Source organism: Staurois parvus, unplaced genomic scaffold (genome assembly GCF_062004578.1).
Source record: "Staurois parvus isolate SC_StPar_1 unplaced genomic scaffold, SC_StPar_1.0 ptg000149l, whole genome shotgun sequence".
In the NCBI taxonomy this organism is placed as follows: Eukaryota; Metazoa; Chordata; class Amphibia; order Anura; family Ranidae; genus Staurois; species Staurois parvus.
The window spans coordinates 2629869-2915818 of NW_028317945.1; the positions used below are offsets into that span (position 1 = coordinate 2629869).

The 285950-nt window shown below is 42.7% G+C and overlaps 1 protein-coding gene across 1 annotated transcript; it reads right to left on the reverse strand.

Moving 5' to 3' along the window:
- Positions 1-7012: 7012 nt before the first annotated feature.
- On the reverse strand, positions 7013-234646 carry TOM1 (target of myb1 membrane trafficking protein). The gene is made up of 15 exons (XM_089674236.1): positions 234509-234646; positions 174689-174773; positions 174516-174594; positions 171187-171336; positions 133869-134003; positions 131902-132054; positions 123130-123246; positions 99866-99999; positions 98275-98323; positions 80264-80369; positions 50878-50998; positions 27360-27435; positions 17918-17977; positions 16089-16128; positions 7013-8290 (listed from the first exon to the last, which is right to left on the reverse strand). The coding sequence occupies exons 1-15, from the start codon at positions 234558-234560 to the stop codon at positions 8145-8147; spliced, it is 1503 nt and encodes a 500-aa protein (XP_089530362.1). The 5' UTR covers positions 234561-234646; the 3' UTR covers positions 7013-8144.
- Between the last annotated feature and the right edge of the window lie 51304 nt (positions 234647-285950).

The window sequence follows — 285950 nt, forward strand, 5'->3', positions numbered from 1 at the left end:
CGAGGGTGAACATTTCAGCAAGACAATGATCCCAAACACAAAGCCAAAGAAACTCTCAACTGGTTTCAAAGAAAAAAAATTGAAAGACCCAGCAAACACCTGACTTGAATCCAATAGAAAAATCTAATGAAAACTAAAGATCAGAGTTCACAGAAGAGGCCAACAGGGCATTCAAGATTTGAAGACTTTTTGTGTGGAAGAATGGGCCAAAATCACACCTGAGCAAATGCATGCAACTAGTTTATCCATACAGGAGGCGTCCTGAAGCCGTCATTAAAACAAATAATTTTGTACAAACTATTAAATACATTTAAGTTAGCGTGTTCAATACTTTTTCCCTGTGTCATTCCATTTGATTACACAACTTAATTTGTTTTGGTTCCTTTGTACGTATGGATTGCATGAGTTGTTACCTGCATGTGGTGAAAAGTTCAGGTCAATAGCACCTTCATAAATATGTTTGCCTGGTGATGTGTTCAATACTTATTTTACCCGCTGTATATGTGTGTGGTTAGCATTTTATTCAATAATGCAATAAATGTACAATAAATATAGCCATTCACTTCAAATAACCAACCAAGATCAGTGTGTTCAGATGCTTTCTATTAAAAATGGAGCTGTTTATAGCCGGCAAAACCAAAGTGATGAAATGCTCATAGCTTCCAGTTTCTTAGACTATTGAGGTGATTGGCGCCATTTTGGTTAGGAGGGGACATCTCCTCCCATTGCTTGTAAAAGCAATCCTGCAGCCAATTAGCCACTAGGATTGACTTTACATGAAAGCCGATCACTGGCTGAAAAAAACAATACCAGCTGTAGGCATCACGCTGGTATAACCACTCAAAGTCCACTGATGTGCCAGTACGTCACTGGTCCTTGTTGGGTATGTTATTTTCTTTTCTTTTTTTTATGCAGCTGAATGGAAAAAAAAAAAAAAGAAGAAGAAATCTCTGCTAGAAAAAGTGTGTGGTATGCCCACCATCAGAATATACCACCTTGCATCCACCCACTACTGATGTTGGGAATACATCAAGAGAACCTAAAGGATTACTATAGCCACATTGATCGATGTGGTTCAAAAAATGTCTGCCAAACTGTTTTTTAAAAATTGCCGAAGCAGAGGAGTGATCCACCCACTGACACCCCCCCCCCCCCCCCCAGGCCCGGGCATACATGTTCTTTGTTTTACTACAGCTGAAAAATCTCATCCAACAGCGCTGCAGCTGAATGGCATTCCTGCAAAGAAATCATCAATGGGTAACAATAAAACAGTAACTCAATAAAACAACGTGTTTTTTTTTACGTTTTTTTTTAAATTGTAACCTCCAGTTGTTAGGGTCTCTCAAAATGCGATAGCCAGTTTCCTGAATACCCAACATCTTATGAGACCCTGTGTATATATGCCCTATACTGTGCCGTACCCTATACTAATACTGCACTAGTGTGTGGCAACAATGGAAGCAGTCCTTGAGGCAGAAATCAGGTTTGCAAGGACAGGCGGGACAAAAAAAAAAGCATGTGTCTCACTTAATTCCATGTCTGCTACAGACACATCTTTTTCGAGGTGACTTTTGGATTGGTGTACCAGGAATGGTATCAGGAAAATCCCTCTCATGCAGCCAGCATCTGGGTTGGGCCACAGCACCTTCTGGATACAAAAGGGACATGATAATCTCTTCCTGGAAATTTGGGAAGGATCCACTTTGTCCCGTTGCTTGTAAAGCACATTTTTTATACCAACGCCTGGCTTTATGGGAAAATAGGTACAGTTTCATCATCTGGTCATTGAACTCCAACACCAGGTGCTGTGAAAATTTGGATGGTCATGTCTGCGTGAATCAGAAACAAGACAAAAACATTCGGTTTGTCCTTCCACTTCACTGTGAACAATTCATCATTTTTCAAGCAGGCTTTATCCCCCTAAGATGGGTATTTACAAGCCGTTGGGGGAAGCCCCGGCGATTAGGTCACACGGTGCCACTTACGCCAATTCCAATATTGTACAATTGTCTACATAGTGGCACGTTTGTATAAGAATGATCCATGTAAAGGTGGTACCCCATATGGAAAAAGGGCGACACCAAGTCCCAAACTATCTGGCCACTGCTCCCCATTTATTCTTGGCATCCAAGGTGTTTTACATGACTATTTTTTTTCCTCGCAAATCCAAAAATTACATGTATAGCCTGTTGCCCTCTCACAGGTCTTATACATTTTGATCCCATATCTGGCAGGCTTGCTGGGAAGAAATTGTTTGAATGAGTAACTCATCAACGCAAATGTTTTGCTGGGGAGTATACACATCTGCAAATTTCTGGTTAAGGTGATTTACGAGTGGCCAAATTTTGTAGATTTTCATATTCAGGGTCACCCCAAGGACAACAGTGTGTGTCATCAGTGAAATGCATAAATCACATATTCTCATAACTATGCCTGGGCATGGTAGCCGAGAACACCGGCATATGATGAATCAGGTCTGTGGACCAGGACAACCGCAATTCATTTTTTTTTTTTTAGTAAATGTCCATGTTGAGGGTTAGGCCCAAAAAAACCTTTCAATTCGGAAACAGTAATAGGTTTCCATACAAATGATCTGGCAAGGTTTGAATTTGGGTTGGCAGCGATAAACTGTTTTGCATATAAATTGCTTTGATTCACAACCAATACATACAGATCTTCTGTGAAAAACCGCTCCAAATAAAATCAAGGGCAGTAGTTACATTTGCTGTTTTCACCTGAATTCTGGGTTGGGCAGTGAATGGGGGAAGTACGGGTGCTGCAGAATTTGTGGGCTGTCAATCAGGATTTGCAAGCACATCCAGAAGAACACTATGGGCTCTATGGCCCCGTGTTCTAATTCTTGGTGGCTGCGGGACACTACCTGTGCTAGCCACTGCACCAGCTTGTACTGTACTTATGGGACTCGCCACATCACCAAGTGATACTGAACTGCTGGTATGTAAAGACCAGGATGTACTAGGGCGCTGGTGCTCGCCAGTTCACCAAAAGGTAGAGCGGCACTAGTACTGGTACTCTGATGCATATGAGGATCATCATGCAATTGCAACACCCCAGCAACCTGGGAACATGGTCGGGTACACCCGACCTTATCAGGGACTTCTACTCTATCATCTGAGCTGTCGGGGTGCCGCATCTCTCTCTTCTGAGCCCGATTCAGTCAGTGAGGCTTCACCTTTGCTCTCATCTGACATACTCAGAATCCTGTAGGCCTCTTCACTAGTGTACCTTTTGTTGGACATTTTGGCCACTAAATTTATAGCTACCTAGTGCGACTCATGGGAAAAACAGCACTGCAATGGACTGCTTTAACCGCTACAATAAAATTTACCTGCTAGTGCTAACAGAGATCAAGCCTGATCTTGCTAACCCTGCAGTTTTGTGTGCAATGTATCAAATGACAGTGATCTACTGACACTGCACTTGCTGGGGGAGAAGGGGCAGGTGGCAGGTGCCGGGACTGATCTTCCTAATGCTGAGTTTTTGGGGACACTATACTTTTGTGAATGCTGGTATAGTTCTGATCTGATCAAAGATATTGATCTGTTCAGACACTATACAAGCAATGGAGGTTAAATGTGTACAGCATGTAAGTATGTTCCTGGCAATCAAAGGGTTAAATGTGATGACTGATGTAGTGTGGGCAATGTGACGCTATCTGGGAGGGACGCTAATGCTATCTGAAGTCCCCTGTGACACGGATACAGTGATCAGTAAAAAAAAAATAAAAATCTGTACACTGTACTAATGACACTGGTGACAGGGCAGTGAAGGGGTTAACTGGGGGGATCAAGGGGTTAAATATGACCTAGCTGTGCTTTTACTGTAAAAGTGTAGTGCTTTGACTGACATGGATCTGCTTTCTTCTCTCTCTGGAATGGAATGTGCTCCAGGGAGAGAATATTGCATCATTTCCTGTGCTTGGGTAATGTAAACACAGACACAGGCTGAGTTCTGATAGGGTACAGCCGATCAGAAGGTTCAGGCCTGGTACCGAATCACAGCACTGCCAGTCGTGCGCACCCCCTGCCCGTAAACACGCCGTGAGAGCGGATCGCATATATATAGGACTGTATATGTTAAGAACAAGTAACTACCTCCCTTTCCCTTATAATTTATTAGCTTACTACCAATATGCATTTTCAGTTGACAATGCTGATCCAGAAGCCTATATTGCTCTTGCAAGAGCTTAATCAATGTTCTGATTTTCAGGTTTCAATTAATCTATAAATTGTGTATTTTTGGGAGGCTGTGGTTTGCAACACTTTCTTACTTGAAGATGCTGGTGAAGTAACACTTTAATGATGCAGAAGCAGCAGAGTGTTTCTGGAAAGAGAACTCTGTAAGGAAAAGCTACTTGCACTTTCATTCTGGTCCTCATCATTTCATTCCTGAAAGCATTTTAATGTCTTTAGGGCACCTTTGACATGTCAGGATGTGTTTTGTCATCCTTATAGCATTTGGAAAATAATTTTTCTTCTTACAATATTTGCAAATTGCAACTTTGCTCTCAGCAGAAATTGCACCGTGGAAAGGTTTCCAAACTCTAGATGTTGGTCTCACCATTTTACTGAGAGGAGGAAAAGAAAAAACAATTCACTGACAGACTATAGTGAAACATTATGCTGTGGTGGTGAAGAATATTAACAGGAATCATTTAAAGGTTATAAACATAAACTCATTTGTCAGACAAATTTACCCTCTTACCTGTCAATTAAGGCTTGATAGGACAGAAACTATCATTTACTGTATCCCAACAATCACCCAACTGTAGGGGTACAATATGGAGCCCACAAGTAAACTAACCTAGAGCCTATCCCACGCAGTGCTCCTTAGTGGAAGAAATGCATATGTCTCTTGCTTGAGAACTGCAGTGAGAAGTACAGTGTTACTTGGATTGTATTCCAGGATTGTCTTCAGCTGAGAGAACTTGCAATAATTTAAGATTTTACATAAAGTCTCAGAAAGCTTTCATTGAGGTCTTAATATTATATAGTTTAAAAACCATGACATAGAAATATTACTTATTGTAAAAACATATTGCACACTAAAAAACAGCTTTGAAAACAAAAAACGGTAAAAACACAAAAAAAACAAAAACCAGTTTTTTTCTCAATTTCCCCTTTTCCAGGCCTTCCCATTCTCTACCCAAAAGACAGAAATGCTAGAAATTAGATGAATAGAAACAATGGAAACAAAATAGGAAAGGAATAAGCTAAAAATTAATACGCAAATATATTGCAAATGAGGATGCCTCATTTAGGTTACTATATGCCACAGTTGTTTTTTTTGTCTTTGCAACCCATACATATACAGTCCTAGAGTTTTGCAGTAGTCTGCAAAAGATTTAACACTGTAGCCGATACAAATTTTCTTTCAAAACATACTCTCAGGTATATGGTGATTGGGAGCAGGATTTATATTGTTACAGGGCTAGTTTAGGAAGGAATATACTGTATATGAACAAGCTGCAGCATTATAGCAAATATGACTCCTATCTTCCTCACAATCTGTGTCACGGCTCCTGTTTAGCATAAGGTCCACATGCATCATTCAAGAAAAATTCCATACATTGCTAACAACCAAGTAGGATGATTGCAACATACATACATTGACAAAGAGAAAAATCCCCTGCGCTTGAATGGAAAATCCCTACCCCTAAGCTGCTAACACCTCCCTTCAACCATAAAGTATAAATAATCGATATATAATGGTGTAGCGCTAAATAAATACTAACATAAGTGACCAAAATCAGACTCAAATATAATGAATAGATAATCAAATAAAAAATTGTACCAATAATAAATTAGTGCACACAATCAATATAAAAGGATAACCCCAACTACGGGGACCAAACTAAGTGAATGACATAATTAGTGCATGTGTACACAAAAACACTCTGTGAAAATAATATATATATATATCCACTAATAGAAAGTCCACACACTGCCCCAATAATGTTGATTAGTGCTCCACAGCAATGACTCACGTGTAAATAAACGTGAATCCAGTGCCAACAACTCGTGAATCCAAAAACATCCAAAGTGCCCCCTCACCTCCTTGCAGTGACCACAAGGGCCAGCTCGCTTTAGGGTAAGACACGCTTTCCCAGGAATAGCCTCGTCACCATCAGATGGACCCTCCTGGATATCCCACAGGCTTTTATCCTCCCGAGTACTCCAATCCCCTGGTACTTGTAATAGTAGTTCACCCAGCGTACGCGGTGACAGGACTTCCGGTGCGCGGTGACGTCAGTTCCGGTGTGGGGGCCATCTTGGAACACCCGGAACCATGCATATGCACCCATAATATGGGGAAATGCTTGATTATGCTGTGTGACATGTGAGTCGGAATTTTTTTTGGTTCATTGGTGCAATAAATACGGATTTACACTATGGAGGCTCTCTATCTGTTTCTGTCATGATCCTGTGTGGGTGAACTACTATTACAAGTACCAGGGGATTGGAGTACTCAGGAGGATAAAAGCCTGTGGGATATCCAGGAGGGGTCCATCTGATGGTGACGAGGCTATTCCTGGGAAAGCATGTCTTACCCTAAAGCGAGCTGGCCCTTGTGGTCCCTGCAAGGAGGTGAGGGGGCACTTTGGATGTTTTTGGATTCACGAGTTGTTGGCACTGGATTCACGTTTATTTACACGTGAGTCGTTGCTGTGGAGCACTAATCAACATTATTGGGGCAGTGTGTGGACTTTTTATTAGTGGATATATATATATTATTTTCACAGAGTGTTTTTGTGTACACATGCACTAATTATGTCATTCACTTAGTTTGGTCCTCGTAGTTGGGGTTATCCTTTTATATTGATTGTGTGTGCACTAATTTATTATTGGTACAATTTTTTATTTATGATTATCTATTCATTATATTTGAGTCTGATTTTGGTCACTTATGTTAGTATTTTAGCGCTGCACCATTATATATCGAACATACATACATTATAGATCAACATAAAAAAAATACAATAGAATAAGGCTTTTGATTAATATTTTTATTACTAAGAAAGTCTCCCATGAAATTTAGGTGACAGATACTGACAAATATGACTTGAGAACAACCTGAAATCAGCTGTAACAAACTTGACTTCATTTATAGAATGAATATTGATGCAACTGCACAATGGTATTGACAACAGCTAATCATTTTGAAAAGTAACAAAAAGCAAATAAAGTAGCAAAGATAAAACCTAAGATGAAGGTTGTCTAATGTATATAGAAAGCCAATCTTGCTTGCTTTGAAATTCTCTTTTTAGCATATAAATTGTCCATTGAAAGAAAGTTGGGCTAAGACCGAAGCCACCATGTTATTCATTAGCCTTTTCTGTGGCAACACAGTAAATAGCTGAATAACATGTACAACTGAGCCAAAAAATTATGTTCAAGTATATAGAAGGGGGCTAACATTAAATGTGTTTATTCCAGCACTAAGCCAACATACAAAAGATATGATTAAAAAAGCAGCAACATTCTTGTACCTAAAATATAGTGTTGGAAGAAACCTTGCTTTGCTTTACCACCTAGAAAACAAAACACACCTCACTGCCTAGAAATAAAAATTGAAGACGACCATCAAGGCACTTTAGGTTGTAAAAAAGATGTACGCTATAACATGGCAATTCTCTTAAGAAATCCACTGCTATGTTAAGTTGAGGTTGAACATCCAGAAAGTCCCTTTCAGCTAGTGCAATCTTAAACCTTGGAAATTAATTGGATTTACTGATCACAAAAGTGCACAACGGTTTCAGGTGGCACACATAGATAGCATTCAGTTTGTAGTGTCAAGTACTCTCTCGATTTCATGTTACCAATTCAAGCATTGTGTGCAGGATGAAACACATATGGTGAGTGAAGGGGTATCCTGACAGAGGACTGGCAGGGTGAGAAATACCAGGAAATTCAGTTGCATAACACCACAAAGATTTCAATTAGAAGAAAGACAAATTCCACAGTTGTAAGGCATGATGTTACTAGCGGCATCCAAGGTTCGAAGGATTATCGTACCACAGGAAAAGCTCGTCCCTTTAGAAGAGGAACCTGGCAAATTCCGTTCTGCTTCAGATACTGAATTTGTCAAACTTTCACATGGTTTGTTGCTCAGTTTATGAGGACTCACAACCCAAAAAGGGCTTCTTCATCTTTTTCTTTCCTGCTCTGTCCTGTGCTTGTTGCTGCCCGGGGAGCATCCGATGTGGGAGAAGTCAAGGATGGTAGTCGATCTGCAGCCTTTGCCCGCTCCTCTAGGAATTTATCAAATTCTGTAGTAAAAATAAAAACTTTGATCTGAGACAACTTAATACTGAAATATATCCAAAAGAACCAAGGGTTAATTCACAAAACACATTTCTTTGCCATAATCATGAACAGCAAATAACAGTAAAAAAAAACAAAAAAAAAAAAAAAAAAAAAAAACTGGATTTTTGACTGTGAACTCCATTCTTTGGATTACATTAAAGGAAACTGGATTAAGTTGAACTGAAGGAAATCCCTGGTTGCTCTCAAAATTAGTTTCCTCATTGGAAGATTTCAATGCTATTCCTTTTCTGTCTGTTCTGATTTGGGATTTTCTTTCACTCTCAGTGATAATGGTAAAAAAAAAAAAAAAAAGACAAATAGAGAAGCTGAACCTCCTTAACAGGGCACAAACAACAATAAAATCCGGGCAGGTGTTCTCAACTCTATCCAACAGTTCTTTCTTTAGTTATACTTTAAAGCTGATCTCCAAGCACAAAATTTTTCCATTTAAATATTTTCCTCAGTAGCCACAAATTATATAAATCAACTTTGTGTTAAGCAAAAATCTCAAAATACTTTACTGTGTATATTTATATATTTATAATATTTTACTTTTATTGTGGTAGTGCGGAAGATTTCAGTATTATCATCTTTGTGTTCACCCTTTGTAAAACCAAAAAATTTTAGTAAAAGTAGCAGTGATGTTATCACTGAGCTGTACATAGCCTGTAGAAAAATCAGAGCTGTGGGAGAGGCCAAACAAGCTCCACCCACTACACACTGCCTGCAGAAAACTACAGGACAGCATACAGACAAGACCAGTCAACCTGCACAATAGATTGGATAGATTGGCATACAAAAGCTGTAAGGACAGACTAGACAAAGCCCTCCTATCCCCAGCATGCCTCAGTTTTGTAACAAACAACAGCAGAAGTGGAGCATAAGAACAGAGAGAAGGTTTGTGTGTCCCTTAATATATACTCCAAGAAAAGGGCTTTTGCAGTAGGTCAAAATCCTATTTTCTTTATTGTACATTAAGACACCCAGGATAGAGTATTCAGGTACACCGGAACTTCAAAAAGCAGTCCGACTGAGAGGTGGGTAACAAAGCAAATAAAAAGCGAACAGCCCCAAGGATCCAACAGTTTAACAGAGAGGGCTCAACAGAGCCAGCTGAAGAACCTTATGACCCAAGTCTGCATCAGCAAAGGCCTGAACATCCACCTGGTAAAACCACAAACCAATGAACAGAAGACAAGATGGCAGCCTTGAAAATCTAAGACTGAGATGCCTGATGCTAAAAAGCACTAATTGCTTGGATGGAAAAAGGCGGAACATTGTCTTTGAAATCATAGGCTTGAATGAGTTACTGAATCCACCTTGCGATTATGAACATGAATCAAGCTGCCCCCATCATCCTGAAAAAGCAAGTGAGGAAGGAGTTTCAGAGGAGGAAAGGCATAGATCAGGTTGAACATACTGGAATCATTTGAGCATCCGTTGCAAAGGGTTAAAGGATCCCCAAAACTGTAGACAGATCTACTCAGTTTGTGGTTGAACTGGGATATCAGGAGGTACATGTTTGGCATCCTTCACCCTCTTCAAACACTTCGGGTAAAAAGACTATTCTCTAGAGCACAGACATTGATGATGAGGAAGCCCCCTTGCCAAATGTCCATGCTTGGAATGTGTATGATGGAAAGGGCTGGAACATGAATTTCTGTCTACATCAAAATTAGATCCAGTGCTCTTTGACCTGTGAGATTTTTGCTTCCTACTTCATGGTTGAGGTAACTAAGTTTCTTGTACCAAAAAGTAGTGTTGCACCAAAATGAAAATTCTGGTGCCGAAACCGAAAATTCAAAATGCACTTGGCCAAAAACCGAAACAGGCAGTTTTTAAAAATGAATATTTTTTTTGGAACAAAATACACTTTGATTAAACAAAAAAATATATATACCCCAATTGTTTTGTACAATATGAAAGAGGATGTTACAGCAGAGTAAATACAGTTAAGGAAATAAGTATTTGATCCCCTGCTGATTTTGAATGTTTGCCCACTCAAAAAGTAATGATCAGTCTAAAAATCAAATGGTAGATGTATTGTAACACAGAGACAGAATAGCAACAAAAAATTCAAAAGAAATGCATGTCTAACAAATTATGCACTGATTTGCATGTTGAGGCAAATAAGTATTTGATCCCCTATCATTCAGCAGGATTTCTGGCTATCAGGTGTCTTTCATACAGGTAACAACCAGAGATTAGAATCAGTCTCTTAAAGGGAGTGCTCCTAATCCCATTTTGTTACCTGTATAAAAAAACACCTGTCCGCAGGAGCAATCAATCAGATTCCAAACTCTCCACCATGGCAAAGACCAAAGAGCTGTCCGAGGATGTCAGGGACAAGATTGTAGACCTACACAAGGCTGGACTGGGCTACCAAACTATCGCCAAGCAGCTTGGTGAGAAGGTGACAACAGTTGATGCAAGATCTCACCTCGTGGAGTGTCAATGATCATGAGAACAGCAAGGAATCTTCCCAGAACTACACATGAGGATCTTGTCAATGATCTCCAGGCAGCTGGGACCACAGCCACCAAGAAAACAATTGGTAACACACAATGCCAACAAGGATTGAAATCCTGCAGTGCCCGCAAGGTCCCTCTGCTCAAGAAAGTACATGTCCAGGCCCATCTGAAGTTTGCCACTGAACATCTGAATGATGCAGAGGACTGGTTGAAAGTGTTGTGGTCAGACGAGACCAAAATCAAGCTATTTGGCATCAACTCAACTCGCTGTGTTTGCATGCTGCCTATGACCCCAAGAACACCATCCCAACTCTCAAACATGGTGGTGGAAACATTCTGCTTTGGGGGTGTTTTTCTGCTAAGGGGACAGGACAACTGCACTATATCAAAGGGACAATGGACGGGGCAATGTACTATCAAATCTTGGGTGAGAACCTTCTTCCCTCAGCCAGAGCATTGAAAATGGGTTGTGGATGGGTGTTCCAGCATGACAATGACCCAAAACACATGGCCAAGGCAACAAAGGAGTGGCTCAAGAAGAAGCACACTAAGGTCCTGGAGTGTCCTAGCCAGTCTCCAGACCTTAATTCGATTGAAAAATCTGTGGAGGGAGCTGAAGGTTCGAGTTGCCAAACGTCAGCCACCAAACCTTAATGACTTGGAGAGGATCTGCCAAGAGGAGTGGGCCAAAATCCCTCCTGAGATGTGTGCAAACCTAGTGGCCAACTACAGGAAACGTCTGACCTCTGATTGCCAACAAGGGATTTGCCACCAAGTACTAAGTCATGTTTTGTGAAGGGGATCAAATACTTATTTCCCTCATGAACATGCAAATCAGTGCATCATTTATTAGACATGCATTTCTTTTTAATTTTTTTGTTGCTATTCTGTCTCTCAGTCTTACAATACACCTACCATTTGATTTTTAGACTGATCATTTCTTTGTGAGTGGGCAAACATTCAAAATCAGCAGGGGATCAAATACTTAAAATTTCCTTCACTGTAGATACCCAACATATCACGCTTTAAAATTGCGCATGCTCGTGGAATGGCGTGAAACTGCAGTACCTAAAAATCTCCACGGGGGCACTTTTAACTTTTTTTTTTTTAATTTATTAAATTTGTCTTTTGCACTGTCCCTTTAAAAAAAATTTGAATCACTTTTATTCTTATCACAAGAAATGCATGCATCCCTTGTGATAGAAATTAGTGACAGGTCCTCTTTATGGAGATATATGGGGTCAATAAGACCCCTCATCTCTCCTCTGCAATGTAAAGCATTGGATAAAAAAAAAACATTGATCTAGTGCTTTAAAAAAAAAAAAAAAAAAATGTCCGTAACCGGAAGTGACATCGCTCCTGTCCTCCAAGGGCATAGAGAGGAGTGGTGGCCATCTTCCCTTCACTCATCTCTATGCCCAGTGCTGGGATAGTTCGATGGTTTCTCAGGTAAGGCTGAGAACTACCGAGCGGCAGCCAGTGGCGCTAGTGGCGGGGTTTTTTTGGCAGCTCTATCGGTGCTTTTTTTCATATCGGCCGAAATGGGTGTTTTTGAAATTTCGGTGCATCCCAAAAAAAAAAGGTATCTAGAACTCCTCCCCATCCTGAAAGGCTATGTCTAGCATGAAACATGTTAGAGTAGAACCTATTCCTGCTGGCCATTTTAATAAAGAAAGAATATTATTTTATAGCTCAGTGTGCGGCATTTGTGTTGCTGATACAAATGACTGCTTTAGTGGAGATGAGTCGAGCCAGCACCAGGGATGTGATTGTGGTGTGGAATCTACAGCTGAATTTTTTACATAGGTTAGCATTTGTAAGGAGATCCTTCCAGACCAATGGGAGGAAGGATTTTCAGAACTCCATTGTTGAACTTGTGAAACATCATGCAAAAACCAGCCTGACTTTGTGGGTCAAGTGTATGTGATGGTCCAGAGACCGAACCCTCCTTTCCCTTGCAGTGAAAATGTTAAACAGCAACAATCTACATTGAAATTATGCATATGAAACTGACCTCAAAAAAGCCACCATTAAGCCCAAAACCCTCATGCAAAGTGGAGATGGGTTGGCTTCTGAACTGTAGAGTCCAAATGTGGAGGAGTCTGGTGTTTTTAGACGGGAAGCTAAATCCTGGACAGGGCTGTACCCAGGTTTAGGTCAAGATAAGCCAAGCAATGAGATGGTTCCAGAGCTCATTTCTTAAGATTTAGGATCCACCTGGACCCTTTTAGGGTCTGGAAAGTCTGTTAGACATTGGCTGATTAGACCCTGTGTCGACTGTTCTTTCAGAAGAAGGTAATCCAGATATTCCACTATAGGGATGGCATGAGAGCAAAGAAGAGCAAGAACAGAGTCCATCACCTTGGAAAGGAAGGGCAACAAACTGATAATGTAGCATGCTCAGAGGAAAATTTAGGTATCACTGATCTGCCAGGAAGATGGGCGGATGCAAGTAGGCATTCCTGAGGTCCACAGAGGCCAAAAGGTCCCCTGAATAGAGCAATGACTGACCTGGCAAATTCAAAACAAATGTTTTGTACACAGAGGAAGGTGTTGAAAAACTTTAGATACTTTTGGCCTTTAGGACAGGTGGTGAATAGAAACCCTGGAACCTCTTTCCGGGGCATTAACTATGACTGCTAGTGAGGAGCTGTATAAGAGCAGCCTGGATGTATGCAAATCTTTTCAAAGATGCTGGCAGGTTTGGAAACATGATGCGAGTAGAGGCAGAGACTGAAATTCCAGCCTGTAGCTTCTAGATACCATGTTCTGTAACTAAACATTTGAAATGTCCTGGGACCCGGCCAACAGATGCCCACCCCACTCTGAAAAGTGGGGGCACAACCCCTCGTTGTGAGGATTTGCTCATGGATTTTGAAATGTTAGGGATCCGAGACTTACAGAACAAGCTTTAGGCCTTGCCTTGGAGACCTGAGAGAAACAAAAAGAAGTCTTCTTAGTTTCAGGAGTTTAGGGCTTCCCAAATTAAGATTTTGCCTTCTTTTTCTGTAGTCGGTCAACACAGAGTAGGGTCACAGGTATAAATTGGAGGGCAAAAAGATCCATTAGGGTAAATCCAGGACTGCAAGACAAAACCTTAGACCAGATTGCTCAGGTCTGGCAAATGGATATTGCCACAATGGCAGGTTGCACAGCAGAGCCTGCAAGGGAGAATAATGCCTTAGAAAGGGCACCTAGCCTTATATTCATAGCGTCTTTAAACAGAAGGATGTACTCTACAGGCATAGTGGGGGGCCTTGTGAAGACAGGAAATGGGAAAAATTTGGAGTGGAGAAATGACTTTATCTGGGTTAGGTCAATTGCTATTACATGACCAAATGCAACAAGGAATGTACTGGAAAAGTCCTAACAGGCTAAAGTACTTTATTTGTTGAAATAAAGTAACTTTATGATGGTCAAATATGAGTACGCCAGTCCATCTCTAAAGACACCACAATCCTAAAACACATGCTAACAAGTGCCTCTACCTTTTGAATCACCAACAGGCTTTTCCACTTCCTATAAAACAAGAATATCAACCCCCTGATGGCCCCCTTTGGGAATCTAGAACTGGGACCACAAGGCATCAAGAGTGACCAACTTTATCCTGTGTGGAGACAGGGCTAGGCTACCCTCCCCTTGTGCACTCAGGAAGGTTGCATTTCTTACCCAGCAGGGTTACAGCAACTTCATTGAAAGTTAATATGTGCATTATTTCTACCTAAACCATTACTTTTTGGAGTTAATAATATACAGTATATACACACACACACTACACTATAACGGCTCTCCCACCTTTCCTCCTATTTTTCTGGTGGACACCCCAGGTCATCCTTTGGGTTCCTACCCTGCTCTTTCTTGTTTACCCTGCTGACCTCCGAGGACAACCAAAAAGTAAGAAAAGGTTTTAAATTCTTTCAGAAGAGAGAATACGTCCATTCACATAGGCACTAGCAAAGAACTGAGGCATGCTGGGCTGGTTGCTGTGCTTATTGCCTTTGGTTAGACCTACGAATCTACAAAATAGAAAAGGAAACATTTTTTTTTTATAAAGAAAGAGGGTTATAACCCTTTTCAGAATTGTTTTGCCATCTCTGTCCTATTGGAAAGATTTCCCTTCAAAATTATTTTGCCCAATGGAAAATTCTTCCTCTATTACTGTTCTGGGGACAAACAAAATAATTTTTTTTTAATGCATGCTTTTAAAAGCAGCAGGGGGGTTGAAGAAAACAATTGCATTGTAGATTTAGGCACATTTTAGGATGCCAATGGCCATCTGAACCTGCCCGCATTCACATCTAATATACACCTGCAAACAGGATGTGACAGCCTCTGCTAACACCATTAATTCTAATCTTAAAAAGTAGTTCTTTTCAGATCTTGTGGAAGCTACAAATGTTGCTAACACCTACTTAAGTTCACCCAAGAGTGATATTGAAAATTGAGAGGACATATACAAATACATTCTGAATTAATTTAGCATATACACGATTCTAAAAACACCATATCTATTTAAACAAAACCACCCAGATATTACTATTTAATATAATTAAAGTATGAGAGCCTCTAACATATATCCTGTTTCAAAATTGTTGCTTTTAGTTTAAATGCATTTAAATGCACAACATTTGTGCATTATTTTGTTTTCCTCAAATGACAGCCCCAAGCCTTACCCAATAAAAGTGAATCAACAAGCAGCTCACATATTTCTAAAATAGCAAGTGCATTACAAATAGGACATACAAATCCACCTTTAGGTATCTTCAAGTGCTTGCTGTAATGCAACCAGTGTAAGCAGGGAAGATGAGGCAGAGTCCCTTAAAATAAACCAGTGTTTTTCCTATTCAGGGCAAAACAGGTTCACTTGACTGCCTGCCCTCCTCAGTTGCACATATTCCCCTTCTTTTTACTTCCCCTTCTACTCCTTTTTGCACATCAGAAACATGGGGAAGCACCTGGCATTGGGAAAGCATGTGACACAAAAGATGATAGCCACACACCTAAATTCAGCTGGTCCCTGGTGAACTGTTTCTATCCACATGCACCCCTTACCAGCATAGACAGTTTTAGAGTAAAGGTAAACTAACCCATTCATCAATGCCATCTACAAATCTGCTCACGCTGCATAGCCTTTCCATTTTTGTCACATTAGCACTTATGCGGTAGAGATCTGTAGCTATACCGTATTAGCTCAAAAAACAACTCTCTTTCTTGACCAACGACAGTGTAAATACTGTTGGAAAACATAAGTTGTGCCATTGTATTACTAGATAAATTGAAGGGTACTTGCCTTCACTAGTGACTCCATCCTCCCCCTCGATCTCTTCCTCCTGTTTGTGGGAATAAAATGCACTACTTATAGATTTACTGCATATGAAGGTAAATCACATTTAAAGAGATCCAAGAAACAATCCTACTAGCCATGCTTCAGCTGTTAGAATGAATGCAGTACAGGGGTTCTCTATACTGTACTGTGCTTTTTTTCCTGCAGTTTTTGCTGTTCAGATACAAATTAATTAAAGCTTGTCATGTGTGAAAATGTAGGTCACATCGTGGTTATGTTTGGTGATGTTTTGTTATTTTGTTTTTTTTCCCCTCTATACACATTTTTTAATAAAGACCTCACTCGTTTCAATATAAAGCTTCACAGCTCCAATTACTTCCACACTTACATTAATTTAAATGGCTGTTCTACAAACCTATAAGAGGCTAACCATGTTTAGTGCTTCTAAACACACATCAACCTGCTAATATATGCTGTGATTTTCTCACATAAATGGCATAGAGTGCTATACTGGAAATACGTAAAGCGTTTCTAAAGGCATTTTTTTAAAAATTAAAATAATACACATCCTATACTTACCGGACCTGTGCAACTGTATTGCACAGAGTGGCCTGAAACCTCTTCTATCGCGCTGGCACCTCTTCTCCGTCTGCCCCAACAGCAAATCACTTGATATGGGGGCAGATGTATGGGCTTGATCCCAAGACGGCTGTGTGTGTCCATAGACACAAACAGCATGGCTTGACGCAGCTCCTCCTTAGAGCCAATGGCTCCTGCTGCTGCCTCAGTCCCCATGAGCAGTGAGAAAGAGGAGAAAAGATGTACCTGTGCACAGTGTTGGGTCAATTGAGGGAGGTGGGGAGGCACAGAAAATTGTAAAATATGTTTTACCTTAATGCAGGGAATGCTTGTTTGGGGGAGAAGATCCCCCTGCTGACTGTCAAAGCAGGGTCTGATCTTAACATGTTGCACCCTGAATATGGGTGTAACATGTTAAGAAAGGTGACAGTTTTTAGTATTATCACTGATCACTGTATTAGTGTCACTGGTGATGTCAGTGTCAGTTGGAGTCAGATTGCCTGCCACACAGTCCCACTATAAGTCACTGATCACTGCCATTAGTAGTATATTAAAAAAAAAAAAAAAAAAACTCCAGTATATATACCACGTTACCAAACCAATCAATATACACCTTTTGGGATTTTTTTTCCCTACCAAAGACATGTAGCAGAATACATTTGGGAATAAATGTTATGAAGAAATTTGATTTGTTTAAAAATATATATACTAGAGCAGAAAGTTAATAAAATTCTTCAAAATGTTCAGCCTTTCGTTTACATAATAAAAAACCCAGTGCTGATCAAATACGACCAAAAGAAAGCTCTATTTGTGTGAAACAATTATTAAATAGTAAAAAAGTGGCCTGGTCATGAAGGGGATGAAACCTCCCGAGAAGCAGATTAGCTACTTTGCACAGCTGCACCAGGATTTTGCATACGCCAGTTTTAGTAAATCAACTCCATAGTATAAAGTTTGCACTACAAAAACACTTAGACAAAAAGGCATACGTTCATGCAATACAGTCCTGACATGCACTGCTTTTGCACAAGTCATGCAGATGATCAGCAGTCCTGCTAGGGAACAGTGCAACAAAGTGCATGGCACTAGGTGAAAAGTTCAGCACATGTCTAGGCTGATGTAACCTCATCTACATATGGTAGAGATATACAACAAAATCAACACATAGGAATAGAGCAGCATAGTTATCTAAGAAATGATTTAGTGAAGGCCTAGTTTCTGAAGATAGTATTAATGTTTTAAAATAAATTACTTACAACATCTGCGGAAAGCCATTGCTCAATATCTTCCATAAAGTTGTTTTGTGGTACTTGAATCTGGTAGGACAAAAGAGCCTTTATTTCAGTATTTGTATTACAGATCGGGGTGATTAGGCATACTAACTTACAAAAGTAAAAGTCAGTCTGACACCACTAAAATTGCTAATGATAATTAGTATTGCCATGTTTCTGACTATAGCCAGAATGATATGCATACAAAGAGAAATTACTGAAGATAAACAACTCGGAATAGCTTTAAAGAATGTAATGTGCACTTGATGTACATTTAAATCTGAACTCCATGTTTTAGTGCAGTTTAAGGACCTGTTCTCACCTGAATGCAATGGAAAACGCAATGGAAAAAATAAATCCATCGTGTTTAAATGCGTTTTGCAATACCTCAACTTTTTTGCATTTAGATGCTTTTCTTAGTATTTTTCTTTTGACATTGTATTTATAACCATTTGTTTTTTCAAAGACCTGTGTTCACATGCATTAATGTGCTCTGCTAAAACATGCAGCCTGCTCTACTTCTTTCAAACGCATGTAACCACTACACCCATTGAGAAACATTAATTCATTATTATTGTCATTGTATTTGGAAAGTGTTTCGGAATGCATCCAAACTCATCTGGTGTGAACAGGTCCTAATAGTTTAGTTTGAACCAAGCTGGTCCTAAAGCACTATTTACTTGACTAAAATGCAGCAACTGTGGGCAACGTATGAGCTGTACATAGCTACAGTATACAGCACTGTGTTCAGGCAGCAGGAATCTAGTGCAGAACTGAGTTGGGCTGAGTGCTCCCCAGCAATTCACAGGAAGCTTTGTATTCTATGAATGAATAAAAAGCTTTATCTGACTGGCTGAGGTGAAGATTGTTACATCATCTGCTCACCTCTCTGCATCAGCCAATCAGAGAAAGCTTTGTATTCATTCCTAGAATTACCATTTTCAGGCGCAGCTTTTCAGATTGGTGAACCTCTGCCCATCTTTATCTTTGAGACACTGACTCTCCAAGATGCTCTTTTTATACCCAATCATGTTACTGACCTGCTGCCAGTTGACCTACTCAGTTGCAAAATGTTCTTCCAGCTCTTCCTTGTTAGTACCAGTTACTTTACCAGCTTTGTTGCCCCGCCCTAACTTTAAGATGTGTTGCTGCCATCAATTTCAAAATTACCTTTTTTTTCTTAAAATGGTAAATTTTCTCAGTTTAAACATTTGATATGCTTTCTATTTTCTTTGGTGACTAAAATATGGGTTTAAGAAATTTTAAAATCATTGCATTCTGGTTTTATGTAGATTTTACACAGCTTTTTTAGAATTGAGGTTGTGTAAAAGCAAGTTTTTTTTTTTTAATTACAAATATGGATTATCAGTATATATACCTATTGGAACATTAATATTGGACAACGAGCTCCCAAATAATTTAACCTGTATGTGATCATAAGGTTATGGTCGATCAGTATATACTCTATTATTTAAAAAGAATGTTTCCTGCCTCCTATGACCTTTTGGTGATTCACAAATCATAACAGTATGCTTTCTGTACTGTATATCCCTGAAAAAATCTGCAACCTTCCAAGAACTTCAATTAAACAGAACTACAGCATGGTAACTGTGTGGTTGGAAAATGTTTGACTTCTTCTTACTGATGATATTTGAACAGATTAGTTCTATGTAATATTACCTGCTCTGTAAAGGCATTTGTAACAACATTAAAAGTGATGTGTGTCATAACCTATTTATCATTCCTTGTATTACAGAACACTGCAATACTGTATTAAAATTCCAGTTTACTTATTGCTGATATCCCATATCTCCAAAATCTCCATATGTAGCCATGTATAAATTGCAGATTGTTAAACATGTGTTTGTAATGTGAAAGCTTTGCTTTGAAACTGCAAATATGCCATTAAATCCAGTTAAACTGACTGGCGGATTTTTTATCAATTGGGCCACACCTATATCTAGACAGCTGGTGCACTAAACTTCCAAATCACAGACACTTTGTAGAAGGTAAGAAATCCTCCGCTTTCAAATTAAAATCTTGTAGAGTGAGACAATGGACTCTTCTGAAAGATTTGCTTACTACTCAAGTAAATAAAATCAGAAACCTAGAAACAATATTGCATACCATAGAGAGAAATACAAATACAGTCATAGTAGGACCACATACTCTTTGGCGAGGTTTATCTTAATGCGTAACAGATGAATTGGCCAGAAGATCCATCTCTACTACCTTGAATAACTAAGAAAAGTACTTAATTCAAAGAGCAGTTATCAGAGCAATTTTTTTTATTTTTCACATGTTACAATCTGCAGTTTTTGCTAGAAATTACATTAAGAAAAACTTTCACTGCCAGAGCCAATTTTGCAAACACTTAAAAAAAAAATAATAATTTTGGCCATGATAAATTACTCAAAACCCCCCAAACTATGTGTACTATTGTGCTGAACTCTGTGACTGGTCACAGTGATTACATGGTACAGGCTGGGCCAATCACAGTGTATCTGTACCATACAATAGCTTTGGCCAATCAAAGCTTCACAATAGTACACACTGAATAAATGGATTTCATTCATTAAAAAAATGGTTGCTAATAACAGTGATTGTCACTGTTATAAGCAATCAGTGTGTAAAAAAAAATCCTGATCACCTCCCCAGAGTAGCAGTGTCACTATGGTAACAGTACAAGGGTGAAAGGGATATTAAAATGGTTAAAAGCAGAGACCCTGGTGAATAAAATAGAGGTACTTGCACTTTATGTCACATAATTTTAGCACAACAGTTTATCAAGTGCAAAACTCCAAAATTGTCATGGCACGCAATCGCAATATATTACACAAATTGTGGGGAAAAATATGAAAGAGGAGGTTGCACTGCAGTAAATAGATAACCAACATGGTGCTTTAAGGATAAAGTGCAGCGCTATTCATTACATACCAAATAAATAACAAATAAGAAAGTTCTCCAAAGCAGTACTTAGAAAGTCAGTTAAAGTGTTGCTAAACCCACAACAGTAAAATCAGTCTGTATATGCAGTAAAAGCATGTTTGTTATACTCACTGTGAAATTTAAGGGGTTAATTCTCTGCATTGTGTGAAAAGGTGGTTTGATCCTGACTTCACTGATCTTCCCCTTCTTTTGCTGTCCTCAATCATCATGTGATCAGCACAGGGTCAATCAGTACTGTCCAGACAGAGGGTCAGGGGTTATGAAGCCTCATAGGACAGTCAGAGGAGAATGAAAACACCTCCTACAATTATAGTAGTCACAAGACTGCTATATACTGCTGATGAGAAAGTATTTAGCAGTTTATATTTACTAAAATAATTGCATTTCCATGTTCTATGTACTGTGGTAGACCAGATATAGTGAATGCAGGGCCCCGGGTTTAGTAACACTTTAAAACCACCTTGAGTGTGCTGCACCATACTGATCAATCATTGGCTGTGAAGTAACACTGGGGAGTGTGGGTATGCATAGGTCCATCTGTGCTGTCAGACAGGGCCAAAATGTTATCACATATATACTTTGCATAAGAAGAAACTTGCAACTTTAGAATTTCTAAAAACGCAAAAGTGGCTGCTCGGCCCTAAAACCAATATCAGAGTGGTGGGAAGGTATCATTAAAATAAAGGACCGAGTTGGTTTCCCAGCAGATGTCCCTCCTTTTTCTTCTGTCCCCAGGGACAAAGGCAACTCATTCTCAGAAGGAAGAGCCACCACCCCGATGAACAGTGTCACTGGGACAGAAAACTGTCAATCAAAAATTTTCAGATGACATTGGAATAAAGAAGGCGACTCTTTGTTTAGGTGGAGCGATCTATCACCCTGGGAATGTGCCTGCAACATACAAGTGTCAGAGGATTGGGATCCTGGAAGTTATGCCATTATGATACTTTTGAGTGCTTTTGGACCGCTTTACTTTGGAACTCAACATTATGCAGTAAGAGGCTGTATATGCTCATTGGGGCTGGAGGATTATTTTTTATTTATTTTTGACACCACTGCATGGTTTTTGAGAAAGGTGGTTTTAACTGACTAAGGGCTGTTTTGGAGAACTTTCTTGTTATCTGTTGATACATTTATCTTTATTTTATTTTGTTTGTAAAGCATAGTGTTGCACAGGGGCGGACTGGCAACTCATGGGGCCCCCGGACAATAGGGGATCATGGGGCCCCTGTGTCCTTGCCCAAACTCAAAAAAGCTTATGAAAAAGGTACCAGGGGCATCTCATGGGGCCCCCTACTGACCCCGGGCCCTCGGGCAGTGGCCGAGTTTCCAAATGGTCAGTCCGCCCCTGGTGTTGCACTTTATCTTTTAATATCTTAATATTTCTTGCCTGCAAATTGTGTCAGCTGCTTTTGTAATCTTTATGCCCAAGTGCAGATGGATACATCAACAATTGATGCTTGAAATATCCCTGCAGAGCCTTAGCTTAAATAGGAGCTCCACCCAAAATGGGAAGTTCCACTTTAAGCCTGATTGGCGCCTTTGGGGAGTGGGGGGGTAGGGGGTACCCGAATATGGACCCTAGGCGATCAGAAGCAAAAGTTGTCCTCCGCCCCCACCCGTAGTCTTCTGGGACATGCGACAGGTCCCAGAAGACTACAGGGCCATTAAAGCGCAGCGCTTCTCGCAGCCGCCAAGCTGTCACAGACGGGTGCCCACATTGAGGATGCCGGCGCCAGGGAGAGAAGACGGCCGATGAAACCAGCGATGGTCATGCCACCACTTGACCATCTGGTAACTGCCTGTATTTTAAGAGTCAGCAGCTACATTTTTTGTAGCTGCTGACTTTTGTTGTTTTTTTGAACTATGAAAATGGGTCTAGCGTTATTGCTCTCATTCTGACATGCATGGCCATATGTATTGTGTAGTGCAATTTGTGTCTGTGTGTAGGTGCCCCCCCAACGTGCGTGTTTATGTTTATAGGCGTGTTTTGGTGGGGGGAGATCTGAAGGATTACATTTTCTAGAGCAGGGGGTCTCCAAACTTTTCAAAGGGCCAGTTTACTGTACTGCAGACTTTAGGGGTCATTGGGAGTAGAAAATGTCTTGGGCCCAGCATCAGCAAGAATAAACATCAGGGTTGGTGGTCAGTAAGAGGATGAATAGTGCCCCACCATTGGTACCAGTGAAAAGAATTGTGCCCCATCATTGGTGTCAGTGGGAGGAATAGTGCCCCATCATTGTTGTCAGTGGAGGAATAGTGCCCCATCATTGGTATCAGTGGGAGGAATAGTGCCCCATCATTGGTATCAGTGGGAGGAATAGTGCCCCATCATTGGTATCAGTGGGAGGAATAGTGCCCCATCATTGATATCAGTTGGAGGAATAGTGCCCAATCATTGGTAACAGTGGGAGGAACAGTGCCCCATCATTGGTATCAGTGGGAGGAATAGTGCCCCATTGTTGGTGTCAGTGGGAGGAATAGTGCCCCATTGTTGGTGTCAGTGGGAGGAATAGTGCCCCATTGTTGGTGTCAGTGGGAGGAATAGTGCCCTATCATTGGTATCAGTGGGAGGAATAGTGCCCCATCATTGGTATCAGTGAGAGGAATAGTGCCCCATCATTGGTATCAGTGGGAGGAATAGTGCCCCATCATTGGTATCAGTGGGAGGAATAGTGCCCCATTATTAGTATCAGTGAAAGAAATAGTGCCCCATTGTTGGTGTCAGTGGGAGGAATAGTACCTTGTATCATAGGCCACAAGGGCTGGAAAAAGGCTAGCAAAGGGTTGCATCCAGCCCTCTGGCCACAGTTTGGAGACCTCTGCTCTAGATTGTCAACATAAAACAACAGTGCTGATATAATTAGCTGTAATTGTCCTAAGAAAGTAAAATCCTCGAAGGCAGGTAAATGTTTTCTAGTCCCATTAGCAATAGTTGCTGTTGGTTATGCATATTTTATGTATAAGTATATACATACGCTTTACTGTGCCAATTACATTTAAAATGTAAAAGTCTTGTTTTGTAATTGCAGGCCAGCTTGTTTACGCATATGTAAGGGTTATACTGTATATACAGGTTAAATAAAATGGTAAATATACATGAGGGGTCCTAAATATTCATAGGTTACTTGTTTGTGTTATGCGATTTGTGATAAATATTATTTTAAAATGGTAACTTGATTACCTGGTAACACTATAGTTACCTTAATTGGATTTTTTTTAGTACATACAGGGTCTTTTCATCTTGAAGTTAACCACAAGATAAAAAGTGTTTGGTCAGCCAATCACAAACTCCTCAAGCTTTAGTTATTGTATACAGAGGAAAGTTTATAACTGCAAGACAGTATTATGGAAGGAATGATCTAAGAACTACTATATAACAATATCATGCATGGAAGCCACCTAGGTGCATAATATAGATCAGACATATATGCTGGATGTTGGAATGTCTATATGCTTGCCAAGATATGACAGGACAGGAGAACTGGGGACGCTGGAGGCTTCTAATCATTGTATTATTTGCAAGTACTCCGTTGGACTTTATTATCTGTTCTGGGATCCAATAAATGTAACTCTCTGGAAAGAATCAAAGTTGCTACATGGAAATTGGTTAGGATATGGAGTTTGAGTTCTAGAACTGTCTACACACTCCTGATTCGATAGGACTAATATTTATATTAAATTATATTAGTCATCCTCATATTTACATTTACAATAGTTGGCGCAGGGCAGAACCTCTGCAAGGGCATAGAAGACCTGTAAGATGTCTTAGAGACACCCATCACCTGAATTCTTAAATAGGAAACTTCTAAAAATCACGTTGTGGGAACAAGCATTCCTGCTTATAATTCTGAAAGCACAATTTACGCCTGGTTCCGCGTGCCATGCATAGGGCAGCCTATTACCTTCAATGGGCTGTCCTATGCGCATTTGTCACCCTAAAATAGCTCCTGTGCCTTTTTGAGCAGCAAGCCTAGCGCAATTTTTAAACACGTTTTGCTGCACGATTTTGCCAAGTGACAATCACAGCAGACTTGGACAGCGTTTTGAGTACCATTAAGAATAACAGCACTCAAATGTGCAAGAAGGACAAACCCAGAGAAATTCTTCAAATATATCAATAGTAAAAAGGTCCGGTCTGAGCATGTGGGCCCTACAAACTAACCTAGAATGGGTGACTGGGAACAGAGAGGAGGCAAATGTATTATATACCTTTTTCAACTCTGTGTATACAAAGGAGCATGTGGAGCTCATGTCCATAATGAGGATAATATTGACAAAGCCCGAAGGAACCACTGTGGCTTAAATTGATATATTCCAGAAATACTTAGACAGGATAAAGGTGAATAAAGCACCTAAGCCAGATGGCATACAGTCACCCATGTGTCCTAAAAGAATTGAGCTCTGTCATTTCAAAGCCACTGTTTAAAATTTTTTTAGGGACTCTTACAAGAGAGTTTAATTAAAAAAAACAAAACAAAAAAGACACACAGATGAGTTTATGCTAGAAATAAGAAAATAGCAACAGACAGCATAGATTCATGAAAGACAGCAGTTGTCAAACAAAGCTGATTTCTTTTTATGAGGGGATAAGCAAAAATTTAGACAAAGGGGTAGCTGAGGACGTAGTATACTTGGATTTTGAAAATGCATTTGACACAGTTCCCCACACGGCTAATGTGTAAGGTAATGTCTACGGGCTTGGAAAAATCAGTATGTAAATGGATAGAAAACTGGCTAAAAGATTGTATTCAGAGAGTAGTGGTTAATGATTCATATTCTGAATGGTCTAGGGATGTTAGTGGTGTACCCCAACGTTCAGTGTTGGGACCCTTACTTTTTTTTAATATATTTATAAATGATATGATATAGGGTCTGGGATTAAAGTAGCATTTGAGTCTTTGCAGATGATACCAAGCTATACAGTGGAAAAACATCATTACATGATGTCTTCAACTTACAAGCCAACCTCAATGCACTGTTTAATTGGGCAACTATATAGCAAATGAGGTTTAATGTTAATAAATGTAACGTTATGCATTTGGGGGCTAAACAAAAAAAAAGCATACATCAAACATACTGCGATTCCAAAGCAAGCAAAATCCTTTCTTGTATTAAAACAGGCATGGACTGGGGAGGGGGAGGGGGAGAGAGAGAGAGAGACAGACATGACATTTTACCCCTGTACAAATCATTAGTAAGACCTTTGCTTTGGAAGAATAAATCACCTCTAATGTTGGGTGTCCTACATGTGTGGATGTTGCTGCATTATAAAAAAAACTATTAGAATAGTTTTTCACATTTTAGAATGAGGTGCCTCAAGACTGTCCATAATTTTAAAGGGTACCTTGACTGGAAAAAGGTTGAGAAACACTGATCTACAATATGTAGTTCAGTTTTGGGCACCAATGCACAAAAAGGATATAGAAACAAAACTGGAAATAGTGCAGAGAAGGGCAACCAAACTGATAAGAGACATGGAGGAGCTCAGCTATGAGGAAACAGAGTAACGGAATGTATTTTCTCTTGAGAAAAGGAGATTAAGGGGGGATATGATCAACATGTATAAAATACATCCGTGGTTCATATAGTGAACTCGGTGTAGTTGTTCACTTTAAAGTCATCACAAAAGGACAGCTGGAGGAAAAGAGATTTAATCTCCAAATACATAAAGGCTTCTTTAGAGTAAGAGCTGTGAAAATGTGGAACAGACTTCCTCAAGAGCTGGTTCTGGCCAGCTCAGTGGATTGTTTTAAAAAAAGGCCTGTATTATTTCCTAAATGCACATAATATATCTGGATACTAACATTTATACGGAAGGTTGATTCAGGGAAAATCTGCAAATTGCATCATGCTTTAATGGGGTTTTTTTTTTTGCTTTCCTCTGGATCAACTATGGATATAGGATTGGGTATTCGGAGGGATTCTATTTATGTTTTCCTTTCCTCTATGGGTTGAACTAGATGGCAATATATAAAAATAGTCAATTAAAATATTAAATAACAAAATCCAGTCAGTCATCGAGCAAAAAACAGCTTCAAGCCACATATTACTACCACAGTACTTTGTTTCGGCTGCTATATGTCATCAGTCTGATGTTCAGCGTCCTTCAACCCATTTTCTCAGAGTGCAGGTCATCCTGGGCCTGCTCTAGCTTGTTACTGGCCAGAAGGAGAAGCAGCACAATGATGAGCTCATTTTTCTGTTGCTCTGCTTACTCTTAGCACACTTCTTGTCCATACATCATTCCTCTCAAACTCCAGCCCTGTAGTACAGGGACTGCAAGAAGCTGTTACCGGGTCAAATCCAGGTACTTACACTGCTTGCATTTAAAAAGTACATTTAATTATGTAACTAACTTTAATAAACTGGCAACCACACCAGACAGGAATATCAGATAGATTTAGCCTAAATGACATGAGAAGACCAGCCTGCTGGGTTATGTGGTTTTACAGAGATGTATAGAATTATTACATACCGCTCCGGTATTTTGCTGTCGAGTATCCAGGGCTCCTGCAAGACCATCTGCAGCCTGTGGATCCTCATACTTCACACTGATTGAGACAAATGTGTCAAGAGATATACAGTTACAAGGAAGCAAAAATAAAAGAATGGGAAAATTATATAAAAATATGTGATATAAAAAAAAATAGAGATAGAGATGTAAGCATAATAACTATAAACTTAGCAAATAAGGACAAAAGGAACAACAGACGTGGGAGAAGGCCACAAGTTTCTGATATATGGATGTGCAATAAACGGTTACAGCATATTACAGCAAAACGTAACCTTGGATTTGAATGAAGATGATCATACTAAACAGCACTTATTTTCTGTCAGACAAGCTATCAAGGTTCTTTGACAGAATGGATTAAATCAAGCAATGGTCTACAGGATTTAAAGAGGAAAGCTTGACCACAAACCGCAAAATAAAACTTTCCTGAAAGTACAACACCACAAGAGCTAATGTCCAAGAAAGAGAAAAACCCAATCCAAAGCCAAATGTAAATTGCTGTGTAGGATTAATGTCAGTAGGCAACCTGAGGCTGCTGTATATAGTTGGATTCAGTCCACGGTATGAAGGGATTATTTTAGGTTGCTGAAGGTCAATCCGATCATAGAAATGTTCGTCAGAGAGAGGTCCGCTGTTCACGATGGCCTCCAGGATAAAGTAGATCCCCACCACCATGCCACTAATCAGGAAGAATGGTACAAAAGCTCTTAAGTGCTTGCACCAGCCACACAGCTCAGAAAGGTGCATGGTTAACAAAAGGCAGATACAAGTCCAAGTAAAGAACCAGAGGCAAAACAATGTTAAGAAAGAGCAAACGGTTGGATGAAAATAAAAAGGTGCATGCGCGTGACATGAAAAAAAAAAAAGAGGCAGAAATAAAAATGTAAGTTCAAACGAAAGTTGTAATCCTTGAAGCTAGAGACGATCAATACAGACAGAAAAGCAGCAGGAGACCTGTGGAAGATATGTGTGCGCCAGAGAGGAGTCAGAAATAGAATATAGACCAAGACGAGAGTAATTTGATGTCACCATCAACATCCAAGTGCCCAAAAGCAGCTTTCACTCCCCTTCAATGAGTAATGTTCATAAGGGGTCAACTTTCACCTTCAGTTACCTCACATGACTGGCCTAGGGTTTCTCAGTACATAGAACTTTGATTTACAACACCAAGCACTATTCATTCTCCTACACACAGCTGCAGACCTCTGCGTGTCATGAACCTTGAAATCACTATAGATTTTAAAACATCTTAAAATTATATATAACGCTTAAAATAATTATACACACATACATACACCACACAAAATAAATATTACATACACACCCACACTGCAAACACAATATCTACTTATCTTAAACTAAATTGTAAACCCCAGTAAATATGGCCCTGTCTCAAATTTTTTGAGATGTGTTGCTGCCATGAATTTCAAAATTACGTTTCTTTTTCTTAAAATGGTAGTTTCTTGGTTTATTTTTCAGCAAATGATTGCATTCTGTTTTTATGTAGATTTTACACAATGTCCCAACTATTTTGGAATTAGGGTTGTACAGTGCAGACCTACTACAAAAATGCCAGCTACCATCTTGTATTAATGTGATTACTAAAATGTTAATCTGATCTTTTATTACTGAAAGGGATTAAGGGGCTTGATATCTCTCATTTTACTGGACATTCTATGTATCCTGTTAGTTTTCAATACAGAGAACAGAGCTGAAAACTGAGCAATTAGGCCTGACCTGCTTCTGACAGCACATGATGCTGCTCTGTTCTGATCAGCTGTTAACAGCACAATAGTCTCAACTACATACATACTAAACATACTGCAAATAGCACATCAGTTTTACATTAGAATTCAATTCAGTTTACATCTGTTTTTACATCCTCCCACCAGTGTCCTTAGCAATCATGACTCATCCCTGGCATCAGCAAAATGTAAAAACAGCTGGCATTAAAATACATTTAACCACAAGCCTACAGTGCACTTATACCCCCTTCCTGCCCAGGCCAATTTCCAGCTTTCAGCGCTGTCGCACTTTGAGTGACAATTGCGCGGTCATGCAACACTGTACCCATATGAACTTTTCATCATTTTTTTGTGACAGATAGAGCTTTATTTTGGTGGTATTTAATCACCTCTGGGTTTATTTTTTCTTAAACCAAAAACCACTGAAAATTTTGAAAAAAAATGTTTTAGTTTTTGTTATAAAATTTTGTAAATAAGTGATTTTTCTCCTTCACTGATGTGCGCTAATGAGGCTGCAGTGATGGGCACTGATGAGGAGGCACTGATGAGGAGGCACTGATGGGCATTGACAGGCATCACTGATGGGCACTGAAAGGCAGCACTGATACATGGCACTGATAGACGGCACTGACTGGCACTGTTAAGCGACACTGATAGGCGGCACTGACTGGCAGCACTGATAGGTGACACTAACTGACACTGATGGGTGGCACTGTCTGGCACTGATGGGTGACACTGAAAGGCAGCTCAGATGGGCACTGATATGTGGCATTGATGTGCACTGGTAGGCACTGATATGTGGCAATGATGTGGCACTGATGGACACTGAGGTGGCACTGCTGTGGCTACACTGATCATCAGGGCACAGTGATCATCAGTGCCCTGATCATCAGTGTACATGTCCCTTCCACGGAAAGCCGATTACCGGCTCTCCTCTCCTCACGAGCTGTCAGCGTGACAGCTTGAGAGGAGAGAAATGCCGATAACCGGATTTCCCTGTTTACATGTGATCAGTGATTGGACACAGCTGATTACATGACTGAGCCGACATCGTCGGCTCTTTCTGTGATCGGTGATCCGCTGTGTCCGAGGGACACAGCGCACCGCCGATCGCCACGCACTCCCTGAGCTGTGCATGCGCGGTGAGATTCAGAGGACGTCATATGACATCCTCCCAGAACGAGAGAACCACCTTGCGTCTGTCATATTACTATATGGCGGGTGGGAGGTGGTTAAAAAAAAAAACAACAACAACAACAAGCAGGTCGTGAGGTGTCCCCCCCTTCCCCCCACCTTCAATCTGTACCAAACTTTTTTTTTTACTTCAGCAAGAGGGGGAAGCAGAGCTGTTATTCGGAGTTAGGAAGTGGTCAGCGTCTGTCATTAATTGTGACTGACATAGACTTACATTGCTGAATGACGTGGTTGAAGGATGGGGACTTTCTCTTTTAAATAAAGGACTTGCCAAAAGCTGAGCTGTATGCTGGCTTTAAACAACCAATTAAAAAAACAGTCTGTTGTCTATTTACATCCATTCTGGACCTCGATGGAGCCTTCCATTTAAAAAACAAAACAAAAACGAACCTGAACGAATATGGATGCAAATGGATGATCATCTGTTTGTGCATAGGAATGGATTGCTGTTTGTTTTTCAACCAATCCATCAACGAATGGATGAAAAATGGACAGAAAAAAAATGGACAGTTGGAAAGGGGCCCTAAAGAAAAACTACCACAAGGAGTCCCTGTGCATATAGTATTCGCCCCAATAAAATCTGTACAGTGGATGTTGAATAAAAGAAATACTGTATCTGTCAATGCTAGCTGTAGCTCAACTCCTCGAGAAGACTAAAAATATAGGTGCGTCCATGAGAGGTTTACAGCCAGTGCTGAGCGCTGCCCCCTCTCCATTCTGCAGCGCTGTCTACCGATCTCACCTGATTAGTGCATACAGAGTCTGTACCTTCAGCGTGCTGTTTACATGAATGGAAAGAGTTGTCAGCTTGAGTGGTATATCACTGCAGCTGCTGAAAAAGACTTTCATTCACAAAGAAACAAGCTGACAATAGTACCAGCTATTACATATTTCTGAGACAGATTAGTCTAGTACTTCGATTGTGCTGTTGTCGGCTTATGTTTTTATGAATGAAAGCCCATTTCTCCTGCTGCAATCATTGACCACACAAACTGATGGTTTACAGTCATTCTGTGCTCTGAATAGCAGGCGGCAGGTCTGAAACCTGCATGCACTAAACAGAAGAGATGAGCAGAACAAAGTTCTGTCTGGCAGCGTGGGAGGGGGGGGGGAGGATTGGGGAGGTATGTGCAGGCTTAGTGCAAGGGCATACTCTACAGGAACCATCCAATCTTGCAGGAAGCTCTTCTCCATACGATATTGCTGAGCAAAACATTCTGGGTGAGGCCAGACACCATACAGGATGAACACTATGAGCTAGTGGACTGGAAAGAAATTAGCAGGCTTACACAATCCAAGGGACCCCATGCAAGTGAACTTGGGGTCAGCAGATTCAGGCTACCATAATGCTAAAATCTGGAGTTAAGACTTACCAGCAGCTCTATTTCTAGGAGTCTGTCCTGGAACCTCCTCAGACAGGAACAGGAAACACATCACTAAAAACATTTTAAAAGGACGTTCTTCTGCCAAATTGGTCAGTTTTAAACAAGTGCCGAAAGAGAAAACCTGAACAGAACAGAAAGCGCATAACACAAGGACGGGAATCCTGTTGTCCTGGAAGACTCGTAGAAATAGAGTTACCTGCAAGTCTAACTCCGGATTTCCCAAATCACCTGCCAGGACAGCATATGAGATGATTAGTGAGAACTTACCAAACTAGGGAGGGGCAATTAAAGAAAAAAAATCTGACATGTCTCCTACCACAGGGCTGATAAATATCAAAGACATGGTGGACCATGTTTTATTAAATTCTCAACAGAAAGAAAAGCAAGGCAGGAGACCAAACTGCAGGAAAAAGTCTAAGCCACATAAGAAAATAGGAGCTCAAAGCACACAGGACTGATTCCAAAAAATCATACTCAGATATAAAAGAACTAAACCCTATTGAGGCTCTGGTCAACTAGGGATATAGGAATACACCTAAAGCCTGTGTGGTCAATGTAATAAGGTTAAATGGAGAGTTTTAATGAGCGGTCTATTTAGTTCAGATACTTGTGCTCATTGCTGTATGTAGAATACAAAAAAGCATATAGATGAATCAGAGTGACTTGCGAGCTACAGGTGTGATAATTACTAGAGGATCGCAAACATGAAACACATAACTACAACTGTGTTGGAAATATCAACAAATTTATGTTGCGCTCCTAAATACTTCTCAATAAATAATAATTAAATTATTACCATTAAATTAATTCAAATTATGATACAAATAACTAATAAAAGTGTATAAATACCAAAAAATATTTAAATAGATAATTTCAACTAATCAATCTCCTCCAAATAAATATCAAAATAATTCCACATGAAATACTCCTCTAAAAAAATATTTTACCAAGTGCTCATAAATCATCTATTAGTGACATGATGTACTTACTAATACCCTCAATTTCATTTATATTCATAATACCCTCATTTAATATAATAAAAATAATAAACCAACTAATAACCCTCAACTAAAACGCATTTAAATGATCCCCCATAAATAAAAATAACCAAATGCTCATAAATAATTAGTAGTGATTAGTATGAATCCAAATATCATCAAAATAATAGTCCCATTGAATAAATTTAGTTGAGGGTTATTAGTTGGTTTATTATGTTTTTATTATATTAAATTAGGGTATTATGAATATAAATGAAATTGAGGGTATTAGTAAGTACATCATGTCACTAATAGATGATTTATGAGCACTTGGTAAAATATTTTTTTAGAGGAGTATTTCATGTGGAATTATTTTGATATTTATTTGGAGGAGATTGATTAGTTGAAATTATCTATTTAAATATTTTTTGGTATTTATACACTTTTATTAGTTATTTGTATCATAATTTGAGTTAATTTAATGGTAATAATTTAATTATTATTTATTTAGAAATATTTAGGAGCGCAACATATATTTGTAGACAAAAAAGCATATAAATGAAGAAAATGGAATATAACTATTTGCATGCAAGCTGAAACAGACTAGCCACAACACATCATACATGGATTGACAAGGTCAGAGTGATGGAGGAGACAAACACCCTATACAAAAATATAAGCACATAAAGGTCTGCTGCAAAAGCATACATCCAGCTACTTTCCACCACCTACATCATTGTAAATGAATGGACCCATGCCCCCACCCCCATTGTGCACGAATAACAAACACATGCCCAATAAATCTCTGTCATGGTGGCATTGCTGATACCCTAAAGCTACTGTACACCTACTGTCACCAAAAACAGCAGTAGAGTGCTGGCCTAAATGTAAATGTAACTTCAGTACTTCAGAAAATGTTAGGGGATACCAAGATTCCTCTGCAATAAGTCTCCAAATGCACACTTATTTGTGGGGGGAGTATAATGGTAGCAATGTACATAACACTATCAAGGTTACTGACAACCATTAACAAATAGTATAAGTATAATCAACTAGCAGTTAGACAAAAAGACTGGTATGAAGCCTGCATTGACTTAAAATACAGAATGGCAACATATCAAAGGCATTCATAAGGATTACCACAAAAGCAGACAATCCGCACAATGCAAAAAGTATGGCTATACGCTTGTAAAAAACATAAGTTGTAGTTAAGGATGAGCACTACATAAATGCAGCAATATAAACTATCACAGCATCTACACATGAAGTCATGGAAGAGGTATACCATTGGGGTACAGGACAGACACCACTCAACATGCATCAATAAATGAGTGGATCAAACCTCAATACAAAAAATGTGCACTGAACCATGTAAATGATTAAAAATAACAATCAATCCATGTGTCACTGTGATATTATATATATATTCATTCCAAAGTCAATATAAAGTGCAACAGTGGTAGAGAAAAAAATTCCATTAAAAAAATCCGTAAATAAAGTCCCATAAACAATTCAATTTCCTACTGCAATTAAGTTGATCTTCGGAAAGTGCAAGGAAGATCCAGTTTCCACATCATGTACAACAGAGTGCCCTTCACCCCACCTTATGGGTATCAGCTCACCTTAATTGTTGGACCCCCACTAATAAAAAGAGGCCAACTGTGCTTTATTTACGTGTACAAATGGGAAGCAAAAAGACACTGATAGTGCAGATCATTCTCGTGATTTTTATTGAAAATGATTAAAAAAAAAAGAAAAAGAAAACCTCACATTTCAGCAGATAAAACCAGGCTTGTCACATCCATATTCCAATATATGACATCCAGACTCATCACCGTGATGACCTTACCACTAGTCTCGTGCATTCAAGGCTTCCTCAAAGGCTAATGAATGTGACCAGCATCACACTATATATAGTGGGGAAAAGAATTATTTGATCCCCTGCAGATTTTGTAAGTTTGTCCACTTACAAAGAAATGCAGGGTCTATAATTTTTTTATCATAGGTGTATTTTAAATGATAGAAACAGAATATGAACCAGAAATCCAGAAAAAAAACACATGATACAAAATGTTATAAATTGAGTTGCAGTTCAGTGAGTAAAATAAGTATTTGATCCACAAGCAAAACAAGACTTAGTACTTGGTGGAGAAACCCTTGTTGGCAAGCACAGAGGTAAGATGTTTCTTTCAGTTGGTTACCAGGTTTGCACACACCTCTGGAGGTCCACTCTTCTCTAAATCCTAAAGGATAAGTTCACCTGTTAGACAAAAATAATACATTTATTATTTTTATCTACACGAGCCTGGAAAGCATTGCACCAGCAATCAGTAGTTCACTGAAGCCATGCAGGCCTCCTGCAGAACTGTCAGAATATCTGTTTGCCATATGGGATGTACAATCGGATATTCTCTAGATCAACTTTACCTATAAATGTTAGTATCCAGTTATATTCTGTGTATCTAAGAACAAATCCAGGTCTTTTTTAAAGCAATCCACTGATCTGGCCAGAACCAACTCTTGAGGGAGTCTATTCCATATTTTCACAGCTCTCACTGTGAAGAAACCTTTCCGTGTTGGGAGATTAACTTTCTTTTCCTCCAGACGTAAAGAGTGCCCACTTACATCTGTGATGACTTCAAGGTGAATAGCTCTACACCGAGTTCACTATATGAACCACTGATGTATTTATACATGTTGATCATATCCCCCCTTAATCTCCTTCTCAAATGAGAATACATTCAGTTTCTCTAATCTTTCCTCATAGCTGATCTCCTCCATGCCTCTTATCAGTTTGGTTGCCCTTCTCTATACTTTCTCCAGTTCCCCAATGTTCTTTTTGTGAATTGCTGCCCAAAACTGAACTGCATATTCCAGATGAGGTCTTATTAATGATTTGTACAGGAGTAAAATTATCTCTCTCTCCGGAGTCTATGCCTCTTAATAGAAGAGCGGATTTTGCTCACTTTAGAAACCGCAGCTTGGCACTGAATGCCATTATTAAGCTTGTGATCTACCAGAGCTCCCAGATCCTTCTCCACCATTGATTCCCCCAGTTGTACTCCCACTAGTATGCATGATGCATGCATATTCTTATCCCCCAAATGCATAACCTTACATTTATCAACATTAAACCTCATTTGCCACAGTTGCCCAACAGTGCATTGAGGTCAGCTTGTAAGTTGAAGACATCCTGTAAGCACGTTATTCCACTGCACAGCTTGGTGTCATCTGCAAAGACTGAAATGGTATTTTTAATCCCAGACCCTATATTGTTTATAAATATATAAAAAAAAATAAGGGTCCCAACACTGAACCTTGGGGTACACCACTGAAAACCCTAGGCCAGAGTATGAATCATTAACCACTACTCTGAATATGATCTTTTAGCCAGTCTTCTATCCATTTACGTATAGATTTTTCCAGCCCCATAGGCTTTGCCTTACACATTAGCCGTGTGTGGGGAACTGTGTCAAACGCTTTTGCAAAATCCAAGTATACCACGTCCACCAACACCCCTCTGTCCAAGGTTTTGCTCACCTCCTCATAAAAATAAATCAGATTTGTTTGACAACTTTTTTCTTTCATGAATCCATGCTGTCTGTTGCTTAAAATATTATTTTCCAGCAAGAACTCATCTATGTGGTCTTTTATTAAACTCTCCAGTATCCTCCCAACTATAGAAGCTAAACTAACAGGTCTATAATTACTTGGTAAAGAGTTTGACCCATTTTTAAATATTGACAGCACATTGGACTTATGCCAATCCAGTGCACTATGCCAGTCATTAAAGAGTCCCTAAAAATGAAAAACCATGGCTTTGAAATTACAGAGCTCAATTCTTTAAGGACCCATGGGTGTATGCCATCCAGGTGCTTTTTTCACCTTTATTCTGGATCATATCAGCTGTGAGCCAATGTGGATCAACTGGAGCTGTGTCAATACCATGCCCATTATGGACAAGAGCTCCCTCATGCTCCTTTGTACACACAAAGCTGAAGAAGGCATTTAATAAATTTGCCTTCTCTTTGTCCCCAGTCACCCACTCTAGATTATTTTGCAAAGGGCCTACATGCTCGGACCGGACCTTTTACTATTAATATATTTGAAGAATTGTTTTGGGTTGGTCCTGTTATCTTTTGCAATCTGTCGTTCGTTTTCAATTTTTGCAGCCTTTAATTCCTTTTTGCATATTCTGTTATATTCTTTGTAATGTTTAAACTATGATCGCATTCCTTCATTTTTATATTTAATAAAAGCTCTTTTCTTATTATCTAGTGATTTTTTTTAACTTTAGCCGTAAGCCACATAGGTTTGATGTTTTGCCTTTTAAACTTGTTGCCCATAGCACCGTGGTAGTTCACTGAAGTTTATTCAAGCGTGGTACCGTGATAAGTTGCCACCTGTGCAATAAGTCCATCCATGAAATTTCCTTGCTACTAAATATTCCACGGTCAACTGTTGGTGGTATTATAACAAAGTGGAAGCAACTGGGAGCAACAACTCACCAACGAAATGGTAGGCCACATAAAAGGACAGAGCGGGGTCAGCGCATGATGAAGGGCATAGTGCGCAGAAGTCACCATCTGTCCGCAGAGTCAATAGTTAAAGACCTCCAAACATTGTGTGGGCTTCAGATTAGTACAGCAATAGTGCGTACAGAGCTTCATGGAATAGGTTGCATCCAAGCCTTACATCATCAAGTGAAATGCAAAGCTTCGGATGCAGTGGTGTAAAGCACTCTCCCACTGGACTCTACAGCAGTGGAAATGTGTTCTCTGGAGTGATGAATCACACTTCTCTGTCTGGAAAACCAATGGACATGTCTGGGTTTGGCAGTTGCCAGGAGAACGGTACTTGCATGATTGCATTTTGCCAAGTGTAAAGTTTGGTGGAGGGGGGATTATGATGTGGGGTTGTTTTTCAGGGGTTGGGCTTGGCCCCTTAGTTCCAGTGAAGGGAACTCTTAAGGCATCAGCATACCAAGACATTTTGGACAATTTCATGCTCCCAACTTTGTGGAAATAGTTTGGGGATGGCCCCTTCCTGTTCCAACATGACTGCGCACCAGGGCACAAAGCAAGGTCCATAAAGACATGGATGAGCAAATTCTTGGTGGAGGAACTTAACTGGCCTGCACAACCCAATAGAACACCTTATGGTGTAATTACAGTGGAGATTGCAAGCCTGGCCTTCTCGTCCGACATCAGTGCCTGACTTCACAAATGCACTTCTGGAAGAATGGTCAAAAACATTCCCAAAGACACACGCCTAAACTGTGTGGACAGCCTTCCCAGAAGAGTTGAAGATGTTATACCTGCAAAGGAGTGGCCAAATCAATATTGAATCCTATGGCCTAAAACTGGGATGCCATTAAAGTTCATGTGCGTGTAAGGGTAGGTGTCCCAATACTTTTGGCAATAGTGCGTGTGTGTGTGTAATCACCATGGCAGCCAATTCACTGACAAGCCACCATGTTGTCAAAGACAGACTATAGAGCACCAAGTCATAAACAGCAAGAATATCGTGTGTCGGGTCTAATCAATACCCGACCTCGATACTGACAAACGGCACTCTCAAGCAATTTACACTCTAAATACAACAGAACATAATTAAATCCGGATGTCCGAATAATAACACAATCAAAATCAAGCATAAGTGGTTAAGCAGAGTATGTTCAGAGCTGGTCCATTAGACCAGCCCTCCCCACATAAGCAATGTTTAATTCATATGTATACCACTCATTTCACAACCCAGGGCAAAATAAACATGCATACATATATCCCCAGTACCCACCTTAAAAAAAAAAAAAATACCTCAAAAAATCCAAATAAAATCAACAGATATAGAATTAAAAAATTAAAAAAAAAAAACAAAAAACTTATAGGAAAACAAAATTGTATATATATATATAATCTATATCTATCTCTATATATATATATCTATCTCTATATATATATATCTCTATATATATATATATATATATATATATATATATATATATATATGTAATATTTAACATTTAACAAGCACCCATTATAGATAAAAACACCTACTAAAAATATACTGAGAGAGAATAAATATCAGACATTGCTGATAGAGCAGTTCAAATCAAACTCAATATTCAGCCATTCCTATCATATGCTATGAAGAAAGTTCTCGTGCTAACCCTAACATTTATCAATTAGTAGGTCTAAAAATTCAATCTCCTGATCCTTAACCTTCCAATCCAGTATGAAATTATTGTTATTCCTGTTCAGGTGTGACTTAAAATCCTCCAGACTTAACAAATCACCTTCCCAAACAAACATATCATCTATGAAGCGCCTATAAAATTTCAATTCCTGAGTTGATTAAAAATGACCTCATATTCCCATTTGGAAATAAAAATGTTGGCTACACTGGGGGCAAATGTTGCCCCCTTTGCAATGCCTATCATTTGCTGGTATTTTGATCCATACCAAAAACAGTTGTGAGTTAGGCCAAATTTAAGGCATTCCAAGATAAATTTCTTGTGATTCCTCTTAAGATCTGAAAGACTATCTAGAGCCCATTTTACAGCCTCCACTGCTTGTTCATGGCTAATGATGGTATATAATGAATGAACATCAGCTGTCTCCAATGTGCAGGTACTACCAGTCTTGAGATCCTCTAAGATTTGTATCATGTGCTTAGAGTCCTTTATGAAAGCTCTTGTTTTTTTTCAACCAAAGGTTGGATGTGACCGTCTATATAGTCTCCAAGCAGTGCACATAAGCCATCAATTCCATTCACTATGGACCCACAGGGAGGGTTATCTTTGTTCTTATGCATCTTCGGAAGACAGTAGATGACTGGTGTCTGACAGGCGAATGGTATTAAATAATCTACTTCCTTCTTGTTTAAGACATTCCATTTCTTCCCCTTCACTAGTTCCTTCAGATCCTTCTTGTATTCATTCACTGGGTTCTTTTTCAAAATCTTATAAAGTTCCATCTTCACAAAGAATCCTGCCCATTTATTTCTCATAATCTTCCTCCTTTAAAATCATAGTATACACTAGGTCTCCGCACTTCAGCCAAGGGAGGATCAACAATTATCCCATATCAAATGGCAAACATCCTCTGAAGACAGGTGATCCCACATGGACAGTCCAACACTCCAAGTGCAAATATCCCCAGAGCACTCCTTCCAGGTCAGGGCAAAACCAGACCTCCATGCATACAGACTGACCAAATCCCATAGAGGGTTGGCAGGCTATACTGGTGTAATTGGACATCAATAGAGGGCATCCTAGGAAGGAGCTACTGTCGACGCATTTCGCCCATTCAACTTGTACACAGGCTTTGTCAAGGCGTTGGCTGAAGTGTGGAGACCTAGTGCATACTATGCCAGGATCGCGGTGGCAGCAGCAATGTAAGTGGGCTTTATTTTTAACTATACCTAACTGATCCCTCTAATGGTCCCCGCTGGATGAGCCAATGAGAGTGGATTGCTCTCCCACCATACAGCCTAACTATCCACTGATGCGGTGGACTGATGCTTTCAATTGGAGACAATTTGTTTAATCACAACCTGAATGAACATCCATGCTGATCTGTTCAACTTTACAATCCATGTCCCTCACACATACCTCCTTCCATATAATAATTCATGAATGACTAAAGTTACCCGCCAGAGGGTATTTTTCCCATTGACTGGGTTGTCTGGAACATTTATCAGTCTATTGATTCTAAGTCAGGACTTTGTCTGAAATTACTTACAGCATTGTCTTTATGAGGGTGACAGCCCTCTGATGGTCTTTGCTGGATGAGCCACTGAGAGTGGATTGCTTTCCCACGATACAAACTAACTATCCGCTGATGCGGTGGACTGATGGTTTCACTTGGAGACAAGTTAATTAAATTACAATCAGAGTGAACATCCATGCTGAGTCTGTTCAACTTTATAATGTCTTTCACACAGACCTCCTCCTGCAAATTAATTTTATGACTGACTACATCGATCAGCCGGAGGGCGTTTTCCTTACTGATTGGTTTGCCTGGAACATCTATTAGTCTATTGATTCCAAGTTAGGATCTTGTCCCTCTGAAATTACTCATAGCACAACCTTTATGAGGGTGGTAGGACTTTTAGGTTTTTGAGTTCCTAATTTAAGTGGTGAATTTCTGTAATTATATAATCTCGATTGATACAAACATTGATTTCTATGCATGACTTCATCTCTTTAGGATTAGTTATTCCCTATTGGCTATGTCTGTGCTCGGCCTCCACACATCTTCTTTACTTGGTCATATGGGATGACTTTGTGGTGGTGAATGCAAGCCTTGTGATATACCATTTTGGGGACTGACATCTTACAATTTTACATCCCTCCCGGGCTTTCCTAGTTAAGTGACAAAGATGTCATTTTAATGGTGATGGGTGGAGACTATTTTCAATTTTTGTACATGCTTGTGCATACAGTGAGGAACAGATTTTGCAAGTTCTCCCATTTAAAAATCATGGAGGGGTCTGAAATTCATATTGTAGGTGCATTCCCACTCAGAGACAGAATTAAAAAAAAAATTCAGGAAATCACATTGTATGATTTTTAAAGAATTTATTTGTCTTGCACTGCTGAACATAAGTATTTGAACACCTAAGAAACAGCAAAAATTCTGGCTCTCAAAGACCTGTTACTGTACCTTTAAAAAGGCCACCTCTACTCCACTCAATCTAACTTAGTAGCACCTGTGTGAGCTCTTTAAAGACACGTGTCCACCCCACAGTCACTCAGACACCAACTACTGCCATGGGCAAGACCAAAGAGCTGTCAAAAGACACCAGAGACAAAATTGTGGACTTCCACAAGGCTGGAAAGGGCTACGGGGCAATTGCCAAGCAGCTTGGTGAAAATAGATCAACTGTTGGAGCAATTGTTATAAAATGGAAGAGGCTAAAGACGACTGTCAGTCTCACTCGGACTGGGGCTCCATACAAGATCTCACCTTGTGGGGTATCACGGATAAGAAAGGTGAGGAATCAGCCCAGAACTACAAGGGAGGAGCTGGTCAATGACATGAAGAGAGCTGGGACCACAGTTTCAAAGGTCACTGTCGGTAGAACATTACGCCATCATAGTTTCAAATCATGTATTGCACGGAAGGTTCCCCTGCTCAAGTCATCACATGTCCAGGCCGTCTGAAGTTTGTCAATGACCATCTGGATGATCCAGAGGAGGCATGGAGGAAAGTCATGTGTTCAGATGAGACCAAAGTAGAACTTTTTGGGTCTAAACTTCACTCGTCGTGTTTGGAGGAAAAAGGATGAGTTGCATCCCAAGAACACCATCCCTACTGTGAAGCATGGGTGTGGTAAAAATGCTTTGGGGGTGCTTTTCTGCGAAGGAAGGGGACAGGACGACTGCACTGTATTAAGGAGAGGATGAATGGGGCCATTTATTGTGAGATTTTGAGCAACAACCTCCTTCCCTCAATCAGAGCATTGAACATGGGTTGTGGCTGGGTCTTCCAACATGACAACGACCCGAAGCACACAGCCAGGATAACCAAGGAGTGGCTCCGTAAGAAGCATATCAAGGTTCTGGAGCGGCCTAGCCAGTCTCCAGACCTAAATCCAATAGAACATCTTAGGAGGGAGCTGAAACTCCGTGTTGCTCAGCGACAGCCCCGAAACTTGACAGATCTAGAGGAGATCTGTGTGGAAGAGTGGGCCAAAATCCCTGTTGTAGTGTGTGAAAACCTGGTCAAGAACTACAGGAAACGTTTGACCTCTAATTGCAAACAAAGGCTTCTGTACCAAATATTAACACTGATTTTCTCAGGTGTTCAAATTCTTATGTTCAGCAGTGCAAGACAAATAAATTCTTTAAAAATCATACAATGTGATTTCCTGAATTTTTTTTTTTAATTCTGTCTCTGAGTGGGAATGCACCTACAATGTGAATTTCAGACCCCTCCATGATTTCTAAGTGGGAGAACTTGCAGGGTGTTCAAATACTTCTGTTCCTTATTGTATGTGTAATATGTGAATCAATAAAGGTTTTTTTGTATCGTTAAAACCACCTGGGTCACATAAGAGTACATTCTTTTCTATGGGGGCTCTCCTCCATATATCTTATCTTGTGCTAATGCAGTAACCCTACCACAGTAGACAGATCTCGATCTCAAAGAACATGTATGGCAAGGATCTGTGAATGTCACCCCACATAACCAAATAGATGAGGTCTATACAGTCCAAACCCCAAGTGAGTGAACGCCATATTATACCAGCTAACAAGGCACTCCTTTACAGCTGAGAAGTTTTAAAATTCAGCCTCTCCAGCTCTGCTTTAGTGATAATAGAATGCTCTGACAGGTGGAGGTGAAAATTCTGCCAGCTCTGGGTTGTGTTAACAGTCTGCAGACTGTACCATGTGTAGGAAGGCAAGTCAAACACCCATGAATTCCTCTTTCACTGTGGAGGAAGTTGCTATAAGCACTGATTCTTGTTCCTCTCTCAGGAGCTATTATATAAACCAGTCACAAAAGGAAATCAGTCAGAACCACCAAATTTCCTCTAAGACACATTAAACCCGACACCAAGGGGCCCCAGGTGAAAGAATAGAGGCTAGGTACAAACACAAGTAGGTAAAGCAACCTCTAACTTACCTGTGTCCTGCTGATGCCAAGGGAGTCTGTATCTGCCTGAGCTGCAGTTTGCATTGAAAAATCCAAAATGCAGTACTAACTTCTCCAGTGGTAGCATCCTGACAGCCATTGCTGAAAGGATCCACCATTAAGACACCAGCCAGCCCTTCCCCTGGGCTGAAAACGAAGCTTGGAACTAGAGCCTCTGCCACCTGGAAATGACTTCACCCCATACGGGAATAATGCCCGCCATCATCCGGTCAAACAGGAACATGGTCAGGCCACAAAGCCAGTTCAGCTACTGCGTAAGCCCATGCCAAAAAGTGCCCTACAGTGCAGACAATGCACGTACCTACACTAGGAACCCACACTGCCTGTGCTTGTCCCTGTCAATGGGGTGTGCTGCTTGAAGACATGGCCTTTACCAGCCACAGAAGGAGAAAGGCAACCAAGGTCACCTTCTTCCCATACTGAGGAGGGGGTTTCTCAAGGGGAATCTAAAAGAGAACCCTACCAGCTGCTCCCAGGGGAACAATGCAGATAAATGTATGGATGCAAGAAAAGGGTAGCTAGAGAAAGACCTCCCTCACCCAGGTTCTAGGCAACACATCTCCACTGGCCAAAGGGAAAACCAAACTGACCAGTTCAGCAGAAGGACTTCCTTTTAAAGTCTATTTGGTGATAGCGTTTCTTTTCCTGTTGGAGGAGGTGCCTATATCTCCTATGCTGTCCTGGAAGACAATTTGAGAAAAAAATGTCAATAAGAGTAGCAACGGTATCCTTAAGAGCCTTAGGCTCAGATGAAATTTCAACTCAGGGCACTTCCTGATCCCATTCCTTAGGAGTGGGGGGGATTTTTCTCAGCGTCCTCCTCAGGGAGTAGGTCTGCCTCAAAGTCCAGTTCCAAATAAAGAGATGAGACTGAAGGGGCTTGCTTGGAACTCCTGTGATCAATGGCCACTATAAGGCCAAAAATTCTGCCCATGAAATCAGACTCTGTGATAGAACGTTCCCTCTAAATAAATAGGAAGAGAAGGAGGGCTCAGGGGACTTGTAGAAATAGACTACCACCCATAGGACAATGTGCAGAGTCTGAGCTAGCAAGGCCATCTGAACCCTTCTCCTTGTACTAGTGATCTAGTATGTGCAACGCAAAAGGTGTCCCCAGAGGGTTGCTCACAACCTTTGCTGCTGTGGCAAGTGGTACCTGTGCCAGGCACTGTAGGCTGCTCATGAACCCTCCTCCTCACAAAACTACACTCTCTTGGCCTCAGAGACTCCGCTCTCTCCTGGTTCTCCTCCTATCTATCGCAGCACTCCTTCAGTGTTACCTATAACGCTGCCACCTCCTCTTCACTCCCTCTCTCTGTAGGGGTCCCTCAAGGTTCTGTACTTGGACCCCTTCTCTTCTCCATCTACACCTCCTCCCTTGGTCAACTGATAAACTCCCACGGCTTCAATTACCATCTCTATGCTGATGACATGCAAATCTGTCTACCCCTCACCTCACCCCTTCAGTCTCCACTCGCATCACTAGCCTACTAAGTGACATATCGGCTTGGATGTCATTCCACTTCCTCAAACTCCCCCCAGCCCATGCCACCTCCACTGACTTCACCATCAAGATCGATAACACAATCATCAGTCCCTCCCCTCATGCCAGGGTACTAGGTGTAATCCTAGACTCCCATCTGTCCTTCCAGCCCCAATCGCTGACAAAATCATGTAGATTTCACCTCCGCAACATCTCCAAGATACGACCATTCCTAACACCGGAAACCACTAAGCAACTTATTCACTCCCTTGTCATATCACGCCTCGACTATTGTAACTCCCTCCTCATTGGCCTACCTCATCGCAGGCTATCCCCACTTCAGTCTATCATGAATGCTGCTGCCAGACTCATCCACCTTACCAACCGCTCTGTATCTGCCACCCCTCTCTGCCAATCCCTCCACTGGCTCTCAGTTGCCCAACGGATAAAATTCAAAACACTAACTTTGACATATAAAGCTGTTCATAACACTGCCCCAAATTACATAACGGATCTTGTCTCTAAATATCACCCAAACCGTACTCTCCGCTCCTCGCAAGACCTCCTACTCTCTAGCTCCCTTGTCTCCTCCTCCCATGCTCGTCTCCAGGACTTCTCCAGGGTTTCCCCATCCTCTGGAACTCCCTACCCCAATCTATCAGGCTATCGCCTACTCTACTGACTTTTAGGCGATCACTGAAAACCTCTCTTCAGAGAAGCCTATCCCGCCCTCTGCTAATACTGGAATCCTCTACTCTTCCAACCACTCCATCCCACACAGATATTACCTATTGTACCATTTACCCCTCCCACCTAGATTGTAAGCTCCAAGGAGCAGGGCCCTCAAATCCCTCTTGTATTGAACTGTATTGTTACTGTATTGTCTCCCACTATAATGTAAAGAGCTGAGCAAACTGTTGGCGCTATATAAATCCTGTATAATAATAATCCTGTATAATAACCAAGGTAAGGCACAGGGATTGCTGTGCCATGCAGCTGGAGCCACTATTGGCTTTTGAGAGGTGAGCCGAAAAGAAAGATAAGTGGCACATGCAAGCCCAGTAAGCTGACCGGAAGCAAAACTGTGCTTTGTGACAATCAAAAGACAATGTGCCCTAACAAAAATGGTGCTAATTTTTACTGGGGCTCCCTGTCCAAGGCAGCGACTACTGGATAGAGTGTTAGCACAGCACCGCACAGCAGAAGTCAATCTTACTGGGCAGGAATAAGAGCATCAGACTCAATCCTGGCTTCCTTCCATACTGGGCATACCCCCAGTGCCTGGACCTGTACAGCACTTTGCACCCTACCTCAACACAATGCACCACATGCCAAGATGAGTATCCACGTAGGATCCAGTAGTTGAAGCACCATTACATGCCAGCCTTGCTTCTGCAGCCGGGGCAGGGTCTGAATGCGGTCTCCCAAGGCTTAACAGAGAAGTCAACCAGTCTGGAAGCTGTAGAAGGAATTATAGTGGCTACAGAGCAGTCAGAAATCTTGACGGAAGGATCACCTTAGACAGAAAACCTTTATCAGAAAGATGTAAGTGTCTCTCACTAGAAGGAAGAGGTCCATCAACTAAGGGCACTAGAAAAAAAAACGGAGGATAGCTGATAAGGTTACATAGGGAAATGTCCCTGCTGCATTCTCTCAACTGAAGGTAGCTGCATGTAACCAATCGTTTAAGAGTAATGATCCTGTACTGTACAACTAAGACAATAATATGCCATACTACTTCTTTACAACTACTATAGGACAAATACTGACATATGTACCAAGAATAATGCTGGACCTTGTAGTTCTACTTTTGAAAAATTGGCTACATCCACTTCGGGGAGAAATATGTTAAATATATCCAAAACCACTAAAATATTTGGTAAATAAACTTTTTATCCCAAGAACTGTACAAAAAGGACCTCAATTGCACATGATAGAAAGAATACTTTTCTATCAAGTTAAGTCAAGTTTCTAAATGGTTAGAGTGGTTAACCTGCGGAATGCTTTACTGCATGAGGCAACAAGGGCAAAAACAAAATTGGATTACAAACGAGGACTGGATGAGCTTCCAATAAGAACCATCAAAACTATAATTATTAAAGCCTAACAGGAAATTTTATTCCTGGGAATTAATTTTTTCCCTTCTGTGTGGCAAAATCACCTAGAGTTCACCAGAGGGTTTATTTTGCCTTTGAACCAAAACTTTGGTAGTTGTGAGAGACTGAATTATATTAAATTATTTATAGACATCAGGATATTTAAGAAAAATGAAAAGAATTTTGTGTGCATGTGTCCAAAATATTAGTGATTTGTGGTGTTTCACAATGTGTGGAATATCATCCAACTCAGATCATCGATGATTCTGTGACAAGTCAGGACTGCCAGAAAAGAAGTGCTATTACTCTCTGCACGCAACAACACTTCTTCTCTAGTTGTACCAGATCACACTTTAGTATCTGACAGCAGGTATAAAAGCTTTTTTTCCTTAAATAATAAAGGTTATGCCTACCATTCCATTGCTCAAAGTGGCCCTGAACCTCCTCTTCTGGGGTCCCCTGCTTGAGTTCTCAGTGCCTCCTCTTCAGTGTCTGCCACCATAGCAAGAAGCTTGCTATAGGGGCAGATGTGCTGGCTCACTCCGGAGCTGAGCTGTATGAGTCCACAGAGAGACAAAGAGCAGATCAGCTCTGCCCCCTGCTCTCCTCTTACAGGACTTTATTGACAGCTGCAGGAGCCAATGGCTCCCATTACGGTCTCTCTGTCCGGTGAATGCTGGGAGAGAGGAGAGAACCGCTACAGATGGACACAGCACTGGATTGAGCAGGGACTCCGGTGCATATTTAGGGGGGTGAGGGGGCAATACTGCTATTAGGAAGAGGTTTACCATAATGTAGAGAATGCATTAAGGTAAAAAGCCATGTCTTTGGAAATGGCTTTAGAACCATTTGAAGTCTTTCCCATTATCAGAGCAGCAAGTTCCCAGAATGGGCTACTAAATTTTGGTAAGGAAAAATAAAATGAACAGAACCCTGTAGACCAAACATGGTGCTTAGCTATATGTACAGAAGTACTAATGTTGAATAATATGGCATTAGTGGCACTGCTTACGCACTAAGCTATAAATACTACTAGTGACAGAAGCCATGGTAACTAGCACTGCTCAGAAGTGAATTTGTATATCTAATCAAGCAGAAGATGACCTACTAAATTTTGAATTCAATGAGAGAGCCACACAAAACAGTTTAATTCAGCTCAAAATAAAAATGTTTAAATTTTGTGAAAGTTTGGGGATGCAGTGCTTAAAGCATATTAACTTTCACAATTAACCTCGCTTATTTGGCCCCTTTTATTCTGATAAATATACCACTGAAAGTGTTTTGGTAAATCTGTTTCAGAAGTATAAAAAAACACCTGTTGATCTAGTCAGAAACCTACTGAGCTGATAATTTCCTCTGTTCTCTGCAAGTGCTGGCTATTATCAGTCACATTGTCCTTCGATAGCTCTGAGGACTACAGAAACACATCCCTCTATATAAGGACTGTGACAGACCTAACTGGGACAGGGGCTTCTGAAGGCGACTACGGGCTAGCCTTCTTCCCACTGATTATGGCCCACAGAGGAGACCAGGGATTTTGTCTGCTTCTTCCGGTCAGAGCATGGATGAGAGCCAGGTCCCGAAACCCTTTGACTGACCAGGAGTATCTACTGCTATTATGCAGCCAGGAAGTCCCCAGAACAGTGGTGCATCTGTGGGAACATTGCGTTGAACAAATCATGCAGACACCTTCACCAGCAAAAGGATATGGAACTTTTTGAGCATATTTCTCATCTTGATTTGGCTGGTCCTCAAGAGCTGAAACATGCAGCATTTGTCCATTTTGCCCTGGCTACTACCAACTGTATAAACTTTTTATAGTTTTCTGCTGAAGATGTGCTATTTGGTAACCTAGATCCCAGAAGATCTGGGGTGGGACATTTAGAAAACAGTATGGTAATGTATTTTATGTATCTGGGGCTGTGTAATGGTTTCTGGGCATCCTGGTGGGCACGCCCTGGCTAATCAAGACTTATTGTGGATGTTTAACAGCACAAAGACAAGGAAGGCAGGGTGGGGAATTCCTGTGACTACTAGCCATACTGATAAGACTTGTTTAGGTGCTTAGCTGTTAATTAGATTCACCTTTAAAAGTTGCATTGTCATGTTTTTACAGATTGTATCTTATCTATGCTAAAATCTGCAAGAGGGGAATGTCCTCCCTGGGGGTATAAAGTGTGTGTCAGTGTCTGAGGCTTGGGGTAAAGAGCTGGTATTAACTATCCATCTTCTGGAAGGGTTTGGAAGTCAGGAGGTACTGGTCGGAAGAGCTACCCAGTTGGGGTGCCAGGTGGACCGTCACAAGGACAATAGGAGAAAGCCAGGGTTATGTGATGCTATCTTGTTTCTATCTTCCTGAAACACGCGAGTGGGCATTGTTATCTTAGGACTGTAACCCCCTGTCACATCAAAGCCTATTTTGAAATCGTACGACTTACAGTGAAGTCGTACAATTTTAAAATCAGGTGACCTGCCGATTTCAGTATGATTTGCAAGACATCTGACACAGATGTCTATGCAAATTGCAAAAGTAGTGCATGCACGACTTCAGAAATTGGTGCCGCTCCGACTAAGTCGCAACCACACCGGTATGACCGCTTTAATAGTGGACAATAGGGTGCGACTTGGCATATGATTTGCAAATCACATGCCAAATCGCATCTGATGTGACCAGGGTGTAAATGTGTTACTGGTAGAATCATCAGGTGTAAATGGAAAAACAAATCTAATACAGGCGCTACATCTAAGGACCACTGTACTGCAGTATGGTAGACAATTGTTTTTTGGTTTATATATGCTGTAAATATTTCCACAGCAGTAGTATTAGCAAAGGTAGTGTTTTTAATTAATGGTGCCATGAGCCTTACTTTACCTGCCACACTTGGAGAAAAAAAGCATTAAAGATATAGATTTTTATATAACGTATTTGCCGGCGTATAAGACGACTTTTAAACCCATAAAAATCTTCTGAAAAGTCGGGGGTCGTCTTATACACCGGTATATTCCCCCCACTAACACCAATGATGGGGCGCTATTCCTCCCACTGACACCAATGATGGGGTGCAATTCCTGCCACTGATACCAATGATGGGGCGCTATTCCTCCCACTGATACCAATGATGGGGCGCTATTCCTCCCACTGACACCAATGATGGGGCACTATTCCTCCCCCTGACATTAATGATGGGACACTATTCCTCCCACTGACACTAATGATGGGACACTATTCCTCCCACTGACACCAATGATGGGGCAAGATTCCTCCCACTGACACTAATGATGGGACACTATTTCTCACACACTGACACTAATGATGGGGCACCATCATTGGTGTCAGTGGGAGGAATAGTGTCCCATCATTGGTATCAGTGGGAGGAATAGTGCCCCATCATTGGTGTCAGTGGATGAAATAGTGCCCCATCATTGGTGTCAGTGGGAGGAGTAGTGCCCATCATTGGTGTCAGTGGGAGGAGTAGTGCCTCATCATTGGTATCAGTGGGAGGAATCATGCCTCATCATTGGTATCAGTGGGAGGAATCGTGCCCCATCATTGGTGTCAGTGGGAGGAATAGCACCCCATCATTGGAATACCATACTGAAATAGCATACAATATTGAAATCAAATCTGATGTTTTTTCATTTTTATTTGGTGCGTGTTGGAAGAGGGGTAGTCTTATACAGCGAGTATAGCTCAAACCCTATATTTTAACAGAAAAAGTAGGGGGTCGTCTTATACGCCCAGTCATCTTATGCGCCGCAAAATACGGTATCTATTAAAAAAAAAAAAAAAAATTCCATCTTCTTTCTTTTAACCGGAATGGTTCTCTTAAACAATCCGCTGTATTTGCGCAAGATCTGATCAGACATAGTAAGATAGAGGAATAATGCTGCAAAATGATATTGTTACTAGTTGTGAGTTTCAGCAAATCCCTCACACTCACCTCCTGCGTTGATCAGCCATATTGCTCCCTCGGGTAAGTGCAAACATGTCAAAGTCATCCCCAGGTTTTTTTGTATGTTCAAGAGACTGAAGAGTTACGCTCACAGACCCAGAGCTAACATCTGAAAAAAAAAAACAAAAAAACAAAACAGTCATCTTACATTGCCATCGAGGGGAAAATATCCATCATGTTATACTAGTGCTTAACTCTTAAAAGATATTTATCATAATTTAATAAAACATTTTGGCTGTAAGCAAGAAAGTGAATTTACAGATATAGTAAAGCTGAACACCAGGCATACAAAAACACCATTTAATACAGTTAGAATTAAAGGGTTACTAAACCCACAACAGTAAAATCAGTTTGTATATGCAGTAAAGCATGCTTATTATACTCACTGTGGAACCTAAGGGGTTAATCTTCTGCATTGTGTAAAAGGGCTGTTTGAGCCTTACTTCTCTGCCCCTCCTCTTGTTGAAATGACCATCTGATACAGACTGAACCGTGGTCACATGCACATGCTCAGTTTGGGGTGTATTGCTAGAGTTTTGTTTTTTTTCTTGGGGGTGCATGTGATCAGCACAGGACCAATCAGCACTGTCCAGACAGAGGGTAAGAGGTTTCACATCCTCCTAGAGCAGAAAGAAAATTCCTCCTACCAGCTTTAACCAGTGCTCTGCTGAAGTCACAAGACTGCTCTAACTTCTGAGGTATTTAGCAGTTTATATTTACTAAAATAATTGCATTTCCATGTTCTGTGTACTGTGGGAAATCAGATATAGTGAATGCAGGGTCCTGAGTTTAGTAACACTAAGAAACAACTGCATGTATTTTTCCAGAAAGTACTTAAGGTACTTACATTGTCTTACTGTGTGTCTAGAAGACAATTATAGTGCCTTTATAAGAGTGTGCAAGAGTGTGCAGAGCACAATGACCTCATAAGTGTGCTCCTCCTCCTCTGCTCAATCAGGAAACTGGAGGCATCTCTGGGTCCTCCTGTAGTGCTGTAAGCAGCCTTGCAAGGGTGTTTGAAAGAGAAGACTGTCTACAAGTACTGTAATTACAATTACTCTTTACTGTTAGAGCGATAGGAATATGGAAGAAATTAATCTTGCTTTTTGGATACTAAAATTAGTCTGTCTTAACTTTGTACTATTATTCACAACAAAAAAGCCAAATTATAAACACGTTTTTACTTCTAAGCTAGGGAAGCTAAAAAAAGTCTACATATCTATCGATCTATATACACACACTACATTGCCAAAATTGGGACACTCCCCTGAATCATTGGATTCAGGTGTACCAATCGCCTCCATGGCCACAGAAGCAACTGGGAACAGCAGCAGCTCAGCCATGAAGTGGTAGGCCATGTAAAATTACAGAGTAGGGTCAGCGCATGCTGAAGAGCATAGTGAGCAGAAGTCACTGTTTGCAGAGTCAGTTAAAGACATCCAAGGTTCCTGTGGCCTTCAGATTAGCACAAGAGCTTCATGGAATGGGTTTCCATGGCCAAGCAGCTGCATCCAAGCCTTACATCACCAAGTGCAAATGCAAAGCGTCGGATGCAGTGGTGTAAAGCACACCGCCTCTGGACTCTAGAGCAGTGGATACATGTTCTCTGGAGTGAGGAATCACGCCTCTGTCCGGCCATCCGGTAGATGTGTCTGGGTATGGCGGTTGTCAGGAGAACAGCACTTACCTGACTGCATTGTACCAAGTGCAAAGTTTGGTGGAGGGGGAATTATGATGTGGGGTTTCTCTCAGGGGTTGGGCTTGGCCCCTTAGTTCTAGTGAAGGGAACTCTTAAGGCATCAGCATACCAAGACATTTTGGACAATTTCATGCTCCCAACTTTGTGGGAACATTCCCAGAGACACACTCCTAAACCTTTTAGATAGCCTTCCCAGAAGAGTTGAAGCGGTTATAGCTGCAAAGGGTGGGCCCATTCAATATTGAACCCTACAGACCAAGACTGGATGCCATTCGAGTTCATGTGCGTGTAAAGGCAGACGCCCCAATACTTTTGGCAATATAGTTGCAAATACATTTGGCAAAATACACTTGACTCCCATTAAGTACCATCTCTTGTGCTGATTTTTTTAAAGCTTTGAATAAACTTAAGAAGCGTTCCAGGCTCCCCCCAAAAATCAAAAGTTAGAAGCTACAAATACTGTAGCTGCTGACTTTTAATACAAGGACACTTGCCTGTCCAGGGTTCCACTGCCATCATCACTCAGGCTAGTGAGTGCAAGTAAGGGAAAGGGTTCACAACGGGTTTCCTACTGCACGAGTCACACTGCGCCTCATGATTGGTCCCGTAGTCTTCTCGGACCTATGAAGTGTCCCAGAAGACTGGGGGGAGGGCAAACTTCTGGATCCATTTGCTGCGGCGAATAGAGCTGAAAGTGGGAGCAGGTACCTGTCAAAACTAGGTACCCGCTGCCCCTCCCCACCAAAAAGTGCCAAATGTGGCAGTGGAAGGAAGTAGGGTGCAAATAAGTGGAGCTTCCCCTTTTGGGTAGAACTCAGCTTTAGGCTTTAGAAAAATATAAGTGTTTATGGCAACTAAACAGCTTCTCCGTAAACAAACACTAATTGAACTTCATAATTCAAGGGGTCATCATTAGCACTATATCCTTAAAATTAAACATTAATTAAGGTGCCAAACATACATTACATTATCTAATAAAACAATACAACTGTTCTTTATTGCAGCTTTATAGCATATGGTACCCCAACATTTCATAGTTCTGATATGTGCCTTTGTTAAATATGTTCTTTTATGAAAAAGTATCCTGTGTTCTTTATATTGCTTCCTTTGTGAGAAACACCTGGTGATCCTGCAAGTCCCCCTGCTTTCCTGTTTCAAATTTTCAAATTGTCCACACTAGGCATAAAAGCACATCCATCTCAGTGTGGTCAGTTTTCTTCTTTGCATTCCAATCCAGTGGTCAGACTTGTGCTGACACATCCCCCTCCCCAGCTAATCACTGGAAAAGATCAGTGTTCTGTTGTTTCTCCACGTCCTGCAGACATGCCTCCCCCCCATCCAGTCTTCAGCCCCCAGGTCTATTCTGCTGTAATAATTGTAAGTACTGTCCTTGGATATTGGAAAGGTATAACTTAATTCTAGCTAATGGAAAATATTGGGACGGGAAGCACAAGGGCAGAAGCAGGGCCAGAGGCAGTCGGTACAAGGTAGGGTAGGGCGAACCAGGGTTAAGGTCAGGCAGTACAGAGGCAGGGCTGTGCTGCTTGCATGGACACCAACAACAGTACCAGGAAGTGCCTGTGAGCAGCCACATTCACAGGCAAACCGTTGTTGAATGTCTCGATTAGAACGTTGCTTCTAATCAGACATAATTCCAATAATGCATCAGATAGAATTTTTTTTTTTTAATTATTTATAGAAATAAAGTGTATATATTTTTTTAATTTTTACCTATGACACCCCCAGGTCTCGATGAAAATTTGAATCTATATCAGGAAATGCTCCTGCTGTGCTATTTTGTTCTCACGGCACAGAGACTTCCCTGCAGTCAGAACACAATGATCAATTGCCGGCTATAACAGGGCACTGATGATTGGGGGGGGGGGGGGGGAAAGAGAGGGTGGTTGTACAGAATTCAGTAGATCGACTTCTGCACAACCGCATATTTGGATTGGTTTCCTCCTTTACATTAGGAAGGTAAAAGGCATATGGACTGAGTGGCTGCTTCATTGTCCTGCCTTCTTCCCCAGGCCTTCCCCCAGTTATCTGCAGGGGTTTATCTAAGATATGGATGGAGAATCCTCCCCTAAACACCTACCACAGCATTGCTGTCTCCATGGGGCTCCATCAAAATTACAGCAACCTGCACACTTGTGCGAAGGCCAATGCCAGTTATGTCGATGTGCAAGCCGCTCAGCAGCAGTGATGTCATTAAGCCACAATGATGGCAGGTGTGACCGGTGGATGGGGAGAAGGATGTTGATGCATATATGCATTATGGGTGCCAACATCATACCTGGGTAACAATCAGCCTCACCAAAACTGTAAATTTAAAAATGTAAAATTGTAAAAAGTGTTTAGTGCAAAGATTACGTTTAGGTGCATTCCACAATTAATATTTTCACAGTTTGCTGCATCCGAAAAGACTATGTACTTGATGAATAAACCCTATATGTATTTAGAGATACTTTGAGAATTTGGAGGTCATTGTTTTTTGTGCTCACTCCTACCTCCCTGTGCCGCATTGCCTCCCCCCCCACCTAGGAGGGTATCTCCACTAAGCTGTGGGTGCAAGGTTTGATCCCATCGGACTACTATAGCTGGTTATTTGTATTTCATTTCCTGTATAAATTTCACAAAATAATTATGATACTTGTGTATATGTTGTCTATGAATGAAGCTTGGACTTATGCACGTTTCATGTTACAATTTAGATTGCCTCTTCTCTCCAGGGGAAGCAGACAGCAAAACACATTGAGAACACCGCCTTTACATGTTACACATATGAAGTGGACTTCTAGAATAAGTAAAATTGTCACACTGTACACCATATGGGTGGATTTTGAAGGTATCCCCTGGCATATTAATGGGTGGCTTGGGGGAAAAAACAAATTGTCAAACCTGCATTTTTAGAATGTAAGTACAATACAAATTGTGATATGACAATTACACAGAAAATTGTCTTCTATTAATGGTTGTTTGTGAAACAATTATTTAAAGCAGTAATAAGATTAACTATTTTATTTGACGGTCTGTAATTTATGTTTGGCACCCTAAATGTACCACTCTTATTTAAAAGGTATCTAGTAAAGTATAAAACAATCATACAGCAGTACAACCAATGCGTTTATAAACATGTATCAATCACCAGCTTAATCACACTATACAGTACAATGAAAATACAGCTGTGGAAATATGGAATAGTCTCCTTCAAGAACTAGCCATGGCCAGCTCAGTAGATTGTTTCAAATAAGAGATGGATGCACGCCTAAATGCAGAAAATAGAACTAGATATTAACATTCAGGCCTGGTTCACACTAGTGTGATTTCAGATGTGACTTGAGTCACACAGAAACGCATGACAAGGGAAATCACAACGCCCCACAGAGTATTCAAACATTATCAAAGTTGGATCCAAGTAGCACTACATAATCAACCTGAAAGTCAAAGTCGCATCGTAGTAGTGTGAACCAAGCCTTATAGGTAATAACACCAGAGATATTTGATCCAGAGAACATCCGATAGCCTCCTGGGGGAAAAGGAAGGAATTTTTTCCCCCACTGGAGCAAAGTGCGCCATGCTTCGCAGTGGTCTTTTTGCTGTTGAACTAGATGGACTTTTTTCAACCTATGTAACTATATGACAGCGGAAAACACTGAAACCCATAATCATTTTCCCACCAAAGCTCGCATAACCCCAATTTATACAAGCAAACAATCAGTTAATTATGAAATACTGCATTGCATTAATGTATTATTAGCACTTTCAGCATGCATTTGGCGAGTGTCAACCAAAACCATCAGCTCTTTACAGGCTTGTAAACCTGACGCTGTTTTGAAATAAACCTGAAGAGTTGGGAGATCAAAAACACACCACAGATGGCTCACCAGTCACCATAATAAAAAGAATTTGATAGACACGAAGACCTGCATAAACACGGATTCTAGGGACACTACAGAGAAAAACACAAGTGCATCGTTAATATGAACCTTGGAAACCCAAGGAGTGTTTCTTCATATATTGCCTGCACAACCTCTTTATGAAGAGTATTGAACAAACAAATTCACTCATTAATTTATTACAGGGTGATTGATGCAATAAGATCTAAGTCATCATCTATATGCATGGTGATGCAGAGAAATGTGTTCACACTGGAATAGTGTGGGATTCTCTGAAAACAATCTGCCACTAAACTGGAGAAAAAACATGTTAGACGACAGATGACTGATGAGGATAAATGATATTCTATGTCACAATTTCCGCCAGCGCAAGAAAACATTATCATATAAAGTAAAGAGTAGGAGGAAGATGGATTCATATACAAACTAAGAACACATTGATGTTAAAGTGTCAAACACTGCACTAGATAGCCAAGTTTCTCTATTGTTGCTTGCAAAAATAATAATGTAAAGCATGTAAAAAGCAAGAAAGTTCTAAGACAATCACATACATTCCCCATAAGGTATACAATGCCTATTGCTGCTTACTATCAACATTTCTACCAAATACTACAAACCTAAAAGCAAAAGCCTCTAGCATAAATAAATGCAATACTCTTTCTTAACCTCATAACCTGATTGACATTCTTCATACATCTATAATTCTTTACAAACTGGGGAACATACCAAAACTAACCAGTCAAGTTTCATCTGATATCCTCTGGGATAAGAAAATAAGAAACCCAACTATAACCAAACTCTGCATTTTGAGGCAATTCTTTTTATTTTTTATGAAGAGGCCCTTTATATAAGCAAGTTTCATTGCACCTTATGCCAATATCTTATATGGATTTTTTGAAGTGGGAACTCCCCTTTGCTCCTCATAATAGCTACAATGAATGTCTGGTACTGAAATTCAAGTCAGATTTTTGGAGAGCTTATGACAGGACATGAAAAGCTAGTGAGTGATACAACAAACCATCTGCAAAAAGCTAAATACCAATTACTGTACATGTGTACTTTTCCTTTAAGGCTCAGTTCACACTACTGCAATGCAACTTTTATGAGATTTAAAGTGCGATTATGTGGTGCGACATTGCATATTCTATGGGGCCAGATTGCACTTTAAATGGCACCAAAATTAGTGCAGGGACCTTTTCCAAAATCACACCCTTCTGAGGCGCATTGATTAGAAAGGGCACTATTGAGACAATGAGATTTCCCTTGTCACGCAATTCTGTACGACTCAAGTCACATCAGTAGTCGCACTAGTGTAAACCAGACCTACAGGAAAATAAACATTCATTGTGTAGCCGTTTTGTGTTTTAGGCCCCTTTCACATAGGGCAGATTCCATTTTGATCAGAAGGGATCTTCTCACAGATCCCATGCTCATCAGAGCAGAAACTGAGTGAACATGGACAAAGCTCGCTTTACTCTATGGGTGGATACCCTTTCTTTTTTTTTTTTTCCTTCTTCTTCAGACTCGGAAGTAGTTGGGTGTAAACAGACACAAGACAGCTCAGTTTACACCCACCTGTCCATTGAAAAGTATAGAAAACTTGACAGGCAGACCTGATCGGATCACCAGAACACCCACGTGAAAGTGGCCTTTGTATACTGAAAAGAAAAAAAAATTAACAAAAGGATCTACGCTATTTTCCAGTTAAAAGGTTAGGACACTTGAAATGTGATATTTTAGTTATAAGTGAAGCCTGGTGGGTCGAGTCAAGCCCCATTTTTTCCACACGTCATGAAAAGTTCCAACAGTGAGATCTTCCAGCTATAATTCTCGACTCTGTTCCTGTTCACCTTGGAGTGTTTCATTGTATATGGTTGTATTTTCCATAATATCAGATAAGCTGAGATAAAATGGGGAGAGTGGAATACTTCTATATTGGTCACAATGGATATGCAGAGTTGGGAACTCAAGAGTCGTACAAATTCCCAACAAATGCCAGAAACCTAATACCAAACATGGGGAAGAGTTAACATTGTCAGGTTGTGGTTTCTGTAAGACCCCAATTGGAAAATGTCCCCTTATCCAAGATAGAAGCAAAAATAATTTCAGAATTTCTAACCCATTCTTAGAAAAATGTTTTTGTCTGTGAGAGATTTCTCATTAATTCCTGTCCTGACAGAAAGGAAAAATCTTCTCAGTAATGACACAGATGGCAATAACAACCTGACAGAGGCTTTAGATTTCAATCTGTTTATTAATTTTTTCCAAGAGGTAGGCCACTTGGCACTCAAATATCAGTAAGGTTGCCATATGAGAACAGTTTAGAAACATTACAATCAAGATCAGTTATGTCCAGATACGCATTCTAACAGAGGCTTTAACAGTTTGGCTAGAGTTGGTCTTTAACTTTCCAGCATCCAACTAAGGTTTGGATGGGCTGAACTTTTTTGGTTTCAAAGCATTTTAGAAAGAGGATTCCAATCCCAGCCCATGGTTCATAAAATCATGTTGCAGCGGCAGTTTTAGGAGGTTTGTTTGTGAAAGAATTATATATAATTTGCAACAATGTCATGAGATGCCCAAGGTAAGGAAAATAAAAAGAAAGAAAGAAAACAAAGCACAATATACCTTTGTGTAAAAATGCCCAAGCAGAAGTCAGAAGCAAGCAGTTTAAATTTACTTTCCACAACCCAGCCTTCCATTTTGGCAGGCATTTTTTTTTTTTACAACCGCTTTAAATGATATATTTGAATTGCTTTGTTCCACCATTTACTCCTTAATACGCCATTTCTCAAACAACCTAGTTGCTAGATATCGTCAAAATAGAAATAAGTTCAAAAACTGGTGGTCAGGGAACTGAGCTATTGAAAATCAGACGTGCTTACTTTCTCGTTCAATCCACCAACTAATATAATTCAATTTAGCGTTAGAAAATTACATGCACTGGTTTTAATCAAGTACAATTATAGAGCTTCTTCCTTTACAAGCTGTAAACCATTTCAATTTACAGATAATCACACCTTTTACCTTCGAGGAAATAAGGACAGAAAGGATATTTCTTTGCTATAAAAAACTTGACAACTCCCTCTTTTGCAATACGTAAACTGATTGGAAGTGATGCTGTTTAGCAATAGGTGATTTTTTTGGGAAACCATTTGAATTCCTTTGATTCTCACTCTTAAGGTTCTTCATTTCTGTAATGTTTGGGAGCATTTCTGTAATAAATATTACTTAAAGCTTAATAAAATATCTAATTGGTTAGCGCTAATAAGGGTACATATCATATGCATAGATATTAACCAATTCACACATGACACACAAACCAAGTGAATATTGTCACAGAGCTATAAAGTGGAGAAACATACAAAAACTCCCCCCTTATTATCCCCAACTGGGGGAAATATGAATAAAGGAGAATCCAGTGATTCCCTAATGGGAACACAATACACAAAAAACGGTGCTAGGGTAACCCCACTCAATTTCAACAAACCCGACAATAAGTGGTAAATGAATGTAGTACAATCCATAAAAAAAATAAAAATAAAATAATGTCCACTTCAAGCACACTTGTGTGAATAAATCAGCAAACGTGAAAGTGCCACTGGTGCCAGTATTCGTGATGATAATCCTTAAATGGTCTGAGTGCCCCCTCACCTCCTTACAGCGACCACAAGGGCCAGCTCACTTAATGGATCAATCACGTTCCGCACAGGGACAACCCCGTCCTAGAAAGAGCGCACTGGATACCACAGCAGAGCCAATATTCCTCCTGAACTCCTCCAACCACTGGGTACTCTTGTGGTGCCGCTCACATCAAAAGGATCATATCAGAGACAAAAGAGATCCTCCATAGTGTAATCTGTATTTATTTCTATAAAAAATGCCATAGAATGCCCAATTAAGTTATTGCAGATCATAACAAGCCTTTTCCCTCATATTATGGGTGTACTGCATGGTGTTCCAATATGGTGCAACGAGTTGGTACACCGTGACAGGACTTCCGGTGCGCAGTGACGTCACTTTCAGCGCGGGCGCCATATTGGAACACCATGCAGTCTCTGATATGTCTCTTGTCTCTGTTATGATCCTTTGGATGTGAGCGGCACCACAAGAGTACCCAGTGGTTGGAGGAGTTCAGGAGGAATATTGGCTCTGCTGTGGTATCCAGTGCGCTCTTTCTAGGACGGGTTGTCCCTGTGCGGAATGTGATTGATCCATTAAGTGAGCTGGCCCTTGTGGTCGCTGTAAGGAGGTGAGGGGGCACTCAGACCATTTAAGGATTATCATCACGAATACTGGCACCAGTGGCACTTTCACGTTTGCTGATTTATTCACACAAGTGTGCTTGAAGTGGACATTATTTTATTTTTTATTTTTTTTATGGACTGTACTACATTCATTTACCACTTATTGTCTGGTTTGTTGATATTGAGTGGGGTTACCCTAGCACCGTTTGTTGTGTATTGTGTTCCCATTAGGGAATCACTGGATTCTCTTTTATTCATATTTCCCCCAGTTGGGGATAATATGGGGGGAGTTTTTGTATGTTTCTCCACTTTATAGCTCTATGAGAATATTCACTTGGTTTGTGTGTCATGTGTGAATTGGTTAATATCTATGCATATGATATGTACCCTTATTAGCGCTACACCAATTAGATATTTTATTGTGCTTACTTTTTGGTATAAAAAGGTGGGTGTGAGCAGTTTTAGGTAGGATTACCCATTGAAGTGCAGGAGGACTTTTTCTTTATTACTTAAAGCTTGGGAACATAGGACAGCCATGAACAGGTATCTTGAGACCAGAGACACTCTTGAATTTGTCAGTTTCTTAGTGAGCGCAGTTTCCCAAGACCAGAGTGTTTGGTGGCACGGTCAATAGAAGAGATTTGCACTGTTTGGGAAAGGGGGGCACAGTCTAGGATTCAACTTAAAGTGGTTTTGAACACTAAAGGTTTTTTTTTTTTTTTTACCTTAAAGCATTCTCTGCAAAAAAAAAAACAAAAAACTTGCAATGCATTTCCCCTTCCCTAATACTTACCTGACTCCTCTATTGGATCTGGCACTGTGCCTGGCTACAGGTCTTCTCTCTATTTCTGTTCTCAAAAGACTTTGATGATAGAAGCAGGAGTCTTTGGCTCCTGATGCTGTCAATCAGACGTAGTGAGGCGGAAGCAGAGGCTGGGTCTATAGACACACACAGCCCGGCTTGGGAGAAACTGTTTTATCGCTTTAATTGTTCAGTAAGAGAAACCAGAGGTTTTTTTTGTTTATTTTTTTGGGCCTTGATGATAGATTATCATCCAGCCCAGTCAAGAGAAATGACCCAACCACTGTGGATTGTGCATAGACACCTGCACTGCCTGTTGCAGTAGTAGGTGGAACGCTTTATCATTCTTCTTGCTGGATGGACAATAAATATACTTCACTTCAGTTGCTCTAACCTATGGGTCCTCTGGTCCATTTTTACCTGTGGATTTTGTGGTTTCTTTTTTATTATTACACCCCATACAGGATGGTTTGTATTGTACCATTTTTGTTCCCTGGATTTTAACCCTTGCTGGCTGTCAAAACGTTAAAAATATTTTGTAACTAAAGAATGGAAAAAAAAACAAAAAAAAAAAAAAACACAGGGTCATAAGAAGCCCAAGATGCACGGGACATCCAAAAACAATCCAACTGAGGGGTGAGCAACACAACGAAAAATATGTCAACATGCCTACCAAAACAGTAAAACTAGGCTATCCACAGCAAAAAGTGCTGCCTGAAGCTTGCATGAGCTGAGGCTTTAACATACATCTGATAGAGAACATGTGAACTTACAGTGGTTCTAAAGGCTTAAGGTAAGTAGGACATTTTTTATTTATTTTTTTTTAAATAAAGGATTTTAGCATCAGATGAACACCAGGGGGGGACCTAGCAATCTGGGCTGATGTTGAAAAGCCCAAAAGATACAAATGGATCTAGTAGAATGTGCCTTCACAGGAATAGGTGGAAAACATTTCAAAAGCCTATAGGCTAGATAGAGTTGCCAAAGCCATCCATATACGGTGGTACAAAAGGCAGCCAATCTCCTACAGGGACCCTCAGGAATGGCAAATAATGAAGAACGTCGTGTCTGAAAGAAACGGTGCGCACCACATCGAAACCTTCTTGGGATGTACTGGGGCAAGACAGAGATGGGAGAAGAATGTCCTATATAAGATGAAAAGAACAGATTTCTTAAGGAGAAAGATCCTAGGCCTCAAAACAACCCAGTTCATCTTACAACTATTTCTTCAGAAAAGGATGAGAACAAAGGAAGTCCGGTTGCTGTACTCCAAACAATCCACTTTATTGAACCAAGATAAAACCAATACAGACAGTGGAAATAGAGTGGGGGACTGGCAGGTAAACGAGTTTCACGCTAAAGACAGCGCTTACTCATTATCCAGTGGTAATGAATAAGCACGGTCTTTAGCGTGAAACGCGTTTACCTGCCAGTCCCCCACTCTATTTCCACTGTCTGTATTGGTTTTATCTTGGTTCAATAAAGTGGATTGTTTGGAGTGCAGCCGACCGGACGTCCTTTGTTCTCATCTATGCAGCACACGAGATGGGCTAGCACCTACAGGAGGAGTTGTGCTTGGATATTGGGAGTCTCTCTACCTTGAGCAGCCGTAATACATATATTATTTCATTAACTCGCCTTACTGAGGTGATGGCAACAAGAACAACAAACAGTCTCATGTGCCAGATTTGTGGTAGGTTCAAGGAAAAATTTTTTTAAGAGCCTGTACAAAGGAATGACTAAATTGGATAGTCCTATATCCCTTAGGACCTGGGCTTCAACAGCTAAGTACTATTATCTGAATGCCTTTAATCTCAATTATGTGGAACAGAAGAGGTAGGACCCTTGGCAGAGGAAAATTAAAGCTCAAGTTGAACTGATACCACAGAATCACCGGCCCATCCAATGATATTGCCAGAGGATCCCTGGACCTGGAGACAATCCAATGATTGCAACCCGCAACAGAGGTTTTTAAATACCTCCAGGTGAAAAAATAATTTTCCTGAATCTAAATGTTGACGGAGAAAATCCACATGCCAAATTATATACCTGGTATATGTAGAGCAGATAGGGCTGGGATATGAAGCTCTCATGGCGACAATGCTTCTGGCTCCCCACTGATGAATGGCATACGCCACTGCCATGGAATCGTCTGACTAAATCCCGCAATCAGATGACCATGAAATGGGGAGGTCCATCGAGGAAAAAACAACCATATTGCTTGAGACCCAGAAAGTTCAGGAGATTAGTTTCCTCAAGCAACCAGGTCCCCTGTACCAATAAAGTGTTCAGGACGCCACCCCAACCTGACCGGATGGCATCCACTAAGAATCTTCAAGACCAGATGTAGGAAAGACTTCCCCAACTCCAGAGCTGAATTTGTGAGCCACCAGGCTGGAGACATCCTGCAGCATACAGTCCAAGGTCTGTGAATGCTAGTCCTGTACTGTACAATTAAGGTAAGCCCTGTGCTGGCACCACTAGGAGAGTCCATCTCCTGCTTTCATTCAGAAGCAGCAGACCGGCTTTCGGACTCACCCCCCCCCCCCCAAACTCTCGTCTAATGAACAGTTCTCCGATTACTGTATCTGAATCCTGGCCACATTACAGTAATAAATTAAAGATCTATGGTCACAGCGCACACTTATTTTAGAACATCAGCATAGTAATAGCAATCCATTACATGTTTACTTGAAAAATCTCCTTTCATGTTATGATTACTGCCTGTCTGTTGGTCATCTCTTTCCACAACTTCCTAGATTTCCTGCATGCTTTGCAGCTTTTCCTCAGCTCATTCCTTTGGCTTACTTTTAATTTCTAAAGACTACATACCTCATGGTACCTGGCTGTCTTCAAGCAGGGATTCCTTTATTCCTTACTCCTGAAATGCCCCCTCTCAGCAACTCTGTAGTTCAGAAAACAGGCTCTGTGAAATGTGTGGGAGTCTTTAACCAATTCAAGTCTGGACACTTTTACCCCCTTCCTGTCCAGGCCAATTTTCAGTTTTCAGTGCTATCACACTTTGAATGACAATTGCGTGGTCATGCAACACTGTACACCCATATGAATTTTTTACCATTTCTTTGGAGACAGATAAAGCTTTATTTTGGTGGTATTTATTCACCACTGGGATTTTTATTTTTTTTTGCTATGTAAATGAAAAAGTCCCAAAATTTTGGGAAAAAAAAGTGTTTTTCTTATAAAATTTTGCAAATAAATATTTCATCATAAATCTTGGCCAAAATTTATTCCATTATCTTTTTAGTAAAAAAAAAAAAAAAAAGCCCAAATTAGTTTATAACCAAAAATTATAATTTTAAAACTTTTTTTTTACATTTTCATTTTTTTTTATATTATTTTTTTTATATATACTGTCACAGTAGTACAGTGTCACCATGGTGACACTATTACTTGTGGGGGGTGATGAAGATTTTTTTTTTTTTTTACACTGATTGCCATACACCCATAAAGGCTGTAAAAGCAATAATTTCTCCCTCTCTCTGCATTCTTGCAGCCATTGAGAACTACTCTGTGAGCTGTGATTGCTCACAGCTTGTCACATGGTACAAGGCTGTTGTGAATAGCCTTGTAACATGTGACCTCTGTGATCATTCACAGATTTCACACGTGGTAAGCAATGATGTCACAAGTGACATCTTGCTTACTACTCTGCATGTGATCACTGATTGGCCAATCAGTGATCACATGATTGGGACCTCGCACAGAGGTCCCGTACGCCGATCGGTTTTGTGTGGGTTCTGTGTGTTCCCAGGGAGCGCGCACAAGCAGGGGGCGGGGAGGCCACCCGACCCTGCACTGCCACGGTCCAGCCGTTTACATACAACGGCCGGACGGGAGGTGGTTAAAATGTAAGTCTTCATACGTAAAGATTGTTCAGACTCCACAATGTGGAAATGAATATGAGTACTAAACTTTACCACAGATACACTGAGAGGGTTCAATTAGACCTTATGATCAAAACACTAAGCCTGAAAATCCCAACATTTAAACTAGTTACACATGCATAATAATAATATATGCATCCTGTAGCTCACCCTGGCAAGTTTTAATATGTTCCACGGCAACTCTGGCAAAAAAAAAAAATCTACTCAAGAATGTATTCTTAACTCAAAAAAGTGCCTTCTATTGCTCTCAACCTTGTCTATGTCTCCAAAATTCCTTTTTTCCTGGCTGTGATCCAATTTTCTGTTAGAGGGAGTTAATTTTCCATGGTCCCATTGTATGTAGGAACATAGCCACCCTCTCTTGCTCGCGCTTGAAATGGACTAGACTCTATGGGATGTGTAGCGTACATAGAGCAGTGCACATCACTGATATCACATCAACTCATGTGCACTGCTCACTCCATAAAAAAACGGAAGTGAGGGGAGAAAGGAAAAGTCGGGGAGCTTGTAGCGGATTTTACAAGGAGTCAGAAAAACACATTAATTAGTGGATATGTATGAATTATTTCAGAGAATAAGGATATTGTTTAAGATAGATTCAGATACACGCGGTGCGATTTTCCTGCCAGTTTTAGTGCGATTTCAAGGGGTAGCTGTTCAGCTATTTAGGTGAAATTTGACAGCCTTCTCAATCAGTCTCTCTCTTTCTCCCCCATGGACCAGGGATGGGAGATGAGGAACAAAGCAAAGAGCTGCAGAAAATGTACTGGAATCGTGTTATCATAAGACAGATAAGCGATTTCAATCCGAGTTTATATAGCTACAACTCACTCTGCATTAAACTCGTACAGGACCCTTTTTAAAATTGCATCAGAACTGCATTGCATATATGTGAACAGCCTCCATAGAAACTCAAGTTGTTTCCCTTGTCATACAATTTAATGTGTTCTGCATCGCATCAGAAATCACATCAGTGTGAACCAGTGTGTCACATTAAGATAAAAGGCCAAATCCAACAAATATTTTTTTTTAACTGCAAGATCTTATATTTCTATTTCAATAATGTTTATTTGGTTTTGAGAAGTAATAAACAGGCAATTGTCCAGCCCACACAGGGGCAAGCAATGACAATCATAACCGGAATAGGCATACATAAAAAGGCAAAAGGTGGCAATACAGAGGTACTATAAAGTAGTCAGAAACCAACATAGCAGCAGCAATACAACACACCGCATAGGGTTCTGGGGGAAGAGGTTAAGGAAAAACCACTCCACGCAGGCAGGGGGCTCCTGAGGGCCGCCAAACTCATGCAGAGCCACTGTCCACAGCTCATGTAGATACAGGAGGATAAGGGCGAGGAGCCCAAGTGTGGAAGAGGCAAGACTAGAGGAAAGGGTAGCAGGTAAGAAGGAGCGCATACCTAAGATGAGGCAGAAAGGACAGAAAAAGGAAAAATATAGACCTGAGAGCCAGAAGGCAGGAGAAGGGAGGAAGACTAGGTCTCGGAAAAACGGGGCTGCCTGCCAAAGCAGGCCCAAAACTGGCTCGGGGAAGGCATACATCAACCACGGTTGGAAGGTAGGAGGCAAGCCTCCACTGATGAGCATACAAACCTGGTCTGGGGCAATGAGTAGAGCAAACTTGTGTGCATGGGTAAGTGGAATAAAGTAAAGAGGAGGCCAAATACACGGGACCAGAACCCGACTAGTTTAGGGCATGTCCACCAAAACATCCCCTCACTGGCCACATCCCTGGAAGCAGCGGTCACTGTAGGATGGGTTTGCATTAGCGATACAGGAAGGAACACAGTACCAACAGAATATCACCTTATAAGCCACCTCCAAGGTAGCCATGTTAAATGAGCATTTAGCCACAGAAGATCAGGCCTTGCTCCAGTCAGCTAGATCTACCTCAATTGCCAGATCCCTTTCCCACTGAGTGACATAGGAAAGGGCAGTATAGGAAAGACGGCTTGTAAGAGAAGCATAAAGGGCTGAGAGAAGACCTGGGGAGCCAGGGTAGTGTTGGCAGGTATGCTCAAAACGCAGTTTTTCAAAAACAGAAAAGCGGAAGTCCTATGCAAAGCGGTTACCCACTGTTGTAGTTGGAGATAGCAAAATAATTCGGATTGAGGAATATCACGGGACACCCGAAGAGAGGCCCATGTGGGAAAGGACCCAGAGGTCAAGAAGTGTCAAGAGGTCAAGCAGTGTCGGATGTGAGAAATCCCATTGTGATCCACCAAGAGAACGCCCAAGGCTGATCCATGCCAGGCAGGAAGAGAGGGTTGTTTATGATAGGGCGCAAAGGCAGAAAAGATGACATGAGACCACCCAAATACCGCACAATCCTAGACTTGGAGACTGTGATGCATCATCGCACTCAATGCCACAGGACTGAAGTTGGAGGGCAGCCAGAGAAGCGCTGACATGGGAATAGGAGCGCTGTTGGGGAGTTCCAAGAGAATCCATAGGGGAACGTCAACTGAGGCATTCAATAAAGATAGCTGAGAGATCTGAGCCGACTATGCAGACTATGTACAAAAAAGAGAGTAGCCCTAGAAAACCTAGGGCGTTTATTAGTCCAGATAAAATGTAGGATCCTATTCTGGAGCAGCCATAGAAAGTGGGACGGGACCCGAATGGGAAGAGTGCAAAAGTAATATAGTAGTTTAGGCAGAATGGTAATTTTCACAGAATTGATACAGCCTATCTGGGACAGATGTGGGAACTGCCAAGATTGCATAAGGGCAGACAGGGGTTTGAAGCAATGGATTGTAATTAGCTGCAAATAAAGAAGAGTAGTAAACAGTTAACTGGATACCACGGTAGTCAATGGAGAATGACGCCCACTTGAAAGGAAAGTGGGACTGTAGACGTGTGACCGAGTCAGACTTGAGGGTGATATTAAGAGCCACAGTTTTGTCTAGATTAATCCGTAGGTCTGGTATCGCCGAGAAGTGAGAAGGAACATCCCAGTCAGCCACCAGGGTCATATCCAGGGGTTCCAGTGCTAAAATGAAGAAGGCCGGGGATAGGGGGCATCCTTGCCTTGTGCCTCTGAAAACAGAGAAGGGAGCAGAGAAGAACCCAGCATATTTTACCGTAGCAGAAGGAGCCAAATACAGGGCCTTGATCCACATCAATATAGCCTCTCCAAACCCCCAGCGGGAGAACGCAAAGTGCAGGTACTCTCAAAACAGGGAGTCAAAGGCTTTGTAAATATCTAAAGAGTAGAATCCAGGAATTTTTTGTTAATGAAGTAGGTGTATAAGGTGGATCACCTTGTGAATGTTATCGCTAGCCTGCCACCCGGATCCACGTCTTATTTTTGAGCCATTACATCAACTATATCAATTTACTTGAGAAGTTTAACTTCACTTAAATATATCAAGGATGCAGACAAACACACACAGACTGCATTTCTCCCCTCAGACCTCATCCCACTTACCCCTAGCTTCTCATGTCATGTCAGGAGCTTCCCCAATTAGCCTACCAATGTCACATTCCTTCTCACCAACACTGTACTTGAAAACTTTTAAGGAATTATGATCTCTGAATCAGAATGACAGCTAAACAACTAATATTTCCATAATGAAAAACCAGTAAGGATAGCCCACATATTTGTCATCATGAATTTCACAGAAGTGACTTAGATAGCCATAGTCCCAATTCCTCAAAAGGAATTTTCCTAACTTAAGTGGTCTGACTACTTAAGTAAAAATTAACTCAGTTGCTACCTTTAATTTTTTTTTATTCGTGGTCTCACTGTAAAGATCATATAACATGGCTAAAAGTGTAAATGATCATATTTGATTATTACAGCAAAATACATTTGGAAAAGTGTACAAGCCACAGTAATACGTTTAGGTTCAGTGCTTCATTAAGGACACTCATACAGACTTAATTAACAAGGCAAAGCATGAAGGAATAATATTTAATATATAAACTAGAAATTAATTTTGAAAATATAAAAAAAGACAACCCCATCCAAAAAGAGACAACCACAAACCTCTCAATATGTCAACTGAAAATATAAGATAAAATGCTAGCATTTGCCTGCACTAAATAACCAACTAAGAACTCAATGAAGAAAACACTACTATTTTGCATTCTGTGCACCAGGCTAATGATATCAAATAGACACTGAAGTAATTTTAATTCCATCAGCCACTGTTGAACATAGGACAGAGTTTTTATATAACCTACAGCGCAAGAACAGCTGTCATATATGAGGTGACAGTGGACACATTGGGCTGCCATTTGAATTTGGCCACAGTCACATTTGATTAAGACAGCATGTGTCAAACTCCAACTTTCAACATTGCAGGTGTAAAGTATGCATACTTCAGAAGCACCATCAATGTGCACATTGATTCAGATCAGGCATTTGGGTCCTGTGTCATTATCAATGGGTTGGCGGACTACCAATTGTGTAGTAGTGCAAAGCAGGAAGCAAAGTCTACATATGTAGAGATACAATTGCAAACTAAACACAAAAAATTTTCAAGCAATTAACATGCACTGATAAACTTTACTATAAGTCGATCTCCTTTACATATAAATCTAAACAAATCAGTGAAAAGACTAGACACCACATTTAACTTGTGTTTAAAGTGGACATAAATCCTAACAAACTTTTCCTTTTTACTCCCTTTTGGTGTATTCAATATATTTAAAAAAATTATGAGTTGTTAAATCTGTTCAAAAAAGTGAAACTATGCCTTTTAATCCAGAAAAAAATGCAGTGAGCTTTCTGTAAGCACTCTGCTTCTGCATTTATCAGTGTTATCAGTCATGGACAGTGTTCTTTGTGTACTACAGAACAGTTTACTGGTAAAATAGATAATTACTCTTAGACAAGAGTGTGTTACTGGCAAGATCACCAGGTAAAAGAAAGGGGGGGGGGGGATAATTATGTGGCCAGCACACCTAAGCACTGCCAAATTGCAAAAAAAAAAAAAAAAACCAAACAAATTAAAAGTAAAATAAAGTAAAGTAAAAATGTGTATATATATACACACACACACAGTAAAATAAGTATTAAACACGTTACCATTTTCTCAGTATACAGTATATTTCTGAAGGTGTTATTGACATGAAATTTTCACCACATGTCAGTAACAACCCATGCAATCCATACATAGAGAGAAACCAAAACAAATAAGTTCAAAAATTACGTTATGTGTAATAAAATGGAATGATACATGGAAAAAGTATTGAACACGTGAAGACAGGGAGGTGCAAAAAGGCATGGAAAGCCAAGACATAAGCTGAAATCTATCAGTAATTAGAAAACAATCCTGCCCCTTGTCCGTGCAAATTAATATCAGCTGGTTCAGTCTCAACTGATGTTTATAAAAAGATGTTTCATTACCAAGAAACATATTATGATGGGTAAAAGCAAAGAGCTTTCTCAAGACCTTCGCAACTCTATTGTTGTAAAACATACTGATGGCATTGGTTACAGAAGGATTTCTAAACTTCTGAATGTTTAAGTGAGCACTGTTGGGGCCATAATCTGGAAGTGGAAAGAAAATCATTTCACCATAAACCGGTCACGACCAGGTGCTCCTCGCAAGAGTGAAAAGAATATCAGAAGAGTTGTCCGAGAGCAAAGGACCACTTGTGGAGATCTTCAGAAAGACCTGGAATTAGCAGGTACAATTGTTTGAAAGAAAACAAACAGTGCTTTCAACCGCCATGGCCTGGGTGCATGCTCACCACGCAAGACTTCACTACTGAAGAAAAAAAAGCATGTTGAAGCTCATTTAAAGTTTGCTGCACAATATTTAGACAAGCCTGTGAAATACTGGGAGAATATAGTCTGGTCAGGTGAGACCAAAAATTGGTCAAATGGCACTGCACATCACTCAGAAAACACCATACCAACAGTGAAGTGTTGAGGTGGGAACATCACGGTGTGGGGCTGTTTTACAGCATATGGTACTGGCAAACGTCATATCATTGAAGGAAGGATGAATGGAAAAATGTACCAAGACACTCTTGATAAAAATCTGCTGCCATCTACCAGGATGATGAAGATGAAACAAGGGTGGAGTCAGCAAGACAAAGATCCCAAACACAAAGCCAAGGAAATTCTCAACTGGTTTCAAAGAAAAAAAAATAAAGCTGCTAGAATGGCCCAGCCAATCACCTGCCTTGAATCCAATATAAAATCTATGGAAAAAAAATTAAAGATCAGAGTTCATAGAAGAGGCCCACGGAACCTTCAAGATTTGAAGAGACTGTGTGGAAGAATGGGAGAAAGGGCCAAAATCACACCTGAGAAATGCATAGTAGAAATAGTTTCTCCATACAGGAGGCATCTTGAAGCTATCATTACCAACAAAGGATTTTGTACAAAGTATTAAATACATTTCAGTTAACCTGTTCAATACTTTTTCCCTGTGTCATTCCATTTTACCAAAAATACAGAAAAAAAACCACGATACAAATGTTTTAAATTGAGTTGCAGTCAGGTCAGTGAGTAAAATACGTTTTTGATCCCCAAGCAAAACATGACTTAGTACTTGGTGGAGAAACCCTTGTTGACAAAAACAGAGGTAAAACTTTTCTTGTAGTTGGTTACCAGGTTTACACACATCTGGGGAGGGATTTTGGTCCACTCTTCTATACAGATCTTCTCTAAATACTTAAGGTTTCTTGGCTGTCACTTGGCAACTGGAAGTTTCAGCTTACTCCACAAATTTTCTACAGGATTGAGGTCTGAAGACTGGTACGCCACTCCTTGACCTTAATGTGCTTCTTCTTGAGCCACTCCTTTGCTGTCTTGGTGATGGTCATGGTGGAAGACCCAGCCATGACCCATCGTCCGTGTTCTGCTGAGGGAAGAAGGTTCTCAACCAAGGTTTTACAATAAACGTCCCTATCTATTGGCCCCTCAATGCGGCAAAGTCGGCCTGTACCTTTAGCAAAGAAACAGCCCCAAAGCACAATGTTTCCACTTCCCTGCTTGACTGCAGGGATTGTGTTCTTAGAGTCATAGTCAGCATTTTTCTTCCTCCAAAACACAGCAAGTCGAGTTAATGCCAAAGAGCTCAATTGTGGTCTCATCTGACCACTGCACTTTCTCCCAATCCTTCTATGAATCATTTAGATGTTCACTGGCAAACTTCAGATGGGCTGTACATGTGCCTTCTTGAGGAGGAGGACCTTGCGAGTGCTGCAAGATTTTAATCCAGACTGTGGTCCCAACTGATCTGAGAACATTCACAAGCTCCTCCCGTGTAGTTCTGAGCTGATCCCTCACTTTTCTCATGATCATCCTTACCACTTGAGGCGAAATCTTGCATGGAGCTCCAGACCAAGGGTGATTGTTGGTTATTTTGAATTTCCTCCATTTGCAAATAATCGCTCCAACAGTTGTTTCCTTCTCACCAAGCTTCTTGTTGATGGTTTTGTAGCCCATTCCAGCCTTGTGCAGGTCTACAATCTTGTCCCTGATGTCCTTTGACAGCCCTTTGGTCTTGTTCATGATGGCGAGGTTTGAACGGAAGAAAGATTCTGTGCAGAGGTGTCTTTTATAAAAATAAGTTGTAATTAGGAGCACCTTCTTAAATTGACAGGACTAATCTGTGTACCACATGAGCACATAGCCAATCTGTGGGAGCCAGAATTATTGTTGGTTGGTAGGGGATCAAATACTTATTTTACTCACTGAACTGCAACTCAATTTATAACATTTGTATGGTGTGTTTTTTCTGAATTTTTGGTTGATATTCTGCCTCTAGTATTAGTAAATACACCAATGATAAAAATTATAGACCCTTCAATTCCTTGTAAACCTATCACGTTCTCCTGTCTGCCTTCCTGTTAGTGCCGTGAGTGAGAGGAGAGACGCAGTTGACTTACCATCTTACAGTGGATCCCTGCTTGTGCCTTGCAGCTCTATCAGTCCATCCAGATTGTGGAGAGCTGTATATCGCACCACCAATCTGACACCTGGAGCAGCCTGCAGGTCTTTCGGATGCAAGTGAGAAAAGGCATTAAAGTGCTGATTTTACCCATACACTAATCTGGCACCCTGCTCTGTTTCCTTTGTATGCTCATGAGGGATTACCCAGATCCACTAGCTAGGAGCTGCAGGACAGAGTGTGTTTCTCTCATCCAACTGCTTTGTGAAAACTAAGGATTATTCACTGTACACTTGAGCGCCGATTGTGCTTGTGTAATCACAAATTGAACTGGTTACTGCCGTTTCTCTCCTCAGATAAATCAGCTGCACTTACTCACAGATGGATAACATTAAAACCTTTTTTGTCACAGAGAAACATCAAATTTGACAAGCTATTTTTTACAGAACCCTCTCTCCACCCCACCTATCGCCTTTACACCAAATCCACTTATCCCCAACAATCCACCACATAGTGCTAAACATGAGCTATACATGCGCAAATTATTTTTATAAATTAGAGGATTTATTAGTCTCTGAAAACCACCAGTGGTGGGATATATAATTTTTATGTAAGTATTTGGAGCTTAACCTTACCCCTAGGGGGCTCAGAGTATATAAGGGCTGTAATTTCCTTGACTCTGACTTCATAAAAGAACGGAGACACATTTCTGATTTTTGCACCATTCAATGGATAAAGGTTAATATACAACAGAGGAATAAGAAATTAGCTAACCACTTGCCCTCCTGAGGATTTACCCCCCCCCCCCTTCATGACCAGGCCATTTTTTGCGTTACGGTGCTGCATTACTTTAACTGACAATTGCGCGATCATGCAACGCTGTGCCCAAATGAAATTTACGTCCTTTTTTCCTCCATGAACTAAGCTTTGTTTCGGTGGTATAAGCAAAAAAAAGACCGACAATTTTGAGAGAAAAAAAACACAATATTTTGGACTTTTTGCTTTTAAACATGTCCAGTAAAAAAGTTTAAAAAAAAAATAATAAAATTTCATCATAAATTTAGGCCAAAATGTATTCTGTGACATGTCTTTGCCAAAAAAAAAAATCCCAATACATGGAAATTAATTGGTTTACATGAAAGTTATATAATTTACAAATGGCGGTATAGATAATGGGATTTTTTTTTCTACAAGTAATGGCGGCGATCAGATACTTTCAGCAGGACATTCTGACATTGTGGGGGAAACTTAGTGTCACTTTCACCAATACAGTGATCAGCGTTAAAATAAAAAAAAAAAAAAAAAAAAGCACTGACAGCATACTAATGGCACTGGGCAGCAAGGGGTTAATGTGAGGGGCAATCAAACGGTTACTTTGTGCTGGGAGTGTTTTACTAGGGGGCGGGGGGTGTGTTCTTCACTGTAAGCATACTGATAGGGATGGCTGTACTGTGCGCACAGCCATCCCTAGCAGTGTGCTCGAGCTGACAGGGAAGAAGATTGTTTGTAAACAAAACAATCTTCCTCCCCATCGAAGATGCTTGGTAGTCACCAGTGGGTAATTACTGGCTGGGACCCGGTGATTGACATCCGCGACCATGAATGGCGGCGAGGGTAGGGCACGCGCCCCCTACCCGGAAATGCGAAATCACGTATATATGTGATTCTGCGCACAGGCGCCACCCTGTAGCCGTATATCTGTTATGGGGTGGTCCTTAAGCGGTTAAATATTCACAAGAGATTGAGGCAGTATACAATGAGAGACCGGTATCACTCGTTTTGTCTGTATGATAAATGGTTTGATGTATTGCTCAATAAAATTACAACAAAACAAGAATCCATTGTGGTCAAAAAAGTTAAATTTAATAGGGATTTAGAGGATTTTAAGTTAGAGTGTTTACTTGGGCTGCCCACCGACATACCATGCGTGGCAAACAGCCGCATAAAATCCCCAGTTCTCCTTAAGTCTCAAGCCCACTCCCAGATTCCTTAGACAGCGGGGAGATCATATTGTTCACCCCCATCCTATCACTTTCATTACAATAGGGCTAAACCCCAGGTGACCTTACCTTTACCTATTTGAACTCATTTGTTTGGTACAGTGGCCTTGGATCACAAGGTAGCCTTCAATACGCCTGATATCGCAACTGGTCAGATTCCTACTTATACCCCCCACAGTAAGGGACCTGGCTCTACTTCTGTTTCTACCAGTACATCTGGTTATTCCAATACTGTCCAGGAGAATGCCTCTCCTGATAATTCTGGTCACTATACATCTTCCCTGTCTACCCAAATGACCACTGGCCTAGCCATTTCAGATCATATGGACATGCACAATCCTACTTCCACTCTCCCTGTGAACATACATGCATCTGCTTGCATAGCCTCAACCCCTGATGACACCAGTCCCCCCTCATGATAGAGATGTTGGTACATTGCCCGTTAATACATGTGGAGAGAATCATCATCTCACTATGGTCAACAAAACAGCCACTTCCCCAGAGGTTTGTCAAGTCCCACCCTGTCTTGATTCTTTTTTAGTCCTCACTACACCTCGCCACCCACCCACCAGAGAAGGTGGCAAAAAGAAAAGAAAGAAGAGGAAGACAAGGTGGGAAGCACAAGAAAAAGATACTACACAGAAATACTTCAGATATCACAAAAATATTTAACTGGTCTTCTCACATACTTACTCTGGAAGAAACCTCTACTCAGAAAGGGTCTCAATTTTGCCCAAAGCAACCCCCCTTATTTCTTTGTCCAATTCAGAGATCTAAATAGGTTTATCTGCAAATTGACTCTAAAGTGCTATTATAATATGAGGAATCAGAAATCTAACATAGAATCACAACCTTCCCCAGTTCAAACTGAGACTCACATGTGGAACCAAGAGGACCTGATGGCTTTAGAAGCCCTTAGAACCTCTTGGCTGTACAATCACGTGTAGATGAACTATCCAGTGCATCTCTATCGAATGCCTCTATCACCCACACAGGACTCAAACCACCATCCATTTTTCACTCCATCCATTCGAAAGGCTCATTCATTGAGACTTTTTATCAAGTCACCTATGCAGACATGTTAAAGTTGTGTACCACTGCCCACTACTCCTTACAATATTCATAATTTGAGCAAAGCCGAGAGACTTGCACTAGACCATCTAGCTGGCAATGATGGTCTTATCATCAAGCTAGCAAACAAGGGAGGAGGCATGGTTGTTCAGGACAAAACAGATTATATCAGTAAAGCCATGAGATTTCTTTCAGATAATGATACCTATCAGAAACTCCCCAAAAAACCCTTAGACACTTACAAAATTGGGATTGAAGGCCCTGGTGGACTCAGCTTATCATATTAAGTTAAATGAGTTAGGAGAATACAATTTTGTTATACAGAGAACTCTACAGGCACCTTTACTCTTACCATCTACTGAAGGTGCATAAAAGACCTTATTTGTCCTCCTGGCATACCTATCACTGCAGCCATGGAGAGCCTCACCAGTGGCCTATCCCAGTATGTGAATTTTTTCCTACAGCCCATAGTCCAGTCTCTCCCTTCTTATGTCCGCTATTTCCTGCACTTGTTGGAAACTCTGTGCAGTTACTCATGGGAGGAATCCTACCATTGGCTCTTGCTCGATGTTAACTCTGTACATCTCCATACCCCATGAGGTGAGACTCACTGCGGTGGGGCATTTTTTTTGCAGGGGAGCCCAATCCCCATCACAGAGAAGCGCGGTTCATCTTGGACAGCATCCGTTTTTGCCTGTAATACAACTACTTTAAATTCCAGGGGTACTACTTCCTCCAGGTGCACCTTCCACGTCATGTTATGCCTACCTAACCATGGGTTGGTGGGAGGAATCATGCATCTGCAAGAACAACCCCTTTGATGCCCACATTGTGTTTTTCGGGAGGTATAGAGATGACATGATAGTCTTTTGGGATGGTCCCCCCTCTTCCATTGCCCCGTTCGTCCACTATTGCAACAACAATCAGCTGGGTTTTTCCTTCACCCATGTGTGGAGCCCTAGATCTAGAATGGTCTCACAACAAAAGGCCATATTATATCCAAGACCCACTTTAAACCTGCAGGAAATTTCTACCTGCATTTCAAAAGCTGTCACCACCCCAAATGGAAACAAAACATCCCCAGGGGGCAGTTCTGCTGGTTGAGAAAGAATTGCACCCTGGATGATGACTTTACCCAACAAGGACAGGTCCTGAGGGACAGATTCCTGGACAAGGGATATTATCCAGAACTGGTGCCCAAAGCATTCCAAGAATGTCAATCCTTTGCCCCCAGAGACTGTCACACAACACCTGTGACTAACACTAAGATCACGTTTATCACCCAGTATCACACCTGACATTAACAGATGGAAAAAATTATAAAAGACATTGGAGTATCTTATTACAAGACCCAAAATTGGACCCAGTTTTAGCAGATAGACCCAGGATAATATATAGGAGGGCAAGAAATTTAAAAAATATAGTAGCTCCCAGCAAGATTAATTATTCAGCTCCCAACTCTTCTCACCCCCTTGCCACATTTTGTAAATTAACTGGCATGTTTCAATGTAAGAAAATTAGGTGTAAAATGTGCCAATTTGTGCATCATCGCCAAAAGAAATTCCACGATTCCTCTGGTAAGACCTATTCTATAAACAGGTTCTGCACTTGTTCCACTGAACACGTGTCCTATTGCCTGTCCTGCCCCTGTGGCCTCCTCTACGTAAGCAACACGGTGCATACTGTGAGGGACGTTTTGGGGAGCACAGGAGGTGCATTGAAGTTGGCAGGGATGACCACAGTGTTCCCCGACACTTCCTCACTCATCATGACAAATCTACAGAAGGTGTAAGAGTCTGGGTAGTGGAGTTTATTCCACCTTGTGACACCCCAGTGGAGAGGTTCCAGAAGCTTTGTAATAGGGAGACTTTTTGGATATTTACCCTGAACACCTTGGCACCCAGATGTTTAAATGAAGAATTGGATATTAATACTATAATATCATCCTTAAAATCCTCAGATTATTTTTAGCTTTTGCAATTTTTTATATACAATTTTTTATGATGTGTATAATTTTTTTTTTATTCAATGTGTTTATTTTTATATATGCATTATATTGATTAAAAAAATGTTTTTAAGAATCTCTTGCTTTTCTATGTGTAGATGTATATTTATCTGAGGGTTCACACACAGTTTATTACCTCAATGTTGTTATTGTTTTAATATCCAATTTACAAAATGTTAATTGTTTACACACTGTTATTTTAGTTTATTAACATTGTATTCTCATTATTTTACTACAATTTACCTCCTGTGTAAGGATGGATTTGATCCAACGGCTGCATGGCTACTTATTCAATCTTAACTGACTCTTACCCCTGAGCCACGCTTAACACTGATATTCTCCACTCATGTTTTTTTACATTGCTGTCAGCTTCTTGTCTGGCTTCCTGTTAGTGCCCTGAGTGAGAGGAGACACGCCTTTGATTTACCATCTTGCAGTAGATCCCTGCTTGTGCCCTGCAGCCCTATCAGTCTATCCAGATTGCAGAGAGCTGTATATCGCACCACCACTCTGACACCTGGAGCAGTCTACAGGTCTTTCAGATGTAAGTCAGATATGGCATTAAACTTGTTTTTAACCATACACTAATCTGGTGCCCTGCTGTTTTCTTTGAATTTCTTTGTAAGTGGGCAAACTTACAAAATCTGCAGGGGATCAAATAATTATTTTCCCCACTGTAGGCTTTTCACTTTGCTATGGAAGAGCAACTTTGCAATGGAATTTACCCCAGAACATAGTAAATGAGGTAAAGCTCTGCTGACTTCCATCCTCCAATCAACTGCAAAAAAAACCCATTTTTTTCTTTTATTTTCCTTGCATTCGCTTGGGTATTATTTGCAAAGTGAAACTTAACCACATTCATTAAGCCCTAAGCAAATTTCGATGCAAAGTCCAACTTCCCTTACAAACAGCCTAATTGTCTTTAGCAAATAAACCCCACTGTGTAAGAGCACTGGTGAATGCAGGTTGTCCTCTAAAGCAGCAAAGACTTCACAAACCAAGGAACAGAGATGACCGACTACCAGAGGGTGCAGTCCAACAAGCATGCTCACAAATGGTGCCCAGGGAGGGCTTTTTTTTTTTTTTTTAAATACCAGTAAATTTTTATTAGAATATCAAGAAAACAGTTCCATGTCAAATGCAGAACCAATCTTGCATAAAGTAACATAAGAAAGGCACAAATTGGTTTAGCACCAAAAATTTGAGAACACCAAGAACAACAATAACATGGGTTCTAAAGTACAACCACAAATGAACCCCCACAAGTACATGTAACAGTATTTATACAGGTTACATAGTTACAAAGTTAGTCTAGCTGAAAAAAGACAAAAGTCCATCCAGTTCAACCATTAAAAAAAGTTATAATCCCACACCCACAGTTGATCCAGAGGAAGCCAAAAAAAATAAATCCCAGCAAAGCATGATCCAATTTGCTCCTGCAGGGGAAAAAAACAAAAATCTTCCCTGATCCCCCGAGAGGCAATCAGATATTTCCCTGGATCAACATTACCTATAAATGTTAGTAACCATTAAACAATAAGTATTAAACAATAAGACCCATAGGTCTTCCATTCCGTCTAAAGGACAGAATGGAAGACTAATAAGGGCATATAAGTGGGTATTCCCAACATATGTGGGCATTTGTAGCTTCCAAACAGCATCCCCCACCAACAAAAAGGGGAGTAATCAGACAACAACCAATTTAGTTTAACCGGGGAATAGTACCACCACGACAATGACTTATAGTTCATCTCAGCCAAATTTCTAATGTTTTTTTAAGACTATGTAAATGCTTAAATGTTTAAAGTCTGACCACGTACAGTACATCAGTGAACAGGCAACTTGTTGCATGAATATAGAGGGAACTTACTGAGGCCAGCTAGCTGTGAAGAGAGTGTGACATCAGGCGCTTGGGCAGTAGGTGGAGATGTCTCAAGGGCAATGAGAGAAGGTGAGGCATCTCTGCTATTCGACACCTTTAAAAAAAAAAAAAAAGAAAACAACCTTGCTGAGATTCGGTTTAAAATTCTCATTAGCATTGGCAAACTAATCAATGTCACACTGCTTCAAGAAATGTAAAATTCTTCTTTGAACATTCCTCTGGTTGTAAGTCCAGCACTGGATAAGAAGCTTTCATATACAAGTGAATTAGCTGCACAGGAAATCTACAAGACCTGTAATTTATGAAAAATTCATAGAAGACATTATGAACCCAAGTATAAAAGTACAAGATATAGACAGGGCAAAAGATCATTTGTTATCATAAACCACAGAAATCTAAATCCTCTTCTTGGGATTCTACACATCAGCACAGAATGATGTGTCACAAACAACATGTTATTTTGTAGCTGCAGTGCTAAATCAGTCATGGGCAAGTGTTTCCAATAGCGATAATCTTCACCACACAGTCATTCAATAGGCTCAGCTAAAGCTACTTATTAAACTCCCACCCTGGAACATTGAAATTAGGTTTGTGCTTTTTCTCACAATAAAATACCAGAATAATTTTGTAACAATTTATGGTAACTAGGACTGTTTACCCAGACTATGTTAAGAAGAAGCATGGTTAGACTGAAATCAGACACAGGCTGGCAATCTGGAACATTCGACAATATGAACTGTAGGCTGCTCCCTTCTGTTTCAGTCAGACAGTAAAGGTCCACTGCTGCCATCTGACATCACTGGATGAACTTTCAAGTCATCTTTCAAGTAACAGATGTAGTTCCTGTCTATAACTGCTATTAGATTTTATGTAATCAATCACATTTCAGGAGCAGGAATCTTTTTCCTATCCTCGAGTCAGCAACGGCATTCATCATGATCTACTTAGCAGGACATTTATGTTTTAAACAAAGGACTTGTAAAAAAAACCCACAGACCCCCACAACCACTTATCCAACAATATCCAAAAATTCCTCCAAATCTAAATACGGACCAAAACAAATTGCACATGTCTAAAACATGCCATTCATGTTTACAATCTCTTCAGTTTGAACGATTAAAGGCATGCTCAGCACTGAACACTCCTGTGTTCCATTCAGGAAATGCAAAAGATGGGTAACTACAAGAGGCATATTTATTGATCCTCTGCTTGCCACTCTGAAATCCAACTACTGAAGTGGCCCAAGCTTACAGGAGAGTGTGGATGGAAACCAATGGAAGGCTTACTGAGCTGGCCAGCTACAGCATTTCTGTTTCTCCAAACGCCTTATGTTAGTGGCAGCAAAAAGGTTCATGGTATAAAACTTTGGGGTTGTATGTATTGCAGACATGTACAAAATGTATGTTTTGCTTTGGAATACACATTTATATAAAATTATTTCTTACTACATATATGAATTCCCCATGCACATGGAAGGTTTGATCCATCAGCATGACTGCCCGGCATTTCTGGGCAACTGGGTGGCACAGGTACAGCATCCAGCTACACTTCCAGCTACCTGTCAAAATCCATGATGGGCTGAAATAAGCAACCAGCTTTGTCTGCACTTTTCAGTAGGGAAAAACCTACTGTGTATGCCCTTGAAAGCATACTGCCCTAAAAAAGAAGTACCTTGCTCGGCACAATGTCCAGTCGCCGTGTATTTCAGCCTGTCATAAATTTTGAAAGACTGCTAGCAGTGGTGCTGGAGCTTTAAAGGCGACATGGTAATGCACGGTAGGCGCCATCTTGGTACACCAGGGTGCATCCATTACACCCATGTTAGTGGTGGAAAAGCCTGTTGATTTCTATAGAAATGTGAGTGGACATTTTGGCGATTTTAATCCTATTTTAGCAATAAATAACAGTATTACACTATGGAGTCTCTTTTTATGGTCCCATATGAAGTACTTTAATGAGCTTATATACTGACGCCTGTGGATGGAGGTATAAGAGGGAGTGAAGGAGAGACCAGCAGGGGCTGTGGAGCCTGTCCCACCAGTGTAGTGGATTGTGATAGACAGTCCAAGTTCTATTAGATGATCAGTAAAATGACAATTTTATAGTCTTGCTACTCTCTGCTTCTCTCTCTCTAAATTCTTTACTCTCTTAAGAAAACAATCAGATATAAGGCAATGGAACAATGATATTCAAAGATGGTGCCTTCATCCGGAGTCTCACCCTAGGTGACTCATTAGAAGAAAAGTATCTTTTAATGTAAACAACCCCCATAAAAGGGAATGAGTCGTTTTGGTGACAATGATTGGAAGATATCAACACGGATGGAAGAACACGCAGGAAATCTAGGGGACTTTTCACCCAATCATCGTATATGCTTCGCCTGCGTCATGAGACTTATAAATGTTACTGTTATTTCCTCAATAAAGTAGAAATTAGGAAGTTGGCAAACTGCATTCTGTGCCAGTGTCTTACTTCCACGTGCATGTATTCTCACATTAATTAGGCTCACTGGTAGATCACAACAGCTGTGGTCGGCAAGTGATCACATCCAAAACATTTTGGTGCCCAACGTGGGGCCCGAGTTCTGAACACCGGAACCAGCCGACCCAGAGTGGACGAGGTAGACTGTGGGGCAGACCCGGAACCGGTGGAGACTGATCACCTCCGAGAAGCGGTAAGTGAATTTTATGTTTAATATAATTCCTTACCTGCACGGTCCGGGATTGCCCAGCGGGACTACCCCCGTCTGGCTGTCCGTTGATCAGCAAAGGACAGGTACTTGCTCGGGGCTCCTTTGAACCCACCTGTCCGCGTAACGTTATCTACCAGTGTGATATGTCTTGTCTTTTGTGTTGCCTGTGTGTACCAGTGCGTGATTGGTTGTTGCTGATGCGCCTCTGAGGGAGGGGAGAATTACGGCAGAATATTCCTCATCAGGAGCACAGCCAGAGTTTGGCTTTGTGGGGAAGAAAAATTTTACTCTCGACAGGCGTGTCTGAAATACTATGTCATGCCCACACGGTGTATGTGGATTAATGTTTGGTGTACATGAAGAAGGGTGGGGATTGGTGAAAGTAGTACAAGGAGGATACAATCGCACCCTCCTGGGATTGCAGTCACTGACGCCTGCAGCCCCCGATATATTGGTTTACAGGGTTAATGTACATTACTCAGTGGAGCTGGAAATAGGGAAGTCACTGCAGGAGATAGAGGACAGAGAGAGAAGCGGGGGGGGGGAGGGGGAGTGCTAACTGCTGCCCATGGGTTCTGCTTCAACCGTCTCACGACACAGCACTCTTAGAACAGGAGAGAGTGACGGCTTTGGGGTTCACCTTAGGGTACCCGGGAGGGAAGTAAAACAAAATGGGACAGAAACTTACGAAGCCAGAGAACAGTTCGTTTGCTTGTGAACTGGTGGAGGAGAGAGAGGGAGGAGAGTATGTAAAAAAGTTGGGAAAGTTAAACAAGCTGGGTGGAACATGTAAGAATGGTGGGAGGTTGCAGGCGGAGGACTGGAGGAAACTGTGTAAAGAGAAGAAAGGGCTTCTAATGAAGCATAACATGTTAAAGACAGCAGAAACTTGGTTTAATGTGGCCCGTGTCCTACACCAGGAGGGATGGGTGGAGCAAGAGCTGCATCAGGACGGGGGAGTTGTATATATATATTACAGGAAAGGAGACGCGCCCGGCAAGGCGCCAACCCCCTATGATGATGGCCCGTCCTGGAGGTGCGAGGCATGCGGAAATATAGGAAGGCCCCACCCCGAGAGTCCAGATACCATGTAGTCAGAACCTCGGGAGATGCAAGGGATGTTCAGTTGAGAATCCGGGGTGGGAGGAGATTTGCAAGGGGTGTGACCGGAAGCTGACTATGCAACATCTGACGCTTCCAACTCAGTCACCTCCATTTCCGCCCCCGGCCCCGCCCCTTCAGCCCTCATCAAAGATGGCGGCGCCCAGTGAGGCCACCGGAAGCCATGTTGTCTCTGTGCCTAGCAAGCCAATACACCCCACACACCTCATGCCAGCCGCCCCCATTTGCCCAGTGCTGTCTCTGGCTCCCAACCACCTTCAGCGCTCCACACACCCCTAATGCCTGTAGTACCACCACCAAACCGAACAGTAGCTTCAGACCAATTTGAACTGAAGACACCCACAGAATGGCCAGGCTGGAATTTTACAGATGTGGTGACCCCGACCTCTCTGCCAGACAGAAGAGGATGGGCTCAAGAAAAGACAGTGTCCGCGGCAGTCCGCCAGGTCACCCGAGAGGATGATGCTGTCTCCATTTGTTCCCAACGGGATGATCCGTTCTCGGAAGGCCATAGTCCAGAAAGCAAACCACTCATTCAACTTCCCCGAACCACACAACCCCATTGCCAAAAATTATCTATGTATGAGTCTGGTATGGGAGCAGATTCAACACCCCATCCCTTCTCTTCCTCTCACCACCACAATCCTGTTTATCACCCCCAGGGATCTGAAGAAGATCATCCCCGCCCAATCCGCCCAATTCCCCCCCCGGCACCCAACATACCTGATGCTCCTATCATGTATGTGGCCTTCACTCCATCCCAAGCCTCTGCACTAGTCACAACTCTCCCGGACCCGGAGAAACACCAGATGCCTTTTTACTGGCGCATAGCCCAGATCCACAAGACCTATTCCACAGCTTGGAGGGACTTAGTGAGCCTGTGTGAGATCAAGGCTGGAGATGCATATTGGCCTATAATGGAAAAAGACCTCACCAGAGTAAGGCCAAATGAGGACACCACTTATGCCTCGGGAACTTCCTTCTGTGACCAGCTGCAACAGTGGGCTAGAGAGAGACTAGCGGACGAGGCCACCACGTTGCAGGATATTACCCAAGATAAGACAGAGTCGGTGGAAAAATTCCATACTAGACTAACACAGGTGTTTACAGACCTGGGATTCAGTGTCCATAACAAGGTACATACACAAATGCTGGCCTCGGCGTTTGTATCAGGACTAAAGGAGTCTGTCCGCAAGGGTTTGATAGTCGCCCGCCCGGAATATCGTACCCTTAGCTTAGACATACTACTGCTGGTGGCAAGGGTCTGGAGGCAGCCCAGATGACCCGGAAACCAACACCACTCATGTTGTCAACCGGAGAACAAGCCCCCAGAAGGAATTCACCCGTCTGCTTCAATTGTTGGAAGCCTGGACAATTCAGAAGAGAACGCAGAGCTCCCAGACGTCCACGGCGACCCAATAACTACAACTCAGGGTGGGAAGAGTCTCATTTGCCGCCACCTCCAGGACCCACACGGACAGGTCCTACCCAAGAACATCTGAACCTTCTCCAATAGGACAGGGGCAAGCCTGTGTCCACCCCCCCTTATGACTGTTTCTTCCCGTGGACATTGTGCTAGTGGGCCCCTAGCAAAGGTCACTGTCCCCATTGAGGGACATCCTACACAATTCCTAGTGGACACAGGTGCAGCCAGAAGCATTTTGCAGAGAGAAGATCTACCCAATGAGACATACCTCTCAAACATTGATGTCTCCTGAGTTGGAGTGGATGGCTGCCCACAACGCAGTTGGCTTACAAAACCTCTACATATCGGCACATTGCCCAATCTTCTGTCTCGCTTTGTGGTGTCAAACACTTGCCCGTTGAACCTACTGGGAGCTGATGTCTTATCCAGGTTGCAAGCAACTAAGGTGTCCTTTTATGACACAGAGAATAGCTGCGATTCAACGGATCTCAGCTATTCTCTGGTCATTCACAGTTTATGACACTCAGGAGATCATGTCAGCCCTTCTCTGGAGATCTGTGTTCTCCCTCCAGATTCTCCAGCCCAGAGCTGGAGAATCAGAGGGACCGAAAACTAAGCAGAGATAGTTTACCTCTGCTTAGTAAACTGATCTTTTACTATAATCTGGAGAGATTATAGTAAAATGAGCCGTTTTTCAGAGTTTGTAGAGCGTTCTCCAGCGTTTGGAGACCGTTCTCCCTTCGTTCGGAGAACTGCTTCATAAACTGCATTCACAGGAGAACTGTGTTCTCCGAGAATGCCGGAGAACTGAGCAGCGATCTATTACCGCTGGTTCACAAACGGACACCTATATCCTACCAACCAGATGGCACCATTCAACTCTCCACCCCCCTGGGAGAGGAGGACACCTCGGCTCTGTGTTCATTACCACTGATGATGTCTCTACAGCAAGTTTTAGGCCACCCCTTACCAGACAATGTAGAGCAGGCCTTACAGGAGCTGCCACTCACTCTCTGGTCCACCGGCCCCGAGGATATTGGCCATCTGAAAGTTACTCCAGTGTTAGTCCAGCTTAAGCCCAGAGCACCATTGCCAAGGAAGCCTCAATACCCTCTGAAGCAGGCCCAGATGGACGCCATCTCCAAACAAGTCAATGTACTTCTGAAAAATGGGGCATTAATTCCCCGTGTGTCCCCATGCAACACCCCCCTTTTCCCAGTGAAGAAAAGAACTCCAAAGGGTGAGCCCACCAAATATCGCATGGTTCAAGATCTGAGAGCAGTCAATGAGGCAACTATCTTGGAAACCCCCATTGTGCCAAACCCCCACACCCTGCTTGCAGGAGTGCCTCCCACAGCCCAAGTGTTCACAGTCATTGACTTGGCAAATGCCTTCTTCAGTGTCCCACTGGACCCCTCCTGCATGTACCTCTTCGCCTTTACTCACGCCGGCCAACAGTATACCTGGAGAGTTATGCCTCAAGGGGCCCAGAATTCGCCAAGCCAATTTACAAAGGCCATGGCAACCATCCTCAGCACCTGGCAACAGTCCCACCCGGAAGTCATAGTGCTCCAGTACGTGGACGACTTGCTCCTATGTGCCACCAACCACTCTGAAGGAAAAATCGCCTCTCTGAGCCTCCTCCACCACCTGGCTGAACAGGGCTGCAAAGTTTCCAAGGACAAGTTACAGTGGTGCCAAACTTCTGTCATCTTCTTGGGACATTGCATTTCCCAAGCCACTCGTTATCTCACGCCGGATAGAGTACGGACTATCCAGAATGTCCCAATACCTCAGGGACCAAAAGCCCTGCATGCTTTCCTAGGGTTGGTTTCCTATTGTCGTTCCTGGATCCCAGAAGCCTCCATCTTGATGCAATCCCTCTATGATGCCCTGAAATCTGAACCCTTTTTCCTGACAGAAGAAGCTGTACTTGACTTCCATCGCCTGAAAAAGGCCATTTCCACTACACCTGCACTAGGCCTACCAGATTACGATGAGCCCTTCAAACTCTTCGTGGCTGAGAGGCAGGGTCATGCAACAGGAGTTGTCAGGAATGGACTCAGCACTGGTGGTGGGACTCATCTGCCGTGTGGGCTGCAGTACCGGGGCTGACCAGCGGGTGCTCTCAGCAGCCAGAAGCTCACTCCTGCAGTCAGCCAACACCTGGGGCTGATTGCAGGAGGTGTATTTAAGGAATGACTAGGCCTGTGATCAGGGCCTTGGTGTATGTTTCCCATGAGCCCCTGTACCTTGTATCCTCTGTTCCTCTGCCTATCTGATTTGTTGCAGACTCTGCATTGTTCCTGACCCTGCTGACAGTCTCCTGTTTAACCCCTGGCTTGCCTGACCATCCTTCTTCCTGATCCTCTGTACCGTGCTGCCCGTGAGTTATTGAACCCGGCTTGTGACCCTGACTATTCTCTGCCTGCTCCTTCGGTACCTCGCTGCCCGCACGTTGCTGACCTGGCCTGCCTGACTACGCCTTACGCTACCCAGACCATCCATCCATCCTGCACGGATCCAGCCATTCCTGCTCACACCTTCTGCCTCTTCACATCAGGCTTCCTACCTGCATATACCTCTGGCAGATCCCTCTACCACGAGCAGGTGTACTCAGGGGCCGCGACCTGGTTCCTGTCTGCTCCAAGTCCATCCCCACCATCAGGGGCCCTGGTGAATAAGCAGACTGGGACTTAGACTCCGCGCCCTGGGGAATCCTGTCCTGGGGACTGCTAGGGGTATCACCAGACGGTCGTTAACAGAACCATATGGCCGGCCTGACCCTTCCATCTCTCCAGCCCTGACTGCGCCTGTGTTCCTGCACATACTAAGATTAGTGGAAGGTTGGTTTATTTACTGAGCGTTGTATATTTGGGTAGCGAATAATAAATTGTATTATTATATCATTCCTGAAGCCTGTTACTTCCCTGTGTCAGTCCACACATTTCTGGTCATACCCAGATCCCTGACAGGAGTCCTGGCACAACGCAACAGAGGTCGCCTCTGGGCTATTACTCCGGCAGGTTGGACCCGGTTGCACAGGGTGGTCCCTCCTGTCTGAGGGCTGTCTTTGCTGCCCATCTTCTTCTAGATAAGACGGCAGACTTTGTCCTAGGACACCCCCTCACACTTCTGGCCCCCCATGACATTACTGCAATATTGAATCAAACCCAACCATCTATCTGCTGCCAGACATCTGCAACTACAAGGCTCCCTCCTCCTGCCTGATCATGTTACCCTGGTCAGATGCTCCAAGATAAACCCTGCAACTCTTCTTCCTCTTCCTGAGGGGGGGGTAGAAGAAACAGAAGACACCGAAGACATGGCATCAGAGGATATGGCACATGACTGTTTGGAACTTATGCAGGCAGAAACTACACACCTAGCAACAGTCCAGGATACGCCCCTATCAAATCCTGATCTAATACTTTTTGTGGATGGATCCCATTTTGCAGATAATGCTGGCATCTACCACACTGGATATGCTGTGACTACCGACACAATGGTACTGCAAGCTAGACCTCTTCTACCTTTTATGTCTGCACAAGAGGCTGAACTAAGGGCCCTCACCAAAGCCTATGAATTAACAAAAGGAAAGACAGCCAACATTTACACGGACTCCAGAAATGCACTAGGCGTTGCAGTTGACTTTGGCCTAATCTGGAAGATGAGGGGCTTCCTCACGGCAGCTGGGACTCCTGTAAAGCATGGAAAGGTGATCAACCGCCATATGGAAGCACTCTTACTACCAGCCCAAGTGGCTATACTGAAGGTGAAGGCCCGTGGTAAATTGACCACTATGGAAGCGAAAGGGAATCATCTGGCAGACATGGCTGCTAAGCAAGCTGCGGTCAGGGAGCAGGAAGAGGATGAAGAGATGTGCAGTGAGGTGGTGCCTGTGTTAATTCATCAGACAAGGACAGCCAACTCCAGGAAGCCCAGGATAACGCTTCAGAAGCAGAAAGGAAGGAGTGGATACAGAAAGGAGCAGTTAAGGACAAAGGATTGCGGGTGGTGGGGAAAAAGGTTTTGCTCCCCAGATCCTTATATCAGGCCACAGTGCAGAGGGCACATGGGGCGTCACACCTGTCCAAGATGCTAATGAACTCTTTGATCAACAAGTACTACGTAGCACACGAAATTACAGCTTACACAGACAGATTCTGTAAGTCTTGCATTGTGTGTGCCAAGTGCAACCCTGGAAGACCTGAGAAACCACCAAGAAAACATCTGGCCAAGGCACTATATCCATTTCAGAGGATCCAGATAGACCATATCCAGATGCCAAAAAGTGGACGATTTGAATATGCCCTAGTGGTGGTGGATATGTTCTCAGGATGGCCAGAGGCATTCCCAGTAACCAACCAGACGGCAAGAACCACTGCCAAGAAGCTGCTCACGGAGATAGTCTGCAGATATGGGGTGCCCGAGGAGGTTGAAAGCGATCAGGGACCGGCTTTGACTGCCAATGTCACAAAAGAGATCTGGGGGGCTCTGGGGGTCACACTTGCATTTCACACACCCTATCATCCCCAGAGTAGTGGGAAGGTAGAGCGCCCGAATGGGGTCCTAAAGTCAAGAATGTTAAAAATGGCCCAAGAGGTAGGCATGGGATGGCCGGACAGCTTGCCTATTGCTCTCTTCAGTGTTAGATACACACCAAGCGGGAGTCATGGGTTTTCTCCCTATGAGATTTTGTTTGGGTCCGCCCCTAGACTGGGTACCTACTACCCTCAACAATTACAATCTGTCTCTTTGACAAAGTATGTGATATCTTTGGCACGTGTGTTGACTAATATCCATGCGCAAGTTTTCTCCTCCATTCCAGATCCTGAGGCGGACACTGGAACGCACACTTTGCAACCTGGAGACTGGGTCTTGGTCAAGAAGTTTCTGCGGAAACATACATTGGAACCCAGATACGACTGTCCTTTCCAGGAGCTCCTGCTGACAGCCACCTCAGTGAAGCTAGAAGGAAAGAGTACCTGGATCCACGCCTCTCACTGCAAGAAAGCTAAGCCCCCAGAAGACAATTAGAACCATGAGAGTATACGCATATATCCTTTTATATGTGCTCTGGGGAATGGGTAGGGGACAAAGAGTGGCAATCACATGGGAAGGTGGGACATCCGAACAGAGTGGCCTGATAACCTTCTGGTACAATTCTTCCAACACCCGTGTGGCCACTTTCGCCTTTGATTTCTGCTACATAGTGCCTTGTCCGAAACAACCTTGGCAGTGTACTATGTATCGGGACCGTTCCCAACACTCCAGTAGGATATATATATGTGTGACGGATGACTACATGGGGAGAGGATTGTGGATACTCGGGCTCCGTAGGATGGAATACGGGGCCTGACTGGGGGTAAAAACCACTAAGTGCTTTGAACCGTAAAGAGAAGAATGGGAAGAGCCTAATTGATAGATTGACTATACTTAAAACAGGCACATGTTCATATGAAAAACCAACAGGGAGAACCATGCCACTCACCCTCACCATAGAGAACCCCAGCCCAGGAGATAAGGGGCTTTACTGGTTGGGACACTGGTTGGCAGGAGCACATGGGGGAATGATGGGAAAATTCTGGATAAAGGATATGTATGGGTCAAAACGATGGGAATCTTCCAGAAACACTGCACCCACCCACAACCCACTTATGCCAAAGATCAAAACGTTGGCAGAGATGGTGGCCATAGAAAACCCTACATACGAAGATACCATAGCAGTAGAAACCGGCCTCTCAGACACCAATCTATGGTTAGAATGGATGAGATACAATGCAAACTCACATGAGTCCAACTGCTATGTGTGTGGACATGCCAGACCACATCTGGGGACGGTGCCATTAATCCTAACAGATTTCATAGAGGAGTGTGTCTTAAGCCTGTATACCAACATCTCTACGAACCAGTCTTTATGTGAGGACTGGAAGAAGCATTACCCCCTAATCCAAGGAGACGAAAAGGCCCCAAATGGTTTAACTATATATCCTGGTAATTATACCTGCTATGCCAACTACGAGGGAGGAGGAAGGTTCCTGGGGAATTTCACAAAGGGATTCTGTGCTGCTTATAGTACAGCCCGGTTGGATCTAACCCAGAACCAGGTCATATCATTGGGGGATATATTCTGGATCTGTGGTGATCAGAAGATTAGGACCCGACTGACAGGGAAGTGGAGAGGGGAATGTACCCTTGCCAAGGCCATAATGCCACTGCATATCTTCTCAGATCCATTACTTAAGGGGGCGTCCAACCCCCCCCCCCCGTGCAACCAAGCGGAAACGAAGTGCCCCACAAGGGAGTTTTGACCCCCATGTCTATATAGACGCAATAGGAGTCCCAAGGGGGGTACCTGATGAATTCAAGACCAGACACCAGGTGGCCGCAGGTTTTGAATCCCTATTCCTCCTCATCACTGAAAACAAGAATGTAGATTGGATAAACTACATTTACTATAACCAACAACGGTTTGTAAACTACACACGAGATGCCCTAAAGGGGATAGCAGAGTAGTTGGAGGCTTCTTCTAACATGGTCTTTCAAAATCGTATGACACTCGATATGTTATTAGCTGAAAAAGCGGGGGTCTGTAAAATGATACCAAAGACCATGACCTGCTGTACGTATATCCCAGATAATACAGGCCCAAATGAGAAGGTGACACTGGCCATCAAGAAGCTGGAGGACCTATCAAAAGAACTTAAGGAAAACTCAGGTATTACACATCCCTGGGATCAGTGGTTTGAATGACTGAGTGGCTGGCAGAAAGCCCTTGCCCAAGCAGGGGTGGTTATCCTGGGTATTATCATTCTAATGGTGGTAGGCGCCTGCTGTGTGATCCCTTGCATTAAGAGGCTAATAGGAAAAGCTGTGAACGAGATCTCCCCTACAGTCCTGAACTATAACAATGTTGAACTCCCCCGTGAAGGAAGGGAATTCTATACTCCCTTACAGACCGTGGCCCCTGACCATATTTCAGACTTATAAAAAAGGGAAATGCTACAATTTCCCCCCCCCCTTAACAGACAACTATAAGCAGGGAAAGACAGTGCCTGACTGTGGCCTTCTCAGGACGCATCGAGACTCTAGGGATGGATTAGCCACTCAGGGGCTCTATATGAGTCTTAAAAGAGTTCCAAGGGGGGGGCCACCAGGCAGTTAGGACATCAGAAAGACATAGGGACAGTCAGACATAAAATAGCCATTTTAAGGGGGGATTGTAGTGGATTGTGATAGACAGTCCACGTTCTATTAGATGATCAGTAAAATGACAATTTTATAGTCTTGCTACTCTCTGCTTCTCGCTCTCTCTAAATTCCTTACTCTCTTAAGAAAACAATCAGATATAGGGCAATGGAACAATGATAATCAAAGACGGTGCCTTCATCTGGAGTCTCACCCTAGGTGACTCATTAGAAGAAAAGTATCTTTTAATGTAAACAACCCCCATAAAAGGGAATGAGTCGTTTTGGTGACAATGATTGGAAGATATCAACACGGATGGAAGAACATGCAGGAAATCTAGGGGACTTTTCGCCCAATCGTATATGCTTCGCCTGCGTCATGAGACTTATAAATGTTACTGTTATTTCCTCAAAGTAGAAATTAGGAAGTTGGCAAACTGCATTCTGTGCCAGTGTCTTACTTCCACGTGCACGTATTCTCACATTAATTAGGCTCACTGGTAGATCACAACAGCTGTGGTCGGTAAGTGATCACATCCAAAACACCAGGAGATTGCGAGCAGGATCCAGGGTGATCCAAAAGGCATTGTGCCCCTAGAGGGTCGCAGTGGGAAGGTGAGCGTGCATGCCTGCTGTGTAGGATTCTCACTTCACTTTCTCACCAAGCACAGGAGCACGCATGAAAACGCATGGCTGGAGTGACCATGCAGCAGTTTTGAAAGTTTCATATGGACTTTTATGTGATATTGTGGTTTGTTTTAAAACGGGTCATATGCGCCCTGCTGTGTAGGATTCTTACTTCACTGCCTCACCAAACACAGGAGCACACATGAAAACGCATGGCTGGAGTGACCATGCAGCAGTTTGAAAGTTTCATATGGACTTTTATGTGTTATTGTGGTTTGTTTTAATACGGGCCATAGCACATATCACCTATGTGGTAGATATTTATCCCTGTATAGGGATTCACTGTGGTTGTAATCACATTCATTTCTGCTATAATCAATCCCTAGACGGGAAGAAAATTTATACCACCTATGCAGGTTCTATAGAACATCTTACTCTGCATTGATTATCACTTGTGTATCACCAAATCAGATCCGATTAGGTCTAACACCATATATAGAAAATTGTATCGTATGGTTTATATGTTACTTACTATTATCCATTATATAGGGTGGTTATATCCACCAGCCAGCTGTATATTTAGCACTGCATCATAGTGTCAATATTGTTTATATCCATCTTGAGGGGATGTTTGGATGCTAGCTGCTCCCGTATAGACTTGTATAGCAGCGCAGGAGGACCCCCAATTATAATAAAACTAAGCAAAGCTAGTATGTCCACAAGGGCCTAGGCCCCAGTAAAAAAGAGGTAATATATCACATGACCACTCAGGCTGGAGACTAACAAAAAAGAGCTTTCAAGGGCAATGGTGCCTGTACTGCTAAAATGGAAAAAAGTAAGAAATTCAGCAGGATACACATTGTCAGCTCGCGGAGACTTCCTGGAAGCGTTGAGCCTGAAGGGTTCGAAGAGATTGAGAGCCGTTTTGACTCAAGGAAGGCGACTTGCGTGAAGATTGAGATCCCTGCAAATGTGCAGGGATAGAGGCCTCCTCAGCCTAGGATTGTGGCAAGTCAAATTTCAGTTCCTGGAAGTGACGACAAAGATCCGAAGGAGAAGAAGCCTGGAACTGACGAACTGGGTAAGAGAAGGAGAGCTTAAAAATGGAAATCCCCATCTATATTTGATATCAGCAGACTATAGAATTTGTAGGCAGGGTCTCAGGGTACGGCGTTTTGCTATTGTGACTGGAGACAAATCAGCAAACAGCTGAAGGGAGTTACCCTGGAATTCCAAAGTTGGCCGGTTTCGAGCCGCCTGCAAGAGGCGTTTAGTGCGGTAATAGTGGAACTTAATAATAAATGTCCCTTGGGGGGCCCTACGTGGGTTTGGGGGCTAGAACTCAGTGAATACGATCGAATTGCAAACGTTCCAGAGGGATCTCAGGAGCAAGTTCCTGAAAGAGGGCAGTAGCAGTACCCTGTAGATCAGTTACCACTTCAGGTACTGTACGAATGTGGAGGTTATCTCTATGGGCCCTATTCTTTATATTTTCCAATTTATCTTTTAAGGAAGGTGTCCAGCTCCGCATGTAAATCCTCCACTTCCTACTCATGACCTTCCAAGACTGTAGTAGCCAGATCCATACACTGTTCTAATTGATGAACACGATGGTCTAATTCCTTTAGACCTTTTACCAGATCGGAGGACAGCTTGCGAGAGGCAGTTGTATTCTGTTCCCACACAATGGAACAGAATGTATGTAGTAAAGCTTCAGGATTGTGCTCCAAAGAACTGGTTAAAACAGAGGGGAACTGGTGCTGACTGTCCTCACCTGAGTCCGGATCACCTGTAAGCCACGTGGTGTCATCGGGCTCAGGAGGGCTGGGCGCCATTTTGTCGGACTGCCGGGGAGGGGAGTCTTTTTGCTGGGCCCGGTGTTTAGGCTTATTGCGCAGGGTGTGATGCATCTTCGGGCATAGGACAGGTATTCGGCAAGCACCTCCGACCTTTTTTACCAGTGCATAGGGATTGGAAGCCTGATATGCCGAGGTAAATGTTCCAGTGGTGCGGGACAGGGAGATCAAACGGCCATCAACCCTGCACACGCACATGTGTCCCCCAACAGGGGTACTTTTACATAGGGATAATCTCAACAGGGCAGTCCATGCATCTCGCCATAGGCTTTAAATTGTAGAAGAGATTGTCACAGCTAAAAATAGGGAAGGGGGGTAGGTGCAGGTCGCTCCGCAGAGCCTCTGGACCAGGTCAGTCCTCTTCTCCCAAATACACGGGCAGCTGAGGGTGTCACTATCTCCCTAGCAGCAGCTCACCTTATCGGGTTCCAAGCTATGACTGGGTGCAGTGTAAGGCAGGTCCAGGCTTAGTGTAGGCCGCAATAAGCCTTGATCCAGGTATGGGGCTTCAGCCAAGCCAAATCTCCCCTCCGGGTAATAGCCACAGCCCGCAGGGGGTCCCCGATGCAAGCGGGACCCAAAACTCCGGCCGTTGGACCCGGGTATAGCGCAGGCAGGGTCTGGGCCTCGTAGGCCGCAATCCACTGGGACCGTTGGCCACAATCCAACCCGGGTCTCCTCGGTAGACAGCTGCCAACCTCCACAGGGGCCCCCAAAGTCAGTGGGACCCCGTTATGTCCAGGATGGACTTAGATGCAAATAAGAAGCGGCAGAGCTCTCCCCCTATGCGACCGCTCCCACCGCCATCTTGGACACACCCCCCTGATCAGTCATTTCAATTAGAGGTTAAAGCGGAACTTTACCCATAAGAACTTGATAAAAAATAATGTTCTTTGGAATGCAACATACATACATTTCACATTAGTAATTATGCTACCAAAATCAGAGTATGCTGTAAATTGCCTCCAGCATTGCTCCTGTTTCTTCTTACAGGAGGCTGCCATTTTGAACAGCAGTAAATCATAAAGAGGAACTAAACCCATCAATTTAGAGGTTTCAAAAAACAGTTATATTCCCGGCATTCCAGGATTGCTAACAGTCACATTTGTTTGCTTGTATCCTCAACCAAATTGTGAAACCATAAAATGGCTGGTGTCAAATCTGATTAAGCATAACTGATCAAACAGATTCACATATATGCAGAACCGCATCCAATCCACAACATGTGAAAAAACATTACATATGTTTTAACCGCATCAAATCCGCATAACATGTGAAAAAAACTTTGCTTCCTATGATGCCTGTTTACATAATGTCTGGTGCACTGCCAGTGCAGATTCAGTGCGGTTTTAAAAAAAAAGAGTCATGTCCAAATTCTGAGCAGCGAGGTCCAATTCAGGTGCGGATTACAGGCTATTGACTTCTATGGGAACAGTTTCTATACTGCATATGTGTGAACAAGATAGGATCCTGAGCTAATCCTGTCCTGAACCTGATGTAAACCTGACATGAACCTGTGAATAACTACTGTATCCATTAGCTGTGAAACCTGAGCTTCAATCTGCACCACACATGTGTGAATCAGCACTTAAGGCTGTCAGCACATTGGCCTCTACAAATTCAGCAAGTGCCTAAAAATGGAGAGCAACTAAGCATGTGCAGAGCAGGGTAAGACAGTGTAATACTGGATTTTAAGTAGTATAGGCACTTATTTTTACACCTCGTTCACATCATACAAGCATAAAAAACAATGGGAAAACCACATATATTTCACTTGCAGAGACATGAGTTTACATCAGTTTTCACGCACGTTTCAGTGAATTTTATACATATTGCAGATTCATGCGCAGAAAAAAAATCTGCACGTGGTATCAGTGCTGTGGTGTAACACACACAAAGAAAACAATTGTTTGTTTTATTTGGGGGGGGGGGGGGTTGTGCCCTTGCAGAACACGTGCAGAAAAACTGACTTCTCTGCACCATGGTGTGAAAGAGGCCTTAATATTTCACATAGATATACCTGCCAAAGAGGCCAGCCTAAAGTGATGTAGCAGGTCTTCATTTTCTGACTAAAGTTCCACTTTAAGGAGTGCTCTTGGTAACAGAATTCTGGCATAAAAGACTGGCCCAATAGATAACCACCATGGAGACTCAGGCAGAAGAAAATAATTCAGATTTAGGCCACATAAAAAAAAGGCCCAACTGCTACAGTGATCTCAACTAGCTTTTGGGTCCCATGCCAAGCGGCGGACCTCCTGTGGTAAAATTTCCAGATCTGATGGTCTGGTATGACAACAGGTGGAGCATGCTATCGCTGTTGCAGGGACCAATGTCAAGAAAGACACATGCAGGGCTGTCGCAGTGACTATAGTGAATTTGGTGATCTGGGAAATCCTGCAACAGTTGGCTGCTGGGGTGAGTGTCCAGGATCTAATGGTCCAGTATGACAGCAGCTGCTTGACAGAAGAATCTTCTGTGACTAAAGCTGGTCACACACGGCTAGTTTATGAGTGGGCTAAAAGAAAAAAATCAACAGATTGCTACATCCACACAAACGAGATGGATAGAGAATTCAACCCTGCCAGAATATTGTATTCTGACAACGGCACCCCTGGCTTTCAGAAAACAGCGATCAGCAACATTGCGGATTGTTTAGCCCCTGATTAATAAAACATTTCCAACATGTCTCTTCAACATGTTTGACATGGAGTGGGGTCTGCCACACTAACTGAAATTCGGTCAGTTCCTGTTGAACTGCCTTCTATTTCGATCAGTGTACTGCCAGCATAAGTCTAAATCCAGAAGCACTGGAGAGAAAGAACAACCTTCTCAGTACAGTAAGCTAAACTGTATTTGTATTCTGGGGTATAACTACTAAACAGAACTGTGCCTCATTTGATTTGCATAGGTAATCCTTCTATAGGCTGGAGACATACCCTGCACATTAAAGAATGAAGTCCTGTGTCCTCCAGGGGTAAAAAAAATCAATTTTTTTAAAGTTACATTTTCAGTCCATTAATTCATGAAACTGAACATAGATTCTAGAATCCGTTTTTCATCACTCTGTTGACAGAAACCTCCATTACCTGTGCTTCCGGAGCTCTTCCAGCCTGTCCAGAAAAGATCCTCTCAAACCTAAAAATAAAATCATATCTAAATGATACAATGACTTTAAACAAGGCATTTAACACAGGCACATTTGGTCTTATGCACACACAGCTCTTCTGGATGCCTTTTTCCTGGCAGAAGAAAAGGAGAGTGAAAAACGTGGCTTTTGGCACATTTTTGAAACATGTTTAGGTGCGTAAAATGTTTGGGTGTTCATTCACTTCACTGGACAGAATAGTAACTTATTCTAGCCACTGAAATGAATGAACACTCAAGTGTAATTGTACCAAGTGTTTAGGTGCTTTCTTTTATGTCCAAACGTTACTCTGCTGAACACTATTTTGGTATGTTCAGATTTCTGCCCAAAAACACTCTTGCCTTTAAATGCTTGTAAAAGCTAATGTGTACATGGACACATTGGCTACACATAGGGGCCTTTAGGGGCAGAAAAAAAAAAAGGTAAAATGCATGTAAAGCAGGGTTTTTTTTGTGTGTGCATGAGGCCTGATGCTATTTTATACCCTTTTTGTCCATGTAAATACAAGCTTTGAATCCTCCTCAAGTGCCCCAAACACCTGAGGTCAAAATAAATTAGACGAATGGCCTATTGCACATATGCCTAATGAAGACTATGCCTCATACATCACCACAATGAGCACCAGTTAAAGTTTCTTATGATTGACTCTCTAGCCCCTTCACTCTTTCTATGACTCCTTTCTGAAGGTTGGACAACCCTGTGATTTTGGAGAGCGCCAACAATGAGGAATTTTAAAATTAGGGCAGTGCACGGGTTATAATGCTAAAGCTGTATACGTGAATACAAAAAGTTAATTCAGCTATCAAAGAAAGGTCCAAATCTGCATCTACATTTTCCTCTGAAAAAATTAAGCTTGGAGAAGTAGTGTTGTAGTTTGGGAATTGTCTTTTAAAAATTTTTTTATGTAAAATATACACTACAGCCATCATTCCCAACTACTGTCACTGCGACTGTGCACACTGTATAGCACAATACAATCCAAAATAGCAGTGCATTTTATTACAACTCTCATATATAAAAAAATATGGTTGAATGGGAACATTTTCGGTTTGGCAGAACAGAGGAATATTGACTTTTTTTTTTTTTTTTTTTTATTTTATTTTTTTTTTTTTTTTTTAGGAAGGAGGGTACTACAGCATTAAGGATATAAAGATTTTTAAAAGAGGATTGAGAATATTACACAGATAAAGATATAAACAAAAATATACTGTATAAACTATAGCTTATTGGACAGTATTTGCTGCTTTGCTGCTACTAGCTTTGCTGCTACTTCAATGCCCATTCAATATTTCGAGACACGGCACCCAAGCTGTACTGCTCACAGCAGCTAGGAAAAATACTTTTGCGTGTCCACTAATTTGATTATCTTATGAAACATACAGTATATTATGCTTACTGATCAAGTGTTCCCTATATAGAAGAGTACATGGTGCTATCAAAATGCCAGGTTATTGAGAGGGACGTATAACAGGTTACACAGAAGCATCTCGGCTGTAGACTAGTGACATAATCCAAGCTGACCAATTTTTTACCTTTCATGGCGCAGAAAAACATTGTTGAGGTTGTCATTTACAATAAGAAGTTCTTCTATAAGCTGTTCATTGGTCACTTGAGGTATGAGCTCCAGGATTCTTTGCTGCATGGACCGGCACGTACGGTTTAATTCCTAAGGACAAAACAAGCAACAGTCAGGACAGTGAAAATTATAGGGCTGAATATGATGCAGAAAAATAGCAGCATAACACAACATGTAACCTGAACACAGTGACAGAACATATTAAATGTAAACGGAGAATCTCAGAATATCACACAACTGTAATAGAACTGTCTCGACCACAGCTGGGAGTTAATCCATACAATCAACGCTCACATCTTATAACCACCAATATCAAAAAGTGAAAAAAAGCTCAATTTTCAACTTCACACTAGATTGATCAGCTCAATACATCAACTGAATCAAATTGTTGAAAAATACCTCTGGGGGAGCCACCCCCACCCCTAGCTCATCCATGTTTAAAGTGATTGTAAAGACATTTTTTTTTTTAAATAACAAGCATGTCAGTTACCTGCTCTGTGCAATGGTTTTGCACAAAGCAATCCTGATCCTCCTCTTCTCAAGTCCCTCAACAAACGCTCTTTGCCCCCTCCCCCCCATCCTCCCATCAAGTGCCTAGCATAGCAAGCCGCTTGCTAGGGGCGCACTTGTGCGGGCTCGGCCCGCCCCCTCCTCACTGGCTGTGAGCCTGTGAGGAGGGAGAGAGCTGCTGCTCTCATGCACAGAGCTGGATTGAGATCAGGCTTAGGCCAGTATAAAGGAAGGGGTCACTGCACTCAGGTTTTTACCCTAATGAAAAGAATGCATTAAGGTAAAAAAAAAAAAAAAAAAAACTCCAAACTTTACAACCACTCTAATAATAATAATATTTAAGAGAAGAAAAAAAAAAAAAAGGCTTCTATACACCAATATTCACTGTCAAGTAATCCTGCATGGCGCCCCCCTAGTGGCATCCTAGCTGTTCCTCACTGCACGGTGGGCAAGTCTTGTTGCCACAACCCTCGTAAAATCCCATAAGCTGCCCCTTTAACACTATGGGGTTGACTTACTAAAGGCAAATCAGACTGTGCACTTTGCAAAGTGCAATTGCACTCTGCAACTGCAGTTGCTCCAAAGCTTGGTAAATGAAGTAAAACTTCCCTTTGCCAAGAATACCCAATCACATGCAAAGAAAATAAAAAAAAATAAATAAATAAAAAAACAGCATTTTTGCTTGCACATGATTGAATGATAGAAGTCAGCAGAGCTTCTGCTCATTTACTATGCTCTGGAGCAACTGCACCTGCACTGCACAGTCTAATTGCCCTTAGTAAATACACCCTTATGTCCCTGTATTGAATACTCTCAATCAATGAGCATCGTCCAGGTCACCGGGAAGAAGCATGGACACTGAAAAGAAGACCCTCCCACACTGCAGGCCAAAAGATGAAAGATTTGGAAGTGACCTCTGTTTCAGTTAGAGTTTTTTGTTTAGTTTTAAATAAAAAATAAAAAAAAGGCAAAAGAGATTGGAATGATATGGAAATAGGTTTTTCACACACTTGAGTTCCTGAGCCACCATCTTTCTACCACCTTAATTCCCAGAATGACAACCCCCACCCCCAGCATGTCTGTTCCAAATCTCATACCTTTTAGCATTTGTAGTTTACCCTAACAAATTATACTTTTACATGTGTATACACATGCTTTTTGGGACAGATGAGGATTTAATTTGTTAGCAAATTTGGTTAAATGTTCTAGTTTTTCCATAAGGAAGAATTTATGAATAAGGTACAAAAAAAATTACATAACATGTATAGATTTACATATGTATATATAATTTCTGTCTTGCCAGAAAAATCTGCTGACTGGAGTCTAGTAAGAGACATGGACTCTATTATTATACAGGATTTATATATTACCAGGATTTATATATAACCAACAGTACAGTCACAATACAATAAAATACAAGAGGGTTAAGAGGGCCCTGCTCATAAGAGCTTACAATCCAATATGGTGGGGAAAATGGTACAAAAGGTTATAACTGTGGGAGATGAGCTGATGGAAGAGATAAAAGTTCAGTTAGTTGGGAGGTGCAACAGGCTTACCTGAAGAGATAAGTTTGCAGGGATTACCTAAAGCCAGTCAGAGTAGGAGATAGCTGGGCAGACTGGGGTAGAGAGTTCCAGAGGATGGGAGAAGCTCTGGAGAAGTCCTGGAGACAAGCATGGCAGTAGGAGACGAGAGCTTGAGAGCAGGAGATCTTGGGAGGAGCGGAAAAGGACTGTTTGGGTGATATTTGGAGACAAGATCGGTGATGTAGCTTAGGGCGGAGTTGTGGATGGCTTTATATGTTGTTTATGTTAGTATTTTGAATTTAATTAGCTGGACAACTGGAAGCCAGCGGATGGATTGGCAGAGAGAAGTGGTTGGTAAGGTAGCCAAGTCTGGCAGCAGCATTCATGAAAGACTGAAGAGGGGGACTAGCCTATGGAAAAGTAGGCCTATGTGAAGGGAGCTGCAATAGTCAAGCTGAGAGATAACAAGGGAGTGAGTGAGTAGCTCGGTGTTTTCATTTGTTAAAAAGGGACAGCATGAGGGGAGGGGCTGATAGTTGATATTGATCTTGATGGGAAAAATCATGCAGAAGGGCATAAGTGTGGGGGGGGGGGGGTATATTATCAGTTCTCTTTTAGAGAGATTTAGTTTAAGGAAGTGATGTGACATTAATGTTGATATGTCAGTAAGTTGGTAATGTGAGGGGAGACTGGAGGTGTGAGGTGAGCAGTAGAGAGATATATTTGGGTGTAGAGAGATGGTATTGGAAGCTGTAGAAGGTTATCAAGTGACCAAGAGAGGAGGTGAATATGAAGAAGAGAAGGGGTCCAAGAACAAAGCATTGGGGGACTCCTACAAAAAGAGGAAATGGAGAGAGAAAAGACAAGAGTTATAGGTAATACTGAAGGAGTGCTGTTATAGATAGTAGGAGAATCAGGAAAGAGCAGACTCTTGGAAGTCAAGAAGGAGCGGATGCTCAACAGTATCAAAGTCCGCAGAGAGGTCTAGTAGTGAGAGTATAGAATAATTTGGAGTAGTAGCAGTTGGTTTTAGCAGTTAGTAAATCATTAGTAAGTTTTAGTAGGATAGCTATCTTCAGGTGACTAGACAATGGCAAAACAAGAAGACTGCAGGGACATCCCCCCTATATAAATCCTTCCAATCTCAAACAGTCTTAGTTATTCCCTTAGACAAAGGTTCTTTAGTCATTATGATTGGGATGTTCAAAAGCAGTCCAACTAAGGGGTGGGAAACACCCCTAATACCACCAGCAGGCCCATTAGAGGAGGCCTGAACAGTCACCTGGTAGAACCTGAACTTGTGAACAGAAATTAAGGTCACAGCCTTGCAAATCGGGGATACAGATGCTTGATGCATCAACACAAACAGCCCCAGTGGAATGGGCTCTGATGGAAAAGGGAGGAATGACAGTATCACCTCTACGATGGCATCCAGGAAGCACAAAAAGGGACCCTGCCTTAAGAAGAGACATGGTTTCCATGTAAACTCGCCTATGCCAACCACATCTATACAAGCAGTAGAGCGCTCGAACCACATCTGGACAATGTAAGGTGATTTACTTTTCATGTTTTGGGCCAAGACAAAGGGAAGGGATGAACATGCCCTCATTGAGGTGGAAAGAAAAAGGTTTTGGTATTAAAACCTCCCTATCCAAAACAAGAAAAGGCTCTGAGCTGCTAACTCAGAAACAAGCCTAACAGACGTGATAGCAACCAGGAAGGCAGCTTTAAAAGGTAGGGTTCTCCAACAGAATATCTGTAATTGGTTTAAAGGGGGAGTCTTGACTCTGATCCCATAAAACAACAACAGATATGGTAAAATGTGCTTTAACAAGAAAGCGAGGAACTATCCTTCAGACTAAAGGCCCTAATGATGACTTGTCTGATCTACCTAGTAATGGTGGAGCAAGAAGCAAGGAGACCCCTATGTTAACCACCAGGGCACAAAAAGGAATACAATTGCATAAAAGCAGTAGTAGCTGAAAGATAAACCTCCACTGCATGTATCAGATCAAGACAGTGTAGAGAAATTTCCTTTGGCTGTTTCATAGCAGTATGTAAGCAAGGAAGAACAATGTCCTGCTTTAGGTGGAAAGTAGGGACCACCATCAGCAGAAGGGAGGCTTTAGGCCCCAGTGAAACATTGCCCTTGTGCAACATTAAAAATGGCTCCTCATAGTATAAGGCTTCTAACGCAGAGGTAATCTGCTCATCAGGTGTCCTTGCAACAGAGAAGTGTATTGATGAAATTGAACCAAATCCCCCTGAGTCCTAGAATGTTGATGAGAAGGAACGCTTTCTCCGATGACCAAGTCCCTTGCACTGAACTGGAATTCATGATAACTCACCAGTCTGACAGGCTTGCAACCATCATGAGCACCTTTTTATGTCTTCAGAGAAAAGGGCTCCCCTGACTCCAGTGCTGGGTTGAATATTCAAAACACTAGGGAGAGTCTGGCCCTGGAGGTCAGAAGAATGGGACATTCCAAGTGATAAAGATTTCATAAATGTATAATATAATTATGAATTATAAAGCTGTACGACTAGCTTTTTTTACTTATAGAATATCATGCTTATGTGACTTAAGGGTTTGCCTTTCTACCTAGAAAATATTATGTCATGTCCAGTTGCTCTGCAAAATCAATAAGTTCTATTTGTTCTGCTAACTTACTCTGTTTAGTTAAAGTGTAACTAAAGGTTTTTGTTTTGGATAGAGTGGAGTGGGACTAGTACTCCTGTCAGGTTTTATTGCTGTTTGTGTCCTGGTTGAGGAGATTCACTCTATTTGTCCTGTTTACTTATTCCACCAAAATTGAAAGTAAAGAAAATCCCAAATTTTGGGTTGTTACCAGGAATAGAGGGGAATCTTCCAATGAGTATACTAATTTTGGTGACCCTGGTAACACCCTGAGATCCCCTCACTTGAGAGGTATTTTCTCTCACTTCCGGTTTTTGCTATGGGACAAGACATAGAAGGAAATATTCCCAATAGGACAAAGATGACAAAAAAATTGACAGGAGTTGAGTTATAACCCTCTATTACTCTATCCAAAATGCAAAAAAAAAATGTTGCCTTTAGTTTTACTTTAAACATATCTTGTTTAGAAAGTATCTAAAATTTACCAAAGACCACGATGGAGTAAAACATTTAGTTATACTTTGATATACTACTTGTTGAAAATCATCTATAAGATGGAAACATACCATGTTAATTCATTAATTTAAAAAAGATGTCCATGATGTTAATTCATTAGCTTTCATTACTCCTATGTTAACTCATTAACTTGTGATATGCCTACGATATTCACTGTATAAAAAGAAGTGATTAGTCAAATTTTCAGTTCAGGACCTTGGTTTGTCATATAGTCTGAACTCTACATCAGAACTATGACATCATACTTTTAAAGGGCCATCAATTTTCTTATCACAAAAACCAAGTCTGTCTCATGCTGCTGGAATATTGAGTTGCAACTGTCTGGAGTGAAACTGGGTATTGTGATATGGGGGGTGTTTAGCTCAGTGGTTGATGCCTTGTTTAGTGAAGTCCACAACAGATGGAACAGTTTTAAGGCCCTGGTAGTCCACTTTTATTAAAAAGAAAATGGAAAGTCCATAAAACATAAGGTCTCCCACACAGGGGTTCTTCTCCAGCAAAAGATACAAATGAAAAATGCTAGCCCACTTGGCTCTTAAGCTCTCACTCAAGCTTTAATTGTAGGACCTCTGATCTTTACCCTAGTCACCCAGACCTAAGATTCTTCAATACAGATGGATTCACTCCCAGGCCTCTCTCTCTCTCACTTTAATGCACACAGCTCCTCTCTGGCTCCGGGAGAAGGTTGGAGTCCTCCTGAGTCCTGGGCGAGAGATGCCTTTGTCTCTTGGGTGGAGCCCTGAGAAATTCCCAAAACTCCATTATAAGGCCTGTTTGCACCTGAGCACACATCCTGCTGGTCCCCCACAAAACCAGGCCACTGGGTTGGAGATTCCATTCTGCCCAAGACACTATTGAACCTTTAAACTTCAAAGCCCCATCCACGAATACCAAAACCTGGAGAAGACTGCAAAAGCAGTTTTTCCCACTCAAAATAAACGCTCTTTAGTCCTGCACTCAGCAAACGTGCAAACCCTGTGTCCTTTTCTTGACGAATTCCACAGTGACAGCACCTCGTGCAGTCACAGTATACAGTACAAAGCCACCTGCCAGACCTTTCTCCCAAAACAGGTGTCCAGAGAGACATGAATATCTCTCCTAGTAGAACTTTGTAAACAAGTAAAGAAAAGACTGGGTAGCAGCCTTACAATCTTGAACAACAGAAGCTTGATGCTTAATCACCAAGGAAATACTGACACTCCTGGAGGAATGGGCTTTAAAGGGGTAACCTTACCCTTGAAACTATAGGCCTGAGAAACAAGCGGACAAATCCACCTAGAAATAGTGGAGAGAGGCCTGACCCTCAGGCAGAACAAACACGAAATCAAAATGGTCTAAAAAAAACTAGACCTCAGATAAACTTGAACAAGTTTCAAAGAGTGAAACACCATCTCCTAAAAATGCTTAGAACAAAAAGATGGCAACACAATGTCCCGATTCAGGTGGAATAAGGTAACCCCTTTAGATATGAAAGAGGACCAGAGCTTGTAAGCCATCATATCCTGGTGAAAAAACAGAAAAGGCTCCTTGCAGAAAAGCACAACGAACTCTGACCATGTGAGCAGAGAAAATGGCTACTAAAACAAAAGAAAATCTTGTACAGATAGGTTCCAAAGGAGAAGTCTGCAAAACAGCAAGACCAAATTAAGATCCCATAGAGATAAGGGAGGCCGTACACATGGATCAATCTATGTAACACCCTGCACTAAAGCTTTCGCCATGAAATGATAGGTCTCTAAAACAAAAGAGCCAAGGCTGAGATTTGTCATTTGATAATGCTTACAACCAGTGGCATCTCCACACCAGGATTGGAGAAAACTCAAAATGCACCCCCAAGACATATTGTTAGGAATTAAATTTACAAGCCTCAAACCAGACAAAAAAGACTATGTACAGCGGAAAATTTCCTGGATGACCACCTCCTTGCTTTGAGGAGGGTAGGAATGAGAGTCATAGACCAAGTAGGTTCTATCAGAATTATATTGTAATGCCCACAACCTTCCTCCTGCAAACAGACGAAGAAGCAGCATAAATGGAGGGAGGGCACAGATGAGAGAAAACTTATCCCAAGTCACCAGGGCATTACCCAAAAAGGCCCACGGATCCCTGGTCCAGAACCCAAACCTTTTCAGTTTGTTGTTGAATCTGGATGCAAACAGATCCATATCTGGCACCAACCAGTGAAAGAAGGGTCCATCCTCCCAGATTCAGCTGCCGATCGCTGAGAAGAAGGTCTTCCTGACAGTTTTCCACACAGAGAATGTGCACAACAGAGAGGGCTGTAACGTGAAGTCCTGCCCAAGACAAGGCCAGGTTTGCTTCCTTCTGAGCAGCAGGATGTCTTGTCTTTCCTTGATGCTTAAGGCATGCATTAGCCGTAGAACTGTCCTACTGCAATCTGACAGGGAGACACTGAAGACAGACATACAAATATAGAAGAGCCAGTCAAATTACCCAAGTTCCAGCTTCTCTGAAGAGCATATTCCCTGAAACAAGAGGTTCTCCAGAACACCTCCACAGCCCAACAGGGCTCCCACTGCAGGCTGAAGCGCTGCTCCACCCAAACAGAAAGATGCTTTAAAAGATGATCTTTATCCTCTTATTGTCAGCATCTGTAAAGAACAGGATCTCATCCATTGGGACCGCCAGGGTCCTGTTCAAGTAGGGAAAGGGTAGGTCAGCAGTCAGAGAACCTCAATTTATGTAGAATTCCTACACAGAAAAGAAAACAGATCGCTTCTGGTGGTGGTGCTGGCCTGATCTGTGATCGCAGGAAAAATGCCAAGAAACAAAATGTTGGCCGCACTGCCAACGGTGTAGCAGAATTAAAATCCGGTGTAGCGTTTACGGTTTCTCTGTCCAGTCTTGGAGCTGTCATGTTCTTATTATATGGTCTGTGAAGATTCCAATAAAGGATTTTATTCTGCTACACCATTTCCAGCGTGGCTAACCTTTGTTTCTCAGCAATGCAGAATTCCTCCCCACAGGGTACTAGTGAACAAGTGCTTTGGTGGCAAAAACATCTTCTCTAGGTGAGCCCAATCATCATACATCCCTTTCTGCAATACAGGGTGCACTGGAAAGTGCTTGGGATTTTTTGGCAACCACCAGGACCCAAAACCAGTGACTTTAGTGAAAGAGGATTCTGGCAATGGTAACTTCAAATGGTTGTAAAGGTCAAAGGTTTTCTACCTTCATGCATTCTATGCAGGAAGGCAAAAAACCTTCTCTGTGTAGCAGCACTCCCAGTCCTCTCGTAATACTTACCTAAGCCCCCTCTCGATCCTTCGATCCGGTGATATGCACTGGAGTCTCAGCAATCCCATGACTCTCTCTCCTCATTGGCTGAGACAGCAGACTGTCAATCACAGCAAGTGAGCCAATGAGGAGAGGGGGTGGGGTCAAATCATGGCTCCATGTGTGAATAGACACACCGAGCAGCGGGTGCTGCCCATAGCAAGCTGCTTGCTGTGGGGACACCCAACAGGAGGGAGGGGCCAGGAAAACCGGCGAGGGACCCAAGAAGAGGAGGATCTGGGCTGCTCTGTGCAAAACCACTGCAGAGAGCAGGTAAGTAGGATGTGCTTGTTACTTAAAAAATAAATAAATTTAAGCCTTTAATATCACTTTCATTTTCGATAATGCTTACCACACCCACCAGGACACACTTCATCTTGAGAGGCCTTGTCCACAGAAGATCCCCGATCCACAAGAGCTTCTACCTCTTGCTCATCACGAGGAGTTTCCTCTGACGCCTCAACCTTCCTCAAAAAAGAAGTAAAAAATTCCCGTTGGCATCCCATATATTCCAACCCAGTGAGAACCCCTGAAAGCTGATCATGCAGCACAGATATAGCTCACTTGCCACAAAGGTTTTAGGGAGTATTGTGCACCTGAAAAAGTGGAAATACTAAAAGTAGGGATCCAATGTCAATATGATCCTCTATAGCCATTGCAGAGAAACCTTCGCAGGGGATCCTCCCTACCTGATAAAGGGATCCCACTCTATCAGCCTTCGCCCCCTCTTCCACCTCTCTTCCTGTACAAGGCTATGGCGTGTTGGCCATGTGCCAAGTAACCCCCAGTAGATAACTGTCCCAATACTTGCTGTGCATGATGCTGCAATGACTATAAACAAAATTAATTTCCACTACTGCGCAACCAGCACAGGCCCCCGTACCTCAGAATGCACAAATACAACACCCAGGACAAGCAAAAAAGGCTAACGTGCATGGTACCACATTTGCACTGGACCACCGCTTGTGAGCTCTACAAATACCCAATCACCCCATAAAATATGAAAAAGAACTGCCAGAAAGGACTGCCCAATACTCCACAAACATTGCAGGCACTCATCACAAGGCCCAACCTTCACCAATTGTGGTAGGTGCGTCCCGCAAGCATTTCAGGGACTCGTCTTCCCTACAGGGGATCACTGGACCTGTATAGCACCCGACTGTCACTGTCATGTATACAAGAGCCAGGCACAGGCTCCCACTGTATTAAGAAGTTTTCAGGTATCCCCTCATTCCCCCTCCCTCAGGAATGCGATCAGCGTGTGATGCTGAGCCCCTGCCTAACAATTCTTTGCCAAATAAGGATTGGCTTGTCCGTGGTAGGAAGATACCAGTTGATTTTGTGTAGAAAAAGAAGCTGTTATGCTTTGTGTGTAGTCAGAGAAGTGAAGGCTTTCTGCGTGCAACATCTCGCAGAGAAAGAGAAAAGATCTCCCTGCCTTAATATCGAAACTAACAGTGGGAGATCAAAGCATCCTTTTGGTCATGAGACTTGAAGCTGCTTAAAACCAAGGCTGACTTGCAAGTACTTTAACCCTTTAAACTCCTGTTATCTGTTTGCTGTGCTCTGTGTATATATATATATATATATTACTTACATCTTCTTTCTGTAAATATTTTTACTGCACCCTTTTGACCTTTTGGTAATAAATCTTACTTTCTAAAAGTGTTGAACTGTTTCTATAGCTCCTGAATGTAACTTATGAATCCCTGCCACTGGAGAGCGCTACTATGAGTATTTAACCCTCAGTATCGCGCTCTCTACAGACCGGTTATACAGACGGTAAACCAATCATCCTAGTGTATTGCTTAGTTTCCTCTTTCTCTGTATAAAAGGAGGTGGTGGCAGTGTGGAGAGTTAATTGCGTAATTAACCTAACCCAGTAACAATTGCATTCAGGCTGTCAGTACGTCGATCGCGGTCCAATTAGCTGGAAAATCGTTGTGCAGGGTGAAGCTGGGTGTGGCATTGTTACGCACGTGACATCGCGGTTTTAGATTGGCTAGTCCTTCGGTCACAGGTTTGGTGAGAAGGGCTGGGGTCTGAGGCCGCGCCCATCACATATTGTTGGCAGCGTACGTGGGATACTTACATTAAGAGCTTCCGTGCAGTGTTAGAAATTAGCTCTGCACTGAAGGATTGTAACCTTTGTGGACACAGTCCTTAGAAACAAGCAGGAGAGAGAGAGAGAGAGAGAGAGAGAGAGAGAGAGAGAGAGAGAGAGAGAGAGAGAGAGAGAGAGAGAGAGAGACATAGCAACAGCTCCTTCCTTTTTCTACTTTCTATTCTATCTTGCTTGCAATTATGCCTGGTGCAGCAGAATACAAGAAAATGACCAAAAGTGATTTGAGTGCTGAATGTACCTCGCTAGGAATGGACGTCGGTTGCAAAAATCGCGAAGATTTGATTCGGGATCTAGTGGCGTATGATATCCAAGCAGATCAGAACTCAGGGGAACTTGACCATGACAGGGTTATCGCTATCTCCGATCCCAGTGGGTCAAAGACGGCCTCACAGGATAGACATACAGAGACTGACACTGGAGGATCACCGAATGTTATCACACCACCGCCCGAGCGGGCCAGCACCGGAGTGCCTGTAACCAGCAGAGACTCTCCTCAGATGCAGGAAGCCATGGAACACATCAAGGAGGTGGATACTATGGCATATTTGGGGTTCCTTGAGTGGCAGGCTGAGAGAGAGCTACGCCAGGCTGAGAGAGAGGCTGCGGAACGCCAAGCAGCGGCTGACAGAGAAACAGCGGAACGCCGGGCTGAGAGAGAGGCGGTGCAGAGGGAAGCTGATTGTCGGCACGAGCTGGAGATGGCGAGGCTCCAGCCACAGCGACAGGTGCAGAACCCTGGGTCCCTAGAGTGATGGAAAAAGATAGTGACATTGACACGTATTTACTGTCATTTGAAAAAACGTGCCGTCGGTACCATGTGACCCCAACTCAATGGGCTTGGTACCTGACACCAGGGCTACGAGGCAAGGCCCTGGACGCATTTGTTGAATTGCCAGAGGGGCAGGATGACGATTATGAAGCTTTAAAAGATGCCATCATCCGGAAGTACCAGATGACCCCGGAAGTGTACCGCAAGCGGTTCAGGTCAATGCAAAAGGGACCTCGGGACTGTTACACGGATGTAGCGAGTCGCTTAAGCACCACATTCTGACAGTTGACTAAAGGACTGAAAGCTAACTCCTACGAGTCTTTAGAAGATCTCATGATACGAGATCAGCTCCTGCATATCTGCCTGGCAGACGTCAGACAGTTTGTCTTAGAAAGAGAACCAGCCTCTGCTAAAGCTGCAGCCAATTTGGCAGATACCTTTGTCCACACGCGGGTGTCTGACCTTCGCAAGGCTCCTCCAAATGGCTGGAAAGGAGGGAAACCGCTCATAGCAACCCCTCCTACGCCGGTGAGTCAAGACCCCCCTCCGCCCACACCTGCAGCACTTGGAGCCAAGCCATTCCTGCCTGACAACCGCAGATGTTTTACCTGTGGGAATGTCGGACATCTCAGGAGGCAGTGTCCTGAGCAGAAGCAGATGACACCATCTGGCCAGCAACTCTTTTTCTGTGCTGTTTGTCGGCAGGAAGATGTGGGTAAACCCGCCAACTTGCAGCCAGTAACTGTGGGCAACCGGTCTGTAACTGGAAATCTCACAGAGAAAAGAAGATCTCCCTGCCTTAATATCGAAACTAACAGTGGGAGATCGAAGCATCCTTTTAGTCATGAGACTTGAAGCTGCTTAAAGCCAAGGCTGACTGGCAAGTACTTTAACCCTTTAAACTCCTTTCTGTTATCGGTTCGCTGTGCTGTTATGCTCTATATCTATATATCTATCTAATATATATATATATATATATATATATATATATATATATATATATATATATATATATATATATGTTACATCTTTCTGTAAATATTTTTACTGCACCCTCTTGACCTTTTGGTAATAAATCTTACTTTCTAAAAGTGTTGAACTGTTTCTATAGCTCCTGAATGTAACTTATGAATCCCTGCCACTGGAGAGCGCTACTATGAGTATTTAACCCTCTGTATAACCGGTCTGTAGAGCTAGCGGGATACTGACGGTTAACCAATCATCCAAGTGTATGAAGGGTTAATTGCGTAATTAACCTGACCCAGTAACAAATCGCATTCAGGCTGCCGGTACGTTGATCGTGGTCCAATTAGCTGGAAAATCGGTGTGCAGGGTGCAACTGGGTGTGGCATCGTGACATCGTGGTTTTAGATTGGCTAGTCCTTCGGTCACGAGTTTCGTGAGAAGGGCTGGGGTCTGACGCCGCGCCTGTCACACCAACCACTGAAATCACCAGATTCACAGTAGCCCAGAGATTAATTCCTGCAGAATCCAGTGGTAACCTACAGACATAACAGGCCATACCCATCATTGTAAGCAGGGTTCGGGCACAGCCCTCTTGACCATTGGAGCATAGCAATTAATTCAGATGTAGCACACCTCCACCCTATTAGTGGTGTTAGGAACAGGCCAGGAAAATCATGACTAAGCCCTTATGAGGAAAATATTCAGAGAGACATCTGTAGGCACATCCATCATTCAAGAATACCAGCTAAACTTAGCTGAACTAGGAGGGGTTATGCCTGAGTGGGGATTCCTTTTATTTGTTTTTGGACAAGTAAGAAAATGTTTTGAAGAGGGTCTTTATCCTTTCAGGTGTGGCCAATACCAATGCAAGACAGACTCAGCGTCGACTGAGAAAGTCTTGGTTGGTCTAGGTAATTTAACCACTTGCCCTCCTGAGGATTTACCCCCCCTTCCTGACCAGGTATTTTTTTGCTATTCGGCACTACACTATTTCAACTGGCAATTGTGCGGTCATGCAATGCTGCACCCAAACCAAATTTATGGTTTCATTTACACAAATAGAGCTTTCTTTTACCTGTGCGCTTTTTATTTTTTGTGCTATAAACAAAAAAAGGCCAAGATTTTTGGAAAAAAAAAAATCAATATTTTTTACTTTTGGTTATAAAAAAAATATAGTAAACTCAAAGTTAGTCAGAAATTTAGGCCAAAATGTATTCTGCTACGTTTTTGGTAAAAAAAATCCCAATAAGTGTATATTGATTGCTTTGTGTGAAAGTTATAGCGTCTACAAACTATTGTATAGATACTGCAATTTACGCCATTTTTTGCTATACAGAGCTGCCCTAGTTTAACTGACAATTGCACAGTCATGCAATACTGTACATGAATGAAATGTATGTCCTTTTATTTTTTAAAAAACAAATAGAGCTTTCTTTAGGTGGTATTTGATAACCTGTGTGCTTTTTATTTTTGGCGCTATAAAAACAAACATTTTTAAAAAAAAAAAACATATTTTCTGTCATAAAAGTTATCCAAAACACTCAAATTTTGTCATAAATTTAGGCAAAAATATATTCTACTACATGTTTTAGGAAAAAAAAAAAATCCTAATAAGTGTATATCGATTGCTTTGTGTGAAAGTTATAGCATCTACAAACTATGGTATAGATAATGGAATTTACACAGCTTTTACTTTGACTGCCTATCACATTTCTTTAGGCGCTAAAATACTAGAACAGTACAAATAACCCAAATGACCCCTTTTCGGAAAGTGGACACCCTAAGCTATCTGTTGAGAGGCATATTGAGTCCATGGAAGATTTATTTTCTTTCCACAAGTTTTTTTTTTTTTTTTTTACACAAAGTTGTCACTTAAATGATATATTGCTCACACAAGCCGTGGGTATATGTGGAATTACACCCCAAAATACATTCTGCTACTTCTGCCAAGTATGGCGATACCACATGTGTCAGACGTTTTGGGAGCCTAGCCACATACAGGAGCCTGAAGTCCAATGACCACTTTGAAAGCCTGAAGGTGCGTAACTTCCTCATTACCCATCACAGTTTCAGAGACCCTGAAATGCCAGGATAGCACCAACCCCCCCACCCTCCGCCCCCAAATGACCCCTTTTGGAAAGTAGACACCCCAAGGAATTTAAAAAGAGGCATGGTGAGTATTTTTCAGATCTCATTTTTTCTCACAAGGTTTTGAAATATAAAAAAAGAAAAGAAAAATTATGTTTTTGTTTTCTTTCTTCATTTTCAAAAAACTAATGGCAACAAACAAGATATGCAAAATACTCACTATGCTTCTTATCAAATTCCTTGGGGTGTCTACTTTCCAAAAAGGGGTCATTTGGGGGGATTTAATGCTATCCTGGCATTTCAGGGCCTCAGAAATTGATAGGTAGTCAGGAAGTGTAATGAGGAAATAAAGCCCTTTAAAAGCCTGAAGGTGCTTATTGGATTTTGGGGTCCTGTACTTGGCTAGACTGCCAAAAAGTGTCTCACATGTGGTATCCCCATACTCCAGAGAAATAGCAGATTGTATTTTGGGGAGTAATTGCACATATACCCATGACATGTGTACACAACAAATCATTTAAGCGACAATTTTGAGTAAAAAAACAAAACTTTTTTTTTTTGTCATTTTCCAAAAACTTGTAAAAAAATAAATAAATTCTTCTATTGACTCAACATGCCTCCTAGCAAATAGTATGGGGTGTCTACTTTCCAAAAAGGGGTTATTTTGTAGGGTGGGGGCATTTTATGCCCAGCATTAGAAGTTTATGCCACCCAGCACTCACTCTTCTAACCACCTGAAGACCAAGCCTTTTCTAACACTTTGTTCACATTGAAGAAAAAAAAATGGGTATTTTTTGCTAGGAAATTACTTTGAACCCACAAACATGATATATTTTTTTTAAAGCAGACTCCCTAGTGAATACAATAGTGGGTACTGCAATTTTTTATGTCACATAGTACTTGCGCAGCGATTTTTCAAACTCAAATTTTGTTTTTTGCTAATTTGTTTTCCTTTTAATGCACAAAACAAAATATATTGGCCAATTATTTGGTAAAATATAAAAGATGATGGTATGCCGAGTAAATAGATACCAAACATGACATGCTTTAAAACTGCGCATGCCCCGTGCAATGGCGAAAACCTGCATACATTTTTAATATCCATAGGCAATGCTTTAAAAGCCTTTACAAGCTACCATTTTAGATTTACAGAGGAGGTCTAGTGCTAGAATTACTGTCCTTGAACTGACGTTCGTGGTGATACCTCACATGCATGATGCAACCACTGTTTACATACTGGCACAGGGTCAACGCTCACGCACGCAGGTGCGCGTGTGTTAGGGGAGGGCAAAAAAAGCTTTTTTTTTTTTTCGTCTTTAAAGTTATCTTGCTTTTGCACAATTATTTTTACACTGTCCCTTTTTTTTTTTTTTTTTATCACTTTTAATGCTATTACAGGGAAACACAGATATCTTCTATAACACTGTCATATTATTTTTGAGAAATCCGGGGTCTAAGACTCTAGATATCTCCTCTGCCCACACATTATCTAATCTCACCAAGATCGGTGTGATCAGATGCTTTCCCAATTTACAAATGGCGCTGTTTATATCCTGCGAAACTGAAGAAATGCTTGTAGCTTCTGATTTCCATAGAGATGATTGGCACCATTCCGGTCTCCAATCAGCTATATGGGCAGCTGGCAGAAACACCGACTGCATTCTCAGGTTCCCTCGATGTCACGAGAAGGCCGTGGAAAGCAGAAGGGCAGGGGGGGGGCATCATCCTGGTATAACCACTCAAAGCCCAGTACGTCGCTGGTCCTTGTTGGGTGTATATGCCATGTTCTTTTTTCATTCAGCCCACAGGCTGCATAAAAAAAGAAGAAATCTCTGCCAGAAAAATTGTGCGGTATGCCCACCATTAGAATATACCTCCCTGAGTCCACCCACTAATGGTGGGCACACATGAAATGTGCCAACAAATATTATAAAATATATATGTGGAAGCATAGGGGCCATCCACCCACTGGCCACCCCAGGCCCTCATGCTTCGGCATATATTCTCTTTTTTTTAACTGCGGGTAAAAAATCTCATCCAACAGCACTGCACACACCTACTTATGTATATTCTGAGAGCAAGACCCAGTTGCTGTCAGAATAAACAAGTCAGTGCTGAAGCTGAATGACATCCTCATTTCTCAAGCAGGCTTTTTCCCCCTTTCTAAGACAGGTATTTACAAGCTGTTGGGGGAAGTCCCGGTGATTAGGTCGCATGGCGCCACATGCGCCAATTCCATGATTGTATAAATGTCTGGAATCTTTTACTTTTCCAACCAGTCCATCCCTCACAGTTACTACCTTTTGTACCACTAGCCCCTCCCTCCTAGATTGTAAGCTCCAAGGAGCAGGGCCCTCAAATCCCTCTTGTATTGAACTGTATTGTCTCCCGTTATATTGTAAAGCGCTGAGCAAACTGTTGGCGCAATATAAATCCTGTATAATAATAGTAATACTGTCTAAATTGTGGCACACTTGAATAAAAATTGTCCACGTATAAGTGGTAACACACATGGAAAAAAAGAGGACACCAAGTCCCAAACTATCTTGCCACTGCTCCCCATGTAGTCTGGGCATCAGGGGGGCTCCACGTGACTCTCTTTTCCCTCGTAAATCAGAAACTTATACGTATAGCCTGTTGCCCTCTCACAGGTCTTAAACATCTTGACCCCATACGTGGCACTCTTGCTGGGGAGAAATTATTTGAATGCAAGGCGGCCAGAAAAATTAATGAGGGACTCATCAACGCAGATGTTTTGCTGGGGAGTATAGACATCTGCAAATTTTTGGTTAAGGTGATTTACGAAGGGCCAAATTTTGTGAAGGCAGTCAAATTCAGGGTCACCCTGAGGACGACAGAGTGGGTTGTCATTGAAATGCATCAAATACATTATCTTATCTATGCCTGGCCATGGCAGCAGAGAACACAGGCATATGATGAATCGGGTCTGTAGACCAATACAACCGCAATTCATTTTTTTTTTAGTAATGCCCAACTTGAAGGTTAGGCCCAAAAAAACCCCTTAAAGTTGGAAACCGTAATGGATGTCCATACGAGTGGTCAGGCAAGGTTTGAATTTGGGTTGGCGGCGATGAATTGTTGTGCGCATAAATTGCTTTGATCCACAATCAATGCATACAGATCTTCTGTGAAAAACAGCTCCAAAAAATCAAGGGGAATATTTCAATTTGCTGTTTCCACTCCACCTGAATTCCGGGTTTGGCAGTGAATGGGGGAAGTACGGGTGCTGCAGAATTTGTGGGCTGCCAATCGGGATTTGCAAGCACATGCCGAAGGATACTAGGGGCTCTAGGGGCCTGTGTGCGAATTCTTGGTGGCTGCGGGACACTACTTGTGCTCGCCACTGCACCAGCTTGTACTGAACTTACGGGACTTGCCACATCACCAAGTGATACTGCAGTGCTGGTATGTGAAAGACCAGGATGTACTAAGCTGCTGGTGCTTGCCAGTTCACCAAAGGCTAGACCGGCACTAGTACTGGCACTCTGCTGCATATGAGAGTCATCATGCGATTGTAACATCTCAGCAACCTGGGAACGGGGTCGGGTACGCCTGATCTTAGCAGGGACCTCTTCTCCATCAGATAAAGAGTAAACAGGTGACACCGACCTAGTGATTATCCAAGGTTTATTCAAAAGGTATAAAAGACAAAAACTTACTCACAAACGAAGCATGTATAAAAAGCTTTTGCATTAAGAAGATGGCCACAACGGCAGGCAAGGTGTTCCAACTGTCAGTGCAGTCAAATGGCTATTGGCCTCTTCTCCATCGTCTGAGCTGTGTCAGGGTGCCGCTGCTGTCTACAGGTTCATATTCTGAGGCTGATTGTGTCAGTGAGTCTTCCCTTTCGCTCTCATCTGACATGCTCAGAATCCTGTAGGCCTCTTCACTAGAGTACCTTTCCATTGACATCTTGGTCACTAAATTTATAGGTACCTAGTGCGACGCACGGGGGAAAAAAAAAAAAAAAAAAGAGCACCTGGCTGTCAGGGACTGCTTGAACCACTACAAAAGAAATTTACCGGCAAGTGCTAGCAGAGATCAGGCCTGATTCTGTGAACACTGCGGTTTTGTGTGTAATATATCAAGTGACAATGACCTACTGACACTGCACTTGCTGGGGGGGGGGGTAACACTAACATTTCTCACATACATGAAAAAAAAAAAAATTTTGCTGGAAAATTACTTAGCAAATTCCAAACAATATATATTTTCTGAAAGCAAAGTCCCTGGAAAATAAATTGGTGGATGTTGCAATTTTTTATGTCGCACAATATTTGCACAGTGATTTGTCAAATGCAAATTTTTTTTTAGGGAAAATACATTTTAATGAATTTTAGTGTACACAAATATAACACCCAAATTGGTGAAATATAAAAAGATGTTGTGCTGCATAGATACCCATGCTTTAAAATTGTGTACGCCTGTGCAATGGCGACAAAATATGCTACCTAAAAATCTCCATAGGTGACACTTTAAACTGGTAATAAAGCCAAAACCAAAAATGTACTATATTGCAGCTTACCAAGCATTAGATGTGGTGGCTACATTAGATTTCTTTTTTCTCCTGGTTTCCAACCAGTGATCTGGCCAGTAACACTCCCCTTATATTAGTGTACCCCTATTCTGGATGAAGGAGCATTGGGGCACCTATGGACAACAGCATTGTCAGTCTGTGGCGAGGAATCTGCTGATGGACTAGCAGATTTAGATACACTAACAAACTGAAACCAAACTAAAGCTCACATTGCAGTTACAGCAACAGATTTTTCTGGAGGGGGAATAAAGGATTTACATAAATAAAACCTGATCATTGTAAGTACTCCTGTCAGTGGTAAATGGTTTGTCTCAACAATCTAACTGCTATATTTGCAGAGGAGCTTGCTCTATTGAAAAACAACAGACTTACTGGCTGGATCACCAGAGGAAATTAGCCCTTTTGCCGCCAAAGCCATTTTTTGCACACACTTGTCTGGTTGTCAGTATTATACACAATCTCATTGGCTGCAGCAACCGGATTGTGTATAACTCCCCCCCCCCCGCATTAAAAGCCTTTACAGGGTACCCATCCGTGCGGGACCTACATGTACGTTCACATTTGAGCATGAGCATGGGGGTGCAGTTTAAATTATTTTTGTTATTTTATTTAAATATATTTTTTACACTGTCTCTATACTTTGTTTCATTATTGCTATCACAAGGAATGAGCAACGACTATGCTGTGATAGCATCGGCAGTGACAGCTCTCTTTACTGAGAAATCTGGGGTCTATTAGATCCCAGATCTCTTCTCTGCCCTTTAAAGGAGCTGATAAAACAAAGATCGATTTGCTTGGCTGCTTAAGGGCAAAAGACAAAAACCAGAAATTACAACATCCACATCGCTTCTGATTTGATACACCATAGAGACAATCGGAAAAATTTAAGTTGCTCCTTTGTCTTTATGGTCACCAGCACTTCCCAAGGACTACATTGCCAAAAGTATTGGGACGCCTGCCTTTACACGCATATGAACTTTAATGGCATCCCAGTCTTAGTCTGTAGAGCTTAATATTGAGTTGGCCCACCCTTTGCAGCTATAACAGCTTCAACTCTTCTGGGAAGGCTGTCCATAAGGTTTAGGAATGTGTCTACGGGAATGTTTCACCAGAAGCGTATTTGTGAGGTCAGGCACTGATGTCGGACAAGAAGGCCTGGCTTGCAGTCTAATTCAATCCAAAGGTGTTCTATTGGGTTGAGGTCAGGACTCTGTGCAAGCCAGTCGAGTTCCTCCACCCCAAACTCACTCATCCATGTCATGGACCTTGCTTTGTGCACGGGTACGCAGTCATGTTGAAACAAGAAGGGGCCATCCCCAAACTGTTCCTACAAAGTTAGGAGCATGAAATTGTCCAAAATGTCTTGGTATGCTGACGCCTTAAGAGTTCCCTTCACTGGAACTAAGGGGCCAAGCACAACCCCTGAAAAACAACACACAAAAATCTCCCCTCTACCAAACTTTACACTTGGCACAATGCAGTCAGCCAAGTGCCATTCTCCTGGCAACCGCCAAACCCAGACATGTCCATCGGACTGCCAGACAGAAGTGTAATTCGTCACTCCAGAGAACACGTCTCCACTGCTCTAAAATTCAGTGGCGGTATGCTTTACTCCACTGCATCCAAAGCTTTGCATTGCACTTGGTGATGCAAGGCTTGGATGCAGCTGCTCGGCCATGGAAACCCATTTCATGAAGTTCTCTACGCACTGTTGTTGTGCTAATCTGAAGGCCACACAAAGTTTGAAGGTGTTTAGCTATTGACTCTGCAGACAGTTGGCGAATTCTGTGCTTCAGCATGTGCTGACCCTGCTCTGTTATTTTATGTAGCCTACCACTTCGTAGCTGAGCTGCTGTTCCCAGTTGCTTCCACTTTGTTATAATACTACTAATAGTTGACTATGCAATATTTAGTAGCAAAGAAATTTCACGGATGGACTTATTGCACAGGTGGCAACCTGTCACGGTACCACGTCTGAATTCACTGAGCTCCTGAGAGCGACCCATTCTTTCACAAATGTTTGTAGAAGCAGTCTGCATGCCTAGGTGCTTTATTTTATACACCTGTGGCCATGTAGGTGATTGGAACATCTGAATGATTTGGAGGGGGGTCATAATACTTTTGGCAATATAGTGCATATACGTACATTAGTTCAAGACAGATTCAGGAGGGAAGGTCAAAGCAGCACATCCATGACCCTGCTCTCTCTGACTGGTATAAGCCCAGAAATTCTTCCAAGCACAGTAGCACATGTGCAATGTGCTAGCGCATCAGCAGTGTGGTTTTTATTGCTTGAAGCTTCCTGGACTTCTATGACCAGGGTATGCCAACAGACTGCAGACAGCTGGGGCTTAATTATTGCCTAAGCAAGAAAAGCAGAATCTTTAGCAAGCTTAGTAACAAAAAAATTGCAAATGCCATAAAGGGAGGGGTAAGGACCAACATGTTCTAAAGCAAGGAAGAACAGTGAAAGTTCACTTAAAGATCTACCAGGCTTGTTAATATCAGCCCCAGAAGGTACTCACAACCTCTGCAGCAGTTGAGAAGGAAGGTGGAATGCCAGGAGAGAGGGAAGGGAGAATGTCTCGGTGCCCAGAACAGGTTGCAATAACCCAGGTGGTAGTGCAGCAACAGCTATACTATGCCCACATAGACAAGATGGCCTAAGAGATGATGCCAGTCCAATGTCCCAACCAGAAAGAGGAAGAGGCAGGGCAGCCCCATATCTTTAATCTGGCAGGGTTAGGGTACGGCCTCCCAAGTCTCTGCCAACACGTCAACTAGTCTGAAACTGCATTAGGAACCACAGTATCCATGGCGCAGCAAGAATCTTGATAAAATAATCTCTTTGTGGAATATCATTCAGAAAGAGAAACCTGCATAGAAGAAGGTAATCTTCTGTCAGTAAAGAGAAAAGGATCATCACCTAAGAACACCAGCAAACAACTGAGGATAGTTGAGAGTGGGTCAGGTATAGTAGTTGGATGTCCTTGCAGCCTTCTTATTTTGCCAGGGTCCAATCACCTTAAGGTAGCTGCAAATAATCCAATATTTAAAATTATATCTGCTCTGAATAATTATGCTTAGTATAAGTAATTTTCACGCAAGATAACTTAAAATACCCAGTAACCCAGCTGTCTATGTTTTCTGCAATTTCCTTTTTTTCTGTCAATACTATCCATGGGTTATGCTCAGTTTACTTTTGATAGGGAACAGCATGACACCGTGCAAAAGCCCAATGAACTTTCAGTAGTCAGCTTGTGATATCACAGACTGACAGTCACACACCTTATACTATTTGATAGGGACTCAAAGCGTTCAATTATCACAAGGCGGCTTCAACCCCAACCCTCACAACCCACAAATAAAGAGCACATGACCACTTTAAAAATACTCTAAAAGCTGGTATTTATAGTTTTTCCAAATGCAATATTATTCACGTGAATAATTTGACATTTAATACACCTATGTATTGCATTAAATTATCGTGCAAGAAAAACATTCACATACATCAACTTCTATTAATTAGAAAAATTTCCATCTATAGGTTATTCAGGAATGGCATTATCATGCTAGTGCTAACAAGTCCCTTATGTAATAGTATTGGGAAAGTGACGTACTCTTTAGGAAACATCATGAGCCTATTCCTAAAAGCCTACCCTGTCCTTTGCTCCAGGAAAATGATCACAGGATTGCAGGTCAGCTGCTTACCCAGATTTTCAGCTGGCAGTTTAACAACTGTGAACCGTAAGTGCCCAGAGCAGAGCATTTTTGGGTTCACACTCTACAGAAGAGCTGGGGAAAAGATATGCTTTGATATTCTCTTGCTCACCATCCTGTTATCATTTGTTGTGGCCCTGGGCTCCCAGGAGATGTGGAAAGCCTGGAAGCATAGGGGGAGCAACACCCTATGGGTCACACAAGAGTAACTGGGTGGAGCCAAAGCCACCCAGATCATTTTACAGAAAAGCCTAAACCAGCTGCACAAGAGAGAAGCAAGCTCATGTTAGCTTGCTGAACCTTTTCAGACTGCAATCCTGTCCAAACAGCTGAGAAGGTTAAGCAGGCATGGTGTCCATTGTTGTCACTATCACAAAACTGCCCTGAGAAATGCTATGCAACAAATGTTAAGGGGAAAAAAGGGAAAAATTGTAATTTCAAAAAGAAAACATGGCGACAGTTTTTGGTACACTCAGAGTCAACAAATTTTACTTTAATTTCACTTACCTGCAGCAATTCCAAATCTGACTGATTTGCTTTCTGTGGAACCAATTCAGTCAACATCTCAGACATTACTTTCACATTCCCATTTACAACCTCCAGCTCACTGCGAAGCTTTCCTATCTGTCACATACAAAACAACAAATTTAAAATACATTGAAATATATGATCTACAACAGTGACTAGAGAAAATGGGAAATCCAAAATGATGACATTTTTAAAGCAACTATATTACACAAAAAAAAAAAAAACCTGCAAATAGTTGCAGAAGAACCCAAGCTTTGTCATACATACTCAAATACATTCAAAGTCATTCTTGGAGTGTTGAAGCACTTTACTACAGTGCCTTGAAAAAGGCTTCGGTCACCTCTCCTCCTTGGGGATTCAGTGCAGGGGCGGGTCCACATCCCTGCCATGGGTGCTGAACTTGGAAGCTGGAGGGAGTAGGCAGACTGGACTCTGGAATCCTCGCTGAGCTGGCCTGGCTACCTACAGCAGGTCGGCGTATGTGCAATAACCAGCCAAGTGACAGCACTGTGTTCTATCCTGCCCAGTGTCTATCCTGCCCCTAATAACCCTGATTTCTATATGCCCGTGTACAGATATCAGTGTTCTGTATAGGAGTGCCACGCAGATGTCAGTGTTAGATATAGGGAATAGCACGTGTACAGATATCAGTGTTATATGACACTCATATCTGTACACTTAGTGCCTTTCCCTATACATAACAGACATCTGTACACCGAGTGCCACTCAGTGTTCAGATATCAGTGTTTTATATAGGGACTAGTACGTAGTGTACAGACATCAGTGTTACATACAAGGAATAGCAGTCAGTGCAGAGATATCCGTGTTATATATAGGGACTGCTCAGTGTACAGATATCAATGTTAAACACTGATATCTGTACAGGGACTGCTATTCCCTATATAGAACACTGATGTCCGTACACGGAGTGCGATTCCCTATCCCGACCCTATATCTAATAGCCCTGATTTCTATATACACTGAGTGCACACTGATATCTGTACACTGAGTGGCACTCAATGTACAAACATCAGTGTTATATTTAGGAAACAGCAGCCAGTGTACACATACCAGTGTACAGATATCAGTGTTATATACAGTGCCTTGAAAAAGTATTCATACCCCTTGAAATTTTCCACATTTTGTCATGTTGCAACCAAAAATGTAAATGTATTTATTGGGATTTTATGAGATAGACCAACACAAAGTGGTACATAATTGTGAAGTGGAAGAAAAATGATAAATGGCTTTCAACATTTTTTACAAATAAACATCTGAAAAGTGTGGCGTGCATTTGTATTCAGCCCCCGAGTCAATACTTTGTAGAACCACCTTTCCCTGCAATTACAGCTGCAAGTCTTTATGGGTACGTCTCTACCAGCTTTACACATCTAGAGAGTGAAATGTTTGCCCATTCTTCTTTGCAAAATAGCTCAAGCTCTGTCAGATTGGATGGAGAGCATCTGTGAACAGCAATTTTCACATCTTGCCACAGATTCTCAATAGGATTTAGGTCTGGACTTTGTGTCATTCTAACACATGAATATGATTTGATCTAAACTATTCCATTGTTGCTCTAGCTGTAAGTTTAGGGTCGTTGGCCTCCTGGATGGTGAACCTCAGCCCCAGTCTCAAGTCTTTGCAGACACTAACAGTTTTCTTATAAAATTGCCCTGTATTTGACTGCATCCATCTTCCCATCAACTCTGATCAGCTTCCCTCTCCCTGAAGAAAAGCATCCCCACAACATGATGCTGCCACCACGTTTCATGGTGGGGATGGTGTGTTCAGCGTGACGTGCAGTGTTAGTTTTCCGCCACACACAGCGTTTTGCTTTTAGGCTAGAAAGTGCATGTTTGGTCTCATCTGACCAGAGCACCTTTTTCCACATGTTTGCTGTGCCCCAACATGGCTTCTCACAAACGGCAAACGGGACTTCTTACAGCTTTCTTTCAACAATGGCTTGACACTCTTCCATAAAGGCCAGATTTGTGGAGTGCACGACTAGTAGTTAACCTGTGTACAGATTCTCCCACCTGAGCTGCTCCTCCAGAGTTACCATGGGCCTCTTGGTTACCATGGACTTCTTATGGCTTTCTTTCAACAATGACTTTCTTCTTGCCATGCTTCCATAAAGGCCATATTTGTGGAGTGCACAACTAATAGTTGACCTGTGTACAGATTCTCCCACCTGAGCTACTCCTCCAGAGTTACCATGAACCTTTTGGTTACCAAGGACTTCTTATGGCTTTCTTCTTGCCACTCTTCCATAAAGGCCATATTTGTGGAGTGCACGACTAATAGTTGTCCTGTGGACAGATTCTCCCACCTGAGCTGTGGATCTCTGCAGCTCCTCCAGAGTTACAATGGGCCTCTTGACTGCTTCTCTGATTAATAATCTCCTTGCCTGGCCTGTCACTTTAGGTGGACGGCCATGTCTTGATAGGTTTGCAGTTGTGCCATACTCTTTCCCATTTTCGGATAGTGGACTGAACAGTGCTCCGTGAGATGTTCAAAGCTTGGGATATTTTTTTTTTTATAACCTAACCCTGCTTTAAACTTCTCCACAACTTTATCTCTGACCTGTCTGGTGTGTTCCTTGGCCTTCAGGATGCTGTTTGTTCACTAAAGTTCTCTAACAAACCTCTGAGGGCTTCAATGAACAGCTGTGATTCTACTGAGATTAAAATTACACACAGGTGGACTATTTACTATAAATTTAAAAAAAAAACTTCTAATTTGGGCTATAAAACATATCCAATAAAAAAAAAATTTATAAAATGTCTTCATAAATTTAGACCAAAATATATTCTGCTACATTAAAAAACAGAAGAAATACGAGCGCTGGATAATTACCAAAGAGCAACTAGCATGAAAGGCGAACACCAGGAGCCTCCATAGTAAATGTATAAACAGATAGATAGCGCTGCATGTTCTATTTATACATATTCTGCTACATGGCTTTGCTAAAAATAAATCCCAATAAGTGTATACGGATTGGTTTATGTGAAAGTTATAGCGTCCACAAACTAGATATATACTGGAATATATGCAGCTACAGACACTATACTGGTAATGGCGGTGATCAGTAATTTACAGTGGGACAGGTGACAGATTTGCCAAGAGATTACCTGAACTTAGCTCTTTAATGCTTTTGTAAGATGCTAGTCAGAGCTTTTAATTGTTTTATTTTTTGTTTACTTTATTAAAATTTGTTGCACCTCTTATATTGTGTTCATATTTTGAACATAATGTAGAGAAATTCTATAACAAACGCATGTAATGCGGGCATTGCAATATGTAGGTGGGACTTTGTTTGGGTGTGGTCACAGGGGCCCCATGATATCCTATTGCCTGGGGGCCCCATGAGTTGTCAGTCCGCCCCTGTCTATCACAAAATCCCAATAGAATACATTTATGTTTGTGTTTGTAACATGACAAAATGTGGAAAATTACAAGCGGTATGAATACTTTTTCAAGGCACTGTATGTCCCAAAGTTTATGCTTACCTGCTCTATACACTAATATTGCAAAGAGCAGTCCCTTACCTCCTTTTCTGGAAGTCCCCTGCCGATGCTGTCCACTCTTTCTTTCTCCAAGTGCCCTGCTATAAGGGCACCCATGAGCTGGGCAGTGTGCATCCATGGATGCACACAGCATTGTTAAGTCACATACCCCCTTACAGGATTTTGACTGACAGGTCGTAGGCTCCTGCTGCTTTCAGTGTCTTCTGTGACCAGGAAGAGAGGAGAATGGTGCTGCAGTCGAGACAGCGCTGGAACGGTGAGAAGAGGCAGGTGAGTGTTTAGGGATTTTTTGTTCGGGGGGGGAGGGGGCAATTAGTGGGGAGATTTTTACCTTAATGCACGAAATGCATTAATGCAAAAAATAATTTGACTTTAGAACCATTTTAAGGCTACCAGGAAATGCTGGAGCTCTGCCAAACAAAATAGTTGAACAGCAAGAAGTTGTTGCAGATGTGGTCAAGCATCTTTAGGTGAACTAAATATTGTCATTTTACACCATCTAAATTTAATTTTATTTCAATTTAATGTGTTATATTCCAGGTATACACTGGTACTGCTGCATGGTTTTATACATGATACATTTTTATTTTTTTTATTTTTTGGCGACTTGCTTTAATTCAATGTCTGTTTTCATGAAGTGTCCCAGTTAAATATCTCCAAAGATATATACACTGCTCAAAAAAAATTAAAGGAACACTTTAAAAACACATCAGATCTCAATGGGGAAAAATATCATGCTGGATATCTCTACTGATATGGACTGGGTAATGTGTTAGGAACGTAAGGATGCCTTATCGTTTGAATTCAGTCCTCTGTAGGTTAACAAATTTAATTTCCATCAAAGACACCCCAAAAATCAAAGTGAAAAAAATATGCAGCACACTAGTTTATTTTGCTGGAATTTCATTGCATCAACTCAATATGGTACTTCGTATGGTTGTAAGCATACCTGACAACATCAGGGCAGGCTCCTAATGAGACAACGGATGGTGTCCTGGGGTATTTCCTTCCAGATCTGGACCAGGGCATCATTGAGCTCCTGGACAGTCTGAGGTGCAACCTGGCAGTTTCGGATGGACCAAAACATGATATCCCAGAGGTGTTCTATTGGGTTTAGGTCAGGCGAGCATGGGGGCCATTCAACTGTATCAATTCCTTCATGCTCCAGGAACTGCCTTCATACTCTCGCCACATGAGGCCGGGCACTGTCGTGCACCAGGAAGATCCCAGGACCCACTGCACCAGAGTAGGGTCTGACAATGGGTTCAAGGATTTCATCCTGATACCTAATGGCAGTCAGGGTGCCATTGTCTAGCCTGTAGAGGTCTGTGCATCCCTCCATGGATATGCCTCCCCAGACCATCACTGACCCACCACCAAACGGTCATGCTGAACGATATTACAGGCAGCATAACGTTCTCCATGTCTTCTTCAGACCCTTTCATGTCTGTCACATGTGCTCAGGGTTTACCTGCTTTCATCTGTGAAAAGCACAGGGCGCCAGTGGCGGACCTGCCAATTCTGGTGTTCAATGGCAAATCGAGCTCTATGGTGCTGGGCAGTGAGCACAGGGCCCACTAGAGGACGTCAGGCCCTCAGGCCACCCTCATGAAGTCTGTTTCTGAATGTTTGGTCAGAGACATTCCCACAGTGGCCTGCTGGAGGTCATTTTATAGGGCTCTGGCAGTGCTCATCCTGTTCCTCCTTGCACAAAGGTGCAGATACTGGTCCTGCTGATGGGTTAAGGACCTTCCACGGCCCAGTCCAGCTATCCTAGAGTAACTGCCTGTCTCCTGGAATCTCCTCCATGCTCTTGAGACTGTGCTGGGAGATGCAGCAAACCTTCTGGCAAAAGCACGTATTGATATGCCATCCTGGAGGAGTTGGACTGCCTGTGCAACCTCTGTAGGGCCCAGGTATTGCCTCATGCTACCAGTAGTGACACTGACCCTAGCCAAATGCAAAACTAATGAAGAACAGTCAGAAAAAAAGGTCAGTGGCCTCCACCTGTAAAACCATTCCTGTTGTGGGGGTCGTCTCATTGTTGTCCATCCAGTGTACCTGTAGTTAATTTCACTAACACCAAAGCAGCTGAAACAACCTCCTCTGCTACTTAACTAATATTATACACGGATTAAAAAGTGTTCCTTTATTTTATTTAGCAGGATATATATATATATATATATATATATATACACACACACACACACACACAGGGAATGATGAGCGTATAAGCTGCTTTAATTCTGCTTTATCCGCTATTTAGTAAAAAGTAATGTTCATTTACACAATCTGTCCATTAAAAAAAGAAAAACATTTTAGATTGTTAACCTCCCTAGCGATTATGTCAATATTTCTCTGCTCAAAGTGGTACATTTTTTTGCATGGAAATATGTTGCTTTTTTATTGTAGGCCTGTAATTTTTAGGAATAACTCACTGAAATCTGTCCGAACAAGAGTCCCGGGTATGATAAAATTTGAAACACAAAATCATAAATTATAATATAATAAATCATAAAAAATAATATAATAATAAATTTTATTCAATAATATAATCAAACCAAAAACACTGAAATTTAAAATAGAGCGCCAAATTCGTACATCACTGAGCTTAGTTGCAAAATCATTTTCAGTGTCTGATGGCGAATTTCCCCACGAATCATTATCACTCAATTCTGCAAGTGGTTCTAATTTACTATCGCTGTTCTCTAGCTGGTCTAAAACCACTTTTGAGCTAAAGGGATGCTTTTTGGAAGCCATGGACGTTTCTCAGTTTCCAGGCAGAAAGAACAGTAAAAATGCAGGCAGGGCACAGGACAAAATGTGAAATGGTTTGATACAGTAATGTACTACTATAAGATTTTAGTGTATTTAGTGAATGTCATGTTTTAACATTTTTGAATTTCCCACCGGTTCCGTCCCCTGTACGTCCCAACGCTCGCAGGGAACAGAACCCAGAAGACGGATGCCGGCATCGGCCGGAGGAGATGGCCGGGGACGCTGCAGGGGGGACATGGGAGTGCAGGACAAGGTGCAAGAGGGAATCCCTGAGCAATGCTGCAGGGTAATCCCAAGTGCAGCTCAGGGTTACCGCTTCTGGTACTGAAAGTTAACCCCGAGCTACACTCGGGAATACCACCGGGGGGGGGTTAAATTCTCAATCTAGTCAAACACTGCTTGAACTGCATCAGACTCCTGTTGAATCCAATAAAATTTGAGTGGTGGGTGGCACTGTCAGCACCTCCCAGCCTAAGGTCAATTTTTTCAATTGTTTTTCGGCAAAGGTTAAGGGTCACTGCTGATTTGCCAATCAGATACAGTCATTGTTCCGGCATTCAGTAACAAGTTTGGTAATGCCGAGATGTGCCATTTTTTATGACAGGTGCGCTTTATGGAAAACCTGTATAAAAACAACTTGGGCACAGAAAAAAAATATCTGGTTTACAGTTACTTGAGATGTCATAATTTATACAAATAATTAAAGAAAATCTTCAATAAAGAGTAACATCCCTCATCACAGTATAATATTCTAGCAAAGATCAAAGCTCTTGCTTAATGCTGACTGGAGCTTCAGCAGGGGTGTGGCAGGTGTCTGCAGAGAGATCACTACTTCCACACAGAGAAGCAAATTCAAAGTGTCCACAAAGACAAGAGTCTTTCTCTACAGGGGAAGGCAGAGGACAGGTTTTCTACTCAACGGTTGCTGCTTTCTAAGGAAAGCCAACAGTAATGGTCCATTCACGCGACAATCTGTTGCAGTGCATTCACTATATGCGCTTTTAACATTTGTTGCGTTAAAGCAGCCGAATAATTTGAATTGGCCCCATCACTTTTTGATGCACCTGGAAAATATTTAATGGATTTAAACTTAATGTTCATTTGGGCATTAGGACAATCAGAGCTAAGTAGTTCAGTTTAGTGTACGTTTGGCTGCATATCTACAAGGCTACTAACTATATAGCTAGATGCTGGTCTTGATGACTACAGAGATTTAGTCTCCTGAAGGACCATCGTGGTTGTGATTTCCAGCTCTTCTGAAGTGCCAAACTTTAGTCACTGTTTATTGAGGCCAATGACATTAAACCAAAACAGCCAAGCACTATGAACTGCAAAATTACTTACATACGTGTATAATCTATTCTAAGGCAGGTCACAGACGGAGCGATTTTCTTTCCTGCAACCATGGATTGATTCCTCCATCAACACAGACAGTGCTGACAAGACAATACCTCCCGCCGAGCCATTGTGTTCCCCTGGCGGGGAGGCACCATGCGGAGCCATCCCTGCTGGGAGAACACAGTGATAGTTGCTAGTGGCTATAATAACCGCTAGCAATTTTTACATCTAAAACCTGTCTGGTTGTACCCAGGTACAACGTGGGTACATTCAGCCTGCCCATACATGGTTTGAATCTGACGGTTCTTGCCGAAACGGCCAAGATTCAAACCGTCTGGGGCTGGTATAAATCAATAAATACAAGCCAGTGTCAGGAGGTAAAATAATCCCTTTTCATCCCAGGTAAAGAGTTATTAGATAAAAAAAATTACTAAAGCAGCAAACTTTAGATTAGAAGGCTAGCAGAAAATTGCATGGGGGTTTGTAAACCACTGTTCAATCCAGCATATTACAATAAATCACTCAACCTTAGAGTTCTGCTTGTTAGGTTGCTACCTAAGACTGATGAGTGGGTTATTACACATAATTCAATGCTGACACACAAGTGGCAATTACTGGTACATTAAAGCAGAACTACACTGTATCTGAGCACCACAAACCAAAAGCACTATTAAATTCATATTCAAAGCAAATTCACTCATCCCTTCATGTCTCCGTGCTTTATTTTGCTGAGAATTGACTTTGAAAAATACTCCCTAGCATTTAAGCATCTTCAGTAAAGGCAGATGACTCATGTAGCATTTACTTCCTGGAATCCATCTGCCCTTAGCGCAGACATGCAGGCAGGAGGGTGTGCATAGCTGAGAAAACCCCTCCTCCCCTCCTGAAGACTCCTGGGATGTATAACATCATTTGCCTAGGCACGGAAACTAGGAAGTAGCTAAATGTAAAAACCACAAAAAAACTAAAGTCTAAACACAAATATAATATACTTTCCTATCTATTTAAGAATTCTAGCAGCATAAGGATAGTTAGTTAATGTAAAATGAGAGAGAGAGAAATGACACTTTAAGGTACCAATAGTAACTCTTATCAGAGAATAATATACCTGATCTGATGTGGGAGTGACGGCACTATCTGTGGGTCCTCCTGCTGAAGTGAGCAAAGGGGAGGGCACAGAGCGATTTACTGAACCACTTCTTTGTACTGTATCCAAGGGTGGACAGTCTGGTCGAGCAGCAGGCTCAGGCTTAGCGATACTCTGTGGTTATGTAAAGGCATAAAAAATGTATATAGATATTATGAATACAATTACAAATTGCCCAATCTCTTACCATATACTAATCAAATTCCGTATCTCTTATATAAAAAGCATCTTAATACTTCAAACTGCAAATAAAAAAAAACAAATACATCTTAAAAATTTGATACAATACAAGTTGGTTTCTTTTTCATTTTCAATAACATGGCATTTACACAGAGTGAGGTCAATGCTACAGTAAGAAAATTATTTTTACTCTGATTAGTATGCAAAGGAGGCCTCCAAACAGCCTGAAAACTCAGACTAAAAACTTTAACCAGGTGATGAGTCAATCTCAGAAGCATATCTCTGCTCTTAGCCATGCAACTAAGGCACAGCCAATATGATGGGGGCCACCAACTTAACTCTTTAATGCATGGCTTTCTCACTGAGTTCACAGGAACGTGTGTGTGTGTACGTGTGTGTGTGTGTGTACGTGTGTGTGTGTGTGTACGTGTGTGTGTGTGTGTGTGTACGTGTGTGTGTGTGTACGTGTGTGTGTACGTGTGTGTCCAGTTGCCAATTATGCTATAGTCGAATGATGGCGACAGCAAGGTCAATTCTGAGAGGGCATCTGACATCTTCCCAGAACCCCACCCACATGTGCACCCCCTGGGTATGCTTCAGACATAGCTGATCACACAGCGAGGTAAAGAGCCAATCACAGCAGCCCTTTACATTGAGATCAGCTGTGTCCAATCACAGCTGATCTCAGTGTAAAGAGACTTGCCAGTTATCAGCAGTCTGTTCCTCAACGCTGTGCCTAAAGCTGGCAGGAGGAGGAGACACTGGCAGCACTATAGGGGGATCGATGCACAGGAGGGAATCATGGCGAAGGGATGTGAAGCAGCAAATGAAGCTGAGCAGATAGGACAGAGCTGTGGTGGTAACAGCAGGGGGGCAGCAAAAAAGGTTAAAAAGGGGTAAAACATACTGATGTACTAGTAAAACTTAAACGAACTAAAGCTGACCATATGAATATTTGTATGAAAATTTTCAGCACATTCAATGAATTGAGGGAAAAAAGTACTTAAAAAATTGTTTTCTTATACCATTTGATTTTGGACTCAATGTAATTTTCAAAATGAAAACCACATACACAGAAATTTGTTCATTCAATAACATTTTTCCATCCTGCTCCTTCGAATTTACTCATTACTACTGTCAAAAACGAACATCGATTTTATTCCACTAACGAATAGAAGAACAAGTGTTCTACCATTGCCAGACTAACTGAGGAATAGTTAAAAATTCCCTCTCTTTTTAATCATGAAAGGAAATGATCAGGGAATAATTGTGAAGCTATTTCCAGCATGTGGCAATAATCTATGTGTAACAAAGAGCACAAAAAATGAGGATGGGTAAATGACCAACTCGAGAGAGAGAGAGTGTGTGTGTGTGTGAGAGTGTGTGTGTGTGTGAGTGTGAGTGTGAGTGTGAGTGTGAGTGTGAGTGTGAGTGTGAGTGTGAGTGTGAGTGTGAGTGTGAGTGTGAGTGTGAGTGTGAGTGTGTGTGTGTGTGAGTGTGAGTGTGAGTGTGAGTGTGTGTGTGTGTGTGTGTGTGTGTGTGTTTGATAGTGCCAAATATATTCAATTGGCAGCTTCTATGGGACAGTAGGAGACAATGTATGCTATTTATTCTATAAAGAGTGCTATAAAAATTTTCTGACATAGTACATGATAGTACATAAATATGGTGGTTTTGAAAAGGAAAAATGAAAGGCATGCATGCCGCTAGTAATTTACAAAATGTTAACACTGTTCAATTCACGTTACCGGCTGAGGTGTGTGAATAGGAGAGAGAGTATCTAAATCAGTCATTGGAAACTCCAGTCCCTTTCTTCTGAGGTCCTCATACACACTGACAACCCCCGTTAAGTCTGGAGAACTGCGAAAGGCATCTGCCCAGGCCTATATGAAGAAACAACCAGAAATTAACATACGAGTTAAAAAAAAGAAAGAAAGAAAAACAAACAAACACCACAGCTTCCTTTTAAAAATTATTTTTTTCTTTGTTGAACTTAATGGACTTTCGTCTTAATGGTGTGCATAACATTCTAGCAGTCTCTTGCAAGCTTTCACAGGTTTTAATTACATGCAAGAAGGTTAGGATTAGGGGCTCATGTACACTGCAGCTAGTGAACAGCTCCTAAACGTGAGTTTAGCTTTTTTTCAGCAGCCCCTGAACTCATCCTAATGTTTTCCTATGTGTCCATGTACACATCTTCGTTTACAGTCGTTAACAGGCATTTGAGTTTACAGTCGTTTTTTTTTTAATGCAGAAAACTTGCATTCAGCAGTCGATTTTATCAGCGTTTCAAACGCAAAATGCTTGTAAGCGCGGCTAAACGCGTAAAATCCCATTTATAAGCGTTTGCGGCTGAAATTTTTTCTTTATTCTTCCAGTTCCCGATGCTGTCCAGAGCCTTTTTTTCATCATGAAAAATGCATGCAAAGCGTTATCAAGGTACAGAGATGGACAAAACACTAAAAAAAGGATGTTCCTACCAAGGTTGTCACACATTGTAATGACTAGAGATGAGCGAATCGAAGTAGGCGAAGTGGAATTCGTTTCGAATATTAGGAAAATTTCGATTCGCGCCGAATCCGAAAATAAGCAGACTTCGGATGCGCAAATCGAAATTTTTCCTAAAATGGCGGCGACATGTGCGGCGACGGAGCGGGGATGTCTGGGAAGGCGCGCAGACAAGGCGCGCTGACCCATAATGCATTCATTCATGACATGTGATCGCATTAGCCAATCAGCAGCCAGCCAGCCAGCACTGTGTAATGGTCGAGCTATAAATGGCGGCCATTTTAGAATTCTCCATTTGCCTCCAGTCATTCAACAGAGGCAGACCTGGCTGTATTCAGGGAGAGAGTTAGGGACACAGAAACGTTACTTAGGGCCACAGAAACGTTACTTAGGGCCACAGAAACGTTACTTAGGGACAGACACAGAATTGTTACTGAGGGCCACAGAAACGTTACTCAGGGCCACAGAAACGTTACTCAGGGCCACAGAAACGTTACTCAGGGCCACAGAAACGTTACTCAGGGCCACAGAAACGTTACTCAGGGCCACAGAAACGTTACTCAGGGACAGACACAGAATTGTTACTGAGGGCCACAGAATCGTTACTTAGGGCCACAGAAACGTTACTCAGGGCCACAGAAACGTTACTCAGGGACAGACACAGAATTGTTACTGAGGGACACAGAACCGTTACTTAGGGCCACAGAAACGTTACTTAAGGACACAGAATTGTTACTCAGGGACAGACACAGAATTGTTACTCAGGGACACAGAATTGTTACTCAGGGACAGACACAGAATTGTTACTGAGGGACACAGAATTGTTACTGAGGGACACAGAAACGTTACTGAGGGCCACAGAAACGTTACTGAGGGCCACAGAAACGTTACTTAGGGCCACAGAAACGTTACTTAGGGACAGACACAGAATTGTTACTGAGGGACACAGAACCGTTACTTAGGGCCACAGAAACGTTACTTAAGGACAAAGAATTGTTACTCAGGGACAGACACAGAATTGTTACTGAGGGACACAGAACCGTTACTGAGGGACACAGAACCGTTACTTAGGGCCACAGAAACGTTACTTAGGGCCACAGAAACGTTACTTAGGGCTACAGAAACGTTACTTAGGGCTACAGAAACGTTACTTAGGGACAGACACAGAATTGTTACTGAGGGACACAGAAACGTTACTTAGGGCCACAGAAACGTTACTTAAGGACACAGAATTGTTACTCAGGGACAGACACAGAATTGTTACTGAGGGACACAGAATTGTTACTCAGGGACACAGAATTGTTACTCAGGGACAGACACAGAATTGTTACTCAGGGACAGACACAGAATTGTTACTCAGGGACAGACACAGAATTGTTACTCAGGGACAGACACAGAATTGTTACTCAGGGACAGACACAGAATTGTTACTCAGGGACAGACACAGAATTGTTACTCAGGGACACAGAATCGTTTAATTAAAGAGTATGTCAGACAACATGCATAGGAGTGGCAGAGGAGGCAATGTTTTAGGAGCGAGCAGACGTGGCAGCAGAGGAAGGGGTCGAGGCAGCACTAGTCGCAACCAGAGGCCAGTGCTCCCGGTGTCATCCAGCGGTCGTGTCTCCACAGACAACCCTGCCGTCATCGATTGGTTGGCTCGGTCGTCTTCCTCTTCCCAGGTCACCTCTGACACCTACAGCCAACGGTCGGTGGGTACGTCAGACACAACCGTTAGTTGGCATGGCCCGGGAGCAAGCCCACTGAAATCACGTGTCCTCTACCTGCCCCTGTCCTTTGGTGTTCCCTCACCAAGCGAAGTATCGCATGCTGTGGGCTCAGCCCCACTGTACAGTGAGGAAGAGCTAACAGAGGGCGGTCAGGAACGGGGGGAGACATCCGCCTCTTCAGCAGCCAGGCGAAGAAGTAGTGGCGAGGAGAGTGGCTTGGTAGCCGGTCTAGAGACAGGTCTGTCTCCTGACCCACACGCAGCCGAGGGGGCTAGTAGTGAGGCAGAGACCCTAATTGATGATGATGAGGCTGATCGCACTTGGCAGCCTCGTCGACATCAGGCTATTGCTTCCGCATCATCAGGAGAAGAGGGTGGCAGCTTGGCAGAGAGCAAAACAGTCGGTGGGTTGCCCAGGAGGCAGCAGGGTCGCAGCAGTGTCAATGGAGGCAAACGGCCACGGAGTACAGCACCAGCTCCACTGCAGCCTACCACCACGGCCAGTAGTGGTGCCGGTGTGCACGGAGGAAGCAGCAGTCAGCCAGTGAGGAGTATCGGGGGCAAAGTTTCCTACTCGGTGGTGTGGCAATTTTTCGTCAAGCCGCCCGAGGAAGTAAACGTAGCCGTATGTCGACTATGTGGCCAGAAAGTCAAGCGTGGCCAGGGGGCCCATGTTGGGACTACAGCGTTGCGGCAGCATATGCAGCGTCGCCATTTGGTGGCCTGGGAAAACCGTGATAAAGATACGGCGGTTCTGCCTGCCCCAGCCCCCGCTCCATCACCCGCTCCGTTACTTGCTCCGTCACCCGACGTCAATCGCCCTCTATCAGCCAGTCAAGGCTCCAACACCTCTGCTGAGGGGAGTTGTCGCTCGTTGCCATCTTCCGCTCGTTCTGATGCTCCTTCTCCTGCTACTCCTCTTCACGGATTCCGTCAGCAGTCTTTCTTGGAATCCGTTTCCAAGAGACAACAGTTTGCGAGCACGCACCCGACGGTGCAAAAGCTGAACGTCCTCCTGTCCAAGTTGCTGGTGCTGAAGTCCCTCCCTTTCCAAGTGGTGGACTCAGCACCTTTCCGAGAAATGATGGCTTGTGCCGCGCCGCGGTGGAGAGTGCCAAGCCGTCATTTCTTTGCCAGAAAGGCAGTGCCAGCCCTGCATTCACATGTAGAAGAGATGGTGGGCCAGTCTTTGAGCATGTCGGTCTCTGCCAAAGTGCACGGCAGCGCCGACGTGTGGAGCTGTAACTACGGTCAGGGACAGTACATGTCATTTACGGCCCACTGGGTGAACGTGGTGCCGTCACAGCCGCACCAGCAACTTGGACAGGTCACGCCGCTTTTGCCTCCACGTTTGCACGTCCTTGGTCCGGCAAAGATGTCCGCCTCTACCACCTCTTCTTCCGCCGTGTCCTCAGCCGCCACCCCCGTGCCAAGTCCCATTACCCGACCGGCATATCACATGTGCAGGGCGCAACGGTGTCACGCTGTGCTGCACCTGGTATGCCTTGGCGAACGTAGTCACACAGGGGAGGAACTTCTCAGTGTAATGAACAGAGAAATCGACAGATGGCTGTCTCCGCGCAAACTGAAAATCGGAACCATGTTGACCGACAACGGAAAGAACATGGTGTCTGCTCTGCGTCAAGGAAGGTTGTGCCATGCGCCATGCATGGCTCACGTGTTCAATCTGGTTGTCAAGCGGTTCCTAAAATCCACCATCCCACTGCAAGACATCCTTAAAATGTCACGTAAACTTTGCATGCATTTCAGCCATTCCTACACCGCAAAGCACACCCTCCTTGAGCTGCAGCGGCAGAACGGAATTCCACAGCATCGTCTGATCTGCGACGTTGCAACAAGGTGGAATTCAACCCTACACGTTAGACCGCCTTTACGAACAGCAAAAGGCCATCACCGATTTCCTGATGTTACAAGCGGATAAAGGTACTCCCCTGTGTAACTTCGATGTCAGCCATTGGCAGCTCATGCGTGACACCTGCCGCTTGCTCAGGCCCTTTGAGGAGGCCACGCTATTCGTGAGTCGGCAGGACTATGGGATGAACGACGTCATTCCTCTGTTGCACGTCCTGGAACAAATGCTGTTAACAATGGCTGGTCAGGGTGCGGTAGACGTGGTGCACAGATCTCAACGCCACATGACCCCTGTGGGGGCAGGACAGGAAGAAGAGGAGGAGGTAGAGGAGGACATTTGTGCTCAGGAATTATTGAGTGAAATGGGTGGTTTTTCCACTCAGCGGACAGGAGTGGAGGAGCAGGAGCATCTGGTAGAGGAGGAGGAGACAGAGGACCCAGACGCACCGTGGCAGTATGCTGTGGAGATGGAGGCAGGGAGTCCCTCGCATTCCTTGGCACAAATGGCCCATAGCATGCTCGGTTGCTTGCGTAGCGACAGCCGAAAAATAACCATCAGACAGAGGGATGACTTTTGGCTGTCCACCTTGTTGGACCCTCGCTACCGTTCAAAAATGGTGGCCTTTTTCACACCTGCTGAGAGGGAGGCCAAAATAACGTACTATAAAAACCACCTATATAGTCAGCTGGTCTCTGCCTTTCTGCGCCAACGTCCATCCTCAGACACTGTGGGCCCTGTGCGCTCGCGTTCCGCTGCCAAGGCAGCAGGGGAGGGGTGGGGTGGTAGGAGCAGTGGCAGCTCCTCCAGCATCGGCTGCCTCAGTCTGCAGTCGATGAGTAGCTTTCTTCACCAGCGCAGTGAGGAAACTACTAACCAGCCGCAGCAGCATCAGGTGGACCTGGAGCAGGACCTCAAACAACAGGCTTGGGCCTACTTGGACAGCACCCTGCCAACCGAGGTAGACAATCCCCTTGACTACTGGGCAACGAAACTTGACCTTTGGCCCCAACTAGCTGAATTTGCCCTTGAAAGGCTGTCATGCCCGGCCAGTAGCGTGGCATCGGAGCGCGTGTTTAGTGCGGCAGGAGGTATTGTAACTCCGCGGAGGACACGACTGTCCACCCAAAGTGTGGAGAGACTCACGTTTGTGAAAATAAATCAGGCATGGATTAGTCTGGATTTCAAACCACCAGTTCCTGACACAACTGACTAAATCCGCCATGAATCATGCCCCAAACATGTGCCACTTTCAGGTCTCCTCACACTGCTGGTGTGTTCCATTTTTTGTCATAGGGTGCTGGCAGATTACGGGCCTCCCATAGCTGCTGCCAGGCCCCTAATCTGCCATGGGCCCCTATACCGCCTCCTCATGCTGCTGCCAGGTCCAGAGTCTCTCATGGGTCCCTGTACGGCCTCCCATTGCTGCCGTCTCCATCGCCACACTCTACCATGTGCCACTTTCAGGTCTCCTCACACTGCTGGTGTGTTCCATTTTTTGTCATAGGGTGCTGGCAGATTATGGGCCTCCCATAGCTGCTGCCAGGCCCCTAATCTGCCATGGGCCCCTGTACCACCTCCTCATGCTGCTGCCAGGTCCACAGTGTCTCATGCCATGTGCCACTTTCAGGTCTCCTCACACTGCTGGTATGTTCCATTTTTTGTCATAGGGTGCTGGCAGATTACGGGCCTCCCATAGCTGCTGCCAGGCCCCTAATCTGCCATGGGCCCCTATACCGCCTCCTCATGCTGCTGCCAGGTCCACAGTGTCTCATGCCATGTGCCACTTTCAGGTCTCCTCACACTGCTGGTGTGTTCCATTTTTTGTCATAGGGTGCTGGCAGATTACGGGCCTCCCATAGCTGCTGCCAGGCCCCTATACCGCCTCCTCATGCTGCTGCCAGGTCCAGAGTCTCTCATGGGTCCCTGTACGGCCTACCATTGCTGCTGTCTCCATCGCCACACTCTGCCATGTGCCACTTTCAGATCTCCTCACACTGCTGGTGTGTTACATTTTTTGTCATAGGGTGCTGGCAGATTACGGGCCTCCCATTGCTGCTGCCAGGCCCGTAATCTGCCATGGGCCCCCGTACCGACTCCTCATGCTGTGACGTTGCAACAAGGTGGAATTCAACCCTACATATGTTAGACCGCCTTTACGAACAGCGAAAGGCCATCACAGATTTCCTGATGTTACAAGCGGATAAAGGTACTCCCTGTGTAACTTAGATGTCAGCCATTGGCAGCTCATGCGTGACACCTACGCTTGCTCAGGCCCTTTGAGGAGGCCACGCTATTCGCGAGTCGGCAGGACTATGGGATGAACGACGTCATTCCTCTGTTGCACGTCCTGGAACAAATGCTGTTAACAATGGCTGGTCAGGGTGCGGTAGACGTGGCGCACAGATCTCAACGCCACATGACCCCTGTGGGGGCAGGACAGGAAGAAGAGGAGGAGGTAGAGGAGGACATTGGTGCTCAGGAATTATTGAGTGAAATGGGTGGTTTTTCCACTCAGCGGACAGGAGTGGAGGAGCAGGAGCATCTGGTAGAGGAGGAGGAGGAGGAGACAGAGGACCCAGACGCACCGTGGCAGTATGCTGTGGAGATGGAGGCAGGGAGTCCCTCGCATTCCTTGGCACAAATGGCCCATAGCATGCTCGCTTGCTTGCGTAGCGACAGCCGAATAATAACCATCAGACAGAGGGATGACTTTTGGCTGTCCACCTTGTTGGACCCTCGCTACCGTTCAAAAATGGTGGCCTTTTTCACACCTGCTGAGAGGGAGGCCAAAATAACGTACTATAAAAACCACCTATGTAGTCAGCTGGTCTCTGCCTTTCTGCGCCAACGTCCATCCTCAGACACTGTGGGCCCTGTGCGCTCGCGTTCCGCTGCCATGGCAGCAGGGGAGGGGTGGGGTGGTAGGAGCAGTGGCAGCTCCACCAGCAGCGGCTGCCTCAGTCTGCAGTCGATGAGTAGCTTTCTTCACCAGCGCAGTGAGGAAACTACTAACCAGCCGCAGCAGCAGCATCAGGTGGACCTGGAGCAGGACCTCAAACAACAGGCTTAGGCCTACTTGGACAGCACCCTGCCAACCGAGGTAGACAATCCCCTTGACTACTGGGCAACGAAACTTGACCTTTGGCCCCAACTAGCTGAATTTGCCCTTGAAAGGCTGTCATGCCCGGCCAGTAGCGTGGCATCGGAGCGCGTGTTTAGTGCGGCAGGAGGTATTGTAACTCCGCGGAGGACACGACTGTCCACCCAAAGTGTGGAGAGACTCACGTTTGTGAAAATGAATCAGGCGTGGATTAGTCTGGATTTCAAACCAACAGTTCCTGACACAACTGACTAAATCTGCCATGAATCATGCCCCAAACATGTGCCACTTTCAGGTCTCCTCACACACTGCTGGTGTGTTCCATTTTTTGTCATAGGCTGCTGGCAGATTACGGGCCTCCCATAGCTGCTGCCAGGCCCCTAATCTGCCATGGGCCCCTGTACCGCCTCCTCATGCTGCTGCCAGGTCCACAGTGTCTCATGCCATGTGCCACTTTCAGGTCTCCTCACACTGCTGTTGTGTTCCATTTTTTGTCATAGGGTGCTGGCAGATTACAGGCCTCCCATTGCTGCTGCCAGGCCTGTAATCTGCCATGGGCCCCTGTACCGCCTCCTCATGCTGCTGCCAGGTCCAGAGTGTGTCATGGGTCCCTGTACGGCCTCCCATTGCTGCTGTCTCCATCGCCACACTCTGCCATGTGCCACTTTCAGGTCTCCTCACACACTGCTGGTGTGTTCCATTTTTTGTCATAGGGTGCTGGCAGATTACGGGCCTCCCATAGCTGCTGCCAGGCCCCTAATCTGCCATGGGCCCCTGTACCGCCTCCTCATGCTGCTGCCAGGTCCACAGTGTCTCATGCCATGTGCCACTTTCAGGTCTCCTCACACTGCTGGTGTGTTCCATTTTTTGTCATAGGGTGCTGGCAGATTACGGGCCTCCCATTGCTGCTGCCAGGCCCCTAATCTGCCATGGGCCCCTGTACCGCCTCCTCATGCTGCTGCCAGGTCCACAGTGTCTCATGCCATGTGCCACTTTCAGGTCTCCTCACACTGCTGGTGTGTTCCATTTTTTGTCATAGGGTGCTGGCAGATTACGGGCCTCCCATTGCTGCTGCCAGGCCCCTAATCTGCCATGGGCCCCTGTACCGCCTCTTCATGCTGCTGCCAGGTCCAGAGTGTGTCATGGGTCCCTGTACGGCCTCCCATTGCTGCTGCCAGGAGGCAGCAGGGTCGCAGCAGTGTCAGTGGAGGCAAACGGCCACGGAGTAGAGCACCAGCTCCACTGCAGCCTACCACCACGGCCAGTAGTGGTGCCGGTGTGCACGGAGGAAGTAGCAGTCAGCCAGTGAGGAGTAGCGGGGGCAAAGTTTCCTACTCGGCGGTGTGGCAATTTTTCGTCAAGCCGCCCGAGGAAGTAAACGTAGCCGTATGTCGACTATGTGGCCAGAAAGTCAAGCGTGGCCAGGGGGCCCATGTTGGGACTACAGCATTGCGTCAGCATATGCAGCGTCGCCATTCGGTGGCCTGGGAAAACCGTGATAAAGATACGGCGGTTCTGCCTGCCCCAGCCCAGGGTTCCATTTTGTCATAGGGTGCTGGCAGATTACGGGCCTCCCATTGCTGCTACCAGGCCCGTAATCTGCCATGGGCCCCTGTACCGCCTCCTCATGCTGCTGCCAGGTCCAGAGTCTCTCATGGGTCCCTGTACGGCCTCCCATTGCTGCTGTCTCCATCGCCACACTCTGCCATGTGCCACTTTCAGGTCTCCTCACACACTGCTGGTGTGTTCCATTTTTTGTCATAGGGTGCTGGCAGATTACGGGCCTCCCATTGCTGCTGCCAGGCCCGTAATCTGCCATGGGCCCCCGTACCGACTCCTCATGCTGCTGCCAGGCCCGTAATCTGTCATGGGCCCCTGTTGTCGCTTGTTGGCATATTCCGCTCGTTCAGATGCTCCTTCTCCTGCTACTCCTCTTCACGGATTCCGTCAGCAGTCTTTCTTGGAATCCGTTTCCAAGAGACAACAGTTTGCGAGCACGCACCCGACGGTGCAGAAGCTGAACGTCCTCCTGTCCAAGTTGCTGCTGCCAGGCTCGTAATCTGTCATGCGCCCCTGTACCACCTCCTCATGCTGCTGCCAGGCCCGTAATCGGCCATGGGCCCCCGTACCAACTCCTCATGCTGCTGCCAGGTCCAGAGTGTGTCATGGGTCCCTGTACGGCCTCCCATTGCTGCTGTCTCCATCGCCACACTCTGCCATGTGCCACTTTCAGGTCTCCTCACACTGCTGGTGGTTTCCATTTTTGTCATAGGGTGCTGTATGGCCTCCCATTGCTGCTGCCTCCACCGCCACACTGTGGCTCCACACTCTGGTTTTGGCCCCGTGACTGCCCAAATGAGTGAAGTGTGCGGTGATTCTAAGATCGACGGCACTCATCTGCATGTCATACTGACTGTCAGTATTATTTCTTTTCCCCAGCAGACTCCAAGGGCATTTAAATTAAAGGTACAGTGTTCTGCACTAATATAAAGGCTCTCTGAAGCCTAGAAACACCCTTTTATAAGTTAAATTCGCAGCGAATATATTCGACTCGAATCGAAATTTTTTCACGAATTCGCCGAATCAGTCGAATCGAATTTTTGAATAATTCGCTCATCTCTAGTAATGACCAATTCACATATGAGACCTCTTCCACCCTTGGAAACAACAGATATGTTAATGACCATTCACACCTCAAATTCCTCAGGAAGACCCCCTGCCAGGTGGTCTTAAGGACTCACTTCACCTTTCCCACCCTTGGAAACAAAAGAAATGTTAATGAGCATCTCACCCCTAAGCTTATTTGAACACATACTGCTGTCTCTGCTTCTACTCTCTGTATTTCTCTGAAACAGTCTGAAATAGTTAATAATTTACCACTTTTCAGTGCATTCTGGGCATTTCGGAGGTTCTCTTGTGCTTATCTTTAAAAAACGCTTCTAAACGCAAACACACATAAACACGTTATGCAAACGCGGCTAAACAGACCTTTTTTTAACCTATGTTTTCCAGCAGTCAGTTTCCACCGTGTACATGGGGCCTACCACTTGCCTAATTTTGAATCACAGAGTTCAATTTTAGGAACCCCTGCCCCCTGCTGTCTGGTTCTTTGCTGTATTGATGTGGCATCAGAAATACAGAAATCACAAAGTTCAGACTTGTATTTCCTATGTAAACAACCTCACATGTACTATTTACAACTCAAACAATTAAGGCTGTAGGATACACCCAAATGAGTTGTGAGGTCAAAAATGTCTATCTTCAGTTCTTCCTCTACAAAGCACAGCCTCTGGTTTTTACCAAAGGAAATGGACATGAATAGAATAAAAGGTGGGACATTGTGACATCATTTACAAAAATAATCCAACATTGAGGTAAGGTGTTGTATTGCACCTACAACCTGCATCCTACAACTAGCGGGAAGAACCGATAAAGCTGAGGTGCTCACTGGTGTCACCTGGGTAATATGTCTAGCCATGTGGTTGGATGGTGTGTAAGCTGGGTGTAGGCCAGTTCCAGCTTGCAGTGTAAAGCACTGGGACCCTGTGAATGCCATTCTGTATAGGTACAGCCATCAGGGATGGATTCTGCATTAAGTACACCAAGTTCATGACTACAGATGGCACAATTAGAAGGTGATCTGCAGGCTACTAGAGTAGTGTTTCTCAACCTTTTTTCAATCAAGGCAACCTTTAAAATTATGGACAATATCAAGGCACCCTGTACATTCATGGACAGTCTTGAGGCACCTTTTAAAATGGACAGTCTCAAGACAAACCCATTCTAAAATGTAAAAAACAATTGTATTAGTTTTACAGAACGCAGCAACATCCACACACGTAGGACACCCAACGTTAGAGGTGATTTATTCTTTCAAAGCAAACACTTTTGCACACTGGTACTGACTAGTATTCCAATGTTTTTCTTCTCCTTCAGTTTTTCTCCATCAATCAAGTAATGTGACCCCAGCGCTGACGGAGAGGAGCAGGGGAGAGTCAAACAAGGATGCTGTGCAGGCAACCAACACTCTCCTTATCAACTGATGTCATTGGTTGTTAGGATGCTGACGGCTAAAAGGTTGTACTGTTGCACAATGAAAACCTCTGGCTTTGTGTAACTAAAAGGCAGGCTTGAACCACCCGCTGGCTTGTATACAATTTTTGGGCAATTTTTAAACATTTTGCCAAGGCACCCCTGAAGAAAACCTAGGGCACCCTGGTTGAAAAAGACTGTGCTAGACTACTAGTTGCAGCATTGGGAAGAAAAATGTGCAGAGGATACACTCTGACTGCTTAGTAGCATTGCTATTGATCTCCCCTCTGTACTGCCTGCCAAAACAGCATGTAGAGTCAAAGAGGCTGAGAGAGTATGTGAGAATGCTGCATGGCAGCTCTGCGACTTACTGTTCACTCCTCTGGCTGTGGGTTGTAGTGATTTCAAGAAGATGAACCTCTCCTCATTGGACAGTGGCAAAGCTAATGTTCCTATCTCTGTAGCAGCAGAGAGGAGGGCTCAACTGCAGTGCTACTACACAGTCCAGTGAAGAGAGGCCTTTTGTCTCCTGTGTACAACTCCTGCCCGCTGCACATACCATGTATCCTCAATGGGCTACAAGTGCAGTAATCAGCTCAGTCATAGTCCACTGACACCTCCTCCAGCCCTGCAACCGAGAGCCCATACAGAGGTAAGGGCAGAAAGCTGGAGAAAGCGTTTGCATGAGCCTAACAGGATTTGCAGGACCCTGCAAAATAAATAAATGCACACTATTTTTATTTTTTTTGACACTGCATGTCAGTCAGGCACACAAAGTTAATGCCTATATAGACAGCAATCCTGTGAATTACGTGCATTTAAACCTCTTTTGCAATTACCTCTTGAGGTTTTCCCTCCTTATGGAGGGTGTCAATGATGGTTTTCTGCACAACTGTCAGGTCAGCAGTCTTTCCCATGATTGCGATTCCTACTGAACCAGACTGAGAGACCATTTAAAGGCTCAGGAACCCTTTGCAGGTGTTATGGCTTAATTAGCTGATTAGAGTGGGACACTTTGAGCCTAGAATATTGCACCTTTTCACAATATTCTAATTTTCTGAGATTGTGGATTTGGGGTTTTCATGAGCTGTAAGCCATAATCATCACAATTATGACAAATCACAGCTTGAACTATCTTGATTTGCATGTAATGAGTCTATCTCACATATTAGTTTCACCTTTTAAGTTGCATTACTGAAATAAATGAACTTTTGCACGATATTCTAATTTTTTCACCTGTATTTATGTGACTTTCATAAAATGACGGATGGACTAAGCTTGCTTTTAGATTAGAACGTCCTCCTCCCTTCCCCATCACATCTGGCACATTAAAATGTTTTGAGGGGAGCGGGTGACTAGCAGCCTTCTGGGACACATCACAGGTCCCAGACGGCTGCAGGACCATTCAAAAAGCAAAGCCGGGCTGTGAAGCTGCATTGTGTCATGGCCAGCTACCCACAGTAAACATGCCAGCTCCGGGGCCCCGCAGAACAGCGAAGAACTGGCCTGGGTGAGGACAGCACCAGTCCCTTGACAGCTATAGTATTTGTAGCTGCAGACTTTTAATTTTTTCTTTCTAGGGTGAAGATCCTCTTGAACCCCTTGCAGCCACTCCCACCACCACCTGGCTCTTCAAGAGGTACTAAACGCCAGGAGGCGGAGGGGGACATTCCTAATCCTATGCTACACTATTAATCTATGCATTAAATTAATTTTAACTGTGTTTGTTACAATGTAATGTCAAAAGTAGAAAAAAAAAAAGTCTTCCAAATGAATATGTAAAACTTTCAATGTTAGTTATTTTTTATTGCACAGTGTGTGAGAAAATGTGATACCCATACAGTCAGGAGACTTTGTCACCTTCAATTCAAAGCAATGGGTCAGGGGCTATGCAATTTAGAATTTGCACTGGTCTAAATTTTAGGAAAGCAGTTTTTCAAAACATTTTTTTCAAATTAAATCCTAGAAAATAAAAATATATATATCCAAATCTGACACCAGAGACCTATATTACTTCAGTATAAATGTCTCTCAATTTTAAAGCCAAAGTCCAGCATTATCCTAAGCCTTACAAAATTGTGCGGGCTCTTCTTCCATACTGATGTGGTTTACTCTACTGTTTCTGTTCTCTCTTACCATCACAATGTGCATTAGAAGCTGCAGGAAGTCAGATACAGCTTGCCTTATTTACAGTTTGGAGGGCATCCAGCATCATCTAGCCCTATCCTCCCCAACCTGACTTTCCCTGGCCCAATCTTTTAAATTCACTGGATTATATTTCTTTTAATCATGAAGCCTCAGCATCCCATGTGGGTGGGTGTTTCATACATAGAAGCGATAGCACAGCTTCTATGAATGGAGGAGGTGGGCCAAAAAGGACAGGTATAGTGGAGTACTTTTGCGGAGTACCTTTTACAGCAACCTCTGCTCTATTAACCCCCCACCTATGGCAGCGCGGTACGGGGCATCCGAGGAGAAAGATATCAAGGAAGAATGCAGGAGCCAACAGCACAAGGGACACTTTGGATTTACAGTAAGAAACATCCCTTGTGCGGATTTTTTTTTTTTTCAACTATGGAAATGGAGGGGTATAATAAACATGACTGTATTTTTAGAACACCACACAGAATGTACCTTTGTGGTTAAAAGAAGCCCGTGTTATAAAAAGACTTAAGAAAAAAATCACCAGGAACAGATGGCTTTCACCCAAGAGTCCTCAAAGAACTTAGCCATATTATACAAAAATATATCTGTGCTAAATGGATAACAGTGATATAATTAACTCAGCTGCCATTCCAAAAGTGCAACAGTGGTGCTACTTCCTACTTGTACCCGAATATACTCATAAGGTGAAATCATGTAGCCAAACGCAATATCTGTGACATAAATCCCAAATAATATACAATGTAAAGAAAGAAAAAAAAAATTACTGGAATAATAACTCCAATTGGTGTATATGAGTCCTATAAACAATTCAAAATACAGGTTTACCTAGATTACAAACGCCTAGGTTAACGTAATTTTCAGTTTATGAATTTAAATCCATTGAAAATAATGCCTCGGTTTACAAATTTTTTTGCAATACGAAGTGTATGTCAGTGCCGATTTTTAAATGCAATTGCTGGCTTTTTTTTTTCTCTTCGCTATAGCTCAAAGAATTAGCTGTCGCTTTCCCCGGCGTTAACAGAAACTTTGTTTCTTTTAAGAAACTAAAAGGAAACCTTGTTTCTTTTAACTTGGGGAAATAAGCTAAAAAGGAAACTTTTTAGCTGGGGGGGGGGGGTGGAGTGACAGCTGAATCTCTGAGCTATAGTGAAGAAAAAAAAAAAAAAAAAGCGTTAATTACATTTAAAAACCAGCACCATAACAAATTAAAAAAAAAAAAAAAAAAAAAAAAAAAAACACGGAGTGGGGTCCCCCCTCCCATTCAAAACCAAGCCTTTGGATCTGGTATGGATTTTGAGGTAAACTCCCAAGCCAAAGTAAAAAAAAAAAAAAAAAAAAAAAACCAGGCCACATGTCTTCAACATGGGGGGACAAGGGCCTCTTCCCCCATATCCCTGGGGTACATGGTGCCGCTACTCATTCACAAAAAAACAAGGTGTAGTGTGAAAAAAGACAGGACACGGTCTTTGACAAGTCCTTTATTAAAAGAAAAAAAAATAAATAAAAGAATGTCCCCCGCAGTAGATCCAACGTCAATCACTATGTCAGCTGAAACATTAACACATTGTTGTCACTACTAAAATACCACATGACTTGATAAAATAACTCATGCAGTATTTTAGTAGCGTTTACTTTTTTCTGACCTCCGGAACGGATTAGTTGGTTTTCAATGCATTCCTATGGGAAACGGCGTTCCTGTTCACGAATTTTTCGCTATACGAAATAGTTCAATCTCAATTTTTGTAGACTATAAAATGATAAGCAGGGCAATAACATCACAAAAGGATATAGCAACGTTACAAGAAGAGTATGATAAAAATAAAGGCAGGGGCAACTACATGACAAAAGAGGTTTAATACTGACAGACGTAAAGTAATGCACTTGAGGGATAAAAATATGCTTGAAAAATATTTGCTAGAGGGAGAAGGATGAAAAAGGATCTGTAGCATGCAATGCCAAGCTGCATCAAGCAAGGCTAGCAGGCTTTTAGCAAGCATTAAAAAGGGCATCTATTCAAGAGATAAAACTATAGTTCTACCACTTTGCATATTCAACATGTGGCTGGAACAGAGATTTGTAGAGTATGCCCTCCTGTTCTCAAAACTGATCCTCAGGAAGGATGTGCTGGAGCTGGATAGAGTCCAGAGGAGGACAACAAAGCTAATAAAGGGGCTGGAGGACCTCGGTTATGCGGAGTGATTACAATCATTAATTATTCTCCCTGGAGAGGAGGCACTTAAGAGAAGATATGATCGCATCGCAATATACAAATATCTATATTGTGATTTTAGAATAGGGAGAAACCTCTTTAGTCTCAGGAGGACAAGCCGCCACTCAATGAAATTGGACGAGTTGCAGTTTAATCTTAATATTGTGTAAGGGGTTTATTGCTGTTAGAGCAGCAAGGATATAGAACTGCCTTCAACAGTTGGTGGTGTTAGTGAAAAGCATCAATGTTTTAAAAAAGAAACTTATGTTTAACCTCACTTTATTGGATTTTTCTCTTTTTCCAGAACAAACAGAAAAAAAAAAAAAAAAAAAAAAAAAAGGTACAATCTGTATGTAATCCTAATTAAAAGAACCTAGGTAGAAACATACAGTATGTACCATATAAATGTCAAGACAATAGATTTAAAGACTATGAAGATAAGCGCTACAAATGCCATGTCATGTTTGAAGAAAACAATGTTAACGTAAAAGCCATAACAGCATCAAACTAGAAAAGCTACAAATTTCTGGGGAAATTGTGTTTAGTGTTCTTGCCTCCAGTCAGTCGCAGTTTAGAAATTGCTCTTCAAATTTGAGGTGGCTAGAGTGCAGTTTCAATGAATGTATATGGGCGGTGTGAGTTGCAAACAAATGGTCATATTGTGAAAACTATCAGGACTATGGCTTAGCCGTGGACATTTTTAGTGGCAGCAGGGATAGCTGGAGGATAGTTTTGACATAAGATTTGCGTAGGTGGGCTTGAAAATGAGGCAGTGATGGCAGTTTAGAAATCATGTCCTGATTTTACAGCGCTCACTCTAGCTTTTGTCAGGTCCCACTCTAGTTTTGAACATTCTGCCATTCATTCCTATGGGACCAAATTTCACCACATTTCGGGAACCATTCGGCGAAAAGTTCCACAAAGTAATAGCACACCAATCGGGAACAATCCGCACATTTCGGTATATTACTGTCTATGTAGTGTAAAAACTGTGGGAGGAGTTAGGGTGGTAAATTTGGCTATAATAATAAGAATATATATGTGAGATAACAGTAAGTGGTCTTGCCATGCAAGAACACTTGATTATAAAAAGGCAGGTGAAAAATAATTGTCCTTTGGTACATGTAACCTTATTGAAGCAACTAGAATAGTAATCATTCCATAACGTGCAGTAGCTATAGCCAATAGTATGAATAAAAGCCTTGACGCAGATTGTAAATAAGAGGTAAGACCAGCAAGGAAAAAAAAAAAAAAGGAATGGAAAGGACAAAAAAAAAAAATCCTAAAAATTCCAAATAGCCAAGTATGGAAGGCAACACCTGAAAGGCTACTCCAAGTGGCTTAGGACAGGAAAGATTCAAAATGCGAATACTTGAAATGTGTCCAGTAAGTCCACCTGTTCTCATAAACATCAGACTAATCCTCTTCCCATGCAATCATGTGTTCCACATGACTAATGGTTTCCAATTCATAAACCCATTCGGCTAGAGATGAAGCTTCAGGTTTTCGCCAATGTCTAGCTATCACTGTATGTGCTGTTTTAGGAAATGTCAGAATAAAAAAAACTTTTTTTTCTTTGTTCATAGGAACCTTGTAACAAACAGCAAACGGCTGGCTTAAGTATTTTAAGGTGTGTTTTGGATCTTTTCACCCACAAACTGATCATCAAGCTGTAGTATTTTATCCCAAAGGGGAGTCCATCCGGGAAACAAATCCCCCTTACAGGGGGTCATAATACCAAGGGCCTGTACACATCTCCAACATGTGTCAGAAAAAGATAGATTCATATTATGTAAAACTGTAGGGCATCTGTACCATCTGGACAACATTTTTTGCTCTTGTTCAAGTGACGAAACAGACATTTTGTAGACAAGTGCTAGTATTTTGTCCCAATCCAATTCTTCAGAGACATAACCAAATCCAGTTCCCATTTTGATATAAAATGTGGAAGATGTAGATGGGCTTCCTTTAACAGAATTTGATATATTAAAAGATACAGGTATGAGTGAACGGGTCTGCTGGACAGGGAAAGTAATGACTCAAAGTCCGCACAGGATCTAGTCAGAAAGTCCAAGGAGAGCATAGTCCTGAGGTAGTATTTTAGTTTAATAATATTCAATCCGGGCTCTAGAGGGGTTTTGACAAATCAGAAGTATCTGAGAAAGGGGAACAAGTGTTCCCATCTGCATGGTACCAAAGATTCTTGTCGTTCCTCTTCCAGGATAGGAAATATGGTTGATGGAGGGTGTGAGGAAATTAAGTATTACAGAATAGCGGAGTTCAAAAACTATGAGTAGAAGAATAAAAGGGAAAAAAAAAAAAAACACATTTAGATGGGCATCTTAGCAAATGCAATCTACAGGAAAAAGAGAACTGGTAGTGACAAACCCCCCACACACACAATGCAGGTTGAACTTTATGGACTGGTATCTTTATTCAAGTTTACCAACTATTGGGCCAATTCACTAAAGGTTACTGCATGTGATAACAGTGTCCCGTGACTAATTTGCATAAATTATTGCATGCAGTAAAAAAAAAAAAAAAAAATAATATTCTGCTGAATTTAACGCTAAGTTAAAAATGTGTCTGTAAATAACGCAAAAAAAAAAAAAAAAAAAAAAAAAAAAAAAAGGGGTAAGCTATTAAGTCCAATTCATGTACACAATAAAAGTAAAAAAAAGGATGCGATATTTATCGGTATTTTTTCAGATGCAGTGAGCGAGACCCTTAGGGGTCTGGTGTGGATATTAAGGGGAACCCCACGCCCAACTTTTTTTTTTTTTTTTTTAAAAACATCGTGGGGTCCCCTCCAAATCCTTACCAGACCCAAAAAATCCCTTAGGATTGTGAGGGGACCCGCACGCCACTATTTTTTTTTGCTTTTTATTTTGGTGTAGAGTTCCCTCAAAATCCATACCAGGCCTAAGCATCCTTTTTTTTTTCCATTCTGGTGTGGGGTTTTCCTTAAAATCCATACCAGACCCAAAGGCCTGATATGGATGGGGGGAGCCCCACACTTTTTTTTTCATCATTTGTAATTGCTAGCAATGTTTTGTTTTCATTCAGCTGTCAGTGGGACACCCACTGACAGCTGATGAGTTATCCGTTAAGGACACTGCAGCTGGCTTCCTTAACAACCAGCTACCATGCAATAAATTACCACATGAAAATATGCGGTAATTACAATACAGATATTTTACCACAAGAGTAAACTTGTGGTAACTCTTAGTGAACTGACCCCTATGGAACTATATATTTTGCAAAATAAATTATGTAACTTACTAATGTTACGCAGCTTAAGTTTACTTTTGCTTTCAAAACTTTAACTGTACTCATAATACCAGCAGTGAACTGTATTGGAATCATCCTATAAGGAAGAAATGTTTTATTTAAAGCACCTCTACTGCTGCTATATCAGCAAAAGCTGGAACATGGAAGACATTTTCAAACTTCACATTCTTGGGGGTATCAAATTTCTGGCTCACAGTATGGGTCAGCAGAAGGAACTACAGCATGCAGTAGGTGGCCAGAAATTCAGCACTCCAAGAAGTGTTTGATACAGAAGTTTTTTTTTTCCAGTGATAGCGTCTCTGCAATACAGCATAGACTGGCAGAACAAGCAACAGAAGAGTTTTGTTAAAGATTAACCACTTTTGTTGAGAAAAAAATAATAATAATTCCCCTCTAGGTGATCTATTTACATTGCAGGGATTTAAACAACTTGCCCCCCGATGATTTATCCCTGTTCCTGAACAGGCCATATATTTGCGATACGGCACTGCATTACTTTAACTGACAATTGCGCGGTCATGCAACACTGCACCCAAATTAAATTTAAGTCCTTTTTTACCCCACAAATAGAGCTTTTGTTTGATGGTAATTGATCGCCTCTGCATTTTTTGTATTAGAAAAAAAAAAAAGCCAATTTTGAGAAAAAGAAAAAAAAACAAAAAACAATATTTTTGACTTTTTGCTATTAAACATGTCCAGTAAAAAAAATTTATAAATCAAATTTAGTCATAAATTTAGGACAAAATGTATTCTGCTACATGTCTTTGCTAAAAAAAAATTCCAATACATGTAAAATAATTGGTTTACATGAAAGTTGTAGCATCTACAAATGGCAGTATATATACACTTGATTTTTTTTTTTTTTTAATCCTAGTAATGGCAGCAATCAGCGACTTATAACGCGATTGCAGCTGGCATTCTGACACTGGGGGAGAACGGATTGCCACTGACATCCCCAGTGACACTAATACAGTGATCAGTGCTAATAAGAAGCACTGGGCAGGAAGGGGTGATCAAAGGGTTAACTGTGTGCTGTTTTACTATTGTGTATGTTGCACTGTGTAAAATTATATATACACGATTTTGCGCAGCCCTGTTGCCCTGTAGCAGTTTTTCTGCTATAGGGAGGCGGGCAAGTGGTTAACTTTGCTGCAGAATCCTACCTTTGTGTTATTTTGAAGGAATAGCGGTTTCCATGTGCAAACTGAATTTGCAGGGCTCTTATGAGGAAAGTGGCAGGGTCTGCATCCATTTAAATTACATTTTTGTTGCAGGAGATGCTCAAAATCTGATTTGTATCTTAGTGCAGACTTCTGGGAAAGTAAGTAAGCCAATCACTCATGACATTTCTAGGGGGCATTCTGTACACCATCCATGTGCACCATCCATGTGCAGAATGCCGCCATTTTGCATTTTACAGAAAATTACAGTGCTGATAGAAATAGAAAGGTAATTGTTAACCACTTAATATCTGCCCTATAGCAGTTTTACAGGGTGGCATTCCTGTGCAAAATAATGTATATAGATGTGATTTTGCACTTCCGCCATATACGGGGGCATGTGCTGCCTGGAGGATCGCTTCTGCTGTGAAATGTCACAGCACAAACTGAACTGCTTGCTGGCACCTGCAGATCATCGGTCAGGGAGCGGTGACTAGGTTTACATAGATACAGCTCTGCCGTGAGAGGGGGATTAATGAATGGTGTCTCTGCAGAGCCGAGAAAATGATCCATCATTCCCATATTAAAGCACCACCTAGTGCTCACCAAGCATATAGCTAGGCACACACTTAACCTTTTGATCACTCTAGATGTTAGCCCCTTCCCAACCAGTGTCATTAGTACAGTGATTAGTATATATTTTCAGCACTGATCACTATATTAGGGTCACTGGTTCCCACAAAGTGTCAATGTAAAAATGTTCACCACAATATCACAGTCCCGCTATAAGTCGTTGTTACTAGTATATAAAAAATTTTTTTTAAAAATTCCAATATATGTACTATAGTTTGTAGACGCGATAACATTAAATTACAATATGATTTACACTATATTTTTTTTTTTATTATTTGCTAATTTTTTATTCATGAAAGTGGAGTTACCCTTTAAGCAACGCTGCCCACCTCTATTCAGTTTCCATAGAAAGAGGTACAGTAGGTTAATTATTAATCAGTAATACGATTTTCTATTGCACTCTACACTATTCCACCCAGCAGACTCGGGAGTTAAAAACGGTTTTCACTGTAAGTATGATGATTTATCGTAATATTAATAACTCCCTGTGTTTTCCTAAAGTCATTAAGACCAAGCCACACTGGTTTAACTATGAAAACCACACCACACCCACAATAAACAAAGCCTGTTACAACCACACCAACCTTTAGCAACAGTGCTTGAATTGGGTTTTCCTAGAACCAAATTAGTAACCATAAAAGTATATTCGTTTTTGGTTTGGAAAGCATGGAGAGGTATTAGAATGCCTGTTGGGTTTTTACTGCTGTCTGTGCCCCCATTGGTGAGACTCACTCTATTTTTTATTTTTAGCGTGAGCATTGAACGTGAAAGAAAATCCCAAATTCTAGGTTGTTCCCAGGGCCAGTTCACACTGAATGTGTTTCAATTGCTTTGTTTTTCTGCATCCAAAAAAAGCACAGAAAGTAGGTTATGTGGTTGTCAATGTCATAGTTCACATCAATGCTTGCAGTTCCAGTGCGTTCCGGTTGCAGAGAGAAAAAAAAAAAAAAAAAGTAACATGCTGCATTTTTTTTCTCCACAGAACTGTACTGGAACACGGTACAACGCATCAAAAACACACCAGAACGCACCATAAATGCACATGTCCCTATTTAAATTGAAGAAAAAGAGGGGAAAAAATTAACTTAAATGCATAAAAAAAAGAACGCACTGGCTACCTGTTCAGTTACATTAAAGCCCATGTCAACAAATCAGACTATACACTTCCCAATACTAAAAGAGGTACTATGCATAGATCCATTATATTTACTTGAACCCCTACTTTGTCTACATTAAAATCCTCAAAAAGAGAAGATTCACAGGAGAGGATTAATAACGCTTTGCTGCCTTCCAGTGGCAACCAAAAATAACATACAATGCATGTATAAGGTATTTTGAGTGACAATCGACTTATTCTCCAAAAATAATCCATACAAAATCCACTAGTTAAAGAAAACTGTACTTACAAAACTAAAATTTGTGAACTGGCAGACTTTAATACAATAAAAACTATGCTCTCGTCTGCATTAAAGGTAACTCCTCTTTCGTGGAAAAAAAGGCAAATAATAAAAAAACATTAATATAGCATATACAATTGCGACCTTTCCTTTTAAAACTGCAGCACTGTAATTTTCTGTAAAATGCAATGCAATATGGCTACCTGGAGGTGTTCTGTACACAGATAGTATACAGAATACCCTCTAGAACTCATTTCCTGCATGAGTGATTGGCTTACCGATTTTCCCAGAAGTCTGCACTAAAATACAAGTCAGATTTTTGGCATCCCCAGCAAAAAAAAATTTAATTTTTGGCGAGATACTCCCAAAAGGTAATCACCTCTAAAGGGATGCAAACACTGCCATTTTACTCATTAGAACCCTGCAGGTGCAGCAGTTGATTGATCATTCTAAAACACCCATACAGATTCACTTTGCACATGGAAACAGCCAAACAGCTATTTCTTCTGAATAAAAAAGGTTGGAATCTGCAACAAAGCCAGTTAAATTCTTTGCAATGTACACTGCTCAAAAAAACTTAAAGAAACACTTTTTAATCAGTGTATAGCATCCAGTCAATTAAACTCCTGAGATATTGATCTTGGTCAGTTAAGTAGCAGAGGGGGTTGTTAATCAGTTAAAGAGAAAAAAGGAAAGACGCATCTAAGTGTAGATCTAAAACTCATTTATTTCACGTAAGAGCAACTTACAAGAGGGTGGATAAAAACAGGCAGATCAATAATCCATCATATGGGAGTCCGCCGTGGTCGGCAACATAATTTGCATTTTGTGGATGATAATCAACCTTTTGTCTGTCACCAGGCAAGCTGGCAAGATGGAGGGAGCCTGGTACCGAGGTCTGGACCGCAACGTATGCACGATGACCTCACCAGGCATCATAGCTATGAGTTTCCTGAGCGTGAGCTGTGAGATGACCGTCCAAGCGCACTCCTTTGTCAAGCTGACAAGATAGGAGGGGATTGTGCCTAATATAGGATATCAGACACTGATGGTCACAGTTTTTAAAGAGCCCGAAGCCAATTTGTGACTAAGTTACAAGTATGTATATTGACAGATAGTATATTCTGTAGAATCAAGCCATCATAAACGTTAGTACATGTACTTATAAAATTATATAATGCAGAATATGCTATTAAAGTTGAAAAAAAACTCCTCAATAGCACAATACCAGTGAAATCCAATCCCTAAAAAGTCCACAATATCAAAAAAATATATAAAACACAAATATGTCCTTCCTGTGTAATCACGGTGAAAAAATGTGTTCAAAGAAATTATTATCCTCCCAATGATTTCCACAATAAGTGTTACCTCAAAAAAAGAAAAATATCACATCGTGCATTATCTTTTATCAACTGAATATAAACATGTGACTTTACTCTAGTGAGTATCCCATCAAAAAACTTTACAGTGAAAAATAGTGAAAAATAGTGAAAAAATAAAACTGTGAACCAACACTGTGTGTGTGAATCACTCTTCAGTGCCCAAAAACAAGCTAACACAGTGTACACTTCTAATTAGGAGTGGGTACCCTTACCAACAATCCAAAATAATCATGCCTATAATGAAATCCAATAAATGGTGAAAAATGGCCCTTCTGTAGATCTCTACAAGGTATATACAACCTCCACGGCACTACCTGGATTCATCAGCCATAGTACTCCATGTATCCCCATACACCTTGCTCCATCCAGATATACATATATGAGGGACAAGAATAGTGTAATACTGCCAAGATAAATGAAATAAGCAGCTTTAATCAAACTGCTCACATTCTTCCAGCCTTTAAAACCGCTTTGTATACATAATAATAACCTTTCTGCCATCCAGGAAACGTCCAGGCTCTAACAGGTGATCCTTTTCCAAAATAAGGATATCCCTTATGATTAAGTTGAGGGACGAAACGCGTCAAGGGAAGTGACGTCAGACGCATGCGGGAACCGGAAGTAGACCGGCAGCCATTTTGGAAAATGGAAAGGATCACCTGTTAGAGCCTGGATGTTTCCTGGATGGCAGAAAGGTTATTATGTATACAAAGCGGTTTTAAAGGCTGGAATAATGTGCCTTGTCGAGATCAACAGGAGGGCCATTTTTCACCATTTATTGGATTTCATTATAGGCGTGATTATTTTGGATTGTTGGTAAGGGTACCCATTCCTTATTCTCATTAGAAGTGTACACTGTGTTAGCTTGCTTTTGGGCACTGAAGAGTGATTCACACACACAGTGTTGGTTCACTGTTTGATTCAGTTTTATTTTTTCACAATTTTTCACTGTAAAGTTTTTTGATGGGATACTCACTAGAGTGAAGTCACATGTTTATATTCAGTTGATAAAAGAAAATGCACGATGTGATATTTTTCTCTTTTTGAGGTAACACTTATCGTGGAAATCGTTGGGAGGGTAATATCTTTGGACGCATTTTTTCACCGTGATTAAACAGGAAGATCAGATTTGTGTTTTATATATTTTTTGCTATTGTGGACTTTTTAGGGACTGGATTTCACTGGTATTGTGCTATTGAGTTTTTTTCAACTTTAATAGCATATTCTGCATTATATTGTTTACATCTTCGAGGGTGAAGGTGTTGATAGTGCTTTGGGGTAGTTAAATTTGTGCATTTAGGAGGTGGTATTATTTAAATACTTATAAAATTAGACTGATTTAAAACAAAAGGAAATAATGAACACACTAGCAAGTGGTAATATTAAAATTAATAACGATGATAAATAAAAATAGAATGATACCGAGATGATCTCTTAACAGATAAAATAACGATTAGATAAAAAAATTGTTTGTTGAACAACCACAATATAATTTCAACATTGGGGTAATAGCGGCGATGGGTAAATTGTAAAATTATATAATATATAGACAGCATGTGCCCAATATAAATGGAATGGTAATATCCATCGGGCACTTACTGTATATAATAGATTATGACAATATATATTTAATAGTAAATAATGACTAAACCAGATACATTATAGACAAACACTGTAAATATTGGTACTGCCATGTGAGTGAGATACAAAATGGTAATGTTTGTGTTGTTAAACATGATACTCGCTGATCGATGAGGTAATAGACATACAGGAACAAAAACCCCCGATGTGTATCAACCTCCCCCAACTAACTTTACAGCATCCACAAATTGTCTAGAAAAAAAAAAAAAAAAAAAAAGCCAAAAAGGTTAAATGACCAGAACTACTGTGGGCTATATAAAAAAAAAAAAAAAAAAAAAAAAATAGAAGTATATAGTGTTGCATAATAGTGGCAATTTCTAATTCATTTAACCCTTCAGGGCTAAGGTGTCTAGAGTATATATCCAGAAGGTCTCTCTAGCACAGTGGTTCTCAACCTGGGGGTCACGACCCCTTTGGGGGTCGAACGACCCTTTCACAGGGGTCCCCTAAGACCATCAGAAAACACATATTTCCGATGTGTAAAGAGCAGCTACTGTGTAGAAAGCAGCTGCTGTGTTGAAAGCAGCTACTGTGTTGAAAGCAGCAGTATTGGAGGTAAAACGACACTCATGAATTATAATTACTGGGTAAATAATTTTATGGTTGGGGGTCACCACAACATGAGGAACTGTATTAAAGGGTCACGGCATTAGGAAGGTTGAGAACCACTGCTCTAGCACATAGGTTCCAAAAACTTTCTGCCTCTGGAAGTGATTTGGGGATCTGTTCTATAACCCAAACACGAAGCCCAGTGATAGAGTTAATATGCTATTCGGCAAAGTGGTGTGGAACACTGCTCCTCTTTGTCTTCTGCAATTAATCTTCTGTGTTCTCCAAACCGTTTCCTTAATGGCCGTATGGTGCACTCAACAAAGTTTGCCGCACGGACAAGAGCAGCAATAAATCACAATCTGAACAGTTGAAAAAGTTATCGGATGTATAGGTTTTGCCCTTAATTATGTACTGTTTTTGTCCATGTATAACAAAACCACATGTCTTCTAAAGAGGCTTCTGACATTGGTACATCCCAGTGAGTGAAATAAGACAAGTGGAGTTGGTATGAATAGAATTAGTAGGTAATGCTGGGAGCCATTTTGTTTTTTAAGCTAGGGGACTTTTTATAAATGACTTGTGGTTTTTTTAGGATAATGGATTTAAGATGTGCGTCCTCTTTGAGGAAGTTCCAATGTTTAGCTAGAATGTTTTCCCATCTTTTTATACTGCTTGTGATATGTAGTGATAAACTTAGTAGAATGATCTATTTTGATGGTGCTAATTTTATAAGTATGTACTAACATTTATAAAGGCTTGATTCTACATAATATACCATCTGTCAATATACCATCTGTCAATATACAGTGGGGCAAAAAAGTATTTAGTCAGCCACCAATTGTGCAAGTTCTCCCACTTAAAAAGATGAGAGAGGCCTGTAATTGGCATCATAGGTAGACCTCAACTATGAGAGACAAAATGAGAAAAAAAATCCACATAATCACATTGGCTGATTTGGAAAGAATTTATTTGCAAATTATGGTGGAAAATAAGTATTTGGTCAATATCAAAAGTTCATCTCAATACTTTGTTATATATCCTTTGTTGGCAACGACAAAGGTCAAACGTTTCCTGTAAGTCTTTACAAGGTTGGCACACACTGTTGCTGGTATGTTGGCCCATTCCTCCATGCAGATCTCCTCTAGAGCAGTGATGTTTTGGGGCTGTCGCTGGGCAACACGGACTTTCAACTCCCACCAAAGGTTTTCTATGGGGTTGAGATCTGGAGACTGGCTAGGCCACTCCAGGACCTTGAAATGCTTCTTACGAAGCCACACCTTCGTTGCTTGGGAGGTATGTTTGGGATCATTGCCATGTTGGAAGACCCAGCCACGTTTCATCTTCAATGCCCTTGCTGATGGAAGGAGGTTTGCACTCAAAATATCACGATACATGGCCCCATTCATTCTGTCCTGTACATGGATCAGGCGTCCTGGTCCTTTTTGCGGAGAAACAGCCCCAAAGCATGATGTTGCCACCCCCTTGCTTAACAGTAGGTATGGTGTTCTTTGGATGCAACTCAGCATTCGCTCTCCTCCAAACACGACGAGTTGTGTTTCTACCAAACAGTTCTATTTTGGTTTCATCTGACCATATGACATTCTCCAAATCCTCTTCTGGATCATCCAAATGCTCTCTAGCAAACTTCAGACGGGCCCGGACATGTACTGGCTTAAGCAGGGGGACACGTCTGGCACTGCAGGATCTGAGTCCCTGGTGGCGCAGTGTGTTACTGATGGTAGCCTTTGTTACGTTGGTCCCAGCTCTCTGCAGGTCATTCACTAGGTCCCCCCGTGTGGTCCTGGGATTTTTGTTCACCGTTCTTGTGATCATTTTGACCCCCACGGGGTGAGATCTTGCGTGGAGCCCAAGATCGAGGGAGATTATCAGTGGTCTTGTATGTCTTCCATTTTCTAATTATTGCTCCCACAGTTGATTTGTTCACACCAAGCTGCTTGCCTATTGCAGATTTAGTCTTCCCAGACTGGTGCAGGTCTACAATTTTGTTTCTGGTGTCCTTCGACAGCTCTTTGGTCTTCACCATAGTGGAGTTTGGAGTGTGACTGTTTGAGGTTGTGGACAGGTATCTTTTATACTGATAACAAGTTCAAACAGGTGCCATTGATACAGGTAATGAGTGCAGGACAGAGGAGCCTCTTAAAGAAGAAGGTACAGGTCTGTGAGAGCCAGAAATCTTGCTTGTTTGTTAGTGACCAAATACTTATTTTCCACCATAATTTGCAAATTCTTTCCAAATCAGCCAATGTGATTGTGTGGATTTTTTTTCTCATTTTGTCTCTCATAGTTGAGGTCTACCTATGATGCTAATTACAGGCCTCTCTCATCTTTTTAAGTGGGAGAACTTGCACAATTGGTGGCTGACTAAATACTTTTTTGCCCCACTGTACATACAAGTAATTTAGTCACAAATTGGCTTCTGGCTCTTTAAAAACAGTGACCATCAGTATCGGATATCCTATACAAGGCACAATCCCCTCCTATCTCGTCAGCTTGAGAAAAGGAGAGCGCTTGGACGGTCAACTCACAGTGCATGCTCAGGAAACACGTCGCTACGACACCTGGTGAAGTCATTGCGCATACTTTGTGCTCCATGTGCAGTCCAGACCTCGGAACCAGGCCTCCTCCATCTTGACGGCTTGCCTGGTTACAGACAGAAGGCCGATTATCATCCACATACTGCACATTATGTTGCTCACTGTGGAGGACCCCCATATGACAGATTAGTGAACTGCCTGCCTTTATCCACCCTCTTGTAAGTTGCACTTCATTATGTGAAATAAGTGAGTTTTAAGACTACACTTAGAGGCACCTTTCTTTTTTCTCTTTACATGTATCTCTCTGGAAAAGCTTCAATCCAGTAAAAGGCAGTCACAAGTGATAAGGACTTATTCCATCCTACTGTTTGAAGATGCGTTATAAGTTGTGTTTTCAGTACACCCCATTATCTACATCCATCAGCTGTATCTTTACATTTCTGCACAATTTATGGTATTGTTATATGCATTGTTTTATATATACATTATGTCTTTTTGCACCTTATTTGCATTTGGCTAGGGTCAGTGTCACTACTGGTAGCATGAGGCGATACCTGGACCCTACAGAGGTTGCCAGAGAGTCCAACTCCTCCAGGATAGCACATCAATACATGCCATTGACAGGTTTGCGGTGTCTCTCAGCAGAGTCTCAAGAGAATGGAGATGTTTCCAGGAGACAGGCAGCTACTCTAGGACAGCTGGACAGGGCCGTAGAAGGTCCTTAACCCATCAGCAGGATCAGTATCTGCTCCTTTGTGCAAGGGGGTACAGGATGAGCACTGCTAGAGCCCTACGAAATGACCTCCAGCAGGCCACTGGTGTGAATGTCTCTGACCAATCAAAAACAGACTTCATGGGGGTGGCCTGAGGGCCCGATGTCCTCTAGTGGGCCCTGTGCTCACTGCCCGGCACCATAGAGCTTGATTGGCATTTACCACTGAACACCAGAATTGGCAGGTCCGTCACTGGCACCCTGTGCTTTTCACAGGTGAGAGCAGGTTCACCCTGAGCATAAGTGACAGACATGAAAGGGTCTGGAGAAGCCGTGGAGAACGTTATGCTGCCTGTAACATCGTTCAGCATGACCATTTTGGTGGTGGGTCAGTGATGGTCTGGGGAGGCATATCCATGGAGGGACGCACAGACCTCTATAGGCTAGTGGCACACTGACTGCCATTAGGTATCAGGATGAAATCTTTGGACCCATTGTCAGACCCTACAATGGTGCAGTGGGTCCAGGGTTCCTCCTGGTGCAAGACAATGCCTGGCCTCATGTGGTGAGAGTATGAAGGCAGTTCCTGGAGGATGAAGGAATTGATACCACTGAATGGCCCCCACGCTCTCCTGACTTAAATCCAACAGAACATCTCTAGGTCATCGTGTTTCGGTCCATCCGATACCGCCAGGTTGCACCTCAGACTGTCCAGGAACTAAGTGATGCCCTGGTCCAGATGTGGGAGGAAATAACCCAGGACACCATCCATCGTCTCATTAGGAGCATGCCCCGACATTGTCAGGCATGCATACTAACACATGGGGGCTATACAAACTACTGAGTACCATTTTGAGTTGCTGCAATGAAATTTCAGCAAAATGGACTAGCCTGCTGCATAATTTTTTCACTTTGATTTTTGGGGTGTCTTTGATTTCAGTCCTCTGTAGGTTGATAATTTTCAGTTGCATCAAACGATGGGGCATCCTTACGTTCCTAGCACATTACCCAGTCCATATCAGTATAGATATCCATCATGATATTTTTCTTCATTGAGATCTGATGTGTTTTCAAAGTGTTCCTTTACATAGATCACCCAGAGAGGAAGGTTTTTTCCTCAACAAAAGCGGCATTACTCTTTAAAGTTTAAGAAAAGGCAAAAACCTTTTAGTTTTGGATAGCATGGAGAAGGATTGGAACTCCTGTCAGGTATTTATTGCAGTCTGTACCCCTATTAGGGAGATTCACCCTCTATTTGTCATGTTTACAGTTATCATCGAAAGTGAAAAGTAAAAGAAAATCCCATTATCTGGGTTGACATCAGAACAGGAATAGAGGGGAAATTTTCCAGTGGGGAGTTTTGCCTTTAGTGACACTTTAAAGAATTTTCACGAACCTGCTATACAGTTATACAGACATGCTCAACCCCTGGCCTATAACCGCAAACCTATGGCAACATGCACAGCCTGCGGCTGTCATACAAAAGCCACTTCTGCAGCCAGATCCCCACTCTTTTCTTTCCTTCCTAATACACAGACATAAGAAGAGGAGAATTTAGCCAAGCGGATTACATCCGTGTGAAGAAACTGGTGTCGTTCAGGGAGCATGTGCGTGCATTGTGTGTCATTTTATCTTTGCTTAATAAAGAAGTTTATTGCACTGCTAGGGCATGCGCTTCCCTGGTCTGTTGTTTTCTTAAGACTGCCCACAGTCTTTGCTTTGGCAATTCAAGGGATGGCTGCAAAGACCCTGACCCTGATATAGTGAAGGCTGCAGCGCTGGTTTAGAGCTTTTTTGGCTGGTCACACCTTAGCGCAAGAGTGGAATTAATGGTGATCTGATTAATAAAAAATATGATTTTTGTACTTGTTATACAGTGGGAAAACCTCCAACGTGCATTGGTCCCATGGAAAACAATGATCCTGAGTGTTGAAAGTTTTTATTATGCTATTCAAAAAAAAATGTAATTCTGAACCATTTCATTGTGGCCCATGATCAATTACTAAATCACTTAAGTTGTCCGTGCTCTTCAAAAGATTGAGCACCCCTGCAGTAATACAAACTATAGCAAGTACAAGTGAGGTTTCAGGATATACAGTTGCAAGAAAAAGTATGCAAACCCCTTGGGATTACGTGGAGTTTTGCATGAATTGGGCATAAAATGTGCTCTGAACATCATCTAAGTTACAACAATAGAAGAACACAGTCTGCTGAACATAATACTACACAAACATTAGATGTTGCCATGGTTTAATTGCACATAACCTGTAAACATTCACAGTGCAGGGAGGAAAAAGTATGTGAACCTTTGGGCTTAATAACTGGTTGACCCTCTTTTGGCAGCAATAACCTCAACCAAACGTTTCCTGTAGTTGCAGATCAGACCTGCACAACGATCTGGAGTAATTTTGGACCACTCCTCTTCACAAAACTGTTTCAGTGTAGCAATATTCTTGGGATGTCTGGTGTGAATCGCTCTCTTAAGGTCATGCCACAGCATTTCAATCGGGTTGAGGTCAGGACTGGGCAACTCCAGAAGGCGTATTCTGTGCTGTTGCAGCCATTGTTTGTTGAATTACTTGTATGCTTTGGGTCATTGTCCTGTTGCATCACCCATCCTCTGCGGAGCTTCAGTTGGCGGACAGATGGTCGTACGTTTTCCTGCAAAATGTCTTGATAAACTCTGGAATTCATTTTCCCATCAATGACAACAATCCGTCCAGGCCCTGAGGCAGCAAAGCAGCCCCAAACCATGATGCTCCCTCCACCATGTTTTACAGTGGGGATGAGGTTTTGATGTTGGTGTGCTGTGCCTTTTTTTCTCCACACATAGTGTTGTGTGTTCTTCCCAAACAACTCAATCTTGGTTTCATCTGTCCACAGTATATTTTGCCAGTAGTGCTGCGGAACATCCAGGTGCTCTTTTGCAAACTTCAAACATGCTGCAATATTCTTTTTGGACAGCAATGGCTTCCACCGTGGTGTCCTCCCATGTACTCCATTCTTGTTTAATGTTTTCCTTATTGTAGATGTGTCAACAAAAATGTTAGCATGTGCCAGAGATTTCTGTAGGTCTTTAGCTGACACTCTGGGATTCTTCTTTACCTCATGCAGCATTTTGCGCTGTGCTCTTGCAGTCATTTTTACAGGACGACCACGCCTAGGGAGAGTAGCAACAGTGCTAAACTTTCTCCATTTGTAGACAGTCTGCCTTACCGTGGACACATAAACATCAAGGCTTTTGGAGATACTTTTGTAACCCTTTCCAGCTTCATGCAAGTCAACAATTCTTGATCGTAGGTCTTCTGGGAGCTCTTTTCTGCAAGGCATGGTTCACATCACAGTACTTCTTGAAACCAGTAAACCCAAAACAGGTGTGTGTTTTTTAAGGGCAGGACAGCTGTCAGCAACACATCCAATATCATCACACTGATTGGAGTCAAGGTTGGCTCACTCCTGGCTCCAATTAGCTCTGGGAGAAGTCATTAAGCTAGGGCCTCACATACTTTTTCCTCCCTGCACTGTGAATGTTTACATGTTATGTGCAATTAAACCATGGCAACATCTAATGTTTGTGTAGTATTATGTTCAGCAGACTGTTCTTCTATTGTTGTGACTTAGATGACGTTCAGAGCACATTTTATGCCCAATTCATGCAAAACTCCACGTAATCCCAAGGGGTTCACATACTTTTTCTTGCAACTGTACGTACCTTATAAAAATCATAAAACTCATGCACAACACAGGGCTGCTATTCATAGACCAAGGACAACACCAAGCACAGACAGATATGTTAAAGCCCAACTCCAGAATTAAAATATCCCTAGTAGTGGGGATGTACCGCACTGCAAGGGTTAAAGTAGAAGTTCACCCAAAACCTAATTCTAAACCTACTTGCAGCCACATTCTAAAACAAATCTATCTAGGCCTGTAAAGAAGAAATTGCTATACATACCTGCTCTGGAGCCGCTCCCTCCGGTCCCACGCTGAGCTGTCAGTGGCAGCTTCAATGTGTAGGCATATGAAGGAGGGGCAGCTGACAACAGAAGCCCCATAGTAAGTCTATGGTTGACATCACTTCCCAAGCATTTCACAACAGTTGTCAGTTCTCTCCTGCAAACAGCATCCACCGATGGAGACCGGACCGGATCGGCTTCAGAAAAGATATGTTTAACAATTTCTTCTTTACAGGGCTAGATAGATTCGTTTTAGAATGTGGCTGCAAGTAGGTTTAGCGTTAAGTTTTGGGTGAACTTCTACTTTAGTTGCCTGTTTAGTCTGGAGGAGAGGAGAAGCACTTCAATTTACCTGATAACTGATCCAACGCTCCCCTGCACTCCAGCAGTAGACTTTCCCTCAGCGTCTTAACGTCCAATGCAGGGATATGAACCCTGCATTGGTCTTGATGTCAGGGTCTTGAACAGCTGCAGTATAGGGGAGAGGATGCTGCGTGGACCATTGTAGCAGTGGAGGATTAGGTAAGCTGATCTACTTTAACAAATTTCCTACACCTGAAGCCATACTGCAAAGATGCCCCTGTCTGAATTGTTAGACCTTGCTAGACATCATCAACCTAAAAAGCTCTTAGGGCGGCATCCATCTCACTTACAATATGTAAATAAACAGCAACAGAACAACAGGATTAGTATGTGATAAAACCAATACTTTATTCTAAAAGCACACTTACATCTGGTAAGGCTCATCTCCAATTTCAGAGGCAGCAACTGACACAGCACACATTATCTATTTTGATAGATATATTGACAATGTGATTGTCATCTGGGACGGCCCACCAACCACCATTGCTTCTTTTGTTGGTTATTGCAATGACAATAAGCTGGGTCTTTCTTCCACGCATGTTTGGAGTCCTGATTCTTTAGTCTTCTTGGATTTGGAATTATCCCATGCTGATGGCCAGATTACATCTAAAACTCATTTTAAACCTTTATCAGGTAACTCCTACTTGCATTTTGAAAGCTGCCACCACCCTAAGTGGATACAAAACATCCCAAAGGGGCAGTTCTGCAGGTTGAGGAAGAACTGCACCCTGAATGCAAATTATGCCCAGCAGGAACAGGTGCTGAAAGCAGACTTATTGATGAGATTGGGGTCATATCCCTTATCAAGAAGACTTACCAGGAGTGGCTATTGACCACCACAAAGATGAGTCAAACAGAATCTACCTTTAGGTCTGATGTCCAGTTTATTACCCAATACCATTTTAAAACACAATCAAATAAAAAGGATCATTAGATGACACTTGCGGATTTTGCTCCAAGACCCCAAGTTAGGACTTGCTCTTTCAGGCAAACACAGGTGTAAAAGGGCAAAAATATTAAAAACAGCAGGGTCTGCATGCAATTGGTTAAAAGTTGAAGTGCAATTACAGTTTAGTTCTGCTATATTTTATACAATATCCACTTAAAGTGGTTCTAAAGGCTCAAGGTTTTTTGCCTTCATGCATTCTATGCATGAAGATAAAAAAAACCTGTGTGTAGCAGCCCCCCCATGTCCCCCGTAATACTTACCTGAGGCCCATCCCAATCCAGCAATGTCCATGAGAGCCTCTGTTCTCCAGGGACTCTCACTCCTGATTGGCTGAGGCAGCAGCAAGAGCCAATGTCAAACACAGTCAGTGAGCCAATCATGAGAGGGAGGGGTCAGGGCTGAGACGCAGCTGTGTGTGTGAATGTACACACAAGCTGCTTGCTGTTGGGGACACCTGACAGGAGGGAGGGGACAGGAGTAGTGTGGTTCAGGAAAAACAACACAGATGCATTTTCTGCTCCTTTCAAATTAACAAGTTACCTTAATATAATATGTATTTAAGCAACAGACCACAGAGATATGAATAGTGTCATAGACCTGCAATGAAAAAAGGGGCAGTAATTCATGACCACTGTGCAGTGTTGCAAAGCAGAAGTAAAGCCTGCATATCTAATGAGCACATTTTGTGTTTGCCCCATATACATATGTAATCACAAATTACACATAGAAATAAGCAATTAACAAGCTAATCTCCAGGTTGGCTGTATTTTCTTTTCTTCACATTTTCTATGCAAATATAAAGGTTTTTGTGTTGCCCATAACACAGAATAGTTCTTTTAATTCTACTTTTTTTTATTAACATAAAAAGGTAATTTCACTAATTCCACCAGCATTACAAAAACATCTTAATTACTTAATTTCCCATTGAAAGCTCTCTTTAGAATTGCCATCACATGTTTTTTTCATGATGAAAACAGCCCTCGGTTAAGCTAGAGACCTTAACAAAATGCAAATTACAAGAGAAGTTCCAATTACCTGTTAATGACTACTTGGAAGTTTAAAAGACCAGATCTAGTCTTTGCAGCCAGTGCATGCAACAATGAATACATTCACAAATACAGCATTAAAATGAAGTTATAGAAAAAAAGCCAAAGTAAAAACCGCTAATATTATTCACTAATAAAAATGTAAAAGGTATAATGGCAGATCATGAAGTAATTTACAATGAATTTGAATTGCTACACACCTGAGATCATGGTATTTAGTTTGCCAACATTTTTAGGATATGCAATGCTGGGGACTCCGGTGCACAGTAGCAGAGGAGGCGAAGGCAGTGTTTGAGTGGGGGGGATACAGTTTGCCAAACGTATGGCGCTTATTCTGATCAGTGCCCGTCAGGGATAAGGTGGTGGAGGAGGATGCTGGAGCCAGATGTTAAGTGCCAGTCCATTTGTTGGAGCTGGGGCAGCGGCATAAAGCTGTAAGGGTATACAGCAAGGACAGAACGCTAAATGTTGAGAGGAAAGACACTGAAATCTGGAAAACTGCAGAAGAGTTTGTCAGCGGGAGTACGAAGAGGGTAAGAGAAATTGTTTACAGTGAGCCCCCAAACAAGCTTAGCATTTAATTATTTGCCAAGGATTGAATGCTAATATTTGCTATAATTTTCCCCTTAGTTCCTGAGCCCTGCTTTATCAATAAGTGCCTTACTAGGAGGGTTTGTTCAGACATCTGAATTCTGTGTGAATATGATCCTTGGCTGCATATCTCCAGATACTTCTGATGTAAATACAAATATCTTTAAGGCCTCATGCACACTGGATGTTTTGGCCATCTCTCCTAGACACCTTTCCTCCTAGCAGTGGTGCTTTGGCAGAAAAACTGCTTGTAAAAAACATATGTAATGTGTTTAGGCCCATCAAGAGTTTGGGCATTAATTCATTTCACTGGCCACAATAGTCATTTATTCTGGCCATTGAAATTAATTAACATTCAAACGCTAAAATTTGCCCAGCGTTAACATACATTTGGACACGTGTTAAACGGTTTTTCTGCCATAATGTTGCTGCTCCTGGACATGATGGCAGTGGGGTTTATTTTTCTGCAACTAAAAACGCATGTGTGCATGGTTGTTTAGAAGCAAGAAAAAAAAAAGCCAGACACCACTAAGAGCAGCTTTCAAAATGTCCATTATGCAGGAGACCTAAAGTGCCATGCATTTTTTTCCTCACTCAGAGCTGTGGCACTCTAACCTCCTATATGGATATACTGTTTCCAGACTCTGATATAAATGTGACTAACTTCTGAAATGCCATTTACTTTTACTACCTGGGGTTGCTGGACTTTCCTCTCCAATGAAGATGCAGTATGGCTTATATAAATGGTGACGCTAGAAGGAAAGGGTGGGTATAATCGGACTGTCTTGATGACAGCATGTGGCAGGCACTTAGCTGTATTAACTCAACACCAGGAGATAACAGTATCAGGGGTTGGTGGTAAAAGACAGGGGAGGATAAATACTAAAATAAGAGGAATCCGCACAAGGGACACATCCTGACTGCAAATTATGTCCTTTGTGCTGATTTTTACTTTTGACTGCACTTAGGCTTTAGTACAAATATCTGGGGTTCAATGCAAAGTTAATGCAGGTTTTTTCAGCAAAACTGAAGACAGAAAACTACATACGAATCAAAGTGAATGGAGATACTCCAGTTTTTACAACCACGTTCAGCATGTATAGTGTACACACTCTGCAGATTACAATTACAACACAAATCTGTGTGAAATCCTCTTAAAAGAACTAGCTGTGTCTACAAAGGATGAATATTTACATCTTTTCATTAGATGTTTCAGCTTACCTGGATGAGGTTGAGCACTTTATCATGAACTATGGTTGGGGGGTTGTTTTTGGGAAGGATAGTTTTCACAAGCACACCCTCAACAAATTCCTGGCTGGCGACCAAAATGTGAAACCGGTGGCCACAGTTCTTTACACATGCCTCAAGTGCCTGAAGGAGAGAGTTTTGTGTTAAAAAGGTTAATAAGTATATAACTATAGACCAGGACTGAGAAAATTGCATGTATGAGATAATGATAGCAAATCCTCCTGCGCTTAAATGGATGATCCCTAAGCTGCTCACACCGAAACCTATACCCAATAGGTGTAAATATATGAACAAAAATTATATATTGTGTGGCACTAATAAATGCATAAACAAGTGGCCAAAATGCCCCCTCAACTCCTTACAGTGACCACAAGGGCCTTTTAGGATCACACCACGATCCTTACAGTTAATGATTCGTCACAGGATAATATCCGCACTGGATCCCATCAATGGTGGCACTTACTCCTCTCCTCTCAGGTTCCCTCCAGACACAGGTAACAGCAATATCATTCACTCTCCCATAAAGGATCAGTGCCCATCAGTGCAGTCTCATCAGTGCCCAACAGTACCGCCTCATCAGTGCAGCCTCATAAGTACACATCCGTTAGCCTCTTCAGTGTCCATCAGTGTAGCCTAATCATTGCCCATCTGAACTGAAAGCGGACGAACTGCTGGCTGCACCAGATATTTTATGTTATTATACACTTGTATTCTTGTTTATGCATTTATTATATTAACGTCACACTATAATTTTTGTTCATGTATGAGATACTTTATAATCCAAAGAACTCCAATTAAAGGGAAAATGTTGTAGTGGAAATGTTCACTTATGTCTGGTGTTATAAAACTTGCCGATATGGATTGCAGAGAACAGGTTTTCACATAATGCGTTTCCATCACAACTATGCGGCTCTTTAGTCACCTAGTAGTGTTATTTGTAGAGTGACCGCAATGGGACAGAAAGAAAGTTCAATAACAAAATAAAAACCCAATGAGGACCACAGAGACCGTATGCAGTGTCGGCCAGTATAATATTGAGCCATTTTGTAAAGTTCAGTATAAGATAAACATGTGCTACGATTAAGTCCATTCAGGTGAAATATGTTGCAAGGACTTGGCCATAGGTGAAAACTGTCAGTCAGCCAAGTGCAATGAACACCTATGGAGCAAGGTCATAAGTGTTCGGCTTTTCCTTGTTTGCTCAGGACAAGACCAGTTGAATAAGCCCCAAGTGTTATGCTCACACATTAACCTCCAATCACTTCACATGAAACAGTACAGTATACCTGGGACCTGGTTCGCTTTAAAGCCCTTCTCCAGTCATGTTTTTAAAGCTTGAAACAGAGTGGGGAAGGGATAAAACCTCTATCGTTTTTAAATGTCTGCATCCCTTGAGGGAGTTACAGCATTCACTTGACCAGTGAGCATTAGCTTTGTGGGAACAAAGTCAATAAAAGCCTGAAAGAGAAATCTACACTTCCTCATCATTAAAACTTTTTCTTTTGCATTCACTGGAGGACACAGATCTGTTTTAAATAATTGGATGTAGTACCATCTGCAGCGATAGGATGCTAGGTACACCTAAGGAACAAAAGTCAACCCAGTGGCAGTCCAGGTCGGTAGTCAAAACCCCCACTCTGAAGTTAGAGACACAGCAATGTAAAAAATAAAAATCTATACATGGGTCAGCGAGTGCGTGGTACTTCCAAAAAAGCATGTAAAAGGATTTAACAGTGAGTTCATTGAATGATGCCACCTGGGACACTCCAGAGCAGTGCCACCATCATGGCAGGAAAAAAAAAAACACACACACACAAACTGAAAAACCAGACTAGCCAACTTGAAGAAAACCAGCCTTACTGTTCTTGGCCTGCCCCTTTCACTCAGTTCTTTCAATCAGCCTTACATATGAGCATTAGCTAAAGTAGTTTGCAAGCAAGTGTGGCCTGCTTAGGAATACCCACTCTTCCAGACTGACATCCACCCATCAGGGAAAGCTACTGTAAGAGTACTGATGCAGCAAGCAGTCAGGTTTTCCGGAATCCATCTACAGCACCCTGCTGACCTCTCCCACTAGCCATGATCTGTTTGCTTTGCATAGGAAAGCAAAGAGACCCAGGAAGAAAAAAAAAAAGGCACCAGGTATAAAAAAATGAAAGGTTTTAAAAAAAACCCATCATCATTAGAACGTTGATCAGGTGGAAAAGGAGAAATCGGGGAAGGCAAGTTATTAGTAAACGTCAGCTTTAAAGTGTTTCTAAAGGCAAAAAGCTTTCTTTTTTTTTTTAACCTTAATGCATTCTGTGCATTAAGGTAAAAATCTTCTACATGCAGCTCCCAGAAAACTGCTGAATACCTTTTTTCATCGACAGAGCAGTAACTTCTATCAGTGTCCAGCCCACTGTTGTGGGTTTAATAACACTTTAATAAATGGACAAAAGGATTAAAGTGGTTCTAAAGGCTGAAGGTTTTTCATCTTCATGTATTCTATGCAGTAAGGTGAAAAACCTTCAGTGTGCAGCTCCCCACTTAGCCCCTGTAATACTTACCTGATCGCAATCCAGCACTGTCCAGAGGAGAGCCTTGGCTCTCCCAGGTCTCTCTCTCTCCTCACTGACAGAGACAGCAGTGGGAACCATTCACTCCCACTGCTGTCACTCACAGCTAGTTAGGAGGGGGGGGCGATGGGGTCGGTCTTCTAGACATACAGGGCCAACTGAGGACAGAGCACGCACGAGTGCCACCAGAGCAAGCAGCCTGCTCTAGGAGCACTCGGCGGGGGGTTGTCCAGGAGCACTGGCGGGGGGACCCAAGATGAGGGAGGAGGGGCTCTGTGAACACACAAAGCTTTTCAAATCACTGGAAACCTAAAAATAATGAGCACAAAATGCTGCAGGAACTGCTATGTCTATGCTTAGCCATAGAAACAAATAAGAACAGATCCTCAAGCAACATTCCTAGTAAGTAAACATAAAAATGGTTTCTATATTTCAGGTTTACAAGCCAACACCTAGGCTTATATAAACATATATTTAAAAAAAAAAAAAAATCAGGTTATATATTCATAAAAACAATTTAGAAGTGGAAACCTATATGGCAATAACATGGGGTCTGCCACAGCTAAGAGGAGAGCAGAGTGACAAATTCTCAGTGTCAGCAGAAAGAAGCGTGTTCTTCATCAAGCTGTGCTGCTGCACTGCAGGTTTGGGGCATATAAATATATTGAGATGCCTGTCTGGAATTCACTTATAAAAGGATACATACAATAAGATGTAAGATTTTTTTTAAATAGCAGTGCTCACCGTTAAGGCCAGCATCACTTCATGAAAGTTCTTGTTTCCCACAACTCTCTTCCTAAGTGCCCTGATGGCATCTTTAGGTCTGCGGAAGGAAAATAAAATTTAGTACACGGATGAGCAATGTACATAGGGGAAATGAATGCAGTGCCCTCAATGTTTTCATTCACAATTCTCACCCTTCTTCAGTTTCATTAATAATATCACATATCTCCATATTTAAGGCCCAGTCTTCAGACCGTAGTGACCCATCTGTGGCTTTTTCTGCAAGACAAAAAAAAAACACACACTTTTAAATAGGTAATTTGTATTCTACAGAAATATTGAATACTATTCTTGAAAGCCGGTCTCTGGGCAAAGCACAACCTCCCCCACCAATTCACCAGTTAATAAGCCTTTGTTACTTTGTTATACTCGTCTAACTTTGAAATCATTGCCAATAACACTTCTGGGACGTCACTATGCCTCACTTAACATGACGATGGCCACCACTACCACCACCACACAGTAACATGGGGCAAAACAAGGCATAGTAGGTGAATAATGGGAATCAATGCAGGGAGACCATAGCCAGTACTGGTGACTAACTCTCCACATGCCTTTGTTTTTTAACACAGCTTCCAGAGTTTAGTTTCTCTTTAATGTGTGAATGTTATATTTGCCTAAAGTCCATAGGTCCTTCTCGTGAAGATAACTAAAATGGTATTCTGTAGGATAGAATGGTCAAATTCTACTCTTGCCACCATAGGGAGACAATTCACCAAGCAGTTCATGACTACTCCTGACTTAGCTTTCAGAGATACGAACACCAGCTTATTTGTGGATTTAGCCACTTGTAGCTTACATAGATTTTCAAATAGAGACAGGGATGTGCAAATCATATCGCCCAAAGCCTGGGACATGCAGTTCCTGGTGGAGGGAATGTGTTTTTTTTTTCATTTAGCCCTGCTGCAGGAAAGCAGCCTCTTTAGCTCGGGTTCACATATATGTGTGCTGAAATGGCAATGCTTCTTTGTGAATAACATTCCAGTTTGTGTGATTTCAGTACAGGTATGATCTCTCTCTCTCTCTCTCTCTCTCTCTCTCTCTCTCTCATTGATTGCAGTGCCAAAGCTGCTGTCATTAGCAATCCTATGTGAACACTTATCTCCAAAAGCCACTCTACACGATCCCTTGCAAGTCTAGAATGCATGGCTACAAACTCACACAGGACTCTTTTCGTAACAGCACTGAAAAAAACAATGCATGCAGATAGCATCTGTGTGAACCACCTCTATAGGAACACAATATCTAGCCCAGACTTTTTGAACCATGGTGCCTTCAGATTTCTTCAGGGGTGCCTTGGCAGAATGCCTAAAAGTTGGCCAAAACATATATACAAGTCAGAGGGAGGGTAAAGCCTGTCTTTTAGTTTCAAAAAGCCACGGGTTTTCATTGTACATCATTACAAACAGCCGCCGGCATCCTAACAACCAATGAGGTCATTGGTTAATAAGGAAGGCGTTGGGTGCCTGAACAGCATCTTTGTTTGCCCCTGCCCCTCTCCATCAGCACTAAGGTCTCGCAGAATTTTAAAGGGTGCCTTGACTGAAAAAGGTTGGGAAACACTGCTATAGCCTGTCATGCAAATCCATGCATTTGAACAGGCATCCAGAATTACATGTGTGTGTACCAGGACAGTTCCATTCACACCTGGGATTGCAGCAGAATTGGTGAGATTCTGACCGCAATTGCAAAACACAGGTTCAGGTGCCATTATTTTCAATAACGCCTAAAACGTGATGCGGTTTTGCAGTGATTTTTGCGCAGTAACTTGCATCACATGAACCTCGTTAAACAAAACAAGCTCCTGCGCCTTTTTGGGCAACAAGCTTCATGTGATTCAATTTTCATGTAACAAGATCGCACAGAGTATTAGGTGCCATTAAAAATGACACCTGAACCTGCGTTTTGAGATTGTAGTACATTTTGAGAATGCATGCAGAATCGCAGCAATCCCAAAATGCCCAGGTGTGAACAGGGCGGACACCGGAGCAAGTACTGAGCAACCAAGTATATCCATGTGCGAGGGTAACCTGAAGGAATAAAGTTTTTTTTTTTCTTCCTCACTGGGGCCGGCTCATTATTTACTTGCTCAGAAGATGCATGTCTGCTGAACATTAAAAGAGCCCAACACTCCCCTTTCTTGACGAGCACCCAATCAGTCCTTGTCACACTGCAAGGTCTCTCCCCTCCCTGCTAGTTCCTCAAAGCGGTGCTGAAGACAGACAGGAAGGTGAGGAGAAGATAAACAGCTTAAATGTTAAAAAATGTAAAAGTTTACGTTGCCATTAAGCCTGTTTCATTTTTAACCTTTTGCCCTCCTGAGGATTTACCCCCCCCCTTCCTTCCTGACCAGGCCATTTTTTTGCGTTATGGTGCGGTGTTACTTTAACTGACAATTGCGTGGTCATGCAACGCTGCACCCAAATGACATTTACGTACTTTTTTAATCCACAAATTGAGCTTTCTTTTGGTGGTATTTGATCGCCTGTGTGTTTTTAATTTTTTGTGCTATAAAAAAAACAACTTTTTGCTATTAAACATGTCCAATAAAAAAATTTAAAAAAATCAAATTTCGTCATACATTTACACCAAAAGTTATTCTGTCTTTGCTGAAAAAAATCCCAATACGTGTAAATTAATTGGTTTATGTGAAAGTTATAGCGTTTAAAAATGCCGGTATATATACGTTTTTTTTTGTTTGTTTTTTTACTAGTAATGGTAGCGATCAGCAACTTATAGCGGGACTGCGACGGACATTCTGGCACTGGGGGCAACTGACTTGGTGTCACGGACATCCCCAGTGACACCAATACAGTGATCAGTGCTAATAAAAAAAAAAAGAAAGGAGCACTGACTGTACTAATGGCACTGGGCAGGAAGGGGTTAACATGAGGGGCCATTAAAGGGTTAACTGTGTGCAGGGAGTGTTTTACTAGGGGGCAGTGTCAGTGTGCTTCACTGCAATCACACTGCTATGGATGGTTGTGCTGTGCACAGCCATCCAGAGCAGTGTGCCCGAGCTGACAGGGAGGACGACTGGTAGTAAACAAAACAGTCCTCCTCCGCGTTGCAGATCTTCATAAAATCATCAGATCTTCCCGGGAGCTGGCAAGTAATTACCAGCCGGGACACGGTGATTGGTGGCCGCAAATGGCGGTGTCCCCCCTACCCAGAAATGCAAAATCACGTACTGTCTTTTTCGCTCCATAAGACGCACTTTTTTCCCCCAAAAAAAGGGGGGAAATGTCAGTGCGTCTTATGGAGCGAATATGGAGCGGCTGGTCCGGTATTTCCGCCGCCGCCACCATGTCAGAATAACGGTCCGGCCGCTCAGCTCTTCTCTCCTGCAGGACCTTACCTGTTCCTCTGTCCAGCGATGTAGTCTTCTCGCGCAGGCTTCTGTGACAGCCGGGTGCCCACTGCGCATGCGTGAGAAGCGCTGTGCTTTGTGAATGGTTCGGCAACTTCTGGGACACGACAGGTCCCAGAAGGCGCCGGGCCATTCACAAAGCGCAGCGCTTCTCATCTTAGGTGTCTGCAAAGCATTGTGGGATCCTTTATGCTTTCAGCCCTCTGCGGCTCCTCCCCCAGGAGGTGGTGGCTTATCACATATAAGTCTGCTGTTTGTAGCTGTCCATTGCATTCGTGTCCTGTCTGTTGCACAGCAGCAAGCTCCTGTTTAGTTTCTCATTGCTCTCCTGGATACCGACTCAGCTTTGGCAAGACTCCTTCCTGGCATCTGACCCCGGCTCTGGTGACCATCCTTCCTGGCTTCTGACCCCGGCTCTGGCGATCATCCTGGCTTCTGACCCCGGCTCTGGCGACCATTCTTCCTGGCTACTGTTCTACCAAGTCATCCGCTGTTGCTGTTGGACTTGCATAGACCGTCTTGTTTTTGTATAATAAACCTACCTTTAATTGCACCTCCTTGTGTGTCTGGCTCCTCGCTCCCTGACACTACACGAATGCCATGAATCCTGACTGTGCAGGTAAGCCCTCGCTCCCTATGTTGGTTGCCAGACATGATCAGCAAGATCTCTTGTTGGATCAGTTCGCTCAGGCGTTGCAGACGCTGCTTGCACGCACAGCGCACCTTACTCCTGGTGTTAATAGGCCGGTTGTCACTCCTGTGGTCGCTCCCGCTGTTGTTCCGGTTGTTGCGCCTACCTCCGCATCTGCTGCCGCACCTGCGGTGCCCAGAGGTATGACTGGTTCAGCCCCCCTTCCACAGCGCTTTGGGGGTGAGCCGAGTAAGTGTTGGGGTTTCCTTAACCCAGTGGGCATATATTTTGAATTGATACCCCACGCTTTTCCTACGGAGAGGTCAAAGGTGGGCTTCCTAATCTCGCTGCTCTCAGACAAGGCCTTGGCCTGGGCAAATCCCTTGTGGGAGAACGATAACCCTGTGATTCACGAGTTTGCCGGTATTGTTGCCTCCTTCCGCTCCGCCTCTGCTGCTAAGCTGCTCATGTCCATGCATCAGGGTTCACGAACCGTTGCCGACTACACCATAGAATTTCGTACCCTGGCGGCAGAGGTGGGTTGGAACAATGAGGCTCTGGTGGCTGCTTTCTCTCATGGTCTCTCAGATGCGTTGAAGGACAAGATTGCAGCCAAAGAACTGCCTGTGGAGTACGAAGCACTCATTTCCTTCCTAATCCTGATTGACACCAGGCTCAGGGAGAGGCCTTCACTTAAGGAGCGTCTGCAGAGGCCTCCTAACCGATTGGCGCCTAAGTTTTCTGTCCCACCTATTCCTCCATCTCCTCCCACGCCTCCTGGGGATGGCTTGTCTGGCGGTGAGCCCATGCAGCTGGGGTTTGCTCGCCTTTACGAGGGGGAGCGGGCCTCTCGGCGTCAGGAGGGTCGCTGCCTGTACTGTGGCCTCAGTGGGTATTTTCGGCAGTCCTGTCTGGTCCGTCCGGGAAACGCTCGCACCTGAGATCCTGTCGGGGGCAGATCTTGGGTGGAGTTTCCTCATCCCCGGTTTCCTGCAAAGATAAACCGCTAATCACCGTTGTCCTCTCTTGGGCGGAAGGCTCAGTGACGGCCCAGGCATTGGTAGACTCTGGTGCTGGCGAGTTGTTTATGGACAGTTCGTTTGCTGCCCAGTACTCCATTCCGCTGCAGGCTTGAGTTACTCCATTGGTCCTCGAGGCAATAGATGGCAGGCCCCTGCAACCGCCGCAGGTTACCCACGAGACCCTACCGGTTGAAGTAGCTATTGGGGCTGTTCACAGGGAGTTGGCCTGTTTCCAGGTAATTTCTTCCCCACACTACTCCATGGTTTTGGGATATCCCTGGCTTCAGAAGCACAATCCGACCTTTGATTGGCGGTCGACAAAGGTTCTCTCGTGGTCTCCACAGTGTGGGGCCGGTTGCATCCATGGACCTGTTAAGGTGTTGTGTGCCTCCTTGGACTCTGTGTTGCCTACTGACTATGGCGAGTACCTGGACGTGTTTGACAAGGTGCGTGCCGATGCTCTGCCTCCTCATCGTCCATACGATTGTGCCATAACCTTACAACCCGGTGCCACTCCTCCGCGTGGCAGGGTGCATCCTCTTTCGGTTGCGGAGAATCAGGCCATGGAGGAGTACGTTGCGGATGAGCTTTCCCGGGGGCACATTCGCAATTCTACTTCTCCAGCAGGAGCTGGCTTTTTCTTTGTGAAAAAGAAGGGCGGTGAATTGAGGCCTTGCATTGATTTTAGGGGTCTCAATCGAATCACGATTAGGAATGCTTGCCCAATTTCGTTGATTACCGAGTTGTTCGACCTCCTCAAGGGAGCAATGGTCTTTACTAAACTACTAAACTTAGGGCTGCGTACAACCTCGTACGGATCAAGGAGGGCGACGAGTGGAAGACCACGTTCAACACCAGAACCGGCCACTATGAATCCCTGGTTATGCCCTTCGGGTTGTGTAACGCGCCCGCGGTCTTTCAGGAGTTCATTAATGATGTCTTTTGGGACTTGTTGCAGCAGTGCGTGGTGGTTTACTTGGACGACATCCTGGTTTACTCTGCGTCTATGGAGTCTCATATCCAGGATGTTAAGCGGGTGCTGCAACGGTTACGTGAGAACGAGCTTTTCTGTAAGCTCGAGAAGTGTGAATTTCACCGATCCCAGGTTGCCTTTTAGGGCTACATCATTTCCGCTGTGGGAATTTCCATGGACCCTCAGAAGGTTTCGGCGGTTCTGCAGTGGCCTCGTCCCAGTGGTCCTCGATCCATTCAGCGCTTTTTAGGATTTGCCAACTATTATCAGAAGTTTATCAGGAACTTCTCCACGCTGGCCAAGCCTCTCTGAGATCTGACCAAGAAGGGCAGTAATCCCCACGAGTGGTCATCCGAGGCCATCTTAGCTTTCGAAGCTCTGAAATCCGCCTTCGCTTCGGCTCCGATACGGTCTCATCCCAATCCTGGGTTGCCTTTTGTCCTCGAGGTTGATGCATCTGAGATGGGAGTAGGCGCGCTCCTGTCTCAGCGTTGGTTGCCCGATGGACCCCTACTTCCCTGTGGGTTCTACTCCAGGAAGCTTTCCGCCGCAGAATGCAACTACCAGATTGGAGACAGGAAGTTGTTGGCCATTATTCAGACTCAAGGAATGGAGGCACCTGCTCGAGGGTTCTGCAGTTCCAGTCCTCATTCTCACTGACCACAAGAACCTGACGTATCCCTCGAAAGCTAAGAGGTTGATGCCCAGTCAGGCCAGATGGGCTCTGTTCTTGTCGCGTTTTAACTATGTGGTCTCCTATTTGCCTGGCTCCAAGAATGTCAGGGCTGATGCCTTGTCGCAGCAATACTCTGAGCTGTTTAGGGAGGACTCTGAGCCGACCTCGGTCATACCACCGGATCAGATCCTGGCTGCCATTCGTACCAGCCTGACTTCTCCCCTTGGGGAGCAGATTTTGACGGCTCAAACTGATGCACCCTCTGAGAGACTGCCTGGTAGATGTTTCGTACCTGAGAAACTGCGCACCCGCTTGCTGCGTACCTACCATAATTCCAAGACTGCCGGTCATCCAGGAAGGAACCAGTTGTCCTGGGTCGTTTCTCGTTTATTCTGGTGGCCATCTCTCTGTTCCGACATCGCCTCATATGTAGCGGCATGTTCTGTCTGTGCCCAGAATAAATCTCCTCGGTATCTTCCATTGGGCCTTCTGCAACCCATTCCCAATGGGGAGCGTCCCTGGTCACACCTGGGCATGGATTTTATTGTAGACCTCCCTGCGTCTCGAGGCCATACGGTCATTCTTATGGTCATTAATCGTTTCTCCAAGATGTGCCATTGTGTTCCGTTCAAGAAATTGCCGACTGCGCAAGAACTGGCTACGGTTTTCGCCAGGGAGATCTTTTGCTTGCATGGGTTACCTAAGGTGATTGTCTCGGACCGTGAGAGCCAGTTTGTGTCCAGGTTCTGGCGCGCCTTCTGCTCCCAGTTGGGTATCAAGCTCTCCTTCTCTTCGGCCTACCACCCGCAGTCCAATGCGGCTGCGGAGCGTTCCAACCAGGCCCTGGAACAATTCCTTCGCTGCTATATCTCAGACAATCAAGACAATTGGGTCGATCTCCTGCCATGGGCAGAGTTTGCGAGGAACTCGGCAATCAACTCCTCCCCTGGGATGTCTCCCTTCATGGCCAACTATGGGTTCCAACCCGCTGTATTGCCTGAGTTGTTCTCGTCACAGGACATTCCGGATGTGGATAACCATCTTGCTGCCCTGTGTTCCTTGTGGGGGCAAATCCACAGGTCCTTGAAGGACTCAGCTCAGCGCCAGAAGCTCCAGGCTGATCGTAGACGGTTGCCTGCTCCTTCATACCAGGTCGGAGATTGGGTGTGGTTGTCCACTCGTAACCTCAATTTTCGGGTGCCCGCACCGAAATTGGCTCCCCGTTTTGTTGGTCCTTTCCGCATCCTCCGCAGGGTGAACCCGGTTGCCTATGCCCTTGCTCTTCCTCCTGGGATGCATATCTCCACGGTCTTCCACGTATCCCTGTTGAAGCCTCTGGTCTGTAATCGCTTTACTGGCTCTCTGCCTCGGCCTATCCGGGTTGACGGTCATAAGGAGTATGAGGTGAGCCGCATACTGGACTCTCGGTCGGGTGCAGTTCCTGGTCCATTGGCATGGTTATGGTCCCGAGGAGCATTCCTGGGTTCCTTCCACGGATGTTCATGCTCTTGCCCTCCTCCACGTTTTTCACGCCCGCTTTCCCCAGAAGCCTTATGTTGAGCCGCAGAGGGGGAGGGACCCTTGAGGAGGAGGTACTGTCAAGGTCCTACCTTTCCTCAGGGCTTGTGCTGCTCCATGTGCTGGCATCCATCTTAGGTGTATGCAAAGCATTGTGGGATCCTTTACGCTTTCAGCCCTCTGCGGCTCCTCCCCCAGGAGGTGGCGGCTTATCACATATAAGTCTGCGGTTTGTAGCTGTTCATTGCATTCGTGTCCTGTCTGTTGCACAGCAGCAAGCTCCTGTTAAGTTTCTCATTGCTCTCCTGGATACCGACTCGGCTTTGGCAAGACTCCTTCCTGACTTCTGACCCGCAGTCTCCGGCCACCCCCTGCACTGTGTCCGCAGTCTCCGGCCACCCCCTGCACTGTGTCCGCAGTCTCCGGCCACCCCCTGCACTGTGTCCGCAGTCTCCGGCCACCCCCTGCACTGTGTCCGCAGTCTCCGGCCACCCCCTGCACTGTGTCCGCAGTCTCCGGTCATCTCCTGTACTGTGTCCACAGTCTCCGGTCATCTCCTGTACTGGGTCCGCAGTCTCTGGCACCTCAGGACGTCTAGAGGCATATTTAAAGCTCAACAATAAGGCTTCATGTACACGAGCAGCTTCTAAACTCGAGTTTAGGAGCTTTTGGCATTTTTTTCCAAAGCTCTTAACCTCAACTCCATAAAAGCCTGTGTGTCTATGTACACATAATCTTAGCAGAATTTAGGAGCTACTGTGTTTAGGTGAGGCTAAACCTCCCTCTCCCGAACACAGAAGAATAGCGTTCAGGATAGGAATGTTTTGACTGCCAGATGCAGGAAAACACAAAATCGCATTTTTGCTGCGATTTGCTTTTCCTGGGGCCGGCGGTCAGGGTAGGCTCGTGTACATGAAGCCTTAGAGGCAGAAAAAAAGAAAAAACTTCTGGTTTGCACTTTTGAGAGCAGTTTTCTGGCAGAGAAAAAAAAATGCTGAATGCTCCTAAAAGCTACTAACCTCTCCTAAACTCCTGTACAAAAACAAACACTCTATATGAGTGTTTTTTTTCTGCTAAGGGAACCGGCGGGGTTTTTGTTTTAAGTCCGTCACGTGTGGACCCCTAGTCTGACATACTGTGTATCCAAAAAACATAACTAAAAAAGACATAAGCCTCATACAGATTGGTACAGGCACATGTACTGCATGTATGAGGCATTTGTTATGGAGCCCACATCTACCGCTAGCTGTGTGAAGGCAGTCTATCGAATTGGATGAAGTTGCACATACACAGCCACATGTCAGAATTTGACAATGTGTGCTTTCTGACCACACACCAGCTCCTGCTTGCCTGTCAGATTTTGTATGTGGCTGTGACTGTGCTGCCGCTGAATCTGTGTTCACTTCCATAAGTGGTCTGAAAATAGTTGGGGGTTGATGCAAATGCCTCATGGGTGCCAGTGCCTGTCTGAAGGAGGCCATAATAAGCATTTTTTTTGTCATTTTGTTTTAAACTATGTCTTTCCTTTAGCTCTCCTGTAACAGTTGGCAGATGATATGTATAATGTGAAGAACCAGCAAACACTTATTGGTAGCCTCCAATCTTCCATCTAAACTACCACACCCTTGAAAGATCACAGAGGAGTTACTCCTTTTTTACTGCAGATTCCCTTGAACCCAAACATGTTTTCCGCTTTACAGAAAAGAGCAGGCGTGGCGAAGAAAATATCAGAGTCAAGCCAGCTCTGCATCCAGTTTCTACAGCAAAATGGCATAAATCCATTTAGTCTTGTTACAACACTTTCACCATCCTTCACAACCTTCAACATGAAATCAGAATTTTAAAATATAAACGAAGATGTTGCAAACCCTCTGATTTCCAGTAATCTGTTTTAATGTAAACCCAACATTTCATATTCCTAATATGTGCCTGCTGTACCATGTACTTGTATGAAAAAGTATCCTGTGCTCTCTGTATTGCTTCTTTTGTGTGAAATCCCTGGTGTTCCTGCCTGGACCTCTGCTTTCCTATTAAAAAGGACCACACTAAGTAGAACACAGCGTGGTCACTCTAGCTATGTTGAGAACTCCGTGTGCTCTCCTCCAATGATCAGGCTTATGCTGACAAACTCTCCCTGCACAGCCATTCACTGGAAGCTCAGTATGCTGCTGTTTCTCCTCCCACAGCCCTTATGGAGCAGAGAAGAGGTAATGTGATCACTTATAAAAAATAGAAAAAAAGTGTTTAACATGTTCCCGTTCTCTCATCCCTCTGAGTGAGCATCATATGATGTTCTTCACATCACACCGCGTCAATCACTGGCAAGCTGTGTCCCTTGTACACAGCGCTTCCCCGCTCAGGGTAAAGAGCCAATGAAATTGGCTTTTTACTACGTGATCGGCTATGACCAATTACAGCCGATCATAAATGTAAGCAAACAGTGGTAACTCACTGTTCCTATCTTCTCCTCACACACCTATCCTGTTGATGAGTTAACAGCTAACCCCTTTACTACTGTGCACCACACTGCCCCTAATAAACAGTACCAGTTAGTGCAGCCCAGCAGTGCACCCGTCAATGCACATCGTGCATTCACCAGTGCAGCCTAGTTGTGCACCCGTCAATGCACTTCTCAGTGCAGCCTATCAGTGTACTTGTCACCACAGCCATCAGTACAGCCTAATCAATGTACCCATCACAGAGTCGACATCACTGCCGCCCATCAGCAGTATACCCATCATAGCCACCCATCATACAGCCACAACCACCAGAGCTGAAATGTCCAAAAAAAAAAAAATTTTACTAGCGAGGAGGCATATAAGATTCTCAGTATGACGGATGAGAGCTTTCCAGCTCAGGATCAGCTTCAATCCTCCCTTTCACCGCACAGCCAGGTGTGCAGACCAATATTGGAATTTTTTCCAAAATTTATTTTTTTTAATGTTTTTTCCTGCCAATTTACTTCAATACATTGTGGACCAGACAAACCTTTTTGCCCAGCGATATGTTGATAATCTCACAGTGAAGTTAAAATGGTTTTGGGGCCTTAGATTTAATGTGGGGCTTACAAAAAAAAAAAAAATGACATGCTTACTGGTCCACCAACCCCATCCATCATATGCCCATTTGTTCTGCTGTAATGTCCAGGTCATGCTATGATCTGATCATGCGACTCCTGCATTTGAATGATAACTCACAGTGTCCTCACCGAGATCATCCCAACTATGACAAACTATACAAAATCCGCCCCCTAATAAATTCTATTGCCAAGAGATTTGTGGAATTTTATGTCCCTGAGCAACACATTTGAGCAGATGAATCCCTCGTCCACTCCACTGGCCCGGCTTATATTCCAGTAATGCATTTCCAGTAAAAGAGCCAGGTATGGATTGAAGCTGAACAAGCTCTGTGAAAGAGCTACAGGATATGTGCATGCATTCCGCGTGTACTAAGGCAAAGACTCCCAGCTCCAGCCACCCCACCCTGAGTACCCAACCTATATCGGCAGAAGTGGTAAAATTGTCTGGGACCTGGCATTCACATTGTTCCAAAAAGGTTATATCTACCTTGATAACTACTATACAAGTCTGCCACTTTTCTGGCACCTGTACAGTGAGAAAATCTTGGCCTGCGGTACCATCCAATAAAACAGAAAGTGCTTCCCACAAAGTTTAGTAACCACATGCTACAAAAGGGGGGAATCCGCAAGTCTGAGAAATGAGGACGTGTTGGCCATGAAGTGGAGGGATAGAGATATGTACATCCTGTCTACCATCCACAATGATACCTTGGTAGAAATTCATGGAAGACGCGGTTCATTCCAAAAACATGAATGTATCCACAAATGTAATTGCTTCATGGGGGGGTTTGATTTAAACAATCAGATGCTACAGCCCTATCAACAAGAAAGTCCCTCTACTGGTATAAAAAGGTTGCTATTTATTTTTTTCCATTTGGCTATTTACAATGCATTTGTCATCTAATCAAAAGTAAGCGGAAAGACCCTCCACCTTCCTTAAATATATAGAAGAAATAATCACTGCCCTGATCTATTTATGCACCACTGGGAAAAGAAAACCATCTGTGAATAAAAAAAAAGATAAAAGTTTTGTGGCATGACTGAGTAATTGTTCAAAGTGTGAGAGCACTGAAAGCTGAAAATTGGTCCGGGCAGGAAGGCGGTAAAAGTGCCCTGTATTGAAGAGGTTAAAATGTTTTTTCTTTTATATCTATATACAAATGTTTTGCTTCACCTTTCTATTTTAAACTGAATGGGTTGTTTTAAAAGGGGAGGGTTTACAAATACTTTACATAGACAAATTTAGAGCTGAACTTCAGCCTTACCTTCAGTCTTGTACATTTGTACAGGTGCTTTTGCTGTATTAAAACTACTTTGATTACATTGCACACTGTGAGCCTCTCAGTACATTCATTAAAAGCTGCAGCAAATAAGATAAAAGTATGCAAAGTTTTTCAGGTCCTCCTCCAAAAAGCCAGCTCACAGCTTACATCAGAGCCCATGACCTATGAGAGGAGTACTGAGGAGGAGCTCTGATTTTTTTTTCAGGAACCACCATACAGGCCGCTTCCCATCAACCATGATCTGCCTGCGTTGCATAGAGAAGTATAGCGATCCGGTAAAAATTCACTGGGTCTTAAATGAGGTATGTACTGAAAACATAAATGTTTTTATTTTAACATTTCATTGGCTTGTTGATAGGAGAAAAGAGGCATAGAAGAAAAATATAGGCAGATCAAACTTCAGCTTTGAAACTATCCATGTGCTGGCACATACAACTTACCCCAACAGGTAAAGAAGGCTGCCATAACCACACAGCACAGGTCAGCACCTTGAAAAAAACTAGCGAATTCTACTTACTTCTACTTTTGCCACCTGTAAATGCTGACAGGTTTAAGTTGCATTTGACTCTGCTCATCTGGCACAAATAACACAATTTTACAAAAATGGAAGGAACTGAACTGGGAAGTAGGGTAGGAGAAAAATGAACAATGCTGAACTACAGGTAAGCATAAAAGACAAATTAATACAGCTCTGTAATCATTTATAAAATCACTAAATGTATTTATTTTTTCAAATGCAAGCAGTGCAACTATTTGAATCTGACTTGCTATCAGCCTCTTGCTGTCTGCTGTACAATCTGTACAGAAGAGCTCAGAGATGGAGACAATGAAGCAGCCCAAGTAGAAAAATAAAGCAGAGCTCCAGGCTCCCCCTCCCAAAAAAATTAAGTCATCAGCTGCAAATATTGTAGCTGCTGACGTTCAATATAAGAACACTTATCTGTCCAGGGATCCAGCGATCTCCTCACGTGATTCTTCAATCGGCTTCGGGTGCACGTGCAGGCATCTTCAGTAAGGGAAAACAGCAGTGAAGCCTTTTGGATTCACAGCCAGTTTCATACTGCGCATACACGAAGCCCCTGTGCTTTGTGAATGGTCCCTCAGTTTTCTGGGACCTGTAAAGTGACCCAGAAGGCTGCAGGGGAAGAGCGAACTTCCAGCTCAGATCTCTGCGTCACATCTGACCGGAAGTGGGTACCTGTCAAAAACAGGATACACCCCCCCAAAAAATAAAATAAAATGCCAAATGTGGCAGTGGAGGGGGGAATGTAAACAAGCGTAACTTCACCTTTTGGGTGAAGTTCTGCGTTAAGTGTGCTGCAATGCAAGGAGCATGCCAATAGGGGGAGAAAGCAGAGTGACAGAGAGATGCGCTCTTCAGTTTGCAGATTCTTTTTTCACTGTCCAGTCAGAGGATAAGGGCGGGGTGAAGCGAAAGCAAAAATACAGTACAGAGTCTCCTCCATTGATAGAACACTGTGTGGCAGAGTTGTGTAAATCTCAGGACTGGATGGACAAAAAAACCCACAAACCCTGTGTCAGGTAAACAGATCCCTCATATGTATTTCATCTGTGTATTTAGCCACTTGCCTGGACTTCAGCTTTAGGAAGGCAGTTAAGTGAATAAACCTATCAGCATCCATCCCCTAGAGGAAAATGCAAATATTCCATCATAACCAAACATTGGTGCACACAACTGTCACAACTCAAGTCTAAAAGAATGCACCAGAGTGTACAGGAAAAAACAGAACATTTGCAATATCTCACAGCTACTGTGCAAAATTCTCTCACTAGTTTGATTTCTGTGCAAACAGGCGTGCTAGAATGTTTGTGTGTTGTAACACCTACTTCAAAAAGCTTGCTCATACTTTTCCTGAAGTGTTACACTTCCCCCAGTACCTAAAACAGAAGATGAAGAAATGCAGCACAGAAAAAAAACATCATCCGGAAGGCTGAAAACTGCCTCAACTCACAAGACTAAAGGTCAGGAGACACCAACATATGAGACAAACCCCAAGGCTATGTACTCAATGCATAAAGCTGTACAGTGCATTGTTTGTTGAGTTAGAAAGAGCTCAGTGAATGACAACAAAAATTTGAAAAAAGGGGGGAAAGGAGGCCCTAAACTATGAGGATCAATTACATAGATTACATAGCTGGTAAGATTGAATAAAAGACACTAGTCCATCCACTTCAATGTTCGTCTGTGTGTTTAGGTCACTACCATTTTCAATACCCTTGTACAGAGTGGGGGAGATTTACTAAAGCTGGTTCATTAAGAATCTGGTGCACCTGTGCATGGTAGCCAGTCAGCTTTTAACCTCAGCTTTGTCAATAAAACCTGGAAGCTGATTGGTTTCTATGTAAAAGTGCACTTGATTTTGCACCCTCCAGCTTTAGTAAATAAACCCGTGTTTGTCAAGAAACACATCTAACATTTTCCAATTTATCTAAAATTTCCCAACGACACCTCCAACTGTTGAAGGAAGTGCCACATCCTTACTGATCTTACAGTAAAGAATCCCTTACTTAGTTTAAGATTGAACTGCCTTACATCCATCTTCATTGTTTGGCTGCATGTTTTCTTATAGACCACCATCGCTTTCATTCAGTTAAATGCTTGCCTAAATGGCAGCCTTAATGTGTAAAAAATAAAATACTGATCACTTCCCCAGAGTAGCACAAGGTTACCATGGTAACATCATATTACTCTGGTCACACTGTTTATTAAAAAAAAAAAAAAATTCTAAAAAAAAAAAAAAAGTAATTAAAAATATTACACACCACACACACCAGGTAAAATAAGTATTGAACACGTGACCATTTTTCTCTGTAAACATATTTCTAAAAGTGCTACCGACATGACATTTTCACCACATGCCAGTAAAAACCCATGCAATCCATACATACAAAGAAACCAAAACAAATAATTTCAGAAATTAATTTACATAGTTAGTCTGGCTGAAAAAAAGTCCATCCAGTTCAAAAAAAAAAAAAAAAGTTGTGTAATAAAATGTGGAATGACACAGGGAAAAAGTGTTGAACACGCTAACTAAAATTTATTTAATACTTCGTACAAAATCCTTTGTTGTTAATGACAGCTTTAAGACATCTCCTGTATGGAGAAAGGAGTCGCATGCATTGCCCAGGTGTGATTTTGGCCCATTCTTCCACAGTCTTCAAATCTTGAAGGTTCTGTGGGCCTCTGGTCATTGGCTCTTGGACAACTCTTCTAATTTTTTTCACTCTTCTGTCAGAAATCTTGCAAGGAACACCTGGTAGCGGCTTGTTTATGGTGAAATGATGATCTTGTCACTTCCGGATTATGGCCCCAACAGTGCTCACTGGAACATTCAGAAGTTTAGAAATCCTTCTGTAATCAATGCCATCAGTATGTTTTGCAACAATAAAAAGGTTGAAAAAGTCTTGAGAGCTCTTTGCTTTTACCAATCATGAGATGTTTCTTGTGTGACAACAATCAGTTGTAATCAGTTGAGAATGAACCAGCTGATATTAATTTGCACTGACAAGGGTCAGGATTGCTTTCTAATTACCGGTATACCTCAGTTTACAAACGCCTCGGTTAACGTAATTTTCGGTTTATGAATGAATATCCATTGAAAATAATGCCTCGGTTTATGAATATTTTGAGAATTTTTTTCGCAATACGAAGTGTATGTTGGTGTCAATTTTTAAAAGCAAGTGCCGGCTTTTTTTTTTTTTTTTTTTCTTCACTATTGTTTACAGAATTAACTGTCACTTTCCCCGGAGCTAAAGGAAACTTTTTTCTTTTAAGAAACTAAAAGGAAACATTGTTTTAACTTGGGGAAATAAGCTAAAAGGAAAATTTCTTTTAGCTGGGGGAGAAAGTGACAGCTGAATCTCAGAGCTATACTGAAGAAAAAAAAAGCGGTAATTACATTTAAAATTTGGCACAATAATAAATGTAAAAAATGGCGTGGGGTCCCCCCTCCCATCCATATCAAGCCCATCGGGTCTGGTATGGATTTTGAGGGGAACTCAAACACTGGAAAAAAAAATTAAATAAATAAAAAACAAAACAAATGAAGTTGGGGTACCCCCCAAAATCCATACCAGACCCTTATCCAAGCATGCAACCTGGCAGGTCAGGGAAGGGGGGGGTGGGGGAAACGAGCAAGCCCCCCCCCCCGAACCATACCAGGCCACATGTCCTCAACATGGGGGGGTGCTCTGGAGCAGCTGTCAACGATGTAACATGGGGCGGGGTCACTCTGGTGATGTCCCCGGGTGGCCCACCCCATACCTATTTAAAAAGTGTCAAACCACCAGAGCAGGCAGACGGCTGGAAGCCGTCGGAAGCGGAGCCTTTTTTTTTTTTTTTTTTTAATTCTTTTTTTCGGGTCGAGCAGCGGGCATCGTGTTTGACGTTGGATCTAGTGCAGGGGACATTCTTTTAGTTTTTTCCTTTAATAAAGAACTTGTCAAAGACCGTGACCCGTTTTTTTTTTCACACTACAATTTTTGTGAATGAGTATCGGGACCATGTACCCAATACTCATTCTCATAGGGGGGGGCCAGGGGATCTGGGGGCCCCCCTTGTTAAAAAGAGCTTCCAGATTTCAATAGGCCCGCAGGCCCCCACAACCCTTGTCCCTATCAACATGGGGACAAGGTGCTTTGGGGGGAGCCCCCCTGCCCCAAAGCACCCCCATGTTGAGGGCATGTGGATTGGCATGGTTCAGGAGGGGGGGGCGCTCGCTCGTCCCTCCCCTTTCCTGAGTTGCCGGACTGCATACTTGGATAAGGGGGGTCTGGTATAGATTTTGGGGTGGACCCCCACACCATTTTTTTTTTTTTTTTTTTTTTTTTTTTTTTTTTTTTTTAAATTTGGCGTGGGAGCTCCCTTCAAAATCCATACCAGACCTGAAGGGCTTGGTATGGGTGGGAAGGGGGACCCCACGCCGTTTTTTTTATTTATTTATTTATTTATTTTAATTTGTCGGCAGTTCTTTTACCAACAGCTGAAACATTAACACATGGTTGTCACTACTAAAATACTGCATTACTTGATAAAATAACTCATGCGGTATTTTAGTAGCATTTACTTTTTTCTGACCTCGAACAGATTAATTGGTTTTCAATGCATTCTTATGGGAAACTGTGTTTCGGTTCACAAATTTTTTGCTATACGAAAAGTCCCACAGAACAAATTAAATTTGTAAACCGAGGTATGCCTGTACTGAGATTTTAGCTGGTGTCTTGGCTTTGTGTCATTCCATTTTATTACACAACCTAATTTCTGAATGTATTTGTTTTGGTTTCTTTGTATTTATGTATTGCATGAGTTGTTTCCAACATGTGATGAAAATGTCATCTCAATAGCACCTTTAGAAATATATTTACTGAGAAAAATGGCCATGTGTTCAATACTTATTTTACCCGGTGTGTGTGTCTTTATTTTTCCCCCGCACGGTCACCAGTCAGTGTCCCTGATCACTGTCACACCAGTTATATGATGACGCTGTACTGTATGGTGACAGTATGTGGGAGGGAAAAAAAAAATGGGACTTTAATTTTTTAATTTTCCAAAAAACTATGACCAAAAATTACAACTTCATAAAACTTGCGATGCCTCTTACTAAATACTGCAGGCTGTCTGCTTTCCAAAAAGGGGTGATTTGGGGGATATCTATACTGTCCTAAAAATGAGACAATGAGAAATGAGATCAGTGCTGTCAGTACTTCAGAATTGATCGATTTTCAGATATATGCCATAGTTTGTGGACTCTAACTTTACCACAGACTAAATAACATACACTAATTTGGGTTATTTTCATCAAAGAAACGTAGCAGAATCTATTTTGGCCTAAATGTATGAAGAACATTTATTTGCAAAATTTTATAAACAGAAGCAAAAAAAAGTTAAACATTTTCAGTCTTTTTTTCATGTATCAAAAAAAAAAAAAAAAAAAAAAAAAAACCCCAGTGGGTTATGACGTCGCTGGCGCTCTGTGTCCCTGGGACACAGCGGATCACCGATCAATGGAAAGAGCCAAAGAGGTCAGCTCTGTCATGTGATCAGCTGTATCCCATCACAGCTCATAGCATGCAAATAAGGAAATGCCAGTTATCGCCATTTCTCTCCTCACGAGCTGTCACACGGTAATCAGCATTACTCAGAGAGGATATGTACACTGATCATCAGTGTGCCCTGATGATCAGTGTGCCCTGATGATCAGTGTAGCCCCAGCAGTGCCACCTGTCCGTGCCCATAAATGCCACCTGCCAGTGTCCATCAGTGCCACATCAATCCCACATATCAGTGCCTACCAGTGCACATCAATGCCACATATCAGTGCCCATCTGAGCTGCCTTTAAGTGCCACCTATCAGTGCTGCCAATCAGAGCCCGTCAGTGCCGCCTAACAGTGCCATATATGAATGCTGCCTTTCAGTGCCCATCAGTGATGCCCGTCAATGCCCAACAGTGCCACCTATCAATGCCGCCTATCAGCGCGCATCTCTGCAGCCTCAGAGCACATCAGTGAAGGAGAAAAATCACTTATTTACAAAATTTTATAACAAACTAGGAAAAAACTTTTTTTTTAAAAAAAAATTTCAGTTTTTGGTTTGTTTAGCAAAAAATAAAAACCCCAGAGGTGATTAAATACCACCAAAAGAAAGCTTTGTCTTGAAAAAAATGATACAAATTTCCTATGGGTACAGTGTTGCATGGCTGCACAATTGTCAAAGTGTGACAGCGCTGAAAGCTGAAAATTGGCCTGGGCAGGAAGGGGTATTAGTGCCCTGTAGGCAAGTGGTTAAATACCACCAAAAGGAAGCTCTAATTGTGGGTACAGCTTTGCATGACTGCACAATTTTCATTCAAACTGTGAGAGCGCCGAAAGCTCAAAATTGGCCTGAGTAGACAGGGAATAAATGTGCCCTGTATTGAATTGTTTAAAGGCACCGCCTAGTAACCTACCCTTCCTCCTCAGGGGATCTTTGCTTTCCTCCATGTTGTCCAGGTAGATCTCAACCTCTGAAAGATTGCGTACCCCTGCTCTATCATTTATGAACAATTTAATGGGTCCCTGGGCAGAGCCCTGGGGTACCCCACTTACCACTCCAGACCATTAAGAGTATATGGCATTAATCACCAGCCCCTGAACATGCTCCTGCAACCAGTTTTGTATCCAGGTACATGCAATATCATCAAAGCCAAAAGATCTTAATTTTCAAATTAAGCAAAAGGTGTGCGCAAAAGGTTCTTACACCATGGCAAATCTCCGTCTTTCCTGACTTAAGCTCTCTCCAGAGGATCATCGCATCAGTTTGTGCTGATCTTCTGGAGAGCTCAAGTCAGGAAAGACCGAGATTTGCCCTGGTTTTTGTAACATGGCCCTCCATCTCCTTATTGTATGTGGACTAATTCATGAGATCCATAGGGCCTCAGTCACCACAGGCACTTGAAATTTACCAGCAGTATATAATTCTGCCAACCCTCTGGGAGCCACCTTTCTCTACATCTGAGTGGTTTCCCCTCTTCTAAACCCCTGAAGAAGCCAACTCAGTGAGACGCGTTGGAATGCACAATCGTACCACCTTCCTAATTCTTTAGTGTGTTAAACAGTGGCTTTTTTGTCATAGCCAGTTAACATGCAATAAGGAAGGTGTAATGGGGTTCATTGTACGGAAGGGTTTATGTTCCTACCGGTTTTAATGGGAGGGTTTATATACTTGTTTTATTATGTGTAATAAAATTTGATATTTTTTTAATATATACTGTATGTGTGATTAATTTAAAATCAGTTCTGATATCACTGTTTTACTAACCTGACAGCTTATTATTCTGAAAAGAAAACCTTCATTTGGTTTGCAAATATTAAAGATTCAAACTACCAGCAAGAATGAGTCAGATTCCTTACATTTAAAAAGCACCTGTCATTTTAGGTCTATCATGGCAGCTCCTGTTAGTGGGCAACCATTCACCTTCTGCCACCACGTCTCTCACTTTGTTGTGTCACTGCTGCATCACCAGCCATCCAATTAAAGTGAATAGGACTGTCGGTGAGTAAACAGCAGGTCAGAGGAGGAGCCTCTGCAGGAGAGAGATGACAGTTGCTCTTTAAAAATTATGATTTCAATTGAGCCTTTTCACTTGTGATTTAAATTAACTTGATTTCAATCAAATCCACCCTGTCTCCAACCGAAAACCAGCCTTCTTTGATGCGTTCCATCACTCATCGCTTGCACCCTCATGAGTAGATTTGTGCTTTAACTGTGTACATACCAACACAAAGTTTGTAGTGGATCTGAATAGTCTTGAGTCTGTATGTGAGATTTGATACACGATTGGTCTGCACCTGCACAGTAAAGAGCTCTGGTTCATCTGGAAGAGTTGCAGAGAAGCTGGAGAACAGTGGGGATTGCAAATCCCTGTCCCACTGGAGCAGCTGCCTTGGCACTAACAGCTCAACATCCCCAAAAGTACAGTGGGGAACATGAAGGGGGAGGAGGGTGGTCAATGATGTATGGTGTTTGTAAACCTCCTCATCTTTTCTGGGAAAGTTAAAATGTTACTAAACCCAGGACCCTGCATTCACTATATCTGGTCTCCCACAGTACATGGAAATGCAATTATTGTAGTAAACTACAATAAACTGCTAAATACCTTTTCTCATCAGCAGTATATAGCAGTCGTGTGACTTCTCATCAGTGTCTAGCTGAGCACTTAATCTTGTAGGAGGACTTTTTATTCTGCTCTAACTGTGCTATGAGGCTGTATGACCCCTGGAAACCTGTCCAGACACTGCTGATTCAGAGGGGGCATGTGATCAGCACAGGGCCAAAAGGAGGGAAAAAAAAAAAAAGAAAAAAAACAAACTTTCTAGCAGTACACACTAAACTGAGCATGTGCAAATGGACTCAGAGCTCTGTACTATCAGCAGATGGATTGGGGACAGTAGTAGAAGAAGAGGATTAGAGAAGAGAGGATCATAACAGCCTTGTTACACAATGCGTAGGATTAACCCCTTAGGTTCCACAATGAGTATAACAAGCATGCTTTACTGCATATACAGAATGATTTTACTGTTGTGGGTTTAGTAACACATTAAGTAACATTTTAAACTACAAAGCTAGATAATCAAAAGGCAGACCATAAAAAGGTTAGTCTAGAAAAGATATAAATCAGAACACTGAGCCCAAATACTGGCAGAAAATTAAAATATATTGATACTCAATTGATCAGGTATACCTACAATAAATGCTTCTTTAAAAAATAATTTTTTAGTTCTGGCTACAGAGATAAAGAAAATATATACATATATAACACTACAAGCTAATTAAAGTGCACCTGTGCTCAGGCCATGGACAAAAAGTCTTTAATAAACCATCAATTAGGTTTAACACAATCCATCACTGACCTCTGTTGCAGCATGTACTGGTGGCTTCTATAGGCTTACAGCACTGCAAAGTTTCTGCTGTAAACTCAGTGCTTCTGCTGTAAACTTAGAAAATTAAAATTGAATTCCAGGTACATACTGTATATTTCTGCATAGATACATCAGCCCACATTGGAGCAATGTAATTATGTATGTGTCCTTCCTGGCCGATCCCCAGGGAAGCTTGAAAAAGTGTAGTAGGCACCAGCATCACTGGGGTCGTTGTCACCTGGTGCAGTAAAACATGGTGTTGACCCCCCCCATTATTTATTTCCCATATAACACCACACTAACGCTGCTCTTCACTTTTCCCCTGCAGAAGCCCACAAAGAACCAGCAGCTTCTGGCGCTGAGACTAGTAGCTACCACAGCTGTCAGTTATCCAGCCTTCAGGCAGCAGATGTAAAGAACTCTAGGGCCCAGGCCCTTTGGTATGCTCGGGCCCCTACATATGTATGGGCTGTCCCTCCCTGATGGCAGCCTTGCTCGATGGTGTCACCGCTCTGGCAGGTGTCACCAGGGTGCGATAAGCACCCCCATAGCGACACCACTGGTAGGCGCAGCTATAAGAGGGATTGCCGGTAGATTCCGAGCAGCTGCCCTGCTGCTTAATGAACATAGAAGGTCGCTTGCGCAGCACAGGCAACATTCAGAAAACACTTTGCATTTTTTCAATACATTCAAAACTTTCCCTGACTAGAATAATCAGGGACAAAAATATGTATGCCAGGAATTTGCCTTTATTTTTCAATAATCCCTACAGCTAGAAAGGTGAATAAGAATATTTAAAGTGTTTTTACAGCTTGCTCAGAATATATAAATACTATAAAAAGGTGCATAGTCTGGACACAGGTTCACATGAAAGCCAAACTCTAGGCAGATATAAAACACATAATTAAAAGCAATTTTAAGGCAAGCATTGTAAGTACCTGGATTTGCCCTGGTATGAGCCTCCTGCAACCCCTGTACATCACTGTGAGGGGAAGAAGCAATGCAAGAAGCTAGTCAGTTCCTGTGTTGACAAGACGTATACTGATAGGAAGAGAAACCAGACTGTCAGATGAGCTCATTACAGTTCTGCTTCTCATTTACTGTTCAGTAACAGGCTGGGGCAGCTCCAGGATGACCTGGGCTCAAAACAACTGGAGATGAACGATGCTGGCCATCAGACCTCTAGCAGCAGAAAAAAGTACTACAGAAAAAATCTCTGGATTGAAGCAGATTATTGCAGAAAAAAAAGCTGGTTTTCTTATGCATTTGGGCTCTTGATGTTTATATTATTTATGGCTAGAGTTCTGCTTCAAGTAACAATAAATAAAAACATACTTCAAGCAAAATCAATCCTATTATAATATACAAGCTTTGCGTTTCATGATAATTTAAAAAAAACGACCCATATCAATAACTTTATTATTACAAATTGGCAAGACACGTTCACATGAGAGCTACCAACAAGACATGGCCAAGGAGTCAGAAAATTATATAATAGTACAGAAGGACTGAAAACAGCAAAATTATGGCAGCTTTTTATAGAGCTTTGACCTCCTTAACATAACATCTACTGCCAAGTAATTTCACCCGTCACTCCCAAATTCCTGTGACACTCCCTACTTAGTATTGTGACAAGTGATAGTTTGTTAACACAACGGTGAAGAATTTGTGTCAGTGACCAAATTTAAAGCTAGTGCGTCAGTGCCATGCTTAAAGCCCAAACTCCATGCTTGGGATTCCCCCTCATCTCTGGATCCCCACCCAAACTGAAGCACCCCTAGCATCCTTTACAAAAAAAAAAAACAAAAAAAAAAAAACACAACAACGTGTATGCATTCAATTTTCCATGTGTCTTTGGGTTGGTCATAAATGCTGCAGAGAACAGCACCAGGTGATGGCATCAATTTCTGTCCTAGAGACACAACAGAAAGTGAGAGGAAAGTCCTACAAAGTGAGGAGAATTCTCTTCTTAAGCGGACTACACACTGTACAATTTCCATTCGATCTATCAATGGCTATGTAATGCAAGGGCCTGCCTAAATGGACACAATCTGAATGGATTTTTCAAATAGGTTATCATAATAAATAGTTCTGGTACATCTAACAGAGATTGAACAGACTATAATATGAATGGCTACTCATTGTCACCAAAACAGAGGTTGCCCTTAGAAGACTTACCCTCCCCTCTTGTTCTTGTGATAACTCTAAAATTTAGAATTTTCTATGACTTTGTCTCTTGCAGTCACCAAGACAAAGAGGTAAATCAATAAAAACAGGGATTCTAAAGTTGGCCACAGAAGGATAGAAATTCAGCCGGTTCTGCAAAAACTGCCTGAATTTTGATCCAGCTATGGCCATTCTCACACAATAGAAGTTGATCTAATGATCATTATCTATCAAAACGGGAATGCTAGAAACTTTATTAATCAGTGGGCTGCAGCCCTGATTAGCGTACAGCAAAAAGGAGTCCACGCTGTCCGAATACAATAGCACAGCGGGCAGGATTCCTCCATCCGTCACGCTTGCATAGATGGAGGAATCCAATCTTTTATTTTTTCCTTCCAATCAGCCCACTGGCTGATCGAAGAAAAAAAAAAAAAAAAAAAAGGAAACATACATGTCCACCTTTAGCCTTGTCTGATAAAAAAAAAAAAAAAAAAAAAAAAAAAAAAACACAACACTACACAACTGTACACAGCCTGTTCAACACGAATTCAATGATTATCTGTGACCAGGGTGGATAAAAATCAATGATTTAAAAAAAAAAAAAAAAAAAATCTGATTTTTTTTATTTAAATCGGATTTTTTTTAAATAAAATGCTTTTTGAGGAAAATATATTACCATCCAAAGGTTATTCCATCATGAAATAAAGATTAGTTTTTTAATTATGTAGAATAAGGCTGTATATGTTTAATTGTTTTGGTAAATAAATTCCATTAATCCATTCACGATGTCATGCTCTTCCAGAGGTTTTTGTAAGATTATTGGGCAGTTTCTCTGCCTACAAGATATTATCACAGATGCTTGGTTTACTTTTGCAGTTCTCAAAACTGAATTTGACTCAGCAGAGATCACATGCCTCTTCACAGCAAAAATGTCATAACATGAACAGAGTTAAGAAAAAGACCTTAATTCTAACTTCTACAAACCTATGAATACAGAATCAACCCCTTCAGTGCTAAATTTCAAGAAGTTCAGTGAATAGAATAGAAACAATATTTTTCTGATTGTTTGGAGTGGAATAGATCTGCACAAGAAGAAAGTGAAACTAAGTGTGAGGAGAAAGGGGCTGACAGTCTAAGTTTCTTAAAATATATATATTTTTTTTAGCCAAATTAGTTAACAAACATGGATGTTTGTTTAAGCAAATAATATATGCTGTAATGTTATTGTTTCAGTTGAATAAATCTATTTAAATTGTTATTAAGGTAATGATTATTTTTCTCCTTCCTAAGTACAACAGAAAAGTTGTCCAAATATGAAGGATTAACCTATTAAACTGGGGATAAAAAAACTAATATGAAAAGTTGTTATTCTAAAAATCCTCATCTACTTGCATATTAAAGTTATACCAGCAAGAATTAGTCTTTATGTAGACTATGATTTAAATCAAGCCTGACTAGTGATTTAAATCAGTTTGATTTAAATCAAATCCACCCTGTCTGTGACCTAAAAGTCCTTTATGACTTGGAGATGGGTGAGGGTAATATGGTGAATATCAGCATCTTGGGTGTCCTGTATAAGTTGTGCAAGGTATGAAAGACATGCAGTCTGTATCTGAACCTCTGATGTGTATGATCACTGAAACCAGCAAAAGCCACTACAGGTAACTACCTGAATCTGGGAGTCCAGTATGGCATAAAAACCATGGCCAGAATATTCTGAATCTGGTATGTGGAAATTCTCGGCTGTTGGGTTAACTATATCCAGAATCTGGAGATCTGGTAATAAATTGCCCGCAGCCCTTCACCTCTAGGCCCCATTCTCCCTTGTGAATGGGGCCGTTAGTGAATACATGTAGGAGACCTATAGCTGGGGATCCCAGGGATTAGCTGGAGGCGGACGTACCACTGAAAGCAATGGAAGGCTGACAGGTTCCATAGCAAATTGCAGCAGCAAGCATGTAAAGGGAGTGGTCAGCCTTGCATTGCTTTCTGTAGATATAGCGCCTGCAGCTAATTCCTGGGATCCAATGATGGGTCTCCTGCATGTAACTGCTAATAGCCACATTCAGAAGTGTGAATGGGGCATCACGTCTATAGACACAGCAGTGCTGGATTTAGGTTACAAGGACCTTGCTCAGTACATGTAGAGGTATAGCCACTAGGCAGAGCTGTGCCTACTGTTTACCTAGTGTGTAAACTCCTAGAGAAGTGATGTTTAACGTACTTGATTTAGGGGGGCCTTCTGCCTTTCATGTGTCAAAGTAGCTGATATACCTTTTTGAGGGTTGAGATGTGTTTTTTTAACCATCCCCCCCCCCCCCCCCCCCGCATCTGGGTGCCATTAATAAATGGCAAAGCGTGCACAACAGATGTTTTTCGTGCATTTTGTAAATGTGCAAAATGTTGCGATTTCACAAGCATTTGCTGAAAGCGGTGATGTTAGGGGACAGCAGTGATGATACAATAAATCCTTTGCAGTCAAACAAATACATAGGTTGGGTACATTACAATATAATGACACTATTGTAGGAAGGCATCTGTGACCCATTGGGAATTTTCTCAACATATACAAGATTGCCTGTAAAACAATCTAAAATTCATCTAACCATAAAAATAAAGAAGATAGTCTTATTGAGCATACAACATGCACAAAACAAGCATTTTAATGTCACTATTAAACAAATGGTATGGATCCTGATGGGAAACGTCTGTCATTTTTTTTGTTTTTTTTTTTTTTGCATATTTGTTTGTATAATTGTTGTCAGATCAGCATTTTTGTTTAAGTCAATGTAAAGCTAGTTACTAGGCGGAAACATATCTTTGGCATGTTAATACATTTTTCATGCTCTCCCATTGAAATCTATTGGGGTCAAAAAAGCATGATGGCACATCTGACTACTTAGCAACAGCACATTCTTCAGATTTGAACAGCATGGAAATCTAAAACTCAGTATGCTGAAACGACCGAATTTCGCTCTGTGTATACCACTGTCTGTTCAATGGAAGCCAGTCATTAGAACAGCTTCTGTCAAACGGTCCTGCTTGAAAACCAGCACGCAATCAGCGCTTACAGCCAATGGGTGTAGCAATGATCAGTGTATTCTGACTGGGAGGATTCTCCACTGTCAGAATAAAACACCTCAGCAGGAAAGATCCCTGAATTCACATCGCTTGCGTGGTTGCAACGATCTGTTTTTCGTTCAACCAGCTATACACTATAAGTCTATACCCAATTTCTGGAAGGGAGTTTTCAAATTACTTAGGTGTGCATAGGGATTACTTAGTAATGCAATTTCCTTTACAGCAATAACCTCAACAAAATGCTCTCTAGCTGACCAGCAAGCTTCCTGCACAGTGCTTGGGAGGTATTTTGGCACATTCCTTACACAGTAGTTACAGCTTGTGCATATTTTAAAGAGTGCTGGCAGCACTGGCAAGCTTCAGATCATCCCCCAGCATTCAAACAGTCATGTAATAAAATGCTTTTTCAGGAAACAACATACCAGCAACCAGTCACCTGTAGATGTCCGGGACACCTGAGGAACAACCATTCCTCATTCTTTCCAATGAACCCAGAACTGTTCAGCTCAGAACCTGTCACTGCCTATGTTCTATTGCATAAGCGGGCTTATTAATGAGGTAAAAGCAGTATTAAACCCAAAATCAAAAATGTAATATATTTAATTGCAAATATTGTGGTGGCTGAATTTGTATTCAGTTTTTAGCTCCCCCACCCACCCCCCAGTTTTCACCTTGTGATCTGGTCAGTAACATACCTCCTGTATTAGAGTGCCCTACTCTGGATGAATGAGCAGCATTGTCAGTATGGTGGAGGGGAGTGTTAGATGTAATGAAAACTGATCATTGTAAGCTCCCGTCAGTGGTAAATGGTTTGTCTCATACCTGTAACTGACATCTGCAGGAGAGCTTGTTCTTTGAAAAACAGAAGAAAAAGTCTAACAAAGGAAACTAATGCAGCTATCACATCTAAGAAAAGGTAAACTGCAATATAATAAATGTCTGTTTTGGGGTTTAATACCACTTTAAAGTTCCACTCCAAGGGCCAGAAAAAAAAAAAAAATACACTTGCAGTAGGACATCCGCACAGTGCAATGCTTCTCAGATTTAGGGCTACATGAAAAAGCTGTAAAACCTGCCTTTTTCCTGACTGGCAGGCCTCATGCATGCTTCATTTTCCTCAAAGTGGTGCTCCAACCAGTGGCGGCACTTGGATGTCATCTTATACAATGCAGGACTAAAAGTAGCACTGTACAGGAGCATCACAGGAAAGAGGTGAGCGCCAGAAGCATGCCTGCCCTGGTGTGAGGCATATATTACAGGTTATTTCTCTAACCCCAGACTCAAAACAGTCCTAACGGAAAAATAATACCAGTTACCCCAGTAACTGTGTTTATGGGAAATCTTCCAAGATGGCACACTTAAGAGATGACAAGCACCACCTGACAGGAAACACAATCAAAAACAACAGAGTTTAAATTCCCAGCCCTTCCCTCCACTCTTCAGTTTTGCAAAAGTATTCCCACACCCTGGTGCAGTAAAGGTATTTTGCCTCCACTTGATCAAACACGGGTGGGAAGTAGGCCTGTCATCCTGGAAGATTTCCCAGAAACACTGTTACTGGTAAGTGTAACTTGTATTTTTCTCTAGTCATCTTCCAGGACAGTACACCTGAGACTAGAAGCAAGGAACTCAGGCCTACCTTCACGCGGGACCACTGTCTGTAATACTTTCCTGCCGAACGCCAGGTCCTGAGGTGACAACAATGCTACTTTGTAGTGTCTCACAAAGGTGTCCTGACTTGTCCATGTGGCTGCTCGCCAGATCTGTTCAATCGATGCTCCAGCCCTCTCGGCCCAAGAGATCTAGTAGAGTGAGCTTTCAGGTGTAAGGGAACTGAAACCCCTGACTGCTTATAAGCTATGGAGATGGTTTGTCTGATCCATCTAGCTATTGTTGGCTTAGATGTTTGCTGTCCCTTCCTCAGACCACTAAATGAAATCAAAAGGTGATTTGCCTTTCTAAAGTCATTTACTCTATTCAAATACGTCAGCAAACGCTGCCTGACATTTAAATAAAGAAAACTCTTTTCCCTCTCATTCTTGGGGTTCTGACAGAAAGATGGTAGGACCATCTCTTGTGTCCTATGAAAACACGAGGCCACCTTTGGCAAATAAAGAGGATCCTGTCTAAGTACTACCCTGTCTTCTAATACTACCAGGAAGGGTTCCTTGATTGACAGACTCTGTAGATCACCTATCCTCCGCACCGTTGTGATGGCTAAAAGGAAGGCTAACTTAAAAGATAAAACTTTAAACAGAAATCTGTGCCACTGGCTCAAAAGATGGCTTGGTTAAAGCCTCTAACACGAAGGCCAAATCCCAAGACAGAAAACCAAAGTATCTTAACAGCGGTCATCCTTTCCCTGGCCCCCAGAAATCTTTTAACCAAGGGCTCTGGCGCAAGTCTCTGGTCCAGAAAGACCAATAAGGCAGCCACTTGCACCTTTAGGGTGTTCACAGCTATCCTCTAATTCACCCCAGCTTGCAGAAAGTCTAGGATCACGAGGACCGTGGGAAAGGGGACTCCTGACACCAGCTAGAAAACACTCTCCACACCTTGACGTATATCTTTCTACTGAAAGGCTTACTACTGGGAAGAAGAGTTTCGATCACTTTCTCAGAACACCCCCTTCTAAGGATCTCCCTTTCAAGAGCCACGCTGTTAACCGAAAAAATTCTGGACTGGAGTGCAGAGTTGGCCCCTGCAAGAGAAGATCTCTCCTGATGCTACAGGGAAGCCATGGACCACCTCCTCAAAGTAGCAAACCAGGCTCTTTTTTGCCACCACAGAGCCAGCAAAATCAGTCTGCAGCTTGACCAGCTCAGCGTCTATAGTACCCATGGGATCAATGCCAGAGAGGGGAATGCATATGCCAGTCAGCCCCTCGGACCCCTGCTTCCGGGCCAGGGAAAAATACTGTCTTCATTCCTGTTTTTCCTGCAGGCAAAAAGGTCTATTTCCAGGCTGCCAAAAACCCACTCTCCTTGGCGGATTAACGGTCAGCTGAGAAAATCTGCTTTCGTGTTGGCCGACCCTTTTTTTGTGGACTACCGACACTGAAAGGACTCTGCTCTCTGCCCATCCCAGGACCCCAACCAGGACATGGTACCCCCCGGATGATTCAGGTATACCACCATCAACATATTGTCTGAAAGGACTTCCTTTCCCTGGATACTGCTTTTGAAGGACTTCAAGGCCTGATCCATGGCCAGAAGCTCCCTGTAATTGGAGGAAAACCCCTTAGACACGGCTCCCAAAGGCCCTGGGCTTGTTTGTCCTCTAGATGGGCCCCCAGCCCCACTAGCTTATGTCTGTGGTTATCCTGACTGGGTCTGACTGAGCCCACAATCGATTTTTCCCCAGATTCTGGAGCCTGAGCCACCACCTCAGCGAGGTTCTTCCATCTTCCGAGAGGAAAACCCTCTCGTCCAGTGATTCCCTTTTCCCAACACATGTGAAATGGTTTGATACAGTTATGTAATACTATAAGATTTTAGTGTATTTAGTGAATGTCACATTTTAACATGTTTGAATTTCCCACCGGTTCCGTCCCGACGCTCGCAGAGAAGGGAACCCGGAAGACAGATGCCAGCATCAGCCGGAGAAGATGGCCGTGGACGCTGAAGGGGGGACATAGCGGGAGCACAGGATAAGGCAAGCGCAATAGGGAATCCCTGAGCAATGGCTGCAGGGTAATCCCGAGTGTAGCTCGGGGTTACCGCTTTTGGTACTGAAAGTTAACCTCGAGCTACACTCGGGAATACCGCCAGGAGGGGTTAAGGTGGGCTCGAAAACACTTCTTCCCCTTATCCTTTTTGGTCTTGACAGGGAACTTTTTTTCGGCAGACCTCGACAACACCTGGTCCAGTCCTGAGCCAAACAGCAGGGAACCCTCAAAAGGGCAGACCACAGAGTCGGGCTCTTGATTTCTGATCGCCCTCGCAGGCCTTAACCCACATTGGCCTTCGGGCTGAGTTGAGAAGCTCTCCGTTTTAGCATCTCCACCGCAGCATCTGCTAAGTAGGCGAATGCCTTACTGACCATCTCCAAGGTTTATAACACTTCTTCTATCTGGGCTTCCCCTTTTTTTTTGGTACGCCGAGAGATATTGTAAATTACTCCTAGCACACATGCATCAGTATTTCTAGTGATGCAGGCAGATGCCACGGCTGGGGCCATAATAGCGGCATTGGCATCCCAGGCTCTACCCAACAGCATCACTGATGATCATCTGATCCATGATGTTACCCGAATCCTCAAAAATACAGGTCAGAATTTTTAGACACTTGCGATAACGCAGCGCCTAGTTTGGGAGTCTTGAAGAATTTATCTTCCTTCTCTTCCCCAGAGGGGTATCGCCTTTTCCAGGTCTTTAACTTTAAAACATTTCATTCAGGATTCTTCCATTCTCTCAAAACAATATCCTTGAGAGTCTGATGCATGGGTAGCACCCTAGCCTGAGGTCTCATCAACCCCCTGTACATTTTATCTTGGGCTGAGGCCTGCGGCTGTGGTTCTTGGATATCCTCCAAGGCATAAATATTGTAAAGCGCTATGTAAACTGTTGGTGCTACATAAATCCTGCATAATAATAATTAGCCCTTAGGAGTCCTTCCATGTCCTCCATCACGAATAAGTCTCTACCCGGCTATGATTCCTCGCTAGCCTGGCTAGCACCTTCCAAATCCTCCACCTCTTCCAGGGAGCTTTGGTCAGAAACCTTCATCCTCAGTGACCTGAGAAGATGAGGGTCCAAGACCCTTCCACTGCTTCCCGATCCAACCCCCCTCCTAGGAAGACTAACTTTCCATAGAGGACCACGTATCCACCTCATTGGATGTCAGAGCTGTTTTAAAAAGGATTGTAGGGTAGCTAACATCTCTGTTTGCACCGACAAAGAAAATCCTTCACAGCCGCAGAGGTCTCTTTATCTGACAACTTGTGGATACACTTATAACAAAAGGGTCTGTCATGGTCTTGTGGACCCTTATTACAATATCCAATATATTTTAAGTGGGGGGGGGGGGTTTAGACTTTCCACTAAATTCTGGGAAGATACAAGGGAACAATGGGTCCTCAGCTGCACCACCATTGCTACACCTGCAGAAGTATGGGTGAGGTCCCTACCTCCCCTAGTTTCCCCACCAGCCGAGTCAGACTGACCACCCATATTCTTCTTATTGGCTGCAGCCACCGCATTATCATCCCCTTTCATGATGTCCTGCTTCACTGCAGGCCAAGGGGACTCCTGACTGCACACCTTCACCAGGGATCCGGGGTTTATCATCCCGCAACAGCACCTGGACGCTCCTCACCGGCCTCTTGGGGGAAGAAACGCCGACCGGCACCACCATCCTTAAACTGAAAGCTTCACCCCCAGTAGCTGGTCCAAGACCAAGGCTTGGCCCCTGCTACTTTCTGCCCTGCACAGTAGCACCGGCTGTCTCTCCCCTGCTGCCCACACACGCAAGATGCGCCTGGTCCTTTCTTGACCCAGCCTCCCTACTCTCTGGACAAAAGGGTTGAAGACCTCTGGTCTGTGAAGCACTGAGCACACTTTCCCTGTGCCTGGGAAACTCAGAACCTTGGGAATCCCTACAGTGGGTAAGTCACCCAGGCTAACCAGTACACTCTCCTTGGCTTCTACTGATTAACCACCTTGGCTTTTAGGTCTCCAGGAAAACAAACGTTTTGCTGTTCGGAAACACAAAAATCTGAGGCGTGGAGGAAGATCGGGGAATTTAAACTTTGTTGTTTTGATTGCGTTTCCTGTCAGGTGGAGCTAGTCATCTCTTAGGTGTGCCATCCTGGAAGATGAATAAAGTTTTTTTCACCTTAAAGCATTCCCTTCCACTGGGTGCTCCCTCCCCTCGAACAATTTCCCGGGTCCTGTATCGATCCAGCGCTGTAAATGGCTGCAAGTCTTCTCTCCTCTCTTTCTGGATTAGGAGTACGCCCGCATGAGTGTCAACACAACAATAACAAGCAGCTTGCTATGTAAGGAACTGGGAAAAAAGGAGGAGAGAGGTCCAGTAGGGGTCCCCAGAAGCAGAGGTTTGGGGCCAATCTGTTCAAAAACATTTCACAGAGAAAATATAATAACGTTAATTAAAATAATAAACATGCTATACTTACCTGCTCTGTGCAATGGTATTGCACAGAACGGCCCGGAACCTCCTCTTCTGGGATCCCCCACCAGCACTCTCAGATCCTCCCCTTCTGTATTTGCACTCATACATAGCAATGTGAATGGCAGAAGAGTCTGGTCAGCCAAAGGATTCTTTCCCCTATTCACAGATCATGCTACAAACATTGTAATCAATGAACTTCCTTCACATGAGGAGGGGGCGTGTCCTCATTGGACTGTCTGTTCAGACAGGCATCACTCCAGGATCCAGATGCCTGCACAACGTGCATTTTTGCATTACGAAAAGCACCTGAAAAGCTCAAGAAAAATGCTTCCCTATGTATGTGAATATATATATGTATGTATGTTTTCACGCTCAGGCATTGAGCTTGCGGTGCGGTGTAAAAACCCCTGCTTGCAGCATCTTTGAGGCATGTTTAGTGAGTTACAAAAAAAAAAAAAAAAAAAGAAAAAACGCCCAAAAACCGCCTCTTCCCATTAAAATCTATGGAAAGCGTTTTTGATGCAGTTTTTAAGTCACGTGCCCTTTAAAAACTCTCAGGAATCGTGGCAAAAATGCCTATTCGTTTTGCTGCATTTTTGCATCAGTGTGAAAGTAGCCTAAAGCTGTAGGAATGGGGTTTTTTTGTTTTGTTTTTATTAACAGCTAATCATAACTTTAAAAAAGTATAGTGGCTACTGGGCCTTCATGTTTGTTATCTGGTCTCCTTGTATATTAGAGAAGACCTATATCACACAGGCACCTTGAAGCAGATAAGTAACTGCCCTATTTATCAATGGCCTCTGTTGTAATCAAGAAAGATTAGGAAACCTCTCTGTTGACTGGCAAGGTGTGTGCTGGGGTGTTTGTTGTATTGAAAGCAATCTTATCTGCCAAAAAAAAAAATCCCATTCATGGACGCAGGGTTAGGAAACCAAAACAGTTTCATAACCAAAAGGAGTCATAAAAGTAGTCACCTGACTACTATATTGGACACAACTGTTCACATAAAAAAGAGGAAAGCTTCAAAGTCAGAACTACCCACAACCACTCCAAATTAAGGAAAAAAGGTGCCCAAATAATGAATTTGGGGATTGCGTGGATAATTACAGAAACATCTGTGTTTCCGGTCATGTACTCCTTGTAAATCTTGATGTAATCTAATTCTAAGTTCACATTCACATGAACACTGTGGCACACAGACAGTGAATGAGCGATATTTATGTGGTTTTAGCCGCTAGGTGCTGCATGCAGACCGTCCATGCAAGTGTATGGGGTGCACGCTGTCTGCATTTGGGGCCACTCACCTGTACCCCTGCCAAATTAGGACAAGCAGCTGTGTCTGTGGAGGGACTATGTTCCTATCCACCTATGTGGGCTGCCTGAAAGCAGCACTTAGTGGCTCAAATCACAGACACATAGCCCATTTATAGTGCACAGGCCTCAGTGCCCCTGTGAATGAGGCCTTAGTCCTGTCGCATGCTCTTGAATCTAACCAGAAAACTAAAACAAGTTCATACACATACTGGTACTAAAACATGGTCTGAAGCAGTTTTATTACCTCTTCTCACATATGCCTGCACGGTCTGTGACTTGGAAGAGTAGTTAATGATACTGTATAATGTCAGTACAGACAACTACTCTGTACTGACATTATAAAACAGTGAGTGCTTCTACTTAAAACTCCAGCCTTAGCCATTTTTTAAAATATTTTATGATTACTTTTTATGTGACAACAATGAAGAAATGACACTTTGCTACAATGTAAAGCAGTGAGTGTACAGCTTGTATAACAGTGTAAATTTGCCGATCCCTCAAAATAACTCAACACAGCCATTAATGTCTAAACCACTGGCAACAAAAGGGAGTACACCCCTAAGTGAAAATATTCAAACTGGGCCCAATTAGCCATTTTCCCTCCCCGGTGTCATGTGACTACAAGGTCTCAAGTGTGAATGGGGAGCAAGTGTATTAAATTTGGTGTCACTCTCATACTGGTCACTGGAAGTTCAATATAGCACCTCATGACAAAGAACTCTCTAAGGGTCTGAAAAAAAAAAAAAAAAAAAAAAAGAATTGTTGCTCTACATAAAGATGGTCTAGGCCAGTGGTTCTTAACCTGGGTTCGATCGAACCCCAGGGGTTCGGTGAGTCAGTCTCGCGGGTTCGGCGGAGGTGAAGACCCACACCCGACTCATATGATTCGTGATGATATGCCCCGCTTGTCCATCATTGGCTGCAGGTGGTCACGCAACATCGCTTAGCCCAGTGGTCGGCAAGCCGCGGCTCGCGAGCCACATGCGGCTCTTTACACGCTTTAATGCGGCTCTTGTGTGCCGGGCGCCCACTCCCCTCCCTCCTCTCAGGCGGCAGGGACTCTGCAGCGTGATCCCAAAAAAAAAAAACTGCCAGGGCAGCGCGCTCAAATGCAATGATTGGCCAGTCTCGCTGCCACTCACATCCTGATAGCCAGTGATTGGCTGTCAGGATGTGTGTAGGCGGGGCAGCGTGACGAACGTGAGAGGAGCTAGGCTCCTCTCACAGTCCACCCTGAAGACCGGAACGGCGCGGAATACGGCGAGAGGAACACAGGGGGGACTTGGCTTACTACTTGCTACTTACTTACTACTACTATATAAGGGATGAATTAATATGGGGGATGAATTACTATAGGGGGGATGAATTACTATGGGGGGGATGAATTACTATAAAACAGTGGTTCTTAACCTGGGTTCGATCGAACCCCAGGGGTTCAGTGAGCCAGTCTCGCGGGTTCGGCAGAGGTGAAGACCCACACCCGACTCATATGATTCATGCAGTAAATATTCATTATTATGTTTTTGTTTTTGTGTGAAAATCATGTTTTAATGGTTTTGTTCTTAACGGTTTTGTTCATTTTGTGCACCTATGTATAAATATATACCTATGTTTTGAATTTTAAAAATCATATTTTATTTTTCCAATTAAGAAGGGTTCGGTGAATGCGCATATGAAACTGGTGGGGTTCAGTACCTCCAACAAGGTTAAGAACCACTGGTCTAGACTATAGGAAAATTGCCAAGACCCTGAAACTGAGCTGCAGCACGGTGGTCAAGACCATACAGCATTTTAACAGGACAGGTTCCACTCAGAACAGGCCTCACCATGGTCGACTAAAGAAGTTGAGTGCACGTTCTCAGCGTTATATCCAGAGGTTGTCTTTGGGAAATAGACGTATGAGTGCTGCCAGCATTGCTGCAGAGGTTGAAGGGATGGGGGTCAGCCTGTCAGTGCTCTGACCATACACCGCACACTGCATCAAATTGGTCTGCTTGGCTGTCGTCCCAGAAGGAAGCCTCTTCTAAAGATGATGCACAAGAAAGTCCGCAAACAGTTTGCTGAAGACAAGCAGACTAAGGACATGGATTACTGAAACCATGTCCTCTGGTCTGATGAGACCAAGATGAACTTATTCCGTTCAGATGGTGTCAAGTGTGTGTGGCAGCAACCAGGTGAGGAGTACAAAGACAAGTGTGTCTTGCCTACAGTCAAGCATGGTGGTGGGAGTGTCATGGTTTGGAGCTGCATTAGAGCTGCTGGCACTGGTGAGGTAAAGTTCATTGAGGGAACCATGAATGCCAACATGTACTGTAACATACTGAAGCACAGCATGATCCCCTCCCTTCGGAGACTAGGCTGCAGAGCAGCATTCCAACATAACGACCCCAAACACACCTCTAAGGTGATCACTGCCTTGCTAAAGAAGCTAAGGGTAAAGGTGATGGACTGACCAAGCATGTCTCCAAACCTAAACTCCATTCAGCATCTGTGAGGCATCCTCAAACAGAAGATGGAGGAGCGCAAGGTCTTTAACATCCACCAGCTCTGTAATGTCGTCATGGCGGAGTGGAAGAGGACTCCAGTGGCAACCTGTGAAGCTCTGGTGAACTCCATGCCCAAGAGGGTTAAGGCAGTACTGGAAAATAATGGTGGCCACACAAAATATTGACACTTTGGGCCCAGTTTTGACATTTTCACTTAAGGGTGTACTCACTTTTGTTGCCAGCGGTTTCGAAATTAATGGCTGTGTGTTGAGTTATTTTGAGAGAACAGCAAATTTACACTGTTATACAAGCTGTACACTCACTACTTTACATTGTAGCAAAGTGTCATTCCTTCAGCGTTGTCACTTGAAAAGATATAATAAAATATTTACAAAAATGTGAGGGGTGTACTCACTTCTGTGAGATACTGTAGATGGATCAAATTTTGTACAGTTCAGCAGGGACCAGCAGAGACTCGATCCATGCATGGGAAAAGTTGGTTGTACTCAAGTCAATCCATCGATTGACTTCAGTACAACCTGCCTGTCAAATTTTTTGAATGCGATTACTTCTGGGGGCTCCAGATGCCAGCAGTAATCATTGTGTTCTGCCAGCAGGGAAGGCTCCCAGCCAACAGAACATAATAGTGCTGTGGGCGGGATTTCCCCATCTACACTTGGTTGAAGGAAAGAAAACTGCATCATCTATGGTTTGCCTTTAACTGGGTACACACTATAAGAAAAGCGGGCGAAAGATTGCCTGGTTTTCTTTGATGTTTCACAGCAAGTCGAACCCAAGGATGGTACTAATTGTATGAAAATTCTCGAACGAAAAAGGTTGTTTTTTGTTTGACATAGAAAGAAATATTGTAATGCAGATTATTGTTGTTTATGATTTCTGATCATGTGCAATCTTTTGTATCTAATTTTTCACTTATGAAAACAATACACATTAAACAAAAATCATTAGTGATGTTCCTGTACAAGAAATATTTTGGAGTTTGACACTTTGGAAATTTTCTTTGGAAGGTCTGAATCAGATGTCAAAAGTTGTGTAAACACACTCAACAAAAATCGAACAATCTTTCCTGGGACGAAATTTAGTCTTTCACATGCTCCTTTCCTGTATGGACATCGCTTACACTGATTTCACTGCACACTGTGTATCAAGCCACAGCAAATCAGACAGAATACACTTTATTTCCTGGTTTAAGGACATGCAGCATTAATTAGTCCTCTCCTCCTCAGTCAGTCATTCTATCCCTGGCCTGTCTTTTTCATTCATTAGATTTCAGTTCTTTTAATCAGGATAGAACAGCAACACAAGTGGGGGTTACCAAACACAGTCTGCATGTACATATTAACCACTCTGGTCCTGCAGAAATTTTTTCGTACACATACAAAAAAAAATTGCATTTTGGGCCAAAAAATTAACCCCCAAGAACAATACACATTTTCAGAAAGCTGAGGCCCTGTAGAATAAAAAGACAGTAGTTGCAATTTAAGTTGCATGGTATTTGTGCAACAGTTTATCAAATGCAAATTTTTAGGAAAAAATATAATAAAATTGATTTTAGAGCAAACACATAAGATATAAACAACACACCCACCTATTTGGTAAAATATAAAAGAAGGCGTTATCTTAAATTTGTGTGCCTCTGTTGGTATCAAGAACAAAACAAAAAAAAAAGCATGGTACCCATGAGTGTGTGCAGGGCAACGGGGATTAAAGTAAACTTTTTGTTTTTAAAGTTTATTTTTAAAACTTTTTTATTTAAAATTTATTGCTTTCACAAGTGGGTTAAACAAACCCACATGTGACAGCATTGGGCAAGTGGCAGGTACTCTTCTTGGAGACATTGGGGGTCTGACAGACTGCAATGTCTCCCCTGCGCTCCAAAAGCAGCTAACTAAACACAAATCATGTTCAGCAAACTGCTTCCTGGGTTGTAACAGGATCGCTTTTCAGAGGGCAACTGACATGCAGTGAAAAGGTGCTAGGTAATGTCCTCAGTGCCCATTTTAACTCCTAAAACCCACACCAGAGTGACACATGCACATGCATTGAATTCAGTTGAATGGGTCATGTTAATAATAATAATAATAATAATAATGTTTAGCTGACAGTACTGCAATGATGCAAAAGCATAGCGGTCATATCATGTGTACACCCCTGTCTGCTGCCTTTGCAGCTTACACTTCTGTTAGTGAGTTGGGAAAAACACAGCTCCAACTGCAAGTGTAAATATAGCTTTAAGAGCTAAAACAAAACAAAACAAAACAAAAAAAAAAAAAAAAAAAAAAAAAAAAGGCCCAGTGCTCTTGGCAAAAAAACAAACAAAAACAAAAAAACACTAATTTTGAACATTTGTTGTACTAGTGTTTTTTTTCTGCCAGAAAACCGCTCTCAAAAACCCAGAAGGGTTTTTTTTTCTGCCTCTAAACAACTTAATGTGTATGGACACATAGGATAACAGTTGCTTCTACAGGCAAAATTCTAAACTTCTGTAGGCCCAGTGTGCATGGACCCCAAGAAAGCCTGCACATATATAATAAAGACAGGTTTAGACAAGGTCTGGTAGTTAAAAGGTGAAGCCATACATCTCACTTGTTACATAGGCCTAAACTACGTGAGGGATGCTACAATACAACAATCACACTTGTTCTACACAGTATACATTCTCAGCTAACAAATCTCTACCTTTGATCACAGTTCAATGTGCTACAGAATATTATCACATTCATGTGACAGGATCATAATCACTCAACAATGCTGCCTGTACAAAGTCTAGAAAAAAGCTAAATCTGGAGGAAAATGTGCAGCACTTGAACTAGCATGTATAATAACTAGGGATGCACCGAAATTTCAGTGGCAGAAACACCCCTTTCGGCCGTCAGCCAATATGAAAAAAGCACCGATACAGGTGCCAAAAAACCACGCACGTCACCGCCGCTTGGTAGCCTTACCTGAGAAACCATCGAATAATCCTGGCGCTGGGCATAGAGATGAGTGAAGGAAAGATGGCCTCCACTCATCTCTATGCCCTTGAAGGACCGGAGCGATGTCACTTCCGGTTCCAGGCATTTTTTTTTTTTTAAAGCACTAGATCAATGCTTTTTTTTGATCCAATGCTTCACATTGCAGAGGAGATATATGGGGTCTTATTGACCCCATAAAACTCTCCATAAAGAGGACCTGTCACTAATTATTTCTATCACAAGGGATGCATGCATTTCTTGTGATAAGAATAATAGCGAGTAAAACATCTTTTAAAGGGACAGTGCAAAAAAAAAACAACAAAAAAACAAAACACATTAAATAAATTTAAAAAGAAAAAAAGTTTCAAGTCCCCCTGTCCCCCCATCCTTGCACATAGTGGAGAACGCATAGGTAGGCCATGCCCACATATGTAAATGGTGTTCAAACCACACGTGAGGTATCGCTATGAACTTCAGAGCAAGAGCAATAATTCTTGCACTAGACCTCCATTCGGTTTTGGCACCAGAATTTTCATTTCGGTGCACCACTAATAATATCTCAACTAGTATACAGTGCATCCAGAAAGTAATCGCAGTGTTTAACTTTTGCCACATTTTGTTATATTACAGCCTTATTCCAAAATGGATTAAATTCATTTTTTTCCTCAACATTCTACACACTGTATACCTCATAATGACAACATGAAAGAAGTTAGTTTTGAAATCTTTGCAAATTATTAAAAATAAAAAACAAAAACATATAAAGTATTCACAGGCTTTGCTCAATACTTTGTTGAAGCATCTTTAGCACCAATTACAGCCGCAAGTCGTTTTGAGTATGATGATACAAGCTTGGCAAACCTATTTTTGGGCAATTTCTCCCATTCTTCTTTGCAGTACCTCTCAAGCTCCATTAGGTTGGATGGGGAGCGTCGGTGCACAGCCATTTTCAGATCTCTCCAGAGATGTTCAAGTCTGGGCTCTGGCTGGGCCACTCCAGGACATTCACAGTTGGTCCATAGCCACTCCCTTGTTATGTGGGCTGTGTGCTTAGGGTCGTTGTCCCATTGAAAGATGAACCGTCGCCCCAGTCTAAGGTCCAGAAAGCTCTGGAACAGGTTTTCATCAATTATGTCTTTGTACATTGCTGCATTCATCTTTCCTTTGATCCTGATTAATCTCCCAGTTTTGCCACTGAAAAACATACCCACAGCATGCTGCCACCACAACTGGAGGGATGGTATTGGCCAGGTGGTCAGCGGTACCTGGTTTCCTCCAGACATGACTCTTGGCATTCAGGCCAAAGAGTTCAATCTTTGTTTCATCAGACCAGAGAGCTTTGTTTCTCATAGTCTGAGAGTCCTTTGGCAAACTCCAGGCAGGCTGCCATTTGCCTTTTCCATGCACACATAGTCATTTAGAGGAGTTTAGAAGCAATTGCATTTAGAGGCAGAACAAAATCTTTTGCCAGTGCATCCAGGAGCAGCATTTTAGCAGAAAAAAAAAAACGAAGCTAGGCACATTTAGCATCCAAGCACCTGACGCGCCTCAACATGTTCCACGAGTTTACTAGCGCCAAGCGTTTTTTCTGCCAAAACACCGCTGCCAGCTGGAAAGTCGTCTAGGAGAGATAGCACAAACATCCAAAGTGCATGAGGCCTTAGGAGACAAAGTCAGTACAGGAAACACTGTTTGCAGGCAGCAAAGTGCCATTGGATATATAGTCCTTAGCAATGGAAAGGAAACAGAGAAGAAGCTGCAAAGCATTCAGGGAATCCAGAAAGTTGTGAAAAGAGACGGCCAGTAGAAATGCAGCAGTCATAACATGAACAGATTTTTCAAGTAAGCTTATATTGGATTGTCGAAAATGACTATTGTTATTACAATGCTGATATTATAAAATGAACAAAAAAAATGCTGTGACCATGGAACTCTAATGCAGCCAGTGTCCCTTTTAAAAACAGGCTCTAAACGCTAAAAAGGACAACAGTGCCAGTCTCCTTTCTGCCAAGGCTGCTTTCACACTGCTCAAATGAAAGAAAAAAAAAAAAGGCATATGCATTTTATATGTTTCTGGTGAGTTTTCTGGTTGCCTGACATCCAGCAAGCAACTGTGAAACACATAAAAAAAAACAGCAGTGGTGTGTTTTTGATATCTTTTCTATGCATTTCAATTGGGAGCTGCATTTCTGGTGCAGTGAAATAGTGCACCAAGTATCCAGCAAACAAGACTTTTTTAAAAACGCACTGTACCTGCAGTGCAGTACTGTGAAAAGACCTAGGGATTTAACCACTTGTCCTCCAGAGGATTTACCCCCCACAGAGCTTTCTTTCAGTGTTATTTGATCACCTCTGCGGTTTTTATTTTTTGCACTATAAACAAAAAAAACATTTTGGACTTTTTGCTATAAAACATATCCAATAAAAGAAATTTAAAAAAAAAATCTAAATTTCTTAATTTCTTTATAAATTTAGGCCAAAATGTATTCTGCTATGTCTTTTCTAAAATAAATCCCATTACGCGTAAATTGGTATACGTGAAAGGTATAGAGTCTACAAATGGTGGTATATACTGGAAATATTTATTTTTTTTTTTTCTTACCAGTAATGGTGGCGATCAACGACTTATAGCAGGACTGCGGCAGGCATTCTCACACTGGGTGGGAATGGTCACTGACCTCCCCATTAACACTAATACAGTGATCAGTGCTAATAAAAAGCACTGACACTGTACTAATGACACTGGGCAGGAAGGAGTTAACATCTGGTGGGGCAATCAAAGGTAGGTGTGCTGCGTTTTACTAGGGAGACATGCTGTTTTGTATCTCTTTGCTGTGCAGAGAGACAGCATGTCCATGTTCACAGGTCTCTCCCCAACTGCCGGCCAGGACCCAGTGATTGACATTTCTAACCACCAATAGTGGCGCGGGTGGAGAGAGACGCGCGCCCCCTACCCGGAGATGCAAATTATATAAACACACACACGTACGTCTGCTATAGGCAGTGGTGTATTTAGGTTTTGTGCTGCCCTGGGCAACACAAAAATCTCTGCCCCCACAGACACTGACCAACACCCCCCTTCCCCCTCCCGCAGAGAAAGCCTGACACTGACCAACAACACCTCTGCCCTCCATCTGAGAGAGCCTTCAACTACCCCCCCTTCTTGGTGATAGAGAGAAAGACACCCATCTTCATAGCTCCTGATATATCTGGGAAAAGTGTCAGGCTCTACATACACCATAAAGCAGCCCACAGCTTCTCTCAGTTCCTACCTGGTTCCCATGGTGTGCGTGTCCCTTCTTCCATCCCTTCTTCTGGGGAGAGGTACTGCCCCCCTGAAAAATGCCGCCCTAGGCAAGTGCCTTGTGGTAAATAAGCCCCTGGCTATAGGGTGGCGGGAAAATGGTTAAAAGGAAACTTTTTTTGCTGTGTGTTTACCATGCTAAAAACACATCAATGTGAAAGCCCCTAATATATTTTTTTTAAAGCCCAAGCAAAACACAACTTTCAGACACAGGCTTTAAGATATTTTTTATCAGACAAAATCCTGCATACATGGCAATCTCAAAGCATAAGAACTGCTACAGCCCTAAAATTGTGGTAGCCTAACTTTGCCCCATTAAAGAATACTAATCATAGTGGAAACAGTTTTAGGTGGACAAATCTTTTTAAGGCCCCATGCACACAGCCACTTACTAGGTGTAATTTCCTTATCGCTTTCTAGCACCCAGGGAGCTGCACATGCCACGTACAGTCACCTTTACAAGTGAATGACTTAAGCATCTCCTTGCGAAAACACAGATGGCTTTGGCGTCGACATTTACCCATGCAAGAGAGTATGGCACTTCTCCCCAAATACGAAAGTGGCAGGTTTGCAGAGACACACCTCAGAACGATGTGCGAGTAAAGGCCGATGCAAAGATCATCTGCATTTACCCAAACACGGCTATCAGATAGTCTGGAAAATGTGTTTGGAAAATGAATAACACACTGCAACTTCTCAAAAATCAGATCTGCTGTATAAATTGCTAGCGCAGCACACTACATGTTGTGGTATACTACAAGACAGGTGCAGCTCACAAGAACGCCTGTCTACACAAGCCCTTATTGTCAGACTGTAATCTACATTGTTACAGAATGTTGGCTAGGATGGTGAAGCACAGACAAGCTGCCAAATTGGAGTAGCATCATTATGGGGGGAAAAAAAAAAAAAAAAACAACAACAAAACCAGTGAAGAGGCAGCTTTTCAAACAAACCTATAACCCTTTCTGTCCATTTGCAAAAATGGGAAAGCGAAGATTGGAGCCAAATATGGATTGTCACTGACAAATATTCAAGTTCAAGCATGTTCTTGGACAAATTATTTATTTATTTATTTCAGGTACTTATATAGCACCGTCAATTTACGCAGCGCTTTACATATATATATTGTACATTCACATCAGTCCCTAACCCTCAAGGGGCATACAATCTAAGGTCCCTAACTCACATTCATACATAGACATAGTATGGACAATATAGACAGGATCCAATTAACCTACCTGCATGTGTTTGGAGTGTGGGAGGAAACCGGAGTACCCGGAGGAAACCCACGCAGGGACAGGGAGAACATGCAAACTCCAGGCAGGTGGTGCCATGGCTGGGATTCAAACAAACGACCCTAGTACTGCCAGGCGAAAGTGCTAACCACTAAACCACTGTGCCGCCCGTTACTCCTTTTATCCTAAACTACTCATCAACTTATTAGAGGCTGCTCAACAAATGACCATTCTTTCATTCTTGGTGGAAATGGCTGACAGGTAAGAGGTTGTGGTCACGAATTTACCAGCGCCTGCCTATGTTTGAGTGCTTCCTTTCACAAAGACCTTTATGAAGTCCTCAAAACTAAAAAAATTCATACTGGTTACTCACACAATTACATCAGCCAAATGGTCAATTGCTCGGGCATAAAAAGACCCCATCAATCTCATTTGTTGAGGTAAAAAACACAATTATCACAAATGTTTCTTTTAAAACCTACTGCTATATAGAATGATACTATATCAAAATTTCAAAAGACAATCGGGTCCATGGATTGAGTGTTAGCTACCCCACTACCTTCCATATTGCCTCCTTGACTCATTACTAACTTGGAAACAGGCAAGCCTCTTGTGAGGATTCACATCACTCTGGTGCCTCAGGGGAACAACCAGGCACCCTCATTTCCCCCCCCTTTTTTTTATTGTATTTCAATGATTTTTATTAATTTATAAACATTTAAAAACACAGGAGCAACAAGACACACCCACACAGGGGCCATCAATTGCACATAAAAAAAAAAAAGAAAGAAAGAAAACAGTGCTCCAACACCAACAGGGCAAAAGGTGCACTCATGCAGGGGCGATCAATGGCACATAAATGACAAAAACCATTGGTATAATACTGACAGCAACTCAAACCAAAGGCAGCTATCCACCGCTACACCAAAAACAAACAAATAGAAAAGGAAGGAGGAGTACAAAAGGAAAAAGATGACAAGACCATGAGCAGGGGTCCGGGAACGCCAATACCGAGCAACATCACAAGCCCAGACTAGCTGGGGGGAGTGTGAGAAGGCCATATTGCAACCACGGCTCCCATATTCTCAAACATTACCGTTGGGAGTCATTACAGATACTCGACCATCTATTCATTAAGCATCATAGTGGTCACATGGTCCCACACCCCCTGAAGAGGGACAAACGGGCGCTTCCATGCCTGAGCAATTGTTCTAGTGGCCGACAAAAACAAATAGGAAGCCAACTTCTGCTGGTGAGCCAAGAAGTCTGGTATGGGGCAATGAAGCAAAGCGCACCAAGCATCCCAGCGTATAGGGAGATGGAACAAGGTGAAAAGGAGGCCACACACGAGACCAAAAACCAATCAGTCTTGGGCATGACCACCAGATATGCAATACATCACCACGATGACCACAACCCCAAAAGCATCGATCACTGCAGGCAGGGTTTGCCTGGGCCAAATGAGCCGGAACCCAATACCAACGACCCTTTTTCTTTATTGTTTTACTTATTTCCCTCTCCCCCTTTCCCTTTTGTTGCCACCCCCAGTCAATCACAACTGATGCCCACCAAGTTCCCCACTTTAAGTTCCCCCACTAATAATTTCAACTGTCTTGAATTGTTTCCCTTTTTGTTATCAAAGGTGCTATTCATGAAAGAATGTAACCCACTGTGCATCTACCTACAAACATTTACCTTGAAGTGGAAGCTCAGTCAAAACCTAACTAAAGCTAAAAGGCAGGCCACAGAAGATGGGATTTTCTTTCCTGCAACCATGGGTTGCAAGAAAGAAATAAAGAAAAAAATAGAAAAGAAAAAAAAAAAAAAAGCTAGATTCCCCCATCAACACAGTAAGTGTTGATGGGGGAGATCCATCCCACAGAGCTATTGTGTTCCCTTGGGGAATGGGGGGGTGAGCCCCTGCCAGGAGAACACAGTGATTATTACTAGCGACTATAGCTACTGGCAATAAATCACATGTAAAAATCCATTATGATAGTTGTAACCAAGTTGATGGATCAGCTTGCATACAATCAGCCTGCATATAAATGGTTCAGATCTCAGCCAGTCCCTGCTGAACCAGCCAAGATACGAACCATCTATTACTGGCTTAAACTTACTCCCACCCCCATTCTAAAGTTGTTCTATCCAACCCTGCAAAAAAAAGGAGTATGCTCTTCTTTCCTCAGAATGTACCAAACTGTTGATCTGGCCACTCCTAATGTTGCTGCTATCTCTCTGATGGATTTGTTTTGTTTTTGAAGCCTTACAATGGCCTCTTTCACTTGCATGGACAGGTCCTTTGAACGCATGATGTAGGTTCACAGCAATAGATTCCAAATGCAAATACCACACTTAGAATCAACTATAGACCTTCTACCTGCTTAATTGATGAAGAAATAAGGAAGGAGTAGCCCACACCCGGCCATGAAATAACTTTTGATTCAATTGTCCAATTACTTTTGGTCCCTTGAAAAGGGGGATGGCTACTCTTAAGAGCTGTAATTCCTAAATCCTTCCTCCAATTAGGTTGTACATACCCTCAAATTAAACCTGAGAGTGCGCACTTTCAGCCCATATCCATTATATAACTATAGCTTGAATACGTTTTGGTAAATACCTTCAAAAAAATAAAATTGTGCCCGTGTCCAAAATTTTATATATATATATATATATATATATATTATACTAAAGAATTAACATTTTAAATAAACAGACCAATATGTTAAAGATCTTCACATAAACTACCACTAGCTACATAAACATCAACCTATTAGTTTTTGGTGTAGTGGGCCTTAAAAAAAATCTAAATAAAATTAAATATCTTTAAAATCTCATAAAAACTTTAACATATTAGTATGAATTCAAAACTCATTTTCAGTTTTTAAATCCGCAGCTTTCATTGAAATAATACCTGGTAATTCAGCAAGGTAGTAATAGATGTATTTATTGAGGTTTGCCCCAAGATGAGCCTTAAAATAATCACAAACTCTTGTGCAACACTAAAATGTAACTGCTTTGCTAAATGTATCTGCAATCAATCATCTGAAACTCTAGCAGTTTTTATAATTTCCTCTAAACCTCTGCAAAATATAAAGTATCTCATATTATTACAAAAACACCCAAGCAATCTCCTGTGGAACCTCAAAAACAACCAGTAGCAGATTTTAATCAGACAATTTAGTGTGTTAACCCTTTCACCACAAGCCTTTGTGGCCTGCAGTAAATTGCTGATGCTCAGTTATCTGGTCCTAACTGCACAAAAAATAATGTATTTTTGATTGAATTGAATTTGATTACATCTAGAGCGTGGGGAACACAATTACCGGTAACTGCTAGGCATCACAAATCTGTAATAAAGTTCCCAGATACAAATTCTTGTACCATGGGAATATCAATCTACAACCCCATTTTCATTTCCCTATTTGACAGCTGGGAGCATGCAGAGGAGTGCTCTGTTTCTGACAGGTCCAGTGCTATTTAAAGCTGAACTCCAATAACTATTTGGCTTGTGTACTTAAATTGGTCTAAACTGACACAATGGAAATATGCATATCTTAAACCTGAGGAACCAATAGAGATGCTGTAAGTCACCGTAGTAGTCAGTGCTACTACAGTGATAGCCGTGATCTCCCAAGACCCTGCAGAGTGGTTCCCCTCTGCACACTGACCACAGGGGGATGCTCACTCAGCATGGCCCCCATTCATACATTGCATTGAATTTCTTTCAGTGAATACAAGGCATTTTCAAACTGAATGGATATCATGTCAACACTGCATCTCCTCTCCATCTCATCCAATCAGAGAATACATTGTTTTCAAAATACCAGGGGCTCTACGAAAGACATGTTGAGGGAACAACCCTCCACCTTGTTGTCATTGTGTAGAGGGGAAGCCATTCAAACAGAACCTGAAAGGCCTGGAAGATCGTGGTCATCACTATAGTAGTGCCAATTACTACTGTGTTTTCCAGTTTCCTGAATGGTCATTCAAGAATAAGATCTGCATACTTGTATTGTGCCAAGCTGAACCAAAGTATGCAATCCATATAATTCAGCATGTAATTACATGAAAGCTGGAGATTCTCACACAGCAAACCTTTTCTTTCTAAAAATATACTTGCAGCCTTATAATGACAATGTATTGCTGTTTTATACTGAGCCTGTCAAATACAATAACAGTATTAAAAAAGTTACATTTGTAAAAATACAACCTTTGTTGAACATTTTTTCCCCCATTTATCAACCTAAAATAAAAAAAAAGCAATGCAGTGCATTTATTAAATGGCAACCAAATGAAAGCCTACAAAATTACTTTTTTTTTTTTACATTTTTTTTTAAAGAGTTAATGCAAGTTAAAGCCCAACTCCAGACTCCCTTTCTGTCCAACAAAAAACAGAGTGGTGGACTATGACAGAGTGGAGGTAAGTACTGCAGCCAAAGCCTTTTTATATTTTTACACCATGCGTGAAACCATGGAGAGATAGTTGGACCCAGCCTTTTCTGAAACTTTGCTAAAAATAAAAAATTAAATGTTTGCATTTAATTTTTAAATGTAAACAGAGGACCTAGAGAATAAATTGGTGGGTTTTGCGACCCCTCCTGCTGCCTGTAAAAGTGATCCAGTGTCTAATTAGCTGCTTGGAGGACTTTAACCACTTCCCGACCGGCCGTTGCATATAAACGGCCGGACGGTAGCAGTGCAGGGTCGGGTGGCCGTTTATAAACGGCCTCCCCGCACCCTGCTTGTGCGCGCTCCCTGGGAGCGCGCAGCACCGCGATCCGGTGCCCGCTGTGTCCTCCCGACACAGTGAAACACCGATCGTCGGACGGGACCTCTGTACGAGGTCCCGATCATGTGATCACTGATTGGCCAATCAGTGATCACATGCAAAGTAGTAAGCAAGATGTCACTTGTGACATCATTGCTTACTACGTGTGAAATCTGTGAATGATCACAGAGGTCACATGGTACAAGGCTATTCACAACATCCTTGTACCATGTGACAAGCTGTGACCAATCACAGCTCACTCAGTACTTCTCAATGAGTGCAAGAATGCAGACAGAGAGAAAGAGAAATGATTGCTTTTACATCCTATATGGGTGAAAAAGCAATCAGTGTAAGAAAAAAAAAAATCTTCATCACCCCCCACAAGTAGTACAGTGTCACCATGGTGACACTGTACTGCTAGAGTGACAGTATGTAAAAAAAATTAAAAAATAATAAAAATTTAAAAAAAAAATGTTTAAAAATTATAATTTTGGGTTATAAACTAATTTGGATTTTTTTTTTTACTAAAAAGATAACGGAATACTGATAGGTGCAGACAGCAAAGTGATAGCGAAATGGAGAAGAGAACAAAGTGAGAGTGAGATGAGTTTATCAGTGTGCTGCTTCTGCTTTCACTGTTCAGTCTCAAGGTGTAGGAAACATGTTAGCTTAAGTAAAACTATAAAAGAGTTCAGGCCCCCTCCCCTTCCAGACAGATCTGTGTAAAAATCACAGTACTGTATAAACAATAATACAAATCTTTTCATGAGGTAAGCCAGGTATAATATAAAGAGTATCATTTCATCTGTGTATTTAGTGGTTTGCTTGGAGTTCAGTTATAACCAAAAACGTACTGATGTGATCATACAATTGATCATTCAATCCGAGTAAAGTAATCAAAATGAAAAAAAAAAAAAAGTTAGACCCTGCAAAAGAGATGGACTGTGGCAAAATTCTGTTGTTCACTTCTAATCGGTAGAACATACATCTGTGTATGTTGGAAGAATTGACTGTAATCCAACTTTATTAAATGACTATTTTTGGGGTCTGAGACCAGCAGCAGGCCCTCCCCACAGGTACTATAGCTTGGTCTCACTGACCTAATATGAGGGGCTGCTACTGAAAATGTCAGCTGCCTGGCTACCAAGCCAAGTCAACCTGAGACCAAGCATGCTGATTCAGTGTCCTGACTTCAATGGCTGCATGCTTGTTCTGGATTTTCCTGCAGCCAGGCAAGCAGACCCTGATGTAAGTGGGAATGCTGATATAAAGGGGAATGCTGTGGCCTGCAACCAATCAACAAGCAGTAAGGATGTGCAGTAAAATCTAGTAACGAATCAGCGAGCGGTAAGGATGTGCCGTAACCTCCAACAACTAATTAGTGAGCCATAATGTGTGCTGTAATCTTTAGCAACTAGTCAGTGATCAGAAATGATATGCTGTAAACTCTGGCAACCAATCGCAGCCTGATCTGCTGCAGTAAACAAGTCTAACTGCTTTTTACTGTATGCCTCAGGTGGGTGCCAGGGGCTCAAGAAAAAGTTTGGCCAAGGTTAAATCAATATTAAAGGCGGTCCTGCTGGAGCTTACAAATTTTCAGTCAAAGGATGTCAAGGTGGGAGGTGACCAACAGGGCCACCCACTGAGTGAATTTCAGCCAGTTCACCAAGAACCTGTGAGGGTGTGAAAGTTTGGTTGAGAGCTGACAAACACAATGGCAACTATGATAGTTATCACCAGAGGCATGCCTTGAATGTTGAAGCGGCACTAAACCCAGTGATTTTACCATTGCTCAGAATAGTTACATTCAATGTATGCCATGAATAAAAGCGGTCACAATTGTTTGCACTTTTAACCAAACGGTCAAACCAACAAAATGACTGGTTTCAAAACTGATCACATATTCAGCACCATGGCAACTGCAGATGGCAATTCCTTTGTCAGTAAAAGACAAGGAGGGTTTAATTCCACTTCTGCCATTTTGGTAAACAATAAGGCTCCATGCACACTGGGCTTTTTAATATCCCTGGTAACATTAGTTGTGTAAAGTCATGTTAAAAACTTGAGTTTTTCAGCGTTTTTGTATTAGCGTTTTGTGGCATTTTGACATTTTTTCAAGCTTGCATTTTTTAGCGTTTATGTTTTTACCACAAAAAAAATTTTTTTAGTCAAAAAATGTCCAAACGCTGGTTTGCCACGATTTACCGCGTTTTTCAGCATTAGAGCATTTTTACAGCTGAAAAACTCCCCTAGAAACCCACTAGTTCTGGGTTTTTTTTCCAACCAAAAAAAAACTTCCCAGCCAAAAAAAAAACGTTGATTACAGTCTGTGTGTGGATGGACAGATAGGATAACGTGCTGGGGAGTTTACTGGTTGTAGAAAAAAACGTCAAAAGCCAAAAACAGCAGCTGTAAAAATGTCCAGTGTACATGAGGACTTAGGGTTTGTTCACATCTCTGAAGGAAAAAAAAAAAAAAAACCCCACAGGTTTCCAGAAGGACACACAGAAACAATTGACTTGTTCTTAACACTTGCAACATCTTCAGGTGAGCTGTGGTGTGGTGCAGAAATTTTTTTTTTTTTGTCCTGCTGCAACTGCACAGCTCTTTTTCTCCATGTATTTCTTGCACACCACAGCTGACCTGAAGGAAAGAAAAAAAAAACCCCACAGTGCTGTGAGCTTTAACCACTTGCCCTCCAGAGGTTTTACCCCCACCACCTTACCTTCCTGACCAGGCCATTTTTTTTGCAGTACAGCGCTGCATTAATTTAACTGACAATTGTGCGGTCATACAACGCTGTACATAAATGACATTTATGTTGTTTTTCCCCACAAATAGAGCTTTCTTTCAGTGGTATTTGATCACCTGTGCGGGTTTTTTTTTTTTTTGCGCTATAGACAAAAAAAGACTGAATTTTGAACAAAAAAAACAATATTTTTGACTTTTTGCTATAAAACATATCAAGGAAACTTTTTTTTTTAAATCTAATTTCATCATAAATTTAAGCCAAAATGTATTCTGCTACATGTCTTTTCTAAAAGAAAATCCCAATACGTGTAAATAAATTGGTTTAATAGTGTCTACAAATGGCGGTATATATACTGGAATTTAAATTTTTTTCATACTAGTAATGGTGGCGATCAGCGACTTTTTGCAGGACTGCGGCTGGCATTCTGACACTGGGTAATAACCGACTAACTGCCACCGACATCCCAATGACACTAATACAGTGATCAGTGCTAATAAAAAGCACTGACACTGTACTAAAGACACTGGGCAGGAAGGGGTTAACATCTAGGGCGATCAAAGGGTTAACTGTGTACATTTTACTAGGGAAACATGCTGCTTTGTATTTCTCTGCTGTGCAGAAAAATAGAGCAGCATGTTACTGATGACAGGAGAGAGACTTGTGTTGTTTACACACAGGTCTCTGCCCTGTCAGTGCTACTCGGTGATCGCCAGCGGGGAATCTCCGGCGGGACTCTGTGATTGACATCTGTAACCGCCAAAGGAAGCACGGGTAAGGCGGTGCACGCACATGCTCCCTACCCGGAAATGCAAAGTATATATACATGATTTTTCATAACCCTGCTGCCCTGTAGCAGTACTTCTGCTATAGTGCGGAGGGGAAGCAACTAAAGGATTAGTTCATTGTCACCAAAAAAATGCTTATGCAGATAAGGGGCGTCTGCGGATAAAACTGTGCAGCTCTGACTAAAGTTGGAGAATGTGCTTGCTATAGGTGTAGGCCATTTACAAACATCCCGAAGCCTGGCTGGAATACTCCCATAGATGGCATCATCCTACACTCCCATGTTGCTAGGAAATTGCTAAGACATTTCCAGCCATTACTGCTACATCACCATCACATGAGCGAGCTCTCAAAACACACGTGTGGTCCACCATCTCCACAGTTGCAGCTTTGCTGAGCTTAGAGCTACTGCAACACTGGAGAGAGCGTGCACGCAAAGGGTGGTTGAATCGCGTAGGAGGGTCTTAGCCACGTCCTAGCAACAAGGCTGGCCCGAAGTACTATCTCTGGGAATTTCTCAGAAGGGTTTTCAAGAGCTGCGTAAATGATCTATATCAATAGCAAGGATGTTATTCAACTTTGGTTGGAGCTGCACAGTTTGTTTTTATAAAAAGACGTCCCTTACCTGCACATGGAGTTTTTTGGTAAAGGTGAACCAACCCTTTAAAAGTGCATTCCACCGCCAGCCAGAAGTGACACTTCTTGCATGGTCAAACATTGTGGTTTAATGTGTAGGAAGTATGAACCAGCCCTTGAAGAAGAACTAAACCCACCGATTTAACTTTTTCCCAAAACAGTTATATTCATGACACGCTGTAAATGATAAATGTCACAGTTGCCTGTGCTCTCAACAGAACTGTCAAACGATCAATTGGCAGGCATCATAACTGCCTTCTTTACACTTTAATTTGGTGGTGGGGGGCAAACAGTTGAGCTCTCTGAAAAGCAATTCACCATCACTCTGCACAGCAAATCCAGTGTTGTCCTCCTATGATATACTGATTGGGTGCCATACAGCAGAGCCCACACTACCATCTTGGTACTCTTTAGCTGGCTGCCTTTTCTGGATGACACACCGGTCCGCCCACCAGTCACTCTGTGTGCTGATCATGAAGCATCCTGGCAGATGTGCTTTAAATATCCCATGAGGCTGCAGAACAGGTACATGTCATTCTGGCCTAGGCTGGAAAGGTGGAAGCAAAAAAAAAAAAAAAAATTAATTCCAGAAATTCTGTTTGGGAGAGGGAGTGTTAAACCCAAACTCTCTTTTGGGAGTTAAATCAGAACTAAACCCTTCTCTCTTTTACCACAAAGGAAGTTGCTATCTTAGCTCCTGTTTGTTTTGCAGCTACTGTGATGCTGCACATGTGATCAGAAATGACACTAGCCATTTCAAGGCTTGACAGTTCGGTGAAGAGCACATGCACTTGTCACAGTTATCCATGGCATGCCTAGAAATGTGACTTTTTTGGGGAAACAGTTAAATGGGTGGTTTAGGTCTGCTTTACCCCCTTCCTGCCCAGGCCAATTTTCAGCTTTCAGTGTTGTTGCATTTTGAATAATTGCGCAGTCATACAACACTGTACCCAAACTAAATTTATATAATTGTTTTTGAGACATATAGAGCTTTCTTTTGGTGGTATTTAATCACCACTGGGATTTTTATTTTTTGCTAAACAAACAAAAAAAGATTGAAAATTTTGAAAAATAAAAAGTTTTTCCTTAGTTTCTGTTATAAAATTTTGAAAATAAGTAATTGTTCTCCTTCACTGATGTGCACTAATGAGGCTGCAGTGATGGGCACTGATAGGTGGCACTGATGGCAATTGACAGGTATCACTGGATGGCACTGAAAGGCAGCACTCATATGGCACTGATTGGAACTGTTAGGCAGCACTGACTGCCAGCACTGATAGGCAGCACTGATATGTGGCATTGATGTGCACTGGTATGTGGCATTGATGTGCACTGATGGGTACTGTTATGTGGCACTGATGGGCAATTACAGGTAGCACTGATGGGGCTACACTGATCATCAAGGCACTGATCAATGCCCTGAGGATCAGTGTAGATGGCTCCTCTGAGGAATGCCGATTACCAGCTCTCCTCTCGCGCTGTCAACTTGAAGAGAGATCAACGCACAGTTGAAGTGGGAGGATGTCATATGATGTCCTCCCAGAATGAGAGAACCGCCGACCGCCATTTCCTTATATGGCAGGCGGGAGGCGGTTAAAGAACTAAACCCTTCTATCTTTTTTTAGCCAAGGAAGCTGCCATCTCTCTGTTTGATCCTCAACTGCCATGATGCTGCACGTGTGATCAGTTATGACTCCAGCTATTTGATGATTTGACAGTTTGGATGAGAGCACAAGCAAATGTGACAGCAAGCATTCCCAGCAACTGTTCTCTGAAACTGTTAAATTGATGGTTTAATTCTGCTTTAAAGTGGAACTTTACCCAAACAACTTGATAGAAAAGAAATGTTCTCATATCCAACCAAAATCCCTGTGTGCTGTAAATTGCCTTCAGCATTGCTCCTGTTTCTTCTTGCTGAAGGCTGCCATTTTGCTGAAGCCCAGAGCCCCCGAGCAGCAATAATTCTTTAAGCTGCCAGATCAGCCTCTAGTGGCTCTGATTTTCAGCACTGTGCCAAAAAATAAAGAGCAACTGAATAGAGCAGAGCAGGGTGAGACAGTGTATTCCTGGAATTTAAACAGTGAAGGCACTTATTTTTAATGTTTTTCATAGCTATACCTGTAAAAGCGGCCAGCATGAAGTGATCTAGCAGGACTTAATTTTCTGACTAAAGTTCCACTTTAAAGCGGAACTAAACCTTCCTGTCTTTTGACCTGCAACTGACATGGTGCTGTACGTGATCAGTTATGACTCCAGCCATTTGATGGTTTGACAGTTTGGTTGAGAGCACAAGCGAATGTGACAGTTCACATTCCCGGCATGCCTGGAATTAAACTATTTTTTTAAACTGTTAGGGCTTGTTCACATCATGGTGCAGGGGCGTCAGTTTTTCTGCATGCGTTCTGCAAGGTCACAACAAAATCAATTGTTCTCCATGTGCCCTGTTCACATCATAACATTAGTATCACATGCAGATATTCTGCACAGGAATCTGCAATGTGAATAAAACTCATAGGAGCATGACTGAAAACGGATGTAAACTGATGTCTCTGCAAGTGAAATCTGTGTGTCAGCGTCCATCAGTTTTTCTACATGTATGGCGTGAACAAGGCCTTAAATTGATGGTTTAATTCCCCTTTAATGGTCTACAAAACAATTACATTCAGGGCTCATTCACACCATGGTGCAGAGACATCTGTTTTTCTACACGCATTCTACAAGGGCACAACAAAATCAGTTGTTCTCTATGTGCCCTGTTCACACCACAACACTAATATCACATGCAGATTTTTTTCTGCGCAGGAATCTGCAACATGTATAAAACTCATTAAAGCATGCATGAAAACTGATGTAAACTGATGTCTCTGCAAGTGAAATCTGTGCATCAGTTTCCATCAGTTTTTCTGCAGGTATGGTGTGAACGAGTCCTCAAGGCATGTCTTGTCAGTTACTAGTGCGTTTGTTAGCACTCAGCCAAACTGTCAAGCCATCAAATTTACCCTAGTTTTACACCTAAGCGTTTTCCACAGCATTTTGGAGAAATGCCCTACAGTTCATTTAACATGATTTCTTATGGGACACGTTCAAATCACCACGTTTTCACCCAGTGCTTTTTTGGAAAGGATCAGGGACTTTTAACATTTTTTAAAGTTGCGTTTTTTGTTCTATAGACTTCAATGGAAACACTGAAGAAAAGCATGTAATGCATGTTCATGTGTTTTGAATCTGCCTAGCAAAAATTAAAAAAAAAAAGTGGCAAAAACACAACAAAAATGCAGGTGCAAAAATGCAATGCAGAAACGGGTCAAATGCAAACTGCATAGGTGTGAACCTAGATCCCTGAAAACTCATCTCTTCAGAGAGGCATATCCTGCCCCCACCTAACAACTATACATGTATTTTGACCATCAGCCCATCCCCCACAGTTATCTTTTGTATCTCTCAACCCTCCCTCTTAGATTATAAGCTCTAACGAGCCGGCCTTCTGAATCCTCTTGTAATCATTTGTATTGTAATTGTACTGTCTGCCTTAATGTTGTAAAGTGCTGCATTAACTGTTGGCGCTATCTACATCCTGTATAATAATAATAATGGCTACTTCAGAGCAGACAGAGGCAAAGATGGCCGCTTCCTTGGCAGTAAAGGAGTGGATGGCTAGTTTATTTATTTCAGGTGCTTATATAGCGCTGTCAATTTACGCAGCGCTTTACACATACAGTAGATATATTGTACATTCACATCAGTCCCTAACTCTCAAGGGGTGTACAATCTAAGGTCCCTAACTTACATTAATACACATATTAGGGCCAATTTAGACAGGATCCAATTAACCTACCAGCATGTCTTTGGAGTATGGGAAGAAACCGGAGTACCCGGAGGAAACCCACGCAAGCACAGGGAGAACATGCAAACTCCAGGCAGGAACCCACGACCCTAGTACTGCCAGGCGGAAGTGCTAACCATTTAGCTACTGTGCTGCTCACTTAGTTAGTTCCACTTTAACTCTGATAAATCTAATCTATAAAATTACTAAGAGTGAACAAGCAGATATTAACTGCTTCCCGTTCGCCCTATAGCAGAAATACTGCTACAGAGCAGCATGGGTGCACAAAATCACGTATATATACACATGATTTTGTATTTCTGGTACGTCAAAGCCAGTGATTACCTGTTGGCACTCGGTGATTGATGAGCATTACCGATGGAGGGAGAGACTGTAAGTAAGCAATACAGTTCTCTCCCATTAGCTCCTGCACACTGCTATGCATGGCTTTGCATATCAGAGCCATGCAAAGCAGCGCGCTTACTGTGAAGCGCACACATACAGTTAACCCTTTGATCGCCCCATGTTAACCCCTTCCTGCCCAGTGCCATTAGTACAGTGTCATTTTATTAGCACTGATCACTGTATTGGTGTCACTGGGGATGTCAGTGACACCAAGTCAGTTCCCCCCCCCCCCCCAAATGTTAGAATGCCTACCGCAGTCGCTGATCGCCGACACTAGTGCAAACAAAAAATAAAAAATTCTTGTATATATACACCATTTGTAAACGCTATAACTTTTTAATTTACACATTTTTTTTTTTTTTTTAGCAAAGACATGTTGCAGAATACATTTTTGCCTAGATTTATGACAAAATTTGATTTTTACATTTTTTTTTTTTACTGGATATGTTTAACCACTTCCTGCCTGGACACTTTTACCCCCTTCCTGCCCAGGGCAATTTTCAGCTCTCAGTGTTATCACACTTTGAATGACAATTGCGCAGTCATGCAACACTGTACCCATATAAATTTTTTTACCATTTTTTTAAGACAGATAAAACTTTATTTTGGTGGTATTTATTCGCTGGTGGGATTTTTATTTTTTTTGCTATGTAAATGAAAATGTCCAAAAATTAAAAAAAAAAAAGTTTTTCTTATAAAATTTTGCAAATAAATAATATTTCATCATAAATCCTGGCCAAAATGTGTTCCGTTATCTTTTTAGTAAAAAAAAAAAAAAAAATAAGCCAAATTAGTTTATAACCAAAAATTATAATTTTTAAACATTTTTTTTACATTTTTATTTTTTTTTTACATTCTATCACCCTAGCATGGTGACACTGTACTACTTGTGGGGGGTGATGAAAATTTTTTTTTTACACTGATTGCTTTTACACCCATAAAGATGTAAAATCAATAATTTCTCTCTGTCTGCATTCTTGCAGCCATTGAGAACTACTGAGTGAGCTGTGATTGGTCACAGCTTGTCACATGGTATAAGGCTGTTGTGAATAGCCTTGTACCATCTGACCTCTGTGATCATTCACAGATTTCACACGTCGTAAGCAATTATGTCAGAAGTGACATCTTGCTTACTACTTTGCTTGTGATCACATGATCGGGACCTCGTACAGAGGTCCCATCAGACAATCGGTGTTTCACTCTGTCCAGGACGACACAGCGGGCTCCGGATCGAGGTGCTGCTCGCTCCCGGGGAGCGCACACAAGCAGGGTGCGGGGAGGCCGTTTATAAACAGCCACCCGACCCTGCACTGCCACTGTCCGGTCGTTTATATACAACGGCTGGACGGGAGGTGGTTAATAGTAAAGTCAAAAATATTGTCTCTCAAAATTGTTGGTTTTTTTTCTTCTTTTTTTTTTGTATAGCACAAAATGTTAAAAACGCACAGGCGATCAATACCACCAAAAGAAAGCTCTATTCATGGGGGAAGAAAAAAAAAGGATGCAGATTTCCTTTGGGTGCAGCGTTGCATGACCGCGCAGTTGTCAGTTAAAGCAATGCAGCACTATAATGCAACAAATGGCCTGGTCAGGAAGGGAGGTAAATCCTCTGGAGGGCAAGTGTATGTCCACTTTATCCAATTCTTTCAAAACAAAGTAATAACACCCTACAGCCTGGCACAGGGAAGGTATGGACTGTGCAATGAACTAAGTAACAACATCCAGGTGAGGAAGGATCATACAGATGAGATTTGTATGTTTCCTCTTCAATTAGGAAGTTGCAGCATCGTCAGGTGCACGTTATTAGCACACAGTGTCATCACTGCCTCACCAAACACCTTTCCAGCTATTTATTTACAACGAGGGAGGAGACGCTGACTGAACTCCTATACCACCCACTTCAAGACATCTCTCCCCCCATTGGCCAACTTACAACGTCTGCAAAGCAAGTCGCGCGCCTATTGGTCAGACCCACAACCAGCTCAACTTCTATAGGCCACAGCGTTCAGCAATAGGTTCAGCATTCAGGTTTGAGCAACTTCCCATTGCCTGAAGTGGAACAGCCAAATGGCTGGAAAGGAAGGATTGTACTGAATAGTCTCTAGTACGGCGGACTCACCAATGCGCTGACCCACCGGTGTGGTAAAAGGATTTCCCAACAAGAACTCCATGGTGCACTACGACTGAACCTACTACTTCACACCAAGCGCAGCTACAGCTCTCCAGCCAAGTCACATGACACTCAGCTACCACCCGGCCACGCCCACCCCAACTTCGTCACTCACGGAACAAACTTGCATTACACGCCCCACAGGAAACACGTGCTGGTCATAGGACAGGCTGAGAGCCTGGGGGCGGGGTTTGTTGGCCAATGCAGTTCCTAGTTGTGGTGTGTCTGTGGGATGTTATAGTTTCGTGCCTTCATTCGTATTGCAGTGAATTGTGTGAGTCATGCATGTAATGGAGCCTAGGCTGTGGCCTCGTATACACCAGCACAGCAGTAATCCGATGTAGATTAGAGGGAGGTGTGTGTGTGGAGGAAGTACAGACAAGGGCTCTATTCTGGTACTGACATCTGGGAACATCTCTCTGGGGTTCTGAGGAATTAGACATTCTGCATTTCACACACAGTGAGGAAGGTTTGGTTTTCCAGAAACGTACATTTGGAGTGGGAGGTTGCAGATCTGATGCACAAACGCTTTGAGGAATAAATAAAATATTAAGACCTAGTTCACACTGGCTGTAAAAGCAGACATTTGTAACGCTCCTCAAACACCTATGCAAATGACACTATGGGCAGCACACAGGGCTGTGCATTATATGAAAACATGAAGCATTAGCGTCGCATTGCTCCAAAATAGAAGCCTAGTGTCCAGTCAAGAGGCATTTGAAGCCTTTCATTGGCTCTCAGTCAAGTCTATGGTGACGCTCCTCAAACGCACTGGCAGGTGTTTGCAAGGCATTTGCAGTGCAGTTGTGGAGCGTTGAAAACTTTACAGTTTATTTAGATGGTGGTGTGGTTTTAACGCTTGTCAAATGCTTGTAAAATGCTTCATAACTGCACATAGGACGTTAGAGTGTTTTTACAGCTAGAAACCCACTAGTCCTGTTTTTTTTTTTTTTTTTTCAGCCAGAAAATGCTGATTACAGTCTATGTGTACATGGACACATAGGATAACATGCTGGGGGGTTAACTAGCTGTAGAAAAAAAGGTCAAAAGACAAAAACAGCCGCTGTAAAAACATCCAGTGTGCATAAGGACTAAAGCTCATTAACACTTGTCTAATGCCCATACTAAAGCTCAATAACGCCCATGTAATGCCCATGCTAAAGCTCAATAACGCCCATGTAATGCCCATACTAAAGCTCAATAACGCCCATGTAATGCCCATGCTAAAGCTCAATAACACCCATGTAATGCCCATACTAAAGCTCAATAACGCCCGTGTAATGCCCATGCTAAAGCTCAATAACGCCCATGTAATGCCCATGCTAAAGCTCAATAACGCCCATGTAATGCCCATGCTAAAGCTCAATAACGCCCGTGTAATGCCCATACTAAAGCTCATTAACACTTATCTAATGCCCATACTAAAGCTCATTAACGCCCCTGTAATGCCCATACTAAAGCTCATAAACACTCGTCTAATGCCCATACTAAAGCTCATTAACGCCCGTGTAATGCCCATACTAAAGCTCATAAACACCCGTCTAATGCCCATACTAAAGCTCATTAACGCCCGTGTAATGCCCATACTAAAGCTCGTTAACCACTTCCAGACCAGACACTTTTACCCCCTTCCTGACCAGGGCAATTTTCAGCTTTTAGCGCTATCACACTTTGAATGACAATTGCGCGGTCATGCAACACTGTACCCAAATAAATTTTTTACCATTTTTTTGAGATAGATAAAGCTTTATTTTGGTGGTATTTATTCACCACTGGGATTTGTGTTTTTTTTGCTACGTAAATGAAATGTCCAAAAATTTTGAAAAAAAGTGTTTTTTTTATAAAATTTTGCAAATAAATAATATTTCATCATAAATCTTAGCCAAAATTTATTCCGTTATCTTTTTAGTAAAAAAAAAAAAATCCAAATTAGTTTATAAGCAAAAATTATAATTTTTAAACATTTTTTTTTTCATTTTTATTTTTTCCATGTATTCCAATGGCCCTAGTTCACACTAGTGCAGTCAGTTCCAGTCAGTTTCCGGTGCAGAAAAAAAGTAGAACATGCTGCATTTTTTTCTGCACAGAACCATACTGGAACATAGCAAACTGCACCAGAACTGCGTGTGGTGTGAACTGTAAGCAAAAACATATCCTGAATGCATCCGGAGTGTGTTTTTGTGGTGTGAACTGGCCCTTATACTTGTGTATATGAGGCCTTAACCTCTTCTTGACCGCACTATAGCCAAATGACGGCTACAGCGTGGTTGTCCAGTTCTGGGAGGGCATCATATGACATCCTCCCAGCACGCGCCCCCAACGCTGTGTCCTTGGGACACAACTAATCATATGACTCCATAAAGGGCCAATCACAGGGGCCTTTTACCCCTTGATCAGGTGTGTCCAATCACAGCTGATCACCATGTAAATACACTTGCCGATTATCAGCAGTACTTTCCTCACGCTGTCACAGCGTGAGGAAAGTACTGCCAATAACCAGCAACTGTGAAAGCAGAAATCTACACTGATAATCAGGGCACTGATCAGTGCAGCCCCAAAAGTGCCAATCTGTGCCCAACAGTGTGTCCTATTAGTACCCAGAAGTTTTGCCCATCAGTGCCACATATCAGTGCAGCCTTCTCATCAATGCCTATCGGTGCCTATCAATGCAGCCTCATCAACACACATCAGTGAAGGAGAAAAATTACCTGTTTGCAAAATTTTATAATAGAAACAAAGAAAAACATTTTTTTTTCAATATTCATTTTTTCATTTATAGTGCAAAAAATAAAACACCCAGTGAAAATTAAATACCACCAAAAGCAAATTCTATTTGTGTGAAAAAATGATACAAATTTAATATGGGTACAGTGTTGCATGACCACGCAATTGTCATTCAAAGTGCAACAGCACTGAAAGTTACAAATTGGCCCGGGCAGGAAGGGAGTGAAAGTGCCCAGTAGGCAACCACTTGCCTACCAGGCATTATACCCCCTTCCTGCCCAGGCCAATTTTTAGCTTTCAGCGCTGTCACACTTGGAGTGACAATTGCGTGGTCATGCAACACTGTACCCAAATTAAATTTTTATAATTTGTTTTCACACAAATAGAGTTTTTTTTGGTGGTATGTACACACCGCTGGGTGTTTTATTTTTTGCGCTATAAACAAAAAAAAGAGCAGAAATTTTGAAAAAAAAATGTCCTTGTTTCTATTATAAAATTTTGCAAACAGGTCATTTTTCTCCTTCACTGATGTGCGTTGATGAGGCTGCACTGATAGGCAGCACTGACAGGCACTGATAAGTGGCACTGATGAGCTGGCACTGATATGCAACAATGATGGGCACTGATAGCACTGTTCAACAAATTTTTATTTTTTGCCAGTTTTGGAAACAAAAGGATCCATTTCTTAATGAATTTCACATTCTGAGTTTAAATATAACAATGAAATTTGTCAATTGGCTCTAGTTTTTCTGTAAACGGAAAGTTTTCTACTATAGGCGTAATGACTACATAATGCACAATAATTATATAGATAGATGTCTTTCCACAAATATAAAGCAAGTGATATTGACTACATAACAAAGCCTAAATGGCATAATATATTGCATAGGATTACCAAGAAAAATTATAGCCATAAGCTAAGTTGAATCATTTTAATACTTAGGATTCGCACTAGTTTTGTCTTCAGTTTGTGTCGGTTTTGCTTCTCTTGGCTTTTCTCTTGTATTCGAGGAAAGGGCTATCTCTTACAACTGCACGTGACTACACGCTTCAGGTTCTTCCTCACTTGACTCAACCACGAAGGATTCTGGTGCTTTAGGAATTGGTAGCCCCTCTCCATGAGGAACTGGACGTATTGCCGATGGAATATTTGGATAGTGCACAGATAACTTTTTCTTCTTATTTAGCCCTTTTACAATTGGAGGCACCATACAAAAGTAACAATTACTAACATGATCTGTTGGCTCTCTCCAAATCATTGGCACAGCGAAAGGCATAGATACCTTTTTTCCATTCAACCATTGCTCCAGTGCCGTCCCACAAGAATTGCAGCATATATGTGGTGCCCAGCTCTTGTCCTGGTCTCCTATCTTGCAGCCAAAATACAAGTTGTAGGCTTTCTTAATCATTCCTGTTATCCTCCTTTTTTGTGAGATAAAAGTTATTTCACAGCAGATATAGCAGAAATTATCTGCTTTATTCACACAAGTTCGAGGCATTACTGAGTAGCCTATATAAGCATAAAACGAAATGTAAAGACGCTGTCCAACTACAATCAGCTACAGATACTGCAGCTTTTATGCAGTGAAGTGATGCAATTAAAGGCTAATATTGCATCATCTCAGTATACATGCAATTTTCTATTGGTCACCAGTATCAATTGCGCAATATGCAGCTGAAGTTGCATCATAATTTTGAATGGCTTACGTCATTAGATGGGTGAATATATCATGGAAACTAGAGCCAATCAACATTTTTTAGGGTCATTTTCGTTTTCAGCACCCCAAAATTATGTAAGATTAGCTAATTTTATGCCCAAAACTTTTTACCTGTTGAACAGTGTAGGTGGCACTGATGGGTGGCACTGATTGGTGGCACTGCTGGGCACTGACCGGCAGCTCTGATGAGTGGCACTGATGGGCACAGGCGGGTGGCACTGCTGGGCACTTGTGGGTGGCACTGCTGGGCACAGATGGCGGCACTGGTGGATGGCACTGCTGGGGACCAATCATCAGTGCCCTGATGATCGGTTCTGATCCCTCCTCTGACAATTGACGTTTATCGGCAGTACTTTCCTCACGCTGTGACAGCATGAGGAAAGTGCAGCTGCTAACTGGCAACTGTATTTACCACCTCACATGATCAGCGTGTTCATAGGGGGTGTGCAGGTGGGCGCGTTCTGGGAGGACATCATATGATGCCCTTCCAGAACTGGCCGGCTGCAGTGAAGCTGTAATTCGGCTATCTGCGGTCAGCAAGTGGTTAAAGTGTTGCTAAACCCAGGACTCTGCATTTACTATATCTGGTCTCCCACAGTACACAGAACATGGAAATGCAATTATTTTAGTAAATATAAACTGCTAAATACCTTTTCTCAGCAGTATATACAGTGGGGCAAAAAAGTATTTAGTCAGCAACCAATTGTGCAAGTTCTCCCACTTAAAAAGATGAGAGAGGCCTGTAATTGGCATCATAGGTAGACCTCAACTATGAGAGACAAAATGAGAAAAAAAATCCAGACAATCACATTGGCTGATTTGGAAAGAATTTATTTGCAAACTATGGTAGAAAATAAGTATTTGGTCAATATCAAAAGTTCATCTCAATACTTTGTTATATATCCTTTGTTGGCAATGACAGAGGTCAAACGTTTCCTGTAAGTCTTCACAAGGTTGGCACACACTGTTGCTGGTATGTTGGCCCATTCCTCCATGCAGATCTCCTCTAGAGCAATGATGTTTTGGGGCTGTCGCTGGGCAACACAGACTTTCAACTCCCTCCAAAGGTTTTCTATGGGGTTGAGATCTGGAGACTGGCTAGGCCACTCCAGAACCTTGAAATGCTTCTTACAAAGCCACTCCTTCGTTGCCCGGGCGCTATGTTTGGGATCATTGTCATGTTGGAAGAACCAGCCACGTTTCATCTTCAATGCCCTTGCTGATGGAAGGAGGTTTGCACTCAAAATCGCACGATACATGGCCTCATTCATTCTGTCCTGTACATGGATCAGTTGTCCTGGTCCCTTTGCGGAGAAACAGCCCCAAAGCATGATGTTGCCACCCCCATGCTTCACAGTAGGTATGGTGTTCTTTGGATGCAACTCAGCATTGTCTCTCCTCCAAACACGACGAGTTGTGTTTCTACCAAACAGTTCTATTTTGGTTTCATCTGACCATATGACATTCTCCCAATCCTCTTCTGGATCATCCAAATGCTCTCTAGCAAACTTCAGACGGGCCCGGACAGGCTTAAGCAGGGGGACACGTCTGGCACTGCCGGATCTGAGTCCCTGGTGGCGTAGTGTGTTACTGATGGTAGCCTTTGTTACGTTGGTCCCAGATCTCTGCAGGTCATTCACTAGGTCCCCCCGTGTGGTCCTGGGATTTTTGCTCACCGTTCTTGTGATCATTTTGACCCCACGGGGTGAGATCTTGCGTGGAGCCCCAGATCGAGGGAGATTATCAGTGGTCTTGTATGTCTTCCATTATCTAATTATTGCTCCCACAGTTGATTTGTTCACACCAAGCTGCTTGCCTATTGCAGATTCAGTCTTCCCAGCCTGGTGCAGGTCTACAATTTTGTTTCTGGTGTCCTTCGACAGCTCTTTGGTCTTCACTATAGTGGAGTTTGGAGTGTGACTGTTTGAGGTTGTGGACAGGTGTCTTTTTTACTGATAACAAGTTCAAACAGGTGCCATTGATACAGGTAATGAGTGCAGGACAGAGGAGCCTCCTAAAGAAGAAGGTACAGGTCTGTGAGAGACAGAAATCTTGCTTGTTTGTAGGTGACCAAATACTTATTTTCCACCATAATTTGCAAATAAATTCTCTCCAAATCAGCCAATGTGATTGTCTGGATTTTTTTTCTCATTTTGTCTCTCATAGTTGAGGTCTACCGATGATGCCAATTACAGGCCTCTCTCATCTTTTTAAGTGGGAGAACTTGCACAATTGGTGGCTGACTAAATACTTTTTTTGCCCCACTGTAGCAGTCTTGTGACTTCTATCAGTGTCCAGCAGAGCACTGGTTAAAGCTTGTAGGAGCTGTCTGAACAGTGGGAACTCCCCCACCATATCTGATCAGGGTTCAACTAAAACAGAAGATATTAAAAAAAAAGCAAAAAAAAAAGGGATGCAAACACAATATACAGGTGAAACTCGAACAATTAGAATATCGTGCAAAAGTTCATTTATTTTAGTAATGCAACTTAAAAGGTGAAACTAATATATGAGATAGACTCATTACATGCAAAGCAAGATAGTTCAAGCCGTGATTTGTCATAATTGTGATGATTATGGCTTACAGCTCATGAAAACCCCAAATCCACAATCTCAGAAAATTAGAATATTACATGCAATCAATAAAACAAGGATTGTACATAGAACAATATTGGAGCCTGAAAAGTATAAGCATGCATACGTACTCAGTACTTGGTTTGCGCCCCTTTTGCAGCAATTACTGCCTCAATGCGGCATGTCATGGAAGCTATCAGCCTGTGGCACTGCTGAGGTGTTATGGAAGACCAGGATGCTTCAATAGCGGCCTTCAGCTCTTCTGCATTGTTCGGTCTCATGTCTCTCATCTTTCTCTTGGCAATGCCCCATAGATTATCTATGGGGTTCAGGTCAGGCGAGTTTGCTGGCCAATCAAGCACAGTAATCCCACGGTCATTGAACCAGGTTTTGGTGCTTTTGGCAGTGTGGGCAGGTGCCAAGTCGTGCTGGAAAATTAAGTCAGCATCCCCATAAAGCTCATCTGTGGAAGGAAGCATGAAGTGCTCCAAAATCTCCTGGTTGCATTGACCCTGGACTTAATGAAGCACAGTAGACCAACAGCAGCAGATGACATGGCTCCCCAAATCAACAAAGACTGTGAAAACTTCACACTGGACTTCAAGCATCTTGCAGTGTGTGCCTCTCCATTCTTCCTCCATACTCTGGGTCCTTGGTTTCCAAATGAGATGCAAAAGTTGCTCTCCTCAGAAAAGAGGACTTTGGACCACTGAGCAACAGACCAGGTCTGTTTTTCTTTAGCCCAGGTAAGACACTTCTGATGTTGTTTGTTGTTCAGGAGCGGCTTGACAAGAGGAATATGACATTTCAAGCTCACGTCCAGGATCCGTCTGTGTGTGGTGGCTCTTGATGCACTGATTCCAGCCTCAGGCCACTCCTTGTGAAAGCCCCCAACACTTTTGAATGGCCTTTTCCTGACAATCCTCTCCAGGCTGCGGTCATCCCTGCTGCTTGTGCACCTTTTTCTTCCACACTTTTCCCTTCCACATAACTTTCTATTAATGTGCTTCGATACAGCATTTTGGGAACATCCAACTTCTTTTGCAATTACCTTTTGAGGCTTTCCCTCCTTATGGAGGGTGTCAATGATGGTTTTCTGCTCAACTGTCAGGTCAGCAGTCTTTTCCATGATTGTGATTCCTACTGAACCAGACTAAGAGACCATTTAAAGGCTCAGGAACCCTTTGCAGGTGTTATGGCTTAATTAGCTGATTAGAGTGGGACACTTTGAGCCTAGAATATTGCACCTTTTCACAATATTCTAATTTTCTGAGATTGTGGATTTGGGGTTTTCATGAGCTGTAAACCATAATCATCACAATTATGACAAATCACTTGAACTATCTTGCTTTGCATGTAATGAGTATCTCATATATTAGTTTCACTTTTTAAGTTGCGTTACTGAAATAAATGAACTTTTGCACGATATTCTAATTTTTCAAGTTTCACCTGTAAATTATTAGTGGAATAATGGCGAAAACACCAAATACAAAGCGAACAATATTTTGCAGTCTTTGTGCATGTAAATGGCGACATGTAACAAATAAAGAGTAGGTGATATCCCAATTTCTCTGCAAAAGTTGCAATATATTTTAACATCTTCCCACCTGGCCACTGTACATACACGGCTAGGTGGAACAAGTGTCACTCTCGGAGGACATACTTGTAAGAAGTACCAATACTTGTGCTCAAGTACTCGCCGATATTGATACCTTTTGTGGTGCAATTTGAGCAAAATGAAGGGGATTACATTTCACTGCAAAGAATCGCATGTGATTTGAACAGGAATGCGGTGCAATTCCTGTCTGAATCACATGCAGTTTCCCAGCGGGTGCGGTGCAATTTGAGTCATACAAAATGAATGGCTGAAATAGCACCCGCAGGGAAACCACTTGTGATTTAGGTGTCCGTTTATGACACAGAGAATAGCTGCGATTCAACGGATCTCAGCTATTCTCTGGTCATTCACAGTTTATGACACTCAGGAGATCATGTCAGCCCTTCACTGGAGATCTGTGTTCTCCCTCCAGATTCTCCAGCCCAGAGCTGGAGAATCGGAGGGACCACAAACAAAGCAGAGATAATTTACCTCTGCTTAGTAAACTGATCTTTTACTGTAATCTCGCGAGATTATAGTAAAATCAGCCGTTTTCCAGAGTTTGTAGACCGTTCTCCAGCGTTTGGAGACCGTTCTCCCTTCGTTCGGAGAACTGTTTCATAAACTGCATTCACAGGAGAACTGTGTTCTCCGAGAATGCCGGAGAACTGAGCAGCGATCTATTACCGCTGGTTCATAAACGGACACCTTAGACAGGAATCACACCACATCCTTGATCAAATCACCTGTATGGGCTCAAATCACACCACAAAGGTATCAGTTTTGGGTATCGGAGCATTTGCATGAGTACAAGTATTCCTGCAAATGTTTAGTATCCACATTGGTGCAACTCTAGTAAGAAGCATACCTCATTCTTGCCTACAGGAGAGCGCAGATGTAACATATCGATTCATGGAGCCTGAATCGCTAGGCCTCTCTTACAGCTCTAGCTCAGGAGCCCTGGTAAAGTGACAAGGAATGCTAGTGTACAGAGTGGCAAGAGTGCCTGGAAAGTCTTCTGCTGACAGATGCTGATGTACCTTAGGATACCAGGAATGGCTGGCTGGTGCAGACTGGCAGAAGGACTGGAGCCGGTATCAGGCATGGATCAGCTGGTTCAGATTTAGGATGAAGAACCAAAGGCAGGGTCAGAAAGTCCAGGTCAGCAACTAATGGGCAGATTAGATACCGATGGTGGGCAGAAGAGTAGTCAGGAGTAAGGTTGGGATCAGTAACCGCACAGCAAACGAGCAGAAGGAGCAGGCAGAAGCAAAGTCCTGAGTCAAGCCAGGAATCTGTGCAGGCAGCAGATCGGGTCCTGTGCTAAGGCTGTAGGGTGTTATTACTTTGTTTTGAAAGAATTGGATAAAGTGGACATACAGCGCCATTAACCATTTGCCCTCCTGAGAATTTACTCCACTTCCTGACCAGGCCATTTTTTGTGTTACTGCACTGCATTGCTTTAACTAACAATTGCGCAGTCATGTCACGCTGCACCCAAATGAAATTTTCGTCCTTTTTTTCCCTACGAATAAAGCTTTCTTTCAGTGGTATTTGATCGCCTGTGCGGTTTTTATTTTTTGCGCTATAAAAAAGAAAATCAATATTTTTTACTTTTTGCTATTAACCATTATCCGCCCGGCCAATGGCCGTTTGGCGGCTTGAAATGTGCTCCTGTATTCCGGGTGCACGCCATTTGGCGTGCTCCCGCACATGCGCGGTTTGCGCGGTTGCAGAGCGACGCAGCAGTGCGATCTGTCACCGCCCGTGCACCTCGGACACGGCCGATGACAGATCCGAGTACCGGCTCCCGTTGCCGGTACCATGTGACCTGCTGTGACCAATCACAGCAGGTCACATGACAGTTGTATACAATGGATGGCTTCATTCATGATGCCATCCATTGTATACTAGTGCCTAGCTGTGAATGGTCACAGCTAATCACATGCACATGTCATGTGATTAGCTGTGACCAAATCACAGCTAAGCACAAAAAAAAAAAAAAAAAAAAAAAATAGCTGAATGAATCGATTTCATTCAGGTAAATGCTTGCTTAGGTAACTGCATTTATCTGCTACCTCCACTCTTAACCAGACAAACGCATTGACTCCTGCTGTTCTTCTCTGGGTAACTGCATTTATCTGCTACCTCCACTCTTAACCAGGCAAACGCATTGACTCCTGTTAAATTCTCAACAAATGTTGTAATTATATCTGTGTATCTGTTGACTTGTCCTCACCTCTAGGCGCACTCAGGTTTATGACTGTGGCCTGGTTCCTAAGAAACATCCCCCACTATTCATGTGAGCCTTATCAGCTTCTAATTGGGGCGGAGTTGAATGCTCATTTGAGCATCTCCCTATAAATTTAGTTCAGCTCATGGGGGAGATCTCTGATGGGGGGCACAGTCTCTGATGGGGGTGCTGCTTATGATGGAGTGCAGCTTTGAATGAGTGCAGAGCAGTTAAATACAGCAGTTGAACTAAAGCAGGAGAACTTAAGCAGCAGGAAGACAAAACAACAGCAAGAAACTCTACTGCATGCTGGACAGACTGCAAGGAAACACCCTGGGAAATATCTTTTACATACCTGAGTCCCACTCAGTGTACCTTTTATATGATACGCCCCTCTTCTCCTCTTCATATTACTATCCTCTGTTCCCAAATCTCATTTCTTTACCCCTCTGCTCCACCCCAAAACTTGTACATCTACCCCTCATTGCTATCATCTCCCTACTATTGCTTTCATCACCTCCCCAAAATGCCTCTTCCACTCCTCCTTCTCATTTTCCTCTCCTCTGTTCCCAAAATCCATTCACTATATCCCTCTGCTCCTCCCAAACATTTGTATATTGTGCCCTCACTGCTTCCCTCACCCCTCTATGGCACCTACCACCTCCTCCTATTACTCCACTCTCCCACTGACCCAAACACCTCCACTAGTAGTTTCTCACGCTCCTGCACATCCCGCTCCCATGCCACCTTGCTCACCCTTCTCCTCCTCATAACCGCGGGGGACATCTCCCCGAATCCTGGCCCTCCACCACCTCCCTCACCCACACAAAACCCTCCCGCCTCCACGTCCTGCCGCAACCCCCGCAACTTAGTATCTGTCCCCCTGCTCCCTAAAATCTCCCCCCCGTTTTCATGTGCACTCCTGAACGCCCGATCGGTGTGCAACAAGCTTACCGCCATCCACGACCTCTTTGTTTCCCGCTCCCTCAACCTCCTAGCGATCACGGAAACTTGGATCCAGCCCACTGACTCTACCTCCCCTGCTGCACTCTCCTACGGCGGTCTCACCTGGACCCACTCACCCAGGCCCAACGGTCGTAAAGGTGGTGGGGTTGGCCTGCTCCTGTCACCGCTGAGCACCTTCCGAGTCCTCCCAAACCCCCCCTCCCTATCCTTCTCCTCCTTCGAGGCCCACTGCGTCCGACTATTCTCCCCAACCCCCCTGAAGATTGCTGTGATATACCGGCCTCCTGGATCCATACCCCGCTTCCTGGAAGACTTCTCCTCCTGGCTACCCTTCTTCCTCTCCTCTGAGATACCCACTATCATCCTTGGGGATTTCAACATCCCTGTCAACCTCGACAACCCGGACACAGCCCGTCTCCTCCACTTAACCTCCTCCTTTGCACTTGCACAGTGCATACAATCCACCACCCACTCCGACGGTAATATCCTTGATCTTGTCTTCTCCAACCGCTGCGCTCCCCACAACCTCACTAACACCCCCTTCCCTCTCTCTGACCACAACCTGATTACCTTCTCTATCTCCTCATCCTCCAACGCCTACCCCTCCAAATGTCACACTACTACCAGCCGTAACCTCCGCAACCTTAACCCTGCCTCCCTCCACTCCGCAGTTGATCAACTCCATGACCGCATCCTCCCCCTGTCCTGCCCCGACTTGGCTATGACCGCCTACAACAATGCGCTGTCAACAGCCCTTGACTCACTAGCGCCTTTAACCACACGCAACATTAGACCCCGACCGCTCCAGCCCTGGCAGACTGATCACACCAAAACCCTCAAACGACACAGTCGTGCCCTGGAGCGACTATGGCGCAAAACCAAATCCCAACAAGCCTTCACCCAATACAAATCTGCCTTCCACACCTACACCTCCTCCCTCCATACTGCCAAACAAGCCTACTTCCTGACCCTCATCAAGGCCCTCTCCTCCAATCCTCGCCGACTCTTCTCCACCTTCAACTCTCTACTCTCGCCACCCCCACCTCCACCCAGCACCTCACTCACTGCCCTTGAGATTGCCAATCACTTCAAAAACAAGATTGACACAATTCGCAAGGACATTGCCGCAACTCACACGCCTTCTCAACCCGTCCCCTCTCACACAGCTACCCCCTCATCCCCCCTCCCCCTCGACATAACCCACAGGGACTTCGTCGCTGCTCAAACTCCCTCCAACCCCCTTCCCCCTCACTCAGCTACCCCCTCTACACCCCTCTCCCACGGCCCCACCACTGCTCTGACCTCCTCTCCCACCCCACCCTACATTCCTCATACTGAAGCTCCCCCAACACTCCGCACCTTTGACCTTACTACCATCGAAGAAGTCTCCAAGATCCTCTCTGATGCCCGCCTCACCACCTGCCCCCTTGACCCTATCCCCTCACAACTCCTACAACCTCCCTCCCCCTCCATCCTACGCTCCCTCACCCACATCTTCAATCTCTCCCTCTCCTCCGGCACTTTCCCTTCCCCTCTGAAACATGCACACATCACCCCCATACTTAAAAAGCCCTCCCTGGACCCCAATGACCCGAACAACCTCAGACCCATCTCCCTGCTCCCATTTACATCTAAACTCCTCGAGCGCCTAGTCTACGCCCGCCTATGCTCTCACCTCAACGACAACAACCTCCTCGATCCCCTACAGTCCGGCTTCCGTCCCCTACACTCCACCGAAACTGCCTTACTCAAACTCTCCAACGACCTGCTAACCACCAAAGCTAATGGCCACTATTCAGTGCTCCTACTCCTTGACCTCTCTGCGGCCTTTGACACAGTCGACCACCCCCTCCTCCTCAAAAAACTACACTCCCTCGGCCTCAGAGATTCTGCTCTCTCCTGGCTCTCATCCTACCTGTCACAACGCTCTTTCAGCGTTACCTATAATGCCACCACCTCCCTCTCACTCCCCCTCTCTGTTGGGGTCCCTCAAGGCTCTGTCCTCGGGCCCCTTCTCTTCTCCATCTACACCTCCTCCCTTGGCCAACTCATACACTCTCACGGCTTCAACTACCACCTCTATGCCGACGACACACAAATCTATCTCTCAACCCCCCACCTCACCCCCTCGGTCTCCGCCCGAATCACACACCTGTTGAGCGACATATCAGACTGGATGTCGCTCCACTTCCTTAAACTGAACCTTTCCAAAACAGAGTTTCTTGTCTTCCCTCCAGCCCGGACACCACCCCCCATTGACTTCTCCATCATGTCCAACAACGCCACCATCAAACCCGCCCCGCAGGCCAGAGTACTTGGTGTCATTTTGGACTCCAACCTATCCTTCCAGCCCCAAGTCCACTCTTTAACAAACTCGTGCAGACTCCACCTCCGCAACATCGCCAAAATCCGCACGTTCCTAACTCCAGAAACCACTAAACAGCTCATCCACTCCCTCATCATATCACGACTGGACTACTGCAACTCCCTCCTCACTGGCCTGCCTCGCCGCTGGCTATCCCCGCTTCAGTCCATCCTGAATACGGCTGCCAGACTCATTCACCTTTCCAACCGCTCCGTTTCCGCCACCCCCCTCTGCCAATCCCTCCACTGGCTTCCGATTGCGCAACGGATCAAATTCAAAATCCTAACGCTGACGTACAAAGCTGTCCACCATACTGCCCCGAACTACATCACTGACCTAATATCCAAGTACCGCCCAGCACGCACACTCCGCTCCTCACAAGACCTCCTTCTCTCTAGTTCCCTGGTTTCCTCCTCCCATGCCCGCCTCCAGGACTTCTCCAGGGTGTCACCCATCCTCTGGAACTCCCTGCCCCAACCCATCAGATTATCACCTACTCTCCTCTCCTTCAGGCGCACCCTGAAAACCCATCTCTTCAGGGAAGCCTACCCCGCCCCCTGCTAACTTGCCGACCTCCTCCACTCTTCCTACCACTCCATCCCCCACAGCTATCTCCTCCTGTGCCACCATCCCCTCCCTCCTAGATTGTAAGCTTGAAAGAGCAGGGCCCTCGATCCCCTCATGTTTTGCATTGTATTGGTATTGTTCTGTCACATGTTCTGTCCCCCTTTGTAATGTACAGCGTTGAGCGAACTATTGGCGCTTTATAAATACTGTATAATAATAATAATAATAATAATAAGCAAATTGTGTAAAAAAAAAAAAAAATACTGATCACTTCCCCAAAGTAGTACAGTGTTACTATGGTAACATTGTACTATTTTGGTCATAGTAAAATATGAAAAAGAAATCTTAAAAAAAATAAAAAAAAATGTAATAAAAAATTAAATATAATAAAAAAATAAAAAAAATTAAAAAAAAAAAAAATATATATATATATACGGTATATTTTTTTTCATACTGTCACCAGTCAGTGTCGCTGTTCACCGCCATGCCAGTTATATGATGACGCTGTACTGCACTGGTGACAGTATGTAAAAAAAAAAAATAGTGAAAATAATTTTTTTCATTTTTTCATTTTCCGAAAAATTATGACAAAAAAATACAACTTCAAAAAACTCGCCATGCCTCTTATGAAGTACGTCGGACTGTCTACTCTGCAAAAAGGGGTCATTTGGGGGATATCTGTACTGTTCTGACATTCTTGGACCTCAAGATATTAGATTGGCTGTCAGTACTTCAGGATTGATCAATATTCAGATCTATCCCATAGTTTGTGAACTCTATAACTTTCCTACAAACTAAAAAATACATCCTAATTTGGGTTATTTTCACCAAAGACATGTAGCAGAATACATCTCGGCCTAAATTTACGAAGAACAATTATTTATTTGTAAACTTTTATAACAGAAACAAAGAAAAATGTGTTTTTTTTTTCCAAATTTTTGGTCTTTTTTTGTTAATTTAGCAAAAAATAAAAACCCCAGCGGTGATTAAATACCACCAAAAGAAAGCTCTAGTTGTGTGAAGAAAATTATAAAATTTTAGTTTGGGTACAATGTTGTATGACCGCGCAATTGTCATTCAAAGTGTGAGAGCGCTGAAACCTGAAAAATGGCCTGGGCGGGAAGGTGTAAAATTGCACGGTATTGAAACGGTTAAACATGTCTAGTAAAAAATTAAAAAAAAATCAAATTTCGTCATAAATTTAGGCCAAAATGTATTCTGTTACATGTCTTTGTGGTATATATACTGGGCTTTTTTTTTTTTTCTTAATTTTTACTAGTAATGGCAGCAAGCAGCGACTTATAGCGGGACTGCGGCGGGCATTCTAACACTGGGAGAACTGACTTGGTGTCACTGACATCCCCAGTGACACCAATACAGTGATCAGTGCTAATAAAAAGCACTGACACTGTACTAATGGCACTGGGCATAAAGGGGTTAACATCTGGGGCGATCAAAGGGTTTACTGTGTGCTGTTTTACACGATGTTCTGTGTTTGTGCTTTGCTGTAAGCACACTGCTTTGCGTGGCTGTGCTAAGCAGTGTACCGGAACTGACAGGGAGGAGAACTGTTTTGTTTACTAACAGTTATCCCTCCCATTGGAGATCCTCAGCAATCACCGAGCGCCGGCGAGTAATCACCGGCCGGGACCCCTACCCAGAAATGTAAAATCACATACATATACGTGATTTTCGCACAGCTGCTGCCATGTAGCAGTATTTCTGCTATGGGGTGGAGTTGAAGCAGTTAAAAAAACCAGCGTGGGAGTCCCCCCAATCTTTACCAAGCCCTTTGGTCTGGTATGTATTTTAACCACTTGCCCTCCTGGGGATTTACGCCCCTTAACAACCAGGCCTCTTTTCTCTACTCGGCGCTGCACTAATTCAACTGATAATTGCTGTACCCAAACAAAATTTACGTCCTTTTTTTCACACAAATAGAGCTTTCTTTTGGTGGTATTTGATCACCTGTGCGCTTTTTATTTTTCGTGCTATAAACAAAAAAAGACCGAACATTTTGAAGAAAAATTATATTTTTTACTTTCAGCTATAAAAAATATATAGTAAACTCAAAGTTAGTTATAAATTTAGGCCAAAATGTATTCTGCTACATGTTTCTGGTAAAAAAATGCAAATAAGTGTACAATCAGGTCCATAAATATTGGGACTTCGACACAATTCTAACATTTTTGGCTCTATACACCACCACAATGGATTTGAAATGAAACGAACAAGATGTGCTTTAACTGCAGACTGTCAGCTTTAATTTGAGGGTATTTACATCCAAATCAGGTGAACGGTGTAGGAGTTACAACAGTTTGCATATGTGCCTCCCACTTGTTAAGGGACCAAAAGTAATGAGACAGAATAATAATCATAAATCAAACTTTCACTTTTTAATACTTGGTTGCAAATAATTTGCAGTCAATTACAGCCTGAAGTCTGGAACGCAAAGACATCACCAGACGCTGGGTTTCATCCCTGGTGATGCTCTGCCAGGCCTCTACTGCAACTGTCTTCAGTTCCTGCTTGTTCTTGGGGCATTTTCCCTTCAGTTTTGTCTTCAGCAAGTGAAATGCATGCTCAATCGGATTCAGGTCAGGTGATTGACTTGGCCATTGCATAACATTCCACTTCTTTCCCTTAAAAAACTCTTTGGTTGCTTTTGCAGTATGGTTTGGGTCATTGTCCATCTGCACTGTGAAGCGGCGTCCAATGAGTTCTGAAGCATTTGGCTGAATATAAGCAGGTAATATTGCCCGAAACACTTCAGAATTCATCCTGCTGCTTTTGTCAGCAGTCACATCATCGATGAATACAAGAGAACCAGTTTCATTGCTGGCCATACATGCCCACGCCATGACACTACCACCACCATGCTTCACTGATGAGGTGGAATCATGAGCAGTTCCTTTCCTTCTCCATACTCTTCTCTTCCCATCACTCTGGTACAAGTTGATCTTGGTCTTATCTGTCCATAGGATGTTGTTCCAGAACTGTGAAGGCTTTTTTAGATGTAGTTTGGCAAACTCTAATCTGGCCTTCCTGTTTTTGAGGCTCACCAATGGTTTACATCTTGTGGTGAACCCTCTGTATTCACTAGTGAAGTCTTCTCTTGATTGTTGACTTTGACACACATACACCTACCTCCTGGAGAGTGTTCTTGATCTGGCCAACTGTTGTGAAAGGTGTTTTCTTCACCAGGGAAAGAATTCTTCGGTCATCCACCACAGTTGTTTTCTGTGGTCTTCTGGGTCTTTTGGTGTTGCTGAGCTCACCGGTGCGTTCCTTCTTTTTAAGAATGTTCCAAACAGTTGTTTTGGCCACGCCTAATGTTTTTGCTATCTCTCTGATGTTTGTTTTGTTTTTTCAGCCTAATGATGGCTTGCTTCACTGATAGTGACAGCTCTTTGGATCTCATCTTGAGAGTTGACAGCAACAGATTCCAAATGCAAATAGTACACTTGAAATGAACTCTGGACCTTTTATCTGAGAAGCCAATTGTCCCATTACTTTTGGTCCCTTAACAAGTGGGAGGCACATATGCAAACTGTTGTAATTCCTACACCGTTCACCTGATTTGGATGTAAATACCCTCAAATTAAAGCTGACAGTCTGCAGTTAAAGCACATCTTGTTCGTTTCATTTCAAATCCATTGTGGTGGTGTAAGAGCCAAAAATTTTAGAATTGTGTCGAAGTCCCACTATTTATGGACCTGACTGTAAGTGTTGGGAGCCTTCAAATCCAGATTGGAACAAAGTCCTCCTTTGGATTTTGCCACTGTAAACAGGTTTCAGTAAAACATTTTAAACCTTTTGTTTTGATTAGTGGGAACTATAACTACCTTATTGAACAACTTTTGAACAGCTGAAAGAAGATCTGTCTGATTTGTTGCTGAGACACTGCAAGCTGCAAAGCAAAAAAAAAAAAATGAGGACAGATTGGAAACCTTATCTTGTAACCTGTGGATACTATCTCTTAACTACACCAACAAAAAATTTACAACTGTTAATGGACTACAGATATTGTATTGTTCGTATACAATGAAACAAAAAAAAAAAAATTATAAGCAACCAGTTTACAAAGAGAACTACAAAAAAAACACAACCAGTGGTAAACCTGTACCCATTTAAACCTCCCAACTAGAATCCTCTTAACACTTTCTTGTATTAACCATTAGCTGCCTGGCCAATGGCCATTTGGCAGCCGGCAAAATCCTTCAGCGTTCCGGGTGGACTCCATATGGCGTCCTCCCGGGCATGCGCAGTTTGCGCGACTGCAGAGCCACACAGCAGCGCGATCTGTCACCTGCCGTGTACCTCAGACACGGCCGATGACAGATCTGAGTACCGGCCCCGTTGCCGGTACCATGTGACTTGCTGTGACCAATCACAGCAGGTCACATGACAGTTGTATACAATGGATGGCTTCATTCATGCCATCCATTGTACATTAGTGTCTAGCTGTGAATGGTCACAGCAATCACATGCACATGTCATGTGATTAGCCGTGGCCAAATCACAACGAAGCAAAAAAAAAAAAAACCCTGAATGAATCGATGTCATTCAGGTAAATGCTTGCTTATAGCAAAGTAATTCTTTGCTATAAGCAAATTGTGTAAAAAAAAAAAAATTACTGATCACTTCCCCATAGTAGTACAATGTTACTATGGTAACATTATACTACTTTGGTCATAGTGAAATATGAAAAAAAAAATCTTAAAAAAAAAAGAAAAAAATGTAATAAAAAATTAATAATAATAAAAAAAATATAAAACAAATTATATGTACCGTATTTTTCGCTCCATAAGATGCACCTGACCATAAGACGCACCTAGGTTTTAGAGGCAAAAAACAAGAAAAAAAATATTCTGAACCAATGGACTGCAGACACAGTACAGGGGATGACCAGAGACTGCGGACACAGTACAGGAGATGACCAGAGACTGCGGACACAGTACAGGAGATGACCAGAGACTGCAGACACAGTACAGGAGATGACCAGAGACTGCGGACACAGTACAGGGGATGACCAGAGACTGCGGACACAGTGCAGGGGATGACCAGAGACTGCGGACACAGTGCAGGAGATGACCAGAGACTGCGGACACAGTGCAGGAGATGACCAGAGACTGCGGACACAGTACAGGAGATGACAAGAGACTGCGGACACAGTACAGGAGATGACAAGAGACTGCGGACATAGTACAGGAGATGACCAGAGACTGCGGACACAGTACAAGGGATGACCAGAGACTGCGGACACAGTACAGGAGATGACCAGAGACTGCAGACACAGTACAGGGGATGACCAGAGACTGCAGACACAGTACAGGGGATGACCAGAGACTGCGGACACAGTGCAGGAGATGACCAGAGACTGCGGACACAGTACAGGAGATGACCCGAGACTACGGGCACAGTACAGGAGATGACAAGAGACTGTGGACACAGTACAGGAGATGACAAGAGACTGCGGACACAGTGCTGGAGATGACCAGAGACTACGGACACAGTGCAGGAGATGACCAGAGACTGCGGACACAGTGCAGGGAATGACCAGAGACTGCAGACAGTGCAGGGAATGACCAGAGACTGCAGACAGTGCAGGGAATGACCAGAGACTGCAGACAGTGCAGGGAATGACCAGAGACGGCAGACAGTGCAGGGGATGACCAGAGACTGCAGACAGTGCAGGGGATGACCAGAGACTGCAGACAGTGCAGGGGATGACCAGAGACTGCAGACAGTGCAGGGGATGACCAGAGACTGCAGACAGTGCAGGGGATGACCATAGACTGCAGACAGTGCAGGGAATGAACAGATACTGTAGACAGTGCAGGGGATGACCAGAGACTGCAGACAGTACAGGGAATGACCAGAGACTGCTGACCTTTAGGGAGGGAGGGGGAGCGGGTACCTGAATTTGACAGGTACCCACTCCCACTTCTGCGGAGTTGTCCTTCGCTCTTCTTCCCAGGCTGGCTTCTGTGACAGCCGGGTGTCCACTGCGCATGTGCTGCGCTTTGTGAATGGCCCGGCGCCTTCTGGGACCTGTCATGTGTCCCAGAAGACAGCGGATCATTCACAAAGAGCAGCACATGCGCAGTGGACACCCGGCTGTCACAGAAGCCTGCGCGGGAAGACTGTGCAGCGCTGGAGCGAGGAACAGGTAAGGCCCTGCAGGAGAGAACAGCTGAGCGGCCGGCCCAGTATTCTGACATGCTGGCGGCAGAAATACCGGACCGGCCGCTTTATATTCGCTCCATAAGACGCACTGACATTTTCCCCCCTTTTTTGGGGGGAAAAAAGTGCGTCTTATGGAGCGAAAAATACGGTATATTTTTTTTCATACTGTGACCAGTCAGTGTCCTTGATCACCGCCATGCCAGTTATATGATGACGCTGTACTGCACTGGTGACAGAATGTAAAAAAAAAAATAGTGAAAATAATTTTTTAAATTTTTTAATTTTCCGAAAAATTATGACAAAAAAATACAACTTCAAAAAACTTGCCATGCCTCTTATGAAATACGTCAGACTGTCTACTTTACAAAAAGGGGTCATTTGGGGGATATCTGTACTGTTATGACATTCTTGGACCTCAAGAAATTAGATTGGCTGTCAGTACTTCAGGAATGATCAATATTCAGATCTATACCATAGTTTGTGAACGCTATAACTTTCCTACAAACTAAAAAATACATCCTAATTTGGGTTATTTTCACCAAAGACATGTAACAGAATACATCTTGGCCTAAATTTATGAAGAACAATTATTTATTTCTAAACTTTTATAACAGAAACAAAGAAAAACGTGTTTTTTTTTTTAATTTTCGGTCTTTTTTTGTTAATTTAGCAAAAAATAAAAACCCCAGCGGTGATTAAATACCACCAAAAGAAAGCTCTAGTTGTGTGAAGAAAATTATAAAATTTCAGTTTGGATACAATGTTGTATGACCGCGCAATTGTCATTCAAAGTGTGAGAGCGCTGAAACCTGAAAAATGGCCTGGGCAGGAAGGGGGTAAAAGTGCCCGGTATGGAAATGGTTAAACTTCTCTCAACTCCAGGTATTGTACATATACAGTATATAGGCCAATTGGATGATTTTTTTCAATAATGGTTTCATTTCAGTTTTCATTGTTTATGTCTTAAACAAAATATATCCATGCACTATTCTCAAGCAAACAATATTTTCCCTGGAAAACTATATATAGAAAAAGCTCTAAAGGTGGATTTTATATTCACCACAGCACTGTGTCCTTATATTGGATGTATCTTAACTAATATGGGGGTAGAGCACCATGTTCTGCCCCAAGGTGAATCATCAAAAAACAAACTGTGCTATCCTGTTAGCATCAGTAGAGACTACCAAGAGCTTACATTCATTATCACCATGGTGGGGGAGGATTTTCAATGGGAAGTTTTTATGGGGACAGGATTACCATTGATTGTTTTTAGCTTTTTCGTATAATAAATGGTTATTTATATAAACTGGTTGCCTTTTTTTTTTACTTTCATTGTACTGTATATGAACCATACAAAATCTCTGGTAATCCAGTTTTTTTTTTTAATGTAGTTTGTCTACTGAGGACCCAGGATGCATGTGATGGTTTTCAGGACTTTTTGGTGTGATGGATACTATCTCTTGCAATCAAGCATCAGTAAGCTTTCCAGATCTCCGTGAAGGCCATCAAACATTGCCCCACCTGAGATGGAGCTGGTAAGGGCAGACCTTCATGATGAGGCACAGGTTATTAATTTTTGGATTGCCAAGACTTGTGGGTCTGGGAATGAGAATCTGACTTGCAAGAACAAAAGGAATGATTTCATACAGGATAGGAGGGTGTCAACTTGCGCAATTGATCTATTTTTGTTCAGCTGGAATAAGCGAGCACTCTTTCCCTTATTGCTTTTCAACACATTTTCGTCCCCTGAAAAAAAAAAAAAAAGTTGAATTTCCATGAAGGCTAGTCATAACAAGCCCTTCACGCATTGTTGCTCCATTGACCAACACTCAAAACAGATCAATCTGTTAATCTAAAGTGAAGTAGAGGAAGCCTGAGATACAGCACGACTTGCATCCAGTACCACATGGCAGATAAAATGTGACATGACTGTCATCTGGTCAACACAATCAGTAAAATAAGGATCAACACCAGCAGCTGCATGCAATCAATAAAATAGGGATCAATGCCAGCAGCCACCTAAACCTCAGTTAGCAATTTAGTCCAAGTAGCTAAAGTCTAGGAAAAGTGTCTGGAAAAGGTTGATCCCGCTATGGAGTAGATAGAATGAGACAATGCTTCTAACTTTTTGCCAGTAGGGTCCTTATAGAATAGGACATATTTAAGAACAGTCAGAGCTTTGTTAAGCAAAATCTTCAGGAATCTAATAGTGTGTCTGGAATTTTCAAACCTTTGTTAATAAATCCATCCAATAGGGGACAAAGAATAGACACCTACGTGGCATGTTTAGATTGATGAGAACTGAGGCTGAAAGCAAGAGGAATCATCTAAACTTAAAAGGGGAATGGTTTGTCTCACTGGAGGAAAAAAAGAAAAGAAAAAAAAAGTGTTTCCCGTCATCTGTTGTAATGACAGATTAATGAAAGTCAACTGGTGTGGTCCCTTTCTTCTCCAGGGAAGCAAGGGACACAGCATCCAATAACAAGCATTTTTGACCCTTGCAAGCAGAAGCAACAAGATTCTTTAAATCCACGCATAACACTTTTCATTTCTAGCCTTAATAATAAAGTGAGAGGGATAAATGCCCAAAAAGTAGGTTTGGAAATAGTCGCTGACAGAGACTTTTTAGATTTTGTAAGTATATAATAATCTACTCCTGTGCCAATCTCCACCTTACACACACAGCAAAGAATGTCAGGAACAGAGGATTGATCTGTAGGCACAGAGCAACTGCTCTTCCATTTGAAAAGACATGTTGCTAAAGGCACAAATGGAGTATGTACCTATAAGAAGGAGCCACCCCATCCCCCAGGATTACTCATGGACCTTTATTGGTGTACCAAGGGTGTATAACAGGAGAGGCTGTGGACCGCTTGTCAATGCAGGTGGCAACAGGAAAAGCAAAGCGTAGACTGTCAAAACTTGTCAGAAATATACAATGCTTGACACAGAATTGTGGAGTCACTGCAATGATTGCCTTGGACACTGGTTTTCAGAGTGCAAAAAGGAAGGGGCTGGGGAATAAAAATGGCAGTTTGCACAGAAACACACTGCCTGACCACCAAGTAAGCACATAAACACAGGCCAAGTCAGAATAACTGCTATGGCCCTCCGCCCGATCCTCCACAAAGAATTCTCAGAAAAACTGTCCTCTCCTGAACAGCAGAGTCATGTTTCACAGAAACAGAGCAGGGATGCTACTGCAGACCACAGGATTGTCACAGAGAGAACACCAGTATGCATGCTGGGAAAACCTTTACTCCTCCTCTCACTGGAGAGACTTTCAGGATTTAAGGCCTGTCTCCAAGGTTTTGTTTTACTTAACCACTTCAATACCAGGCACTTTTACCCCCTTCCTGCCCAGGCCAAGTTTCAGCGCTCTCACACTTTGAATGACAATTGCGTGGTCATGCAACACTGTACCCAAACTAAAATTTTATCATTTTGTTCACACAACTATAGCTTTCTTTTGGTGGTATTTAATCACCTCTGGGGTTTTTATTTTTTGCTAAATTTTTGCTAAATTAACAAAAAAAAGACCAAAAATTTTTTGCAAATAAATCATTGTTCTTCATAAATTTAGGCCAAGATGTATTCTGCTCTATGGTGTAAATAACCCAAATTAGTGTTTATGATTTAGTCTGTAGGAAAGTTACAGCATTCACAAACTATGGTATGTATCTGAAAATTGAGCAATCCTTAAGTACTGACGGCCAATCTAATTTCTTGAGGCCCAAAAATGTCAGAACAGTATAGATATACCCCAAATGATCCCTTTTTGCAAAGTAGACAGTCCGACATATTTCATAAGAGGCATTGCGAGTTTTTTGAAGTTGTAATTTTTTTGTCAGAGTTTTTTAGAAAATAAAGAAATGAAAAAAAAATTCACAATTTTTTTTACATACTGTCACCAGTGCAGTACATACTCATCATATAACTGGTGTGGTGGTGATTAGGGACACTGATTGTATGAAAAAAAACAAATATAATTTTTTTTTTTCCATTTTTTTATTATTTTTTATTTATTTTTTTTTTAATATTACACTATGACCAAAGTACTATAATAAATAGTATAAAAAAATACTGATCACTTCCACAAAGTAGTACAATGTTAACCATAGTAACATTGTACTACTTTCGGGAAGTGATCAGTATTTTTTTTTTACACAATCTGATTGTTTATAGCAAAGAATTTCTTTGCTATAAGAAAGCATTTAACGGAATGAAATTGATTCATTCATAGGTTTTTTTGTTGTGATTGGCCACGGCTAATCACATGACACAAACGGGCTGTGATTGGCCCAGCCTGTGCATGTGATCACTGTGACCATTCACAGCTAGACACACTTGTATACAATATATGGCATGAAAGGAAGCCATCCATTGTATACAAATGTCATGTGACCTGCAGTGATTGGTCACAGCAGGTCACATGGTACTGGCAACAGCGCCGGTACACAGATCTGTCATCAGCCGCATCTGAGGTACACAGCCGGTGACAGATCTCACCACAGTGCAGCCCGGAGGGCCATCATTTTACTATAGGCTGGGCAGGAAGTAGTTAAAATAGTTTGTTTGGGCCAAGCAGTGGTGGTTAGTTTATTTAGTTATATTGCATCTGAAAGCTTGGTTTGTTAAATGTGTAGGGAAGGATGGTAGGGATAATATACAGTATAATGCTTCTGCATATGCCTAAGAGTGCTACAATTGTGAAGAGCATTTCTTGTTGAGAAAGAAAAATTTACTGTCAAAACCAACAGGGAACTGAGGAGAGTTGATCCCTAATCACCACCACACCAGTCCCAATGTCTCTAATCACCGTAGCACCAGTCATAGCATCTCTGATCACTGTCAGACCAGTCACTATGTCCCTGATCACCTCCACACCAATTACAGTGGTCCACCACCTCTTCACATCTACAGTAAAGATGTGCTGTAGATGGCATGGGCACTGTGGTATGTTTGGGCAAGGTGGCTGCACTAAATATTGCTGCAGACTGGAACTGGATCAGCAGCGTGTCACTTTAGGATTTACCCCATACTGATGCTGCAGCTTTGGCTGCACACTCTGCAAATGCGCTCAAAACTTTAGCCATGCTGCCTCTCTCGATCATTTCTCTTTTATATCATTAGCTAGCTTTCAAGGAAACAAGCTATGAGAGAAATACAAGGCCAAGAAAAGATTATACAAAAAGTTAGTTCGTTGGCTGTCATCGAGTACTATTCCCTTAACTTCAACAATTCATATACACATGACACCGCATAAGGTAAGCTAAAATGTTATATTTATTAGTACACATTAAAACTGAAGCTTATAAAAAATCCTTGTCCAAGGAATACATTTTTTATTGTTGTCAGTATATAAAACTCTAGTAGGAGGGGAGAGTCGTGATCATGGCACTCTGCAGCAGCATGGTATAGGAGCTCTGTGCACCCATCGACAGATGGTGCATACCTGATCCCGTGGTATGTTTGTCTGCGCTGCCTGCCTGTGTCGCCACTTAGACTCTTTGGAGTGAGAGATCCTGTGCAGCCCTGTGTAGCAGGTGGCCCCGGGGAGCAGAGGGAGCTGTGAGGTGGCCTCCTGTCAGCAGGAGGAGAGGGACCCAAGAGGAGCGGAGGATCGGATGGACCCGTGTGACAGGTCAGGTGATCACCTGGGATACCTGGGAGCCTAGAATTCGAGTGATCGGAGTGAAGAGGCTTTGCTGGGGAGAAGAGTGTGGACGGTGACAGCTGCAAGACAGGACACACTGCAGAGCCAGACAGGAGCTGCAATGTAAAGACCTGAGACAGAGCCCACCAGAAAACTAGAGGAGAGCCAGTTTGACCCAGGAATAAAAGGAAAACTATTAACAGCCAGTCAGTGGGAAAAGCACACAGGTGCGGGTGAGTGGCTGGGGGAGGCTATAAATCCCCAAAGATGAACCTGTTTACTATTGTGGGGGCTGAGAGACACGAGGATAAAAGTATCAGTGTTTTTGAGGGTCTCAGAGGTGGATGGGACAGTGCACCCAGGACTCAGTCTGAAAAGTAATTTTGCATTTAGCAGCACAATCTGCCCCCATCCTGAGAAGTATGAAGATTAGATCCACCAAAGGAGGGGGAATGAAAACACCCCAGTCGAACCTAAATACAATAAAAAGAAAAGTACATACCTTTACAGAAGAAAAGTGCAGAAGAACTAACTTTAGAAAGTCAAGGAGAGGAAAGCGGACTGGGAGGACAGGGGAGATTATCGTTTGAGACATTGGAAGGAAGCCAGCTAAAAGAAATCTCAAAGCCGGAGAGAGAAAGGGGGGAAAAAAATATGGAGGAGCAAAAAGTAAGGCCACAAATTACCACAAAAGTAGGGGGAGGAGCAGAAAGGGAAGGAATGGGAGCAAGGAATATAGTTAATTTTATGACATATAACATAAAGGGATTAAATACTCCCAACAAAAAGACATAAGGTTTTAAAGGAAATATACCTACGACCTATAGAAGTGGTGTTTCTTCAAAAAACGCATATATCCCAGAATTCAAATATTAAGTTATATTTTAAATTCTTGCTATAAGACGGGCAAAGGGTGTGGCGATAGGTTTTGGGATAAATATAAAATTAACTTTGGATGAAAGGATGGTAGATCCAGCAGGCCGCTGATAACGTGATGTGGTAAAAGGCCAATCACAGCGGCCTTTTACCACATGATCAGCCGTGTCCCATGACACGCTGATCACAGGGAAATGCAATTGCCAGTTCTCGGCTGCACGTTCCTCACGCTGTCAGAGCATGAGGAAAGTACTGCCGAGAACCAGCAGTTGTCAGAGCAGGGATCAGCACGTAAATACCACCAAAAGAAAGCTTTATTTGTGAGAAACAAATGATAAAAATTTCAGATGGGTACAATGTTGCATGACCACGCAATTGTCATTCAAAGTGCGACAGAGCTGAAAGCTGAAAATTGACCTGGTAAGGAACGGGGTATAAGTGCCCGGTAGGCAAGTGGTTAATATAGATGTAATATCTATATTGGACCATGCCCCTGTCACAATGAGACTACGGATTGGAAGGGAACAGAGTAAAATAAATATGTGGAGATTAAATGAGACTATCTTACAAGATCTGGAAGTGGAAATAAAAGTAAAACAGGATATAGATCAATATTTTGAGATAAATCAGTCTGAGGAAGTTTCTACTGCCACGGTATGGGAAGCACATAAAGCCTATATTAGGGGTATACTGATAGCAATAAGGGTGGAGATAAAGAAAGAGCGGGGAAAAATTAGGGAATAAAAGGAAGAATTACATCAGTTGGAACAATTACATAAAAAGAAGATAAATATAGAGTTAGAACAAGAGATAATATTAAAAAGAGAGGAGATGAAGGACTTTATGGAACAAGAAACAAGGAAAATTGTTAATGGGATTTCAAAGGAAAGATAATAGTGGGGGAATAAACCAGGAAAATACTTATTGAGAAAGTTGAAGGAAAATAAATCAAAGAATATTATAGACAAAATGAAAGATGAAAAAGGAGAGATGGTATATTCAACCACCGACATCGCCAATACATTCCAGCGATTTTATAGTAGGCTATATGGGACATAGGGTAAACATCAGAAGGAATTAGAAAGCAGGAAGAAGAGGTTGATTTATTTGGAAAAGGCCGGTATGCCTAAATTGGATAAAGCCAGATCAATAGCTTTAGGTAGCCCAATATCAATTGAAGAAGTTAACATAGCATTAAAAGGCACAGCTACAGGGAAGAGCCCAGGACTCAATGGATTCACAGTGGGATATTATAGGAAGTTTAAAGAACAATTAGCCCCCAAACTGTGTATTTATATGAATGCACTGTTAGATGAAACAAAGATGAGGGAGGAGTCGCATATATGCGTATATCACGGTTATACCCAAGAAGGGAAAGATCGGTCTCAGTGTACTAGTTACAGAGCTATATCTTTGTTGAATATTGATACAAAACCGTGTGCGAAGGTATTAGTGACAAGACTGAAAGAGCCCATGTCCGACTGGATACACTTAGACCAAGTGGGATTCATCGCAGGTAGAGAGGGAAAGGACAATGGTCTAAGAACATTGTCATTCTGCACAAGAATGAAAGAGGAGAGGTTCCAGGAATTATTCTGTCGGTTGACACTGAAAAGGCCTTCGATAGGGTAGACTGGGGTTTTATGATCAATACATTGAGAATATTAGGCATCGGGCCTAGAATGATGCAGTGGATAAAAGAGCTATATAGAAGTCCCTCAGCTGCAGTGAAGGTAAATGGCTCACTATCCAAATTCTTTAGGATGTGTAATGGAACTAGACAGGTATGTCCCCTATCCTGGTTGTTATTTTTGATTTCCTTGGAACCGCTATTAGCAACTGTTAGAAATAGCGTAGATGTCAAGGGAATGTGGATAGGGGACATTGAACATAAAGTGGCAGCATACGCAGATGATATGCTGTTTTATATAGCAAATCCCAGATTAACATTACCAAATTTATTGAGAAAACTGAAAGAATATGGAGAGTTATCCAAACTCAAAATTAGCCCCTCGAAAAGTGAGATTTTAACTATAAATGTTCCAAAAGCTGAGAAACAAATTTTACAAAAATAATTCCCCTTTAAATGGAGAGAAAAAGAACTAAAGTATTTGGGAATAAAATTAACATCATCTAAAAAAAAGTTAGATCAAATTTAGATCTATATCCCGTTAATAAATTAATTAAAGGATGAACTGGGGAAAGCCTCCATGGGAAAGCAGTCCTGGATAGATCGGATAAATATAATTAAGATGATATTAGTACCAAAAGGTTTGTACAAATTTAATATGCTCCCAATACCTCTTCTGGGGTCTTTTTTTTAGGTTTCTTAAAAAAATGATACTCAGATATGTGTGGGTTAACAGAAAACCAAGAGTTAAATACAAAGTTTTATGCAGTAACAAAAAAAAAAGGGGGATTAAATATGCTAGACTTTAAAATACACCGCGTTCCAAATTATTATGCAAATTCTATTTAAGTGTCACAAAGATGAAATATTTTGTTTTTCAGTTTAACTCATGGTTGGCATTGTGTGTCAGGGCTCTTTTGATCACTGAAAACAATCTCGGACACCTGTGATAATTAGATTGGCCGGTGAGCCCAATTTAAGGAAAAACTACTAAAGGAGGGTGTTCCACATTATTAAGCAGAGCACCATTTTCAAGCAATATGGGGAAGAAAAAGGATCTTTCTGTTGCCGAAAAGAGTGAAATAGTTCAATGCCTTGGACGAGCTATGAAAACATTAGATATTTCATGAAAACTTAAAGCGTGATCATCACACTATTAAGAGATTTGTGGCTGATTCAGAGCACAGACGGGTTCGTGCAGATAAAGGCACATTGAGGAAGATTTCTGCCAGATTCATGCATCGGATAAAGAGGGCAGCTGCTAAAATACCATTACATAGCAGCAAACAGATATTTGAAGCTGCTGGTGCCTCTGGAGTCCCACGAACATCAAGGTGTAGAGTCCTCCAGAGTCTTGCAACTGTGCATAAACCTTCTATTCGGCCACCAATAACCAATGCTCACAAGCAGAAATGGCTGCATTGGGCAGAAAAATACATGAAGACTAATTTTCAAACAGCCCTGTTCACTGATGAGTGCCGTGCAACCCTGGATGGTCCAGATGGATAGAGTAGTGGATGGTTGGTGGATGGCCACCCTGTTCCAACAAGGCTGCGATGTCAGCAAGGCGGTGGTGGAGTCATGTTTTGGGCGGGAATCATGGGAACAGAGCTGGTCAGCCCTTTAGGGTCCCCAAAGGTGTAAAGATGACCTCTGAAAGTATGTGGAGTTTATGACTGACCACTTTCTTCCCTGGTACAGAAGGAAGAACTATGCTTTCCATAATAAAATCATCTTCATGCATGACAATGCACCATCTTATGCTGCAAAGAATACCTCTGCATCAATGGCTGCTATGGGGATAAAAGGAGAGAAAGTTATGGTGTGGCCTCCATCCTCCCCTGACCTCAATCCTATTGAGAACCTTTGGAGCATCCTCAAGCAAAAGATCTATGAGGGTGGGAGGCAGTTTACATCCAAACAGCAGCTCTGGGAGGCTATTCGGACATCTTGCAAACAAATTCAAGCAGAAACTGTCCATAAACTCACAAGTTCAATGGATAAAAGACTTGTGAAGCTGCTATCAAATAAGGGGTCCTATGTTACAATGTAACGTGACCTGTTAAAATGTTTAAAAAGTTAAAATGTTGTTAAAAGTTTGATTGAAATAGCTTTTGGGGGGGCGCTCGTGAGCAGCAACCAGGATGGCTGCTTCCTAAATTAACTTCTCGGCCGCCGGACACATCGGCCGATTTTCACTCCTCAGGGGGGGTCCCTCCGTTTCCTCCCTGGCCCCCTGTCTCTCCAGTGCCCTGATGGGCAAAAAAACGCTGGCCGCCCGTGCCTCCAGCTCCCGGCAGGCTGCTCCGGAGTTTGCGGCCTACCCGCCGGCGATCGCGGCTGAAGCCGGGGCCTCGATTTTGGGCCGGCCGCCGCGGACTTCCAGGACCCCGGCCGCGGGTTCGCGGCTCTCCCCCGGGACCTCAGATGGAGCCCCAGCCGCGATTTTGGGTCCCCCGCTGTCACCATCCATAGGTGGGTCGGACCCTGGCAGTGTGGAGGACCTGGCACCAGAGCCATCCCTGCAGTCTCCCATCCCATCTCTGCGGGATGCTGAGCTCCTGCGCCGATTCAAATGTATGCTGCAGTCGGAGTTGTCCTCCGCTACCTCCAAGCTGGCCGACCGTCTTTCGCAGGAGATTCGCGAGTTGGGCAACCGGACGAACGACCTCGAAGATAAGATGGACGCTGCGGTCACGGTCATAGAGAATCACGAGCAGGATTTGTGCGACCTCAAGAAAGAATTGGCGGACGCGCTGCTACGGCTTGAGGATTTCGAGAATCGTTCCCGCCGTGGCAATCTGCGGTTAAGGGGTATCCCGGAAACGGTCGCGGATCTTACTTCCACTGCTACAGCTCTGTTTCAGGAGCTGACACCAGCTATTCCCATTGACCGGCTTGAATTTGACCGCATCCATCGTGCGTTGGGCCCCAGACGACCGGATGGGCCCCCGAGGGACATTATCATCAAATTTACGTATTACCGCACTAAGGAAACTATTCTCTTGGCGGCCAGAAACAACCTTGACCTCAGCTTCCAGGGGCATCGCTACCAGCTCTTTGCGGACCTCTCTCAGACCACTCTTCAGAAACGACGCCAATTGAAGCCCTTCACTTCGGTCCTAGTGAACCACAGTATCAAATACGCTTGGGGCTTCCCGTTTCGCCTCACCTTCACCTACCAGGGCCGCAGTCATTCTGTGGCTACGCCGGAGGAGGCCCATTCTCTCCTGGAATCCTTACACCTTCTTTCGCCTGAGGCTGCGGATCGGAGCCTGACACATTCATCAGGATCCCCGGCAAGGCCGCTTCTTCCAAGCCGCATCTGGGAGCGGTCATCCAATAGGAAGAGGGCCCTCCCTCAGACCCCTTCACGATCAAGTCCTTCCTGTTCTTCTCCGGGCTGAAGATGTGTCTTGGACTTCCCATGTATCATCTCACCGATGGACTTCCTTGACGGGACCGTGAGTTTGGCCCTTAGGGCTCCCCCAGTTTGTCAGCATTACGGGTTGGGACTGATATAGTGTGCCCCCTTGGGTTCCTTCCCTGGTTGGGGGGGGTCTCCTCATGGACTCAAGAATTATGACTTTCTGCTGTTGCAGCCTATTTTGGGCCTGGGAGATGGTATTCCAGTTTTTGTTGGTAGCACGGAGTGAGGGCTCCCTCTGGTTTCGGGGTGGGAGGTTGATCTGGTAGGCCCGACTGGGTGGGAGGGGGTTGGCCCCATGGTTCTCTGGGTTGCTATGGGGAGGTCATCACGGTTGCCTAGCTCCTGGGACCTTTAGTTTTATTGCTTTGGTACCCCGTTCTATTGTGTTTATTGCCTTATTGCCCTTTTGCCCCCTGGGGACTTATGTTTCTGATGTTTCCATTTGCAGCCATGTGTCCGGTGGTAGAGCCACCCCTAACTGGTATCCTTCATTTGTAGGATGCACGTCACCATTGGCGTGACACGATTGCACTATTGTATATTCTTTTTGTGTCCTTTTCCTTCTTTCTTTCTTTGTTTTTTTTTCTTCTTTGTTTTTTTTTTGTTTTTGTTTTCTGCAGGGTTCCGGGATGCCACGGTCCGATCACCATTGGGAGCGGAAATTGCTAGCTGCTTTATGGTTTGTTCTGCTGAGCGTGTTGCTCTGATGCCGCCATGGCCTCGCCCCTTTTGAAAATTCATTCGCAAAATGTTCAAGGCTTCAATTCGCCTCAGAAGCGGACTAAAGTTTTTCATCACCTCAAATCGCAACAAATTGACGTGGTATGTTTACAAGAGACCAGGTTTTCTCAGTCCTCCGCCCCACGTTATCTTTCACCTCACTATCCCACCTTTTACACGGCCTCGGCTCCTGAGAAGCGTCGGGGTGTCCTGATCGCTTTTAAACGCAATCTCCCCTTTGTCTGTGCTAGGAATATAGCGGACCCCACGGGCAGGTATCTGCTTCTGCAAGGCACCCTCTGGGACCAGGAGGTTACTTTTGTCTCTTACTACGCGCCTAATCGTTTTCAGGATAAATTCTTTTCACATCTTTGCACCATTGTTTCCCGACACTCTAAGGGTCTCCTTGTTGTTTTGGGGGATTCGAATGTTACTTTGGATTCCGCAATGGATAGGCGCTGCGCACGGGGGGCGGCCCCTTCTCATGACTTGGCGCTGGAGGAACGTATGCGCTCTCTCCTGCGGACAGCGGGGCTGGCGGACGTCTGGAGGGAGCTTCACCCAACGGAACGGGACTTTACATTCTATTCCAGTCCTCATGATAGTTTTTGTAGAATTGATCATATATTTATGCAGGTTCAGCAGCTTCCCTTGGTCAGGCGGATAACTATTCCCTCCTCGCCTTGGTCGGATCACGATCCCTTGGTACTTCTCCTTGCCCTCTCTGGGTCAGAACGGCGCCCTTTTCATTGGCGCATCAATGATTCTTTATTGACCACTCAGGCTACCTGCCAACAAATAGAATTTTTTTTACGAACATACTTTACGGAAAACGCGGGATCGGTCTCCTCTGCAGTGCCCCTATGGGAGGCGCATAAGGCCACGGTGCGGGGTCATGTTATACAGCTGGCGGCGGTCCAGAAGCGGGAGCGGGAGCGCCGACTTTTGGAGCTTCATTCTCTCCTGGCCTCTGCGGATGCGCGTTGGAAGTCATCTCTATCCGCGGCCCATAAACGCGCTCGGGACGCTCTGGCGGCAGAGTTGGACTTACTTGCCTCTTCAGAGGCAGAACGGGCCCTGCGCTGGACCAAACACAAATTTTATTCCTGTGCTAATAAGCCGGGCCCGATGCTGGCCAGGAAACTCAATTCTGTGGGGAAACCCCATAAACCGATTCGACTGCGACTTCCTACAGGTGGCTGTACTTCTAATCCCCAGTAGATTGTTTCCCGTTTCTCAGACTTCCTTTCACGCCTCTACGCTAAATCAGATCCCTTCCCCGTGGCTCAGGCAGAGGCATTCTTTCAAGATCTCCGACTTCCTGGGTTATCCGAGGCGGCACAGGTGGCACTCAACGCCGGTGTCACTGTACCAGAAGTGCTCCAAGCTATCAAATCTTTACGGTCCACCGCGGCCCCAGGTCCCGACGGCTTTTCCGGTCTTTATTATAAGAAATTCTCAGCCTTGTTGGCGCCCTTTTTGGCTGAGTATTTTAATGCGTTACGACAGGGCTCCTCGCCCTCTCCAGATGCGCTTAGAGCGCATATCGCCATGATTCCTAAGACGACTGATGATGTACAGGAACCGCAAGCCTTCCGGCCTATTTCTCTTCTTAATGAAGACCTGAAGATACTGGGCAAGATCCTTAGTTTTCGCATCAATAAATATTTGCGTAGCCTGGTCCACAGGGACCAGGTGGGGTTCGTCCCCGGGAGGCAGGCGGGTGATAACGTCCGTAAGGTGGTCCATCTTATACATTTTCTGCAACAACGGAAAATCCCAGGATTCTTACTGTCTTTAGACATCTATAAAGCTTTTGATTCTCTATCCTGGGAATATCTGCGGTTTGTGCTGTCTCGTTGGGGTTTTGGGGATTCTATTCTTTCTTGGATCCAGGCCTTGTATTCTTCTCCTTCGGCCTCCGTCAAATACGCTGGGTATTATTCAGATCCCTTTCCTATTGGGCGAGGGACAAGACAGGGTTGTCCCCTGTCCCCAGCGCTCTTTGTCCTGGCGCTTGAGCCGCTGGCTTTAGCGCTTCGGACCGATTGCAATGTATCGGGGGTTCCTTACGCGGGACAGGAATTCAAACTGAATCTTTTTGCGGATGATGCCCTCCTGACTCTTACTAACCCCCTGACGACGCTTCCTAATTTGCAACAGGTTCTTGAGCGCTTCTCCTTGATTTCGGGTCTCCGTATTAACTTGGATAAGACTATAGCCCTCAATATTACTTTGGCTTCGGATTTGGTTTCGCGCCTACAATCCCACTTCCCTTACAAATGGGCTTCCTCTTCTCTTGAATACTTAGGCGTTCGCTTGACCCCCACTTATGACTCCTTGTTTGCTGCAAATTATTATCCATTGCTTAGCTCTCTATCCTCTCTTATGCATTCTTGGCAATTTCCGCACCTGTCTTGGATAGGACGGGTTAATTCGGTGAAAATGACCATCTTGCCGAAATTGTTGTATTATTTTCGCACACTCCCGGTGCGGGTTCCCCCTCATTTTCTTAGGTTGCTTCAGGCGAAGTTAATGCGTTTTATCTGGGCCGATAAGCACCCCAGAGTATCCAAAAGTACGCTTTTTGCCCATAGACTTCAGGGTGGTCTTGGGGTGCCTAATGTGACTAAGTATTATCAAGCGAGCCAGATTGCCCCGCTGTCTATGTTGCACGCCTCTTCCGACGTCCCCCTCTGGGTCCTGTTGGAACTACCTAATTGTGCCCCTATCGCACTGTCGACGCTTCTATGGCTTCCCCCTGCCCTGCGCCCTATGGCACTGAGTCCGATGTTACTTCATGGCCTACAAGTTTGGGACTCAGTACGTTATTCTGGTGGTCTGATGTCACCTTTTCTGCCTTTGCTACCTATTATTAACAACCCTCTTTTCCCGCCGGGTTTGGATCACCCAGGGGCGTTTTCTTGGTGGGTGACTAATGGTTTTTCGCAGGTGCGACACTTTTTGATTTTTCGGTCCTTTCCCACCTGGGACTCTCTTCGGGAATCCCGGAATATCCCCCCAGCGGAATTTTTTCGATATCTTTAATTGTGACACTGGCTGCTCTCGCTGCGGGGTACTTCTGCGTTCCCGTACCAGAAATCTGCCTTTGAACAGCTTTGCCAACAGCGTCCGGGCGCTCCGGGCCTTATATCCCTTCTTTATGCAGCTCTGAACAGACGCTCATCGCATACTTCTCTTTCATATGTTGTTCAGTGGGAGCGCGACCTGGGAGTGGCTGTGGATCCGGAGGACTGGAATAAGGCCTGGTCACTCATAGCTAAATGCTCATTTAATACGACCACACTGGAGGCAGCCTATAAGGTTTTGTTTCGTTGGTACTGGGTTCCGGCTCGGTTGGCCCGGGCTAACCCTGCCTGTAGTGATCGATGTTTTCGGGGTTGTGGTCATCGTGGTGATGTATTGCATATCTGGTGGTCATGCCCGAGGCTGCTTTGTTTTTGGTCTCGTGTATTTGGCCTCCTTTTCACTTTGTTCCATCTCTCCATACGCCGGGATGTTCGGTATGCTTTGCTTCATTGCCCCATACCGGGCCTCTTGGCTCACCAGCAGAAGTTGGCTTCCTATCTGTTTTTATCCGCCACTAGAACAATTGCTCAGGCCTGGAGGAGTCCGTTTGTCCCTCTTCAGGGGGTGCGGGATCGTATGACCACTATGATGCTCAACGAACAGATGTCGAGTATCCGCAATGACTCCCAACGTAAATTTTTGAAAATATGGGAGCCGTGGTTGCAATATGCCCTTCCCTCACTCTCCCCGGCTAGTCTGGGGATGTAATGGCGTTCGGTGTTGGCGCTCTTGAATCCCTGCTCTTTGCCCCCCCCCCCCCCTTTTTTTTTTTTTTTTTTTTTTTTTTCTTTTCCTTTTTCTCTCTCTGTTTTTGGTGTGACTAGGACAGCTGCATTTAGTTGTTATAATCAGTTACATTAATGTTTTGTAACTTATGTGCCTTTGATAGCCCCTGCGTGGGCGTACCTTTTGCCCTGTTGGCATTAGAGCATTGTTTTTCCCCTTTTTTTTTATTTGGCATTTTGTTTATCTGTGCAATTGATAGCCCCTGCGTGGGCGTGTTTTACTGCCTCTGTTTATACTGTTTAAAAAATTTAATAAAAACCATTGAAATAGAAATAGCTTTTGATTTCAGTAAATATGCTGCAAATACAACAAATGACAATTTTCAGTTCTTTACAACCTATAAAGTGTTTTGAAACTTACTGTGCGTAATAATTTGGACAGTGCATTGTACGTTTTTTATGTTTAACAAAAATACTGTTATCATTAGGAGGTTTGTTCAATAAAATTTGAATTGTACTCTTAATGGTTGATAACATGAGAATTATGCTGACTGTTATTTACATCAATTATTTAGGTAAATGAGAAAAATATCATTTGCATAATAATTTGGAACATGGTGTATATTCTAATTCGGTGTTATTATCACGAATTGTAGAATGGATCTATAACGCACAGGGGAGAAGTTGGGTAAAAATGGAGAGTTCACTTAGTAAGGCACCATTAGATAAGTATATTTGGATACTAAAGGAACGAGGATGAGAATACAAGCACTTTAACACGGAATGTATTTAGGATTTGGGATGAAATACACAAGCAGAAGGAGTGGAAGTTTAACTCACTGTCAATCCCGTTGACGAGAATCAAATTTTTTCTGCCTGGGAATGATATTTCAGGGAAATGGATAATTGAGAAAAATGCAAGTTTAAAAGATAATGTGGATAAAGGGGTTGGATGTTCTTTATATGATTTGAAGAATAAAAAAGAAATATTTTCTACAGTAGATGAGTGGAGGTATGGTCAAATAAGACATTTTGTTGCAAAGCCCCCACAACTACTAAGAATCAAGGAATAAATGTATATTTTAGAACAACTGTTGAGCACAAATAGAACACAAAAACATACCACCTCTAGGATCTATAGAATCCTTACTGAAATAGAGGGATCGGTACCCCAAATGTTTTTGGAAAAGTGGGAAACTGAGCTTGAAACAAAAGTGAATGAGCAAAAAAAAGTAAAATGTTTAGTTTAACACATGGGGCGGTTAATATGAATAAAGTGGAAATTAATTATAAATGTCTGGTTAGATGGTATATTACACCTAATGTGATGCATAAATTAAGGCCAAAGGTTTCATCCCAGGGATGTGGGAGTAACGGTACATTGGCACATATCTGGTGGGACTGTCCCAAAATGCAGGAGTTTTGGAGGGAGATGCAAAATATACAAGAGATCCAGGGAATCGGTGTATCGATGGACCCATGGGTTTGCCTATTTTATAGATCAGAGCTTTCGGTAAAGCAGTATAAAAATATGATATTGTTCCATCTTTTAAATGCAGCCAAAAGCCTTATTCCTAAAAATATTGGCAAACAACAGAACCCCCAAAAATAAAAGATTGGTTGGGAAGAGTTGAGTATACACAGTACATAGAATGGAAGAATTATACTATATAGATGAATAAAATGGAAAAATTCAAGAAGGCCTGAGAAGGATGGTATATTTTCAAAAAATCTACAAGATTTTCAGAAGTGGTTGGAGTGTAAGGGAATAAAGAAAATAAATAAGCTGCTAGGAAAAACAGAAAAGAGAGAGGGAAAAGATAAGGAGGAGAAATAGTGAGATAGAATAAAACAAGATTAAGAAGTAAACAGAAGGATTAAGTAGACAAGAGGATGGGGGTGGGCGTGGAAGGGGGAGTTAAATACAGGATTATGGGACGTAAAGAAGTATAGATTTTTGTATTGTATGATGTTGGTTTGAAATAGATTTGAATAATAAAAATGTAATAATAAAAAAAAAAACTCTGCTAGAATACTGATGATTTGCCCTATAGTATTACTAAAACGTGGTCTTTTTGTTTATAATTTTTATCAATATGTTTATGGGGACTCGATTTAGGAGAAAATTGTTTTTAGCTTATTTTGTTGGCTGCCATGCTGATCCTCTCTTTGACCTATTCCATATATGCAGATCAAATGTTATGACTGCACTGTGACTTTACTTGTCGCTTGAACCTGATCACCACCACACTAGTCATAGTGTCACCATAAAGACTCATTGACATGCGCGAAGAGCGATCCGTTTTCAGTACATAAAGACCGGCACTCGTCCTTGGGCTCATACAATCTTCTTTATTAATCAGCAGGGTAAAAAAATACAGATAAAACAGAGCTAACACCTTTCAGCCAGGAAAGGCCTTATTCATAGCATTCTGGACACTGAATTGATACAATCATTTATAACCTCCACCCTAACCCTAGGTTTACACCTAAGCGTTTCCTGCAGCTTTTTGCAGTAATGCAGTACAGTCCATTTAACATGATTTCCTATGGGACATGTTCACATCTGTGCGGTTTCACCCAGTGTGTTTTTTGAAAAGGGACTTTTTTGAAGACAAAAAGTAGCTTTTTTGGTTGTATAGACTTCAATGGAAATTATTATTATTATTATACAGTATTTATATAGCGCCAACAGTTTGCTCAGCGCTTTACAATATAACGGGAGACAATACAGCAACAATACAGTTCAATACAAGAGGGAAAGGAGGGCCCTTCTCCTTGGAGCTTACAATCTAGGAGGGAGGGGCTAGTGGTACAAAAGGTAGTAACTGTGGGGGATGGACTGGTTGGAAGAGTAGAAGATTCCATTATTAGCTGAGGGCAGGATAGACTTCCCTGAAGAGATAGGTTTTCAGAGATCGCCTAAAAGTGAGCAGAGTAGGCAATAGTCTGATAAATTGAGGTAGAGAGTTCCAGAGGATGGGGGAAGCTCTGGAAAAGTCCTGGAGACGAGCATGGGAGGAGGAGACAAGGGAGCTACAGAGCAGGAGGTCTTGCGAGGATAGAGAGTACGGTTTGGGTGATATTTAGAGACAAGATCGTTGATGTAATTTGGGGAAGAGTTATAAATGGCTTTATACGTTATTGTTTTGAATTTTATCTGTTGGGCAATGGGAAGCCAGTGGAGGGATTGGCAGAGAGGGGTGGCAGATACAGAATGGTTAGTAAGGTGGATAAGTCTGGCAGCAGCATTCATGATAGACTGAAGAGGGGATAGCCTGCGATGAGGTAGGCCAATGAGGAGGGAGTTACAACAAGGGAGTGAATAAGTTGCTTAGAGGTTTCTGAGGTTAGGAACGGGCGTATCTTGGAGATGTTGCGGAGGTGAAGTCTACAAGATTTGGACAGTGATTGGATTTGGGGGTGAAAGGACAGATGGGAGTCTAGGAGTACACCTAGTACCCTGGCATGAGGGGAGGGAATGATGATTGTATTATTGATCTTGATGGAGAAGTCAAGGGAGGGGGCACGGGCTGGGGGGAATACTAAGTGCTCAATTTTGGAAAGATTGAGTTTGAGGAAGTGGAGTGACATCCATGCCGTTATGTCGCTTAGTAGGTTAGTAATGCGAGAGGAGACTGAAGGGGTGAGGTGAGGGGTAGAAAGATAGACTTGTGTGTCATCAGCATAGAGATGAAAGCCATGGGAATTTATCAAGTGACCAAGGGAGGAGGTGTAGATGGAGAAGAGAAGGGGTCCAAGGACAGATCCTTGAGGCACCCCTACAGAAAGAGGGAGTGAAGAGGAGGAGCCAGCGTTATAGGTAACACTGAAGGAGCGCTGTGATAGGTAGGAGGAGAACCAGGAGAGAGCAGAGTCTCTGAGACCAAGAGAGTGGAGTTTTTTAAGGAGGAGGGGATGGTCAACCTTATCAAAAGCCGCAGAGATATCAAGTAGTAAGAGTACGGAGTAGTGGCCATTGGTTTTAGCAGTTAGTAGATCATTAGTGAGTTTTAGTAGGGCAGTTTCAGTGGAGTGTAGTGAGCAAAAGACAGACTGTAAAGGGTCAAGAAGGTTGTTGTCGGTGAGGTGGGAGCTCAGGCGATTGTAGACTAAGCGTTCTAGGAGTTTAGAGGTAAATGGCAGCAGGGAGATGGGTCATAAGTTGTTCAGATTGGTGGGGTCCAGGGAGGGCTTTTTAAGTATGGGAGTGATGTGCCCATGCTTTAGAGGGGAGGGGAAGGTACCGTTAGAGAGAGAAAGATTGAAGATGTGAGTGAGGGAGCATAGGACGGAAGGAGAGGGTGACTGTAGTAATTGTGAGGGGACAGGATCCAGGGGGCAGGTAGTGAGATGGGCTTCCGAGAAAACCTTAGTGACCTCTTCGGTAGTAGCAAGGTCAAAAGAGGAAAGTGTTGAGGGAGGTTTAGTGTAAGGTATGCTAAGTGGGATGGATGTCTTTGCAGTGGCGATGCCCCTACGAATTGCATCAATCTTGTTTTTGAAATGATTTGCAATCTCGTGAGCAGTGAGTGAGGTACTAGGTGGAGGTGGAGAAAGTAGAGAGTTAAAAGTAGAGAAGAGACGACGAGGACTGGATGACAAGGTATTAATAAGAGTGACAAAGTAGGCTTGTTTGGCAGCTAGAAGGGAGGAATTGTATGTTAAGAAAGCAGATTTATATCGGGTGAATGCTTGCTGGGATTTGGTTTTACGTCACAATCGCTCCAGCACACGACTATGTCGTTTAAGATTTCTGGTGTCGTCAGTCTGCCAAGGTTGCAACGGTCGGGGCCTGATGCTTCATGTTGTTAGAGGAGCAAGTGAGTCTAATGCGGAGGAAAGCGAACTGTTGTAGACAGCGGAAATGCTGCAGAAAAGCATGTATTGCATTTTTGATCCGACTAGCAACAAGAAAAAGAAAAAAAAAACTGAAAAAAAACAAAAACGCAGCAAAACTGCAATGCAGAAATGGCTCAAATGCAACCTGCATAGGTGTGAACCTAGCCTAAGACAGAATCCATCACAGGTGGGTTTTGATTAAGCCCCAGGTCACATCAAGCCCGATTTTGAAATCGTGCGACTTACAGTGAAGTCACACGATTTCAAAGTCGGGTGACTTGCTGATTTCAGGTGCGATTTGCAAGACATCTGACACATGCAGTACTTTAGAAATCGGTGCGGCTCCGACCAACTTGGAACTGCATCGATATGACCGCTCTAATAGCGGACAACAGGGTGAAACTTGGCATACGATTTGTAAGTCGCATGGCATGCAAATCGCATGCCGAGTCGCACCCAATGTGACCGGGTGTAATAGACTCAACAGCAGCAGGTACAAATACCTTAGATTGTCCTGGCATTATAAGGCCTCATGGAATGAGATAGGAAGTCATTACACATCAGGATTAATCCATTTTCAAATATATATATACAGCGGGGCAAAAAAGTATTTAGTCAGCCACCAACTGTGCAAGTTCTCCCACTTAAAAAGATGAGAGAGGCCTGTAATTGGCATCATAGGTAGACCTCAACTATGAGAGACAAAATGAGAAAAAAAATCCAGACAATCACATTGGCTGATTTGGAAAGAATTTATTTGCAAATTATGGTGGAAAATAAGTATTTGGTCAATATCAAAAGTTCATCTCAAATATTTTGTTATATATCCTTTGTTGGCAATGACAGATGTCAAACGTTTCCTGTAAGTCTTCACAAGGTTGGCACACACTGTTGCTGGTATGTTGGCCCATTCCACCATGCAGATCTCCTCTAGAGCAGTGATGTTTTGGGGCTGTCGGTGGGCAACACGGACTTTCAACTCCCTCCAAAGGTTTTCTATGGGGTTGAGATCTGAAAACTGGCTAGGCCACTCCAGGACCTTGAAATGCTTCTTACGAAGCCACTCCTTCGTTGCAGTATGTTTAGGATCATTGTTGGAAGACCCAGCCACGTTTCATCGTCAATGCCCTTGCTGATGGAAGGAGGTTTGCACTCAAAATCTCACGATACATGGCCCCATTCATTCTGTCCTGTACATGGATCAGTCGTCCTGGTCCCTTTGCGGAGAAACAGCCCCAAAGCATGATGTTGCCACCCCCATGCTTCACAGTAGGTATGGTGTTCTTTGGATGCAACTCAGCATTCTCCCTCTTCCAAACACGACGAGTTGTGTTTCTACCAAACAGTTCTATTTTGGCTTCATCTGACCATATGACATTCTCCCAATCCTCTTCTGGATCATCCAAATGCTCTCTAGCAAATTTCAGACGGGCCCGGATATGTACTGGCTTAAGCAGGGGGACACGTCTGGCACTGCCGGATCTGAGTCCCTGGCGGCGTAGTGTGTTACTGATGGTAACCTTTGTTACGTTGGTCCCAGCTCTCTGCAGGTCATTCACTAGGTCCCCCCGTGTGGTCCTGGGATTTTTGCTCACCGTTCTTGTGACCATTTTGACCCCATGGGGTGAGATCTTGCGTGGAGCCCCAGTTCGAGGGAGATTATCAGTGGTCTTGTATGTCTTCCATTTTCGAATTATTGCTCCCACAGTTAATTTGTTCACACCACGCCGCTTGCCTATTGCAGATTCAGTCTTCCCAGCCTGGTGTAGGTCTACTATTTTGTTTCTGGTGTCCTTCGACAGCTCTTTGGTCTTCACCATAGTGGAGTTTGGAGTGTGACTATTTGAACTTTTCAGTATAAAAGATACCTGTCCACAACCTCAAATAGGTGCCATTGATACAGGTAATGAGTGCAGGACAGTGTTTAAACACAATCCAGTGGCTAGAGTTGCCGGGTTTGTGTATAAAACTGATAGGCAGACTCCTGTCAGTGGCCCCAATTGCTTCTACACATCCCGGTGATTACTTTGGGTCACCTATGTATTGAAAAAACGTTGAGCAAAATAGATTTAATTAATTATACCGAAGCACTTCTATAACTACCCGCCCCCCCAAAAAAAATTAAAAATTCAAGCCCCACACTTATACACATGTAGGAATGTAAACACATCGGGGGCACCTATGTGTGAAAACATCAATTGTGATACACGTTTACATATCACCGCACACTCTGGAGTAACAGCAATAATTCTAGTATAAGACCTCCTCCGTAACACTAAACTGATGACCTGTAGGAGCTTTTGAAGCATCGCCTATGGAAAATATGGGATACTGAAGATTGTTGCCACTTCATGGGTGCACACAAATTGAAGGTTTGACATGTTGGGCATCTATTTAACCTCATCTTTTATATTTTACAAAAAATTTAGGTAATTTATTGCATTTGATTGCCCTAAAATTCACTTTAGCGTATTTTTTACTGAAAATTTCCTAAACCTTTGCGTTAATATCCTGTGATATAAAAAATTGGAACTACCACTATTTTATTGTCTAGGTTATCTGCTTTCAGAAAATATATAATGTCTGGGGGTTTTGTGTAATCTTCAGGCCTAAAATGATTTTAAACGTGTGCAAAAAAAATGCAAAAAATGGCTCTGTCAGTGAAAGGGGTAAAAGCCGTAATAAACCCAAAACACAATTTATTGCAACATAACAAGCATTAGATGTGGTGGCTGCATTCATTTTCCATTTCTCCCATCTATTTTCACCTGGTGATCTGACCAGTAACACTTCCCTGGGATGAATGAGCAGAGGGCCACCTTTGAACAGAAGCATTGTCAGTCTGGGAGAGGGGAGTGTTAGATGTACCAGCAAATTTAAATACACTAACAAATTGAACTTCAGCTAACACTTTGTAAGCAGTTACAACAAAAATGTTTCTTTACTTTGGGGATAAAAGGTTTCACATAAATAAAAGTGGACCATTGTAAGCACTCAATGGGAAATGGTTTGTCTCAAATCCCTGTAGCTGCTATATCTTCAAGGGATCCTGTGCTTTAAAAAAACAAAACAAAAACAACACGTGCTGATCACATCACCAGGTGATAAGGGAAAGGAAGCCTAAAAAAGAAACCAAATACAGCCATCACATCTAGTAATTTGTAAGCTGCAATATAACAAATGTTAGCTTTTGGGTTTAATACTAAGTGAGGAATGACACTGTGTTCATATTGCTTTACAGAGAGGTGAGTACGAAGAAAAAGAATTGGTAAGGGTGAGGTCTACTGTTTAGTGTTTGAGACCTTCAACAACCATAGTCATGTTGTTCATACTTGTCTCTAAGGTTCTATGCCCCAATTCCAAAGTCACTTTCAAAAGTTCCTCTGTAATTTGCTTTGATGCGGTTTGTATTGCCTTGTTGAGCAATATCTCAACAACACACACTGGCCTTAATATGTTTTTTTGAGTCACTGACCTAGAAGAAGTAGAGAATAGTAAGAGGGAAAAAATGTTGACTTTTAGTACTAGATTACCCATTCAATAAGGCCAACTAAAAAAAATTCCAAATAATGAGCCTTAAATTTTGGTTCGCAGACATGTTGAATTACAACTATTTTTAACATTTCTTAGTGAGCATTTTAACAATGTACCTAAAGCTGCCTACATCACGTAAAGTCATATCCTACACAGAAAGCAGCACTTTTTTTTATGTTACTGACTGTCCTGATACTGTATATTACCATTATTAAACTCTTTACAGGAACAAATTTCATGTTTTACAGGCTATTCTTATCTGCTTGGCTGAAAAAGACTAATTTGTAGAGCTGAATTGCTCAAATTTATACAGAGAACTATAGGAAACAAAAGGTGTGCCTCACCTCACCCCTGAGAGTGAGAGAGAAAACCAATTCTGTTGTGCTCTCTAGTTACAAAAAACATAACGCTCTTTGAATCCAGTGTCATGATGTCACCCTATATTAAATGTTTAATTTGAAAATACAGTTTAATAAAAGTGACAGTTGATACTTAAAACAGAATTTTTTTTACTCACCATAAAATCCCTTACTCAAGAGTTGCAAACTCTTGCTATAAGCAAGCATTTACCTGAATGACATCGATTCATTCAGGTTTGGTTTTTTTTTTTTTGTGCTTAGCTGTGATTTGGCCACAGCTAATCACATGACATGTGCATGTGATTAGCTGTGACCAGTCACAGGTAGACGTTAGTATACAATGGATGGCATGAATGAAGCCATCCATTGTATACAACTGTCATGTGACCTGCTGTGATTGGTCACAGCAGGTCACATGGTACCGGCAGCGGGGTTGATACTCAGATCTGTCATCGGCCGTGTCCGAGGTACACGGCCGGTGACAGATTGCGCCGCTCAATCTGCGCATGTGTGGGAGGACGCCATATGGCGTCCACACGGAACGCTGATGGCATTTGCCGCCCGCCATTTGGCCATAGGGCGGGCGGCAAATGGTTAAGGAGGGGTGGGCTCCCTCCAGGTTCACCTGCCCTCAATCTATCCATTATTATACATGTGCTTCTACTATGGAGGCTCTCAAAATTTAGTAGTTAGGACTGCAGAATACTGGGATACCATAAAGAGACTCCAGAGCTTATGTACTTGCAAATGTGTGCAAATTAAACCCGTTTTTAACATGAACTCTTAGTCAGAACAATTCAGTTGGTTGCAGGCTGGTTGGTAAGTTGAGCTGAGAATATTGTTGTTTGACTCACAGGATAAGGCTACGAGTTCTGACACCCACTGCGTGGGAGTGATGGCGACCAAGAAGGCAACTTTGAGAAAGCAAGCAGGGGAATACCCCAAACACTCCCAAGAGGAGACTTCTGGTGGTCCAAAGGAACATGTTTGGGTCCCACGGTGGCAACAAGGAACACACAGGAGGCGCTACATGACAAACTCTATGGGTCCTTTCACATGGACAAACCCGTTTAGTGGATCCACTTGCTAAGCTGCTGCAGAGCAGACACAGAACAGCTCACTCTCCTCAATGGGCGGTCGGATGAAAACGGACTGCCTATCCATTTCCATCCGATGGACAGAAGAGGAATTGGATCCCTATCCATCCCTTTTTTTACAGGTCGGATCACATTGGATGTTTGCAGGTGTAAATGGACACATGTCCGTTTACACCCGCTGCTCCATAAAGGAGAATCGAGGTTCCAGTCGGGTCCGCCTGATAAACGGGCAGGCGGCCCCGATTGGAACGTCCATGTGAAAGAGGCCTTTGGATGAAAGTGCAGATCAAGGAAATACACGGCCAAGGGATGCCAAAAAAAGGCTGCAAAAGCAAAAACCTGTCTGGAATGGTACACAAGGCAAGCTATTGAGCAATGCCTCATTAGAGAAAGGCCAATGCCAAACCCAAAGCCACAGAGAAGTAATATGGGATGGACACCCAGAACCCCACATCAGGGAACATACAGTCAGGTCCATAAATATTGGGACATCGACACAATTCTAACATTTTTGGCTCTATACACCACCACAATGGATTTGAAATGAAATGAACAAGATGTGCTTTAACTGCAGACTGTCAGCTTTAATTGAGGGTATTTACATCCAAATCAGGTGAATGGTGTAGGATTTACAACAGTTTGCATATGTGCCTCCCACTTGTTAAGGGATCAAAAGTAATGGGACAGAATAATAATCATAAATCAAACTTTCACTTTTTCATACTTGGTTGCAAATCCTTTGCAGTCAATTACAGCCTGAAGTCTGGAATGCATAGACATCACCAGACGTTGGGTTTCATCCCTGGCGATGCTCTACCAGGCCTCTACTGCAACTGTCTTCAGTTTCTGCTTGTTCTTGGGGCATTTTCCCTTCAGTTTTGTCTTCAGCAAGTAAAATGCATGCTCAATCGGATTCAGGTCAGGTGATTGACTTGGCCATTGCAAAACATTCCACTTCTTTCCCTTAAACTCTTTGGTTGCTTTTGCAGTATGCTTTGGGTCATTGTCCATCTGCACTGTGAAGCGGCGTCCAATGAGTTCTGAAGCATTTGGCTGAATATGAGCAGATAATATTGCCCGAAACACTTCAGAATTCATCCTGCTGCTTTTGTCAGCAGTCACATCATCAATAAATAGAAGAGAACCAGTTCCATTGGCAGCCATACATGCCCACGCCATGACATTACCACCACCAAGCTTCACTGATGAGGTGGTATGCTTAGGATCATGAGCAGTTCCTTTCCTTCTCCATACTCTTCTCTTCCCATCACTCTGGTACAAGTTGATCTTGGTCTCATCTGTCCATAGGATGTTGTTCCAGAACTGTGAAGGCTTTTTTAGATGTCGTTTGGCAAACTCTAATCTGGCCTTCCTGTTTTTGACGCTCACCAATGGTTTACATCTTGTGGTGAACCCTCTGTATTCACTCTAGTGAAGCCTTCTCTTGATTGTTGACTTTGACACACATACACCTACCTCCTGGAGAGTGTTCTTGATCTGGCCAACTGTTGTGAAGGGTGTTTTCTTCACCAGGGAAAGAATTCTTCGGTCATCCACCACAGTTGTTTTCCGTGGTCTTCCGGGTCTTTTGGTATTGCTGAGCTCACTGGTGCGTTCCTTCTTTTTAAGAAAGTTCCAAACAGTTGTTTTGGCCATGCCTAATGTTTTTGCTGTCTCTGATGGGTTTGTTTTGTTTTTTCAGCCTAATGATGGCTTGCTTCACTGATAGTGACAGCTCTTTGGATCTCATCTTGAGAGTTGACAGCAACAGATTCCAAATGCAAATAGCACACTTGAAATGAACTCTGGACCTTTTATCTGCTCATTGTAATTGGGATAATGAGGGAATAACAGACACCTGGCCATGGAACAGCTGAGAAGCCAATTGTCCCATTACGTTTGGTCCCTTAACAAGTGGGAGGCACATATGCAAACTGTTGTAATTCCTACACCGTTCACCTGATTTGGATGTAAATACCCTCAAATTAAAGCTGACAGTCTGCAGTTAAAGCATATCTTGTTCATTTCATTTCAAATCCATTGTGGTGGTGTATAGAGCCAAAAATGTTAGAGTTGTGTCGATGTCCCAATATTTATGGACCTGACTGTAAGCCTTTCATGTGCAACAATATCTTACGAGAGGTAGCCTGGCATGCCTTCAACAGGGATCACTGAACTCAACAACCCCCTGTTCCTAAAGCATTGGCTTCAATAACCATGCCATCCAAGTCAGGGGTGTCAAAGAAGGGTGTTTGTCAGGAACGACCTGCCCATAGTGCAGTTGCTTGGGCATAGGCGCACGCACACGCATCTAGGCGCGCACCTGTTACTAATGCTGATGCCAAAAGGGCTTTTTAAACTGGCTGCAGTAAATGTCTCATTACCATTTGGTCTTATCCCTGCTTGTGTTCCGATTCCTGTGATTGACTCCTGATACCGAACCAGCTTGTTCCTGACCTCCGCTTGACTGTTACCTGACCTGACCTCTGGCTTGCCTTGGATTAACCTACTGTCTCCGCTCCTGTCTGATTGATCTTCCACTGCTGACCTGGCCTGTGACCGGACTACTCTTCCTCCTGCCCTTTACGCCTTATCTGCCCGACCGCTATTGAACCCTGCTTGTCTGACCCTGCATTCTCAAAACGCACCCCTCAGTCATCCATCCATCCAGCACGGCTGCATCCGGATCCAGCTCCCTGCCTTGAGCCTGCCCTGCAGCTCACATGCCTACCAACTACTAATTACAGACTGATCACAGGCACTCATACCCAACCGTGCCCCTTCGGCTGCTGTCCCACCATCAGAGGTCCTTGAGCCGGAGTTGTACGGGAGGCCTGCCTCTTCACGTCAGGCTCAATATCCAGGTACATGACAGTGTTAGACTGGACCCCAGGATAACAGTCCTTCCAAAGAGGCAGTCACCTGAAAACAAGACTTTACTGGTCCCACGGTGCCACTGCCTGCCAATTCTCGATGTCCATTCCTTAAGTCAGGTGATTGGTCAGATGGTCTCAGTCGGCACTCCTTTGACATCACAGAAAAGGGACTGACAGGACCTGTTGTTAAGGTAGCACTCATTTTAACAATAACCATGGAACAACCAAGAGACCCACGGCAACGGTTTTGCTTGGACAATTGGACTCTGCTAAAACCAGGACTTTGCAAGTATTCTTCCTTCTTAAAGTGTTACTAAACCCACAACAGTAAAAAATCAGCCTGTATATGCAGTAAAGCATGCTTGTTATACTCACTGTGGAACCTAAGGGGTTAATCATCTGCATTGCGTAAAAAGGCTGTTTGAGCCTTTCTTCTCTGTTCCTCCCCTTTTTCAAGCGACCACCACTTATCTCCAGACTGAACCGTAGGCATGAACATGCTCGGTTTGGTGTGTATTGCTAGAGGTTTTTTTTTTTTTCTTGGGAGACTGCATGTGATCAACACAGGACCAATCAGCACTATCCAGACAGACGTCAGGGGATTTGTATCCTCCTAGAGCAGAAAGAAAACTCCTTCTACAAGCCTTAGGTACTGGTGGGCTGTACACTGATAGAAGTCACAAAACTGCTCTAACTTCTGATGAGAAAAGGTATTTAGCAGTTTATATTTACTAAAATAATTGCACTTCCATGTATTGTGGGAGACCACATATAGTGAATGCAGGGTCCTGGGTTTAGTAACACTTTAACTCCTTTCTTTTATTCTTTTTATGTCTTTGTAACATCCTTTTCTGTAAATATTTTAATTGTACCATTTGACCTTTTCTATATTAAACCCTATTTTTTAAAAGTGTAAAAAAAAAAAAAGAAAAAAAACCTATCTCTAAGGCTTTTAATGCAAACTAAAGAATCCCTGTCTCTTGAAGAGTGCTACTGTATATAATAATAATCCTCTTAATATACCTGTCTGTGGTGACAGTGTGTGTTATAGATGTTTATTGTTCACATTTGTTCTTGCTAACATTGTATAGGGTTGATAGGCCCAAAGCTATCTGGTGGCAGTTTGGAGTTTGAAGAGTTAATTGCTAAATAACCTAACCCAGTGACAATCGCTCTCAGGCTGCTGGTACATAGATTGTGGTCCTGCGAGTTGGAAAATCTTTGTGCAGGGTGCAGCGGATAGTGGCATTGTTATGCAAGTGACAACACAGTGTGAGATTGGCTGGTCCTTTTTCACGAGTTGGTGAGAAGGGCAGGGATTGGGCACTGAATTCATCACACCACTCACTGCAAAATGCGGGATGACTCCAGCTCCGCTGCTGCACTGCTCATTGTGCCTTCGAGGCCAACATAGGCTCGGGACCTGGAACCCCTGGAGAAGATCTGTCCAGTGCTGCAGAGGCAGCCTGAATGCTCTTAGTAACAGGACAACGATGGGTAGCCAAGCCTTTTCCAGAGTCCGGTGATCCAGTGGCGGTCTCAAACCCAGGATATCTTCCTAGCCAGACAGGCTGAAAGCGGTCTTAACCACCATCCAGTGGAGGAGGGAAAAGGAGTTTACAG

Bases quoted from the DNA above. Each gene is read 5' to 3' on its own strand.
- TOM1 (XM_089674236.1), bottom strand. From the start codon at position 234,560: ATGGAGTTCTTGTTGGGAAATCCTTTTACCACACCGGTGGGTCAGCGC. The intron at 171,337-174,515 runs GTGAGCACTGCT...TCTCTCCTTCAG, and splicing joins AAGTGATGCTGGCCTTAACG to GCACTTGAGGCATGTGTAAA. The intron at 8,291-16,088 runs GCAAGTACCCTT...TTTTTACTACAG, and splicing joins GGATGGAGTCACTAGTGAAG to AATTTGATAAATTCCTAGAG.